The sequence below is a fragment of the Bactrocera oleae genome, chromosome 4 (genome assembly GCF_042242935.1).
Source record: "Bactrocera oleae isolate idBacOlea1 chromosome 4, idBacOlea1, whole genome shotgun sequence".
NCBI lineage: Eukaryota > Metazoa > Arthropoda > Insecta > Diptera > Tephritidae > Bactrocera > Bactrocera oleae.
Window position 1 is genome coordinate 17,895,591 of NC_091538.1, and position 269,325 is coordinate 18,164,915.

At 33.1% G+C, this 269,325-nt stretch overlaps 6 protein-coding genes and 2 long non-coding RNA genes across 13 annotated transcripts; 2 read left to right on the forward strand and 6 right to left on the reverse strand.

Annotated features, from left to right (window-relative positions):
* Positions 1-2,594: 2,594 nt before the first annotated feature.
* On the reverse strand, positions 2,595-42,062 carry LOC118683249 (uncharacterized). Of its 2 annotated transcripts, none has more exons than XR_011396163.1 (3): positions 41,662-42,062; positions 3,069-3,173; positions 2,595-3,012 (listed from the first exon to the last, which is right to left on the reverse strand). It is a non-coding gene; the product is annotated as an uncharacterized lncRNA (long non-coding RNA). The 2 variants fall into 2 exon arrangements; XR_011396162.1 differs by having other exon boundaries at positions 41,658-42,062.
* On the forward strand, positions 27,666-37,750 carry LOC138857168 (uncharacterized). The gene is made up of 2 exons (XR_011396183.1): positions 27,666-27,845; positions 37,134-37,750. It is a non-coding gene; the product is annotated as an uncharacterized lncRNA (long non-coding RNA).
* A 32,827-nt stretch (positions 42,063-74,889) lies between the features above and the next one.
* On the reverse strand, positions 74,890-221,697 carry LOC106619349 (Down syndrome cell adhesion molecule 1). Its single transcript, XM_070108539.1, is given in 25 exon segments — positions 74,890-78,663; positions 82,910-82,976; positions 85,926-86,084; positions 86,165-86,345; positions 86,404-86,711; positions 88,603-88,740; positions 92,472-92,627; positions 95,553-95,765; positions 102,937-103,103; positions 103,183-103,359; positions 103,430-103,538; positions 103,594-104,277; positions 104,341-104,496; positions 104,653-105,879; positions 105,959-106,078; positions 131,586-131,680; positions 131,682-131,892; positions 132,223-132,384; positions 132,448-133,292; positions 147,186-147,309; positions 157,763-157,912; positions 161,425-161,586; positions 171,022-171,363; positions 209,713-209,994; positions 221,389-221,697. Coding segments are annotated over 24 exon segments (6,096 nt in total). The 5' UTR covers positions 209,780-209,994; positions 221,389-221,697; the 3' UTR covers positions 74,890-78,587.
* On the reverse strand, positions 107,192-130,423 carry LOC138856879 (hemicentin-1-like). The gene is given in 35 exon segments (XM_070107759.1): positions 107,192-107,202; positions 110,153-110,437; positions 110,810-111,088; positions 112,215-112,505; positions 112,872-113,171; positions 114,403-114,690; positions 114,880-115,173; positions 115,385-115,672; positions 116,443-116,730; positions 116,977-117,264; positions 117,386-117,673; positions 117,871-118,158; positions 118,356-118,580; positions 118,890-119,177; positions 119,290-119,580; positions 119,696-119,983; positions 120,426-120,713; positions 120,800-121,087; positions 121,439-121,726; positions 122,140-122,427; positions 122,800-123,099; positions 123,803-124,087; positions 124,292-124,582; positions 124,719-125,009; positions 125,384-125,674; positions 125,786-126,124; positions 126,127-126,498; positions 126,967-127,257; positions 127,731-128,021; positions 128,148-128,438; positions 128,574-128,864; positions 128,960-129,250; positions 129,377-129,664; positions 129,776-130,063; positions 130,186-130,423. Coding segments are annotated over 35 exon segments (9,870 nt in total).
* Positions 221,698-229,681: 7,984 nt separating the features above from the next.
* On the reverse strand, positions 229,682-235,559 carry cos (kinesin-like protein costa). Its single transcript, XM_014242736.3, has 4 exons — positions 234,465-235,559; positions 233,662-234,409; positions 233,135-233,586; positions 229,682-233,070 (listed from the first exon to the last, which is right to left on the reverse strand). Exons 1-4 carry the CDS (start codon positions 235,093-235,095, stop codon positions 231,146-231,148), a joined length of 3,756 nt encoding a protein of 1,251 aa, XP_014098211.3. The 5' UTR covers positions 235,096-235,559; the 3' UTR covers positions 229,682-231,145.
* A 235-nt stretch (positions 235,560-235,794) lies between these two features.
* Positions 235,795-240,345, forward strand: Dhx15 (DEAH-box helicase 15). Its single transcript, XM_014242737.3, has 7 exons — positions 235,795-236,002; positions 236,105-236,898; positions 236,951-237,424; positions 237,485-237,748; positions 239,063-239,185; positions 239,251-239,604; positions 239,683-240,345. Exons 1-7 carry the CDS (start codon positions 235,950-235,952, stop codon positions 239,808-239,810), a joined length of 2,190 nt encoding a protein of 729 aa, XP_014098212.1. The 5' UTR covers positions 235,795-235,949; the 3' UTR covers positions 239,811-240,345.
* Positions 240,346-241,150: 805 nt separating this feature from the next.
* On the reverse strand, positions 241,151-249,923 carry Gr43a (Gustatory receptor 43a). 4 transcript variants are annotated; one of them, XM_014242734.3, is made up of 13 exons: positions 249,619-249,923; positions 249,504-249,558; positions 244,675-244,819; positions 244,497-244,596; positions 244,361-244,423; positions 244,152-244,295; positions 243,970-244,098; positions 242,219-242,297; positions 241,922-242,114; positions 241,775-241,843; positions 241,555-241,644; positions 241,268-241,342; positions 241,151-241,203 (listed from the first exon to the last, which is right to left on the reverse strand). In XM_014242734.3, the coding sequence occupies exons 1-12, from the start codon at positions 249,770-249,772 to the stop codon at positions 241,280-241,282; spliced, it is 1,284 nt and encodes a 427-aa protein (XP_014098209.1). In that variant the 5' UTR covers positions 249,773-249,923; the 3' UTR covers positions 241,151-241,203; positions 241,268-241,279. The 4 variants fall into 4 exon arrangements, with proteins under 4 accessions (XP_014098209.1, XP_014098210.1, XP_036231665.1 ...); XM_014242735.3 differs by having other exon boundaries at positions 241,151-241,342; positions 244,675-244,807; XM_036375772.2 differs by having other exon boundaries at positions 241,151-241,342.
* Positions 249,924-252,624: 2,701 nt separating this feature from the next.
* On the reverse strand, positions 252,625-261,040 carry LOC106625727 (gustatory receptor for sugar taste 43a). Of its 2 annotated transcripts, none has more exons than XM_070108616.1 (12): positions 260,820-261,040; positions 260,694-260,742; positions 258,230-258,362; positions 257,856-257,955; positions 257,752-257,799; positions 257,546-257,686; positions 256,824-256,919; positions 256,623-256,701; positions 254,485-254,677; positions 254,308-254,376; positions 254,154-254,243; positions 252,625-252,696 (listed from the first exon to the last, which is right to left on the reverse strand). In XM_070108616.1, exons 1-12 carry the CDS (start codon positions 260,971-260,973, stop codon positions 252,631-252,633), a joined length of 1,218 nt encoding a protein of 405 aa, XP_069964717.1. In that variant the 5' UTR covers positions 260,974-261,040; the 3' UTR covers positions 252,625-252,630. The 2 variants fall into 2 exon arrangements, with proteins under 2 accessions (XP_069964717.1, XP_069964716.1); XM_070108615.1 differs by having other exon boundaries at positions 257,546-257,689.
* Positions 261,041-269,325: the final 8,285 nt, after the last annotated feature.

The window sequence follows — 269,325 nt, forward strand, 5'->3', positions numbered from 1 at the left end:
GAGTGTTTTAGTTGCTACTTTTCATTTCATTTTTAATATTTTTTCGTGATTATTGTATATTTTAGTTTAATTTTTCACTTTATGCTGCCATCTTCTTTCCCCTCGCTCATATTTTTGTATACACGCGGTTATCGTTGGGGCTTGGCGGTTTGTTTTCACTTTTTTGAACTTCTTGATGGCTACACCCATACATACAAATGCTTATAATATATAATAATGTGTGATGTATGGAAGTATGTGACAGGAAAGGGTAGCTAGCTGGCTGGCTGCCTGCCTGCGATTATTGACATCGAAAGCGAAATTCAAGTGTGCGCAATGCGACCACTTCTTGTGTTTTACTTTATGTAGTTGTTGTTGTTTTTATTGTTTGTTGTAAATTTTGAATTTTTCGCGTAGAATTGCAAAATTGAAATTCCGTACTGTCACTCATTTCAATTACAAAGTGTGAGAACTACTTGCAATTGCGGTTCCTATCGGAGGGTTCAAATCTCTATGGATCTCGTGTGTTTGTGGGAATAATTTAATTGAATCAAAATGGTATTTTCTTAATGATTATTTTGATATTTTTAAGTTGATGATGAAATGAGGGAACCGAAAAAATTACGATATTACTTTCAGTTTTTTGGTATTGGAATTTTTTTTTTATTGATGTCGGTGCCCGGTGACCGCTATTACATTAAAACATAATAGTTTTTGTTATAATTAACGATTCCGAGGATGGAAACTACAAACTAGATGAGCTAGCCAGAGGTGACACTTTTATCCCGCTCATATCGGAGTGAGAACGAGTTGGATGTCCGTTGTTATCTTGCGTTCTAGCACTGCCATAAGCCAGCCATAATCAGTGCGAATCTCAAATAATCATTGGTTTAAGGTTAGCAAGAAATATTCTATATATAGTATATATAATCTATATAATCTTTTGTTCAGAAGCAGCTTTTCAAACAGTGGCTACTTTTACCAGACTTTAACTTTTTCACCTTATAACTCGAAAACTAAATAAAGTACTTTACTTTATTTGAACATCATAGTCGTCTCAAGGAATCCACTGAATATTATTTATATGTAAAATCGATTGATCGGATGTGAATCGTGATTATATATAACCCTATTTATGAGAAGAATTTTACGATTTATGTGTAAAATGGAAGACTTCTTTATCTTATTTGTGAAGAAGGCAAAAGAAGGGTAAAAACAAAAAGGAAACTAAAATGTTCACATAAAAGCAAATGCCTTTGGAAAAACACATAGCATGCGTCTGTTCCAATAACTAAATGTTGACACCATCAATTAACCAATAGTCAATCTTACAGTCGATTATTTTTTGCGAAAGGTTGTCAGCCAATTACTACTTTAAATTCAAGCAAATTATAAGATAAACAAATTATTAATACAATATTGAAATCAAAGTAAAGAGAAGACTCCTTTTAGCTGCACATATTTTGAAAAGGGTTGCCACCTTTTTTCAATTATATTATTTGAATATTACGCAATGGGCATCAAACTAAACAGGCTTTAGTAAAATTGCTGTCGTTTATATTTTTAAGCAATGTTGCCACTTTTTTTAAACTGTGTAGAGGTAAAAATATATATAAGATTAAGTTAACAATGTGGGTTTGCCACAGCAGCAGTTTAGTCAACCTTGCAGTCGAATATTTTTTGCGAAGGTTGCTAGCTATTTACTATTTTAATTGCAACCGAATTATAAAATAAACTAAAATAATTATAAAGTATTGAAATCAAACTAAGGATAATACTCCTTTTAGCTGTACATATTTTGAAAAACATTGCCGTCCATTTAGAGTTTTTTTTACAGTTAAATTGATAGAATAAAGAGAATATTACAATGTGGGCAACATTTTAAAACTTTTCATTCAAAAAAATTGATCAAATAAATGAAATATTACAGTATTGGTAACATTTAAAAGTTGTTGCTGATTACGACAAAGCTGATCTTGACAAATTTAATCATCGCTTTCCATCACTGGGTTATATCATTTTATAAATAAATATTTGATACTTTAATGTGTGCGTTTCGATCATTTGTTGGTAGCACGTGTGTTGGACACGCTTTCCATTATTTGATGAAGAAAGAAGTGATAATATTTACACAAAGTTTTTCAAAACGTCTTCGCACATACATACATACATATGTTATGTATGCTTGTTTCTATGTTTGCACAGCTCGTTCATAGTTTTTATTTGCTTACTGTTTTCATCATCTACCAAATTCATATACCAGTCATATACACTCTACTCTGATACATACATATTATATGTACATTCCCTATAAGAACAGTGACAGCCATCTGACCGGTAATATGACAGTCATAGCTGAAAAAGTGTTGCCAGCGCGCAAAACAAAGTTTCTATCATTTTCTTAAGAGCCTTGTGCAAAACCTGATTTAAAAATATGTTTGTGTGTGAATTTGCATCTCTCTTTAACACATGGGTATTCGGAATTGATTGCCAGTTATGAATGTAAATCTACCACAAGTAAAAAATTCTTTTGCGCTGTATATAATACAATTTTTATTACTTTAATAAATTCAAAACTTTCAATTAAAATTATTTGTAATAATATACGAGTACATTAATATAAAAAAGGATAGTAACAAAAATATAATTACATACTAGGTCATGAAAAGAAATTTTCGATTAATTCCGTGCTTGCTCCTCTCAAAAGCTGTGCTGTACGTGTTTCTCCAGTTCGTGAATAATTCGGAATTTAAAAATGCCTAAATAAAAATGAAAATTAACTAAAAATTTAATTTTATTTGAAACTTAATAATTTTTTACGTATATTATATTTGAAAACTCCATCGTTATTGATTTATTTTTTTAACACAAAAATAGTTATTGCACAGCAGCACGCAACACTTTTGGTTTATTGCACGGGATAACAGCTACATAGATATTTCACAACTTCTCGAAACTTCTATGGAAATTTATGCTGTCTCTTTTCGACGTATTTCGACTATTGTCATAATGATTTTTTCCACGAAAACATTCCTTGAAAAGTTATGGGCAATTTAAAAAGCACAATATTGTAAAAGAATATTTTTTACTCAAAGTTTAAGGTACATAATTTATAGGACCTCCGATGCTTCCTTCTGTGTGATGCCTTCTTCGTGGCGTACTTAATATCCCGTGTTTCAAATATAAAAATCAACCTATTAAATAATAGACACCCTAATGTATTGTATATATACATATGATTTTATTAAAGCATAAGTATATATTTATGTATGTATAAGTAAGCATATTTGTTTAATAAATAACTCTAAAAGCTTAGTGTCAATTTATGTACTTTTATGTATATTTTTACATATATGTACACATATACACTAGTAGATATATATTATATATGTATATGTATACTTAAGTAGTAAAAATACATATGTTATTCACGCATGCGTGTTGTTAGTGCTTGTTCTACAGGCTGTTATTATGGTGTTTTGCTTGTTTGATCTGGCACTAATACTTCTTCACCTTGTTGTAGTTGCTGTTGTTGCTGGCAAAGTTTTCATGTTGGCCTGTTAAAGTTGTCAATTTGCTTGTCACCAAAATAAACATTGGCAGCAAGCAATAGATGCGTTGCATAAAATACAGACAGGCGCAGACAGTTTTGGTCAGGAAAATAAGATCATTAATGAAAATTAACATGCTAAAAGATATCTTATAAGATGTGAATAGCCACATTTTACTTTAAAGGATATTTCAACATCTATTCATTTTCTCACAGTATTATGTCTTAGAAATATTCTTTGAAAATTTTAAGTAAATTACTATGGAAGTTCTGAAAACTATGTTTTTGGAATTGGTGACCACTTTAGCTGAAAAACCGGAATCTTACTGCCTTTTCAAAACATGAAAAACTAGTGCTCTGATCAAAGGATTTTATTATTCGATTTTTTATAAACAATTAAATGTTGGTGTGTTTCCGAAAATCAGGAAAAATTTTATATATTATGCAGCCATTTTTTACATTTAAAAAAAAGCTTCGATCAGGGCACTAGGTTATCTATTAATAATACTAACTTTTTTTACCGATTGATTTTAGATGAATCTCCAAAGGTTAGTGATGGTCATCGCAAGGAGCTTCGGCTGGAACTGGATCAACTCAAACAGTCATTACTTTTAAATAATATTTTTTTTCAATTTTTTGTCAAGTCAAGTCCATTTAATGATGCTATGTTATAATTTTTTCAAATCTTGACACCTAACCAGTTAACTACTCCAAGCCAATTAATCTTCTTTTAATATTTCTTCAGTAGTCTTGCTTTCCGTTTGATTTTTTCTTTTTATCTCTTGTTAACGTCTTTCTTACATTCTCTTTCTCTTTACTCTTTATCCTTTAAACTCCTTTAAACTCTTCCTCTCTTTTGCTCTCTCTCTATCCCTTTATTAAGATAATCCAATGTAACTTTTCATAGATAGATCAGTCATCCTTCAAACAGCGCTGATATCAGGCTGGCTATGTGATTAGCTAGAGCTGTCCACTGTCGTTTATACGGTGATTTCACTTACCATTTGAAACTCTGTCTCGAAAGCTGCAAGACAATACTCAACATTCTTTTTAACCAGTATTGACTTGATAAATATCACAGCTCTTGTGATCAACACTGATAAAAACCAATAAAAAAAGTTCTAGTTTATTAAAGATGTAAATATCATCTTATAACTTCTATGACTTCGGCCATCTTGCGTTATAATAATCCTGTATCGGATACAAGTTTTGTTTCGTCTATAATCTTTACTATTCCCATAGTCAACCTGCTTCAGAAATATTTATTTTACCGGCGAGAAAAAAATTTCTTCTTCAAGTTTTCGTCGTTGCCATTTATATGGCCGCGATTGTATATGCATACATATTTAGGTACATACATTTTGTAATTAATTTTTAATGTATGTATATACAGTTGCGAACATATAATTTAGTCGTGAGTGGAGAAGTCAAGTGGTTTGGTTTGTAAAAAAGTGTAAAATCTTAATTAAAAAGTTTTCAATAAAAATAACAGGCTTCAAGAAGTGAGCAGCAGAAAAAAAATAAATTAAGACATATAACCAAATGAAAATTGCGGTACATGTCGATAATTTAAAATATTTGCATTTTGCAAAATTTTTAATAAAATAGTTGTATGTTTGTTTGTAATTGGCCACTGCCCATTTTTTCATTCATCGTCTTTCGGTTTTCATTTCATTCAAGTCGCCAACATATTTAGAGGTAGACGTAGACATCGGCCAAAAATTTTTACTATAAACTAATTGTTGACCAAAATAATTTACACTTCCGACAACATTAAGTAAAATACCGGCACGTTTAATGGTATACTTAGCCCCCTGAAGGCGTCACAGCAACAAGCCTTAAGTGAATTGCAGACGTCGAGCCATAATAAAATGGCCTAACTGAAATATTTCCGCAATTAAATTTCAATATAAATGGGTGTAGGATAGCACAGTAAATAAGTTAAATAAATATTTGCATAGAAATTAATTTTTAATTCAATTATTTATATGTTTTTCGATTTTTGCTCAAACTGCGGTTAGATTAAAGGGCTTTGATGGCAGCTTGGTCACTTTGGAGAGGCGTGTGTCTAGTTTACCTGCATACCGTTGCTTCTTTGTCTTCTATGAGGAGTGGTTAAGGTTATACAAACTGTGATTTCATCGTAAGGGTATTTGGCCTCCTTTAGAAGCGAACAAGACAGAAATGGTATAGGTTAGTTTTTTGGCCGTTTGACCGCTAATTTTTTCGAGGGAAACCAAGTGAGTTCTAGCTAAGCACTACTCCACAAATTGCCAGAAAATTTGGCTTGAAAGAGAATTGTCGTCATCTTATATCGGGGCTTGCTTATGTGCCTTCTTTCCGTTCGCTCATCGGTGTACACGTGCCTTTGATTCATTCTACTCTGTTGTGGATATTATTGGATACAATTTGATATTGAATAACTGCAATGCTGATGACCTCGTTAGTTGAGGCCTGCCTAAAGTCACGTTCTCGAGCAGTGCTGTCTTTTTCTAAAAGTCTCTTTGCTTATGAAGCGAGATTACTGCGAAGGTTTTTGCAGGATGGAGATTCGAGCTTATACAAATATCTCTTCACGTTTATTTCCCGGATCTCCACTCTTTAAAACCTCAGTGTCCATTGAAGCCAATAACATAATTTGGACTTAACAAAACGAATGTTCCACTTTGTCTTCTATATTTGTAGATTTGTTCTTTCGGCAATTGTTTAAATTAGTCTAAAGTCTTCACTGAGTAATTGCCATGATTTAAGGGAAGTAAGAAAGCAGGCAAATGCCTTCATGGTACTGCAGTCGCATAAACGTTTTCCAGTATTCTTAATGTGCTAAGTGCTATGTAACATAAGCATTTAGTTTTAAGGATCCTTCACATCCAATTGCTGTTACTATGTGTTTGAAAAATAATACTTTCCACAATGAGAGTTTGCTTCACCAGACCATAGTGTTGTACATTGTACACCATCGGTCTGACCATAATTGTGTAGATCCAAGATACTCCTTCTTAGTCAAAACGAGGCTAAGGGTTTAGAAGTTTATTTCTCTGTATGGGTATTTCAACGAGTTTTGCTTTGCCAACAAATCAATCTTCAAAATAATGTGCGCAAAAGATAAAAAACAATCAAGAGAAAGCAAACAATGTAAAGATATTTTCTAATACTTATTGTAATGTAGAAAAGAAACTGAAAGTTTGCCTGCAAATAGCACAGAGTAATCAAGGAAATACTAAGAATAGCTATAGACATTAGTAGAAAGTGGCGTAAACAGCTTGAAAAATGTCAAAGCAATGCGAAAAAATGGCAATCAAAAATTGGCAATAGTCTCCTTCGGCAGCTAAGACCACAGAAAATCGATCATTAGCGCGGTTCATTGACCAAAGGCCAGCATACAACAACAAAAAGTATATTGAAACCAACACGGTTGCAAGCTTATACTCGTACCATACATCAGATGTGGATCCGATTTGAGTTACGTGACGAACGTTTGCGAACATTGTCGAAGAAGCGAAAATAAAAGAGAACCTTACCGAAAGGTGATCATTGTGGCATGAATGTCTACGCCGTGTAAGTAACACATGCCATGCCCGCCATGACCACGCCTCGTCGGCGCATTGCGGACTGCGGCGGCGACGAGTAAGAAAACAATTTTAAATTTTCAGGTCATTTACAGCACAATTTTCAATTTCAATACAACAATTTCGAATGAACGAACGAACAGCGAGAAAGGGAATATTTAGCACACGTTTGACATGAAAGATACGACGCTGAGGCTGCGGCGCTGAACATCGGCGGGAGGTAGATATAAGTGTGTTTGAAGTGCATTGATTGTCACTCGCCGCCAATTCTCGAGATGTTGTGACGTTATGCTTTCATCTATCGTTTCTTCTTTTTATTATTTTGAACGAACTTTTGTCATCCAATTTGAATGTGATTATTTTTATAGAAATGTGTGTGGCTGTGTGGGCAGCATAAAAATGCGCTAACTGTACACAAAAGTGTCTATTTTCGCCTTTCGCGTTCTTCAAGGTGCTTTTTTGTAGTAGCTTAGCTGCTCAGCCGCATTGCAGGCGTTGCGGCCGAAGTGAGGAAGTGACTTTGTGCATACTGATCGCCTTCGTTGTTGGTTCATTGGATGTGAAATTGAAATGCAAATGTGACAATATTTGCGCCTTAATACCCAAAACAATTCAACAGCCATCCAATTCAACACATTTTAATTCGTTTCGATACGAATCGATTTGATTTGAATCTAATTCTGTGCGCGAATGGCAGCCAATCGCACACACATGGGTCGATCGGTCGCTTGGCGAGTTGCAAAGGGTAGTCCAATGGAGTAGATCTGGCAAAATTTTTGTAAAATATTGAAATCCATATACTATCATGCCTTATTTGTTCCTGCTTGCTGTAGGTGTTTCCTACATTTAGGTGGGGTTATGAAAAAGTAATAGTTGTTACTAAGGAGTTAAGATAGTTCAAATAATTGAAATAGAGTCAAGACAAAAAGTATTATCAAATCAAGTTTAAACCTCTGAAATGTCAAATCGTTAGAGAATAAAATGTATATAAAAATCTTTAAAGCATTTATTATATAACTATGATGTGTGGTGATAATCGCCCATTACCAATCACATAATTCTTTAATCAAAAAAAATATGGGCGCAGTTAGAAAAACTTATTATTTTGAACCATTGCGCCACAGTGACGCGAAACCCTTTCAATGTAACTCGATACTACTTAAGAAGTATAATAAAATAACTTAAATGTAAGTAACCTGATGTCAATAGCTATTTTAAATTTTAGGCTCCGAGTAGAGGTAACCTCATATAAGGCCTTTGGACCACCCTTTTTACCACTCATCGACCTAAGCAAGCCTATGCATATGTAAATACGGTTGTATGCATAAATATTTGTCTATCTTTCTATCTTCTATTCTTTGAAATAGTTGCGAGCCGTAAGTGGTCTCTGGCGGTTTTAAATACATATATACATACATACGTAACTCATAGGTATGTATGTATGTACGTACGCTGATACAATTTCGAGCATTTTTTGACTTTCTGCTACATTTTCTTTTCTTGTTGTTGCTGGATATTTTTCAATCGATAGCTTATTCAGTGCGTTCAAGCGCATTTGATTGCTATTTATATACATATATACATACATATGTCACCATGCGCCCATCTAAGCTCATTATGGGGTTCGCTGTGTCTATGGGCGTTTTCTTGCAATGATTTTATTCAAACATTTATTTTAAATTTTTTTTATTTGTGTCTTTTACAAGTATAGTACCAGGTATGCGATCACTTAATTTTTAAAAAACTTTTTTCCCATTTATTTATTTTTTTTGGGAGTCGCCAACATTTTTGGTGACTTTATTGGCAATTCGCTGTCGCAACGTCGTTACGTTTCGGCTCATCACATTTTTCGTATTGTTTATAGTGTTTTTGTTTTTATAACGCTTTGAAATTCTAACACCGTTGCACTTCCATTAGTCAGCACATTGCCTCTTCGTATGCCCAGAATGGTTTTGTGGCTCATAAAGTTTACGAGCTTTACGCTTGGCTTTTGGGTTTGAGTTGCCTATTTACTTACTCTGCGGTATTCCATGTATTAAGTAGAGCTTTAAGTATTAATTTGCTTCAAATTTGTTTGTGTTCAATTAAAAAACGATAGTATTTTTCAAATTCGTTGGCACGTAAATGAAATGACTGTTTGAAATCACAGGGCCGATTGGTGGATTTATGACTATAGTTTGATTTTTAAATGTCGATTGAGCAATAGAGCGATAATAAATGTATATACATATATATTTTGTGATATTTTATTGAGTTTTAATATTGAAGGTGAATAATAAAATGCTTTTGTGTACCGGTATAACAAAATAGGAGGTTTAACTCTGAGAAAAGTGTGAATAGATGGACAGTTGTGTCTTTATTTCTGTAGGAAGGCCACTGTGGTTTCAGTTAGACACTTAGAAACAGCACGCCAGTCGTGGTTCACTGGTGCCTTAAGATAATGGCCTAAAGTTGAAATAATGTGATTTCGTTACTACATCTTTCTGTATGATTTCTTGTTTTAAGCAAAGTTCTTTATGCATCCTTCTATTCAGTTAGACCAAAGGTTTTAATGATCCAAAACAAATAATAAATGACAACCATATTAAGGTATATTCAGAAGTTTTGCTGAACTTTTGAAATATGGCGATGAGCAAGAAATAAATTATACGAAACAAATTTTCCTCTTTTTTTACGAAATAAACGAAATCGAATTACTGCGAATTTAGACTACAGGTGTTTCCGTAAGCGCCCTCTTATCCGTTTCAGCATTCCATGGCGGCGAACAACTTTGCAGTTATGGATATCTTCGTGTATGTATGTATGTACATAATATATATTTTTACCTCCACGGAAACTAGACTCCACCGATACCAATGGCAACTGTTAGTATTTGTTTATTTACTTGTTTGTTTGCTATTATATTTATTTATATTGCTGCTGCCAATCGAATTTTATTGCCACCAAATAGCATACTCGTACTTGGAAATAAATAGCTGATTTATATTGGAGTTTTATTAGTTGGTTACGGTTGATTTGCTTGAAATATAAATAAAAACTGTGGACACAAAAAATGCGGTAAAAATTTATTTACCGTAACACTGCATATATCTTAAACACTCCCGTCTATGGTATGGAGAAATCCATGTTTTGGAAGGGTTTACTTAAATATGTGTGTATATGTTTGTAATTTATGACTTAGTCGTGTGCATAAAGTTCATATCTAGCTTTAGTTGCTTTAGTGCTTAGCGTAGTGACATTTTATTTGATAGGGGTTTTGTCTCATTCCAAACCGTCGGCTATTTAACGGTTAACACGTTTTTTTGCAAGAAAAATGATACCAGATAATATTTTATAAAATACTGAAACCTTACACACATTTCTTTGATTTTAGTTTGTTAGAGTCAGACAACTCAAGCAGTGACACTCTCAGCGCCCTTTATCGACGGAATTACCTCATCTCGTTTGCTAAGCAGAACCTGAACTGATACCAGACCACTACCTTAATTCAGCTGATCTGCTGTTCGATTTTTAACTAACCTTGAAAATGAAATTTTACTTAGAAAGTGTTACACAAAATCCAAAAGTACTCGAAAAGAGTTTAGATGAGAAATGTGTCAAACCTCTTTGATAATACCAAAGATATTGTATTTGAGAGCCAAGCAAATGCGATTGACCGGTGATTACTACTTTTTTCAGAGAACAATCTTTTGCGAGCTCAACCACAGTAAGATTTCCATATAAGCTTGGTACTGCTTGAGTTAATAATGAGAAAGACGTATGTTAAGCCTCCGTTCACACACATTATAGATACTCATCAATATAAAGAAATTAGCACTTCATAGGACGATCTTTAGTGCCAGACTTCTCATCCACTTCTGTTATTGAAGTATCCATAATCTCGTTTCATACAACCAGTCTCTCCTTAAACAATTTCTATCAACTATCCACAAAATATTTTGGGAGAATACAGTGAGATGAAAATCCCTTGGCGGTTATAAATCAAGGTTCGCTGCGCTGAAATATGTGTATTTAAGTGTTATAAGAGAGGCAAATGGGAATTGGCAATTGAGAATATCGGCTGTAAAGAAAATTACAATGGAAATGGCACGAAAAATCTAAATACATTTTATATAAAAAACTGATGATGTCCTATTCAATATGAAACAGATAGAGTGCGAAAATAAAGAGGACTACCAGAAACATCGGATATTAGGAGATATTGAAATAAGATACGTGAGCTAAGTTCAGGGGATTCGCCTTGGCTAGCCCAAATACCATATTTAATGTTTACTAAAGAGATAAGGGATAGAGAAGATCGCGTGGTACCTACTACAAGGCAACCTGAAGACATAACTCTTATTAGTACCAGTAAAAATGAAAGCGTTTCAGAGTTACTCATGCACCATGCTGTAAAATGAGTGCTACCTTCTAAAATTTGAGGCTGATAATAAAAATGTACCAAAATATTTTGTGTTCTCACTATGAATGATTATAATGAAAAATATTTAACTTTTCCTTATTCTTATCGTATTCGGCATTAGTATAGTTCAACGAATAGAGGTTCACTCAAGTTTTTTACTAGCTTGCAACTTATCGGAGCTTGAGCAAAAGATGTTTTGTATCAAAAAAACCACACAGGGTTGCAATTGTCGGTAGCTATGAGAAAAAAAATATAATTTTAAATGCAACTCGATTGGATATTGAACACACAATATATGTGTATGCATGTGTACACATATACTTAGTCCTTATAATACATTTTTTAATAAAGCAAATTTTATTAATTAATGCAGCTCGAACCAAATATTTTTTGAGACTCTTTAAATTTCTGTGGGGGCATACTTTCCAACTCTGACTATACACTGTAGTGCAATGGATTAAAATCTGGACTTCCAGACGGACAATCATCAGCATGAAACCAGGAATATTGCTTTTAAGCTACTGCTGTGTAATTATTACTTTGTATACTGGAGTAGAATCTTGCTGGAAGATCCAACGCTCTATATCGAAGAGAAGTGCGTCTTTGGAAGTTTTTGCGCAGATTTTGTCGTTTTTCTTATAGAAAACTTCTTCAATAGTGAACATTTCTCCATCTGTAAAGTGGTAAAGGTACTTTCGTGGCCTGTTAACCGACCATAGGCTTTCATGTGTAGATCATCTCGAATACAAATAGGTCTTGGCATTGATCTAGTCGATATATCCATTTTTATTGACATACTATTTGGTTTTCTATAAGGATTTCTGCGAATGCGTTGGCGAACAGTTTTTATGGTTCGAGCTACGCGTGGCCTACATCTCTTTCTGTCATCACCTGTAGACGTTCGTGAAAAATGATCAATTCTTAAAATATTAGGTTTTTTGAGAAGAATATATGTACATTTAACTTGCTCTCTTTCAACACTGTATGTAAATCAATCACTGCAATACGATTTTCTTTAGCTTTCCATTCCATTGTTATAGGCGAAAACGAACACTGAACTGAATATTATATACCTATAATATTAGTAAACACTACATACAGCTTATAATAAAAAATAACGGCACTTTTTTCTGCGAATTTGTGCTAGCTGTTTGTAATGTGCATTGTAAGCTATGTTACAGAATTTATGGCAAAACTGCCTATTTGAGCTTATATTGTATAAGCTTCCTTTAAAGCTTTTTTAAACCCTCAATTTTTCAATTCCCTCACTCACCTATAATGCGCTAATTTAGGCCACATTATTATAGAAGAAAACATATATTCTCGCTTTCGAAACCATTGATTGATTAAAATCACAATTTATGCGCCACATAACTTCACGCATGCGATCAGCGCAATGCCGTCCAACATACATGCTTCTACATACATATGCATGTATTTTCCCTTCGACACGCCCCTAACCTAAACCGGCAGACAAAGGAACTCAAAAGTCAGTAAATTATTTTTACAAATACGTGTGTATATACATACAAATTATAATTTTTTTTACAATTTTTATTAATTTTTAATTATTATTATTATATTTTTGCTTTAATTAAATTTTTTTTTTATTTATTTGTATTTTTTTTTATAATCTTACATTTTTTATATTTTTTCCTGAAAATTTTCTAATGACTTTTTATCAGCTCTTTCAATCGCTATGCGCGCTCAGCACTAAGCTTTTGTATCTAAAAATATTTGCTGGGGGCAATTCATCATGCCACCCAATGCACCCCACGCCCCTAAACACCGAATGTGGCACAATCGCTCTGCTCACTCGTGTGGCTACTTTGTAGGCAATTGAAAAGCTGTTAAATTATTGAGTTCTACTCATTTGTTATTCTATTCAGAGCGACAACATTTTTTCGCCATTTAACTTGTATGTTGTCAGTTGTTGTTGCTATTTATTGTTTTTGTTGTATTGAATCTAAATAACATATTTACTATTGGTATTTTTGTAATTCGCTTTTGCAGCTATTTTTACTGCCTTCTGGGATATTTGTATTCCTATTGTCACCTCTTTGTTGCAAGTTGGGCTGGAATATAAATCGCTTACTGGCATGCAGAGCCAGTCAATGCTATGTATATACTTGTATGTTACATATGTATGTGGTGTTTTACATGGTTATAGGCGCAGACGACTACACACATATGTACACAGGTGAATTTACATACATACAAAAGTGCTGTTATTGATAGTACGCTAGCGCAAGCAAAGGTGGTACGAGCATGTGTGTATGAATGTACTACTACTTAGTATCCCGCATGCAACGCTGGTTTCGCGCACTAAAAGTCTACATCGATTTTGCTTTACATTTCGTCTATGACGTGCAGCTTTCGTGTGGCATACGAAATAAGTTCGTACATACCTATGTACACATGTATATCTGCAGGTGTGTTTATAAACATTTTACTAGCGTTAAATTTTTAGAATGAATACCACATTGGTTCCCGCCAGCCAACAGTCGATCCTTTCTCTCTCTTTGTTGAAATTCTCTCTCTGAGTCTCTTTCCACATTCGTGGCAAGACCATCTGTAATTTTGTTCGGCACGACGGTCAGGTCTACCTATCCGGAAAGCTAACGGTTTTTAATACGACCAAGGACTATCATCAAGGATGACATCATGCGAGACTCTCTCATTTTCCCTCTCTCATTTTCCCTCATTCATTAGACCTCTCGGCTGGAATTTATTCGAGCCAGCCACGGCGGTAACTTTTATAACATAACGGCAAACCCTTATCTTTATCCTTCTTGAAAATCACATGTCTAAAAAAGCCGTTTATTTATCCACGAGCATTTTTCGAAGGAATTTAGCTGCAAGGTCACAAAAAGTGTTCAATAATAATGGTATCAGATTATCGATTCGGTAAAGCTTAATATCATATAATGCGGTTTAGAGAAGCAATACGTCCTGGCTCCGACTGGATCCGAAGGTGGGTAGAACTAGGATAACTTCCTGCAGTTTGGTTTTAAAATTTTGCTTTAGTACTGCAATATTTGTCAGGCTCGGAGCACAACTACGTATGAAAAATGATTCAGAGTTTTATGAGTAGACAGTTTGCAGTTAGCAGTTGAGTTTTGAATAGTCGCAGACTGAAATATTATGACTAAACCTACTTTGGATGTTGATGTAGAAACAATTTTCCTGGGTACATTATTACGAAAAAACTTCCTTTGGTCTCCTTGTTAAAGGTGAACGAAGAATACTTTCCCTGGCGTTTCAAATGAAAAAAGAGAATTAAGAAGAAAGCAGCGATTAAGCAACAATTGATAACTGGGACTAACTGGTGTGAAAAACTAAATCCTTTCGATGAAGCAATTGCACACACTCTGCATATGTCCACCCGTCGGCAATGACTCATATGCATTGGAATGTTGTGTTCATGACGGAGTTGGAAATCTCAATTGCATTCTCAGGTGACCTTAAAAGTTCAAACATAGAATTGTTCGTAGCTTTTGATTTCTTTTTATGAATTTACTTCGCCTTGCAATTTTCCCTAACGGGACTTCAAAATCCGTATAGTGTTACTACCACCTACTCCGCTTTGCAACATGATAATTTTCAAATTACTTGCTGTATAAATAACACAAAAAATTAAGCCGTAAAACCTGTACAGAAGTAATTTGAACCGATTTAATTAAAATAACTGTATTTGTGGGGACACGCCTCATTGATAATTCTGCCAACGAAAACATTTACTACATAAGAGATGGATAACGTAATGGAAAAAGATAAAAAGCGAGTATGCGCAATCACCGATCTGCTGTATGCTCGGCACGAGAGCACCACAACAACAAAGCAGTCATAATAACAACAACACAATTGAACAATAAAAGTGGCACTAGGCAACAAACAGCCTTGACGTTGGCGCAGTCCGACATGTATTCTGCAAGCTGCCGCCACTTAAAACCACAACCCACCGATGAATGAATGAACTCGTTGCCGCGCGCCCTGCGCCGCGGATATAACAGTAATCGGTGGGGATGGAATTGCATACATGAAAATTGATTGTTGGCAATCTCGGTAAAATCCTTTAAAGCGTAACAAACATGGTCAGAGTGGCGTCGGCGCATGCGCAAACCACCGATTGGAAGAAAAAGGCGTCAGTTAGGTAAAAAAACAACAAAATAACAACGTGGAGTAACAAACCCATTGCGCTGGCCAACCCTAACAAGTGGGTAACAATAAATAATGTTTAGCGAAAATAAAGCAAAGCGTGCACAACAATAATAAAAACGTTTATAATGATTAAATATCTTATTAATTCTATTGATATTACACTGATTCTATTGATACTGTACAAACATAGTTGGCTTGACTTCGCCTTGGGATAGCAGCCAATTTTTTGGCGTCAGTGGGCTTGCAGCTGTGAGCCATTATTAGCATTGCTGTTGCCGCTTTATCTTTTTGGGTTACGGAAAGGAGCCCTGAAGGCGGGGGATAAAGGCATGCGCTCTTATGAATGTTTGAAAAGAGAAAATCATGTAGAGTAATAATGATTTAAAGGCTCCTAGTTTTAGGTTATTTAGACAAACGGTTTGGTAAAATAATTTTTTGGACTTACATGGAGTAAGTCACTCCATTTATTATAATAAATATTGCATTGTTACAGCAAGGAGCTTTATCTAGAAAAATGTGTCCAGATAATTTTTCCTCGCCTTTCCCAGACAATTTTGAAATTGATGTCTCGATAAATTTTTCCTCATAAAAACGCTAAAATAAGCGCACGATGAGAGCGAATAGTTCAATAAGCCTTTGCGGTCGGTAAAAAGAACAAAGATAATACTGCTACGCTCCGTTTCCAGTCGGATAATATTGCGACGAAAATAACAATCTCGGCTAACTCATCAGTTTTACATACAGCCTGGCCTCTGACATGTATTATCATGAAGTACCACGAGAACCGTTTTCTCTTTTGACGGCTTGGAGGATTGCGCCTAAAGTTCAAGAAATTGCTGTATTATGAAAACTTTTTGAGCCAGTTACTCGAGTTTCTTTAATTAGGCAAACTATCAATTCTCTTAATACGCCTATAAAGTTATAAAAAATAAAGACGCTTGCTTCGTAAAACTTAATTTTGTTTCTGATATCGACATGGCTATTGTGTGGAAAATAATGAGAAATTTTCATCTCAGGACCTGCTAATCAGTTGCACGGCTTTTCAAAGGCTTATTAACTTTACTAAACTACCTCTTTTATTTTTGCTTTAGTTTTTTTTATCTCATATCTTTCTTAAATAATATTTAATTGTTTGAAAGTATAATTTTTTAATATCTACATTTTTTTAATTACTATTTCTCTTCTCATAATTTAAATTTATTTAGAATTATTTTATTTAAAATTTAAAATTTTTTTTACTTCGCCTGACTGACTGGCGGCACAGCTAAGCCATGCCACTTGCATATTAAATTTTTAATGTAAACAATTAAAAAAGAAACTAATTGTTGTTGTAGATAATCGCTTTGTTGTTTTTGTATCTATGCACAATATCGTTTTATTTGCTTTTTCCTTCTTTCAACACATGCAACATGCATTTTTAATTGTGGTTTATTATCATTACGCAAAATCATTGCTTGTTGTATTTTGGTTGTTGCTACAAACAAATGTTGTTGTTGTTTTTGTTGTATAGCTATTGCGAATTATTATACATGACACGAAATTTATCGTATGTCTGTCTGCCTTCGAAATATACATATGTATGTACATATGTGCATATGTGTGGTAAATGCATGTGCTTGCCACCAATATGCTGTTGCTGTTGTTGCAACAGCATTTGCATGTATGACGCCACAGCTAGTAAATGGCGATAAGCGGCACGGTGCTGAATGACCAGTCGCACCAACAGTAACAGCAGGTGTCGCAGTGTGCAATAACAACAACAAATACCTACAACAAGTATAGAAAAACAACAATAACAAGTTGCCTGGTCAAGCCACGCTAACAGGAAAAACTTTGACAAGTTGTCCGCTTGTATGATGTTTGTGGAATGTATGAGCGTTGTTATTGCAATTGACAGTTGTGTTGTTGTTGTTATGGTTTTTTCTGTGTCGCCGCCTCAAGCCATTCTAGCGTCACTTGCAACGTCTTCCTGTTCTGTTCAGTCTATCCTACTATTCGTTTTGCTATAGTTGTTGTTGTTGCAAATCCTTGCTGTTGCTATTGTTGCACCGCATGTCTCAACCGACGCATCTCGTTTTGCGCTCATTGTCCTCTTTGCTTGTACATTGCAACGCTATTTCCGTTTGCCATAGCGACAAACTGGTTTCCAAACAACAAAAACAACAGTAATTGAAGAAATTGAGTTCATTCAACAGCTAGTCGTCGCAGCGCATTGCGTACACGTGTGTTTGCATGTGAGTTGCTACAACAGGACACTCAACAACTATTGCGGCAACTAGCCTCATTGCAACAGTAGGCGTTGCCAAGCGATTTGCATGCAATTGATGCAAACTATCTGCGGCCAAGTGTGCAGCCTCAGAATAGTCATTGTTTGTGTGGCAACAAAATAAAGTCGCTACCGTTCATCGGTGTGTTTGCATGATTTTTTCTGCCTTGGAATTCATTTGTTGGCTTAGCAATAATTTGTTTTGCCGCTTGACAGCCATTTCCGCTATTTTCACGCACTTGAATGACCAGAAAGTCTTCCTTTTATCTCTGTTCTCCTCATACAGCTTTTACTGATATTTCTCATATTTTTTAAGGTTCTACGTAGTACTCTACGAGTCGCTAGCATTTCGTTTTATCTTCCTGAATCCGATCTTCTATCATCTATGGGCCGTTCCTCGTTTTCCGTTGTTTTTTTGGCAAAATTCGATGCTATATAAAATACTCGTAGTTACCATGCAAAGCGATTCAATAATTACTGCGATCTTTCAACTTTTGTGGTATCTGTTTTTTTTGTTTTAGTAGGCTGCAATCTCGGTTATTATCTCATCATTACCGATTTCTTACTTTAAACAGGAAACTTCTTCAGATAGTCGATAAGAATTATTAGCTTGAGATAGAATTTAATTAAGCTAGCTTAGTACTCAAATCTCCTCGTCTACTGAAGAACTGCCCACGTTGCTGGATACGTATAAAAGAAAACAGCTCTTTTATGAATATCTTTATTTTGATTTTGATAGGTCGCTTTGTGTGGCGGTTATGTCCTATAGTGGTCTGCTATCGTTCCCAGAACTGAGCCGCTTCTTGGGAAGAAAAGAACTTGGACAAAACTTGAGATCGATATATCAAAAACTGGAAGGCTTGTTACATATATAGATATAAGTGTGCACATGGACAAATCGACTCAGGAACTCTGACGTTTTCTTCTGGGTGTTATTAACTTCGTGACAAGCTTAATATACCCTAATTAAAGTAAAAAAAAGCATCGCCAGCTCTATTTTAAACAGTGCCTGGCCAAGAATTCTTGGCGGCCATGAATAAATGAAACCATTTTTGGTACTATGTTCCGATTTTAACCGTATTCTAGTCAGAGCGTTTTACATCGACTAAAACAAATGGGGGTCAGAAGGAGAAAGGTCTGTTCTATAAGGCGGCTGGGGCAAAACTTTTTCGCCGATGTTTTCTCAATAGTTTTTAACCGATTTTACAACATGAGGCCGAGCAATAAAGAAAAATTATTGTCTCGTGTCTAGTAGCAAATTCCGGGCGTTTTTCGGTAATCGCTCACTTCAACTTTATGACTGGTTGTCGGTAGCGCTTTGCCGTTGATTTGCTTGGTTGGTCACGTTTCACATTTGTTTTTTCATCGAGTTAAACTTCCAGTTCCACATCTTCAAACGTTTTTGGCTTTCAGAAGTTTTTTGTCTTCCGAAACAAAATCACCACTTTTAAAACGAGCAAACTACTTTCGGCACGTTCGCCAACCCAGTTCATCTCTTGGCAATCCGCACGAATCTAGTTATAGACACCAAACTGAAATCGAGTGCATTTGAATGTAGAGTGGATTGCATTACACCCTATCAGTCAAAATTTATTCTCACTCATTAGCTATGTACAATTTGTCCGAACCAACAGCCGTGCTGCTTACTAATGTAATCTCGGCGACTCTCCATAAATAGACGTGTTTTATTCAGCATTAAACGATTTGTCTGCCCATAAAATTCTTTGTAATCAATTATAGCATTACAATTAATTACAACAACACGTAATAGCTCCCATTGTCGTTTGAATTTTATTAAACTTATGCGGTTCTTACAACAATTAAATAACAATTTAATGGAATTTTTTATTACATTTTCACTTACCTTTTTTAATTAAATTACGTATGTATATTTACAATAGTTTCATTATGCAAATTTTATATTACGATAAAAAAGGCCTTGCGTCATGTGGAAATACATATAACCATAGATATGTACCTAATTAGTAGCAACAACGCGCATAAGCCATGGCAACAGCGAGCAGCTACAAGTGTTGCCAATTAATTATTTTCTATAGAAAAAAATTCCTTTCGCTGATTCTACAAACGCACACGTGTCGCTGTCATTGCGGATTAGTCAATGTTCAAATATAAGGCGACACTTATAAAATATTATGGACCCATATTGATGAGGTGGTTTCCATACAAATTTTATAGTTACATATATGTACACAGATATATAGACGTATGCAGCGTATTAAAAATTACAGTTATTTGTCTCTTATGTTACATATCTTTTCTAGGGGACCTTCTTCATAATTTTTGGTGTAATCTTTTCTATCTTCTCTGTTTTATTTTCAACTAAATCTTAACTTCAGCATCCATTACTAAGAGATTAGCTAGCTAAAAGGTCGCGAAATTTTAGCTCATAGGCCATATCGAGTCATCCGGTCCATGCTCCATGCACTCAGCCACAATAAGCGTTTAGTATGTATTGCACATATACCAATAGGGATGACGTGATTTTGACAGCTACTGGCGGCCATGTTTGTTTATGCTTTTTTTGTAAAATTTTGTCAGTGTGTTGAGTAAGGTTTGTCATTTCATCAGGTCACATTTCACTTTGGTACAATGCTTGGAAATGGCCCAACAATTTTACGCAAATTCACGTTCCCCATTGGCTACTTTAAAACGAAAAACCATCTTCTTAGATGAGGGCCTCTGGCTTAATGACTTCGTCAACAAACAAAATTGTCGCTGTTGTGATGAATGAAATCATCGTATTGACCATTTGGTGCCGATTGGGGTATGGCAGCATGATCGTGTCTTATTTCTTTCGAAATGAGACAGAAAATGCCGTTACTATCAATATAAAGTGTTATAAGACGACTTTTATTTCCCGAAATTTGATGAAATCAACGCGGAAGCTCTATTTACAACAAGACGGTGCAACGTTTTATGCTACACGTCTAAACATGGACACATTGCGACTCATTAATTTCGAGAAATGGCTCAGTTAAACGACCGCCAAGATCATACGACTTAATGCCTCTAGATTATTTTTATGGGGGTATGTTAAATCACAGGCTTACGCCAATCAACCAGCAACGCTCGAGGGCCTCGAAGACAACATTCAGCGTACTATAGCTGAAATGCTGCAACGGGTCATCGAAAATAGGTGTTAACGGATGGATTATCTGCATAACAAAAAAAGCAGAACCCATTTGGACCAAATTTGAGTGTTTTATTTCATTTTAACACCACGTCGCTCTTGTTGGTAGATCCTATATACATATTTCCAATCGAATCCAAAGATTTTGTGAGAGGTATAAATACATTGCCATTGCCTACCAAAAAAGGCAGGGATCGAGTCTTGTCAGTGCACATCTCGGCTTTTATTTTCATACGTCGTTAAAATAATTTTTTTTTTAACCACAAGATTTTGCTTATTTCTCTTAACTAATCCAATTGAAATCCAATTGAGTTTGCGCTTCAAACCACTTTTAGCTCATTTAAGTTTACTTTTAGATACTTAGAAATGCGTGAAATACATTGAGCTTGATTTTTAAAATTTAGGTAAAGGAAATGCTGAGTGGATAAGAATACAAAAACAAAACTTTAATTTGCATAAATAAATAAAAGTTTTAATAATTTTATTTGTTATAATTTTCGTAGTTATAGAACCACCCTGTTACATTTTTTGATTGTCTCTATGGATGTGTGAGTAAGTTTATACCATAAAGGTGTCAAGTGACAATTTGAATTATGTATATTGACTACCCTTAGAGTAGGTTCAGTCGTACATTCATTCATTTTTGCAGTTTGTCACTCAGTTAATCAACCACTTATTTTTATATTTATATTAATGTGTGTAGATTTGTGGTTGGAGCTGGAATTGGTGTCTAGTTTATTGTTATTGTGGTGTTAAGCGCGCCGTGAGGTATGAATAAAAAATCAGCGCTTTGCTCATTGACCTTTTTGGGGTCTTTCAGTGCTGATCTCAGTATTTATTTTCATTCTAATTTTGTTATTTCGTTGCTATTGTATATCAATTTTTTTGCTTAAGTAGGGATTTCACTGAAATGTGTATACTGCGCAGGCGTAACGAACCAATCGTTTTAATCGGGTGACTGTATATTTGAGATAAATTAAATATGTACTCACACAAGCTGGCGGAATAATGAATATGTATATAGAAAAGTACATAGGTATACATGTGCACACCATTTAAGTTGTAGGAATTTCATTCATGATTTATTTGACTGGTAACAAATGGAAGGTGTGTTTGCAGAGTCATTATTAATATTTCTTCTTCGTTTTTGTGAAAGAAGCTGTAATAAATTAAAAGGTTTTTTTTATTAATGCAAAACTGTTATGTAATATTAGTAGCTGTATGTCACTGTACAAAAAGCAAATTTTATATATATTTTTATTTTTTTGCCATAATTTTTTCCAATTTTTTTTTTTTAAATATTTGTGTAAATATTTTATATTTTTATACTCTCACAACATGTTTCTACAGGGTGTAATAGTTTTGCTAACCTTACGGTTATATAGAGTTATATATATATAAATTATCACGATGACGAAACGAGTTGAATTTCGAGTGACTGTCCGTCCATTCGTTTGTTCGTCTATCTGTCTGAGCAAGCGATAACTTGAGTAAAAATTGAGATATCCTAATGAAACTTAGTACATGTGTTCCTTGGTATCCAAAGGAGTTTTCTATTGCTGTTGGGCGGAATCGGGACACTGCCACGTTAAGCAAACACCTATAAAGTGCTATAACGAAGATAAAAATTAATATTCAAACTACTATGGAGCGGTATTTGTTGTTACAAATTGTTTTTAAAATGGGCGTGATGAGCAGAGAGCAACTTTTGCTGGTAATAGTATGTCGTGATACCAAAAGTTTATAAACTCGGGTCAATGCTAATCTTAGCTCCTATTAACCTACTATAAGAATTTCAAACTCCTGTTTGGCTTTATATCGCATATATCAGTCAATATTTACCATATCTTACCAAAGTTAAGTAAACGTATATTCAATATTGGATAATTGTATGTAAATAAATGTGTAAAATCGATCTACAAATTATCACAGCTCGTTCAGAAAACCTAAAAAGATTTTCGTTATTTTAACATATTTTTCCGAATTTGCCGATCGGTGTATAAGTTATATTCATAAAATTGCACAGAAACATGTTCTCGAATATATTTAAGTAATGACAAAAGTTAACGCAATCAGGCCAGACCTTCACCTGACATGAAACCGTTTATGCTGGTTGAAATGTGTGATATTTTTATGAAATTAAGTGGCCACTTTTTTTTTTAAATAATGTGGTTCAGCAACGAATATGAATATGAATGAATTGGTTTTTTTAATATAAATAATGCAGACACGAAGTATAATAAAGTAATAAATTTAAGTGAGTGTATGTCTTATAATATAAGTTAATACGATACTTTAATCATTTCCGGCTTTCGTCGAATAATGAAAACTGAATTATTACGCAAAATTTTTTATACAAAGTTTTGTCAACATCTCAAAGTACTTCCCGTTACACCCGAGCTTAGCCCTTCTTTACTTGTTTATTTTGTTCAAAATGGCTTTATTTTATTTTACTTCTCCTCTTTTTAAATTAATGCTATAAATGTCTAGTTTTCTTAATTAGAAGGATATATCAGGATCATAAAAATATGATTTTTAATCTGAAATGTTTAACTTAAGACTGTTTTTATCTTGTGAAAAGAGTGAACAGCGGGCATATAAGAACAAAAGGATATCACGGTTCTTTAGGGTTAGAGTCATTATGTCTTTAATTGATTCTTTTATACCAAAATATTAAATCCTCAAAGAGTTTCAGTAGCTTATGCGCTTCTGATATCTGTTCGTTTGTATCCACATATTGCCTCAAAAAAGGAAGGAAAACCGCCGAGAGAAAGCCTGCAGTTAGACTAATTCTTGATATCTGGTGGAGTGTGAATGTTCCACGTTTCGTATAGAAAGGAAAAAATTTCGATGAATAAATTCAATTTAATGATCTTACTAATCTTAAGAGAAACATTTCGCCTAAAAAATAAGATGCTGACCTTGAGATAGGTTGTGATCGGACTATTTCTTGATATCTATTGTATTGGTGTATCTTGGATATCCACATTTAATCCAGCATGTCGACTCAAATTATCATTTTTTGGTGCTGTAAACTGTGGACTCATTAAAGTTATTAAATTATTTTTTTCCAAATAACCCAGCGAACAAATTTTTACAAGCTGTTATATTCTTAGATTTCGTATCAATGAGATTCTACCAGTCTTATCCACTTGACACACTCTGGTTCTTTAATCGTGAAATCATTGCGAATGCATCGACTTTTTCTGACAAAAAACCTGACAACATATGTCCTGCATGCAATGAGTCTCCGCATGACACTAACCACCTCTTTGAATGCCCAACAAACCCCACTCATCTAACACCCCTCTCCCTATGGTCCGACCCCGTCGAAACAGCTCGTTTCCTGGGTCTTTCGTTAGATGACCTCGACGACAACGAATCTAGAATTTATCACCCAAACGGGGATTAGGTAACCGTTACAACAACAACAACAACAACTTTTTCTGACAAATTCCCCTTTTGTTTTTTGATTATTCAACATCAATTATGCTCATTGAAGTTAATGAAACAATTTCTTTTATCTCACTGAAGTATTCAAGTTTTCGATTTTTTGTGAGAGCCATTTAATTAAATAATTAAATAAAAAAGTGTACATTTACAGAATTTAATGTACTTAAATATTCGCCGATAAATTGAAAAATTTCCGTTGATCGGCTACGGGCTATCTCTAGGGGGACCTCCGTAAAAGTCGCCAGGAGGTGGGGAATGTTATTCTGCTTAACATTCACAGTATAGTTTTAGGAGCCGAAAAATTCTTATCAACATGCTGATATCTCCGATTTTCTCATAATATCATATCTCTCAAATTTTCGTAGAATACTCTCAAATATATGTACATTCGATATGTATGCAAATTTTTAAAAGGTCCAACTTGGATATAATCTTTTAAAGTTATTATTACTAGACAATATTTTTGTATTTTATATTTCTAATTTCATTTAACTTTATTTTTTGCAGGCAGCTTCAAAGATGTTTTAATTTTGTTATGTTCAAACATGTATACATGCATATGTATTTGCACTATAACCAAAGAAATGGAAAAAGCAGTACTTCTTTGAGACGCTTCGTTGGGGGATTTTCTCTAGAAAACGTTTAAAAGCTATTTTTCTGAAAAAAGGGGATTTAAGTTATTCAAACTTCAAGACAAAGCAGATTTGATGCTCAAATAAAACTGAATTAATTGCAATACTTTTGCAGATTTTAACATAGCGAAAGGCAGCTTCTTATTAGAAAAGATTTTCTATGTTTCTTTTAGTATTATATGATCAAATTTTGGTGTTGTAAGCAGCTATACCAATCGATTAGTGAGTGCATAAAGTTAATTGTCAAATGCAGATTAACGAGAGCAGACAATCTCGCGAAGTCTAACACTGCCATAACAACGATCGGTCATTAATCTGTATTTATTAATTTTTTCGTAATATACCGTCCCTTAATATTATTAAGTAACATTTGATGCCTCTCAGTACTCGCACTTTCCCACAATTTAAAGCTTATGTTAATTCATATTTAAGTTTCTTCACTATACACCCATTGATCTCCTGCGACAGGACCGCAAGTATATTTTATTTGCGCATAAATTCAGACCCATTGACCTTTCACTCTTTTCAACAAAGCATATTCCAGTATAAGTCTACTTCGCAGTTCCTAAATAAATGACCTATAAATAATGGGCGCTCAATAAATATAAAATACCTTACATCCATAGCGGTGTAATAAACTTCTTGACATAAGACGAAGCTACCTAATTAGAATTAAAGTGCATACAATCATATGCATACCAAACACTTTCCATGCTCATTAAACATTACCTACACTTTGTGCTGTACGAGGGCAGCTTGATAACTACTTTAAATGCAGCACTGGCCCCTGAAATCTCATCTGTTCAAATACGACTAACTTCTCTTGAGTACGGTATGAAGACAGAAACCTCTAGAATTTGGGTGAATTTTAAAGAAATAAACACCGTTAAAAGTCTTCGCCTGAATTCCTGAAACAAAAGGCTATTGTAGGATTAGGTTCTCTAAGTAAATTTCACATTTCTTCAAATCAGATATTTGTTCGTCAAGCAGCGGGTGGAGACTATAGACTTTTTTTTCCTTAGTTTCAAAGAACTGATGTTGCAGTAAATACTTTCAGGGCTTGAGAGTGTACATTCTTTTTTTGGGACTTATAAGCGCCATACAAGTTGTGAACTGTAGAAATGTTTCACATTATTTCGATAATATGTGGAAATTTGAGGATCTTCGCTCAATATATGGTTGGTCAGTTAGTTGAAAAGAGGGGCGCAGGCCATCATTAGGCGTATTGTGCTCCCGGGTGGAAACCAAACTAAGCCTTATCCAGCAACATAGTGGATATGGTAAAAACCTGATTTTTTTCGACTCTAGCTGCCCAATGTTTCTTAGGTTGGAACATTCCGAGCCGAGGAAGCCAGCTGGCTGAAAGCTGGGCATTCGCTAAGATAATGTTCCAGCTTCTCATCATCCTCCGCTTTGCATTCTGCTAAATCCACTTTTCCACTTTTGATCAATATGTGTTGAGTATTTTAAATTCCGACATTGTAGCAAAACCTTTTCTTCGTGCTTTTTTTCAAGTACATGGCTCTTTCCTCTAAGAAGATCGTTCCATAGTTCGAAATACATGGTCTTGATAATGACTAAAGCTCTATAATTTTCGCAAGACCATGTAAGCCTCTTGAAGACTTGCTGTCATCAACTAAACTTATACTTTATACATACGAAGATCGAAAGATCCAGAAATTAGATCGAAAAAATAATTTTTTTCTTTTCGAAGGTTTCTTGTCTTTTCAAACTGCCCTAGCTCAAAGGGATTTTGCATATTGAGGTGCTCCGCTTAGCAGAGTCCATTTTCAAAATGCGCATACAAATAAAGCTTGTAGTTGTTGCAGCATAAATTTATTGTACAACAAAATGTATGCATTTACAAACTATTTGCAATTCCAACAACTATTGCCATACATTCATAGCTGCATTTTTACATATGTGAAACATTGGCTTTTCGTTTTCACATTTTCCGTTCAAGAAGTCAAGAAGGTCGTGCACACATGCATACATACATACTATCTACACACAATTAATTTAGCTGGACAAAAAGCGGAAAAATCGAAAAGCATTGCCGTGGCGTTACCTCAGAGTGCGGCTTTGCGGATGTGGTTCAACAACCGTGTCTTCGATTGCTTCGAATGTGTCTTTTCTGTAAGTGGAGCAGCTGCACAATTTGCCGCAACACATTAAAATTTACGCGCTTTGTCACAAAGTGGTGTTGGCGTAAAGAAGGAGCGGTGCCAGAGGGGACCGCCAGTGTGTTCTTAAATATTTGCCTTTACAATTGTCGCCTTGGAACTGGACGCGCACTACGTTAGTGGTTGCTTGTCATTTAAAGCTTAATAATTTATTGTTATTGTTGTATGTATGTATATGTTGGTGCATAATTTGCTATGCTAATTCCCAGCTCCGTTTGTGTATACTATTTTTGCATTTCACATTCGAAATATATCAAGGAAAGTGCAGAAAGACACTTCGAGTAGAATAAAGAATTTGTTTAAGCCTTCGGCAATTGAACTCTTACTCTAATTTGATCACATAGTATTCGTCTCTACCTGCACTGCTATGTTGTAGCGAAATGCAGGACACTTTGGCTTCCTTGTAGAAGAAAGGCATCCTTAAACAACTCAACACTGCTCCGCTAAGCAATAAAGGATCGAGTGTGAAAGGAGACTCGTATCAAGCATCTTTAAATTGGTAAATTGTAATTATTTTATGTGAACCTTTCCAGAAATCATTGTTAAAATTATAGAGGAGGCAACCATCTTCTCAAAAATTTCTCAATCAGAATTCTGTCTTCAATTTGTTAACCTGGTTGCAGTGAACAAGAGAGGGGAGGAGAACGGGAACAACTCCTTTCGGGCCCGGAGTTCTCAGGGAGGCCTCGTGCTCTGCAACAATTTCTTGCAAAATAAGTTGTTGAATCAATGTACCTATATCCTCTACAGGCCCAGTTTTCTGTCTACGGCAATGTCTGGATGGGGCAAATTCTTCAAGAATATGTCTACAAGGGGATTTTTCTAAATTCAAATTATTTTTGGAGATATAGGTATTTTGCTGACCTGAAATTGACTATTTTCAAAACGATACCCACGATTTCTCAGGTTCTACTGGAACGTTGTACTTGAAATTATTATATAGTCTTCTATATAGATTTGTCTATGTCTGGAACCGTAGAACCAAACATTGCCACATTATTCTAGTTGTTTAATATTTTGTTTTTTTTTTTGGTTTCAGATTGTTAGAAAGGTTGAAATCGTAGACTAATTTTTTTAAACCCCCACTTTATCAGTTGCTAATACCTGCAATTTTCACTTTTTTTTATTAATTTTTTTATGGCACTTAAAAAATTACCTGAAATTGTTTTAGATGTCTTACTCGTCAGCCGAAAGAATCCTACACAGTTCAAGAGATTGCGGTTTTCGAAATGTTGCGTATATAGAACGAAGTTCATGAATCAAGGACTGCAGATTAAACCAGGCTATGTACATCATTATAAATACTTAAAAAAAAATTCCAATATTTGGTAGTACATTTTAAACTCTAATAAGAGTGTTTTATCGCTGTTATACCGCGGTTTCCAGTCAAATTCAAAACCTCAGCCGCTTATCTTAGCTTTGTCTACATTCATATAGCGAATCGCTTACTCCAATTTAAGGTTTAACTAGTTTTAAGACCATTTTGAGTTAAAGCACCCTAACAGAAGCACATTTAGATGTTTAGGGTGCAAATCCATGCTAATTACCATTACTTCTAACCTTTGCTGGAAGATTTTAAATAGTTCGGCATAACTATACCCTGAACAGGGTATATGAAGTTTGAAGAAGCAGACCCTATAAAATATATATATATAAATGATAAACGGGACGAGCTGAGTTCATAAAGCCATGTCCGTCTGTCTGTATATCATATACGCGAATTAGCCCTTCAGTTTTTACGATATCGCTCTAACATTTTGCACACATTCTTTTATCTCCAAGAAGCTTCTCAATTGTCGGAACCGCCGATATCGAACCACTATAGCATACAGCTGTCATACAAACTAAACGATCGGAGTAAAGTTCTTGTATGGAAAACTTCTTTATTTGACAAGATTTCTCCACAAAATCTAAAGCACTACTACAATATCTCAACATATTTTCTAGATCGGACGATTATAGCATATAGCCGCCAGACAGGCCGATCGATAAAAATCGAGTTCTTGGATATTATGTATACTTTTTTATTTGTTGGGTGTTTTAGCTTCAGTGCAACTAAATTTAACTTTTTTTCTTATTTTATGCAACGTATTCGTTTTTTTATTAATTTACTTGTAGTTATCTGTTTCCTAAGTGGTTGTGCTTTGTTGGTGCCAACTTTAACTTTGGGTCGTGCCTCAAAGCTTTAACATTTACTTTATTTAATTATTGCTTTTAATCATTTAAAATAATTTTTTATTGTTTGCGCAAAAATTTCATTAATTTGTTCATACTAAGTATATAAGTACATATATGGCATGAAGTCAAACAATGGTTGTGGATGCAAACTCTCAACGAGCGGTAAGTCGTGCCTGGAGTTCATAAATATAATTAAATAATAAGCTCAAAAGTTCCACCGTTATTAAACACTCGTTATAACATGAATGTATGATGCCAAACGAAGGCCTAAGAGTCCTACATACGAAGCTAAGATAATGAACTATAGATTTTTAGAAATTTATAATAAAATATTCGAACTTTTAAAATACTCCTATCCGAACCAGAGTTTTACACTATTAGAATTATGATAGGGACTATTACAGGCCATTTACCGCTGAAATCTCACCTGAATAAACTAGGTAAATTGGATTTATTAGCGTTTGAAACCAACGCGAGTTTAGTGTCCAGTTTGGTGTTTAGCATTAAAAGCACAAACACAGAGTTTACGAGATACATTTTTTTCTATTTTCTTTCTCTCAAAAAGATTTAAAAAAAAGTCAATTGAATGCAGAGTTTTCACCACCAAAGTGAAACCACGTGTTAAATGTGCATAAACATGGCACCTTAATCTTGAGTTTGTGGGGTTTGGTTACCAATCCCTAGTCAGTTAAATATCTCCGGATATAGAAGCAAATAATCGTATCTTAAATTTTGCGCTAAATTAATTCGTTTAATAGTTGTTTTTTCAAAAAGTTGGGTTCAATGATGGTGACGAACTGAATTTGCTCATCGAACAAACAACTTTTTGGCTGTCATTTACTACTATGATAATAATACACTGAACAAGGTATATTAAGTTTGCAACGAAGTTTGTAACACCCAGAAGATAACGTCGGAGACCCTATAAAATATAGATACAGAAAAATGATTAGTATGACGAGTTCAGTTGATTAACCTTGCCCGTCTGTCTGTCTGCCTGTACATATGCGAACTAGTCTCTCGGTTTTTGAGATATCGATCTGAAATTTGCACATGTCTTTTGCTCCCCAAGAAGCGGCTCATTTGTCGGGACCGCCGACCTCGGACGAATATAACATACAGCTGCCATAAAACTGAACGATCAAAATAAAGTTTTTCGATGAAAAACTCTTGTATTTGAAAATAAATCTTTACGAAATTTGGGATGCATCATTGTTGCAGGTTCTTGTATGGATACTTTTTTATTTGAAAGGATCGAAGATAACGCCATTTTTTTTATATTCGGAAATAGAGATCGAACTGAACTATGATGGTGCGCATTGCGGACAACAACATCAGAACGACTGCAGTATTGCTCTTCAATTGAATATATTTATATATATAAGACATTTTAAGACAAATATAAATACTATTTCCAGTTTTATTAAGCATGCATGGTCGGTATTTTTCAAAACCTATTGTATGGAAATAAAGCATTTTTTAATTAATTCAGATTCAGTTGTGTTTTATAATTGTGGGCTTGGCATTTGTTAGCTGAATTCACTGAATTCACGCTTAAATCTAACACTTGCCAATTTGCGACAAACTAGATGTCATTGAAAAAAAATTCCTTCTTGATTGGAATTTCATGGTAAAATTAAATAATATTACAAATATAACAAGTAAGGAAGGGCTAAGTTCGGATGTAACCGAACATTTTATACTCTCGCAAAGTCAAATAGTATACTCGTTTGAGATTTCTTTGTGGATTGGCTGATATTTTCGGTAGAAGGTCAACTATAGGCACTGGGGTCCACATATTTAGTACTTAGGGGCTTAAACAGTTTTGGTTCGATTTAGACAATTTTTGGCCACAAGGTGGCATACTTTAATCGCATTATTCACGCAAAGTTTTATCCCGATACAATCATTGTTGCCTGATTTGCATAGTGGAAAGTGAAATAATCAGATGGAATTTAAAATGGTGTTATATGGAAAGTAGGCGTGGTTGTAGTCCGATTTCGCCCATTTTTGCACTGTGACATAAAAACATGAAAAGAACGTTATGCACCGAATTTGGTTGAAATCGGTTAAGCAGATCTCAAGATATGGGTTTTCACCTAAAAGTGGGCTGTGCCACGCCCACTGTCTAATTTTGAACGCGGTTCCTATAAAGTCATCTCATACCATCCCAGAGATAAAATTTAATGACTCTGGCGTGTTTAGTGCTTGATTTATCGCGCTTTTAGTAGTTTTTAACAGTACCGTTATATGGGGAGTGGGCGGAGTTCCCACCCGATTTCAACTATTTTCACACCGTCAATAGAAGTGCTAAAAATATTTGCTTCCAGTGAATTTTGTTATTATAGCATTGGCGGTTTAGGAGATATGCACATTAAACCTATTAGAGGCGGGACCACGCCCACTTTTTTAAAAAAAATTTTAACTGCATGCCCCTCCCTAATGTGATCCTGTGTACCAAATAACAGTCTTGTATCTTATTGCGGAGCTTAGTTATGGCAAGTTATTTGTTTTTGATTAATGGCGTTTTGTGGGCGTGGCAGTGGTCCGATTACGCCCATCTGCAATACCAACCGTCTCACGGTACCATGAAACATGTCTACCAAGTTTCATAAAGATATCTCAATTTTTACTCAAGTTAGAGCTTGCACGGACGGACGGACAGACGGACGGACAGACGGACGGACGGACAGACAGTCACCCGGATTTCAACTCGTCTCTTCATCCTGATCATTTATATATATATAACCCTATATCTAACTCGATTAGTTTTAGGTGATACAAACAACCGTTAGGTGAACAAAACTATTATACTCTGTAGCAACAGGTTGCGAGAGTATAAAAAGGGAAATAGATGAAGGTTGTGAGTAAGCTAAAAAAGCCAAAGGTTTAACATAAAAACATACATACAGATACTAGATGGATCAAAGTGAAAAGTATAGATACTATACGGTATATGTTAATATATTACACCAGTGATACAAAGAAAACTCCAAAGAAAAGCAATTGAGTAGAGAGTGACAATGTGTAATACAATATGTGTACAATGGCACTACTCGCACAGAAATACAAAACTACAATTATAAGGAAATGAGTATACAAAACTAAAACGCATAGTAATGCAAATAATCATTAACCCCAAACAACAACAAAAGCAACATACACACAGCTGACCAACAATGCAAGCCGATTATGGAGTCATCATTGACTGATGACTACCTAAAGACTAGTCAATCATAATAGTGAGAAATACTCGAATCATTATATATACCTACACATATATTGAAAAAGATAGTCCCTGTCATAAAAATGAGATTATGCCTTCTAAAAGGACTAGTTACATAACCTCATACTATAAAGTAAGGAAGGGTTCCTAGAAAAAAAGAGCAACTGGACAGAAACTGACTACTCGGGCTTATGCTTAATTATAATGATAATTAAGAAATAATATATGCCTCTCTTTTAAACATCTAAATCGGCTCATAGTTACTTCGGTCAGATTTTGTTAGGCGCTTTTCCATGGCCGAAGTTTGGGCTTTGGCCTCAGTGAAAGTAATTAGTTTGCGATGCTAACATGAAGAAGCGAAGCATAAAAGCGATAAACGTCAAAACTTTTACTCCAAAGAATTTAAACCACAAAGAATTTAGTCACCTCTGCTAGATTATTTCTGGTAAAACACCGGACCGATACCTAAAAAGTAGTTGTGGATGTTTCTCTGGTGGTAACTTTATAGAATATTCACTAACGCGAGTTAGCACGTACTAGTAACCTAAACGTTAAGGAAGTTTATGAGTTTTGAGTCTATCTGGAGGTAAACCAGTTTACATCGGCTTACCAGGCCAAATCAGTGAATTTGATGCTTAAATGAGCGTAGAAATGGCTGCCAACACATGCTCACAGGGCTATATGCATATTAAGCGACGCGTGGAATATGCTTATATATATTGTATACTCATTACAACAACAAATACTTTAGTGTTTGTATGCCATGTATCTGCATAAGTATAAAGAAAATATTTATATAAATTTGAGGTACATATTAGCGAGACAGTCATCGGCTGCCTCCAATATGTACTGCACACAGACACTTCCGTATCATGTATTAAATATGTATGTATATTCATATATGTAAATATGTATATGAGACATCATTTATAATACCATGTATTCGAGTTTATTTGAAGACATATATATTTATCTATCTGCATGTGACCCGATATTGTGAAAGTGAAAACATAGAAATGCATTTGCGCTGATTACTAGCTCTGTTAGCTAGCTGATGGCTTTGTGAGCGGCAATACGCTAGTAAAATAACAACAAATATGACAATGTCATCATCATCATCGAAAGACATCGCGTAATTATTAGTTACTAGGCATCTTTGTGGTGACAGCTATGTGTGGCAGTCAGTCACAATATTTATGTACAGAGTCCAATAGTCCGCCCTTTACAACGAAATTGTGTTCGCACTTAATAGTCCGCCGTTAGTCATCGATGGCCTCAAATTATTGGTTTTGGTCTCATATTTCATTACTTAAGTTAGTTGTAATACTGATTACTTTCATTATAGGCTTTGCTTACCCAGTTTTCTGTTCTGTTGTGTTTTCGACTTTTACTTGGATTTTCTTTTCTTTGTCCCATTTTTGTAGCCCCTTTTAAGTTAAGCTCAATATCGGGCTTACGAGAAAAGATAATTTCTATTATTAACCACTTTAATACATACTTACATACTGTATTTGCTGATGTTACTTTGTTGACATAACGGAGGTTTGAAACTAAATTCAGAAATAAGTATGTATATAAATCGAAATCGATTTGTTCGGCATGAAAAGCTTGAAATAACATGAAAATGTTCTTTATAATTCAATGCAATCTAGGACTGAACCATAGTTTATTAAAAAAATGGAAATGAAAACTGTTCATATGTATTTTATTTTTTAAAGGGTCAATTTAAACACCTATTACTTTTTAGCTACAAAACACGTTGATATTTTACAAAAGAATTTAGTTAAAATTGCCCCCATGAACATAGCAGAGGTTCCACTGATGGTGCTTGCGGTTCCGCGTCGCACTTCCGCCCTACTTTTTCAGGTCATTTAGCGTTACCGAAGATACACCGCGCGCATTCTCACCTGCTCAACATCCCCATTAAGAACGTAGAGCTCCGTGAAACCCTTACATATGAAAACTAAATTAAATTTTTTCGTAAAAACATATTTTAGAGAGTTTTTTTGGTTTTAAGTAGCGGCAGTGTGAGCCTATTTAGCGTAAATTCGTTTGAAATCATTATAATAATGACTCTTATAGAATAATATTCGAAGTAAATGCTTAGATTAGATTAGAACTGTCACCGTCAGTCCCAAAATTATAAACACAAGCAGAATCATTCTTCTCTTGTAATATCTATGTAGATATACTACATATAACCTTTCGCTTTAAACTCTCTTTTCCTGGCTTTTGTTAAGGTTTCTTTCTTAAATTCTACACTTTGGGAATTGTTTTCAAAAACGTATTGAAAACAATAGGTTTATCCAACAGTATATAATATATTATTTTCTAAAAGTCAGATGAGTTAAACAGAATACTCGTAGAGAGTGTGGACTAAACTTAGAATAAATCATGTCTTTATCCAAATTTTGGTGAGAAATAAGCCGTTCGGTATTTTTATTTTTCTTTTTATTTAATTTTTTTATTTTGAGTGAATTAGTGGGAGCAATTTTCTCTCCTATACTTAAATAAATAGCAAACAAATGCGTGGTTAACATTTTCTAAACAATTTTGGATACAAACGGTAAAGCTCCCTTGGCCGTGAGGGTGCTTCAACACACTACCGATTAGTTTAGAGCTTAGAAATTATGGGGACGGACAAAAAGTTCCGATATACTGTGAAATAAAACAATTATATAATATTATGTGGTGAATGCAAACTTAAATATCATTCCAAAATTTTGTTCCCAAAAAGCTTACTTTGGGAGCTTGTTTGTTTTTAAGTAGCAGTAATAATAAGAAATGTGTAGCTATTTAATAATTTCTCAAGATAAAAAGAAATACATTTATCAATTTAGAAGTAGCGCATAGAAGATTGAACTAGATTTCCATATATTGGCTTTCACAGAATATTTCTAAATAAATATGCTGCATATTTAAGCGTCTACGTTTAACTGTGCAAACATAATTTTAAAGCATTTAAATTCAGCTTTCTTAAGTTACCAAACATTCTACTAATCAGCATACAAATTTTCATTACGAGCAACAAGTTTGATATAGGAAAAAAACGCAACGCAACGAAAAAGAGAATTGGCAAAAAATCAAATAACACCACGCGCCATATAATTATCAAAAATTACTGAAACTACTCATAAATTTGTGAAAACTAGTTTTTAAATTGCTTAAGATAGTTAAATAAAAAATCGAAGCAAAAAAAGCAGAAAAGCGTTGACACACTGACACCACGAACGCGCTGTCATGTTTCGGCTGTCAAATTCATTTAAACGCTAGCAAGTTATCATTCATAAGCTCATATCTATATACAGTGTATGTATGTATGTATTTGGTTATGTGTAGGTGATTATTACAATTATTTCTAAAGCCTTTTTTTACTTTTAATATGTGCGCCACATATTTGTACGTGCGCTTGCTTATATGTCAAAATTTCGTACGATTCGTGTCAATCATTTGGCCTGATGTTTGCTCACAACCAAAATTCTTAAAAGTTTTTTTATTGTATTTATGGTAACAATATCTTTAAATTTATTTTGTTATAATATGATATAGGAAGTAATTGGATTTATAATATTATAGCAAGTAATATGTTGGCTCGTGACTACATCATGTGACATAAGCTAGGTTTGGTTCGTTACTTATTTGTTGATTTTTTTTTTATGTAAGTAAATGAATTTTTGTCACGAATCTTTAGATATAGCCCTTTTAACCCTGCATGACTTGTACGCAAACTACACTTCAAATAGTTAATACCTTCCCAAAACTGTTATCTATTCCTTGATAATTATTTTATACTGGAAATATACTCGTAGATTTGTCTCTCTGCTGAGCCTTGTCTGCTGATGTAAAGACCTCAAAATATTAACTCAGACATTGCCTTGATTGTTGCTAAATTGCGCATAGCCAACCGAAGTTGAACATATTTGCTACTGCCACTCGAGTTTGCCTATACTTAAGAAACAACCACCGAGTCCGGTGTTGGAATAAGGTTTATGATCTGCCTCACAAAACTGAAGATTTGGTAGCTTTATAACCGAAAGACTGCGGACTTTCTCACCTCTTAGTCTCATTTTCTTTGGTATCATTTCCCTTGGTCTTAATTAATTTCGTTCAAGGATACCCAAAATCCAGATTATATCCATGATATTAAAGGATACAGATGACTCCAGCTAATACTAAGCGGTAAAACAAATTGTCCAAGAGCCTAAGTGTAACTAGAATAATTTAAAATAATTTCTCTAGAAAACGATGATTCTAATTATGTAATATGTGTATTAACTTCGTTCGTTATTATTTTCGTTGTGAGGCTTATCCAGTAATTAGCTTCTTATTCAATGTCTTTACATAACTCAACCAGCTTAAGTAAAAAATCTCTTTATTTTTCAGATTGGAATCTAGAGCATGATACGTGATAAATGAGAATCTGCTATTTGCTAAGCAACACAATTTTCAAACAGCGAGAAACACAAAGTGGACTAATCAGGTTATAAGTTAGCTCAATTCTCTATCATGAAGCTCGGTGACTCTATTCCGTAAGGCTTTTTGTGTATTGTTTCGGAGAACCAGTAATACCCCGATTACGTATAGTATAAATTATGGTATTCAGCTTCAAATTGCCCACAAAAAATTAATGCTTTTAGTTTAAGTCCCCATTTTCTTTATAACTTCAACCCGTGCCTATTACCAAGGGCCTTCTTCTAGAGGTTTTAAAACCAGGTTCTATATAACCTTTAATTTGTATTAAAACAAAAAGGCGGTTAGGTGAACCTGGACTTTGACGAGAAACTTTTTTATGTCAGTTATTCACACGGATCTTGTTCGCCGAGAGAACTGTTGATAGAAATATCTTTTACTTACGTATCAAAGTTCCCCACCCATACTCCTCGGAGAAGTAGTAAACACGACTAATGTCAAGGAACTCGACTTGACAAGGAAGCTGAATAATACACTTTTTTTTGTATTGTATAACTACTTTCAACAATAAAAATTTGGTATTCATATTATATGCTTAGGAATTGTTATTTTATGGTTATTGACTAAATTTTCATGAATAAAGTTTGTTTTACTATTGCTTTAAGGTTTTGTGTCAAAACTTAAAAAAAAAATTAATACAAATCATGAATATATAATATTAAAGCATTTAAACTATCTACTTAAAAGATCTAAAAATCTGTTGACCAAGACGGCATTACAACAAAGACAAAAAGGAAACAACAAAAAATATAATATTTAAGACAGCAAAGCAATCGAGAGCAGCTCATTAGAGCTACAAATAATTTGAAGCAAGTGAATTAATTTAAATAGATGAAGAAGACACAGAAAGACAAAGCCAAACAAAGGAATGAGGGTAAATATTGAACGTGAATAAATACCAAAGAAATAGAAAATGGAAACAAAAAAATTTTTTTTTGTAAATTCAAATTATCGCATGACAACAATTAAGGCAGGTAAATTCTGCGTGAGTTCCTAAACACATGCTATATATACATAAATAAAGAATTTTCAAAAATCTTTTCTATACGGTGTTTTTTTTTTTTTTGTGTATTTTGATAAAAACTAAAATTATTTCATTTTTGCTTTTAATTATGGAGCAGAGGATTAAAATGATTTCTTCATGTATTTTTTCACTTAATAATCACACTTGTGTGCTAGAAAAATTAATTTTTTTCAAAAGAAAAAATTTAGAATTAATAAAAAAAAGAAATATTGCCAATTAATACAGTAAATAGATTTGCTGTTAATTTTAGTGTTCGCTGCAAAATGCTTTTTGCTTTTATTTTACCGAAGTTTATATTTTTGGAAAACAAATTGTCAAATAAATTTTAAATCAAGTGATTTAGTGGTGACTAATTGGATGAAAATCGACTTTTTCCTCTTAGTTTTTTTCTTTGGAGCTTATAAATTTTATGTAAAAATATTTTGCCCAAGTTTTTGGATTACAGTGCACTCACTAAGTTGTAGATCCGAACAACTTGTCAGCATTTTTCGCAAGTTTCAAGGTATATATAAGTATGGTACATATTCCTATAAATATTTTATGTATTTTGCCTATGCATATTTAAATTATTTTACTTAGCGGGCTTAAGCGCCCAAACGCCTTCTAATAAAGTATAATTTATGATCATTATTATAATAAGCCAGAAAAAAATATTTTGGTACTAAATTATTTAAAAACTGAAAATTAAAAACATTTAGCACCTCAAAGTTGATACTTTCAGAAAAGAACCATTAAAAAATGTTCTAAGGAAAGAGTGGATTAATGATGTTCAAGAACTAAAATTTTCGGCCATATGGCAATAAATTCCTTTAAAACTCACAAGTTTTATATTTTTCTTTTTCTTTTAAATAGGTACAGTAATGCGAATGGCCGCAATGTCGTTTCCTCGCTAACACCTTCCATAATTGGTCTTTCTAGCGCAGGAAAGCTTTCTTCCCTTAAAAGAAGAGACATTTCTTCTTCTTGTACTACCAGCTAGTGTGCATTGAATACTATGAGGGGTAGTCTCCAGACTGGATTTCATATATATACCATACTTATGTCATTATTTCATTATATTCAATGTTCGTATGTTGGTCTCATTTCTTGTAACTTGAGTAATCTCCTCATCATTATCCTCATTTCGCACATTATGCTTAGGGTATAGGGACTTTGCTATTCTAGCTTTGTTTTTCCTAAAGCCAAACATATATGATGTAATCTGAATCATTTTTAGAATGCGTACCGAACTACTGAAGAATTTTCAAACAATGATACTTAGCCGTTACTGGAAAATTTTAATGTCTAGAGATTAATTTGTCAATACATCTGAGTTTCTTATCGGAATTTCCAACTGTACTGTATGAAAGTCAAGTACATATATCAAATCCAAGAGTGTGGTTTTGACCAGTCGAAATTGCTCACAAAAATGGTAATGGCGGAAATTAGCGGTAGCGCGTTGAATAGCACTTAAAGTACTGTTATAAAAATATTCATAAATTTTTATTGAAAAATTTTCTTAGCAACAAAATTCTGAAGACAAACATACAAGTTCTTCTAGAAGTTTTGGGCTATAAAAATATCAATTCATATAGATATACGTACAAATGTATATACCAGTTTTTTTATGCCATGCTTCCTAACTGTTAACATATTACCTGAACTGTTACGGGCTGAGCTATTTTTAAGCTACTTTCAAACACTTGTTTAAATTTTGATAATTCTACATGAATAGACAACAACTCACAACTCAGTTTATACATACATACATATATGCAGATGTACAAACAAATGGCAGTAAAGTACCATTTAACCCAGTTTGACCACTTTTTTTACACTTTGATGATTGGTTTCGCTTTGGTCGCCTCGAGGTGTCACACATATTAGGTGAGAGAAGTAAGCCACAAGGGCGTAAAACATAAACCAAATGTTTTCGACTATTAACTTTAAAACAATAAACTTGACGAAAATATTAACTAAAGCAATAAATGAGTTAACAAAAATAATAAACACCAAATTCGTTTGGCAAACAGTAAACTCAAATAATAAAATAAATAATCCCAAGTGTTGAGAGAGACACAAACCTTTGAGGCTGCTGAACAAAAATTACGAACGGTCTAAAAGAAATAACGGCACTTGAATATAGAATATAATAGTTACCTTGTCGTATTCTGATTAGTAAGTCATCTTTAGCAATACTACTAAAATACTTTATTAAGGGCTCAGAGTACAGCCTACCGAGGTTTCTCTTGAAAGTTCTTACAATGTTAAATCTTAGAGATATGGAATATGAATTCGAACTTGACTGTGTATTAAGAGGTCTTAGAGAATATTCTTATTGGTACACAGCTAACATTGTTATTGGCTTTTTAATATATTAGCTTTAATTTATTTCCAACTCGACTGGTTCTCGTATGCTCTCTACCAGTATTTTTCATTATTGTAAATTTTATATACCTCTGTAATACGAAGAAAAAATATTTTCTACCACGATTTTTTATGATCATAATTGTATCCTAGCAAAACTGTCTGCTCTGTACAGGACCAGACAATTATCTTTTACTAAAACAAAATTACAAGAAAAGGAAAATATAAAGTCTGATTATTCATGTGATACCACTATATACAGGTTAGGTAAAGAGGTCGATCCTAACAGGAATCTCACTTGGACAGCTTAGAACGCCGGTCCGTTATGGTGCCTAAAACTTCTATATATTAGATCATAAAACCTTTATAAATCGACAACGTGCCGCTATGTCTCCTGGTTCGCCAAAGGTAAGACTGCTGAGAGTCAGTCTTGCAAGGGCTAGACAATGGAGAAAAGAGTGCCAGGATGTTTCCACCTCACACTCCTAAATATAACTTTAACAACTTGCCTCCGACCAAATTTTTAGTCTTACCGCATTAATACGATTGCGGCAAGCTAAACTTTGTAAATGGTAAGTAATAGTGCTAGAAAACAAGACTTTTTTCTTCTGTACCTTGGACTATATGACAAATGAGTTGATGGTATGTCAGCTAAAGAATTGAGAACAACATTTGCGGGGTTATAGCATCATCTGATAGATTAACAAAAAAAAACTTTTAATCCGTTCTTTTGTGTTCTATATTTTTAAAATTTGAGTATCCTAGAGCTTACAGACTGTCTTGCTGAGAACTTCTAGCCTACGATCTACTGAGTTATTAGACTACACTAATCGTCATCTGGGAGCCAACAGTAAGTTGCCGGTGTATCTGCACACATAAAGTACAAAATTTATTTTATAACTTTGGAATGTGACAGAACGAATGGTGAAATCATTTCATGGGCCCGCTACTTTACGCCGATATTCTCGGCTTTCGAATTCGAATTAATTTATTCAAATTGACCATTTATGCATATTTCTAGTCTTTCAACGAATACTCTTCATTCTAACAATATTTTATATACATACATACAGACATTTAGACCAAATAATCAGCAGCACATTGTGTTGTAGCACTTGTTTGCATCATCTGAAGCACGTCGTCGTCAAGTCTTCGAACACTTGTCCAGTTTTCGAGGCGGCCAATCGTTTTTCCATTTTGTGTGTGCTTTTTTTTTTGGTATTTTATATGCAGATAAATGTAGCAATCTTTCCGCCTGCTCAGCTGTTGAATTGTTCAGGTGCTCATTTATTTTATCTGTGCATTTATGTGGAGCTTAACCAGCTTTACCGGTTCATTTGTGTGCCGCGGCCTATTAAGTGGCGCGGTCTGAATAATATCAGCTACATATGATACTGTTATATTCTATTTTCTCGTTTATTCGAATTTTTTCAACTTTTTCTTTTTGCCTACGTCAACTTTTCATTGATTGCTCGATTTTTATTTATTATTTTATTATTTTTTTTGGATTCTTGAACAATGCTTTCAACTTCAAATGTCGGTAACCCATTTATGGTATTTGTTCATTTGTTTAAATATCCACAAGTAGCGTTAGGTTTCTAAAACTTTTTGTTAAACCTAACTTTTTTTTTTCTTCGGCTTTGATTACTCGAATTCAAAATGATCGCCCCTTTCGAAATTATTTTTATCCAAACGGTTCTTTCCACTTGACACTTTTTTGTGTTAGCTTCAAGCCATTATATTAATATGAATGAAGGAGATCAATAATTTGTTAGGTCTGAACGTTTTTAACTGTCTTAAACAGAGCACGTCGGTTTTTCTTCTGATTGGAAATAAACGGTTTTCTATTGGAAACCTTAAAAATAATAAGAAGAGTAAACTCTCTTCACTGAAGCCGCTGGAGTTAAAAAATCAAATCAAAGTATATATTTCTCGAACAATCCAAAAGTTATCTCATCTCGCTTCAGTTTGTTAGCAGCTTAGCGCTTGTATTATAACCACCTATTTTTGATTAAAGTGCCTTAGAAGCACCAAATTTGCACATCGTTGCATTTATAAGAGCATCACAATCTACAAAGTATCACTTTTTCATCAAAGTACACCTCATCCAAATCTTGCAGAATTGTATTTTAGAATCTTCTCCACATACCATTTCTGCTATTTAAGTGGTCCTCCTTGAAACTTGCTTAATCAGAAATATTTTTGACTGGAGCTTAAGGCGATCCTTCATTGCTTCCTACGCGGTGTGAGTGAGCACAGATAGAGTAACTAGTGTACTTGTACTAGTAGAAATATAAAAGAATTTATGGTAGAAGAATTTCATTTTTTGCAGTCATTCTTGCCTTACAAATATAAGCTCAACCAATATAGTTATCGAACAAAATTCAAAATGAAATTCTAGCATCATAATTTTATCTTAAATCGATCGAGGTTAATTTATGCGTTTAAATCTACATAGGGTAAAGGAATATTTACCATATTTGGGAAAAATATAGCAATCATCATCAACTGTCCATTTTCATTTTATATTGTTGATATACATGCCCCGAAATTTCCGAACTGTCCTTCATTTTGGTTTATGTGTTACAACAAACGATGATCATTTAATATTTTCAGAAACAATATTACAACACTTAAGCTTATCGATTTTTATTTTTCTATTTTATTGCTCTTTTTGGTATAGGAATACTGCATTTTCCGCATTGAGGAAAATTTTAAAAAGGAAATTGTAATCAGTCCATAGATTTTATAAAATTTAAAACTCGTGGCACTTTGAGTCGATCGATCATGACTTACCAGAAAATAATTCAATTGCATATGTTTTAAATTTATCTGCCATTCAGAGTGTATCGATATTTAAAAATCGAAATATTTTTAAATTTATTTTTGCTATCTTCTCCAACTAAACAACAGCTCTGAGTCATACACGGCGAAAAAACATAGCCATTCGCTCATAAATAAGAAAAATTTCGGCATAAATACAAAAATATTAGAAAACATTTTAAAAATAGCTTTAAAGCTCATACCAATAAAATACATATAATATATAAAAATATTTTTATATGACACAATAGCAAACACAATAAACAAAAACAAGAAAAAAAACAGAAATTACAAAAAATATATATATTGAAAGCAATGAAATTAACCTCAAATCAAGGAACATTAAAATCAAGCGTCACGTGGAACAATGCGCAAAAAGTGGGCGTAGAATTAGTGGTAAGTAAGCGAAGAATGAAGATGAGCCAGTTGCTAAGAAAACGTAGGATGGAAGAAAACTGACGTCAAATATTGCATATACACATATTTATGTACACACACAAATATATATTTATGACAACTTTTCAGGTTGTATTTATTGTTATTGCTTTTTTTTTAATTTCTGTTTTGGAAAAACTATTAATGACAACGCTGTTATTGTTGTTGCATTTTTCAACAATATTAAGTACGAGTATGAAACGCTTAATATTTCCATTTTTAAATATACATATTTTTTTAACTCTTTTTGTATTTTGTTTTTGATATTTTTGTTGTGTTGTTAATTTATTATATTATAATGTTTAAAAATTTCGGTTTAATTTTTGTTTAACAATTTCCGCTATTATTATTTTTTAAGTTTCCAAGTTTGCCGTTTGACATTTTTCGATATTTATTATATAAAATTTTTTGACCGTTGTAGGTGGAGTTTTATGTGTTATGTTATTTATGTGCGTATACCTTAGAAAATATTTTTGTTGCGTGGTCATGTGTTAGCTCTTGTTTCTTCCGAGATTGCTTAAATAAATATGCGTGACATTTTCATTTGGAATTCTTTCCAATTTTTATTTTAGTTTTAACACGCGCAATCTTATTTAAACTTTATTTAATTTGTTGTTGTACTCATTTTTTTTTAATTCCTTTTTTATTAATGTAATTTATTGGATTTATGAAGGCTTTATGTGTTTTCAGATTTAATTATTAGTTGTATTTTTTAACCTTGCCACAACATGCTTTGTGGGTGTTGAGGAATTTAAAACAAATAATTTAATATGAAAAGTTTTAATGATATTTATATTAAATTTAAAATTTTTTTAATTGTTTTCGTTATCTATATTTACAATCTATTTACTTATGCAAGGTGAAAATGTTGCTCTAATTTTCGAGAAAATAAACTTTTATTTTTTTTCTAAGTGTAATGAATGGTTTCACAATTGTTTTGTTCTTTTATTTCGGAAAGGATATTTTATAACATGCAAGATTTTAAGAACTATTAAAAATTTCGTCGTATAAGCGAAATTCAAAGTAAAATGATAATATAATCTGTTACGATAGATTTTTTTTAAACATAGTCTTCTTTTAGGCGATATTACCAGATATCAACTCGTTGAGCAAATATCCACTATGGAATGTCGCAAAGTGTTTCCTTAACCAACTTTTACATTTCTTTTAAATTTTTAACTGAATTGGTTTACAAAGATAGCTCCTAAATGTAGGCAATAACAAAGTATATTTTATATTGTTTTACTGCAAAGCCTGCTTTGCTCACTGCTTGTTACACCCTGAACAGGGTAAATTAAGTTTGCCACGAAGTTTGTAGCACCTAGAATTAAACGTCCGAGGCCCTATAAAATATTGCTATAATTTATAAATGATCAGCATAACGAGCTGAGCTGATGTAACCATATCCGTGTGTCTGTATATACGCGAGTCCCTCAGTTTTCGAGATATCGGTCTGAAGTTTTACACACGTTTTTTTCTCCCCAAGAAGCTGATCATTTATCGGAACCGCCGATATCTGAGCACTATAGCATATAACTGCCATAAAAACTAACCGGTCCAACTCAAATCCTCGGTTGCAAAATTACATATAGTTGTCATACAAACTGAACAATCGAACTACAGTCTTTGTATGGAAACCTTTTTTATTTCACGAGATATCTTCATGAAATTTGTCACGCATAATCTTTTAAGACAGCGATAGAATCTTCGAAGCAATTGTTGAGATTTTCTATATCAAATAGCTGCCATACAAACTGTCCAATAAAAATCAAGTTCTTGTATGGAATCATTTTTATTTGTGAAGGGTGTTTTAGCTACGGTGCAACCGAATTTAACGTTTTTTTTGTTTTTAATCTCTTGCAAATAATTTTGAAGCTTGAGCGTTGGTTGTAATAAAGAAATCGATATTTATCAATCAGACTTTTTTTTATTTAATAGAAGTAAAATTAATCCAGTAAAAAATATACTTTTTATCATGGATAGTTTTTCTAAAATTGAAATTAATTGATATTTCCCAAACTTGATTAAAATTTCCGTTTTCAATACTTTACTAAGCTTATTATAAATATATCAGTGTGGTATGCCGGTGATATTTAAACAATTTAAAATTTATTATAAAAAATTAGCGTATATATAGGAATAAAAGTTTTATAAACATCTTTCAATATGCTTTTTAATTAATTTCCGACCTACATATTAAAATTTTATATTAACTTAAAATTATTTTAAAAAACTTGAAACCTAATAAAACATTTTTTTAATATAAATGAAAACATGTTATATTTTATTACAAAAAATTTTTATATATTAAAATTTTAATAAAAACTAGACCAATTGTGATTCAATATAGCCGTTTCAAAAGAAATTAAGTCAAATTATTATTATACTTACCAATAAAATTTCACTTGAGACATTTTTGATGTTGTCAGAATTTTTTGAATTGTTTGTTTTTTTTGTTCATTGTAATTGGTAGAATGGTTTATTTTAAACAAAATTAAGAGTACCAAAATATGTATTTTAATTTATGTAAAAGTTTTTAATTTTACTTTTATATATTTTGTATATTCAATTTTTTATTTTGTACATATTTGTTCATATATTTTTGGTATATTTCTATCTTTATTTTTTTTTATATATTATTATTTTTTGTTTAATAAACTTATTAAGTGTTTTTCATATTACATATCTTTTAACATATATTTCAAAAAAATTTTTTTTAAAATTATTTTTACCACAAATGTGTACCCAAAAATATGTTGGTGTGCTTCTCAAAATTGTACTTTCTGCGGATTATGTTGTCGTCATGCCGACATTGCTAGACACACGAGAAAATTCCGTCTCCAAAGCCGCATTGAAATTTACGACTCGAATGATTTACGGCGAAAAGCTTAACGCAGCCAAACACTTTATATATTTTTCGAATTTTTACTTCATTTTTCCAAACCTAAAAAATATTCAACACATTAAAAATTACGGCTATTTTTCACCACCTTCACGCAGCGTGGCAAATTTGCGACCCACAGCGGCTCTGACAGACAATGCAATTATTGTTGTACCATATTCGCGCCGCTACCATTCTTGTTGCTGTCATTTATAATTCATCATACTTTGGTAGTTGTTTTTGTATCTTTTTATTTCTTATTTTTTTCCTTTAGTTGGTAGCTTAACGTGCTGACATTAATTTGCGGCAATTTGCCGACTTTAATAATTTGTCATTGAAGTCTATTTTCGCATTGGCAACGTGTTCTTTTAGGAATTTCGCATTGGCCAAAGCAATAAGCGAAAAAACTTTGGAAAGAATTTTCAAAATTTCATTTTGTAACGTTTTTATATCTTGTTTAAAAAAAAACTTTGCAAAAATACATTTTTTGCAACAATAAATTTGTGCACGCGCTGCTCGTTTTCGCGAAACTCGGACGACACGCGCTCAACAACTGAATGCGACAGCGTCCATTAGGTCGCCACGTAAACGTCGTTGCATCGGTGTGCCTCTGGTGCAGTGGGCCTTGGCCACTGGCTGACTCTTCCTTCCTTTAGTTGCATGGGTCAACACGCAGCCAACATCCGTTCAGCCTGACATACGCCCAGCTCCTGTCTGAAAAACCGCCTATAATTATATGCACTTGTAAATATATACATACGTACCATACGTGTGTATGTATGTATTGCAAAATGCAAAGGCATAAAAAAATAGCAAACAGTTAACTGTACATTGGCGTGTCGTTTCCTTTGGCGATTTGTCTGCACTTGTTTGTGCGCGTAATTTAGAGTTGTGCCTCCTCGACGCCCATAAGTATGCCACGACTATGAATAAGTGTGCTGAAAATGTGCAGTTTACACACACACGTAAAAACACAAACACAGTAAATGACGTCGTTGGCAAAATATTTCCGTTTAACTTTTGAATTTTTTCTCTTTGCTAGAAAATTTTCTACAAACGTCTTTTGTATGTTTTTTACTTTTTTTAACTAAGGACAATTGTATTCTTGATTGTTTTGACGCTCATTAGTAATTGCATATATTTAAATATATGTATCGTTTAGATTTTTTACCAACAAATATATTTTGGGTTTATTTATGTTTACATAACATTTTTTTCTGCAGAAAATATTAGTTAGGGATTGCAGACGGATTCTTATAGTCATAGACAAGACTTTGGGAAAAATTAATATAGTACTGCATGCTACATAAGGAATTGTGGAAATATTTAGGCTAGATTTACTTTGGAGTAAAGTTGCCACCTATCGAAAATTAACAATAAGACAGAAAAGTATTTGAAATACAGTAAAAAAATGTGTAAGATAAATTGAAATTATTATAGATTTGGAAATTGAGTTGCCATCTGTGAAAGAAAGTGAAAGAAATTAGTATTTCGAAGAAAATTAAAACCAGTATCGAAAAAAGTCTAAACCAAGAAAATATTACAAAATCTGGTCAAACCTTTAAAAATCCTTTTGGAAAGTGTGTTCGTTGGTTTAAATATATTTTTGAATAGATGACTCTTGAGTCTCCTTACATACACTCTTTAGGTCGTATTAATTTTCCATTTTCAATAAAGCATAAATATGTACATTAGATTCGCAACGCGTAACTTGATTATTATTTCATTGTTCCACTAATGAATCTTGTTCATAATATTCGTATGTCATTCATTTGAAGCATAAACAAGAATATTCTAATTCTAGTCTAACTTTCTGCTTGAAAAAGTGTTTCTGCGGAGAGTTCTTCCTCATCGACCGCAGTCGAAAAGTATCGTATTTTGCTGAAAGTTAATGGCGAACATGCGCTAATTGAGCGAACGTTCCAAAAATGGGTTGCTCGATTTAAAAGTGGTGATTTTGATTAGGAACATGAAGAACGTCCTGGTCAGCCCAACATCTTGGAAAAAGAAGAACTGGAAACATTACTCGATTAAGAGTTGCCAAACACAAAAGAGCTCGCAGAATCTTTGGCAGTCACTCAAGCAGCCATTTAAAAAAAAACAAGGAAATTGGCTTCCATTTAAATTGAAGCGAAGGGAATTTGAAAGTAAATTTAGCATGCCATAAATGCTGCTTGAACAAAAAAAAGGCCTTCTTGTATCCAATTGTAAGTGGTGATGAAAAATGGATCCATTGGACAATAATCGATATCGTACAAAATTACATATGAAATCTGGTCAACTAGCCAAATCATAGGCAAAATCGAATATGATGCCAAGGTCTGTATTTGGTCGGATCAAAATGGCATGCTGTATTATAAGCTTCTAAAATCGAGTTAAACCATTAATGGGGAACGCTACCGACAACAACTCATCAAATTAAAGTAAGCGATTGTCGCAAGGCGACCTTAATTTGCAGCTAGACTCGAGGCAACGATTTTTCATCACGACAACGATAGGCCTTTTGTTATGAGATCGTTTAAGAACTATTTAAAAAAACAGCGATATGGAGGTTTTGTGTCACCTACCTTATAGTCCAGACTTTGTCTCTTCTAATTACCATTTGTTCCGAACGATGCAGTAGGCACTCACTAGAATACGGTTCACATCAGAACAGAGTACTAAAAATCTGCTTGATTCATTCTTGGCCGCCAAGCCGGCGCAGTTGTTTTGGAATGGAATCCCTAAATTTCCAAGAATATGAAGAAATGCTTCAGCTAAATATATATTATATAAACTGGCAATACTCTATTTAATATTATTGCACATCTCTTTCTTAAATAAACGTAAAAATTTTGGAAAAAACCGCACGAATATAGACATAAAAGTCTACACTGGTTTTGACTCCTTTTAAGAGCCTATTCAATTTGAGCCAAAAAGAGCCTATTTAATATGCTTTTATCCCCTTAAGTACGTCTTGAAGCTTGCTCTATTGAATTCACTCCTAGATTAAAATCTAATATAAAAATAATTTAGGGTGTGCCAAAAACTAAATTTTTTAATTAATGGATTAAAATGAAATCGAGAAAAAATAACCCTGCGAAGAAACATGTGTAGCTTAATTTTAAAAAATGTCGGTGCGCATTCAAAGTTTTCCATAAAAATAACACTGTTTTCATTAACAATATAACTGAACTATTCAGGATAAATTTTTTTATAACGCGGATTCATGTAAAGCATACAGTTTCCTAAAAAATCGAGCTCAAATTGTTTTTAGACGTGAAATTCGTATATTTAAAATCTTTGGAAAGTTATTCGAAGGACTTTGACGAATATCTACGAGTCTACTTTGATAAATGTTATTTTAAAATTACCTTTTTTCACGTAAAAAATCGTTGACCGTCTAGGCTTCTGTTGATGCGAGACAATCTAAAGAAGTAAATGATTTGCACATCGGGACTGTATTGTACTTGGTTTAAGCGTTTTGATGATCGAAATGAGGTTTCTATTCTTCTATGTCCATTAAAAGCTGTTACGCCAAACATGGCTAACTGGAAGCAACACTTTGTTCTTTTATCAAAACATACTTTATATGTTAAAGCAATCCAATCAAAGCAATGCGATTCAGTTGAATTTTATACTAGTTAATGTGGATACCTTTTATTAATATACCAGTATATTTAATTTATATCAGTTGTTTGTTCGATTCGCAACTTTTAACGAATCGTTTATAGCTTTTATAAGATTTTATCTCGAAATTTATTTGGATTTGCCACAATTGATCTGCAAATTTTTAATAAAATCAAATTAAGTGTGAAAAAATTAGTTTTAATTTTTTAATTATGAGACAAGAAGGGAGCAGAGACACATTGTAAAAAACTTATTTTGAGTAAATAGTTGAAAGCGAAAATATTTAAATTGCCGGCATATTTATTCTTCTGCATAACTACTTGCACCGTTGCAATTGTTAATACTACGATTAATACATACACATATGTGTGTATATTTGTCATATTTATAGAACTATGGTTTTCGTCTTCCATTGCATGGTTTTTCTTTGTTTTACTTTCTGCAGTTCCCTTTTACTTCTTTTTACTCTATAGACAAGTAGTTGTGTGTTTGTACATACCTAAATAACGGTTAGTAAGTTTGTAGTAGAAAACGACATTTGCTATTTTCGCAATCAAATGACAGCGCGTACTTTGTTTAATCGCTGGACAGCACGCAATGCTAAAATGCCGCTTAACTCTGTGGTGGAGTTAGTTGGGTGCTTCAGCTAAATGCGCCAATATGCTAAAAGCCTTCTGCAATCACCTTTGCATATACAAATATGGTATATGCATATTCAAACACATATAAATGAAACTATAGCAGTGTATCTACGACTTCGCGCCATGAAGTATGCTACGTTTCATTTTACGTGTTCGGTACTCTTTACTTTCAGTAATTTGAGCTAAGAGAATTTAGTGGAGTATTCTGAACAGCAAAAATATAATATATAGTAGAAAAATTATGAAAATTGCTTACACATATACATAAGTAATAACTTTAAAAATATCTGAAAGTCGAGGAAATCCAAAGATCACTTAGAAACCTACTGAAAGATAAGAATTCTACTTAAAGGTAAATAAGTTCATTCAAAACCACCTGTGACGCTGTGTTAATAGGAGAAAAAAAAAACCGAAAAATTACGATCGTACTATATAACTATACTTATGCTTTGCGAACTGTGGTCTATTTACAATAAAGCTAAGTATAAAATTTTACAGTAGAAAAAAATATTTTACAAGAACTGGGTCATCATACACATTGCACGTACAGTATATAAAACGTAAAGCGTAAAATACCTTCAATTATCAAAATACTGTTACTTTCATTTAATTTTCATATCCTGAAGAAGGTAAAATAGTTTTCCAGGAAGTTTGAAACATTCAAAAGCCGAACTCTTCTTTTCACCTTATAAAGTATATATCAAGCATTAACGACAAACGTGACGACCTGAGTCGATTTAATCATGCCCGTCCAACTGCATATACGGGAAAGAGTCGCTTAATTTTTGAGATATTGATATGAAGTTTTGCACACGTCCTTTTCTACCGAAGAATCTGCTCATTTGTCAGAATCGCCGATGTCAGACTACTGTAGCATATAGCTGTCACCCAAACTGACTGATCAAATAAGGTTCTTGCATGGAAAACTGTTTTATTTGACAAGATATCTTCACGCAATTTGACAAAGATTATTGTTATCCAAGATAACGCTTCAATTTTCAAACATATTGTGCAGATTCCACTACTATAGCATATAGATGCTACACAAACAAACCGATAAATCTTAAGATACAGGTCTTCATAAAATATCTTTTTTCCCTTACTAAAAACTTAATTGGCATTTAAGTTTGTTTACAATGTAACATCTTGAAACAAAAAAATTCCAGCTAAAATTTTTATAAGTCTTTATATGCTTTTGCTAACGCTAATCTGGTTGAACTCAAACATTCGATATTTATAATTTAAAAAAAATCTCATCGTTAATTTTCCGGTCTTTTTGCACTCTTTCTTTGATATTTGTAGCCGCCGACCTTTAGCTCACTAACCCTTATGCCTTATTACACAACAATTACATAAGTAATTGTCTTAGCTTCTTACTTCGTATCTTAATTGTATCTAACTTCTACTAAATATTTACTTCTACTACAATAATATAAATTTCAAAGATTTTGTTTTATCTACAGCCAGATACAAGACATACATATGTGTCTGAAAGAGTTTTACTTTATTATTAAATATCGCCTAATAACAGATAATATATCATACTTAAACACATAGCGTAAAACGTCAAAATTATATGCAATATAGCACTAATAATAACAGCAGCGCCTGTTGGGATGCTACACTATTTAAATGCCATGCATGGTGGAATTGTATTTATGTTGGAAAGCCTAGATGCTTTAATTATTACATGCACATCCTCAAACCCAATCTATGCTACATATAGGTAAGAAAATACTGAAAGAGGCCACGCGCCTAAAAGCCTGTTAATCATTCAAATATGTCGTACTTTATATAGTTTGCTTGAAAACTCTACAATAAAGCAATTAAATTTTTATAATTTTAAATATATTCCTATGGTGGTTAAAAAATAAAAATAAAAGTGAGCGTGGGAACCGCCTTCTAATAACTAATGTGTATATCTCCATTTAAGCTATAATAATTAAATTCGCTTAAAGCAAATCTTCTTAGCATCTCTGCTCATCTTGTAAAAATGGGCGAAGTCGAATTATAATCCCGCCCACTACCCATATACATATACAGTAGGAAAATGGACAAAAACCGCCTACTTTTCATATACAAGTAATACATTTTTAAATACCATCTGATTCTTTCACTTTCCAGTACACAAATCAAGAAGAAATCAACGTATTCGGTTAAAGCATTGCGCGAATAGTGCCTATAAGGTGTGCCACTTTATGTAAGTGTTTAAAATTATTGTATACGATTTTTATTCTTCGTTAGGAATTATTATTAATTTTAATATCGAAAATCTGGAATAATAATATTTATATTTCAAAAGGAAATCTTGAAAACTCTTAGCATAAAAATGTTATATTAGCGAAATTATTTTTGGGATGAATTTTTTGTTGCAAGCATACAAATAAATAAATAAAAAATTGAAATGTTAACCACTTTCCATAACTTAAGTTCGCTAATTTCAGTTTGGTAATCTTCTATAGTATCAGATAACGGTTGTAAGCCCCCTTGAGTATTAACAATAAATATGCAAACTTTATTTCTAAAAATAAATACAAGAGTGCAGTTATAAATATTCGTAGTACTTCTATCGATTGTGGTAAAAAAAAGTGCTGCATTGTTTACAAATCGTTACTTTTATGTACTCGTATATGCATGTAAACCCTGTGAATACTATTTTTGGGGACTGCAAGTCTAAAAGTAGGCTATACACACTTAAATGATGAGACGGTTGCGGCAAGTCGCTATAACTGTCATCGACAAAACAATATCTGCTCATATTTTTTGTGTTGTTTTATAAATATTTATACGTTACTTCTTCACCCCCGCCAACTCTTTATGTCAGTACACAATGCACGCAAACAAAAACTACAACAATGACAATGACAAGCAAAGCAATGAGAGTGGCTATATACTTGTAGTAAGTATATAAATAATAGTATATACATACATACTTATATACATATGTACATCTATGCATATTTTTATAGAAAGCGTGCAGCACGTGCAGCCATATTTTATAACAAGACAACCAATTTATACGTATATACTTGCATGTATGAAAGTATTAAACAATTTATTCAAATTTTGTCAAAAATAAAAACAATCTATTTAAAAAATTTAGTCAATTAAGTAATTTAAAAAAATAGATGAAGCATATTTATTGTTTTTATTTTAATATTTTCAATAATTTTAACATTTTTTCATTTGATAAATATATAATATATACAATGAAATATTTATATACATATACAATGAAATATTTATTTATTATATAACCAATTCGCATGTTGTATAACGGAAGTGTTTGCAATCTTTTTACAGGTCACCGCAATTATAACAGACCATTGGCGCCAACGCCTCGCTGCATATCGCACTAAGTAAGCCCTCTCTTTATTTCTAACCTTTGTCTGCATGTGAGTACAAAAATGCATATACCAACTTACATATACATATGGTATTTCAATCTATATACTTGCATCGGTGTTCGGACGCTAATTGCCGGTTCCGCTTGCATATACAGCACCGTACTTTGACTAACTCGAAAATTACAACGAATTTATGGTCATAATATGAAAATTACACTTTTTAAGCACATATAGCTAATTTCCGTGGTGCTAACGGGAAAATATGTTGAACATATTGACAATTGCTTTGTGTTCGTTCTAAATTCGTTCGTTCTCAAATTGTAGTATTTCTGGTTGACGCATATTGAGCAAAAAGTGTTATTCAGAATCGATATTTGTTTGGAAAAGAATCCACAGTTTTATATTTCTCCTTTTATATACCTCCATATAAAAAGCTTAATATTTTCATTTAACTTGTTTAAAACAATGGTATATATGTACTATATTTGTCATTATTTTTAATGGTATATCTGTTGAAAACTTTGGCTGTTAGAAGTCAATACAATTAACTGTCATTGAGGCCGTAAAACATTTATTGCAAAAAATAAAAAAAATTTTACACAAGTTATCGCGTAAATGACGAACAGACTCGTCAATAAATCATTGTAAATTAACATTCTGGCTTCTAAGAGCTTAAAACATCCAAAATTCGAACTTTGAACCAGGTTGGTCTAGGTTGCAGCTGAATTCAAATATTTTGAGTAATCAATCAGTTTACTTCAGTTTTGCATCACATAATTATATAATGAAATAAGATATTCGGCAATTAAATATCACCGATAAATAGCGCTGATTTTGATATATCTTTCATTAATTATTGACCATATATTCATATGCACAACGCATATTTACTACATGGAACTGATAGCCTTACAGTTTTCGCTATGTCAAATTAAATGACGCTAATTAGACAATAGTTAATGTTCGATGTATACACCTTGTTTTCAAATGCCAACAAATATAAATCAATTATGAAGATCGCAAATAATAAAAGAGTAGAGAATTGGCCAAAAAACTTTAGAAAACATGAATATTTGCATTGTTAAATATTTAATATATTATATATATAATATTATAATTATTTCGCGTTTCTGTATACTATACGTGTATAAGCAGTTATAAATGTATAAGCAGAAGAGAAATTTATGATCAAATGTCATTGTTTCTAACACTTTGGACAATTTGGCAGCTATAATGACAAAATTATGACACTACTGCTTTTAGGGGTTGAGTACATATAATTTATAAATTTCTCAACACAACATCACATCTAAATTTAAAAAAAAAAAAAAAAAAAATTACTTAAAAAAATTTTATTTAAATTTTAAATTAAAAAATTTTTATTTATTAAAATTATTATTAAAAGAATATAATTTAAACCAAATTAAGTATAACTTTGCATAATTTTTTAAATAAAATTTTTCATAATCAAAAAATAAAATGTATATTTTGATTACAATTATCATTAAAAGAATTTAATTCAAATAAAAAAATTAAAAAAAGTTATAATTAAAAATTTTCATTTTAATTTCAAATAAAAATATGTATTTTGATTAAAATTATTATTCAAAGATTTTTCGGCAAAACAAAATTTTTAATTTTTTTTAATTTTAAATACTTATGTATAGCCATTTAACGCGTTCACAGCGCCTACTTGACCTGACGTGATGTCAGCCATTACTCGCAGTGTCTCGTAAATTTCCAGAAATTTATCACCAACGCATCGGTCTAAGTGGCCGAATGTGCGAATCATGACATGAACTACAACCATTAAAGGTGTATGCAGCATTTTTATGCTTGTCACACTGCTGCTATTTATTTATGTGCATACTCATATATATGCATTTGTATGTATAGTATATAGTCATATAAGTACAGAAGTACAGCAAATGAAATGTATGAATATACTTAAGTAAATTTCCCAAAGGATGTGCAACTATTCTCACGCTAACTAGAGGTGTTGCACATATGCAGTCACACACACACACACACACACACACGCCAGCGCAAAATGACATTAGCACGTACATTGCAGAGAAGGTGGCCTCCTATGCCCAAAACAGACCAGCATACTCTCGAGTATGTAAATAGTATAATTTTTTTCGTTTTTTCTGAATATTTTTTCCGTTTTGTGCCCTACTTAAAATGCGTTAGTTGTCATTAAAATGTTGCGCGTAACTTCAGCTGCGGAAATATGCGAAGGAAATGCTCCAAAATTGCTTGCATTCGTTACATATTTATTTATATAGCTTTGTGTTCATGTCTGTGTGTGTCTCCTTTTTCATTGCTTGCACACCTAAAAATATGCTAATTATTGTGCAGTTTCATTCAATTTCGGCCCCGTAAGGACTCTTCTGCGTCACGTACTAAGCAGTTTAATGAGCACATGGGCGTATATTTGCTTTCACTTACCTCCCTTTCTTCAGCATTTATTTACCACATGTATGTGTTTCGAAGCAATTTAGTATCGCCAAAAAAGTATTTAAACATATCCACACACTTAAATACGAGTGACATTTCATATGACGAAAAAACCGCGTGAGCAACTTTTTTATTTCCCCCCAAAAATATTTCGTGGGTGTCAGTCTGCCTTTACCGTTCTAATTAATTTCTACAATTAAATGTCTCTAGACATTTTAATAAGTTTTAATTAAGATTAATTTGTGGGCTTGCTGTGACACATGCGAACAATAAACAGAGTTGCACTTACGTAACGGTAATTCGTCTGCTTTAAGGGATTATGCATATGAAATACTGCTGTACATAGTAGAATAGAACAAAACTTTATAAGCATTGAAACTAGATTTTGTTGTAACGAAATTGCCTACTGTTACTGCAATGAAATTGTGTAACAAACGAAATTCCGTCTCAACTTTTATTTTTGCATTGTTTTTATAGAACTCGAATAGTTTCAAAGAAGAAGTGTGAAGGTTGCCATCTGTTTATACATTTTAAATTAAAACATTTTCAATATAGAAAACTCTACAGTTGGCAAGAATTAACTGCAACTGTGTAGGTTCAAAAAGTCTTAAATAAAAAAAAAATATATATAATTTGAGTAGGGTTGCCAAATGCATAAAAATAAATTTAATAAAACTTATAGATAGACGAACAATTTTATTATAAAAATATTCGTACAAATAATTGCAGCTGTCATGTATCTTATGCTCCAGTAGTAAAGCTAATACTGTCAAAATCGCTGAGTACGAGTATACCGGGAGAAAGCCCGGTTTTATTAAATTATCGAGGTAAGAAATCATGTTTCAAGCTACTCTCTAAAAAATATTATCCACAGATCAGTGGTAAAAATCATATGATAAAAGGTGAGAAGGTTTCAAAGAGCAACAAGAGAGTAGCCAACCATTAAATAACTGAAAAGAAATTTTTCAAACACGAAAAGGGGATCTTCTAAACCTCCTACCTGCTGTTACAACTTGGTAGTTTCTATATATCTGCTTCAGCACCCGCTTTTAAATTCAAAATAACATTTTTTTAGTACTACTTTATTTCCACAACTGCAATACTTTAATTTTCTGTTTCCAAATTAAGTGCACGCAAAACTTGAAAATCAAAAAGTTAACTAACACCAAAGCAAACAGGAACCGCAAGCTGTTACTCCTGTCGGCAGCGCATTTCCGACAAACCTCCCGGTTGAGCAGTTAACTGAACAGTTAACGCCAACAACATTTAATTAAGTTAATTGAAATGCTCGATGAGCCGACAGTGCTAAATGGTAAACGCAAATGCAGCCAAGCACTTACTTCCGCGCGAGTATATTGCTGAAGGATACGAGCTTTTCAGCACACATAATTGAAAAGGAAATTAAATGGTTTATACTGGGCAAAAGAGAGTACAATACGCATTACATACCTACATACTTAGAATTATTGAGTATTTCGGCTGGTGAAAAATTGTTACGGTGGTTTTTAAAGATTTTTTTATTTCTATTATTGGCTTAAATTGCATACTTCTTTGTGTATTAATTCATATTGACAATGTATCTTCAATAAAAATTGTATGGTAACACTGGCACGAAATTTGTTAGAAGTAGAAAAGTTAGATACATCTAAGATTAGGAATCTAAACTAAGACGATGCAAAAATTTGTATTTGTCTACCTTTAAATGAAAACTCTCTATAAATATAACTAATCGGACAGAACCTTACATATAATATTAACAAATAGTCTCTGAGGAGCAATTTCTTCAATAATGATACTCTAAATTGTAATTTTCCCGAGTGTGAACAGATTCAATGTTACTGGGTTGGTTCAGAGTGCTAATCAAAGTTTATGCTCTCGAACTTGCTCGCTACAGGCACCATATAACCTTAGTAGTTTTTGCTATCAACCCTAATCACTTTACTGAACCTACTTGATATTCAAGACAGTCAAGAGAACAGTTTGTTGGTGCTTCATAATTGATCATATATTTAAATAATAGTTGCTCGGTATGCATATACCTATTATTTGTAGTTCGAAAAATTGTCGAGTGGGAAAGTTCTCTGATTCAGAAAATAGTTGCACAGGCAACTCATCAGCAACATAAAAAACTCCTTTCGCTTAATATCTTTCTTGATTAGATAAAGGATCTAGTGGATCCAAATCTTTTGTTACCAAAAGTTGACACATTTTGGCACTCATATAACATAGTCATAAAGCTGAAGTCTACATATTCGTATTAGCAATGCTGGCGATCTTAGCCAATGTGGAATTATTTTGAGCAACTTTAAACTGAGGAAAGAAGTCAGCAAAACAGTCGCCGTCGGAAAGGGAAATGCTGCCGAATCGGTAGCCCTTGGAGGAAGAGGACGAAAACGAGCGACACAAATATTTGGAGATTACTGCAATTTGCTGCAACAGCAAAAAATATATCGGTATCTGTACAAGTTTCTTTGACAAAAATATGGAAAATTTTATGTAACATTTTGCATAATTCAACTATATGTATATAATATGATTCGAAAGTGATTCTTGAGCCACGAGTACGGAGTCTCGCAACATCAAATTATTTGTATGCCTACCCTTACATCCTTTCATTCACAGCCTTGTTAGTAAATTAATAACGTGGTTTCTAAGGTTTCCTGCGGTCCTCACATAGGCGCACTCAAAGTTATACACATTTCCTTAGGTACATATTATATATATAAGAGAGGCATTAGTAAATATTTTGACACAACAGTACATACTATTCAAATTTTCATGAACACATGACTGCTGTGAAAAATCGTACTAATCCGAAAAGTACCCGTTCACTATTTGAATATTCGGACTTTAAATGAGATATCTGCAAAAATCAATCATACTTATTACGATTATTTGCGATTACCAGTTCACATAGGTAGTTATGGTTCACGATTGAAAAAAACTATTCTTAAATGATTTATTAAAATAGTTTTAGACTGGTATATTTCTGACTGACAGTTGCCATCTCGCCATGTAGAAAAGTTGCTTTAATGGACAAAGGTCTTTCAACTCACTAGTTGTAGTTTCGGTCTTAGTAAGTGTTACGATAGTTAACACCTAGTTTGTTTCACTGCGGGGATACTAAGCACATATCTACAAAGCCACTCAAATACATATTGTACTTGCCGCATTTCAGTTTGACACTTACGCTTAGGTATTGAATTACATTTTGGCGCTCGGAAAATAAAACAATAGGACGAAAAAAAGACGAAGAAGAAGTGCAACTGAAATCGAATAAATCTCCCCAATGGCAATTTTTAGGGGAAATAGGTAAAAACTTATTGAAATTCATACGCATATGGTGGCAGGAAAATCAATAACGGCTTATGTATATAAGCATGTATACTTATGTATAAGCAACTGCTCGTAGACGACATGCAAATGATAGTGGTACGCAGACTTGGGGGAAATTCGTCGGTTTTTGCACTCGTCATAATTGAATGCGAAGCGTAAGAAATGGGTCAGTAGCTTTTTGTTTTTTTGGCTTATGTTGATATTAAAAAACTACGCTGAAGAGTTGAATCGTTTTTGCTAACACAAACATGTCAAAAAATCAATGAAACTGCGCTGGGTTCTCAACCTATCCAAATATTATGATTGTAACCACAACCCCTTCATCCGTTAATGTTTTTTCAAGTCAGAAATACATAAGAAGCCTGCAGCGTGGCGAGCCCCGATCAAACACAAATTCTGTCATAATTTTGCATTTTATCTCAGAACTCATCGAACAAGGTTTACGTGATTTCGCTTAGGACTCATCAATCAGTAGACAAATCGTTGGTTAAGTTTATCTTAAAAAATTTATTATAACATTAATCTGACTTAAACTTATTTATTTGAAATTTTCCGTTTAAATGGATGGATATGGTCGACATACTTTAGTATCCACTGACTGATATTTTTATACCCTGAATAGGTTATATTAAGTTTGCCGCGAAGTTTGTAACACCCAGAAGGAGACGTCGGAGACCCTATAAAATATATATATAAATGATCAGGATGATAAGCTTTGTTGATTCAGCCATACAACCGGACTACTATAGCATACAGGTGTAATATAAGCTGAGCAATCAAAATTAAGCTCTTGTATGAAAAACTTTTATATTTGGCAAGATATCTTAACAAAATTTCTCATGGATTATTGTCCACAACGCTACAATATTTAGAGAAATTTTCCAGATCGGATGCAACGTTACAATTTTTGAAAAATTGTTCAGATCGGACCACCACAACTTTTTTTTTGTGTATTGAACTGTATTTGATTAACAACTATTTTAGTTATTTTGGCAGAATGAACTCAATTTTAATGCTTAATTTTGGTCTTAAGATTTCGGTAGGTAGCGCAGCTCTACATTTATTTTTTAAGTTAAAAGATCTCTTTTTTAACAATTTTTAAGCAATTTTTTGCATCTTTTCATTAACTATTTATTTATTATACCCAGAAAAATGTCAATGAATACAGATGCTTGAAAAAAAAAATGTATTTAATACTTAATTATTATAATAAATTATTGTTTATAAAACAATTAATGTCAATAATTTGCTATAATTTATTACTTATCTTTAAAAAAAAAATATCAAATTTGAAAACTATGAAAATGAAGAATATTAAATAAAGTGTTGACAACAGCGCTATATATTGTGAATTTAAGTCAAGAAAAGGTAGGTTAAGGGAGAGGCGAATCGAAGAAACACTGGCAATAATCAGAACAAATGTTATAATCTAAAAGCATGATAATAGTAGAGAGTTATAGGTCAAAAAGCTGGTAATTGTGCTGATCACACCGACTGGTGGAAAAAAAATCCGTGATATGATTGATGCAAATTTTACTACGAGAATGTTGGCTGAGAAATTAATTACGAATAAAAACTCTATTGGGAGAATTTTAGCTGAAGAGTTGGATAAATGAAAAGTCTGTGCTCGTTTTGTTACACATGCAATAAATTAAGACCGAAAAGTGAACGAGTTTTTGATTAAAAAACAGATTTCTCTCATCAATCACACTCCGCATTCGCCTGATCTATTACCATATAAGTATTTTCTATTTCCAATTTTAAGCTGGCTGAACGTTCCAAACGTTGTATTGAGTCCAAGGAAACCTATTTTGAATAAATACCAATCTTTCACTATATATTCAAAAAGTTCGGTTATCTTTAGGAAACACCTTGTATGTATAATATGGAGAATCGAAGACACCGATGGTTTTAAAAACCAGAAAACAATTTTATCATGAAAAATTAAGTATTATTTAAATGTTTATAGTTTTAAAATTCATTGGAGACTTTTCTTACACCACTCGTCAACATTACCAAATATGAGTCACCAATAAATAATGGCCCTAGGAACGCGAAGCACCTAGTCGGCAAGGGACACCTACACATGCAAACACGCACAGATAGTTGCTACCAAAAGTGCTTTAAACTTTAGTAATAATTCTTCATTTTATTATTTTTTGTATTGCCATTGATTTGTGGCAGCTTCTAGCTATACGACTGCTTGCTGCTTGTGTTGTATTTCAGCCAATTCTTAGTCGCTACTTTGCAGCTTTCGTGGCTATTGTCACGAGAAAGCGCTATTTTAAGGAATTATTTATTTATTTTTATTTCTTATTTGACATTTCTAAAACTTTTTTCGTTTTGTTTTTTATTTAATTTTATGTGTCTGTGTATAAAAAGCGTAAGAACTTTTTATCGTTTTCTTTTATTAGCGATTTTATCATGCATTCTTATACCTGTTCAAGTGAGAATCATTAAGCACAAGAAACTATAATTTATTGGTGTTTCTTTCACATATTTAGCGTTTTTTATTTATTTACTTGTTTGTAATTTTTTTTTTTGTATGTGTGCACCATAATTTCTCGATTTTAATGTTCTTTGCTTTAATGCCGTCGTTTAATTGGTCCAGTAATATCTATACAATAAATATATAGAATAAAGTATAATAAATGTGCACAATTATACTAAATACGTGCCGGATTATTTGGGGCAAATATGTAGCCATACAAACATCTGTATATACATACATACACACATACCAAGTGTATTTGTGTCCACCACTCGCAGAATTTTGTAGTCATTAGCAACAAGCTTGCCAATGCTTTGGTGACATTTCCACCTTTCTTTGCTTTAGTAGTGTGTGGCTTGGTTGTTGCCGTTGTCGACGATGCTGTCACTGCTGACACCACTGACAGCGCCATCATCACCTTAATCATCCACCTTCACTTGTAGCGCCTCCATTGCTGTAAGTTGTTGTTGCTAGCTACTTCGAGATGCTGTTGTGGTTGTTGTTGCCTATTATGTGCTTAGCAACACATGCGCATGTCAATGATTTCAGCTCTGGCATAGTTACATATATGTATGTATGTACGAAAGTCTCCCTCAGCCACCAAGCAACTGTTCCTCTACATAGAACAAGTATGGAAAAATCACAGGGTTGCTTTTGATGCATAAATATATGTACATACATATATAGGACCATTTTAGATGCCTTTCGTATTGCCACTTGCTGCGAGATAAGAGATGCTGTAAAATGACAGACACTTCATACAACAAAAATTGTTTTCGCCATTATTACGATTGGCGAAAATTTAGGGTTGATTTTCATCATCCTTTGCTTAGTGAAAATTTTTCCAATTAGGGTGGGTGCAAGCTGAATGTGCACATTAGTTGTAGATTCGAATTGGCATGAACCTTTCGGAGCCTGAGGAAAACACTGATTGAAGGTTCCTAAAAATAATATTTAATAAATAGAATTTGAAAAAAAAATGTTTTCTTTGATCAATTCGCTATAGTTTCGAAACTGTTTGTTTTTCTCGAAACTTCATTTTCCAAATCAGGCTGCGACGTTACTCGGCGACTATAGCACGTACCCACTTGAGCTTTTAACTGTAGTTTCACAATAGCATTATCTAGTAAATTGCATACGATTTTTTGTTATTAATGCACGTTCCAAATTTGAACTATTTAATAAAGTCTTCCATTTTGCATAAAAAGAAAGAAAAAATTACAAACGTAAGTACTTCAATAGCAAATCTTATGCAGATTAAGATTCCACTTTTATGTTATTTCAAATCGCACGAATTTTCAAATACACAGTCGTCCGTCGAGGTCGTCGCAATTTCTAAAATTGGCCCATTATTAATGTACTCAAATATATATTTAAAAATTATAATCGACCTTCGCATCTTATTAACTTACGAGAACATAGACGCCCTTAGTCTCTTTACTACATTTCGTTTTTGTCTCCGAGATTTACCATTTACAAAAAAAATTTAAGAAAGGGCGAGAAAAATCGGAAATCGTTATATTGGGGATGTGAGGCTTAGGCCAAGAATGTTTATAAATCTTATATTAGGTGTATGGGGCTGGGGACAGTATTTATTTAGTACCACATTTTATCAATTTTTTGCATCAGGATCTATTATTACCACAAAAAAATATTTTAATAAGACATCTCACAAATTTACCGATATGTGCTGTTTAAGTCAAACTGGGACTAAGTCCCGTATTGATCTCCATTTTAGGCACAAATGCAAACTATTCTTTTTTTACAATATTTTCAGTAAAAAGTCAGCCATACATACTGTAGTCCGCATACTAGATTTCTGGAGGCTTGCAAAGTTAAGGTTCGGTTTCGCCAATTTTTATACGTGAGATATACCTATTTGTGCAGGGCTTAGTTCTATAGTCAAGGGACAAAATCGGATGGAATTTAATATTACGATATATGGGATATATTCGTAGTTGGATCACAATTTCTTTCATTTTTACTATGTAATATAAGAATGCCAAATTTGGTTTAAATAGGTGCAGTAGTTCCTCAGATATACAAATTCAGCTAAAGGTGGGCGGTTCCACGTCCATTGCCCAATTTTTACACCGGCTTCTATGAACCCGTATCATCTCGGATATAAAATTTAATGTCTCTAACTATTTATTTAGTGAGTTATCGCCCATTATATGGAGGATGGACGTGATTATCATCCGATTTCAACTATATTATATTTATAATGTATAAGGAGAGCAAGTTTGGTAGATTCAATTTTAGTGGACGGACAGACAATCACCCGAAATTCAACTCTTCTCTTTTGCCAGCAACTTAAACTATAAAAGACAGACTTATTTTTCTGGAATCGGACAAAACCCTACAAAAACCCGTTTGAACATCATTTTATTTAATATTCCTTATAACAAGTGATTATTTTTATTCTCTCTTAATAAATTAAATAACGGTGGTCATGTATGTTTATATACTAATTTCGTGTAATTCTTACATGCGACATAGTTTTCGTGCCACAAAACTCATGGCAAACCGCATTTTAATTAATTAGAGTAGAAATCAGAAAAGAAAACATGCAATGCTTGAAACCGCAAGACTTCAAAATAACTTTACAAAATAAATTAAAAAATACTCTAAATTCGTTATTAAAAACTTTCGAAATACAAGCTAACTGCTGATTAAATTTTTTAATAACAGAACAGCATATCTCCAGAAACAAATTTATAATTTTATTGCTCTTCAGGTATGCAATTTACTCATAAGTGTAAAATGTTAAAGTGAAAAGCAAGACTACATTCATAACATATGCTAGAATGTATACATAGATATACCTAACATAACATATCCCTATATCACATCAAAATACCAACAAACGTGCCAAAAAGGAGGCATTGCAATGAAGTTTGACTTGACATATTTTGTTTGTTAAATAATACTAGAAGGCGCTGGTGAAATATTGTTTTAAATTTTAACAATAAAATAGTCTAAACAATTGAACATCCGAATACTAGTGAACATTTTAAAATAGAACAGTTATTTTTCCAACTATAACCTCGCTATTGTAGCCATCCAATTTTAATATTTTGATAAATTATTGAAATTTTATATTGGTTAACTATTCAGCTGAGCTCACAGAAAACGACCGGAAGAGATAAGTCAAAAGCGTCGAGTGAGCTTGAAAGTTTATTGCAATGAAGTAATAGATTTCACTTACTTGTTTCCTTGAATACAAATTTAAGTAATTTTTATATATTTTACAAAAATCTTAAAAATGAACAAGTTCAGACCGTGTGTTTTGAGTTCGCGTCCGAACCAATAAAGACGCTGGGATTCTTTCTTTTTTCCTAGTAGTCACAACGTCCTCGTTGCTGAAATTAGGTAAGAGGAAAGCGTTTAGTTCATTGGATTAGAACGACATCGGCTCCGTCAGGACGAAGCAAAAGATTAGTGGATGCCGTCTTCGCCTGCTGGATATTAATCTGAAGGAATCCATCATCCAGATTTCTTTCTAGAAATCCGTACAAGCAAGACTCTCGAACGCCCGCTGTACCCGAACGAGACCAGTTCACTTCTATGCTCCTTTGGTCCTCTTTCCCTTCTCGCCTGTCGGTCCGGGAGACTGTGGGACAACCGCCCTAGTCTCGCTCCCTTCCAGACCTCTCAAACCCTTCCTCTTCCGCATACAGGGTGGCCAACCGTTCGTCGGAACACCTGACCAGCTTGTGAAGTGGCCCGGGAATTTCCTTGACTACCTTCATAAAAACCGCGGATATAGCCGTTAGTAAACGTTTTCACTCCTGGTGGGAGAATATTTCTTTTTCCCTGCTACGATCGCACCGTGGCGAAATATTATTTTTGCTGTTTTGCGGCGGTCCAAATCCAACTTCATAGCTGCCGTCGCCTGCACCGAAAATAGAATACCTTTGACAAATACAGAAGATTATATACATGAACTTGGATTTTTTCAGTTTTTATGGCAGCTATATGCTATAGTTGTCAAATCTGTAGAGTTTCTTCGGAGATTATACCAGAGCATTAATCCATGCCAAATTTCGTGAAGATATGTATCTCGTCAACTAATAAAGTTTTCCATACAAGGACTGGATTTTGATCGATCAGTACGATTGTACCGTTGCCTTGGACAATAATCCACGCCAAATTTCGTGAAGATATCTCGTCAATTATAACAGTTACATTGTAAAGTGGTCCGATATCGGCGGTTCCGACAAATGAGCAGCTTCTCGAAAACGTATTTTACAAACGTCTTTCAGATCGATATATCAAAAGCTGAGGGACTTTGTCGCGTATACAAACAGACGAACGGACGGACAGACGGACAATACCAAACATCCCCTCATGTTGATCATTTACATATGTATATATGTTACAGAATCTCCGACGTTTCCTTCTTAGTGTTAGAAACTTCGTGGCAAACTTAATAACCTGCATTGGGAGCATTTCGTAATTTTAGGGTATGTTCTATTCGCCAATGGTTTGCAGAGAAAATGTCTACAGCTTTATTATTTTAGTAATTTTAGAGTATGTTCTATTCGCCAGTCGGTTAGAACAAAACGAGTTTATAGCTTTATGTTAAAAAACAATACAAAAGATTTCCAGTATCCACTACTTGGTCACTACTTTTCTACATTTAGGGGGTATAATTACATCTAACTAATTTCTAACTCGAAAATCTGACTTTATTCTTTCGTAATCTAAAAAATATGTTTGACTTTAAATTTTGAAACCACTTTGGAATTATTTTCGATAAAACTATGTAAAAACGACCCATAACACCCCTATTCTAAGGGCCGAGTTTTGATTTGGTGCGCTTGGAACTCAAACATACAATTTAAGAAAAGCAGGTCCACAATCAGCCCATTCGAATAAAAATTTTAAATTGCAAATATATGAATAATTTAACACATATACATATATATGTACATATGTAGTATAACTATCACATTTCACTATGTTGCCGCATAACAACACGTGGTGTATGTCAGAGCTGTCCTTACGCCTATCCTATGTCATAATGTGTGTATGTACCCATGTAATACCAAATATTAACGAATATTTATTTCCATATAATGCCACCCACCCCTCCCTGGGTTAAAATATTCGTCGTTAAAGTGCCGTTTTTGCTTCCACATTTGTTTAGTGGCGCCAAATAGCAACGCAATACCTCCCCAACAAGCTCCTCATACTTAACCGCCGAACCGCTAACTGCTTCCACGCATACAAGTTTCGCTGCTTTCCTGTGCGCTTCCACTCCTCTCAACAAGGTTTTACGATGCCTGAACTGTACACACACATATGTATGTACGTCTGTAATCTAAGATTGTGCTTTGTTTGCTGACTCCTAATTTATTCCTTCCCTTACTTTTATTTGGTTTCCTTTGGCGTTTGCGTTGTTCTAATTATGAAATCATGCGAAACCTTTCAAGTGTCGCATAAACTACTGTTATGCTAGTATTTTCTTTTTTCGTTTGAAAAAAAAGCGCCTGCAGTCCCCGGAGGGGAGCACAAACTACATTTTCTTTAGCACAAACACAACTGACGCAGGAATTACAAACGGAATTATTGTACACCAGCACTTATACATACCTATACATATATACCTGTGCCCATGTAGTATATATGTAAAAGTAAAAGTAGTATATACTTTTTACGACTCTATTTGGACTTAGTACCCATACTATCTAAAGTGATACTGACTTACTAACCTGCACGCCTGTAAATTGTTGCTTCAAATTCCGTTACATACTTTTCTAGCTTTCTTTGAGTCATCGCTCTCGCTGTGCCATTGTCTCTACACGTACATATGTATGGTAAGCATTTACTGGTGAATAACACACACTTTTTGAAGCGTCTTGTACTCAAATTCTAAGTAAAGAGGCCAGTAATTTTCATTAATTAATAAGAAACTGCACATCTTTGAGCCGTTACATGATTTAGATAGCTATAATGGCGGACACTTTGATGACTCACTGAAAACTCACTCAAAAAAAAAACTTCATATATGTACAATACTGCTCCCAATAAATAAAAGTTAAGTTTTTTCTAAAAAAGTACTACCCAAAGCAAATTCAAGTCGTTGATCGGAAAGCAATCACCAAAATACCCATTATTTATTGTTTTTTTTAATATTAAAGAATCAATTTTCAATCAAAAATTCTCACCTAAATTTTTCAATTCTTTTTTTTTTTTTGAAATGTCAGTAGGCATTTTATTTGATCTCTACGTTCGGAAGGTAAAGAAATGATAAATGGTAAATTTCGCAGAAAATTTCGTGAAAGAATTTTTTTTTTGTACAAGATATAAACAAAAAATCCAAAAACTTGCATATTTGAATTTTTCTCATAAATTTTGAGGTCATGTGAAAAAGGTGTTAATACAATCTTTTCATTACCTACAACTTTGCCATATAACTTTTTTCTATAGGATTCGTAGTTTTGCCGGAAAACGAGTTAAGCCATTTGTAACCCTTAAAAATTTAAACTCTACCTTGGTCTATGAATTCCAATCTTTTTTTTTTAAGTTTTTATCTCAGAAAATGTTCAGTAAAATTTGTCAACAATTTCATTTTTATCTGCTTTCCAATTTCCTATTTGATTGAAATTCAACCATAAAAGCATTTATTTCGTTCCGACATCTTTGTCTTACAATTTTTCCCTCTTTTCCCAATACTTAGAAGTTTTGAAATTTAGTTTATAAATTTTAACTCAACCTTCTCGAACTTTCTATCACTGCAATAACCTATTTATTGGTTACCTGTACTACCTGGTTTTTTACTCCATTTTGGACGTCGCTTATTTCATTGTTATTATGTTAATAAGAGTATAACATATACTGCTAACATTTTTAATTGGTATTAGCCCTCAATTATTGATGTACTCCTTTCTTGCTATTTCTTAACTTTTGTTGTCACGTGTCGCAATAAGCATTTTGCAATATGTGACCAGCATTGCTGTGTCAAAAGACTCCTTTAAATGGAGCTTCTGACAGATGTTGGATTGTATCTTAGTCAAAATGTAGCGATTTCCGATTCAAATATGCTAACACAAATACTCCTTGACTGAACCTTTTACAGTACCATTAGATCAACACTGCATAACCGAACAACATTCGTTCAAGTCCAAGTCATAAATATCAACTACATACGGCAAAATATCGAAACAGCCAAATCCTCGTTAATTATGTATTTATGCTTATTTAAAAAAAATAGTTCGAATTTCTTAACTTAAAAAATTTTGGATTAAAAATTAAATTCCCAAACATCTTGGATACAAGATCTTGGATTCCCAACATCGGAATTAAGAATGGAAAATTTTATTTTTAATCACAAAATCAGAATTCCCACTTTATACAGTTTAAATCATTTAAATGTGTAAGCTACCGATCAGTGCTCTAGAATATTGAAGATGATAGCTCTGTGCGAGCTCTAGTTCAAATAGGTGGAACACGAAGTACGCAAACGCGAAAAATGAAATCTAAAACAATTTTTTTTTTAACTTTTAATTATATACTTTATTTTCAAACATGTATTTGGGTTTAAAAAGTGAAAAATTATTTTTAATTAAGATTCTCGGGATTACAAAATGAAAAAAAAATTTAATTCAATTATTTCTTTCATGCATTATTTGCAATCCTGATGGTAATAGACCCTCTTCAGGCAATAACAAACAGTAGAATCAGTAACCTTTAACTTCATGTGCAGGCAAGCTTTCGAGCTTTATGTAACTTATTATTGTATAAAATCCTGAATGATCTATCTGGAAATAAAACACAGTAAATGCTTGTTTGTTTTTTTTTTTTTTTATTGATCCAACATAAATTGGCAATATGATTTCGTGTTGTTGTTGTGTATATTGTTTTGTTTGTTTGTTGTGTGCAAGAGCCCGCCCTGTTACGCTCAGTTGTTCTCTATAGTGTATTAATTTAACTTTTTTTCGAACCAATCTTACTTGCAAGCAAGCTTTTGAGCTTTGTGAACTTTCACGTGTGAGCTAAAATAGCTTTCACTCATTTTTGTCTTTCTTTATTTCTTTTAGCGTTCAGTTTTTGCTTTTATTTGCGTTTGAAGTGTGTGTAGATGGCCGCTCGGGCTTCATCATTGCCACGTTTATTCGGTTTTTATTTCATTTTATTAATTTGTTTTTACATTTAAGCTTTTCGGTATGTATGTGTTTGTGTGTGTTTGTGTTTGTAAGTAGATATGACATTGCGTTAAAATTACAATTACGAATATTCACTCTCGTTTAAATTTTTCATCTACTTTCATAATTTCATAAATTTCCAGTGCCCATTTTCTTCATCATTATTTACGTTTTCTTTTTCATTACATTTTTTTAAAGAAGTTTAATCTTTTTCTGTTAATACAAACCTTATATGTATTTATTATTTATTGAATTTTTTTTTATTTTAATTTTTTTTCTTTATTTTGAGTAATTTTAGAGAGGAGTATGTAGAGGAGTTGCATTGTGAGAGTACCAACTCTTGAATTTTTCTGTTTTCTGCTTCAGATATTACTCATGGTTTTGCCTTCGTTCTGCACTTGCGTACACTTTCCAACAATTGTATCATTTTCATCGTTCATGAGTTGTGAGTAATGTGGTTTTTTATTTTTTATGTATTTTCAGTAATGAGTATGTGCGCATGTAGCGTTTTTAATGTTGTTAGTTTTTCTTTTTTTTCAGTGATGTATGTATGTACTTAATTAAATATGTAATGGATGTATGAATACTATGTATTGTATGATGAATGAGATGGCATGATATTTTGATTCAATTCGTTTCACTACAAACTAATTATATATGTATGTATATGTATCTGTATGCTGGATTTTAACATACACTCCGTTTCAATTTTCATCCTTTTGATGTATACATACATATATTAATATTGTGTAATAAATTTATTTTAAAAATCATACAGATTTTTCTTAAAATAATTACTTTTCATTAAACTCTTACAAAAGCCTCACTTTAATAGCACACCAAACGTTACAAATCTCGTTAATTTGTAGCATAGTTATTTCGTCTATGAATTTTCATCATTGCTGATACATATTTTAATTTAGTTATTATATAATTGAGTTAGAAAAATTCTTATTATTATAAATAGTATTAATTAGAAGCGTTTTCGGGTTATGCAAGCAACACAAACAATTAAGCGATGGCAATAATTTTATATATTTAGTAAAAATTCAATTCATAATTGATGTATGCATGCATCATATAGATGTATGTATGTATGAAATGCATGAATGACTGTATGTACTTATGATAGGTTATGTATGTAACTCTTTATGATTTTTCGTAGCGTTGTGCGAGCGTGAGCAAGTGCGTGAGTGCGTACGTCTGTTGGATGTATGTATGTATATTCGATGAATTTGTTAGTTAGCACATAACCTTATTTTTCCCTCCACTTTTGACATCACGAGTTGTACGCTTATTGATTTCTTTCCAACAGTACGCGGCATCCATTCGACGAAAGAGTTTTTTCAAAGAGTTTTGCACGTTTTCTTTTTATTTGCAAAACAGCTCAACATCATTTTGTTATTTCTCGTATCGTATCTCTCTTTAACTTTTTACTTTTTTATATTTTTTTATTTTTTTTTAATGTATACATACATATATAATAGTTATGTAAAATGTAAAGTGAGAGTAGTTATGTATTTATGAATTTCTTAAGCTTAGTTTTAATAATTTTGTTTCACATAATTGCCAAAAACACGAATTTTGTAAACGTTTTTATATTTTTTTTTTTGGAATTTTGATTTTTGATTTCAATTTGCAAATTTTTCAATACGAATATTTGTAATTTTGCTTTCTCTGCCTAAACATTTTACGTCAATATGTATCTTTTATAAACTGTAATTTTATTTTCTATAAAGAGCATCAGTTAAAAGTCGAATAAATAGAGAAGATTTTCTCTTTATTCGACCTTCACCGTTATCGTATTTTAAGTATTACGATTTTGAAATATTAGTAAGCTAAATGCTAGTTTAATATGTATGTTTGTTAATATTTGTATTTGTAATATTTATTTTTGTATATATGTATGCTCTTTTAAGCAATAATTTCACAACACTACATTTATTTATTTATAAATGGTAAATCGACGAATTTTCGTTTCTTTTTGTATGAATTTTTTATATTTAATATTTTTTTGTAAATATTAAAAAAGAAGTATTTTAAGTACACTACATTAAAAAGTTGATTGTTTATTTGTTTTGCTGATGTGAAAATTAAAATGTATGTGTTGGTGTATTATTACATTGGTACTGCAAAAAGCTGAGGTACTAAAATGAAATTAATAAAAAAAAGTTGAATTCAAAAGATAAATATTAAAATAAATTTACTTTTTTACATATTTTACAATATGTAAAAATATAATACATAAAAAAAATAAAAAAATTTCGCATGCAATATGCATAAAAAAGAAGAGTGAAAAAATTTGGCACAGAGAATTTTTTTTAAGAATTAAATTTAAATTATTAAAAGGTAAATTTTTGAGATTTGGAAATTAAATTAGTATCTTTTAAAAATTAAATTCAGTTTTGTTTTGATTCCAAATTTTTATTCGAATTTTTGATTTCCAATATTTCACTTACAATTTTTTTGAACTTAGTGGACCTTTTAATCTTCAAAATATAGTAAAAAAGATAAATGAATAAAATGTGAAAAGTTTAGAAAGTTGTTCAATATTTTTTTTATTCTAATTAGATTTCAGTACTTAATAACAAACTTACAAGCTAAAAAAAATAACTGATAAATTTAAAAAATTAGTATTGCAAATAAATATTAATGTAAGAGAATAATTTAAATTACACATATGAGAAAAAAATAATTTTAAAACATTAAAAATTGAAAAAATTAAGTTTCAAAATTTTATTGAAAATAAATACATTTACTCGAAAACAAGATAAAGGATATTTGTTTAAACTTTAAAGTTTTGTATGAAATAAAGAATATTCTAAGTTACTAAAATAATTAATCCTGTGAGAAATTGTACATTAACAAAATAAATAATTTAAATTATGCTTGACACTCAAATTTTCACGCAATCTATTACTGTCAGAGCTATTCAAATCGTATATTGAGGTGTGCTTTTAGGCGCAACATTTTCGTAGAATGGTTAGTGCGTCGGTAAAGCAGTTAACAACTACTTTGGGCATTGTTATTGTTTTTTCCAACCCAAGCAAGCCTTTGTTATTGTTTTTTTCCAACCCAAGCAAGCCATTCGGATTGGAAAAAACAATAACAATCCTCTAAATAGTTGTAAATTAAAATAATAATAAATTTAATACACTATTAAAATTTTTTAGAAATTCTAATTTATAATAGTGGGTAAAAAATTACAAAATCTTTATCCAAAAATTTACATTCAATTTGTGGCGCCACAAAGCACACTACCGTACTTGAGCAATATTTACACATATTTTTTTGCAAGCATTTTTCCATATTTAAGTGTTTTATTTGCTAAAAAAATTGTGTCAGATTTATTTTACTTAATTCAGTCTTTATATATGGAAATGGGTTTGGGAGCCACTGGAAATTTAAATAAATATGTAAAAACTATGAAATACATTTAAAACTATAAGCTTTTCTATAAAATTTTGAAATAAATAAAACCGAGTTAAAAAATACCAAATATTTTGTTTGTTAAATTATATAACTTATAGAAAATGTCATGTAGTTTAAATAAATATAATATATTTAAATGTTTTATTATAAAATTAAATATTATTAAAAAATTAAATTAAAATTATTTAATAGAAATAAAAAAATATTTTTTATTGATCAGCAAACTTTCAATAACAAATGTTACGTAAAAAATATTATAATGAAGTACAGAATATATATTAAGTAAATTAAATGACTAATTTTTGTACTATTTTTTTGTAATGATAGTTTTAGAGTTAAAAAAGAAAGGGAAATAGATAAAAAATGTATTAAAATTAAATATACGGAAAAATATTTTAAATACTGTAATATTAAAAATAAAAAAATATTAATTTCAAATTTTAACTATATTGTATATTAATCTTCGATTTTGATAATCAATAAAAAGTACTGATATTAAATATTTCTAAATACATATTACAAAATCATTTATAACATTTTTTGATATAATATTTATGTATATAATAAATGTATCACTTTTCAAACCAAAAATAATACAAACCTTTAAAAATAGCCTTCAAATCAAAACTGACATAAAATCATTTTAAAAAAACCCAAAATAAAAAATATCTCTTAAGAAAGAAAGAAAAAACAATTATATTTTAATTGAAAAAATCAAAGTCATATATTATTTAGCAAGTAAAGCATTTTACATTTTACGAAAAAAAATTCGAGTACAGCTTAGCGGTTAAATTTAACATCAGAAACTTGTTTATCACGTAAAGCTAAGAAATCTTAAAACATAATACATAGTATAGTATACGCAATGTAAAATATATAAATTAGAAAATCGAAAAAGTAAGCAGACGCAAGAAACACACTTTAGTACCTATGCATTTTGAAGACATAAAACCAAAAGTAAAAATTGTTTAAAGCTAACTAACTAAAGTGAGTTTTTCGGTGCAAAAGTGAACAGTGTGTGTTGTGTTTGGAGATATTTTGTATAATACAAATTACAGTGTTAAAATTGCAACGTTGCTGGGTTATATTTGTGTAATGGCATTTCTTCAGTGCATAAATTACATGTAAAATTGAAAATTTTATAAAAACCTTTTATAAATAATTTTTACAATTGCAAACTGAACATTTAACGAGGAAGCGAAGTTTTGCATTAAATTTTTGCTTTGTCTTTGTAGGAAGAACTTGAATAGTTTCGAGTAATTTGTGCGTGAAACTTTTTTCGATACTTATACAATTTAGTTTATGATTACCAAAATAAATATAGTGTTTTAAAGTTATAAGCAGTTGCAAATAGTTATGTGCATTGCATTTTTTTAAATCAATTGATGAATAATGCAAATTAAAAAAAAAGAAATGGAAGAACATTTTAAGATCTAAATTGTAGTATATATCGAGTCTTTATGAAATTTATAGTGAAATATTCAAAACAACTTTTATGTGCTTGGCAGTTGAACAACACATCAGAATAAATTACGAATTATGTGTGAAAATTGAAAATTCACTAATTTCATAAAGTAAAATTTCATATTTGTAATTTAAAAAACAAAAACATTAATAGAATATCTATAGATATACAGCCAAGCACCTTATTCAATTACAATATTAAGAATTGAATTTGTCAATTAAAAGAAAACTGTCTGCAAATATTTTTAATTATTAATTTTTACTCTCATCAATCTTTACAGATTTACTTATAATTAAGAATTAATGACTTCCTTGTTTACACTAGCAAACAAAGCTTATATCACTCATGAAAGAATTTTCAAATCGCGTGCATTTCTATTTAGTAAAAAAGAAATATTTTAAAAAATTTTATATTATCAAATTCTTTTCTTTTTAATTAAAATTAAATTTGTATATCTATTTTACCAAAATTTTGAGTCACAATGCAGGATTGAAATTAATAGTGATTTATAGTGCAATATTTTTTACTTGTTATTATAACCAAAAAAAAATTTTTTTTCTACGATTATAAGCCGAAATGTTAAAATTTTACTCTCCGCGACAATATGCCAGCAGAATCTTTGTTTTAGTTAAAAATATTATATATAAATATTTCCTGAAAACACAAATCTCTTTAAATAAAAAAATACATTTTAACTAAATTTAGACATTTTTTTAAATTATAACTTAAATTTAATAGGACACAAACAGCGTCTTGCTATTTATTTTGTATATGCAATACATGTTGGCGAAAATAAACTATTATAAATGTAAATATTAATTTAAAAAATGCAAGCTCATAATAATTTGAATTAAAATTTACATAACTTGCTTTGCAAAATGGCAAATTGATTGTATACTTATCAAATATTAATAATAATATTTATACGCGCTGTTTAAAAAATTTATTGAAATTAAATAGTGTTAAAATAGTTGAAAAAATGTATTTTTGCTGTAGCAGTAAGCAACAACAACTAAACAAATAATGTAAAACCTAAACAGTGAGTAAAAATAGTAAACAAAGGAGTTAATAAATTTTCAGCAAACATTTTGCACAACACTTATAGTTACGTCACCTAAGTGAATGTTACTGTAAAAAATGGATTAAAATTTGGCTATGTCAATAAATTTCATAACTTTACATGACATAACTTCTTAGTTATGTCAACAAAATGTTGTAAAGAAAAAATTATTAATTTCATTATTTTTGAAAGAGTGCGCTAAACACTTAAGAGCAATAATTATCTGCGTAAAATTTTGTTATAAAATCGAAATCACTGCATTTTACTTGTTATTATTGCATTTTAGTGCATTGTAAAATATTTGCGCAAGCGGTTTTCACAAACTTGAAATTAGATCACCAGAATAAACAAATTTGCAGATGCATGCAAGGAAACCCTTTAAAAGCACAAAAATTAAGTTTGCGCAAGCTCTTGTAGAAGCCAGTTTGCACAAACTTCCCCAAAGCTATTTCAATTTATGTTGAACTGAATTTAAGGCTTTGGATATATACAAATTATATACGATAAAAAATGGTTCGCGTAAGCTTTCCATACATAACGGTGAAAAAGGGTATCTAAAAGAATTTCGCAAATATAACACAATATTGTGTTAAAATTCGAAAACAAAAATTATACACTTGCCGCTAGTCTTGTGTATGAGATTTGTCTTCTCTGTAGTGTGTTGTTTAAATTTTATTTTTATGCTGACTTTGTTTGCATTTTCACTTATTTAACTATACATAAAAATTGATGGCTTATAAAAACGCTTTTGTTGCAACTGTTCTCTCCATTTTCTTAACTGCACTTTCAACTAGTTTATTACAATAAATGCTTGATCATTTCATATGTACGAGTACTTTGTTTCGTTTGCTTTTTTAAAAGTAAAATTTGGTTTTGTTATAAATTTTTTTTCTTGTTTTTGCGTACAGCAAATAAACACAAATAATATACATTGTATTTGTTGCTGTTGCTGTTATTGTTTGTAAAATATTTACTGGTGTTTTCGTCTTAATGAAGTAGTTGTTTCGCATGCCGCTCTGCTCTCTTACTTGCATGCAGAATTATTTGCTTAATTTAATTTTCATTTCTTTTTTATCAGTTTCTTTTCACATAGAACATTTAATTATAGTAATAATAATAATATATGTATATATATTTTTTCGTTTTTTTCTTGTTGTAGTAATATTAATAATATAATTGTATGCATATTTTGTATAATATAAATATGTTTCGTATATGTATGTATGTTTCTGTAGTTATGTAATATTTTCCCTCTTCAAATTTCGTCATACAACTCCTCTGCAACTTTTTTTACTTTTCTTTTATAATTTTATGCATAACTTTTTCGTCATCATTAACTTATTCGTTACGTGTTTAATTTTATAGAAAAAAGGGAGAGAGTGTTTTTTATTTAGTTTTTCATTTACATTTACTGTGATGTCTCTTGTGATATTATTATATGTTTGTCTCTTTCGCACAAATGACGCCCGTGTATCGTACGTTTCCCGCTCACACACTTCCTCTCTTCTTATCTTATAATGTGCTCCCTATCTCCCTTACGCTGCCTTAACTATGGTGAGAGAGTTGAGTTTACTTCAAAATTACCGTTTACTTGTGCTCGCTATCTCTTGCTAACTATTACTCACGCTCTCTCTATCTCTCTTACTCTAAGTAGAACGCTCATACGCTACATAACTCTGCTCTATGCACCGACTAATCCACTGAAAGAAATTATTTGGTATTTGCGTTGCTTTTGCTGCAGCTACTCTGACTAGTGGAGCTTGGGAGGTTTTACATTCATTCTTTTTTCTTCATCTAATTGTGTTGTTGTTGTTGTGCTAGTAAATGGTGGTGGTGGTTGTTGTTGATACAGCTATCGGTTTACAAATTACACTGCCATAGTATCGTAGGCTGTGAATCCTGCGCCACTTTGTTGTTGGAGTTGTTTTGGACCGGCTTCGTTTCTATTTTATGGCATTGGTTTTGCGAAATATTCGAAAAATGTAAAAAACGTTTATTAGTAAAAAAAATCGTGTACATTTTTCGTGCTATATGTTCTAAATGCGGTGAATAAATTACAATTGTATGATATGATAGATTTAAGTACTTCAATATTAAGCTCATTCATAACTCATTATGTTCGTATAAATATTAGTTTAGTTAATATATTTTACTCGTTTACATTTATAAATACAATTACGGTTTAAAGGTTTGGTAGTATATCGTTATATTATATAAAGTGTGTATTTTAAGAGGCGACGATTTTTTTGAAAGTTGCACTTTTATAGTTTAGAATTTATATTGAAATCGAGATTTATCAAGAACATGCCTTATGTCTTGTAGTTAAAACTATAAAATACAAAAAACTGCAATAAAATAACAGATTTGTTATTTGGAAGTGAGAGAAACAGCATGCACACCTTCCGGTACTGCTGCTTGCTACAAAAAATAGAGAGACAAAACATGTTTTAGTGAGAATATGCTAATGGTAGTTTATATTAAACTAGTTTCTTTAATTGTAAGAGAAATATCCCATACATATTTGTAACTCTATTATTTTATATATGAACCACAAGTTTGAATACCACATATCGGATCAGTGAACAAAGTTTGCCCGCTAGTAGGATGATATTTCGGCAGTTCTCACTAAACAGAGATATTTCTATTGGCCGCAGAAGAGTTTGGAGTATTTAAACGAAGTCTAGTCTAGAAAGTAGAATTTGATTTAAAAATGTAAGAAAATTGTATTTCTATGCAACATTCGAAGCCTCTTAAAACCTTTTCTGGAAAAAAATGTATATATAAGTATAATTATGATATTTAAAATGATGTTAGACATTTTCTTATAACAATATATTTTACTTTTTTAAATATAAATTTCTGAAAGAAAATTAAGCGCTCATTAAGTTTGTATTAGAAAGATATGAAATATGGTTAATATCATATAAAATGTTATTTTGAGTGTAGCAATACATTTCATTTGCTTTGCCTAAGTGTTCCGTGTTAACAATTGTTATTTATTCAATTTAAGTGGTGTCAAGTAAGGGCTAAAAATTAAAAAAAATTATATATAATCTTATTTTTCCAATGCTTTTTTAAGCTCAACTCATCGATAAAGAAAAACAAATCAAATTTTGTCTCTTTATTTCTCCAACAATTTTCTTTCTTTCTGTCGAATTTTATTGAGTTTTGTATTATATAGAAAACAAACATCTGACGATTGATAGAAATAGTAATAAAGGGGAATGCCAAGGAGTTTTACTATATTGTTTTTTCTATCCTTTCGCTTATGAAGTATCTTTTGGTATTGCAATCTTTGGAATCGAACATTCGATACAGACAAATGAGAATGTTAGAAAAACTGAAGAACTTAAGGATTCGCAATCAGCTGGTTGGATGACACCAGCTTTATGACTTGGTTCTGTTTTTATGCCATGTATGCTGTACACAGATTTATAAATACGTAACGCAGTACCAAAAACATGAGATAGTGAGAAAAAATAACAGATAAGAGAAAAGAGAGATTTAGCTTTATTTTTACATTAAATTTTTTAATTTATTTCATTTCAAAAATATTCTAACTCAAGTGGTAAATTATCGCATTCAAATACCGGTCTTTAGGGGCACACTTAGTGTAAAATGTTTGGAAAACCGATTTTAATATTTCGATAGTTTATACCTTTAAAAATAACATACTAAAATTTCAAATCGACATCCCAAATAGCTTTTGAGTTACGCCATTTAAGAAGTAGCCACTCAGTTCAGTCCGATCATCATGAATTCGTGTCCTGTATATACTGACTGAATCAGTTATTTGATCAGGCCAAAAGCGATCAAAAATTTGCCGTAAAACTCTACTTGTTTAAAAACGCCGCCATTCTGTCAATTTTTGATTTTTTATATCGTAGGTCATTGTACGGAGGATATCTTCTAGTTTAACGAGAATTTTTTAATTTTATATTTCATCCACGGAAGTAAGGATTTCTTAGCGCCAATCTCGTATAGCTCAAAAAATATTTAAATTTGTATTTCACAAATTTCACTGTGTATTCTTGAAACATACATATATGAATATACCCTGAAAATTTTAAAACCATTAATTTTAAGGTTTAACGGTGTCACACTAGGTGCACCCCTTCAATTCTTAAAATCTAGGCATTTGATTGCATTGTTTCTATAGATTATGAGCGCTATTTATTTTGAAGTTACCTATAGTTTGTGGAAAGACTTTGTAAGGAATAGACATGTAAAGGCATTGAACTCAGGCAAGCAAAGAAAAGTAAAAAATTAAAAAGGTTTTCTGTAGGTCTGTGATTTCATATGATTTTTCGATTGTAACGGAATTTGTAAAATTTATATTTTTTCCAAGTTGACCAGCATTGTTGCATTTCCGATATATAACATTGTATGAGGAAGTCCAATTTAATTAACACTGACATACATTTTTATTTAAGAGAATATGAGAACTATAATCAATTCCAAATCAGATAAAACAAAGTCAAAATGGGTTCTCTGATCGAAGACTCAATTTATCATGCAAAACTGTTCTAGTGTGATTGCAGTTATGAGTCTGATGGTATTTCTCTCTCTCACTCTGTTTATCACAAGTCTTTCAGAGAAATTAAAAATTGAGTTCACTGAGAAAATTACTTTAAAGTTTTAGGTTCCTATAAAAAGCGTTAAATAAATACGCAACAGAAAATGTTTTAATAACTAAAAATATTTGTAAAATAATTTTAATTATTTAACCTAAAATACAGTTTCGCTCCATGTGCATGTAAATATGTAAGCAAAGAGTTTTTGTATGAGTTTTGGAAACATACTCAACAACCAAAGCTTACATTGCAAATATTTTTATGTGTTTATATGCTGTTATTGGCATATATTTAGAAAGCACATACCGTTAAACTCCATATACTCGTACAATCGTTTATATTATATTATTAAAATTATATATATGTATGTACTTATTAGAATTTGGTAATAATCAAACTGTGATTTGCCGTTCAACTCAAACACAAAATACAACAATAATAATAAAAAACAACAACAAAAAATTTAACTTCAAAATTAAATATTTTAAATAAAATTACACACAAACATGCAAATAATACTACTCTGTTATTAACAAAACTAAGAGTCAAAAATATTTTACCCATTTAATCATATCTTACTATGCAGCTACGCATGCAAAGAACAAATAAACATTATATTATTTAATAATAAATTGTTATAGATTTGATTTATTATTATTATTTTTTTTTTTTTTAACATATTCACGCAATAACAAACTACACCATTTATAAATAATCAACTTACAATGGCCGTCGACTTTGGTGAACAATTACGAGTGGTTTTTGTAGGTAGTAGAAATTGGTAGTAGAAGTAGTTTACATAGTAGTAGAAGTGGGTGAGTTGTACATCAGGAATTAAATAAAAAAATATAACCAATAAAAAATTAATTTTATTATTAGTAGAAAATTTGTGCCATAACTTTAACAGCAATTTAAAATTTTTATCATCAAAATTTTAACTTATTATTATTAAATTTTAAATTCTTATTATTGCTAAATTTTTTACATGACTACTATTTAGGGTATTTCCTAAATAAATTAGTTCTCGATCATTAAAGAAATTTAAATATGACTGAAAATTGTTTTGAAATGAACTATAAAACATAATTATTTTATTTAAAATTTTATAAAATTGTGAAAATTTTGGTTTTTAAGGTAAATTTTTTAAATTGTTATATAAATTATTATTTTTTATAAGAAAAATTTATAATTTAAGGTATAAAGTACATTATTAATGATATTTTTTGTGCTTTATAAAATAATTAATAATTTTAGAGTTTACTAAAATTTTACAAAATTGTGCAAATACGTTTTTAAATGTTTAATTTTTTCATGTAATATATTATTTTTTATTTCAAAAACTTAATTCATATTTTAAATTGTGAAATGAGCAAATACTTATAATTTTTGTAATTTTATGCAATTAAGTGTAATAAATACACACTTTTTCTATATATTTGTGTCTTAAAATTTTTAACTTGGCCCAAAAAATCCAAACTACAAAAAAAATTATTACTTATTTTAAGCAACTGCAACTACTTTAAACGAACATAATTGCTGCATGTAAAAAATGTATAAACTAAAAATAGTAAAATTGATTTTTCATATTTCCTCTTTCGTGCCTTAAATACTTTACCTTTCAATCAGTTTACGCATTTCTTCGGTTGTACGCTGATCCTTTTGCAGTGGGGATCTTTTGACAGCTGCTAACATTTAAATTTTTAGTTTTTGTGCATATTATTGAGTATTGAAAATCAAACGTTTCCCAAACGTTAGCACAAATATATTTAGTTTCAGTATGATAAAGTTCCGAAATAATATGTTAAAAATAAAAAAGGAGAAAGAAAAGTTATAGAAATCAATAAATTAACCAAATTAAATTTTATGTAAATTCCTAGCAAGCTTACAATTGTAAACATTTCAAACACAATTTCAAAGAATTTTTCTAAAAGTCGATTTACAAAAAATATGCACTTTCGCATTTAATATTATTACCATAAATATGAAATATATTTTTAACTTTTTCACTTTAAATTAAATGATACCATATTTTATTTATTGTTTGGAATATATCAAACAGTTTAATTTTTAAAAAATTTCTTAAAATTGTATTTCCCCTTAAATATATTTCTTATGTGCAATTAGTTATAGTTTTTATGTAGCTTAAAAAATTTACAACAACAATTGTGCAAAATAAAAGGTTTTCGAAATTTATAAACTCAGTAGCAACGATTTTAATATATAATTGCTAATTTTGGATGTTTCGAAATAAATACATTACATTTTTTTGGGAGAAGTGAATGAACATTTTAATAATATTCAACCATATTCTTTTTTGAAAAGCACGTTGTATCAATATATTTGTTGTTACTCAACAAAGAAAATTAAAAAAAAAATTAAATAATATCGTTTTTAACCTAACTTTTTAAAAAAAAGCCTTTATTCTACCTTGTGCAAAATGAATCGAATTTTTTTTATTTGTAATTTTACTTTTTAAATGAGAAATTATTAATTTACCCATAATAATATGCTACATTGAAAAAAAATGTATTTTCACAGAAAATTTTGTTGGTAGAAACAAAGATTTTTGGCAAAACAAGTTTTCTTTTTTTCATAACATTTTTTTTCGAAAAGCAAATAGGCGTGTTATTTCTTTTATTAATTTTAATAAGAGATGTTTTTTTTTTCAAAAATGTAGTTAAGCTTATTTAAATAATGAATTTGTTTTGATACAAAAAATTTAAAATATATGAAATATAAATAATTAATCACCAAATTGTGCAACAATTTAAAATTTTATTATTTAAACAAATTATACATTTAATTTTATTATTATTTTTGTGTTGCAATTTGGAGCTTGTGAAATATTTTCAAGTTTTAATTTGAATTTTCCAATTCTAAAATTTTAACGCAAGAAGAAAAAAGGTTATAAAACAGAGTTTACAAATACTTTTTTTACCTTTGCTTGTAAGATAAGGAAATATTTTGAAAACTTAAATTTAAAAACAAAAATTTTTAATTTATCATATAAATTTAGTAGTGTCATGTATTCTGAAATCAAAATAAATTTACACTCGACCGAATTAATGGTTGTAGGTTCTTATATAATATATTAAGAAACTTGATGCCCATATTTTTTTCTATTTTTAAAGCTACAAAAAATAAATTGCTACAACTACACATAAATTTTACTAAATTAACTTAGACTTTTAATATGAAATGTGCATGCTGATGCCATATATGAGATGTGATTTTGTCAATAATGGTAATGATATAATAAATATAAACATGGAATTATTTGAAATAAATAGGTATGCTTAAAATTTTAAACTAAAACCCGTAAAATTATTTATTTTAGTGACAGACAATAAGTTGTTATGAACAAAATTAAAAAAAAAAACATAAATGCATGTATGTATGTATGTATACAAATAAAAGATATATTATAAAAGTGTGCTTGAAAATGAAATGAAAAGAAACGGTGCAAAATTATATGAAGTAAATGTTGAAAATAAACCAAACCGTCGTTGAAAAATATAAAAAAAAACTTTAACCAATTTGTATAATTTTGACAATAAATTAAACACAAATTATTTAGCAAAACACAGTATGAATATTGGAAAACACTTATATATAAATAAATTTCAAAAATCACAATTTATTTAGAACATGAAATGCATTTTTTAATGCTTATATGAGTAAACACATGACACTCATGCTATGATGAGTAACGATGTGCGGCGACAAATGATGATTTATAAACAGTTTGAAGTGTCGGCGGTTGAATGAGTGAAAGGCGGCAAAAAACTTTAACGCGATTCAATGCAGACTAAAAGCAGTCCGTACACATTTTATATAACAATTCGTGTTGCCAGACTGCTTTTAGTTGAAAATATAATATTTAGTATAAACAAAAATAGACTGTCATTTCTTATAAAGTACTTTTAATTATAAATAAATACAATACTTATTTAACATATGCATATGTATGTACATATATTTGAATGCTTAATAACTAAAACGCTTAAAACTCCATGAACATCGCATTTGGGGCTTATGAATAATGAGCAAACGAAATTTACCACGCGTTACGAGCATTTTTTAGGTTGGATGAGTGATATGATGATTTTGAGTGTGCAACTGAGAAATTTAAAATGTTAAAATTTTTTCAACTAATTTATGAAGAAATATTAAACTTTTGAATGCATTAAAGCATACACAAAAACATTTTTATAAAAGAATTGCGCTAAGAATGCGTGGGTGGGTAACTAATTTGAAAAGAAAACCAAAATGTTTGAGTGAGAAATTTCAAAATAACAACAACTTCAACATTTATAAGTTTTTGAAAATATTCCGATTGCTTTTCACTCACCCTCATTGGAGTCTTCTGCTAATATGATTGTATTATTTTTTCAATTAAATTATTAAAGACACAAAAATAGCGTATATTAGCGTAAATTTGTGTTAAGTACGAAAGAAAAAATATTTCGAAATGCATTTAGTAGTTAGACACTGCAAAATGCCGTTATACCGTACACAAAATAATTATAGCAATTTATTTCAATGCATATAAACCTTCAAAATATTTGACATAACCTCAAAAGCGTAATTTTTACTTCTAATTATCGCTTATCACTATCTCTAAAACTCACCACCATAATTGCCGCGTGGTCCATGATCGCGATCACATTCAGCTTCTGAGATTTCATTGCTCTCTTTGGAGTCGTTGAACGACGAGTTGCTCATATCGTGGTTGCGTGGTGGTGGTGGTGGTGGTTCTGGCGAGCCATTACCTGGATTACGTGCAGAACCTAATTAGTAGCAGTCACATTAAAACCTTCTAAAAATTCCCCCCTACTTTATCACCACCCAAACTTCAACATACACTTACCAACACTACGACGGCCCATGGAGCCACGTGAACCATAATGATCATATGGTGTGCCATATGGACCACCATACTGTGAACCGTATTGATCCTCTTCGGGTGCGCAATTAGCGGGATCATCATATTCGGGTCCGGGGCCGGAGTACAGACTGCCGCCTTGCGAGTTGACGCGTGTGTAACGGCGCTGTAAATTCAACATATGATTTATTTGAACATTTGTATTATAAATTGTTGTAATTCACATATTGATCTTCCTCGGCGCAATTGGCTGGGTCATCATACTCTGGTGCTGGTGTATAAATAGACGATTGTCCGCCTTGGCTATTCTTGCGTGCGTAACGATTGGCGCGTGGCATTGACTGTGAACCGGAACGTGAGTGTACATGTCCAGGGTGTCCGGGTGGTCCCATGGTGCCAGCGTGGCCGGGTCCAGGTGCGTGACCATTTTGGTGTGGGAAGGTTTGGAAATTCATAGCTTTGGTGGGATCCATTTCTTCACGGAAGCCGAGCAAGTGGAAGGTCGCATAGGGGCAGATTTCATCTTCCATGCCTTTTGTGTTGAAGTTTTTGTTTTTAGAAAATTTCGAATAAAAAATTTTGAGTGTTAGTACTCATCGATTTCGAAAATTTCAAAATATGGGAGTATTGTTTTTGTTTTTGGGTTTGAGGGTTTATGTTGTTACTGTTGTTACACTGTACTGTATTGAGTAGTTATATTATAGAAAATAGCATGCATAAATTTTTAATACATCTGTACATACATAGTATTTGTGTACACCATTACTTACTGTTAATATTTGTTAAATTCGGTAATCTTTATTTGAGAGCCCACAAAAATCCAAAACAAGTTAAATAATTTATTTCGAAATTTTTTTTAAGAAAACAAATAAAAGCAAAAAATTATGTGTGTAAATAAGAGCTCCGTTAACATCTTATACCTTTATGCAAGCGATACAATGTTTCAAATTAAATTACGGCCTTACTATTTTTATACTCTCGCAACCTGTTGCTACATAGTTTAATAGTTTTGTTCACCTAACGGTTGTTTGTATCACCTAAAACTAATCGAGTTAGATATAGGGTTATATATATATAAATGATCAGGATGAAGAGACGAGTTGAAATCCGGGTGACTGTCTGTCCGTGCGTCCGTCCGTGCAAGCTCTAACTTGAGTAAAAATTGAGATATCTTTATGAAACTTGGTAGACATGTTTCTTGGTACTGTGAGACGGTTGGTATTGCAGATGGGCGTAATCGGACCACTGCCACGCCCACAAAACGCCATTAATCAAAAACAAATAAATTGCCATAACTAGGCTCCGCAATAAGATACAAGACTGTTATTTGGTACACAGGATCACATTAGGGAGGGGCATCTTCAGTTAAATTTATTTTAAGTGGGTGTGGTCTCGCCTCTAATATGTTTAATGTGCATATCTCCTAAACCGCTAATGCTATAATAGCAAAATTCACTGAAAGCAAATGTTTTTAGCACTTCTATTGACGGTGTGAAAATTGTCAACTCCGCCCACTCCCCATATAACGGTACTGTTAAAAACTACTAAAAGCGCGATAAATCAAGCACTGAACAAGCCAGAGACATTAAATTTTATCTCTGGGATGGTATGAGATGACTTTATAGGAACCGCGTTCAAAATTAGACAGTGGGCGTGGCACAGCCCACTTTTAGGTGAAAACCCATATCTTGAGATCTGCTTAACCGATTTCAACCAAATTCGGTGCATAACGTTCTTTTCATGTTTCTATGTCATAGTGCTAAAATGGGCGAAATCGGACTACGAAAGTACTACTAAAGTATGCCACCTTGTGGCCAAAAATTATCTAAATCGAACCAAAACTGTTTAAGCCCCTAAGTACTAAATATGTGGACCCCAGTGCCTATAGTTGACCTTCTACCGAAAATATCAGTCAATCCACAAAGAAATCTGAAATGAGTATACTATTTGACTTTGCGAGAGTATAAAATGTTCGGTTACATCCGAACCTAGCCCTTCCTTACTTGTTTTACGATAAGTTAATTTTTTTAAAGCTTAAGCTTTTGCTTTTGAAGTACAACTTTTTTCCAGCAACCAATTTATTTGAACTAAGCACAGTTTTAGCTTTTAATAGCAGATATAATTTAAAAAAATTTTTTTTTTAAATTTTGAATTTTTTTAAAAGTTTTTGGAATTAAAATATGTTTTTAAGATACCCCTCTTACGACAAAAAATTATGTGATTTCTATTATTTGATTAGTTTTTTATTAGTGGCAGGCAATTGAAAAAAAATTAAAAGTACATAAAATAAAAATAATAAATAAACAAAATAAAAAAATAGAAATAATAAATAACACAAACAAATGTTTTCAAAATAAAAAAAAAATTAAGCATTAAACAATTAAAAACTTATTAAAGCCCATATCACCCATATTAACGCCTACCTGGATGTCTATAATGACACTGTACATCCTCGGGACCATAATGATTACCGTGCAATGGCACTGGTGGAGCCTTCAATTCCTCATACAAGTTAGTACGACGTGGATCCCAGGTAGAGTGATTTGAGCGTATGCCACGTGCTACTTGAGCATAGACATAACACAGCATAGACGCGCATAGCAGAACATGGCATAGCACAGCATGGCATAGCATAGCAGAGCATAGCACAGTCAATATATGCATACACGTGTTGCGTGACATAGGCCCATAGTTTTGTAAATTTACCGTAATATTTCATATAAACCGTTATGTATATGTTTACAGTGTGTAATTTGCGTTTAATTGAGTAAATGTTTCATTGTTTGTTTGTTGTCATTTTACATAATAAGTTTTAAAAAATTCAAAATATTAAACATGTTTTATAAAACATCAAGCGGTTGCAGGAATAAATCGGGATTTTGTCGAGGGTTGGGATTACAAGTAGGCAATTTTCATATGATGAACATAAAAATAAACAAAAATATACGATTGGTTTCAATTAAAATATTACAAAAGAAATAAGGATAGGGCTATTTTAATAATTGTGTGCATTATGAGCGGAACAAACATTTTTAATTCAAAATTTTTTTTATATAATTTAAATTTTGTTTCCGTCTTGTTATAGGTTTATATAAATAAATTTAAAATATAATTAACGCTAAAAGCGTTAATACCGTTAATAAAAGACTATAACTAGTAGCCCTACTAAATTTTTCATTAATCATAAGTACTTATCTATTTCGAGCTTCTATAATTCATAAGAAAGCTTCCTATAGATATGGTAAATCTTAGTGTCAAAAAACCCGATCATCCCTGACTTACAAAATTTTTCATTATCTATTTTTCTCTTAATTGCTCTCTAAAGCTTTAATCGATTGCTTAAGCTGAGTAAGTCAATTAAGTCATTGTCAGTCTGCGACGCGTAAATTCGATAACCCTACTGCGAAATTATTGAATTTTATAAAATAAAATTTTTTCGAAATATATTTCTAAAGTGGCCACTCAGGACACATTTTGTTACACTTATAATATAGCTTGAAAAAACTTTCCCGGAGATGACCTAGGATTTTCCTATAGGGGAAACATAAAGAAACTCGAAGCAAATAGAACGAACGCTTTTCGTAGCAGAAGTGATAAGTAGTGATGTTTTAAGGGCGATCAAATTATTTTATGTACCTCTTTCTAGTATCTTAGAAAGCGCAGCACGATCTTATTATATTATACAATATTCTTCGAACTTAAAATAGGAAACTTAATACGAGAATTGTTTGAATTGCAGAGTCGGAAAATTTTCGACGTTATCATCACTTACCACTCACCTTAGCACCGCAAAAAGCTAGAGAACTTTGTTTATCTTTTTTTGTGGTCATACTGTTCACTGACGAATCCGTGACGGTCGTATATAATCTTATGTTAAGCCAAAAAGTAATTGACACCCTCATTAACGCGGGTTTCAGTTTATGGATCCTATGATTAAGAACAGATTCAAAAGGCGACTTGTGTCGCTTGGTATACGATTATAAGGCGGAAAGGTTATGATCTCTGTGTATAAAATTCTGCATATCAGAATGTGAATATACATATTAGACAACGAATATAAAGTGCTCAGGAAGTATCTCAAAATTACCGGTCGTCTATGTTTTTGGTATAAATGGCCAATAAAAAAATATTTAACTTCGATTGAAGTGGACAAAATACTAATATACATATATACGTTTAAATGCATAAGTATAATATTTTTATGAAGAACCTTTGAAGTGGGGTGTGTCGAGAGTCAATGATGTTTGTTTTTTAATCTAGTCGATCGTCAAATCAAATATTTTGGAATAATTTTCACTCTAATTCTTTTTGGTTTATGTATATCCATTTCATATCCATTTCGGGTTTTGGTATTTCAGATTTGCGGAATCGGAAAATTGCCACGCCCATAAAATTCCGTTAAGCGAGAGCGTATAAACTGATATAACTAAACACTAAATTAAGATAAAAAATTGTTATTTGGTACAGAGGATCACAGAAGCGAGGGACACCTGTGGCCTAAAATTGTATTAAAGTGGGTGTAGACCCGTCCTATAAATAGTTTAACGTACATATTATCAAAGTCGCTGCAGCTAAATCAACCAAACTTGCTAAGAAGAAGTATTTTTAGCACTTCTTCATACACTGTGAAAAATGATAAAAGATAATATCACACAACCAAGATTAAAATAAATTTCACAACCAAGATAGAAGGGAGGGGTTTATAGGACTAGGTATAAAATTTGGACAATGGACGTGGAACCGTTCATCTTTTGTTCAAATCCTATATCTCTGGAACTACTTGACCGATTTTACCCCAATTTTGGGAGTGCGGTTACCTAAAAGTTCCTTTTTTACACTGGGAAACGAAATTGTGGTGAAAACCACGCTTAATTCCCATATAAAAAATTTTTATATTCCATCAGATGATTTCACTTCCCAATATACAAATCAAATATCAATGAAGTCATCAGAATTGTGCCCTCAAAGTATTTCAAATTACCTTAAAATTGTCGGAATCGGACTATAGCTTTTTAAGGACCAAGACCCCAAATATGTGGACACCAGTGCATATGGCTGATTTTTCACCGAACATACGAGTATCAATCTGTGAGGTCTAGTATTGAAATTTGAAGAGAATACTTTTGTGGAGCCTAAATGTGTAAAATAAAGTCAATAAATCCCTCAGCCCCCATATACCTAATATAAATATTTTCAAACTTCCGGTTGACTTTAACCCACATCTATTTAAGAAATCTTAATGAAATTCTTCGTGTATTCTCTTGCTTAAAATTGATGAAATCAGAGCATTACTTCCCCTAATCCCCATATACCTTATATTTGCTTTTTCAAAAATCCTCTAGACTTTATATCTTATATATAAGTTAATCTGCGCGGTAAGTTAGTCTGTCTTACTGAAATTCAGAGGGCCCTAATTTCTGGTAATGATATGTCCTAATACCAAAACTGGATAAAAGCGGATCAAAATATAATATTTCTAGCTCCTAGTATATACGTGCTTTATATAAGACAATTTATAAGTATTATATAAGAGTTTCAAACTTCTGGTTGGCTTTGGTTTTTTTAAATTACGAGAATATAATCTTTATCGTCTAAATATCTATAATGTCATTATTTCGTAGTGAGGTAGAGTGTTTAAAACTTACACAATTCAAAATAGTACTCTAGAGTATAATTGTTTGTGCAAAGTTTAAAATTATTTCTTTTTTCAAAATTTTGTTCCACTTATAATAAAGCAAAAGATACTACTTAAGACTACAAGTATTATCTAAATTTACTACAACATTTATGAAGCATGCAAGAAGTACAAATATTCAGCAAAAGGACATTACGAAATTTCCAAAAAGAAATAGTCGCATATTAAAAATGTAGCTTATAATTAAAGTTACATTGCTACACGGTAAAAAATTACTTTAAAAATTCATAAAAAGTGAGACAGTAGTAAGAATGAGTCAGAAATTAGCAAAATTCAAAATTTACATTAAGAGATTTAAATTTACATTACAGTTTTCGATAAAGAAATTTCTTAATTCATAAAATTTTATATTTTTTATTGTATTTTATTTATTTTTTGTCCTTTTTTACTTGCATTGCATATGCGTATGGCGTAAAGCGTATGTGAATAACTAAGAAACCAAAATTTGCATTCAAATTTACGCCAAAAAAAGCAACTTCGGACACTTAAAATATTGAAATCAAGATAACGGAAAAATCATTGGAAGAACAAGAGGATATTTGCTCGCATTAATAAATGTTGTAATTCGTAAATTTAGATGCTTACTTATCACTGTACCTCGCTTAATCCGGTCGCAGGTGTTGTAATTAGAACCGGGCACTGGTGGCAGCTTGCGATTGGGTGGCGCAATATAACCGAGCTCGTCACGTAAATCGGGTCGTCGTTTGTCCAATGTGGCGCCAGGTCCCATGGTCTGATTGTAAACTACATCGTCTAGAATTAATATATGATATTGCAAACTCAATATTGGGGGCACTGAAGATGCTTTTACCGTTTGACTTTCAATTGGTTTGTTTTCTAATTTCAAAACTTTCTTACTTTACTTCTGTTTTTCTTCTTTTGTACTGCTTGCAACCATTCGCTTTGACAGGTGCCTTCAAAACAGCTTTTTTTTTACATTTTTTTGGTTACAAAATCAACTAAATTATTTCGCACATTGCGTTACAGTCACCCAAGCGCACAAAATTGACTTACGTGCTACGATTTTTGTTTATTGCTAGTAAGTGCCAGAGTAAAAAGGAGAAAGAGTATGAACCAACGAACGAGCTTAAAGGAATTAAAATTTGTGCAAAACAATTTTTTATAAAAACTTTTAAAGCTAATTAAAGGTGTTTACATTTTTTTCTGCTCATTACATGTAATTTACGTTAAAATAATTTTCTGCAATATATTTAATTTTTTTTTTTGAAATATTTTATATATAAAAATATTGTAGTAAATAGATATTCCAAACTTTTTTTCATAAATATACCAACATACGTACATACGTTTAATTCAAAAATTACGAATAATATTATGAAATGTATGATTTATGATTTCAAACGCTATGCTTACAATTTTGTAGGGTAGAAAAAAGTTGCCAATTATTTCGAATTTCAATATAATTTTTCTGCTTTGAATTTCGATTTTTTAGAAAAGCATCTTAGTTTGGGGGTTTTGGGCGCATTTTTAAAAACTATTCAAAACTAAAAGAAAAAGAAATTCTAGTTAAAGTGTCAATGTTGTATAGAATTTGAAGTTTGGAAATTTGTGTTTTTGAGATAGTTAATTTTCAAAAGAAACACATACACAAATTTGTATTGGAAATATGGAGAAATTAACTTTGTATTTTTGAGTTGAAATAATCAATATAGAGAAAGAGTAAGAAAAAGTGTTCAATTCACAATTTAATATGTATGTAGGTATGTATATTATTATAATATAGCAACTAAATATACAGAAACCCATATGGGTCCTAAGGACGTAGAAACAGTAGATATTTATCTAGTTAAGAGTAGCTAAAATTTTCAACAAACAATATATTGGTATATTCATAGCAATTGACCAGCAGACATGAACTTTTTATTTTATTGTTACTAAACATAATTACGTACTTAATCATACAAAAAATAATAATAATAATGGCAAACGGATTTATTTTTATTTACACTTTAACTGTCAAACAAAGAATCTTAAAATTTCAAACCTTAGAAAGAACTAAATTAAGGAACTATCGAAAACTTTAGGCAAAACATTCTTAAACGCCGTCTTTTTTTCCAAACATTTTGTAGTGGTTTGCTCGGTTTTACTATTTTTAATAGGTAGCAACTCTAATTTAAAATATTTTAATTTTACTCACTAAGAATACTTTTTGAGAGCTTTTCTTTAATGCTTTATTTTTGGATTATTTGCTCAGTTTTAATTCTTCAATAGATGGCAACCCCAAAAGAAAATAAAAGGGGAGGCTTCAACAATTTCTAAATTGTTAGTTTTGCTTAAAGTGTTAACTCTTAAATTGAAAACTCACAAGGATGATTTTTTACAAAAGGTTCTTTAAACAATAACAAAGCTTTGAGCTACACACTAAAAGCTTTTAATTTCACAGTTCACAAATAAAATCCTCTAAAATGTTCTTTTCAAGTAAGCAGAACTTTGTGTACGAACGAATTTCTTCAGAACATATTTGTCAATGAAAAATAGTACAGAGAGTGAAATGTATTTTACCATATACAAGTAATCTCGCAACATGTTGCAACATAGTACAACAGTTATGTCATGAAAGCTTTAGCAAACCAGAGAAAATCCCTTCAATATAACTTTCATGTTGGACAAATAATACCGTTTCCTTTAGATGGAGAGAATGGAGAGATTAAACTGATTCTTTTGTGAGAGAAATATTCTCTTAAAATAACCCATACAAATTTGGGATTGATTTTGGAATTGTTTCAAAGTTTTCTATGAAACTTATGCGTAGCTTTTAAAGTAAAAAGTTTAAAAATAACTCAATTTGGAAGTAAGTAATAGGGTTAACAAAATCATAAAAAATAAATATTTTTTCCCGATTACTATGAATATACCAATATCCGTATTTAAAACATTTATTTTTCTAGGGGTGGGGATAACCAATTTGGTAATGAGATGACGTGATGGACATAACGTTTAACATTTAAATATATATAACTGTACATATATGAGTAATTATTTTAACATTTACATTACTACAACAACGATAAGAGTAAATATGTTTGTATATGTATTCAAACGTACTATAAATATTCTTTATAGGAAGTTAATTAGGGGTTCTAAATTTAATTCTATTCCGATTTCAAAACTTTCGAGGGTAATTTGAAAAATCAGAAGTGAAAATTGAAAACTGGGTGTTTCAAATGTTATTTACTGTTTTTAATGCTGCATATCTACCGTTATTAAAAGAATTTTAGGAATGTTCGAAATTTTCATTGGACCATTTAGTTTTTTCGGATGGTGTGTTGGCATATTTGTGTTGTTCTTGTTAACTATAATTAATTTTAAAATTGGCAGGAATTCATGCTAAGTATTATGTTTTATATACAAGTGTATAAGGTTAGTTACAACGAATATGGAGTGACATTTAACACGAGAATAATTATAAGAGTAAATATTTTTTACCGATTTTGTAATGATTTGATTATAATTAATTTCTTTTTCAAGCACCAAGTTTAAGCAATTTGGCGTTGAAAATTAGTTTCTAGTTTAAATTTTTCAAAACAGAAATAAAATATGAAAATCAATACTTTCCATATAAAATATAACAATATAAAACAAAGTTAATTATTGATATTATTATTAATAAAAGCACTTCGCTATGTACGCTCAAGCATAGGAAAATGCAAAACCTACAGTACACATCCTTTTGTCCTCCACGCAAGTCATCAGCACGGCGTCTGGAAAGCGCTACACATACAACAAGTATACCAACCGCTACCACAATGACAGTGGCTATTAAAGGCACCATAAAATTCAAGTCCAGCCATTCGGGCATCCAGGCGGGTAGGCGTATACGCGTATTCAGATTGCCTGCACCCCGACCATCGTCGAGTGGTGCAATGGTGCCTGATTTGTTCGCGTACATGGACAGTTTATAACGTAGTTTTTATGTTCGAATGTCATTTTTGTGAATACAAACCCATTTTGTGATTGTTTATTGCATATTTTAGTATATTATAGCGTTATTGCATGCATTATAGTATTGTTAGAATTTTGGAAATTGCATTTTCGAATATTCGAAAATCACAAATTTTGTTCATAACAATATTTATGACAAGCCAAACATTCAAGTAATTAAAATTTTGCTCATAGTAGGGTACGGATGCATTTTTACAAAGTATTTAATTTTTTTTATGTTTTTTGTTGTGTCGAATTAGGCGAAATGAAAACAATAACAAACATAAAAGTAGTTTTGTTTTGTTGGTTTGTTTAACGTAGTCATATTAAGCGCATTAGACAGAGAGAGTTTCAGTGATCGTAGAAGTTTGTAATAAAACAATGGAAAGAAAAAACGAAAAAAAAAGAAAATTCAATTAATAATATTCAGTGTATATACCTTTGTGATGATTGCCTTTGCTACGTAGAACACAAATAACAATTATCGCTATGATAATAACGAGTAGAGCAGCTACCACCGGTACAACTAAATTTAAGTTGGAAAGTATGATGCGTATCGTATCCTCGGCGGTTAGTTCGGGTAAGTCACGCGAAGGGGCAATTGTTCCTGTAACAACCAAAGTATGTAGAAGCGCACAAACATACACACACACACACAAATAGAGAGAGAGATAAAGTGAGAAAAGAGACACAGAGAAAGATAGAAAGCCCAAATTTGGCATTACTCGGTTAATTCGTCAATGCAATGTAGAGTATTTCGTTTTTCGAAATTATACTTATTTTTTCCAAACATTACTTTTATTCTATTGCTTTGTTTTTTTTTTGTCTAATTTATTTAAGTATACAAAAGTTGAATTCGAAATTTTTGCTTGTGTATGTATAAGTAAAAAAAGTCTAATTAATAAGAGTAAAGAGTTTAAAACGTGTAACGCAGAATTCGTAGAAAAACATGTAACTTTAGAAACAGTTGATTTGAATGGCACAACACATACATTTTAATTGCAAATAGTTCGAAGAGCGAAAATTAAGCATAGTTTGATTGATTGGGTGATTGAACAACTTCGTTAACACGAAAAATATTGTGAAAATATTTAAAGCTATTAATTCACTATATTACAGTTTTAAGTAAAGATTAAAGTGAATTTTAATAAAAAATTAACATAAATTTTTTTGCATCTCCAATTATCTAGTATTCAGCAAAGGACATTTGAAAAAAATTATTTACGCAAGTTTATAATTTAGCGATTTAGAACATTTTGAATGTTTTTAACATAACTTCGAATTTTCGAACACTAACTTCGAAATTTCGAACATGAATTTCGAATGTGCGAACGCACAATGCTTATATTTAAGCATTTTGAACTGTCAATTTCTACTTCACACTATTAAAAATTACTTTTTCCATAATTAAAATTCACTTTACATATATTTTAGTTAATTCTAGTAAATGCAATATTGCTAAAAACACTAATTAATTATTACTAAATGCAATTTGTTTTTTTTTTTTTCATTTTTTGCTAACTAATGCTAATTGTAATATTCATTAAGTATTTGATTAAAACTATCTCAAACGTAAGCAAATAACAGCCGTAACTTTAGGTTATGCAAGTAAATTTAATTTGAAACTCGGCAAACTCGAACAACATTCCTTAATTAAAAGTTATAAATATTTTGCTTTATACATATTTTTATGTATGTATGTATGTAGATTATGATAAATATTTATTTAACTTATTGTTTAAATAACGATTTAATTGATAGTTGTCGATAAATATGTTTTTGATGCGTGGTAATTTTTATGTATGTATGCAGGTATGTAATTAATGTATGAATATTTCACAAATGACAATGTATGTGTATGTTATATATGTATATATATATAAATATATATAAATGCATTAACATTTATACATTTACGTATATACATATATTTATGCATGTAAGTGTGTTATGTCAAACTAAATAGTAATCGAATTATAATCGAATTCAAATTTGTTACAAATCGAGATAAAAATACTCAAATTGAAAAACGAAATAAACTCAGAGAGACGCAGTGAACTTCTTTCTTCTGTTCTTTATGAAAATGTATTCATTTTTTTCAATGATGCAAATTTTTTTATGGCAGTAAAAGAATCTTGACACTCATTTGTATGTGTGTAGGAAATGGAGGTTGAAGCAGCGCTTTGGTTGTTGCAGGTAAAAACAATCCCTTCGTTTACATTTTTTATTTTCATAAATTAATATATTATTCGAATATTAAATAATGCTCTAAGTATTCTTGGAACCCCAATACAAATAAGGCTTAAGCTTTTCTAGATGAAAAGCTATAAGGTTAGTGTTGATGTTTTGCTTCTAGGTGTGATCTAGAATGCACAGCGATTTTATGTTTAATAAAATATAGTGATGCATAAATTTAAATAACGAAAAAGGAAATATAATAAGTAGCAAGCTCAAATGGAAAGCATATGTTGTTGTTCTATTATTTGTTTTGGTTTCTCAAATTTTAAAATTATGGACATTTTTTTAAACTTAACAACTTAAGAGTATACCCTTTTTATTAAGGCTCTAAAATTACGCTAATTATGTCTTGTTTTGATTTTCGACATACAGGGTTGTATTTCATATTACACTAAGTAGTATTTCAAACTATACAGATTTTAAACAAGCATACTATCATTATTGACTAGGGCTAAGCACAGCGTAAAGGGAGTATTATTATATTGTATAACCCGAAACTTGTTAAGAATCTATTTTTATTTTTTAAAGGTGTTTCTTCAGTACTGTTACGAATTACTCACTCAAACAGTGAGGAGAAAATATGTTTTCAAAACCATACCTGAAAGATTTTTATATATTCATTGAGATATTCATTTCGGACAGACACCATATAGTTTTGCTATCAAAATGAATGTATAAAGTTTCTAAAGCGATTGAAAAATATTTAACGGAAAATGCTGTGTTTTAAAGACTTAGACTAAAACTGAAATTTAGAATAAACCATGTAAGTATGGTATATGCATAAAGTGAAATCTTGAACAATGTACAAAAGTGGAAATGACAAAAGCAGTAACTATAATAGTTTCAATTCGAAGCTACTCCCAATATATTGAAACAGAACACACATAACTATTTTGTTGTTTGACATAAACAATATCGTGTCTTATAGTTGTTAAGAAATTTTTTTGTGATTCGCATTAGAAAGGGATTTGGTTATTTACTTCCCAGACTTTTAGTAAGCCTTCAAATCGAAATTCATATTTGTATGATTTATACGATAAAGTGAAAATTGTCGTACGTAAAAATTTCTAAGAACTGTTTTTTTTTCAATTTTCCACGAATTTTGGTTTTCGAAATGTTTAATTTCTTCACCAATATGGTATAGTATTAGTATTAAAAACAGATCATTGGAACAGTTATATGATGACTTTTCATGCAAATATATATATTTACAAAATTCAACGAGTTAGCCTTAAATTTTTCTGTGGATAAGTTCCATTGAGCATCTGAAGTTAAAATTATGTAAAAACAGTAACAGTCGACTAAGTTATGACATTCCAATACCATTCGGGGCTATGTAACCGATGCGGAACCGGATTTATAACTAGTTAAGATATAAATAGAAAAGTTAACAACAAATCTCAAGGGGAATAAAATTAACATCAGGAAGAAAAGACTTGACTCACTTCCATTCAATTCGGTTTCTTAATTTGATGAGGTAGGCTACATAATAATGCAAGCGATGCAAGGACGTCAATGCACATTTTCCCAAAACTATTCATAGTTTTGTACAATTTTAAATTATAAAAAATAATTGAGGATGTTTTTTTTCATACAATTGTTTTAACACCTTTTAAAAAATAGTTAAATACAGAATATGTATTCACTTCATGGCACAACAACACGACTTTCACTTTGTAAAGTTAAAAAAAAAAAAATCTATTAAAAATTAATGAGGCTCAAGAATACTATGAGAAAAAATTACAAATTAAATCAAAAAAGCATTTCAACAAAAAATCAGCTTGAAAGACAATTCGACTTTTGCTTGTTGACTTTTTCGAACTACACAAATGCTAGACCAGATAGATACTTTACGTTTTTTCTAACATGATATATAAACTTTCATTTGGTGTAATGGTGGCAGTGGTTGTGGATTTCTATAAAATAAATCATAACTTATTTTAAACAATTTTTTCTTTAAATTTACAAGTTGAACGTGAATTTGGGTGATTGGTGAGTTGGGGATAAAAACAAATTGCATTTACGCAATAAAAATTATAGATACCATATTTACGAGTACGAGCAATATGCGGTCAAACGCAATATTTTCAGTGTTTTTCTACATTGCATTACTAGTTTGTACAAAAATAATAATCGAAATAAATAAATAACAAATATATATAAGCATTTACACGAAATGCTGAATAAAAAATGAATTACACTTTATGCAAAAAATAAGTACGGAAAACTAAAATCCTTTAGCATTAAAATTTTGCATAAAAAATAATTCTTTTAGCGAAAAATGTTTATATAAAACTGATAAGTCGCTTTTGAAATATTTTACAAAAATTAAAATATTGTATTTCATAATTTTTTAAGTGCTTAAGTAAACAATTTTTGTACATGGCAAAATAAACAAAATAAGTTATTTGTATAAAAAGCAAAAATTTACTAAATTCAACTTTGCATTTCTTTGTGGTGAATTATCATGGGTTCAATTATTTAACAATTTGGCATTTTTTAAATCTTGCATTGGCAGACGAGTTGCAAAAACAAAGCATTCAGGTGCTTTCATCAACTAGCAATATTTGATTTACTACAATTTATATCCACAACAAACTCGTTTTTTTTGTTATTTGCATAAGTGGTGAAAATGCTGCAGAAAAGTCAAATTTTAAATCATAAATTAAATTTATTTCTGCTTGCGTACTGCAAAAAAAAAAAAACAATATTTAAAAATATAGAGTTTTTTATATTTTTCGCTTTTATTTTTTGTTTTAACAAAAGTATTTTATTCTTGTTGCAATAGCGCAAAATAAATCGGCTAAACTTTAATTTTTGATAAATTATAAATTTTTTTCAGAATTTCAAGTTTTTGATTTTCATTTCTATTTTCACAACGAAATATTTATTTTTTTTATTTTATTGGAAAAGTAACGTTATCATTTAAGAAATAATTTGAAAAAATCAGATGTGCTTCCATTTTCACTGATATTTAGAGACAAATTTTAGTATATATACATGAACTTGGAAATTTATTATTATTTTTTTTTTTTAATTTATTTGACTTGTTTAAAATTTCATAATAAATTTTTTTTTCAATTTACCTAAAGCAGAATACTTAATCTTGAATAGATAAATTGTAAAGGCAAACGAAATTCAGATTTTTTTGTTTTAATTAATTTTTATATAAAAAAAATATTTTTTATATTTAAAATATAAGGTTGTCATATATCTCCCTTCCGCTTTTTTGCTCTTCATTCAATGCTTTATAAAAAGTGTTACAGTGATCGGATTTAGTTAAAATATGCGCCGTTTTGTTCGATGATCTGTTTCCATCTAGACGGCAACTTCATAATACCTTCCTCGTAGAAGCCCCCCTCCTTATTTCCGAAGAATTCGGACAGCCACTTTTCACAAGCCTCTTTTGAGTTCAACTTCACACCACCAAGGGCAATCACTTGGCGCTACGTCCGGGCTATATGGTGGATGCGATAAAACCTCCTGGCCAGTTGGCCAGTTCTGGACGCTTCTGGTCGATCGCCTGCTTCAAGCGGTCCAATTGTTCGCAGTATATGGTAGAATTAAGCGTCTAGCCATATGGGAGCAGCTCATAGTGGATGATTCCCTTCCAATCCCACCAAACACACAGCAAAACCTTCCTGGCCGTCAATCCCGGCTTGGCCACTGTTTGGGACGATTCACCGGCCTTCGACCACGACCGTTTTCGCTTGATATTGTCGTATGTGATCCATTTTTCGTCGCCAGTCACCATCCGCTTCAAGAATGGGACGAGTTCGTTCCGTTTCAGCAGCATATCGCAGGCGTTGATTCGGTCCAGAAGGTTTTTTTGCGTCAAATTATGCGGCACCCAAACATCAATCTTTTTTTTTGTATCCAGCCTTCTGCAAATGGTTCAAAATGGTTTGGTGACTAACTCCCATCTCCTGGGCGATGTCACGAGATGCCATATGCCGGTCTAACTCGATGTATTCCATGATTTGATCGGTATTTGTCGTCACAGGTCTTCCGCCGGCTGGCTTATCCATGGTGTCGTTTTCACCGGCTCTGAATCGTCGAAACCATTCCTGCGCGGGTCGAAGTGATAGAGTACCATCCCCCAAAACACCATTAATCTCACGGAACGTTTCTCTAGCGGATTTGCCTTAAACGAAGGAAAACTTTAAAATAGCGCGAATTTCGGCGTTAGTGAACTCCATGTTTACACGTCTATAACTGTTGAACGCAATATCCAAACTAATCATGCATAGCGTTGTTTTGTAGGTTATGTCAAGACCTTTCAAATTATGTATAGTGTTGCCAGATACGAGCTCTGTAGCGCTTTGTACATAGCCGCGAAATTCAAAAGACAAAAAAGCGAAAGGGAGATATTTTTTCAAAATTATAAATAAAAAAAATATTATTTTTTTATTTGAAATTCATGTGGCTTGTTTTAAATTTCATAAAACATAGTTTTTTTAAATTACTAAAAGCAGAAACGTTAATTTTTAATAGATAATTTAATAAGGCAAATAAATTTCAAGTTTTATTTGTTTTAGATTATTTTTTGTATTAAAAAATATTAATTTTAAATTAAATTTTTAAATTATATTTTATAATACTTTTTATTTTCGAATTTTCATATATTTTTAACTAATTTAAATAGCTTAAATCTGCAGCATTTTTTCCACTCTCTACTGTAGTTCTATTGTATATACGTATGTACAAAAGCAATGCGACTTTTCAACAGACACATGTACATTGGACACATACATACATACGTATCCATGCATTTACATATGTGCGTTCGTAAAGGCAATCATTAACTATGTAATTATTTGTATGTATATATTTAAATATACACATATATACAAATGCAAATCGGAAAACAGAAAGTAAATACCTCCAGTCACAGTCAAAGTGGCAAAATCATATTCGGCAACCGTGAAACCGGCGGAATTATGTGCAGTAATACGTAGATTGTACCAAGTAGCGGGCTCCAGATCCAAAACAACGTAGTTATTATCGGGTTTAACATTATTCGAAATTTGATTCCATTCAGCATGTTCGCTAGAAAGAGATTTCAGTTGCAGTAGATGAAATATTTTTGAAAAAAAAAAAAACATAATTATGCGGCAGTGGCACCAACCGCTTCTTGTTTTCTACAACAAAGTGAGACATGGGGCAGCCGCCATCTTTCCAGGCCTTGAAATGCAGTGAAACCGAGTTCGATGAAACCTCAATGAAACGTTGTTTCTCTGGCAGTTTGGGTTTATAGCCTTTGGTGCGCGTGTTCAGAATGTCCGAAGCTTCGCCAGCGCCAATGCTAAAAGTGGTTTCGAGAAATAATTATATTCAGATCTGAAGTTAAAAATTGTTTATTCCACAATACGCACTTATTGAAACCGGTAGCATAGACTTGATAGCGTGAGCCGCAAAGCAGATTTTCGATAGTGAATTTTTGCGCGTCCACAGATACCTCAGCAGTTTCCCATTCGCCGAATTCTGCGCAAAAAAATTTAAATATTCATACCACAAAAAAAAATGCGCACGAACACACCTGGCTTGTAGTGCAGTGTGTAACCATGTAGTGGCGCGGTGTCTCCCTCATGTGGCTTCACTTTGACAGTCAACGAATCGGTCGTGGTGGCGGAAAGTGATACCTGTGGTGATTGTGGTGGCGCGAGCACAATTAGTTTATGTGTAATGGAATCCTTTGCAATCGAGTTCTCAGCATGACACGAATATTCACCGGCATCTTGACGATTAACCGTTTTTATTAACAATGTACCATCAGCCATGACGCGCATGCGATCGTTGCTGGTGAATTCCACACCCTTAACCTTCCATGTGATTTCGGGTTGTGGTGAACCAACAGCTAAGCATGGCATCTTGGCGTCTTCCTTGAATGTTGCAGTAAAAGTATCATCGAATGAGGCGATCTTAGCGGGCACTTGGTCACTGGGCATTGCTACAATGCTCTTCGATTGTTGTCCTTCGCCAATATTGGTGCTAGCGGTGACCCAGAATTCGTATGGCTTATTCTTTTCCAAATCGATGGCTTCAAAACTCATTTGATGTTGTGGTATTTTCTGGCTCTTGGGTTCACCCTCGGCGCCTTCGACTTTCGAGTAAACAGTGTATTGTTGTATGATGCCATTAGGTTGTGCTGGTGGACGCCATGAGACAAGTATGGCAGCGTGGCCTTTTACCAAAGCCTTTACATCGGTGGGTGCTTCGGGAACTGCAATGCGAGAGAAAACATTTTTACTAGTCTAAAAACTTATAATTTTTGCATTTCGCTCACCATCAGGTTCGGTTTGACAGTGGATGGCTGCGCTGCGTACGCCATCGCCGCCCGCGGTGGTGGCGAGCACTTGCATGGTGTAATTGGTGAATTTCTTGAGGCCATGTAAAACGGTGTCGGAGGAAGCAGTCTTCTTGTAATGACGTTTGGTGTCATCTTTGGTGAGAGAACACAAGTATTTAGCAATATATTAAAAAGTAATAACTTATCAAAATAATTTTGTTTTTAAACATATTTTTTAACGTATAAATAAACGAAGTAAATATGTTCAAACACTATAATTTCACATTTTCATCATCACTGGATACTCACCATACCACTCATCGCTAGGTGCGTACACCACTTTGTAGGTCTTGATCACACCATTGGCCGATTCGAGTGGTGGGCTCACCCAGCTGACGCGTATGGTTTGGGAGGTCAAGGTGGTGCAGGCAGTGTCGCTTGGTGGTTGACTTGGTGTGCCCTCGGCAGTAAATTGTTTCTCCTCTTCACTCAAAGGACCCGCGCCGATTTTATTGAAAGCTTGTATCACGACAGAGTACTGGGTGTAAACACGCAAGTTATTCAATTCCAAGCTATGTTCTTTGCCTTCTTCAGTCAAAAAGTTAACAGTCTCAAAAACGTATGAAGAATTGGTGTTCGATAGTTTATAGCCAACATAATAACCCAAAATTTCCCCGTTCCATTCAGAGCGTGCTGGTGGTTTCCAGGTAACGCGCAGTGTGGTCTGATTCACCGGTTCGACTTTAATATTTTGTGGCTTGCCAGATGGTGCTTCCTCGGCGGTAATAATTGTTACAGCTTCCGATGACTGCGATGTACCAATAGCATTTTCGGCCACAATGCGTATATTGTAGGTAGTAGCGGGACTTAATTTCTGTACTTGCGCTTCAGTTGTATGTCCGGGTACCATAACACGATCCACTTCGTCCCAAGATGCGCGTGAACGTTTGAATTCGATAATATAACGGATAAGTGGTGAATTACCATCGTAAGGTTGCGCCCAGCTCAGCTGTACGGAGCGGCCAGATTTGTCTAAAACCTTTAAAGCGTAGGGCATCTCGGGTACTTCCTGTATAATCATATTAATACTAGCATCATCTGAACCAAAAGCATTGGTGGCCAAGCAAGTGAAGAGCGCAGAATCTGAGCGTTCGGTACGTTTAATAGACAAACTAGACATCACGCCGGTTGAGAGTATTTCCTCACGAATTGTATAACGATTATCATTCTTGGGATCCAAACGCACATTATTCATGTTCCACAAGATGCCAATGGGTTTTTCGCCTTTAGCTTCGCATTGCAAGACCGCTGGTTCGCCACGGCGTGCAGTTTGATTGCGCAATTTCTCGGTAAACTCTGGTGGTGCCTGTACGCTAATCATAATGACGGCCGAAAGTCCAGAACCAATACCATTAATAGCCTCGCAGAGATAATAACCTTCATTTGTCTTCTGTATGTTGTCAATGTGTAGTGTGCCTTCTTCTACGCGTATATTATCGTTCTTCTTCAAGTCCTTGTATTCGCCGGGTGTATCACCTGAGAGTTTTAACATTTTAAGCGTTAGTTTTTGTAAATCCGTTTTTGTGAGTAGCGAAGATTTGTTCCATTTACTCACCAACAGCTTTCTTCCATGTTACTTGTGGTTTAGGGAAGCCATCAGCTTTGCATTCAACTTTAGCGTCGGAGCCTTGTGCGAAAGCCTTGTCGGTGGGTTCGAGTATCCATCTTGGTGGTACTGTTGTGTTTCAAACAAATCAAGCCGTAGTTTCGTATTCGAAGAGTTGGCAAAGAAAAAATATGTTAGCATATTTCATAGTGTTTCTTAATTGGTAAGTAATATTCAGAGAACATGCGGCAGTGTTTGAAAAAATCTAAAACAGACGGACGGAGAACATAGCTGCAGTGAAGTGGTAATTTTATACTAGTTGGACTTTATTTAAAATATCTTAATTTATTTACAATACAATTGACAATATTGAGATTTAATTTCGCCTTAATTAAAACAAATTATTTTTAGTCCTAATTAAACTGATATTAACTGCAAATTTTTATTTTTAAGTTATATTTACCATTTCACTTCAGCTTGCTGTACTTACGAAAATTTTGATGTTATTTGTAAGTATTTATTATAAACAAATAATTTGATTATATGAAACTTTACCTAAATGTTACTTAAAAAAAATTTATAATTTTTTGCTTAACTATATTTACTATTTAGAAATATTTCGCAATTAATTTCCAACAAGTTATTTTAAATTCGATATTATTATATTAACAACTCTAGTCATTAAAACATTAGAAGTAATCGTGTGCACTCAGTGTAATGAGAAATATTAAGTATCGATTTTCGATATTTTTAACTAACTGTCTTCAGCTTTTATACAAATAGATTTAAGGTTTCGTTAGTTAAATAATCACATTTTTACCAATTGAAACATTTTCTTGTTGTATTACTGTATTTGATTTATTTTGACTTTTTATGATAATAATAGTAAATGTGAGAAAGTGTTTATCATTGACTCCAACTAAAACTAAATTGGCTTTAGACAGTTAGATAATTTCATTAGTCATCATACAGTCGAAGAGAAAATTCAACCGACAGTAAAAACTCAATTATCTTAAAAAGATTAGAGTTTAATTTTAAAAGAAAGTTTTTTGTTTAATATTTGATACCTCTAACTCGTCATGTACAATTTTTTTACGTCGTTGATAACTGTTTTTTAAGTTTTAAGCGCTTTAGAGTAAATGAGTCTATGATTACTTTTTCTGTTATGCTAAGTAGCACAAAAAATTATTATATCGTAAATTTTACACTAATTGACTGAAAATACAAATGCCAAAAAACTTATCAGTGATCAGCTATTGATAGAGGAATTTGTTTGATTAATATATTCTCATTACACGATGTATTTGCACACGATTTTCATAATAACAATTTTTAAATATTTTTCAAAAAATGTACAATTTTTGCTTTGGAAGAAATCCAACAACATCAAAATCTTCTGTAAATACTTCAGCTTAAAACTATGCAAATTAAAATATTTTTTTACAACTACAACCAAAGAAAGCAACAAGCTACATACATTTATACAAACTGAAGGCAAAAAGGACAAATGAAATGTTGTGGGAATAAATGAAATGAATATTTTTAAAAAACTAAATTTAAATGTCACTACGAAGCATGCGTAAAACGAAATGTCAATTGAAGCTGGGCAATTAACGGATTACTTGCCTATTACAATCGATAACGATTATTAATTTAAAGTGAAAAGTAAGCTTATTCATCTGTTTATTTTTTTAAAAGTATTTTTTTTACAATTCCTTCCAGCATCATTTAACACTTTGTTCGTTTATATACAAAAATTATGCGTGTAAAGAAAATTGAAATTAATTAAAGATAGGATGTTCAAGGGTGCGGATGTGGTGGTAGCTGAATGAGTTGGTTGGGAATTTGCGAGAGTGGAAGCGACCGAGTTAGTGATCAGAATGGATGAGCGCGTATCGGGAGTTGAAGCTGTTCTGTTGTGTAGCATACATTTTGTACACAGCTGTTAATAATATATTATGCACTTGACCGGTTTTAATGCAAATTGTTGGGCCATTCGCACAAAACAAATGAAACAAAAAAATTTGCAACAACACTGTATATGCGGATAGTGAAGCAATACCGTTATTAACAGCTTCACATATATTACAGACGTGTCAATTTTTGTTGGATATACAGCGCTGTACAGAAATGTTAAAGTACTTACAGTATGTGTTTGTTAACAGTGCTTGACTAGTGTTAATGTTAGTAACATTTTATTTTATGTTATGTTATTAGTATTTTTCTATGTATACAAACATGCATACATATGGATTATTAGTAATCTATTTTATGCAAACTTTTTTCATAAAAGTGTTAATTGTATTTTTTGGTGTAACAACTGTTAGTAAGGGAGGAGTATAGAGGAGCGTTTGAACGTAGAAAAATTATGCTGCATATTCTTGCTGTTTTGAAAAAAAAATGATATAGTTTTGCTTGCTGCGCACATTTACAAAATTCGTATGTTTTATTTTATTTAGTTTTTGCTTCGAATTATAATTTATTTTTAATAATTGCATACTCATATGTAAAAATTACTAATAATATGCAGAAAATGCAATTCAAAAAAATAAAAGAAAAAGAAAAATAAAATGTTTAAATTAGAAAATTTAATAATTTAAAATGAAGTGACTAATATCAAACCAGAAAACAAGAAAAAAAACGAAAATTGCACATTGTTTTAACAATTTATTTATTTGTAATTTAATGCAATGCAAATGTTTTTTGTTCAATTGGGCTCGCACAGATTTGATGTTGGTGTAGCTTTCACTTATTTAAAAGTGCCTTTGTGCGCCTAAATGTATGCTTAGTACCTGTTACTGTGTGTTTTTCTATGTATGTGAGTGCGCTGAATGTGCACTGTGTTTATGCATGTATTGTGTGTTTGTGCTTCTTGTGATATTATTTGTTGTTGCTGTTGCGAATTTGAGCTGTTTTGCCATTTAAATTTGTTTCATTATATTAAATTAGTTGCTGATGATCATAGATTTTCTTATAAAAAATACCCAAGCTATTATTTGCCATAGACTTTTTGACAACATTCATGTTAAAAAAAATTTATTTTACATTTTAGTTCACATGAAATAATACAGACTTGCACCTGTGATTTTGCTGGAAATTTTTTATTTTAATGATAAATATTAGATATTTACAAAGAGTGTAGGCTGATAATTTGCGAATATATTATATAATTTTTATGGACGGTGATGAGCTCTCTATCTGGTAAAAATTTGCATATACCAAAAAAAAAGTCAAAAAGTATAAGCCATTAAATTATTATTTTTTTAAATAATTTAAAGAAACATGTCCAAAAAAAATGCAATTTAATACACGGTAAAAACTCTTAAAAAATGCTGTTGCTAAACATTTTTTCTGAAAATAATTAAGTCAATTTTACATATTTCCCATATCCTAAATGCTGTATAAGCTTTTACATAAAATTCATTCAAAAAATATGGTTATTTCCAAGTTAATAAATGAATTAACTTGTCAAAACAAAAATACTTAAATATAATTTTCCAAACAGAAATATGAGGCCTCTTAAAAATCATTTTTTAATAATTTCTTATACTTTATGGTAGACCAAAAAAAAATATAGGCTTCAATCAATAGCTGTGTTGTGAAAATTTGCAAAAAGATTTGTAAAAATTTAAAAATATTTCTATGTAATAAAATTAATTTTTTTTATAAAAATTTCTATTCGATAAAAAATTCATTTGAAATTTTTTAAATATCTTTATTTTATAAAAATATTGTTTTTATAAAATTTTCAATAGAAAAAAAAATTGTCGTATTTAATTTTTAATTTTAATATAACCACAATTGAATTAAAATTTAATTTAAAAAAATTACGAATTCAGTAAATTTAAATGTTGAAATTCATAATTTTATAAAAATTCAGTTCCGAAAAACTTAAAAATTTTATGAAATATGTCATTTTGGTTGCATAAAAAATAGTTTGACTAGTACATCAAAAAATTATTGAATTAAGTAAATTTGATTTCTACAATTAAGTCTCGGTAAAGCGTTTGCAAATGTAATTTTTAGAATTCATAATAAAATTTTAAGAAACTTTAATTAACAAATTTACTACTGAAAAAGTATTTAAGATTTTATTTGCAATTAACAATTTATTTCCGCTTTATTACAGTGAGAAAAGTTCAAAATTTAATAAAAAAAATTCTATTGAATGCAATTTTCTACAGCCGATTTCTTTTTGCCTACCATTCACCGTCAGCGTCGCGGACTTGTTCGCGCTGCCTGCCGCATTTGTTGCCTCACATGTGTAGCGACCCGCATGCGGTGAAGTAACATTATTGATTAACAAAAGACTTGTATGCTCGCCCACGCTGGCCAAAGTGGCCAATTCACCACTGATACGTTGCCCATTTAAATACCAATTGAAGGCAATAGGCAAATCACCTTTGCTGGCAATGCAAGTCAGTTGCACATAGTCACCCACATGACAGGGTGTGGCCGAGATGGAGAGTTTGGTCAGAAAAGGGGTTTCTTAAAATTTATTAAGAAATTCAAATAGAGAGCAGAATTCGTTTATAGATGAAAAATGTGAAAAATTATATTAATTTGACAATAAATAAGCTGTCAAATATTTTAGATATAGCAATTTTCATAAAAAAATAAGTGTTTAAATAATCGTAAAGAAAATTAATGTTTTATAAATTTTTTCCCGCGCTGTTTTTAACACCCCTTATGTCACTGCAAGCACTTTGAATTTATGATGACGCTCACTGCTTAAATGCTTAGTTTACTCCTTACAACTCATTGGGAATTTCAAATGATTAAAAAAAATGAAATTATAAAGAATACAAAGTCTAGAAACTGAGTGTGGCATGCGGCTAATGAATCACACAACGCCCTCACCCTTCACTTTCAGCAGCGACCAGCGACGTGCCTCACCCGCCGCATTGCGCGCAACACACGTATAATTCCCCGAATCGCCAATAGTAGTTTGACGCAGAGATAAGATTAATGTGTATTCATCGATTTTATGATAAATCGAACGCAGCAAAGGTTGACCATCCTTAAGCCAGTGTATATCGATGGGCAAATCGCCTGAGATGGCCATACACATGACACGAACCGCCTGACCACCATTTACACCGTTTGCATTAAAGTGAAATTGTTCGAGTTGAGGAAGTTCTGGGTGTGTGGTAGTACCATTAAATAGAGAACCGTGTAGTGCGTGGACAAAGACAAAAATACATACATATGTACAATAACTACAATAAGTGCGCATTGATTTGTGGAAGGTATGATCATTGTAGGGGTTCAAAAAAATATGACAGAGACATGAAGAATGTTTGTTACCTAAAAGTATGCAGTGCTTTTTTTATTTTTATATACTACAATTTTTATAGGTTTCATAATTAAATTTAAATTTTTAAGTTAAAAATTTACTTCTTTTTTTTAATTATTTTCATTTAAAATATATTTTTATGCATTGTTAAGAATAGTTTTTTAACCGAAAATATTTTCTTTATATTTATACTATCAGTTTGCGTTTGTGTTAAATTACTTATACTGTTTTTAATTTTAAAAAAATGAATTTACAATTTAATTAAGGAAAAAAGGTGTAATTATGACTAATTTAAATCTTACTTCAATCTTGACTTGCATTCTATAATATTTTAATTAGACTTTATTTTATTAAATTTTGTGAAAAAAGGATTAATTATATGAATCGAACTATATTCAGTACAATTTTGTACCACAGATTTTTTTTCCGGTCAGTAAATAAAAAATATATAAAAAAAAAATCGACCATTTTTAAAAAGCTTTTGCACGACAAAAATACTATTAAAAATTATATAAAAAGATTTTTTAGCATTGCCTACTTTTAAGCTTGAAGGAATTGCAAAAATTTCGATATGCACACAAAGTTTATGGGTCCAGCAAAAGTGACAGCGAAATTTTGAGTGAAAAAACAAGTTTCATAACCCTACAAACATTCAAGGACAAAACACCATTGCTATAATACAGTGAAATAATGCTCAACTAAATAACTAAATGCCAGCACGTACACACAAGCACAAGCGCAATGGCCTCAGCGCCTAAAAATATGCAGCATTTTATATTTGGACGCATTTTACGAAATGATATGCGCTTGTAAAGAATTAATATGCTCAGCTAAGCCATTTCTTGGGAAACAAAGTGCGCCCGCAGCCATTAAAAACTATTTTTTAAACTAAGAGTATTAAAACTATTAGAAAACTTCGCTAAAATATGTTCTTTTCTTATTTAAACTAAGCCAAGCTTGTACACAAACCCTTTACTGTTAAGTTCGTTGAGACTGTCGTGTGTCCTGCATGATTTGCACCCATACACGTGTATTTGCCAGCATGTTCACCGCTTACGCTTTCAATATTCAGCGAACTGCTGCGTCTACCATGCATTAAAATCATTATGCCATCGACCATTTGGGCCGGTTCATCATTGTAGTACCAGGTTATGTTGAATGGTGCATCACCATGCACCACAGCGCATGTTAGTTGAAAGTAATCACCCACATACAGAGGTGAATCGACGTTGGAGGGAAGTGGTGCAAGTTTTGGTGGCACTAAATTGTGTTCAGGTCATAAGTAGATGACGGTATGCACGGCGGATGGGAAGGGAATGGATCCAAGAAGTATATATTTTATGTTGTTTGTGCATACGTTTCAAGGACAAAAGGAAGGAAAGAGGGTTTAGTAATGGAAATATTTTAATAATCGGTTATCGATAAACGATTATTGTCATTTAGTGATATACACGTTTTAGTGCCATCCAGTATTGCAAAGACGATGGTGGATAAATGCATTGTTGGACGATTTGGAAACATAAAAAAATAAATAAAACATAAAAACAATTAAAAAATAACGAAAAAAATTAGTTCAAAACACTAATAATACGATAAATTTAATTTATAAATTCTCTCTCATTGTACCATTGACAATCAGCTGTGCCGTATAATTGGTTACACCAGCCGCATTCTTGCCATAGCACGTATAATTGCCAGCATGTGTGCCCTCTATCGATTCGATAGTCAAGGCAGAGCTGCGTGAACCCATTTTTGAAATGGTTATGCCACGCTGTTGTGCGTAACTTTCATTCAGCGGCAAGCCGTTGTAATACCAATACACCAAAAGCGGATGATCACCATGTATGATAGAGCATTGAAGTGTACAATAATCACCGGGGAAAAAAGCATCCGCACCAGAGGTGAAAGGTGCAATTTTAGGGAGTACTGTTGATATTTTTAAGAAAAAATTTTGTTATGTATTAATTTCGCTGTTAATAATGTTTTTCTATTTAAATTATTAACGAATTTATCGATGTCAAGTTGTCAGACTAAGGCTGTGTTCACTTTACGCTAGAAACTACTTCTTTTACTACAAATTACTTTTCAAAAATCCGTTCTTATTGAAAATCGTGATTTATATAAACAGCTTTCCGAAAACATTGCTTCAAAAACATTTTTGCTGTAAAGCAAATATTTAGAGAATTTTTTTCCTTATTTCAATGATATAACAGTATCAAAATTAAAAACGTACAACATCCTTTTATGCATATGCCATTTTTTAATAATAAAAAAATACAACGAAACAAAAAAATTAATCTATTAAATGCGAATATGTGAACATAATAGAAGCCCAATTTTAGAATTTTATAATCACAACGATAGTTATTTTCTTGAATATAGAAAATATTTATTCTATAATTCTCGTTAAATTAATTTGCTTTGCAGCGAACATTAACACCGTCTAATATTTTTGCTACATCGGCAAACGTTTCCAAACAAATTTTCCATAACTTTTTCCAAATGATTTTTTATGATCCTCGACTATTTGCATTTACATTTTACTTATTCTATATTTCAGAACGGTTATTATATAGCATGAACCCAGTGATATTTAGCAAAGTGTGAACACCAGCTAATCACAACAGTTAAAACGTGAGCGCTCAACTTTGTTTACTACTAAAGTCAACTGCAATCGCGTTTATTCTATTTTTTATTTTTAAGTATATTTTTATTCCTTGAACTCAGTAATTGCATTTCAAATGTACGATTATTATTTCGAATTGAGTTTTTAGTTTGAAATAGTGCGGCATTGACACAGTCCGTGTGCAATTTTTATGCTCAGCATGCAATTTTTAGTGTTTAAAAGAACAATTAAGCAGAGACAGCAACAATTTGCGAATATTCAGACAGCTTTTTTTCAACGCACAATCACAAAATTATATAGCATTCTTTGCGTAGAAACAGGTGTTAGAGCTAACTTTTTGGTGCATAAGAAGAAGTGTAGTAAAGAATTCAAAATTGGTGAATATTTAGCAGACGGCAGCTTTACATTTCTTTCCTCAAACTACATGTGGAATTTTCAAGCTATCAATAGATTATTTTTTATTTCCACAATACTTTTGTTAGTTATTTATTAAAAATATTTTTGTTTGCAATTTTTTCATTTAATTCTAACCATAAACATTCAACTCAGTAGAATAACTCTGCACGCCCGCGCGATTGCTTGCATTGCAAGTGAAATTTCCAGCATGTTGATGATCGACAGATTCAATAGTCAGCACACTGCTACGACGACCGACTGTCATTGTCGAAATGCCCATCGCTTCACTAACTAGTTCATCGTTGAGCGTCCATACAATCACAATCGGTAAATCGCCAGTGGGCACTGAGCAATGCAATGTCAGATATTGACCTGTCTGGGCGGGGCCCTCCTCAAAAGCAAAGGGTATGATGCGTGGTAAAACTAAAAGCGTGTACACCAGTATAAAGAAGGAAAAGAAGGCATAGATAGCAATAAGTAGAAGAAATTAATATTTATAAATAATAATACAATTGAAATCATAATTATAAGTAAAAAATTAGCGCCAAAAAATTTAAGAAAATGATAATTCTTTAAATAATTATTTTTCATGATTTTTATTCTTTGAATAACCTATAACTTTGAGTTGCGCGCCATAGCTCGCTTTTCCCGCCTCATTCGAGCCATGACAGCTGTAATTTCCGGCATGACGCGCGCTTACATTCTCTATGGTGAGTACACTACTTCGACGCCCCAATTTCGAGATCAATATGTCCTGGTCGTCGTCATTGACCAGTGGTTGATTGTTAAAGGTCCAACGTATGTTGAGCGGTAGATCACCCTCGGTGATTGTGCACTGATAGGTGATATATTGGCCGAGATGTACGGCTTGATTGCCGCTAGAGAAGGGAGAGATTTGTGGTGGCACTTTGCGACGCGCGGAATGGGTGTAAGAGAGGCAAAGAAAGGAATATAAGGTAGACAATTGTGGTTTTGGAAAAAACATAAGAGGAAAAGAAATTGTTAATTTTGTTTATAAATACTTAAAAACAGCTTCCTATCATAACATTTTCTAACAGACGTTTTTTAGCTATTGATATATATATGTAATAATAGTTTCTTCTTTTTCACCGCCCACCATTTACAATCAACGCTGCCGTATATACCGTTATCTGCGCCTCGTTACGCGCCTTGCATGTGTAGTTGCCAGCATTATTGCCATTCACCGAATCGATAGTTAAAACATTTACTTTCTTTCCAATTTTCGATGTGGTAACACCCAAATAATCGTTTATCGGATAATCGTTGAATAGCCAAGTGATATCGACCGGTAAATCACCTTTAGAAATAGTGCATTGTATGGTTACAGAGTCGCCGAAATTCGCAGGTTCCTCGCCAAAGTCGAAAGGTGTGATTTTTGGTGGTACTGCATTGTTAAAAAGTATAATCAGACCCATCGATAAAATCGTCGGACAAACAACTCAGAATAACGGTTTGAAAATGTATACAAAAATACTTCAATTCAGCTATTCAGCAGTTTCTATAATTTACTATTTCCAAAATCCGTGAAAATTGAACTTAATTTTGTTTTTTTATAAAAAATATATTGTGGTATACACTCCGGACGCTACAAAAGCATCAAATACAAAAATCAACCAAACATATGTGTAAAGCGTATTTCAAAATTCAGCTATTTCGTATATCCAGAATAATATTCTGATAGAAATACTTTTTTCTTTAGAGTATTCTGTACAACCTGACAAATAGACAATAATGTATTATTTCCATTATATTTCAATTTATGCTATAATATATTGTAAGCAACATGCTTAACAGGAGCCAATACAACAGACCCTTTTTCACAGAAAAACTACATTACTACTGCAACTCTGCGCATTAATTACATATGAAAAACTAAAAAAAAAACATAAAAAATATTAAAAGCAGTTCTAAAAAAGCAATTTTCAATTAATTCAGCGCTAATTCACCACAATAAAAGTGTAAACATAAAAGCAAGATTATATTAACCACACTAATAATGTAAGACATGCTCTTCAGGTTTTTGGATATTGTTTTAAGAAAGAGGGTCATATAGGTAAAGACAAAGTATTTCAACAAAAGTTGAGAAATTAAGTATTACAACAAAATATATGTACATATGTTTAGATAAATTTTGAATTTTATATCCAATACTACCATTCACAATTAATTGTGCAGTATAACTGCTCGCCGCCCATAGATTTTTAGCTTTACATGTATAGTTGCCAACATGACGCGCATTTACCGAATCTATCATCAATACACTCAAACGTTTGCCCATTTTTGTGGCGGTAATACCGGAATAAGAATTAAGCGGGTAATCATTAAACAGCCATTCGATATCTAGTGGCAAATCACCCGATGAAACCAGACAATTAATAGAGACGGAGTCCTCAAAATTAGTAGGTGTTTCCCCAAAGTCGAAATGAGCTATTTTTGGGGCCACTGGAAATGTTGTAACATTTTATTCAGCAATTGTGTGAAAATTAGTTACGAGTATCGTGTGGTAGATGGGTAAGGGTTGAGTTAAAGAGTGTTTCGGGTTTTAATGTAATGTAAACAGGTTTAACAAATAAATATAACATAAATATAAACAAATAAAGGAAAGTACTGAAAATGATGTGTAAGTTATTTAACGCAATTCAGCACAATTCAGCGGATTCAAATTTTAATTAATTGAAACAAATATACCATTCACTACTAATTCAGCGGTGTAATTTACGCCGGCTGCATGATTTTTCGCCTTACAAGTATATTTTCCCGCATGCCTAGCGTGCAGATTATCAATAGTCAATATATTCGTACGTTTGCCACTTTTCATGACCGATACACCGGAGTACGAACTAATGGCGTAATCATTGAATAACCACTCTATATCGATGGGTAAATCACCGGAAGAAATAAGGCAGGTAACCGACACTGAGTCCTCAACGTTTGCCGGATCCCCACCAAAATCGAAAGGTGTTATTTTTGGAGGAACTTTTTTGGGATTCAAATAGTTAAGAAAAAACAAAAACAACATATTTTTTTGTAACCACTTCAAACATTTTGACAATATATAAAATGTAAACTAAGTAGTAATATATAATAACGTAGTAACCGTTTACAATCAGCAGTGCTGAGTAGGCATCCATGGCTGCTTTATTACGCGCTTTGCAAGTATAATTGCCCGCGTGCCCTGCGTGCACTGAGTCAATAGTTAACAAACTTGTCCGCTTGCCACCTTTCATCACATTTACACCAGCGAAATAATTAACCGGTTCACCATTGAATAACCATTCGATGTCTAAAGGCATATCACCAGTGGAAATGAGACAATTCACAGAGACAGAGTCCTCAAAGTTGGCGGGAACTACACCAAAGTCGAAAGGTACGATTTTAGGGGCGACTAGGGATGGTAGGAAATATGTAGGCATGTACATCGATAAATGAAAATAGTACTAAGTATCTTCAAAGGTAGGAATTTTTATAAATATTTTAATTTTCAAAGAACAAAATGAGGTAAACACACAAAAAATAAATACCACAAACTCTATTAAATATTATTCAGCGCTACTTAAATTGGCATCATTAAAAGCTATATACCATTAACCACTAATTCAGCTGTGTAATTTACAGCTGCAGCATAATTTTTCGCTTTACAACTGTATTTTCCGGCATGTCTAGCATGTACATTGTCTATGGTCAACATACTGGTACGTTTACCACCCTTCACAACTGTTATACCCGAGTACGAGCTTATAGCATAGTCATTGAACAACCATTCGATATCAATGGGTAAATCACCAGAAGATATGAGGCAAGTTATCGAAACAGAGTCTTCAACATTCGCCGGTTCCTCACCGAAGTCGAAGGGCGTAATTTTAGGAGGCACTTATGTATAAAAAATGCGGGATATGAAGAAAATAAATATAAATTCTTTGTAAATAATTAAGTTGTAAGCAAATACAAATAAAAACTACTATTAAGATGAATATTAAGGAATTTTTTTTAAATAACCGTTAACAATCAACTGTGCTGAGTACTCATCCGTAGCGGCTTTATTACGCGCTTTACAGCCCCGCAGTTACAGTTTCCCGCATGTCCTGCATGCACTGAGTCGATGCTGAGCAAACTAATGCGCTTACCGCCGCGCATAACATTAACACCCGCAAAATAATTTACCGGTTCGCCATTAAAGAGCCATTCTATATCGATTGGCATATCTCCAGAAGAAATTAAACAATTTACCGAAACTGAGTCCTCAAAGTTTGCAGGTTTGTCACCAAAATCGAATGGCACAATTTTTGGTGGTGCTGAATAAATTTTTTTGTAAATAAAAATGCTATTAGTTTTTTAAATTTTTTTAAAGAGAATAGTCACTAACTTCATATGTTAGCAATATCTTTTGTAAGCACTAATTTTCAGTTCTGTTATTGCGTTCAGTTAATTATTTAAATGTAAAACAGCTCTCATTCTGCAACACTTTTCAAACAAACATGTCAACACCCCTCTACATTTATGAAAAGGATCTATTGTAAATCAAAAACCACACAAAAATTACAGCAAACGTAACATAAAATAAATTCAGCGCTTAAAAGGTAAGTGGAAAATTAAAAAACTACCATTAACAATCAATTCCGCTGTATACTCCACAGCAGCTGCATCATTGCGCGCTTTGCATGTATAGTTGCCCGCATGGCCGGCATGTACGGAGTCTATGGTCAATATGCTAGCCTTTTTGCCACCCTTCACTATAGATACCCCAGTATAAATGTTTATTGGCTGGCCATTAAAGAGCCAAGTGATATCCATTGGTAAATCACCCAAATATATGAGACAATTTACGGAGACTGATTCTTCAAAATTCACCGCGTGATCGCCAAAATCGAAATGTGCAATTTTTGGGGGAACTAAAAGTAAGTGTTGTGATTGAGGAATTGTGGAAAAATTAATGAAAAAAATACAATATTAAAGATAGGTAAGAATTGTATCATCTTAAATTACTAAATGCAAAACAAATACCGTTCACCACCAATTCAGCGGTATAATTTACGGATGTTGCCTTATTGGCGGCCACACATGTATAGTTTCCAGCATGATGACCACGCACATAATCGATGGAGAGAGCGCTTATCTTTTTCCCTAATTTCACCATTGAAACGTCGTAGACATTGTCATTGATTTGACGACCATTAAAGAGCCAAGCAAAGCTTACAGGAAAATCACCAGAAGTTACCAAGCATTGTACACTAGCAGATTCGCCAAAATTCGAGGGTTCTTCGCCGAAATCAAAATTTGCGATTTTAGGCGGCACTTAAAAGGGGAATGGTGGGAGGGTTAAGTCTAGGAATAGGTATAAACAATATTTTTAAAAAAGTAAACTTAAATATTTATATTATACAAATTGTATATTGAGCACATTCCGCACCGTTAACACGCAATTCAGCGGTGTGATTAACGCGACCAGCACGATTTTCAGCTATGCAGCTATAATTTCCCGTATGTTTGGCCGACAAAGATTCAATTGTGAGTTCACTAATGCGTTTACCACGTTTCGTCGTAATAATTTCAAGATAATCCTCGAATGGTTTTCCATTCAGAGTCCATGTAATGCGAACTGGTAAATCCCCACCGGCAATGGTACACTGTATATTAACAAATTCACCGAAACTCATCGATTCTTCGCTAAATGAAAATGGGCTGATTTTTGGTGATACTGAGCAAATAAGTAATCAGTAAAAAAATTTAATAAAGCAACGTCATACAGATTTAAGTGTTCTACTTCTAGCTAAGGTTTGAATTCTGCGTACTTTTCAGCGCTTTTCAACCATAATTTGTATCAAAATCAGCTTTTGCAACATATAACTTATCATTAAAAATAACTATTCTAGGCTATTCAGCGTCATTTCTTCGAACTTTTTTTGTATTTAGTAAATAAAATTTGTGCCAAAGAGGTTCAAAAATTATTAAATAAGGATTTCCATCTCATTGCATTTCCTTAAAAAAAATTCATATGTATTCAGCACACAACAAATAATATCACCAGTTATACAGCAAATGTGTATTGGGATAGGATTAAGCAAATTTAAACTACTATATCTAACATGACTTGCCACGAATTAAACGTTCGCGCTTTAAAAATTTTCGTTCACACAAACCATTCACAATCAATTCAGCTGAATGTTCGGCACGACCGGCTGAATTGCTTGCAATGCAAGTATAATTGCCCGCATGTTTCGCCTCGATTGCATCGATCATTAAATTATGTATACGTTGGCCACGTTTCTCAGTCAAAATCTCCAGTTCCGGCAATAACGGGTGTCTGTTCAAAGTCCATATTACAGAGATGGGTAGATCACCACCCGAAATGGTGCAATGTACCGAAACAGGCTCGCCAAAGTTCATGGGTTCATCACCAAACGAGAAGGGTGTAATTTTTGGTGGTACTTAGGGCAACAATTTCGGGAAAGGAAAATAACAAAAAAAAAAAGAAGAGAAAACAAAAAATGTTATATCAAACTTTTACACCAACCATTAACAACTAAGCGAGCTGTATGCGCGGTTATGCCAGCTTTATTTTGAGCATGACACGAATAAAAGCCGGCATGATGCGCAGCAACTGATTCAATAGATAAAACATTGATACGCTTGCCAATACGCGAAAAGGATATATCGTGGTATCTATCGATGGTGGCGTTATTTAGCAGCCAGGTAACATTGATGGGTAGATCACCACCGAGTATGGTGCACTGTATGGAAGCAGGTTCGCCGTAGTTGAGAGGCTCTTCACCAAAATCGAATGGTGCTATTTTCGGAGCGACTTTTCGTACAAAAATAAACAAAATATTTATAAGCTCATACTTATATAAACTTAACGTTTAAATAAACATATTTTGCCCGACAAAAAATTCGTTGTATGTATGTAGGGACAGTTCAGCACCCTTTTTAATAAGTTAGTGCAACCAATATTTCACGAAATTCTTAGTATAGTAACAACCGATACACTGGACGACTGCTGATACAATTCAGCGCAGCCGAAACACAATTTTTGGTTATAACTTAAACAATACGCAAGTGGGGAGTTTGGTGAATTTAACAAAAGAAAAAATTGTAAAAATCAAAATTATCACATCCGATATAGTTCTGCTTTCTTAATAGATAAAAAACAAACCGTTCACTATCAAACGCGCTGCATGCTCTGTAATGCCGGCTTTATTATGCGCGCGACATGAATAGTTTCCCGCATGATGAGCCGCGACGGCTTCGATGGTCAACACATTTACACGTTTACCAATACGCGATAGTGATATGTCATGAAAGCTATCAATAGCAGCATTATTCAGCAACCATGTAACATTGATGGGTAGATCACCACCCAGTATTGTGCACTGTATGGAGGCGGGTTCACCGTAGTTGAGCGGTTCCTCACCAAAATCGAATGGTGCAATTTTCGGAGCAACTTTTTGCAATGAAATTATATTGTAATACAAATTAAAAAGTTATAATTTATCTTTTACTGAGCTTACAAAGACATTTGAAATTAAGAATTGAGTTTGCAATTAGCGCTTAACACTTACTGAAAGGATAAGGAATAATAGGATCAATACTAAAATGCTTTAACGAAAACCAAAAATAGCTATAAATTTTTCGTATTATATATGCTTAGACAATATATAAAATATTGTAAGCACAGCTTCAATTACATGTGAGTTTTAAAACCAGTTCAAATTTTTCGCGCTGAATACAATTTAAACGCATTCAGCTCAGATTTTACAAGTTTCGTGGTATGTAAATTGGATTGGGTTTAAGGTTCAAATTAAAATAATGTTAAATCTTCTAACAAAGTAACAGTAGTTTCAAGCTTTTGCAAACCATTCACAATCAAAGGTGTCGTATACTCTGCCTTTCCCGCCCAATTTTCAGCGATGCAAGTGTAATTTCCTGCATGATCAGCTGTCACACTTTCTATGGCCAGAGCATGTGTATGTCTTGTGAATTTTGTCGTTGCTATATTCAAGTGGGCAGGCAGATGATAATCATTTAGCAACCACTTAACACTCATTGGCCAATCTCCACCGGCAATGGTGCATTGTATAGACGCGGGTTCACCGAAGTTCAAGGGTTCTTCGCCAAATTGAAAAGGTGTTATACGCGGCGGCACTGAAGGATTTTAGTAACAGTGTGTGTACGAGAGAATATAAAATATTTTCTTGGTTGTTTAGTAACATTAAATGGAAAGTTTGGATTATAGAGATATAAATTGTTAGAAAGTGTGGTGGAGTGTAATTTGTTATGCACGCTTTATTACATTTTACTCTCAAATATACATAGTGCATATACATAAATAGCCGCTCAACAGATATTATATCTATATAATATTTATATTTATATGTAGAGGAGGATGTTTAGTAATTTTGAGCACCGCAACCGAGCCCACCAATATTAGATCCAATTTTAAAACATCCACAATGATGATAATTAATTTAAAAATAGGCATTGAAGACTTGTTAATTCATATCTATTACTATATACCATTCACGGTAACATTTGTGCTGTATGTCGTTGAGCCAGCCGCATTACTGGCCGTACAAGTATAGGTGCCAGTGTGTGCGGGTGTGGCACGTGGTATCGATAACACACTCGATTTGCTACTAAAACGATTTGTACGCATTATCGGTTGGAGTGTGTCGTATCGCGCGTCACCAGCGACGCGTTCAAAACTCCAGTTGATTTTGATTGGACGATCTCCTTTCTGTATTTGACAAAGCAAATCGATGGAGTCGCCTGTGTTGATTATGTCGTCGTAACTGAAGGGTGTGATTTGTGGAAGGACTAAAGAATAAATTTTCAAAATTTAGAATAAGGGTTTTAAAAGTGATTGAGGTTAATTGGTAATACAGCGAGTATAGTACCTTTTATAACGAAATTCGCTAAATTTCAGTCAAATTCACACAATTTTACTATCTAATTATATTCTTTTAAAACGCATTTGGATCTCCTAGCTACTATAATAGATTAAACATATTTCTGCACTATAAATTTAACAGTTCTGATCTAAACGATATATTTTAAACACATTTTGTAATTTTTGCTACAATCAGTTTAATTCAGCGAAGTATAATTCAGCACTTATTATTTATTCCGTATCATGAACCACGGAATTGGTAAGAATAATTTATTTTTCACTATTAATTTTTTTCTCATTCAGTTTAATTCAGCGATATTCAACTAATTTATATTAAATCAAAATATACGAAATTGGTTATATTCACCAAATTTTCGCTTTCCACCTTAATTCAGCGCAATTAAAGCATTGCTATTATTTTGTTTGCACACTTTATCTTGTTTTTAATGAGTTTATATTTTAATTAAACATACATTCAGCCTAAAACATTTACACATATATTTCAGTTTAAATCTTGTGCTTTCTGAATATTGTGGATGAACGTATAAATTACAACAACGAAAAGGATACTAAACATATATAAAGATTTCAAAATAAATACGTTCAAATGTTTTTGTCTTAAGCAAATACCATTAACCAACAATTCGGCAGTGTAAGCACTCTGGCCCGCTTTATTGCTGGCCACACACGTATAATTGCCCCAATTCGCAGCCTTCACCGATTCCACTGTCAATAAGCTAATGCGATCACCAATCTTGCTAGCCAACACACCCATATGCGAAAACAATGGCAACTCATTGTGGGTCCAACGAATCTTCAGCGGCAAATCACCCTTTGCCACATGACAAGTCAGTTGTACGCTGTCCCCTTCATTTGCCTCAGCATCGAAGTTAAAAGGATGTATAGCAGGTAGTACTACATATGTACAAACATACATAAAAAAGGGAGGATGGGTTGAAAGCCGGCAAGCGATAGTGAATAGGAAGCGTAGGGAAAATACAAATGTTTTATTTTATATACAAAAACATATACATAAATATGAGTATAAACCAATTATGTGAATTAGTAGCAAACAATAATCAATTTTTTTTTATGTTTAATAATTTTTCTTTCAATAACCATTGACTTGTAACTCGGCCTGATAGGAACTCACGCCCGCGCGATTCGTTGCTATACACGCGTAGACACCGCGATGTTCGGCAGCGATATAATCGATATTCAATGTACTCGACTTTGTCGACATGCGACCGATAATAATTTCGTAATCGCCAGTTTTCAACGTTTGATTATTCAGCGTCCATGTAATATTTATGGGTAGATCACCTTTGGTGACCGAACATTGCACACCCAGAGAATCACCAGAATTTGTCGCTTCATCACCAAATGAGAAGGGCATAATTTGTGGTGGCACTGTATGGCAAAAAAGTGAGAGTTTTGTGTGACAGTGTACAAAAGGCAAGGAAACTTTGTTTAAAATAAAAATTTTCCAAAATTAAAAGTAATTTTAAATGTCTACATTAATTGAGCTAGTATTCAGCGCAGCCACCATTCACTAGTAATTCAGCTATTTGCTCTGCGCTGCCCGCCGCATTGTTCGCAATGCATTTATAGGTGCCACGATGATGTCCATTGATGGCATCGATGCTAAGCGAACTTAGTTTTGGTGACATTTTAATAATACGTATTCCGGCGTGTTCATTTGTGATCGGTTGTCCATTTAGCGTCCAGTGGAGTTGTAGTGGTGTATCGCCTTTGAAGACCATACACTGCACAGCGGTGCTATCGCCATAATTTGAGGGTTCCTCGCCAAAACTGAATGGCATGACTTGTGGTGCGACTGATATAAAAGTGCGGTTCATACAAACAAAATACACATTTCATTTTTTTTATATAAAGACATTAAAATAATTATTATAAGAAAACTTTTAATATTTTTAGACCCACTTAGCTTTGAAAACTGAAAAAAAGTTTTTCTTATGTACCTTTTTAATATGAAAACAAAATGGCAAAACAGTTGAGAATTAAAATATATTAACATATTTTATATGCATTAGGCGCACATTTTCAACGATCATGTAACGAATTCAGCAAATGTGCACGCAAAAAATGCAAAAGCGTTTTCATATCACTACAGAACTACAAAAAGCCTATTCAGCGTGTATGCGAAACTACAATTAATTACTGCAAATGTTTTCACAAGCAAAAACAAACCGTTGACTTGTAATTCAGCTACGTATTCGCTAGTTCCCGCCTGATTTGTTGCAATACATTTATATGTACCGCGATGCAACGCTGCTAATGAGTCGATATTGAGCGAACTGGTACGTTTATTCAGGCGTATTATAGAAAACCCATTTTCACCATTCACAATAGGCGCCGAATTCAGCGACCAACGTATTTTAATTGGCAAATCGCCTTTGGGTACAACACAATTAATGCTTGCAATTTCACTCATATCAGCAGTATCTTCTCCAAAGGAAAATGGTAACACTTGTGGTGGTACTTCAATTTAAAGAAACGATAAAAGTTAAGCAACAAAAAACACAACAACAAATAAATGTAAAACTAAATATATTTATATATTTTTTTCTATATATGTTTGTTTGCACAAACCATTCACATGCAATTCAGCACTATATTCAGCACTGCCTGCCTTGTTAGATGCAATGCATTTATAAATGCCCCGATGACGCGCTTCTAATGAATCAATATTGAGCGAGCTAGTGCGTGGATTCATACGCGATAACGTAAACCCATGTTCGCCAGTTATAATAGGCGCTGAATTTAAAGTCCAGCGTATTTCCATAGGCAAATCACCTTTCGGTATCATACAAAACACACCAGCAATTTCACCAGTATTAGCTGGCTCCTCACCAAAGTCGAACGGTTGTATTTGGGGTGGCACTTCGCGAAAATTTAAGGATAATGGATAATATGGAATGAATACAAAATAAAATAATAAAAAAACATAATTTCTTAATAGCTCCTTTATATACTAAACCAATAACTAAGAAATATGGAATATTAAAACAAACCGTTCACTTCTAAAACCGCAACATATTCTGCATAACCCGCTGAATTGTTCGCTAAACACTTATATGTGCCGCGGTGCATTGCTTCGAGTGAGTCTACATTCAGAGAACTCGTGCGTTTATTCATTTTGAATATGTTAAAACCATTTTCACCATTTACAATTAGCGCTGAATTCAATGTCCAGTAGATGTCGAGTGGTAAATCCCCTTTTGGTACGACGCAAGTAACACTAGCGACCTCGCCACGATTAAGTGGTTCATCACCAAAACTGAATGGGCTAATCTGTGGAGCAACTATGGGCAGAAAAACACGAAATATGAATTCAGCATGGCTTAATTTGAAAAACTAAGCCGAACAGAACTAGCCGGTTTAGCAACGTCACTGTGTGAGGCTCAAGAACATTTGAAACAAAAAAAATCGTAACTTTAATTAAGTAAATAATGTTTTTCTGAACAATTTCTTTGGGCGCAGTTAAATATACTTGTATACAATATCTGAATTTAATTTTTACTCAGCTCCTTTTATTTTGAAAAGCTACTACTAATATACTACACCAACACCAAACGTATTGAATATGCAGCTCTTTTGTGAATTTATAAATTAGTTGAGTGTAGAAAAAATGTTTCAAAATCAAGCGAGTGAATACTTGATAATTCAGTACAGTTATTTATCGTTGAAAAAGCTTATAGAAGGATTAATATTATGTATGAGTATATATACTAGTAAAATGCCAAAAATTATATTTTTTTTACTAAACGCACCATCAACTTGCAATTCAGCCGCATATTCAGCAAGCCCAGCAAAATTCATAGCTATGCAACGATATATACCGCGATGTTTGGCCTCTAATGAATCAACACTTAAGTAGCTAGTACGCGGATTCAATTTCATAATAGTAAAACCATCGACGCCTGATGTTATAGGCTCATTATTGATGGTCCAATATATATCGAGCGGTAAATCTCCCTTTAGAACTACGCAATTAATGCTGATAATGTCGCCCATATTAACCACTTCGGCGGGAAAACTAAAAGGTATTACGTGCGGAGGAACTGTGCGAGATTGTGAGTTTAGTTAAATTTATTCAGCAAATTTTAAACAATCCCTTAAAATTTGGAGTTGAATTTTATGTATCGGCTTGAGATATCGAAGGAACTAAAAATATTATCTATTCGTAATATCACCAATATTAACAACCTCAAGAATAGGAGCAGAGGTTGCTCGAAAACCATATCAGTGAATTAAAAAAATAACTAATAAACAGATCTACTTTTCAACGCCAATTTAGCACAATACTTTTTATCACTCTGTACCTATGATTTATTACAAACTGCACCAACACCAAACTTGTCGATATATTTTTATATTTGCTGGAAGTGATATAGAAGATGTATTTCTAGAAGAATTAAGCGACACTTCTGTGTAATTCAGCACTTCTATGTAGCAATATATTACTATGTTTACAATATTTGTTAGTAAAATTACGTTAACTTTTTACGGAGTTACAATTTTGTCGTTCACGCACCATTAACCTGCAATTCAGCAGCATATTCAGCAAGTCCAGCTAAATTTACAGCTATGCAACGATAAGTACCACGATGTTTAGCCTCCAATGAGTCAACGCTCATGTAACTGGTACGAGCATTTAATTTCATTATATTGAAACCATCGCCGCCTTTAGCAATCGGTTCGTTATTGAGCGTCCAGAAAATATCGAGCGGCAAATCGCCCTTTAAGATCATACACGTAGCGCTTATCATATCGCCCATATTAACAACCTCAGCGGGAAAACTAAAAGGTAATATGTGTGGTGGAACTGCACAGAAAAAGGATATACAGTATTTTCTCAAAAGGAATTTTGGGGGATCAGGTAAAATTAAGAAAAAAAATTAAATGGTTTTAAGTTTTGTAAGCGCTTATTCAGCGCGTATCTTTGACAAACCATTAACATGCAATTCAGCCGAATATTCTGCAAATCCCGCTTTATTATTCGCAATACACTTATAAACGCCACGATGTTTTGCCTCAAGTGTGTTAATACTCAGTGAACTGGTGCGTGGATTCATGCGCATCAAAGTAAAACCTTCTTCGCCGTTTATAATTGGTGCTGAATTCAAAGTCCAGCGGGTATTCAACGGCAAGTCACCCTTAGTAACCATACACTGTGCGCCAGCCATTTCACCGAAATTCAAAGCCTCATCACCGAAACTGAATTGCATGATTTGAGGTGGAACTGACGGAGTGTAAGGTTGAGGAGTGGAGAAAGAAAATTAAGATTTTGGGTGCAAAATTTACTCAACAAACAAATTTTACAAGCATAACAAAATCCTTTACCACATTTTATGTATATTTAAGACCTATTTTGTACCATTAACTTTCAAATCGGACGCATAAAAGGTTGAACCCGCCTTATTTTCCGCAATGCATTTGAATAATCCACGATGATGTTCCTCAACGGCAGCGATATTCAGCACACTTGTTTTTGGCGATAGCTTCAATATAGTTATGCCCTCCTCCCCATTAATAATGGGTCTTGAGTTCAGTGTCCATTTAATGTTAATTGGTATATCACCCTTTTGAATCATACATTGCACGCCAGCATTTTCACTATTATTTATGGGTTCATCGCCAAAAGAAAATGGCATAATGGAGGGAGGAACTGGTAAAGAGGGAAAACTTTAAGCGTATAAGAAAAATCAATAAAATAAACTACAACATCAACTACAAAAGCAGCTAACACCCAAAACTTTATACCATTAACTTTCAATTCAGCGACGTAAAAGTCGGTGCCGGCCTTATTTTCAGCGATACATTTGAAAAGTCCACGATGCTGTTCCTCAACTGAGGCAATATTCAAAACACTACTTTTTGGCGAGAGCTTAAGTATAGCTAAACCCTCTTCGCCGTTTATAACCGGTCTGGAGTTGAGAGTCCACTTAATCGTAATGGGTACATCACCCTTCTGTATCATACACTGTACGCCGGCGCTCTCGCCAGTGTTGACAGGTTCCTCCGCAAAGGAGAAAGGCACTATGGAGGGAGGAACTGATGGCGGAGGGAGAAAATTATGGCTTGTTAAAACCAAAACAAGAAACAGCAGAAAGAAATGTAAAACTTGCAAAGAAAACAAATGAAAATATTTTCAAATGATTTGTTGAAGGCAACAACTACCATTGACAAGTAACCACGATGCATGTTCAACACTTCCAGCCGCATTGCTCGCCACACAGCTATAATTGCCCGCATGACGCGATCTTACCGATTCTATATTCAACATACTAATACGTTGACCGCTTCGTGTTATCACTACACCGTCGTTGGAACCGAAGAGGCGAAAACCATTAAAACGCCAGAAGATGTCCAAGGGTAGATCACCCTTGGTTACGGCGCAATTTACAGTAGCCATATCCTGTGCATTAACGGGTGCGCCGAAGTCGAAGGTTAAAATTTGTGGTAGGACTATGAAGCGGTAAAAGGGAGTTGAAAACGAAAATTAATATACAAACACAAAATTCTTAAACACAGAAAAGACTAAATAGTACTTCACAAAACTATATATCGCTCTCAAACCATTCACAGCCAACAAAGCCGACTGCTTGGTCACGCCGCCAATATTTGTCGCCACACAGCTAAAACTGCCCGCATGACGCGCACGTACCGACTCGATGCTGAGTACGCTAATGCGTTGACTAGTGCGTGTGACAACTAAACCATCGTTGGTAAAGACGCGTCCGCCATTCCGCGTCCAATAAATATCCAGCGGCAGATCGCCCTTTTTAACGCTGCAGTAAGCCGAAACCATATCCATTTCATTGATGCTCTCATCACCAAAATCGAAGGGTAATATTTGTGGTAGGACTGGGGTAGGGTAAACGTAGAGGCGATTGGTAGAAAAGTAAAGATTGAATTAAAAAATGTATACTTGATAAATATATCTCAAAGAAGCAGAGAATTATTTTGTATAGCGTTTGTATTTTAACCATTCACGGCGAGTAACGCCGACTGCTTGGTTACGCCACCATTATTTGTCACCACGCAGCTGTAATTGCCGGCGTGACGTGCGCGTACCGATTCGATGCTGAGTACGTTAATGCGTTGACTATTGCGTGTCACTACTAAACCGTCATTCGTGAATACGCGTCCTCCATTGCGCGTCCAATAAATATCCAGCGGTAGATCGCCTTTGTTTACTGTGCAATATGCTGACACCATATCCATTTCATTAATATTTTGTGCGCCGAAATGGAAAGGCAAGATTTGTGGTAGGACTAAGTTGGCGGGTGGGTTAGGAAATAAATCGCAAAAAAATTATAATAAAATAGAAAAGTACTACATTTATTAAAATCAATTTATAACGCTCTCAACCATTCACCGCCAACATGGCGGATTGTCGTGTTGCGCCCGCATTGTTTGTCGCCACACAGCTATAATTGCCCGCATGACGTGCGCGTACCGATTCTATGCTTAAAACACTTAACCGTTGGCTATTTCGTGTGACAATCAAACCATCGTTCGTATAGACTCGTCCGCCGTTTTTCATCCAATATATATCGATTGGCAGGTCACCTTTATTGACTGTACAAGAGGCTGAAACCATATCCTGTTCGTTGATGCGCTCCTCGCCGAAATCGAAAGGCACAATTTGTGGCAAAACTGCATGAGTGGAGGGGAATGAAAGTACGCAAGTGGGAAAAGGAATGCAACTGTGTTAGCGAAAATTAAATTATAAAACAATAAAAAGTAGCAAAATCACTAATGTAAATCGCTCTAACTCTACAGCTAACCATTAACCGCCAGCACAGCCCAATGCGTGGTAACACCAGCGTTATTTGTCGCAACGCAGCTAAAATTGCCAGCATGACGCGCACGCACCGATTCGATACTCAGAACGCTCATGCGCTGACTAGTTTTGGTAACGACCACACCATCGTTCGTGTACACACGTCCGCCATTCTTTGTCCAAGCGACATCTATCGGCAAATCGCCTTTATTAACTGTACACGACGCCGATACCATGTCCAATTCGTTAACGCTCGCCTCACCGAAGTCGAAGGGCACAATTTGTGGCAGAACTTATGAGTTGTTACAGAGATTAAAGCGAAATATGGGTAATTTTATAAAAAAAAATTAGGAATTTGGTAAAATTTCGAGACTACAAAATAACATTCGAACTTTTAATGCATTTTGTTATCTCTCTTATGTATATAATAGAGCTTGCAACTTCATTAAAACATTACACATCACAGGGAACAACGGTGCTTAAATTACTGAGAAACCCAAAATGCTTAAGAACCCAAAAAAGAAAAACTAATCGCCTACAAAATTCTTAAAATCTTTAAATTTATTTGCTAGATTTTCTAAAACTCTTTTATCGACGAACCATTGACACTCAGCTCAGCGGTGTGATAGGCCTCGCCGGCCGCATTTCGCGCAACACAAGTATAGTTCGCACGATGACGCGCATGTACCGACTCCGCTCAACATGCTAATACGTTGTGTTGTTTTTGTTATTAGTATACCATCGTTGGTCATTAATTTGCCCGAACCACCTAGTTTAGGATCCGGCGCTGTAGTCCAATGCAAATCGATCGGTGTATCGCCTTTATTGACAGTGCATGTGGCCGAGACCATATCATTCATGTTGATCGCATCTTCACCGAAATCGAAGGGCACAATTTGTGGCGGCACTAATTAGTGAAGGAAAGGGGATAAAGTGTTACCAATATATTGCTTTACTGGAGAACACGACAAACCCACGTTGATAATCACTTAAAAGTGAGTATTTTACCTCAATACCTTAGCAAATTGTTCAGCGAAAAAAAAAATTACCAGTTGTGTGTAAGGACGAAGCAGTTCTTAGCAGACGGCTTGCTTTTAAGGTAGCAATTGAGAGTTTAGCGGACGGAATTTTTGGACTGCTTCGCCGTTGCACTGCTATACCGGTTTTTGTATTGTAATTGGATCATTTTCACGTTAAACGGTACAGGCAAATGATCAATAAACTGTATGAAACTTACCCATTACTTGTACTTCTAGTGAGCCGCGCGCTGAATAACCTTCGGCATTCTTAGCTACACAAGTGTAGGTCGCTTGATCGGAATTACGTTCCACATTCTCAATTATCAAAGTGCCATTGGGGAAGACCTTCTGTTTGCGGTTGATGGGTAAAGCGCGATTATCTTAAAAAAATATGACGACATATTAGCGAATACTACGCACAAAACCACTTAACTACAACTCACCACGTTCCCAAACGATCGAATCAATGGGATAGCCTGCTACGGGACAGGTAACAATTAAAGTCTCACCCGCTACAATAGCTTTCTTTTCCATTTGACGAATGTAGGGTAAACCGTAGACATTCAATTTCGCCGAGTGTTCAGCTACGCCAACTTTGCTCTTAGCTATACACTTGTAGAGACCGCCGTCGTTCGCATGTACAGATGTTATATTCAAATAGGAGACAACATCACCATTTACTGTCACATATTGACCAACTTGGTAACGATCAATATTTGCGATTTTCTTGCCATCGAGTTCCCATGAGATTTCAGGTGTTGGATTGCCGCCAGCTACACACTTGAGGAAGACGCTTGGTCCAGGTTCCATTGTCTCTTCTTGGAATGCCTGTCGTATGACAGGTGGATCAAAACGTCCACCTAATTTCAATTCAGCACTCGCTTCCGCAGATTCTTGATCATTGCGCACAAAACACTGATACATGCCCTTATCTTCCTTCTTCACTGATTCGATGCGTAATACCTGATCGCTATGTCCAATCGATTTGCCATCCTTCAACCAACTGATAGTCTTAATTGGGTTACCAATATATTGGCAGGTGAATACAGCTGGGCGGCCGAAATCAATAGTTTGTGTGGGTGGATCGATTTTCGCTGACAGTGGTGCGGTCACAGTGAGCACAGTTTCCACGCTTTCGCCGCCAACTGAGTTATTGACTACACACAAATATTTGCCAGAATCTTCGACCACAGCATCCTTAATAATCAATGTGCCAGAAACTTGTTTAACGCGCTCATTTAGTATAACGGCTTGTTTGCGTGTGGTGCCTTCAATGAACTTATACCATCTGTAATAGAGAATGGAGTGTTACAAAAAAATTAACATAATGTAAAATTGCACACGAAGATGGTTAAAAATGAAAAAATCAAATGAAATGCTATGCTATGCTATGCGCTGTGTTGTTTGCATTGGTGATCAAATAAAATTGTTTTCTAAGCCCATCGAATGAGATGAAAGTTACGAAAGCTTCAATAAAATTGAATATGAAGCTAGAGGTAAATTTTGAAAGCAACAACGAACATGTTTAGCATGAATTACGTACAGGAACGATATACCCACCTTAGAGTTAAGCGTTGAACTAAGTACTTACCTTACGGATTTTGTTGCATAACTTAGCATTTCATTTCAATTTTTTTTTTTCATTTTTAACCAGCTTTTTTTTGAAAACTTGCTTTTAGGACCGTCGATAAAGCCTAGTACGACCTAACGAAAAGGAACATACATTAAAAAATCGTCGACGAGATCATGAATAATCAGCTATATAAGTTAGACTGTGCTCTAAGGGCTTTGAGAGAATTTATGAAGACCGTAAAAATTTCTACTCAAGCAGGAATATAAAGTATCCGTCTACTCTAAAAACTGGAAACTTTTGAGTAAAGTATTTTCAGAAACTCATAGAACTCAAGAGAAGATAGACAAATTATAATTTTCGCCGAGTTTAAGATGATGGGATATTTTTGCAAAAGTGTATTAGATATCTGCACGAAGAAGTACCCTTAAAATTTTTTTCTCAAATATGTACCTATAAACTGGCACTGGATAGCCCTGACCTGGACAATGACCAACAAAAGTAGCGCCCAAAGGCACCTCATTAATCTCAATACTTTTAATAGCAATGCGTGGCTTTACGTGACCCACGGGTTCTAAAAAGAAAAAAAATCAGGAGACACAAAGGAAATATATCGCATAAACTACCTGAATTGTTTCAAATAATATTACCTAAATAACGGCATTGGATATGCTTGAGCCTGACAAAGTATGGCAAAACTGGCGCCAAGACGCATTGTAAGTTCTTGCAGACGATCACCGGAAACGGTTGGTGCGACGCTGCCAATAGGCTCTGGTAGAAAAAAAAAAATGTTTACCCTTTTTCAAAAAAAAGTTAAATATATCAAAAATGAAGGAGAAACCGCCTGATGTTTGATAGTATGTATTTAGACACCGGTTTGGCAGGGATCTAGAAAGTATACTCTAAACTTTTCTGACTAAAAATTTAAAACTGTTCTCAAATCTCATCTTTTACGAAGGTGTTGGGTAGGATTGTCCTTGACAGAGCATAGTCACGCTATAGCTAGCCTCCATAGTCACTTCTTGCAGACGACCACCCGAAATTTTGGGTGCTACACTTTTATTTTTTTATAAAGAGATGATACTTAGTGTTTCGAGAGTATTTTTTCATTGAAAACTGTCTGAGAGTCAACATTTGAAATGTGCAATAAAAACTGTTTAGATATTTGAATTCTCTGAACTGCTAATATTAAAAAATTTTCAACATATGCTTTTCCATAAAACTAACCTTATTATAGGTACGGGAAAGCCTTGTGCTTGACACAATAGGGCAAAACTCTGTCCGATTTCTTTTACAAATGTAAAACTTTTAGATTCACCAGAGAATGTAGGAGCTTTTGCGCCAACAGGCTCTATAAGTGATACAAAAATGTATGCGTTGTATATGAGATAATAAAACCCTTTGTTGGGAAACTAGTAATGAATAATTTTGTTTTTAGAACTTTTTCATTGAACCTGTTTTAAATAACCAAAAAAAAATTTGTGTAAACTATATTCTGTACTTTTAACTACCTTATAACAGGAACAGGCCATGCTTGAGCTTGACACAACAGAGCAAAACTTTGACCAAATTTGCGCGAAAATGTAAAACTTTTCAAGTCATTCGAAAATGTAGGAGCTTTTGCGCCAACAGGTTCTAAAAAAGTTGGGTTATAACAAAAATATGGTATATAAAAAAAAAATTTTAATAATTTTACAGAACCAGTTAGTAGTGTCGCGGGCCCCTTAGAGCAAATCACATATGTATATGTATATGTCTAAGCAATGGTTACCAATACCTTATTATCGGCACCGGAAAAGCTTGAGCTTGACACAGAAGTGCAAAGCTGTGTCCTACCGCTCGTATATAGGAGAAAACAATTGAGTCCGTTGAGAAGGTAGGAGCCTTAGCGCCTACAGGTTCTACAAAAATATAATGAAAAGCAAATGATGATTACTATTTATATCTAAACGAATGTATGAAACGAGCTTTCGTGTAGCAAAGGAAAACTGCCTACATTGCAATGCGAAATTAAAAGAAAAAGTTGACTTCGATAAATAGGTACCTAAACAATGGCACGGGATAGGCTTGAGCTTGACACAGGAGCACTAAATCTTTGCCTTGAGCTTCCACAAAAGTGCTGCTTTTCGCTAAGTTGGGAAAAGCGGGCGCTTTAGCACCAAGTGGTTCTTGAAAATGAGAAAAATATAAAATGTAATAAATATTGTCTAAGATCATGAAAACTGCCTGCTGGGAGCTTTCAAACAATTTTGAATAAACATGTGTAATAAACAGCTTAAAGCTCTTTACCTAGATAAAGGCACCGGATACGCCTGAGCTTGGCACAACAGCACAAGATCTTTGCCTTGTTTCTCAAGAAATGTGCCACTTTTTAAAGCGGTTGGAAATGCCGGAGCTTTGGCACCAAGTGGTTCTTTAAAAATCAAAATTAATTATCTAAATATTTAATATAATTTTTTATAGAAAACTAGCTGTGCGAATATTGCCTGAATATCTTGGAATGAAAGAAGCTTTAAGTCATTGAAATATCGTTACCTTGTCACCGGCACTGGAAAAGCTTGAGCTTGACATAAAAGCACTATGTCACTGAAAATTTTACCCATAAGTGTGCTTATTTTCGAAACGGTGGGAAAGGAGGGAGCTTTAGCACCAACGGGTTCTATGAATATAAAAGTACTTTTATTACAATATATAAAACATTAACAAAATCAGTATATTTGAACAATTGAGAACTGCCAAAAATATTTAAATATACATAAAGGTCCTTTACATTTAATCTCTATATTTTCTGTATTTTTTAATAGATAAATCGAAGCAAAACTAACCTTATTATAGGCACTGGAAAAGCTTGAGCTTGACAAAGCAAAGCAAAGCTCTGCCCGACACAGCGTGTATATGAAAATGAGCTCGAATCGGTGGAGAAAGTGGGAGCTTTAGCTCCAACGGGTTCTAAAAATTTTAATTTGTAAAATACTACATTTGGAAATTAATTATAACATGAAAACTGCCTGAATACCAAAAGAATTTTAACTCTAAAGCCTTTTATTTTTACGCTTTACCTTATAATTGGTACAGGAAAAGCTTGTGCCTGACATAAAAGCGCAAAGCTAGAATTCACTGAGCGTACAAAAATGCTACCCTTGGAATCACTTGAGAATGTTGGTGCCTTAGCGCCGACAGGCTCTAAAGATAGAAGAAAAGACAACAAGATTTCAAATCATACGATTATAGGTAATAATTAACAAAATCGGTTGGCAGGTGTCACGTTGAATGATCCATGATTTTTGTGCATTAATCAATTAAAATAAATTTAAAAAAAGCTATTGAATTAGCAGTTTAAAATCTATGTTTTCTTTAACCTTCACGTAAAACGATTTAATTTCCGATCTTTTTGTTTCCAATATTTAAATATAAATCCTTTTATTTTTCATTCTTACCTAAAAATAGGTACCGGAAAAGCTTGAGCTTCACATATCATGGCTAATGTACTACGACTAGGTGCATAAATAGTGAACGTGCTGGCAACACTTGGAAATGCAGGTGTTTTAAAACCCACGGGTTCTAAATATAATTATCGATATATGCGATTAGAAATCTAAATTTGATGAACATTGAAAGTTGATGCTGAATGTTGGGTTTTGTTTATAGTGAATTTGAAAAATCCAAATTTAAAGGTATTGTTCCTATATTTTATAAAATGCATTATTCTCACCTAAACACGGGCACTGGAAATGCTTGAGCTTGACAAAGAAGCGCTAGAGTGGAGTATATGGGTGCTCGGCTGGAAAATGTTTGTACCTCACCGGAGAAGGCAGGGGCCTTCGAACCAATTGGCTCTGAAAAATATGTATTATGTGAAAGCGGAAATGAAGTTCGAATACTGAAAAATGTTTTCCTGAATGGTGGGTGATATAATGCGTATAAGGTAAACTGTTTTATTTTTCGATTTTTCTTAAGCCATTGGGCTCTTTAACATTAAAAAAAATGTAAAAGAGTATCCAAAGAAATAAGATTCTGCACTGGAAACAATTGTGTTAATTAATTTTATAACCCTTCTAAAAGGGAGCACTCAGAAACTTTTTCATGCCAGAAATACGCTCGAAGATTTTCTGAGTAAATATTGTTCTTTATATCTTGAACAAATTGAATGAACAAGGTACCTACACGAAATTTGGCTTATATATATATATATTATTATTCAAAACAGCACTATAAGCTACGAACAAATTGTTCAGATCGGACATATGCTATATGCTGCCGTACAAACTGACCGATCAAAATGAAGATCTATTAATACACTTTGTGTCCAACGAGCAACTGGTATAAATGCAGTTTATTTTTTCCATTACCTTATTACGGGTACTGGATAAGCCTGCGCTTGACACAGCAGCGCAAAGCCAGTGTGCTCTTGCTTTTGCACTTCAATTAATTTATACTCCAGCGAAAATGTTGGGGGTTTAGCGCCGACAGGTTCTAAAAATGCGCATAATTATAAGGCTTACTTATTGCACTTGAACATTCGAAGAAATATGTATAAAAATTTATTTTGTAATTGCTATTGAAAACTGCCACCTTTTTAACGGTATATTCTTTACTATTGTACAAGTATTTTCCGAAAATTATTTTGATCGAATTATAGATTTTGCTAGCCTTGACCTAAGCTCAAGGTTTTTATTTATGCTTGTTTCATATAATTTTAGCCTGACCCAGTTTACGCTTAAAACTAGAGCGTCCGACCCATGAACTTGAATATGTTAAATAGCAATATCAATTGAGGTCAAATAACAAGGTTAAACAACGAACAAAAACGAGGCAACCAATCAGCTTGACTATATGAAAAGGAGTAAAACAACAATGAAGCAACAAAACACAAGCGAAGGTAAGGCTGTTACCCCCTTATAAGGTCAATGTCAATTGCATGTACATAGTATGTATGTATGTATATGGGTTAAAATAACACTAGCAACACAAATGTCAAAACTATAAACGGAAAGTGACAATTGAACGGCAAATGGCAAGAGATAGATGGTTAAATTGCGCGCGTATTTGTAAATACATGAAAGTGAAGATACAAGAAAAATGCTGTTAGTTGTTAAAAAAAACAACTACAAAAATATGTATATATACAATATATGTGTGACTTTCCTACGAACATACACGACGACCGTAACAGCAACTAGTGGCGCACAAGCAAACGCTGCCATCATATCGGTAAGAAGTCGATGACCCAAAAACGTGACCCGACGATTACCCACAGCGCAGCAAAGACTTACAGTGATGCGACTCGCTGCAGCGGGCGACGGTTCGATTCATTCATAAATAGCTGCGTAGAGCAGCGTGCACGTTGAAAAGTGACAACAGCAACAATTGTAATTTCTATTGCCATTACGCTCTAGCGTGCGCACGCAGAAAACCAGTTTTACATTCACTTTTGTCTGCAGTTTCTAAATAGAAAAACGTAGTCAAAACAAAATTACAAAAACAGTTCGCGGCAGTAACGGGCGGTAAGCAGTGTGTAAGCGAGATGACTGCTGACTGTTTACGAATACGGTGAGCAAAACACATAAACACCGAGTAGGGGTAATTGTTATGGGAAATTTTTGACGCGTAGCGCACATGCGCATTGTCCGCGTGCATTATGTGAAAGGGACAGTAAGTGGCATGCCACCGTGCGAGTGCGTCAACTGATATGCACCAACGAACAGCTGTGCATGTATGAACGACTTGTTTAATGACACACATTTACGAGGCGCAAATATACTACAAATCATGTTGTTGCTGTTTTTGGTACGGCGGTGGTGTGTTTTGTGGTATGGTTTTGTAAACAAAAGCGTACATATTACGGCTTTTGTTTTTTTTGTGTGACTTCAAACGGAGCCGTTGCGTTTGGAGATATTATTATTGTTTTTACTGGTTTTATTCTGTTTTTACTTTACGCTTGCATTTGGGCTTTGTTTACTTTTGCTTTTGTCCGACTTTATCTGTGCAGACAGCCTCTAAAAGCCACTGTGGGCGGCTGTCATACAGCCATCGACACTATACTCACATATATTCTCATGAATATGATGTATGTATTCGTATATATAAATATGCTTGTATACTTATTCCACATTGCCGAGCGCTTATTTTATGTTGTGATTGTAATTCGTGAATGAATATAACGAACGACTTACTTGACATTTTCCAAGCTAATACTCTTTAATTATTATTTTATTTTTTTATTTTTTATCAGAATGTGCGAATTTGCTTAATTATAACAAATCGCTAGAAGTTGACTAAACTCATACACATCAATATTTTACGGCTGCTGAACCACTACGTGCTCATTGACAGCAAATCTAAATAACACTGACTTTCGATAATCGATAACTGTTGCCGTGCGCTAATACATTTCGACAGTTTTTACTCCATTGTATTTAAAAAATCAACGAAAGTCTCACTAAATTTACTAAACATTTATTTTTGGCTATATCTAACCTATAAGCCGGCACTGGATATGCCTGCGCCGGACAGAGTATAGCAAAACTAACATTTTGGCGTCGCTCAATACCTGACCATTTGATATCAACGGATAATGTAGGCGCTTTTGCGCTGATAGGCTCTATGAATAAAATTATCAAACAAAAATTTACCAACATAAATATATATAATAAATGGCAAAATGCATTTTGCACCTGAATGTTGGCACTGGATACGCCTGCGCTGGACAAAACATGGCTAAATCACGTCCCTGCATGCGCTCGTTCCATGAGCGACGCATGTCGTGCGAGAGCAATGTTGGCGCTTTACCGCCAACGGGTTCTAAATTGTCAGAATTAAAAACATTATTATTATTTATTTAATAGAAAATTCAGTTACGGCTTTCGAATGCTGTTTATGCAACGCAAACCCACGTCACATAAAAGTATGACGCAAGCAAACTGCCTGAAGTGGTTTGAAATTCGTACAACTAACCTGGTTTATTGATTTACTTAAAAATAAATACAACGGTCTTTATACTTATTTGTAATTATTTGCAAACTAATTACCGAAAATTTGGCGCTGGATAACCCTGTGCCGGACAGAGCAACGATAAATCGCTGGCGGCGCGTAACTCCAAGGGTTTTTGCACTAGGGATGGTGTACGAGGCGCGGTGCTTGAAATTGGCTCTAAAATGTTTATATCAAATGGTTAACAGAGAGCTTTTAAATGCTGTATGAATGTTGGGACTGTGAGCGGCCATATTATTATTATTATTATTAAACATTTCTCTTTCTGGCATATATTGCCGTAATATGTTGTCACAACTGAATCTATGTGCTTCAATTCTATAAAAATACCTATTTCAAAATATATTTCTAAATCTAAAATTTACACCATTCCCATTTAATGTGCATTACCGAAAATTGGGTGCCGGAAAGCCCTGCGCTGGGCAAAGCAAAGACAAACTACTTCCATGCGCCATATTTAAAGGTTTGCTCATTATTGAAGGTATGCGCGGAGCAGTGCTTGAAACTGGTTCTAAAATTTATATATAATATAATAAAACCCTAATTAAATTTTGTAATTTATGTTAATACAAAAATTTATTTAATGTTGTAAACTGTCTGAATGATTTTTTGGGGTTTAAAATAATATTTTCTGAACAAACCCCGTCTGTATTAACTGAAATAAAATCGAATTAGAAAAATAAGAATTGCTAACCTAAAACTAGGTGCTGGGTAGCCTTGTGCCGGACAAAGTATTGCTGTTTCGGCGTTCGACTCCACAGTATTTGGTTTATAAGTGAGCGCATTAATTTTTGGTGGCGAACTAGAAACAGGTTCTGCAAGAGTGCAAGCACAGATATATGTATTTTTTCGTAATGCATAATTAACAAACATTTCCCTAGAAATCAAATATTTAAAGAGTTATATCCACCTGAATTTCAAGAAATCGTTTTTTCGAAGATACATAGGTATACTACTATTAGAGAATCTTCGTTGGTAATTTGAGGTTGACTCGGCAAATAGTTTTGGAGGTATGAGTGTATTTGTAAGAATTTTTTAACATAATGTAATCAACTTCCAAAATTTTAAACGCGTTTTTCAGGAACGCTGTTTTTGAAGACGAAAAAGCTGGAGCGGTTAGCTTAAAATTTTCACACGACCTTCTTGAATATATTTGTCAGGCAACGCTCGAAGGAATAAGATTTTCCATAATAATTTCGGAGTTTTAAGCCACCCTGATTGATTTAAGAAGAATTTCAATTTTTAAAGCACTATTTTTATTATTTTTATTATATTTTATTTTTACAATTGTGCCTAGTATATAAAAACAATATACTAACAAACAATTCTGAAGCAAAATTTTTTTCAGGAAAAACGACTTTTTGGGTCATTTGATCATTTTCTAATATTTTTTTTTTTGATTCGAGATTATTTTAAACAGAAAAATCTTCCTCATCTCAGAGCCCTTTTTTCGGGACAGCGAATCCAAATTTTCAAAGATGAATCAACAATTATTAAAACACATTAATTTTTGCAATGTACGTTTTTCAATTGGTAAATAAAATGTCTCTTCAAAAAACGTGTTTTTTCTCACTTAAAGGTGGATATAACCTTATACATTGATATACATAAGTTATTAGAAAAAAACTGCCTGAAGTCTCCATATTAGAAAGAATAGGTTTACTAATTTCTTTGTTTCTTCCAATTTTTTAAACTCTGCTTCTTTGCTTACCGAAAATTTGGCGCTGGGTAGCCTTGTGCAGGGCATAAAATGGAAATGCTTGAGTAGTGAGCCACACTTAATGGGCGTGCACTAACCGGTGGCACCTTGGGTGCCGTACTGGAAACGGGTTCTGAACAAATAATCATATTTGTTTAAATATTTATGTAAAATTTATTAAAAAATCTCAATGAAAGCAATATATAGAAATATTTTATTGAAAAACTGCATGAATGTCATAAAAGTTTTGGTTCAAAAATTGCTTGACCTTTTTAATGCTTAACAATTTCTTAAAAAATGCTTAAAGAACAAATTAATTAGCGAATTAAAAAAATGTACCTAAACACCGGTACTGGGAATCCTTGCGCGGGACACAATAACGCAAAAGTACTACCCAAATAATAGCTTTTTACATCGAATTTGGAAAGTGAGGATACCTTTGGTACTGTACTGCTCACCGGTTCTAAAAAAATACAATTATTTAAATAATTGATGATTTTTTATAAAAAAAAAACTTATATGGAAAACTGCCTGAAGTGAACTTTAAGCTTTTCGTACTATTAAAACATATAGATAATTTGCTTCAAATGTGAGCTTTTGAGAATAGTTGCAAAAATATGAAAAAGACTCCGCAATACACGATAAAGTTAATATCAGATCAGAGAAACCCCAATAAGGCCCAGCTAAGTCAGTTCCTATCTTTACGGCCTGCTAAAGATTTGGCACTGCTGGGGATATTGGGAATTTTTCCCTCCTACAATGGATTAGAAACGCAACGCGTAACGCTCTTATTTTTGGCACACATTCGTAAGAAAAGATAATCAAGTTCTTAAACCGCTTCAATACTAGTTACTAATAAGGCAATTTGTTCTGCTTACCGATAACTTGGCACTGGATAACCCTGTGCCGGACATAGAATACCCAGCGAACCGCCGAGTTCTATAAACTCTATGCCGGTTTTTTGTATGAGGGCTACACGTGGTGCAGCGCCGCTAATAGGTTCTGCAATTTTGAAAATTCAAAGGGAGTAAAATATCAACGACAAAGTACTTATAACACCTTGAAAACTGCCATTTTTATTTTCATTATTAAAGACTGAGCTATTAGAAACTATGTAATTAGATAAATATTAAACACATAACCTCACTTATGCGACAAAGTCATTACCTAAACATTGGCACTGGATAGGCTTGAGCTGGACAAAGCATTGTCTGACTAGCGCTCAAAGCAATATCTACGTTTCTAGTTTTATCGCCGGAAGTTAGGCGAGGACTCACGCTACCAACGGGCTCTAAAAACAACAACAGAAAATATTAACTTGCAATTTAAGAATTACGTGAGGATATTAAAATATATGAAAATAGTACTGTTTTGAAAACTGCCCAAATTTTAGAGGTATATAAGTATATGTTCAGAATAGTTAACCGTTTCTAAAACAAAAAACTGTATTGTACTACTGTACCTAAAAAGTGGTACCGGATAAGACTGTGCTGGACATAGCAGCGTTACGTCGGTTGCATTTCTGCCGCGTACCTTCGTTAACTCATCGTAAGCGTTGATTTTTGGTCCCACACTAGCTACGGGTTCTGAGAAATAAGTTTTATACATATATGTACATAAGTATACGAAATAGGAGGCACAAAATACGGCATTGAATGTTGGAATTTAGGTAAACCTACATATTCATAAGCTCTTATAAATAATTCTCTTAAAAAAAATAAACAATTACCGAAATAGCGGCACTGGATAAGATTGCGCTGGGCAAAATAATGTGCAGCTTTGATTGATTTGTGTCTCGGCATTTTTTAAACGATTTTCAACACTTATTTTTGGCGCCACGCTACCGACGGGTTCTAAGGTGAAAGGTTGGAAGTTAAGTAAACAAAGCAAATTTATATATTTGTGAAAACTGCCTGAATATGCGCTTTAATTCTGAGAGATTTTTGTGTAAAAAAAATTAATTTGTTTGAGGTTCAGCAGTTGATGAGAACTTGACTATACCTGTAGCTTGGCACTGGATATGACTGTGCTGGGCAGAAAAGCGTAAATGTTGAACCCAATTTGGCACCGGCGTCACGCAGACGTTCGCCAACACTAATTTTCGGTGCAACACTGCCGACGGGTTCTGGAGAAATGTAACAATATTAATGACTGAATGTCACCCATAAAAAATTTTATCAACTGCAGAATGCTGGAATTTAAATGAAATTTTTTTTTAATATTTTAAATATCGTAATTTTGTTTTGAGTATTAAAGCAATGCCTGAAGCCTCTAAAGCCTGAACTGTGGGATGTTTCAACAATAAACAAATAGCTTGATATATTTTATTTATAACAGTATTTATACTCTGAAGAGAATATATAATAGTAAGTTTGCCACGATGTTTCTAACTCCCAGAGGATAACGTCGGCGCCCCTATAAAATGTATATGTATCGGGCTTTCCAATAGGCATGATAATTTTTTTTCATTGTAGTCAGTAAGGTTTACAGTTTCATCATGAAAAGTTATAGGCAAGAACAACGTTTACAAGTTATTCAATTTTATTATCAAAATAATCGTTCTTCAATTTCAACTTTTCGTGCGCTTTTGCCTTTTTATGGTCGTAATAATCGTAAACTTGTCATCGGTAAATAAACAAAACTGTCGATTCTGATGCAAAGAAAGTCCACAAATATTCATAAACAACCATTACATTCACCTAAATTTACAGTTTGGTGCGGTTTTTGGTCTGGGAGAATCATCGGTCCGTAGTTCTTTCGAAACGAAGCTGGCGGCACCGTTACTGTTAATGGGGGCGGTATATATCGATAATAACCAACTTTTTATGGCTGCAATTGGAAGAAGTTGATATTGATTGATACCATCTGGTTCCAACAAAACGGTGCTATATGTCACACAGCACGTGCAACAATTAAATTATTGCGAGAAAAGTTTGGAGATTCGCTAATTTCAAGAAATTGTGACATTGAATGGCCTCCAAGAAGTTGTAATTTAACGCCATTAGAATACTTCTTGTGGGGTTATTTGAAGTCATTGGTGTTTAGCAATAAATCAGACTATCTTCAAGCTTTAGAAGTCAATATTAAACGTGCTATTCGTGACATACGTCTTGATTTAGTGGAAAAAGTACTCGAAAATTGGGTTCACCGAATTCGTCCCTGCAAATAAAGTCGTGGAGGCTATTTGAATGATGTTATATTTGTAACTTAATTGTATCGATTGTACTTCACAATAAATAAAAAGCATTTAACTTCTCTTAACAATTAGTGCGCTCTTTTTTTTTGAAGAAAAATCATATCACTCTTATTGGAAAACCCTATATATATATGATCAGCATGACGATTTGAGGCGATTTAGCATGTTCATCTGACTGTCTGGATAGTCGTAGACATGAACTAGTCCCCCAGTTTTTGAGACATTTATTTGCACACGTAATTTTATCACCAAGAAGCTGCTCATTTGTCGGAACCGCCGATATAGCGTCACTGTAGCATATAGCTGCCATACAAACTGACCGATCAAAATCAAGTTCTTCTAAGGAATATTTTGTATTTGTGAAGGGTACTATAGCTTCGGTCCAACCGAAGTTAAAGTTTTTTCTGGTTTTAATTATAAGAGTATGTTGCATATTTTTACCGAAATAGAGGAACCGGATACGATTGTGCTGGGCAAAATATACTTAATGTATCGCCGATGGCCGCTTCAGCGTCATTACGCCGATTTATAAGATTAATTCTTGGTGCTACACTGCCCACAGGTTCTAAAACAAAATGTCAAAAATGTTTATCATCAATTAATTGGAGGAAAAAATAATAATGAAGATATCTGCTGAACGTTGGGTTAATGTAATGACTGAAACTCTTTTAATGCAGTCAGAGCCGACTTTTTTTAAATCCCAATTTGGTTCAACTTTTTCATTTGCAACATTACCTAAATGCTGGCATAGGATACGATTGTGCCGGGCAAAATATGCTCAACGACGTTTTGATGCGTGCCTCAGCGTCCTTGCGTCTATCGCCAACGCTTATCTTTGGTGCAACACTACCAACGGGTTCTACAAAACGAAAACAATAATTTTATAACAAAGTTGTGTTGTGGTACGTTTTAAGTTTGAAAACTGCCATGAATAATTAAAGAACGCTTATCGAAAACTTTGTATTCACTACAAATTGCTGCAAAAGTTTTTAGAATCAATCGCTTGGCTGAAATCTCGACATCGGTGTTTTAATTGTCATCAATATTAATTACAACTAACTTTAAGGTAGTAATACCTGTAAGCTGGCATCGGAAATGATTGTGCTGGACAAAAGAGCGCAACGCTTGAATGACTTTTAACACCGGCATTTTGTAGTTGTGCGGCTATGCTAACTTTTGGTGCAACACTACCAAGAGGTTCTGATGTTAGAAAATTTGTTGATTTGAATGTAATTAGTTTATGCGCTATTGAAAGTTTCTTATTTGTTAGGTTATGAATTTTCGCCGCTTGAATGTTGAAGGTAGAAATATGAAAATCAGTTCGGAAGCTTTTAACTAAATCTGTTTTATTTTAATTAAAATAATAACAAAAAATCATATATGAACAATGTGTTTGTATTATAAAATTTTTTGCTTCAAAACTTGTATAAATGATTTTGTCAAACAAATTTCCAATTGCAATTATTGTCTGTCACTCAATTTACTTCAAACTCTATGCACAAGTTAAGGTTGCTGAGCTTCATTAATCGATAACAATATTTGAAAGCATTTAATTATTTTCATCAATAATAATGGAAAATTCTAATTAAAAATTTAAAGAAATTGTGTTGAATTTGCTATGAGATTCTGGATGGATTAATACCAAATACTTTCATAGAAATTCGAAACGTCAAAGTATTATCAAACGATAAAGGTCAGAAAGCATTCAAACCCCACATTTACTCACCTATAAATTGGCACTGGATAAGCTTGTGCCGGACACATAATTGCGAGGCTATGATTACGCATAATGCTGTCATGATTATAGCCATCTTTTTTATTAACGCGTGGCGCAACACTACCGACGGGTTCTAAATTGAGATAAATCTAAATTTTTGGTATTTCAACTATATATTTATGACACTAAATTTTATCAAAAACAATGACAGAATGTTGGGAACAGTATTTCGGTGGCGCCAAGATTTAATTAAAATAACTGAATATTTTTTTTTATAACTTATAACGCACCTATAAGCTGGCACTGGATATGACTGAGCCGGGCATTGTATCGCAATTGTGTGATTAACCCTTATACGATCGTAATTTATTTCATCTTTTCGACTGACGCGTGGTGCAACGCTACCAATTGGTTCTATAAGAATTGAAACCAAAATTGTCTACAATCATCGAAAAAGTCTACGCTTAGGGTAAAAACAGTACTGAATGTTGAGATGAGATTGTACCAAAAAAAAACTGCTGATTAAATTCCGTTTTCTGTACCGTACAAAGTTTTTTTTTAATTTGCAAATCATTAACACTGCTTTATGTTCACTTTATTTTAGTTTTTTTAATTTTCCCTCAGGTGTGAGTTTCAACAAACCTATAAATCGGTACTGGATATGATTGTGCTGGACATTTTAGCGCAATAGTCCGATTTTCTGACACACGATCGTGACTAAATTCATCATTTTTATTGACCTTTGGCGCAACGCTGCCAACAGGTTCTGGAAAAACGTATTGGTATAGTTTTTATTATTATTTCAACAAACAAATTTTTAAAGGTTTCTCAAAACCTGAATGTTGGTCAGCTGATAAATTTAAAATATTTCCTAATAAGTCGTTAAAAAAGATAGTTTTAATAATTAAAACGCCCTTCAAAGTATGGCCAACATTAATTTTATCAATCAAACCACGACTTTTCGCAATACGAATATTATTATATATTATTACATTGCTTTCTACCAAAAAGATTTATCGATGGGTGCATGAAACATTTTTATCGTTCAAAACCTTAACTTAATATTAAATCGATTGTTTTTTGTAATTATATACCTGTATAGAGGCACCGGATACGATTGAGCAGGGCATAACAAAGCCAGAGACTCACTAAGTTTCCCTAAAAATATGCCAACTTTGTCTTTAATCTCAACTTTGGGTGCTACTGAGCCGACAGGTTCTGAAATGTTAGAAGCACCAAATGATGTTAACATAAAGAGAACCAAAAATATATATATTGTGGGAAGCCTGAATGTTGGTTTTTCAGATGTTTATCCAAAGAATTATAATTTTTAGCTTCTAAGCAATACAAAACGCGTACAAATAAGATCGCTTGTGCCACTCTATCATCTATCAAACTTTCTAATGTATGCTTATTTATTTATATTTTCAAATATTCACCTATAAAATGGCATTGGATAACTTTGCGCGGGACACAGCAAGCTCAATGAAGCATTAGCTTGACGTATAGCAAAACCCAATTTGTCGTTCATTTCAACTTTGGGCGCTACAGAGCCAACGGGTTCTGAAAATGTTTAATGAAAATGACGATCAGGCTGTTATAGCGGACAAAAGAAATCATATGATTAATTGTAGCACACGTTGAATATATTATAGAATGTTGGGAGTAGTAAGCCGTGTAGTATTTTTAACTTTTGAGAACCAATAGTCAATGTCAGTCATTTTGAACTTTTATGTAATGAAACACTGTAATCAATTGACAGTTGATCGGAAAGAGATGATCGAAGTTATACTATATTTCAGTTGCTTTTTAAATGAAAATCACGGTTATTAATAATATATGTTGACCCTACCTAAACACTGGCATCGGAAAAGCTTGGGCTGGACAAATCAGACTTAATGAAGCGTTTTCTCTTTTAAATGCCACTTTGACTTTATCATTAATATCAACTTTTGGTGAAACGGAGCCTACGGGTTCTGAAATAGTATGTTATAACATTTAATTTTAGGGATCTACGAATTTTGCACAACATACATATAAAAAAAACTGCCTGCGGTTTTTGGGGGTAAACGTTTCAACTGTCAACTCGAATTAATTTAACAAATTTACAAAGTATTACCGAAAAGCTGGCATTGGAAAGCCCTGTGCTGGACAAAGTAAACTTATTGAAGAGTTGGACTTTCGCATGGCGAAATCCATTTTATCATGCATATTCACTTTGGGGGCTACCGAGCCCACGGGTTCTGAAAAATCGTTATGAAACAGTTAACATAAAAACCTACAAAAAATATGCTTCTATTGCAATGAAAACCGCCTGTATAGATTTTGCACATACCTATAGGCTGGCATTGGATATGATTGTGCCGGGCAGAGTAAACTAAAAGCTTTACCCAGGGGCTTATCCAACCAATTGATGCGATCTTTGACATCTACTTTTGGTGCAACGCTGCCCACCGGTTCTAAGAAATAACAATTACAAAGCTTTTAAGAAGTGTGCTCAAATGTTTAATTAGTTTAATAGCCGTTATGTTGGGAGAGTTGCAAACAAGTTAAGAACGTGTTGTTTCCAAAGAGTTTGAATACTTATTTGTTTCTTGGGAAACTTTAGTAGACATAACCTCATAAATATAGAATTCATACTTTTTTTGTAATAATTTTTAGGCACATAGTGACTCCAGTAAAGTGCCAGGTAAACTACGTATGGTGAGGATCACCGACCTAGTTCAAATAAAGCTTTAAAGCCTTTGAAAGCTCGCTAAGAATTTGAAATATTTTCAAAAATATAATGCACTAAGGCTTACCTATAAACCGGCACCGGATATGATTGTGAGGGACAGAGCAAATTTAAAAAGTTGCCAGCTGGTTTATCTACCCATTTAATGCGATCATTGGGATCCACTTTCGGCGCTACACTACCCACAGGTTCTGAAAATTGTTTATTTTATGTGCGTCATGAATTGAAAGATTTTAAATAAATAATATTTGAAAAAAGTCTGAATGCTTAGAACCGAAACTATGCAGCATAACACAAAACTTAACTATGAAAGCGTAGCTTAAGAGATCATCAAAAAAAATTCTATCGAAAAATATTTCGTTTTAACGGTCTATTATTCACCTATAAATCGGTACCGGATAAGACTGCGCTGGACAAATTAAAGCAAAACTGTGAGCGACTTCAGCGCGTGCATAATTTATCTCATCTTTAATATCGACTTTCGGTGCAACACTGCCAACCGGCTCTGTGATCGTATGAAATTGAAGTGAAAATTTATATAAATGATTTATTTTATAAATTGTAATTTGAAAACGCCTTCATGTTGGTTGTGCACACACTTCCAATTTTAAAGAAAGATTATATAAGGAATTTTCGATAACTTCGGAATAGTTACACAACCTAAAAAGTGCAAGATTGTTTGTCTAAGCTGTGTCCGAAACTGTGTCTTAATATAAAAGCGTTTTTCTTTTAATTTCTAGTGGACTCACTGTTTGACTTTACCTAAAAGCAGGCACGGGGTATGATTGTGCTGGACATATGAGCGCTTTGTCGGTGTGCAAACGAGTGCGTGCAAATGTGAACTCATCACGTGTATCGACTTTTGGTGCAACACTGCCGACCGGCTCTGAAGAAAATGCAATCAATAAATGAAATTAAAAAGGCTTGACACTTTATTTAACATTGTGAATGTTGAGATGAGAGGTTAAACCATTTCACATAATTTTCGATCAATTAATCAAAACTTGTATACTGAATTTCATTACTCATTATTAACACACCTAACAATTGGAACCGGATAGGCTTGTCCGGGACACTGCATTGCATACTCTTGCCCAATTTTTACTTGTAGAAATTGAAATTTGTCATGTAAACTAGTCAGTTTTGGCGGTACTGAGCCGACAGGTTCTAGAATTATATAAAAATAACAATAAAAACTACAAGAAGTGCTTATTGGTTTAATGCGACGAAAACTGCTTGAATTACTACAATTGTGTGCTTGTTTTAAAAGATTTTTAATTCTTTCCTCATCAAACTGTGTTTTTTTTAACACTTGTACTGAAATATTAAATTTAAGTACCTTACAATCGGTACCGGATATGCTTGACCGGGACACTGCATTGAGAATTCTTGGCCAAATTTTACTTGTAACACTTGGAATCTGTCATGCAAGCTCGTTACCTTCGGTGGTACTGAGCCAACGGGTTCTATATGTATGTTAAAAATATTTTTCAATAAAAAATATTAGCAAAAAGTGGTACTGAATGTTGGGATAAAAGCAGGCGGTGCATGGAAAAGTGCAAACATTTTTTACATATATAAAGCAGTTTTTGGTCTGTAACTACCTGACAATCGGCACGGGATATGCTTGTCCTGGACATTGCATAGAGAAACTATGCCCCAATTTAACTTGCATCAAGAGGAATTTATCATTAATGTTAAGTATCTTTGGTGGCACAGAGCCAAGTGGTTCTAGAAAAATTATTAAATAAAATAAGGTTATTTTATAAACGTAAGTCGAAAGTTTTTAATATTAAATTTGCCTGAATGCTTAAGGATGTTTGGATTAAAAGAAACGTTTAGTGTTCTTGAATATAAAAAGTTTTATTTTTTACTGATTTTGGCAACATGGCTACTTTGCTGACGTCCCTTTAGCGTTTATAGAAAATATAATAGATGAAAACTACTTGGTTACGAAGAAAATATAATTCACAATTTCTTCTCAGTTTTATATTAAGTAACCCTAATTGGTAGTTTTGAAGCACTATCCTATTATTCATTCGCTTCCTAATAATCCCTTAATGTAATCAATAATTGCTTCAAAAACATACCGGAAATGCTTGTCCGGGACATTGCATAGCATAAGTAGTACTTTGAGGCACTTGCATGGTGCGCACTTTTTCGAGTAGATTCATTTTGGGTGGAACGCTGCCAACAGGTTCTAGACGTTTTGAAAGAATGATTACGAAAAATATATTGCAAAATTTCCTAACTGCCTGAATGTTGTCTCAAACTAGATTAGAATAGGCTATACTGGCTGGCTGTACATACATAGACCTACAGGTCCTTTGTACTACCAGATGAAGGTTCAGGTTTGTCTTAAACTAGTATTGAGAAGAAAGTATTGCGTAAATTATATTTCCAACCTACCTATATGTTGGTATCGGGTACGATTGAGCTGGACATTTTAAGCTAAAATTTTCACTCAAATAAACGCGAACACTGGAAAGTTCACTTTCCATATTAACTTTGGGGCGCACAGAGCCAATTGGTTCTGGAGAAAGAAAAAATGCATGAAATATACATTGTATTTTTTTGTTAGTCATTTTAGAAGTAAATTTTAACTGTCTGTGGGATCTAGGAAACTGCCAGCGAGTGGAAAAACTAAATTAGACATTTATAAGTAATTTGGTTGCCTACCTATAGGCGGGTATGGGATAAGACTGCGCTGGACAAATTTTACAACTCATATAGTTATGGAATAACCTTGATCAGAACTTGCAGCCAATTAATTTTTTTAACGAGAAAATACGCAAAAATGTATCTACCTATACGCTGGCGTCGGATATGATTGTGCCGGACAAAGTAAAGCAAATCCTACGCCACTCGAGATTTCACGTGTCTGTAATTTGTCCTGCACGTTAATTTTGGGCTTGACGCTACCAACTGGTTCTGCGAAAAATATGCAAAGTATTGTCATAAATCATGAAAATAGTATCTGAAAACAACTGAATGATGTTGTGGTAAACTGTAAAGCTGACTTCTAAAAATTGTGTTAAAGAATTTTAGAAAATTACACATTTGTACCTAAAAGCTGGCATTGGGTAGGATTGCGCGAGGCAGAGTAGCGCATAATTGCGACTCAGTTCGACATCGATAAATTGATGTTTGTCCTGCAATTGTACCTTAGGACGTACGCTGGCAACTGGTTCTGGTTAACAAATAAATATTTTCACCGATAAATTATAGTTTTTGTATAATCTACATGGTTGAAAACTATGTAAAACTGCCTGAAAGTATGCTTTGCATTTTTCAAAAACGATTTGTTGCGAGCGTCTACAGTTACACACCTGAAAATGGGCACGGGATATGACTGCGCGGGACAGAATATAGCGCTACTACTGCCACTGGCAATTTGATTCACTTTAAAGCGTTCGAGAAATGTGATTTTCGGTGCAACGCTACCAACGGGTTCTGCAAAAATGTTAACGATTAATTTAAACGGCGTTAAAATCTGACTGATTTGCTGGGATATGGTGCTTTTAAATTCAAACAATAGTACAAATTAATATTTTAAATTAGCAGCAATATCAATTGAGTCCTCAAGTATAATTACCTAAAAATTGGCTGTGGATATGCTTGTGCGGGACACAGCAAGCTTAAACCTTGATTCTGTTTACCCTTAACATGTTTTAAATCTTCACCGATACTAATTTTGGGACTAACGCTGCCGACAGGTTCTAGAAATTTATAAATAATTGTTGCAATAAATATCTTTTTTTTTCAAAAATATTCATGAAAACTGCCTACAATTCTTTGCAAAATTCCAAATTTCAATAATTATAGTAATAGTCAAACGTGAGAACGATATGCAAATGCTGCGTGTGAACATATCTTCATTAGTCATTTAACAATCAATATTTACAGGACTGGCGCATTACTAACTATTTATACTCGACATGTTGAATGAATTTGAACTTTCAAACTGACAAAAAAATACTCAAGAAATCGATTTTAAAGGATGATGGAAGTAAAAATATTCAGTTTAGATAAGCTTATTTCATAATACCTGAAAACCGGTGTGGGAAATGCTTGAGCTGGACAAAGTAGGCTCAAACTGCAAGCGCCCTTGGATTTTATGTGATTATAATCATCACCAGAATTGATTTTGGGGCTAACACTACCAACAGGTTCTGCAATAACAAATAACTAACATTGAGAGCCGTTCATAAGTGGTAGGAAAACTGCCCGAAGATTGGCATTCAAATGCCTAAATATGCCTATATAGAAGCTGGTATATTTTAGTTAGTAATTTACAAAATTCAGAAAACATAACCTAAACAACGGCACGGGATATGCCTGCGCTGGACAGAGTAGCGTTACGCTTTGGCCTTTATATATTTTTACGGTACGTGAATCGTCACCGGAAGTTAGTTTTGGTGACACACTACCAACGGGTTCTGAAGCATTTTATATAAACAAATGAATAGTACAATGAAGTATCGTGAAAAAATTTTGATTTGTTGGGATAGGATAAAACTTAAACTGATGAAATTAATATTAAGTTTTACCTAAAAAGGGGCACCGGGTAGGCTTGAGCTGGGCACATTAATGTTGCACTTTGTACAATAGATATTTTTGGAACTTTTATTGCATCATCACCAGCAGTCATTTTAGGGCTAACACTACCAACGGGCTCTAAAGAAAGCATTTAAAATATATATTGTACTTTAAATGGTTCAAAGCACATTTAAAGCTTTTGGAAACTTGTTGAATGTTGGAACAATCTCTTCATACAAATTATAATCAAAGGCAAGATAGCGATTTGATTTTTGTAATCTACCTAAAAACTGGCACTGGATACGCCTGAGCCGGACACAATAGGGTCACGCTATGGGTCAATGGCACGCGTATAATTTTTATGTTCTCCTCATTTGCAAAAATTTTGGGACTCACAGAGCCGACAGGTTCTAGAAAAGATATAAATCATGAATGAAATTGTGAAAATTATTAAAAACTTATTTGATTGCATAAAACTGTTGTTGGGATAGCCTTAATTATGCATTATTGTTATTAGAGAAATGCTATTACCTAAACAAAGGCACTGGATAGGCCTGTGCAGGACAAAGCAATGTGGCACTTTTGGTACAATCAATTTTTACGATACGTGATTCATCTCCCGAAGTAAGACGTGGACCAACGGTACCGACGGGCTCTAAAGCAAACAATGAAAACTTCATAAATGGAGGAAATATGCAAAATATGGTGGTTTCAAATTATGGTGTTGGAATAGGTTAAACTCTGCGGTTGGGATTGCCTCAAATCTCATGAGAGTCTTTATTTATACCCAACTTGCTTCAGTAGACCAAAACATATATAATTCTAGTTAAATAATTCTTGATTTTTGAGGCTGTTATATCCAAATCCACGAATATGGGAGGGAATGCATACAAAACATACGCTTACCGAAATATTGGCACCGGATAGGCTTGCGCAGGACAAAGTAACGTCACAGATTTATTACCAGGGGTGATAATCACTTTTATATCATTGCCGGATAGTAGACGTGGACCAACGCTACCTACAGGTTCTACAAATACGATATATGCAGGTACGATGAGTGTTATTCAAAAAGCGGAAGTAAAAGCGAGCTACGAAAACTGTTTGACTGCTGAAATGGTCTACTTCAACGGATTTATTAATATCCAAAGACCAAAATGCTATTTTATATAACTGTCTTAATTAACTAAATGCTACTAAATCAGGGACACACCTAAACATTGGCGCTGGATAGGCTTGGGCTGGGCACAGAAGTGTGACGCCCGCTCTTGCGGCCGCTGTAAAGCTGCTACTCGTTTGCACAGTGGGGAATTTCGGCGATACCCTGCCAACCGGTTCTGCAAATTAGTTTTTTTAAATATATATTCATTTAGTGTAGTCTTAGCTCAAAAATTTATGCGAGCCTTACAATAAAATATTGGACATTTAATATTTAGTTATGTATATTTAAAGTATTTATTTATTTAAAAAGTATGATATTTAGTATGAATCCGCACTTACCTTGCACTTTTGGAATTTTTGCTAAGGATAAAGGTACGAATTTCGCAAGTATTTTGTTATTTTTTTCAATTTTCGCTCAGCACACAGTGGAACAAAATGTAATAAAAAATTTACTTTTTTGTTTTAAATGACAAAATGCTCCAGTTGTTCAAGCTCAAGTCAGGCAAAAAATTTAATGTATTTGAAATTTAATTTAACATTTAATATTTCTTTAAAAATGTATTACTTATAATACAATTAAATTCTTTAGTTTTATTTTCACTTCAATTCGCGCGACAGTTTACCCTATCCCAACATTCAGGCAGTTTTCAATGCATGCTAAGGGAGCAACAATTTTTTGATGTTACCGCGAGAATTATTTTTATTGTTTAATTGAAGAGATTAGTTAAACTACAAATGTCTGAAATACTTCAATTATATAGTTGATATAGTTTTACTAATTAAATTGAGGATTTTTATTTTTTTTAAATTGAAATTTTTTTATTTTTTAAATTATTTTTTTTGTGAAAATGTATTGTATTTTCGCAGCAAAAAAAAAGATTTTAAGCTGAAAATCTTTTTGATTGCTTTTTTCCTTTTACATAATTAGATCAAAAAGTTGTTGCTTTAAATACTTCATATAGCTTAATAATAAAAAATGTACATTGAGTATTATATATATTCTTAATATGTTTAGCAGCAGAAAAAATATTTTTAATTTTTTTATAAGCAACGAGTGTTAATATTTAAAGTCAGATTAAAAATTTGTATTAATTAATAAAATTCAAATTTTCAATATTTAAGAACCAATAGGTTTATATTTTTTCTGTTGGAAACGCTTACACATTGCATAACCGTGTATATTTGACAAATGTTATAATACATACTTAGTTAAATAGTTTTAGAGCAAAATTAAATTTTTTTAGATTTAATTCTTTTTATGTACACAATTATGCAATTTTTTTAAATATAAGCCTAATGCTGCAACGGTTATAATAAATATGTTTAAATTTTCATAAATTGAACAACTGTCGCGTCGTTTTGCAAATTTTATTATTATTACTTTTTTACTTTTGTTAAATTTTCAGTATTTTGTTTTTCCAACTCGACCACAGTAGCAACAATTTTATTTCCGTTGCAGCTAAAGGTCATGTATACATATATGTACAATATATATATAAGAAGCTAAAATGAAAACATTTTACCAAAACCAATAGGAATAATACAATTATAGAATGCAAATAAATTCATAACTTTTATAGCCATTGGTAAAATATTTTTATTTCAAATATTCGAAAATCCAGATCTCACATTTTTTGTGCTGTACATATTCATATATTTGAATGACATATTTTTGTAAAAACAAAAGTTAAGCATTAAATTATTTTTGAAAAATTCATATATTTCATCATTATCTTTTTACAATTTAGTTTAGTCAAGAACTGAATTTTCGCCGTTTAAAAAGTTGCAGTTTAAATTACGAACATTTATTTTATATTTATTTTTTGAAATTTTCATAAATTTTTCATGTCATTGTATAAACTTTTTCTTTAAATTTTCGCTTTACGTTGGAATTCTTATTCATTTAATTCTTTTTTTAATATTTTTTCAAAAATTATATTAACCATCAACAAAATGAAACTTCAGATTTTTCTATTTGAAAGCTTTTACGAATTTCTGCAATACAAGGTTAGTGACTTTTTGTCTAACTTTTTTTATAATACAAAATTTTGATAAAAACTGAACGAAATTTTAACTGCATTCTTTTATGGTAGTTTGGTTTTGTTAAAAATATGTTACGCTGCTAAAAATACGCTTAAAGCTTACAACTTACCTGTAATCACCAAGCGTCCCTTTGTCGCGCTCAATCGTGTTTCGCCAGTTAGACGATGCTTGGTGCGGCACTGATAGCTTTTGTAACCATCTTCGGGCCCCACTTCGCGTATGTGCAGTTCACCAGAGGGCAAAACCAAATATTTACCATCTGGTTTCGGAAACGCGGCACAAAATAAATAACGAGTAGAAAAAATAAACACATTAGAATGTCTTTAATCTTGATACGTTGAATAATATGTATGTACTACATAAAAATACATGCACGCACTACTACACTGTAAATAAATATTGAGATTTTTCTTTTTAAATTTCGTGAAATATTAAATTTTATGGAATTTTTTAATCAAATACAATTTATTGCAGTTACAAACTCTCTTACTATTTAAAGTGTAGCACTGCTAGAATTAAATTATTTTTTATATAAAAGCATGCATTTTAAGTGTGTATATTTATTTGAAAAACTTTAGTGTATTTTCAGTTGACAAACGTTAAAATTGTGCTACGTACATATTTAAGCATAATTTATTAATAATGCCATAATAATATACATATTATCATTAATTTTTTTAATATTATTATTTGAACAAGCCTTTTTTATAGTTTACAAACTTTTATTTACTTAAATATTAATTTAAATGTTATGCAAAACACACTATCGTTTTTCAATTACTTACTTATCTACAACACTATGACTAAGCAATAACTAATATAAGCATTTACAACAACACGTTAATAGTTCGAATAACTTATTTCCACTTCATTTACCGGTAACGCGTGTAACTATCAAGTGGCAACACACGTAAAAAATATTTATATATACAAATATATGTGCTTGTGCTATGATTAGCTTTATTAACAGTTAGTTTAAATTTTAATGTAACTTCATATATGTTGCTTCTGGTTTACCTAATCTGAGATATTTTTTATAAATTCAATTAATTCGACAGCTTTAAAATTAATTCAGGCAATTCAACAAAATTCGTAGTTTTTACGCTGTCACCCAAAGTGTGACCCGATATCGATTATTTGGTTTGCAAATGACTAGCGAGATTAAGGTGTGTTTACAAAAGCGAGGCACTCACATAATTAATTTTTTAACGTATATTATTATATATACATTACGTTCTCTAGATTATTGCGTATGGAAATAAATTTTCTCAGGTTAGCGATTAATGCGAGTTTATCTTATACATGTAAAAATGGCGCCATCATGCTTTGAAACGACCAACAAAAATGCCAATAAAGTGCATTTCATTCACATACAATTTTTATTTTGATATGTCGGAAGTATATATATATACATTTTTACAGTCATTAATTTTTGAATAATTTAGTAATTAATTTAATTGTTATTAGCATTTTTGTTACAATTATTTACATTATAAATACAAAATCTACAAAGCTATGCTACATGAAGGGGATTTTCATGGGTAAAGGTAGGCTGGACGAACCCTTGGAACATTTGGATGACAACAGGAAGTTTTAAGGAATCGATAGGAATGAAAAACGAAATAAAATAAAACAAACGAAGAGCAACAAAATATAAGAAATAGTGAACGTGGAATCATTTATGAAAAACAACTTGAAACATAAAGTAAGAACAAGCAGAGAAAATAAAAATAAAAGCAGATTGAAAACGCGAAAAGCCTATGTAAATATCCTAGTCGAATCAACTCGAAAATGTCATTGTGTACATATGAAAGCTGCGCCAGACTGTAGTATACGGGACAGACAATTTGATTTTTGTGGAAGCAGGATAATGCATGGAACGTTTGTGAACAAATTTAACACAAAAAGAAATGTATTACGTAATTCCTTTAACTATTTCACACCATTAAAACTAGCGTTATTTACCGCTATCAAAGTGTCCGACGCCATCGTTAGTGGTGAAAATTTCGCGTTCTTCATCTTCCACCCATGACGCGACTGATATGAAATCCGCCACAAAACTGGGTATATGACATTTGAGTATGGCGCTGTTGCCACGCAACACAGCCTCATCCATGACATTTACCGTATAGGATTGCGGAACGACTATAAAGCGGGAAAGCATGTGAAGTAGAAAAAAGAAGCATAATGGAAGAGGTAAAATGAGAAGCGTTGTCTTGTAATGTTGCAGTAATAAAATTAAATAAAAATCATTAACTAATAATAGATTTAGTATAACTTTTAGGAAGAGAAAACTAGAAAATCCCCCTCAAATTAATCACAACTTAAACGAAATTTAAATTCAAACTACCGGCGCTAGTTTTTGTGTAGACACCGCCGTCAGTATCAACCCAATCGACAATATCTATATGATCGGCGACAAAAGATGGCGTTTGACATTTGAAAATGGCGGCATTGCCCTTAATAACATACTCATCGTATACTTGTGACTCAAAGAATTGTTTGACAACTGCAAAAGAAACGGAACATCGATTTGGTAACAGTGAAATTGTAATTTAATTCACACATATGCAAAATATTTTTAAATCAAAGTGCAACGCTGCACTGCTGATAAGGAACGGAAGGCGTGGGAAGTTGGAGATTACACAAAAAGGTATGTCAACTGACAACCAACAAGCGCAAAACGTTTTCTTACTAGTTTACTTATATTATTAACTTCTTTCTCTTCAACACACGAAAAATTACCCATCAAGTCATTGCTTTCTGCGCGCATAAATTCAACATTATCCTCATCCACCCACGATTCTACGGTTATAAAATCGGCGACAAAAGATGGCACCAGACACTTGAGTGTCGCAGAGTTGCCACGTAAAACAAATTCATCGATCACACGTGTTTGATAAAACTGATGCACGACTAAATGAAAACAAAACAGAATAGCCAAAGTAGTGAAAAAGGCAAATAAAATATACTATTGGTTGAGAAATGGGATAATATGTATAAAAAACACATCGGAACAAGCGAAAAATTTTTTGTTTTGCATTTAATGAATGTTTTCGCAATACCAGTTTCTTCATCAGTGCCCGGATAATAGTTTCTATTCTCTGAGTCCAGCCATAGATCAACAAAGACAAAGTCTGCCACATATGAGGGTATCTCACATTTCATAACCACTGAATTGCCACGTATGACATATTCATTATCGGCTTCGGATTCATAGCTTTGAATGACAACTGCATGTACGTACCGGTGGATAAAAACGTGAAAATGGAGAGAAGTTAAGCAGAAAGTTAAAAGAAATGAAATGAATGGAACACTAAAAACAATTGCAAGGAATGGAAGGGAATTACGTGGGAAATTGGTACATAAAACAAACTTAAGTACGATGTGCACGCCATTAAACGAAACATTTTGACATTCAAGCAAATACCATATGCTTGCGAGGAATTGCTACGCCATAATTCCACACCCTCCTCATCCACCCAGGCTTCGATCTGTACAAAATCCGCAACGAATGAAGGTATTTTGCACTTTACCACCGCTGCATTGCCTTTGATCACATACTCATTCTCCGCTTCCGTTATGTAAAACTGAGAAACGACTGTTAAAACAAAAGCGAAATTTTTTGCAAAAAATGTAAATGTAACGCAAAGAAAATACAAAAGGACAGTATGTGTAAAGTATGGTGGGGGGTATGTAGGAAGTTAATATTAGCTGACTTTTAACTAATCAAACCACTAATTAAATTGGGAAAAAGCAAAAACAGCGAACCGTAATTATCGGAGAATGTCAATATGTTATTATCCTCATCGATCCATGATTCCACGCGCACAAAATCAGCTACGAACGAGGGTATAGAACATTTCAGCACGGCAGCATTGCCTTTAATCACATATTCAGTCATGATTTCCGCCTCATAAAATTGATTGACGACTATAAGATGGGCACAAAAAACCAAACGCAAATAGTGAACGAAAAAGCAAAATAGAAAAAATATTTTGAGAGCAAAATAGAAAAATATTTCTTGAGAGGAGCAGCGTAAAAATATAAGTTCATTTTGAAATCAGCAGGAAACTACTTAAACTATTATGTGCGTGTATAGCGTGCATAACAAGTTCGACTGTTGTTTTTGCCAACCATAATTGTCACTGTGCCGCAAAACATTGTTCTCTTCATCAATCCACGATTCAACGCGCACAAAATCCGCCACAAACGATGGTATGGAACACTTTAGTACCGCTGAATTGCCCTTAATCACATATTCCATTAAAATATCGGCGCCGTAATACTGATTGACAACTAAAAATGTGCATATGATAGTATTATTAAAAACAAAGGCTCGCAAAAATATAGCGCAATAGAAAATAGTTCAATTTTGAATTAGGTTATGTGAAAGAAGTAAATATTGTGGAGAGTTTAAGGATTGGCTTACACAAAATGTTAACAACGCGCCACCAAAAATGAAGTTATCAAATACAGCTACTATTATTTATAGCTAACAGTAATTTGTTTATTTAAGGAGTTTTTATACCAAAACTATCGGTGGGCAGAAATTCAGTGCCCTCACTGGACAACCATGCTTCCACTTTTACGAAATCAGCAACAAAACTTGGTATGGTGCATTTTAAAACCGCTGTATTGCCCTTAATGACATATTCAGAAACAACCTCAGCCTCGTAATACTGATTTACCACTGGAAGTTGTCGATACATAGTGGATAGAATAAAATAAATACGTTTTGGCAGCTAAAATTAAGCGATATATGTATTTATTGAGTTCTAAATGAAACGTAATTTATTGAAAAAAATAACAGTAGATTAATAGAAGGACGAGTGGTGGATAGGTACAAATTTAAGTCAACCGTATTGCCATTAAAATCTAATTCCATATTTCAAAATAATTTTTTTTTTTTGCAATTTTCCACTACCGGTGCCCTGTTGTTCATCCAACGTTGCATACAATTCGCCGCTTTCGTCCTGCCACGATATGACCTGCACGAAATCCGCCACAAATGAGGGAATTGAACACTTAAGCACAGCGGCGTTGCCACGTATTACATATTCATTATTCACTTCGGATTCGTAGAATTGTTGTACAACTGTATTAATATGAAGAAATTGCAAAAAAATGCACAATGATGATGAATCTCTCGTGAACTCTCGAACTTGCATGTAACGGCTAAATTTTGTACGAATGAATTGCAGCGCGCCGGCAGTCAATGTTTAATTATATAAACCATGCGGCGACAATTACGCTAATGTTGTTACCACTTTTGCGCCATGGTTAGGCGCATACGAGAACACTGCCGAACGCATACATGAAGCGAAGAAATGTGGGAGAATGCAACGAAGCGTGTGAGCGTCTGGCGCGCTCTCGTGAGCTTACATTATAATTAAGCTTGCAACTTTTCACATGTACCGCTCGTAATTGAAATGAAAATCACGATAATCGCTTATGCGCGTAATTCGCACGCTTCCACAAAGCATTCTAATGATTCTAAATACTCTTAAAGGCGCATCGCCTTCCCCTATCTACCTATCATATCTATAATTTCGAATGCTAATGCTCGCGTGTGACCGCTACATCAATTAAGATTTAAATATTTATCAATGGCGACTTGCTGTAGGAATGCTATGGGTGGCACTAAAAACTTGGGAAGAATCATGAAACGCGTTCAAACTTCATGGGAAGAATGTGGAAGTGAAATAAGTTATTCGTTGCCTGTTTTAAAGTGCAAAAAATTTTGTTTTTCAATGTGAGAGGTTAACGACTGATAAAATATGATTAATTAAATGCAAGTGTAGATACAGGTGAGGAAACAAAACCAAAAATATGTAGTAATTATATGAACGGAACTGAAAGATGGCACAAAAGACAGTGGATGTAAAAAATAAAATTGTTACTAAAGAAAATATAAAGTAATGGCTTTGAAATATTATTCGGCATAGTTTTGGAATGGAATTGAATATAGCAAAACATGTATGTATGCATAGAGAAAATGAAACCCCCTCACGGCAACTTGTAAATATTCTGCGTAAAAATCAAAATAGACTGAAAAAAAGTAATATATAGCAACCATGTAGAAAACATTTTACATGTTTGGAAATAAGGTATATTTTTTACAAATTTATGTTAAAAAACAAAACATTATTATACAACATAACAGCTAATACAAAATTTTTAAACAGGAAGAGGGCAAAAAATATGCTCTGGGCTTTTTTTTGAAAGAAGTTTTCGATTTATCATAAAGTCGGGCACTAGTTCGTATCGTGTTATGCAAATGTATATTTACTAAATATATTTATAACGAAAAATCTTTACCTAAGTAAATTATTTTTCGACTCATATATTGCAATTGATTTAAGTGTTAAGTTTGAACAGGCCTTTAGCACTAAATTACATGAGTATTACTTTAGTTTGACAATCGATAGATTAAATGAGAAAAAAGTATATTAAAAAAGTTGTGCAAAAATTTATATCTTTCCAAAATAAAATTTTGGTAAAAACTGGAATTCGGAATTTATTGCTTTACGGTTATGTGGTTGTTTCTTGCATTAGATTTTTAGCTGGGAACTAGAAATTTGTTACCGATTTCAAGTAATATTTTTAATAGTATTTCTAACATAATTTTTAAAAAGTTAAATATTTTACACTCCAAGTGTGCCCAACTTTATTTTTTTTCACCTCAATATTTAATATAATGCACGTATATACTAAGCAGGCAAACATAACCTAAAAACTTCAAACTTGCTTGCACCAACCATATTCAGTGCCTGGCAAAAAGTCCTCATTTTGATCCGTATGCCAAGACATAACACTGACAAAATCCGCAACAAACGAAGGTATTTCACATTTTAAAACAGCTGCATTGCCACGAATTACATAAGCTTTATTTACATCGGTATCGTAATATTGAGCAACAACTGAGGGACGATTAAAAACAATAGAAACATATTTATATTAAATTGAACATAGTGGAACAGAATTTAAAAAAAACGTTAAAGGAAACAGAAATTAGGGAAAAGGAACTTCCCGTTGTCAGTTTAATAAGGGATTAAACTAAACAGCTGATTTTGATGACTGAAAATAATTTGTGGTATGTAAGTTAGTGAGTTTCAATTGCTATGATAAACGCTATGTTGTGTTACTCCTTGCAATTGAATGCTGGAGTTTGTTTTCTCGACTAATGAATGTGAGAGTAAGCCTGTAGCATTGTTTATTGCCCTGTCAATTTACAGTGAATGCTGTAAAACGTTGCTTATAAGTATATACATACATACTCTTGTTAATCGCCTATCAGTCAGCAACGTTTTACACATATGTTTAGTTAATGGTGTTGATTAATTTGTATTCAGTGATTTTGTTAGGCCAATTGTAAGTGTACACTTAGCGAAGTTGAGTGTAAAAATTTGGTTTTTATTTTTGTTTTTCTTATTCGTGTAGGCATATGGTGTAATTTACAGGATTATTGGGCATTTTTACGCACTTAAATTTTTTTTCTATACAAAATTAATAATTGTGATAGTAGAGTAGTTTTTCAACTTAATTTGCGATATTTATTAGCACATTAGACAATTATTAATACGTAGTTAAATAGGTCTGATGGGGGGAACACACCATACTCTGTGCCGGGAAAGAAACTCTCTTCCTGATCGGTATGCCAAGATATTACGCTAACAAAATCGGCAACAAATGATGGTATGTCACATTTCAAAATGGCCGAATTGCCGCGTATGACAAACGCTTTATGAATATCCTCCTCATATTGTTGTGAAACGACTGCAACGATGTTAAGGATTTGCCAAAGGAAATGAATGATTGTGAAATAAATATAGCGAAATATTTAGAAAGTACAATGGATAGTGCTTCAAATAAATAAATTGGAAGAATTCGTAAATTATGACAGTAGAACATGATGAGTTAGGAGAGTGATAAAAGAAAACGAAAAAAATAGCAAATTGTGGACGGGAAATGCAGTTTGGAGCGCTATTTGCATTTAGCAACCGTACGCATATCAAACTAAAATGCTGCCAGAGCATTACCAACGACGTGCGATTAGTGGCTTCTAAGTTAAAGACAACTGCACATATTGAAAACGTGCGGGAATAGGGATTTAAACCAGTTAATATCACTCATAGCCTCTTAAACAATTTCATTTTTATTTTTAATTTTTTGCTTTTAACTTCGCACCATATTCGGTTCCGGGAAAATAATTTTCATCACTATCCGTATGCCAGGAGACGACTTCAACGAAATCCGCTACAAATGATGGAATTAGACATTTAATAACCGCTGCATTGCCACGTATCACGTGCTCTTTGTTGACATCTGCCTCATAGTATTGAGCGACCACTAGAAAATTGGTTTCAGGGGTTATTATTGTTCTACCTCTTGGCTATAAGCTTTTAAATATAGAAATCTTTGTTGACCAGCACGATTTGACTGACATTTCGTTTGTGATGTTCACATTCAGCGAGAATTATAAAATTATTCCGTTTATAACTTAATTTGTAGCGAACGCATATTACACGGCAACTGCACTTAACCTTTTTTCCTAGCATATCCTATTCTGTAGGTGATGAATGAAAATATGGAAATTCTAATTAAATGCCGGGTCTAAAAACACTCATCAGCATGTGGCTTTAATAGGCATTACGTTCATTCTTTGTAGTAATTATACTTCTATCGCTTAAAATGTCTTGGTTTTAATACCCTAAACATGGGTATATTAAGTTTGCTACGAAGTTTGTAACACCCAGACGGAAATGTCGATGACACTATAAAGTATCAGCGTGACGAGCTGAGTTGATTTAGCCCTATCCGTTTGTCTGTATATACGCGAACTAGTCCCTCAGTTTTTGAGATATCGATCTGAAATTGCACACATCCTTTTCTTCCCAAGAAGCTGCTCATTTGTCGGAACCGCCGATCTCGGACCACTATATTATTATATATAGCTGCTATACAAACTGAGCAATCGGAATCAAGTGTTTGCATGAAATACTTTTAATTTGATGAGATATCTACTCCAAATTTGGTGGATGTCTTATTATCCAAGGAAACGCAAGAATCTCTTAATTAATTGTTCAGATCGGACCACGTTAGCATATAGCTTTCTTATAAAATGACGATTAAATTCAAGTTCTTGTAAGAAAAAATTTTATATTTGCCAAGCCATCTTCACAAAATTTGGCATAGATTATTGTTCAAGGCAACGGTGAAAGCTTCGAACAAATTGTTCAGATCAGATTACTACAGCTTACATGTAGCTGCCAAACAAACTGACCCATCAAAATCAGGTTCTTGTATGGAAAACTTTCTTATTTGTGATGGGTATTATAACTTCGGAGCAACCGAAGTTAACGTTTTTTCTTGTTATGTGGTCTGTATTTTTTTTTGTTTTTTACTATTCATTCAGAAATATTCTAAATTTTCTGTTGCTACGCTTAAAATTAAATTACTTTCATTAGTGCTTCAGCTCTACATTTCCACTTCTTCTTTCTGTTAACCTGTTTGCGTTGTCTTGATTAAAATGGGCGTTAAATTACAAAATTAACTACATTTCTAACTTTTTTCAGCACATTCTTCTTTTACGCTTACTTTCGTGTAATTAAATTAAAATCGTAATTTAGCTGGCAGTTTGGGTGAGGTGCCATAACATCAACAGTTTATGCCAGAACACACCTCACATTTTTTCCAGCATTTGGTTCAGCTTAACTTACGCGCATTTGAATATTTCTCCGCGTTGTTGTGTACTCATTTGCCAGGTAAGTTCGTTTACTATGCGCCTATTAGCCATGTTAAGATGTGTTGCATGTAGTTCATGTTGACGTGACGTGCGGCGATTAGTCGCTTTAGTTGTCAAAATAGCTGCAGTGTGTTTGCTTCCGTTTTATATGTATATACCTCTCCAAATGCTTGTTTTTATGACACTTTGTTTAAGTAAATTTATAATCATTTAAATTATACTTTGACATGATGACACAGCATTGATGCGACACATAAATAAATATGTAAATAGGTTAGTGGGCGCGTAAAGTGGTCAAAGAAATTGTAGAAGGAAGTGACGCGCTATGGCGACAAAATATGCTTAGGCTGGTTAGAGCTCGTTACAGGTTGTTACACGCATTCAGCTGCGCAACACTACACACGCGCTAATGTAGTATTAGTAAAGTTGTGCTTTTTGTTCTTGTATAGGCGTGTTTCTCATTAACTACCAAAAAAATGTGATAAATTGAATTATACTTTTCCGTTAAATGTTAAAAATAGAATAGTCTTAGCATGGAAATACGCGTCTTGCTCTATTACCTGACTACTTATGCTAATTTTAATTAAGTTGCGAGCTTTATATGTAGAACATTAGTTAAATACAGTTAAAAATGGGCATGGCATTTAGCTAACTAGCGCTTTGAACGAAAACTATTATGATTGGGCTTTAACTACAATTTCATAAAAAAAAATTTTTTATCCGGTTAATTGTACATTTATTCATAAGTATTTTATAAAGCAACTCTTCTTGTCCTTAAAAAACATATCTAAATGTGCAATTTTTTATTTGTAAACTTTTCTTTGAGCCACTGGCGAACTTCGCCCATAATTATATATCGAAATTGCAACACTGCATTGCAACTAACTCTCATTTATTATGCGAACTGGTAAACGCAACCAAATTTGCCGAAGCATTCATTTCATAATTTGGCGCACTTATCATTATAAAAGACATACATTCAAAACAGCGCCGCCTTCATTACAATAACGGAAGCTTCATTGTTAACCGTAAAAGGCTGCTGTAATGCGAAATATGGCGCTGGCATAATGTACGCATTGTCGCCGATGACAATGCTAATTTAAAGCAAATGCAACGCTGCTTTGCATCAACTTTGCGCTTCGTAATATGCGCAGCATAGTAATATGTCACTGCATTATGTGTGATATGGTGTTGCCAATTAACTGCAGTTACAATAAAAGTTTCGATAAAGAGGCAATGCATGAGTAAGAGTTATTGTTTTGGTACAACAACAATCATATCATCAGCATTAATGATGGCGCATAGCTAGAAAATGATAGGTGTGTGAATCGCTCAATACGGAAAATATTATTTGAAAACAACTAATGTTATTTGCTAAATTTAAACCTCAAACGAAATGCCAGAGTAAATTAAAAGGCATGTATCAGCTTTTTCGTATTACTGTTCATTTTATAAAATCTGAAATTAATCATACGCAACGCTGGTTGTTAGATGAAATAGTACAGATGAATAAGTGGAACATAAGACAGAGTAGAAAAACGGAAAAATCCAACGATGCACCTAGTATGTATTAGCCAACGATGAAAGTAGTTTGCTGAATTCGAACCTATAAATTTCATTGGGGGAATATATACATAAATATGTCACTGATAGTTGGAGAACTTATTGGAGAAATTATTTTATTTCTCTTAGAATTTAACGGAATTTAATTCTTAAATAATTTATTTTATTTGTTTATTTTTGCACTTGTCTTAACTCCACTTGTATTTACTTCAAAAGTAAAAACAAAAAATTTTTGTGTATTATTTTTCCTCTTACAGCGTTCGATTTTAATAAATATCACATTCAGATATCTATGCCCTTTAGCATATTAACAAATAGCTTTCAGCGAAGCATGAATAATATGATAGAAACTCTTTGATTCAAGAGAGCGCTGTCAAATAGCACATTTTTTTAAAACATTTGACCGTGATGCGACTATGAAAAAAAATAAGTTGTGCGATTTATATTGTATTTTCTGGATATTTTTCGGTTTCCATCATATAGCTAAAGTATACATGATTGGTTGGTTGATTGAAGAGGGAGGCGCATGAGCACCAGACCACAGACGGCCGCACTGAAGCTATCATTAGGCCCACAATCAGTGGATTTGGTAAAATATCTAATTTTTCCCACTCCAGCTGCCCTATGTACCTTAACTTGGATCATTGTGAGCCGTGGAAGATATCCTGTCTTAACCGGCTGAAGGTTGTGCATTCGCAACGATAATGTTCCAGCGTATCATCATCTTCCGCGCATGGTCTGCATTCCGCCGAATCCACTTTTCCAAGCTCGCACGAGAGATCTTAAGTGTAGGTGTCCTGTAATGACCTCTACAATATTACCAATTTTCCATTTGCATAGAAGTAGAAGCTCTTTGGTCTGTCCACATCAACATTACACCAAAGTAACTTTGTGTTATGCCCTGTGTTGCTAGACTAAAACCTGAGGTGTTCCTCTTGGGTTTATTGCTTTAAACAACCCTTAAAGTAGCTGAATGGGGCTGAAATGGGGAAAACCGAGTTAACTCATCTGCCTTTTCATTTCCTTCCATTCCAATATGACTGGATACCCAGATGATAATAACATAGTTACATAAGTTGCATAACCTAACGCAGTGACTCTTAGTATTAGCGCTATGGATAGCCTTAATTGCTACTTGGCTGTCCACTCGAAGATATATGGACTTGCAGAAGCCCACTTGGCACCTTCTGTTATGTCAACAGTTTCGGCCTGCAATACTTAATGGTAGTCATTTAGTTTCAAGCTACGTTCTGCGTATGTGTGTTCCACAGAAGCAGCCCGCTCCTGTTCCTATTTCACCTTTTGATCCGTCGGTGAATATGTAAATTTTGCCGTTGGAACTGTCGATCAATAAACCATTGGTCCATTCTTCTCTACTGGGGAATGAAAATGTTTTGTTTAATTCCTCGTGGATCTCCTTTTCTCGGTCGCGTTACCAATTTAGTCCGAGTTTATTAACAAGGGCAAGTAAATTACCATAGTGACGTCGAGTCTGGCTCCAATTGCCTAAAACCATAAGCTAGCTGTTCGTAGTATTGCATCATACTTCAATTAAATCCGATATGTATTGGCCGGATATCGAGGATGACATCCAAAGCCTTTGTAGTAGTAAAATATACATAATTAACCTTAGTGTTAGAAGCTTTAGGATATCAAGATTTAGACCCTTCTATGTCTGTATATGTATAATACATATATATGAAAATCACAAGGGATTTTCAAAATTAACATTTAAAATTTAAATGACATTTGCGAGAAACTATTGCATAAGCAAATATGTTAAATTTACTACAAAATCTGATCTTCCAAGTAACGTGCTGTTTTCGAAATTTATTATGATTCTTAGTGATAGGTCGTCGTTTTGTTTGTTATATATTAAGTAGTCCAAGAAGTGGGTTCTCTCAACAAACAAAAAATAAGAGTTTCGAATCATATTATCCATGCTATCGAGTAAACCAGAATTGAACTTTTTGCTCTCTGCGTAAAGTCCTCCAACTATCGCATTGTAAAATCAGCGCTCATTGCGCTCACCACTCTCTAGAACCTCTTTAACTTACCCGCTCGTACATGAACATCGCGTGAAATAATTGTGCCGAATTGATTACGCGCCAAGCAAGCGTAGACCTGAGCGTGCACTTCCTGTCGGTAATCTTCAGCGCGGAAAGGTGGGAATACCAATTTGCCATCGGATGAAATCTGACGCAATCCGGGTACATCACCAACAGCAGTACCATCACTACGAATCCAAATAATCTCAGGCATAGGATTACCGCTAGCTTTGCATTCAATTTCGGCGCCGGTAGAGTTCGAGAAATCAATACGATTGGTGGGTTCGTTGAGGAAAACGGGTCCTTTCTGGTCGGCATCGGGTTGAGTCGCCCCGTAAGCAAGCGGAGTGCCTGGAAGTAAAGGAGAGCGAGAACGATGAATGAAAATTTTTTTCGATTACAATAACAAATATAATTCTTTATTGGTATTAGTGTATAGTAATGTTTATTGCTTTAGCTAGACGCGACAGCTATCAAGAATCACGTTTACCATATCCATAAGTAATTCATTATTTAATTTCCATAAAAAATATAGAAATTGTGCGCGACGTTGCATAATTCTAGCTGATTAAAAGTGCGGGACAGACAATGAACTTTGCACTACGGTAACTTTGTTTGCTGAGTTTTTATATAAAAGCTAATAAGACCAAAATTAATCAAGCAAACAAGATTTTATTACTATTATCATTGCAACAATGCTTTAAATCGATATTTTCACATTTTCTGGTGATCAAATACGTAAATTTTACCAAATTTTAGATCAGAAACTTGCTATAAATATTTATTTCTTATTTCTCAAACTTAGTATTTTCGAACACTTTTTTTCAATTGGCATTTGTCATCGACCTATCCAATAAGCAAAGACAGGTAACTGATAACAATAATAACAAATAAAGCTGAACAGTTCGCATATTTATTGTATAGATTAAGTGGTGAGCGTCATCGTTGCCACCGGCAGTGTCAACTTGAACTTCACTTTATTTTTTTTTTGTGTACATAAAGAGGGCCAACGACAGCAGAATATAGCAAAGTGACGCCAAATGTGGTCAAGAAAAAAGATATCCATAAAGTCAGCTTACGAATGGACAGACGTAACAAGAAAGGAAAAGTCACAACGAAAAGAATCAATAAAAAGATATATTATGCTCATATGGACACAGAGTCTCCTACACGAAATGGAAGAGTTCTTACAATGAAAAGAAACGCAGCGCAAACAAATCACCCGCTTCGTGCGCAGAAAATATGTACAAACCGAACGATCATCAATACAAGCTTGTTTGTAAATAACATTGATGTATGGAAGAATGAAACGTGTCGATGACACTTTCATGACTAAAATTTTCTGTCGTGGCATAATGTCATCAAAGAGCAACAAAAACACAAACGTGACAAGGCAGGAAAACACTGCTAAGCAGGAATAAACGTGCAGAGCAATAAGATCGGGGTATTAAAATTTTATGCGGGCTATATAAAAGTACGACTGAAGGAATATTTATGTACATATGTAGTAGCATAGCCATGTACAAATATCAAATACTTATATAGTACACACAACGAGGTTAAAATGTGTTAAAAATATGGGGTGGTGGCAAACTAAATTCTTCACTTGGCACGTTTGGCACAACAGCGGTAAATTACTCTATGCCCAATAATGTTTTTTCTATTAACCGCGTTTGCCAAAATCTGACATGACAGCTACTTAAAAAACGGTTTATGTAATCTCTACAAAATGGCAGAGCTAGTAAACTCAATCTATTGAGTAGTGCAAATGCTATGATTGCCTGATTTCATCTGAAAGCTATTCATTTGGATAACACTTTGGCAGTTCACCAACGATAAATAGGTACATAAGCATATCTCAGCTTACTTCCTCTTTTTTTTGGAAAAACTTGTCTTGGCGCCGCCTTGCATTTGATTCTTTTCAATCAAGCTAATAAAAGTGAGCTAAAGAATTTAAGAAGAGATTTGGCAGCATTGTTGACATTTGCGGTACTGGGTTAGAGAAGTTTAAACGCACATATTAATTTATTAATATATAATTAAATTTAAGTTGAACCACGTAAGAGTAAAAAAACAATTGTGTTAGGGTATTAATTTTTAGACAGGTACCAATTCTGCTCAAAAAGTATCTCTCACGTAAGCCCTCATTTAACCTGTTTACTTGGTTGCGGATTTCATAATATTTCATTTATTTAACAGTTGAATTAAGACTCTTAAAGATTTTTAGTTCGATCCCATTTATGAATAATTCCAATTTTCTCGAATTGAGTAAATAAAATTCCCTAACCTTTTACTTAAAGCTAAAATTAAACACCGCTTATAGTTTACTATAGTTCTGTTGTTTTTTTTATAATATGATATATTAGAGATTGCTCTTTTCAATCTATTTTGATCGGATGCAGAATTTATCTAGATCCTAAAGGTATATTCGTGGACAGATATTAAAAACATAGTCTTAGAACTTTCAACAGAGTGTAACAGTATGCTTTTTACGTACCAAGCTCAGTAATCATTTTTTCCGCCTTCTTGGCAAGCAAACGGTCGCTGCAGAGTTGCAATTCTCATGTTAGTTGCTGTCATGGAGGACTAACGGTACGCGAACCATCAATTAATTACGATGTAGATTCTTGAAATGTTTACACAAATCTCAAAAAAAAGCTTTTTGCGAAAGGACTAAAGACCGCGTCATTGGACCGAATCTTGCAACATGTTGCTACAAAGTATAATAGTTTTGTTCACCTAGTATTTGTTCGAATCACCAAAAAATATTCGAGTTAGATATAGGGTTATATACATACATATATCTAAATGATCAGGATGACGAGACGGACAGTGTGAAAATGGGTGAAATCGGGTGACAACCCAGCCCACTCCCCATATAACGGTACTATTAAAAACTATTAAAAGCTCGATAAATCAAGCACGAAACACGTCAGAGATATCACATAATTTTAAATTCCATCTAATTCTTTCATTTTCCTTTCTGTTTAAAGTATGCCACCTTGTGACCAAAAATTGTCAATCCACAAAGAAATCTCAAACGAGTATACCATTTGACTTTGCAAGAGTATAAAATGTTCGGTTACATCCGAACTTAGCCCTTTCTTACTTTTTGTTATTGTGTTAATAAGTCGAATTTAAGAAAACTTTTAATTATGATTTGAATCTATTTGTGCACTATGTAATATCAAATAAACGTGTAGAAATTAGTAAAGGATTAATGTATATAAAAATTAATATAAATCAAAAATTATATATGAATTAAAAATTATTATACTTTAAATTGGGTAATTTTAGTCTTTAAATGCAAATATCTCTTTATGCCCATTTTAGCCCCGAATTCTGGAGATGCTATTCTAAAGTTTTTCCAGAACCATTTTTTGCACATTATTTATTTAAATACACTATTTTAACAACATACTGTACCCAGCCGAATAATTATTATTATTATTCTAAATTTTCCGTAAAGTATCCGTATAAATAGATTCAGCCTTTTTTGTTTTTAAGTTTTTCAAGTTTCTTTATCGGAACAACCCTGCAGAACTACCATATATAGGGGCAAATTATAATCAGTTTTTATTTTCTTCGCAGCTACTTCAGTCATTATATATTTATGAGAATATGGATATATATATATATGTATGCCATATGTACGTAAATATGTCCTTCACTCGCATATGCGCGATAGCAAGCGCTTGACATGCCATTAAAGCTACAATTACTTAATCAGCTAATTCTACGTTACTGTTCATTACACATCAGCCGTAATTAAGCTCACACAACGAGGGTAATAAGTAATTAGTTACTCATATGAATATGGAAATATGCAGCAAATGTGAGAAATTAACACTTGAAAGCAATAAGTAATTTAAATAAAGTAGTCAAGCCTTGCGAATCGCATAAACTAAAACGCAAGCCTGGTGGGTAACCTATAGTGGCACAATTTAATATTATGCTTTTCAACCGAAGAATGTTCAACTAGCGCTTTCAATCGAACACAAGGCGCGGATAAGCGATGCGCAACGCAAAATACACTCCCGCCGAGACAAAAGCACAAAATGTAGTGCACGCTTTGTTCGTGCCATGTTGTTGGACAATGAACGGCCAAGGCCCAGAAACGCGTGCAATAGTAGAATAAAATTGCTGACCAACAACCAACGAAGCGTGGCAGCAACAAAATAGGAATAGCATAATGCCAAAGCAAGAGCAACGCGGCTGAGCGGCTGTGAGAAATCATTAAAAATTAAACTGAATTAATTTAAATGACAATAAGCATTAAAAACTAAGAATAATATGAATGCAACACTAGCCGAACGATGTTTTGGGACAATGCGTATAGAATGAAATTGTAGAGTAAAAATAAAAAGTTGATTAGTAAAAACATAAAAGCTACGTGTTCTTTTACTATCCAATTTGTTATTATTTTATACACCACCATGCTTTTTTGGTAATATATTTGTTTGGTTCTATTGATGTCACCATTTCTGAGGTGTTGCACGCCTTGATTCGATAGGAAATCGATTAATTAATGCTTTTCTTCTCAGTCGGCAAGAATTTAAACACGCAACGCTTCGTTGTGACCGCAGCGTGTATTTTGTTGGATTGTAGAAAGCTAGATTAAACATTACGGGCAGATGTGGAGAATAATTACAAATAATATAGGGTGGTTAAATACACATTTCTAAAACTTATTAGAAACAAGTAAGGAAGGGCTAAGTTCGGATGTAACCGAACATTTTATACTCTCGCAAAGTCAAATGGTATACTCGTTTTAGATTTCTTTGTGGATTGACTGATATTTATGGTAGAAGGTCAACTATAGGCACTGGGGTCCACATATTTAGTACTTAGGGGTTTGAACAGTTTTGGTTCGATTTAGACAATTTTTGGCCGCAAGGTGGCATACTTTAATTGCATTATTCACGCAAAGTTTTACCCCGATATAATCATTGTTACCTGATTTGCATAGTGGAAAGTGAAAGAATCAGATGGAATTGAAAATGGTGTTACATGGGAAGTTAGCGTGGTTGTGGTCCGATTTCGCCCATTTTCGCACTATGACATAGAAACATGAAAAGAACGTTACGCACCGAATTTGGTTGAAATCGGTTAAGCAGATCTCAAGATATGGGTTTTCACCTAAAAGTGGGCTGTGCCACGCCCACTGTTTAATTTTGAACGCGGTTCCTATAAAGTCATCTTATACCATCCCAGAGATAAAATTTAATGTCTCTGGCGTGTTTAGTGCTTGATTTATCGCGCTTTTAGTAGTTTTTAACAGTACCGTTATATGGGGAGTGGGCGGAGTTGCCACCCGATTTCAACTATTTTCAGACCGTCAATAGAAGTGCTAAAAACATTTGCTTCCAGTGAATTTTGTTATTATAGCATTAGCGGTTTAGGAGATATGCACATTAAACCTATTAGAGGCGGGACCACGCCCACTTTTTAAAAAAAAAATTTTAACTGCAGATGCCCCTTCCTAATGTGATCCTGTGTACCAAATAACAGTCTTGTATCTTATTGCGGAGCTTAGTTATGGCAAGTTATTTGTTTTTGATTAATGGCGTTTTGTGGGCGTGGCAGTGGTCCGATTACGCCCATCTGCAATACCAACCGTCTCACGGTACCATGAAACATGTCTACCAAGTTTCATAAAGATATCTCAATTTTTACTCAAGTTAGAGCTTGCACGGACGGACGGACAGACGGACGGACAGACGGACGGACGGACAGACAGTCACCCGGATTTCAACTCGTCTCTTCATCCTGATCATTTATATATATATAACCCTATATCTAACTCGATTAGTTTTAGGTGATACAAACAACCTTTAGGTGAACAAAACTATTATACTCTGTAGCAACAGGTTGCGAGAGTATAAAAATTATATCTTATCTTAATTGAAAACAGGTCTAATCAGCTGTTACAATTCCTTATTTAGTTATGCATATAAAAACTGAATGAAAATAAACATGTGGATAAAAAATATTATATTTTCAAGTGAAAAAGTTGACTTTGAATCACATAGTAACGAACCCATCACAATAATTACAAAATATAAAAACCGATACTCGATCAGTATCTATTATAATATCTATAATTGATTTGTTAGTATACCCAAAATGGAGAACAAAAACTCTTATTAGTTTTGTGACCTGCTTACTATAAGCTGACAAATTTTAAACAATATTTTGTGACTAGAAATACATGTACATATGTCAAATAGTGACTAGATGCTTCGTACTGAATCGCGATATAAATTTAAATCAGTAGATCTTCCAAAAAATTTCAACAAAAATTAATATTCTCCAAATAAAACTAATGTTGAGTATGTTAGACATAGTCGATGACTAATTTTATCAAAATAAGTTTTAATAAATTATTTACAACAAGAAAAAATTCGACTAATCCGAAGCTATAATACCCTTTACAGGTGTTTTTTTTTTATAGCATAAAAGCTCTTCATATTATGGCATGATCTAAACTATTTCTTCGGATATTGTAACGTTGCTTCTCTTCAAATAAAAAAGTTTTCTATAGGATTGGTTTTTCAGCGATCAGATTGCATGGCATCTATCGGACCGCTGTACGATATCGATGGTTCCGACAAATGAGCAGCTTCTTAGCGAAAACCGGACGAGTGCTAAATTTCGATATCTCAAAAATTACGGGTCTAGTTTACGTATATACAAACAGACGGGCATGACTCACAACGACTCAGCTTATCATGTTAATTATTTATACTATTTATATTTTATAGGATCTCCGACGTTTCCTTCTGGGTGTTACAAACTTCATGGCATACTTAATATATTATGTTCAGAGTTTAAATATTACGACATACTATGTATGCCTTAGAACACCCATTATTACAAAAAGGTTTGCGTGCGCTCTTTCCCAAAAGAAAAGGTTGTTTTTTTTTGCATGGTCAAAAACTATTAAATGTTCCAAAGCAATAGGTGAGAATTTGTGGCGTGCTAGTGAAACCCAATAAAAACAAGATTTTTATTGGAACTAAGACACCTCAAATTATTTTATTTGAAGACTACCCAAACGCATCAGACTGATTTTTGTTGAATGTGTTGAAAATATCGCTCAGTTTGTTGACATTTAAATTTTAGTAGACGATTTTATGTTCCCACACAATTGGTGGTGCCAGTAATTTCGCATGCGTTGGTTGTTGTTTTTTACAGCAGTACGCATATTACGTCATCATTGTCTAATTGATGTCACGCTATTAAGGCTAATTATTAATTTATCATATTTTGTATGCATGTGGGGGATGAGCGTCGTAAAGCTTTCATCAAACAGACGGACAAATGTCCAAAAGAATTTTGAGCACGAAAAAATTAAATATTTTCAACCAATGTGAAATTCAATGAAAATTACGTAAAAACGAAAAATTAATGACAGTTAAATAAATTACTCAACTTTGTTAACGGACAAAAATTCTTTTTCGTCTATATTGAAGTGCTCGGCATATTACGTGACCAGCAGAGTGTTTTAAAAACTGACGAAATTACAATATTTAAATACTTATATGTATGTAAATTTTTGCGAATTCAGTGTACAAAGTGCAAGCTACTGCCAGACTTTATTGCAAGAGTTTTTACATTGTTCCATATTAAGCACTGATTGCAAAAAATTAAGGAAAAATAGAAGGGTGAGTCGAAAACATGTAATTCAATGTTCTATACAACATTATTTAATTAACTTTTTTGAAGCGAAGTATCCAAATAGGTGGCAACATTAGAACTTCTCTTGCCACTTTAGACAGGTGGCAACACTAATTTAAAATATATTCAATTATAGAACTTTTAAACTTCTCCAGACTAACGGTATGAATAAGTTATAAATTTTATAGAATAAATAAGACAGGTGAAAACTCTTCTCTGACAAATACCACAATATAAAATTGTTTCGCGCATAACATCGAACAATCCAAAAAAAATTTTCAAAGATTTCCAAAAATTTTCTACTTTCTAAATATGTAAAGTAAATGAAATGAATTATGTATTTTCGCGCTTCCTATCGCTCTAACCGCAGTAAATGCATGTGTAAATATGTATAAAGTAATTTGAGCAACATTTTGAATGAACATCAAAGTAAACATTTTAAACCACACAAATTATACCTACACGTATTATATTCACCCACACTATTGCAAACAAAAACACCTGCCGCACTTAACGGCTGCAGACCTGATCAGAGCAAGCAGCTGATACAGGCCACAAATCAGTGCTCTTTATATTATACTTGTGTATAGTATAGTACAAGTATATAAAGCCAAGGGTGAGAGCTCACTTACCTACATAAAACGAACAGGTACACAAATAAACAATGCAGAATTTTGCTAAGCCCGCCGACCGGATTTACGATTGGCTTCGGTAGGACTCGAAACAAAAAAAAAAACCGTGTAATACTCTTGGTCAACATGTTGCGCTCTTCGTTTATGAAAAAGGAACAAGTTGCAGGCCAAGCAAAAATATGCTGCACAAGTAAATGCGAAACGAAGATGTATACATAACGGCAGCTGCAACGCGATTCAAATAGGACCAGTTCTAAGCCCTTTCTGACAAAAACTCAAGCAAAGAGGACCGAAAAAGTGGAAAGAAATTGAAATGTAGCAAGAAAGTTGAAATATTACAGTTTTGCGATTCGCAGGTACACACTAAAAACAAAACCAAACGAGGTTAAACACAAATCTGGTGCTAGAAAAGCAAAAATTAACTGGATAGATAATTTTGTGTATACAAAAGGAAATGCCACACAATTAAATAGAATCCATGAAGATAGGAAACTCGCATGCCGACGTATGCGTACGAGCGCAGTTTGATAAGTCAGTGTCCGTTGAAATATTCCGAAAAGGGAAAATAAATGCAATACCGTTTTTTGCAGTAAAAAACTTGATAGCAAATTACTTCTAACCCCTTGTGTTTTACTTTTATTGCACTCGGAAAACCTCAAAAATTAGAAAAAAATATTGTGCCCGGCAGATATCATTTTTAAATCAAGAACATATTAGGATGGGCCAAAAAAAATGTTTCTTTATTCGTAGTTAAAGTCCAACAAAAAATAATAAAAAACTACGAATAACTTGAAATAAGTTGACTCAACCAAAAAAAGTTTCAGGCCTTTTTTCTAGATCGGTAAATTTCCTATAAGAATATGTGTTGATTCTCGCTTAATAATTATTTGTTTGTGTACAATAAAAATCCAAAAAAAAAAAAAAAATTCCCTGTGTTATTTATATGGGAAATCGAAAATATCATTTATATGGGAAATGAAAATATCGAAAATATTAATATTAAGAGCTCAAACTTTACCAGAACTTTTTTTCATCATTTCGGATGAGATTTTTATGGTAACTAAGCGAGAGTAATTAAAAGTTCTTTTTGGCCCACCCTAGAACATGATTCGTAAGATTCAAAGAAGTTTAACATTAATATTTTTAGTACTTAAGACGATATTTTAAGAATTATATATCATACTTATAAATATTTTGTTCTATCACAAATTAGACTCAATATTTAGAGCGCTGGAAAGAATAGTTTACTTTAAAAATCGTATATAAAATCAACAACCATCAACTAGTCTACAAGTTTTCACGGATCGGAAAATAAAGGATCATAATATTGGTAGAAAAAACAATTAAAATGAGCTACATTTCAATTTACCGATAAAATATATTTAAGAAAATCTTCAAATAGTTATACTTGTAATTGTTGTAGTCTCAAAAAAACTATTTTAACTTCGGTTGCACCGAAGCTATAATACCCTTTAGAAATACAAAAAATTCCTTGCAAGAACTTGATTTTGATCAAGAATTTTATTCTGAACGTACAGTTTGTATGGCAGTTAATGCTATAGTGATCCGAGCTGAACAATTTCTTTGGAGATTTCAAAATTGCCTTGGAAAATAACTCTCGCACAATTTCTTAAAGATATATCAGCAAATAACAAAGTGTTCTATACAAGGATTGGTTTTTCAGCGATCAGTTTGAATGGCAGCTATGTGCTATAGTGATCCGATATCGATGGTTTCTCTTTCGCCAGATAAGGACGTGTGCCAAATTTCAGATCGGCATCTCGAAAATAGAGCGGTTAGCTTATGCATATACAGACAGACGGACATGGCTAAATCGACTTAGCTCAATAAAGGATCAAGGAAAGTTCAGATGACAAAGTTCCCAACATAGACCAAATTCACCATCTCTATACAGAAATATTGAATTCGTGGAAAATTATAATTTTTCCTGTAAACTCTATTTTCATAAATCAGTAATCGTTAAAGCGATTATGTTAAAATATTAATTATCTATTAGTCGAAATGTGTGAAAACCAGACGGATATACCTAAATTATTAAAAATCACGGAATTCTCAATTATTTGACTAAATGATCTTTATAAAAAAGTAATCACTGTTAAAAAGTCACTGATTTATTCAGCAGTCCTCTTATATACATACGTATGAAAAATTAATAACAATATCTCAGAAACTACACGAAATCAGAACGAATATAAGTAGGCGAACCAGGAAAATGAGAATGTTACTTCGATAAAATTTGCTGGAAAATACATATACTTATGTACATACATATGTAACTATTATATTTAGTATACGCATATGTATGTTACGTATGTATAGGTACATACATACATATATATTTGAGCATATACAGGTGTGCATTGTGATCCATGTATGTACCATTCATACCTCAGTATGCATATATGGGAAAGTATTTATGTATATGTTCCTACCTAACACATACATATGTATATACACCACACGCATCGGGATTGCCTGCGCACATTTTTGTGGCAGCGCTGAAGACGTGTTGCGGTCAATGAAAAATTTTACTGCGGGTGTATCGATGCGTACATTGGCGTTTGTGTGCTTGTGTACACCAATGTATTGAATATAAAACTTAACGCGAGGGTACATTGGTCTGGCAGTTGAAAGATGCGCAGATGTTCAGCAGCTGCAAAATTTAATTTGCTGTTTGTATTCAGTATTTTTTTTTATTTCTTAAAAGCAAAGCAAAGCGTTTGTTTTCATCGCACTATGCCCCCAAAAACAAATCGTGTAGCGAGAAGGCATAATATGCGTTACGTTCGCAGACAGTTGGATTTTTTTCACAATTTTCGATACGCCTTTAATGGCTGCGAATAAAAAAATGCTTACATATGTGTACATTATTCTCTGTATAACTTTTTAATTGCGAAACGGAAGTTAAGTCATCAAAATAAAATGCAAGAAAAAGCAAACACTGCGAAATGATAACGCAGAAAAAGGCTTAGAACGGTGAGCGGCGTTGATGGATTTTTAAGCTGACTACAGATACCAAAAGTGGTCATTAAACTTGAAAGCCAATAATAATATTTTTTCAATTACATTATGTCCGATAACTAAAGAAATTTCAATAACATTCGCACACAGACATAGCTATATATATATTCATGATCGATCGATTTTGACAGCTATCAGTAATGAGCATAAGCTAAGCCATTTGTATTTGATCAAGTGTAATCAAAAAGCCGCGGCGCCAAGTGTTCACAAACAGTGTCTCGTCTACTTGATGAGCTGTTGAAATAAGCTGCTAAGTTTTTAACATAAAAAAATTTTAATTTTTAGGTTAAAATAATTTTTCTTTTCGCTCAATTTGAAAAAATGGTAATCGCATCGACTTTGTTTAGTTTCAAATCCATATACACACATATTTACGTACTCGTACGTAACGTAAACCCAAATGTATTATGTGCTTATGTTGTTTTCCCCTCTTTAAATTAATGAATTTGCTCCAATTTCGCGCCACTTGAACTGCGCAGCGGGCGTCATCATCAACACTATACAAATAATTTTATGTTTTTTTTTCATTACTATATTAATGTATTCATGCTTTTACAAATGTACAACACAGCCCGTACTCTATTTGCATACATTAGTTGCAATCGCTGCGCCCACACTTCTGACGCGGATAACAATAATAAGCAATGTTCGAAGACGAGTAGTTATATGCAATATTTGTATTTGTAAGTATTTGGCTATATAAACTTATAAAAATTCACTTCCTTGAAGATATTTAACATTTTGATGTAAAGTTTTATATGGAAAGCCCAGAGTTGCAATCTGACAGCTTTCAAATTTAAATGTCAAGTCATAGAAAAATTAAAATGACCATAATCTCAAACTAACTGTTTTTGTTTCGCTATATCTATGCTCGCTAAATTTAAGCGTAGTTCCTTTGTCAAAAATTTTACATATGAAAGCAAAATCAAAGTTTCCAAGTTGCATTCGATACAAGACAGAATGCGGATTGAAGTCATCCTCATCGTCATCGGTCGTGAGTGGTGTAGCTACTAAAATCCCCGCTTCTATTATCAATCATCGAAAAACTATCAAAGTATAAGTAACTGTGAAAAATGAATATACAACATTTTTTTATTGAATCAAAATATACGTGATATATAATTATCAGTGGTAAATGTATCAAATATATGGAGTTTAATTCCTTTTTGTAAAACCAACCTGAATCTGTAATTAAGGATTCAAAAACATTTGGATTTATTGAGACTTAAAATAAAACGTGTCAAATGAAACTTTGAAATTTGAGTTTTATAAAAGGTTTCGCAAAAACGTAATTGCTTCGGAAAAATTACTGTTGTTGCGCTGACAAAATGATAAAAGTTTTTTCAAAAATTACAAAAAAAATGTGTAAAGACCGGAAAACTTAAAATACATATGTATGTCTTACAAGATGGGCTCAGTCTCACGAATCAGTATCAGCATATCGAACTACACCTAGCTGTCATTGAAGCTTTGGAGATGAACATGACACTGCACACAAGTTGAAAATTTATGACAGCAATAATAATTATCGAATTTCAAATTGCCCGCCACACATAGAACCTGTCGAGAAATGCAGACAAGGAATCAAGAAGGTACAAAATTGTCAATGATGCAGAAGAAACACAAAAAAATGTCAAAGCTTTGGTTAATATCCTTGAAACATGGTTTCGATCAGGAAAAATGCGGAAAGCTTTATACATTTCATGAAAAATATCTTCTATTGCTCTGAGCCAATTTTCATTTTTGAAGTCAGAATGTATACCAAGCAAATAACCCAAATGCACTTGATGCATTATCGGTTTTAAACCCGAAAACCCCCGTTTATCCGCCTCTGATAATCGCATACATTTATATATTTATTTATTTGTTTACACAAAATGTTCAATCCCATCGCTAACTTCGCAATCCGACGTACGAGGTGTGTTCAAAGGAAAATCAAAACACATATGTTTATCATGTGCTTGCATTAAGAGCCAATTTCGATTAGTAGTTTGTTTTTGACAACAGAAAAGGTTAGTCACATTTTTGTGTGCTCTTCGATTTTTGGCTTTTGAAAGAAATAGATCTAAGAATATGTATTAAATTTTGAGTAAAAAATGGAATAAAGTGCTCCAAGGCACTTGAAATGTTGACTGTGGCATTCGGCGTCCCCCTGCGGGTAGGGGTAAGAATTTACCCGCGGTAAGGCATGCCTGTCGTAAAAGGCGACTAAAAGCCAAATGCACTATGACTGTTATTATGTACCTTGCTCAGTAATATCAGCATAGTATGTCAGAAATAGTGCTATAATACTCAGCTTGAACTGATATTATAGACTTTAAATGAAAAAGCAAATAAAAAGACATTTGAAGTTCAAGCGACAAATGTCACCAGTCATTGAGTAATGGGTTGCTCAACTGGCAGTAGTTTCGGCTACACGGTCTTACCGGAGACTTTTTGGTACCACGGGGAGCAGAAAGCCCTTGGACTTCGGTCCAATCTGCTCATTGGGTTATGGCCCCTTTGGGGAGATTCGTGGTGGCTGTGGTTGAAACCTAAATGCAGGAAGAACTGAAAATTCAGCCTAACTGTTTTTTCAGTTCTAAAATAAAGTTGCAAAAAGCAACTGGGTTACATACCCGAAAACGGAAGAGGTTTTAGGTCGGCCTTGAACCATACCAAGATGGTAGTGTAGACCCAGACACACTGCCACTGGTATCCAAATAAATACTTGCAAATAGCTCGTATTGTTTGGGGCACTTATCAACGCATTGTATTGATACGTTGTGTTTTGGAACACCGTGAGGTAAGGCCGTCGCCGGCAGGTACTCACGTAAATCAACAACGAAAGTTGTGGCATTCGGCGATACCACTTTATCTCAAAAAAGTGTTTATAAGTGGTATGAGCATCCTGGAGGTGCGCCCACGTCAACAAGCGAAGACAACATCGAAACAGTAAAAAAAATTGTTCTTGAAAATCGTCGAATCACTATTAGGGAAGTTGCAGAGGAAGTTGGCATATCAATCGGCTCATGCCATTCATATTTTTCAAATGTTTTGGGAATGAAACTTGTAACAGCGAAGTTTGTTCCAAAATTGCTACATTTTGAGCAAAAGCAACGTCACATTTGTATCGCTCAGGAGTTGTTGAATGACGTCAACAACGATCCGGGTTTGCTCAAATGATTGTTTTGGCTCCCTGCGACTTTTTCCTATTCCCAAACCTAAAGAAACTAAAGATCAAGTCAGATTTAAAAAAAGAGCTGATGGCCATACCGAAAAGCGCATTTCAGAAGTGTCTCGAGAATTGGAAAAAGCGTTGGCACAAGAATATATCCGACGGGCATTACTTTGAAGGGGACAAAATAGATATTGAAAAATATATAAGTACTTTTCAAAAAAAACCTAAATTCACCCTTTTCTTTGAGCAAACCTCGTACATTATCGAGCTCAGTTATTGATGACAAACCGGCTGCATATCAAATTTCACACTAAATACCAATATTTTTGCAAATAAATATTGTTTACTACAACTTATTTCACGTTTGAACTTTTGCCTGCACTCTGCTTTTGCGTTTTGTGGTAGTTATTTATTATTATTGTTGTTTTTGATAATAAAAGTAAATATGTTGCTAATTATATTATACTTTTTGATTTAGCTATCAACGCAGCTCAATTGTATTTGTGATTTATAGTAAACTGAGGTTAGCTTGCTTAAACTAGTACTTAATAGACATATATAGCTGTAAATATGAACAAAATTCGACAAATGCATGTATTATTATTAGTTTCTTACACAAAAGATTATAAATTAGAACAAAAGTTAAAGTACTACGGATATGTATACATTTATGTAAAGAGTTTTTCTTAGAAATATGAAAAGTAGATTTCAAATCATATGGCTACCGCGACTACGGTTAGTTTTCCTAGCAGTCTGTAGTCTCTATAGAATCATTGGTACTCTAAAAATATCATTTTTTGCTCACTTTAATAATTGTTGAAGATTTTACTGAACTAAACAACTAAATGCTACAAATATGTGTTCACTCTGACAGCGGGTTTGTAAGCTATCCGTTTAAGAAATTTAGCATCTCTCAAAACACCTTATATTTGTAAATGAAAGTAAATACAGTTCTCAGACAATATTTACGTATCACTCGACGTCTATTGTATCGTCAGATACCATTATCCAAACTCTGGTTGGGTTCTAGACATTTATCAATTTATTCTTTGTTTTTTTCGGACATAATAGTAGCATACACTGTTAAGCCTTAGGAATAAATATCAAAAATACAGTCTAAGTTGAATTTTTACGGGGATTGAGACATAGTGAAGACATAAGAGCCAGTCAGTCAAGCGCTAATTGCATTGTTTTTAAGTGTATACAATTAAATTGTATATAGATTATTGTGATCTTACTTATGAAAACTAACTGATGTTAACTTAATTATCGATTTTAGTGATCCTTTTTTTGATATATGATGCTCAACAAAATATCGGTATCAAATTATATAATGGCCAATAGGATGATTTATTAATCGAGTGTTGTTGCGATTTCAGGCTATGTAACCAAGCCTTACTTTCTGAACACATTAGATTCAATACATAAAAAAAATTGAGAAAACAAGAGAAGAGAAAATTGGCTACAAAATAGAAATAAAATAATTTAGGCAAATGATACTATTTGGAAGTTATTAAATAATTTTCAAATATTCCACAAGATATTTGCATGGCAATTGGGGCTTTACACAAACACGTTTGATAAATGGATAATCACCAACGAATTTGTGCTCATAAATATTTTAATAAAAATAAAATTAGCACCACATTTGCCACAGCATGCCGTATGCTGTATAACGAAAAGCAACAAAAGCAAAGTGCACACTTGCATGTGCCTGAGGATGAATCCCACCATGATCAACGTGTGGTTAAACGCTGTGCCACGGCGTAGGAGCTAAAGAGTGTTGAACGGAGAGGTAAATGTTGAGATTTGCATGCTATTAAATTGCCACAAATACAGCGACGACGTTGCCTTAAAAAATGCACAATATCCCAACAGGCTGGCAGCGCTATCAGCAGTCGGCAACGACAGACGCATACAGTCGGCAATATTTGCATTGATAGCAACACAAGCACACTCAGTGTTGTACGAATTAAATATGCATGCTGGCTGAGTTGCACACGACAACACTGTCGGCACAACATCAACGCGACAACATGCAACCACTGAACATATATAGACGAGTATGTATGTACATATGTGGGTGTATATAAGTGTGTGTGACCTTATCTGACGCCCGCGTGCAGTAGCCTGACGTTCATTTCATTTATATCATTTTAATGTTGCTTGATTTCGTTAAGTTGTTGCTACTGCTTGCCATTCGCCGATTTACGAAGATGCATTTCATGCTAATGTTGCAAATGCGCGGGTCGCTTGTACGCCTGCAACGTGACGCGCCGCTTCAATTACTGCTAAGTAGAAAAATAAATAAATAAAAGAAATTATTTATAAAGTCGACATATGAGCTTTGGAGTCGTCTTATGCCTTGCTTACATGCGCATGAAATCTGTTGAAAATAATCACATCCGTTTAGCAGCGCTGTCACATAGATTTAGCGTTGTCTGTAGGCGTGGTGTAAATGTAGCGCTAAGCACTCAGTGCGGTAGCGACCACATTGTCATTTCTGACACTTCGACTTGTGGACGCACTTGGCCTTTTCTTCGTTGCGTTTACCTTGCCACCTATTAGTACGAAGATGTTTGTTTCTTCACATGTATGCAACTATTATGACTGCGGTTTGTTACGCTTGCGCAGTGTCACGCTTCAATAGCTGTCACTACGTTATGTTTTTTTTAGCCGTATCGCTCGTCATCGGCACATCTTTGTCATTCGCCTGTACCTTTGCTGGAGCGTTCCATGTACAACGTTATAGTAAACAAGCGAGTGAATGTTGATATTTACTTTGAACCGGTTTAGCACGTTTTGCTTTATTTTTTCGTTTTATTGCTGCTTTTTTAATTTTTATTTACCTATAAGCACACAACATGCTTTTAGCAATGAGCCGGCGTTTTATAAATTTAAGTTTATGTTTGCAATTTGTTGTCGTTTTTTGGTTTTATTTATTATACAATACTCGTAGTTCTGATATTGTATTCGCATATTTCAATTTCATAAAAACGTCTCAATTAAAACTTAAAATTCAAGTTTGAATAATTCTCTTCAAGATTCAGATCGATATCTCAAAAACTGAGAAACTAGTTCACGTATATGCAAACAGACGGACAGATGAACGGAGGGTCAGACGCACAGAGCTAAATCGATTTAACTCGTCACATGATCATTTACATATTTCTTTTATAGGGTTCCCGACGTTTTCTTTTACAAGTCTTACAAACTTTGTATCTAGAAAAAAAGTGCTTTTAGAAATACGAAATTTTTTCAAGAAGTGGTCGACTTTTGCTTATCCGGGATTTGAATCTCCAACCCACCCATCGAAGTTTGTGGGCTTCTTGAACTCGATTTCACTATAGAGTAGTTGTTTTTATTGTAACGACACAAAATTGACAGCAAATAGTTTTGTAAGATATCTCTGAGACGGTGTTACAGAAAAAGGCGATAGAAAGAAACGATTCGAGATATTTTGTGATAAAAAAAAAATGTCTCAGCTTCAAAAATAATTTTATGGGTTTTATTTCTTCTTAGTATAATCTTTCTGCTTGCGATCTAATGCATTATTATTTCCGATTATCTATCTGATTATTTATCAATTGATCTACTATCATTATTTTCACAAACTGAGTGATAGTTGCTTAGTCTTTATGCCTTATGTAAACAATTTCGTTGCAATTTTTTTCTCTACCCTTCATAGTGCTTAGTCCAACTGAATAAATGAGCGCAGTTTAGTAGACGTAGAGATTTTGCATCTGGAGTTCGGAAGAAGGGGTTCGGAGAGGGTCGTCACCTAGGTGGCTCAAACACTTCATATAACCGAGTAGATGCTCCACACATCCCATCAATCCTCCGCCTAGGGTCACCAGGAGCGTAACAACACGCTATAATTCATACCAAAGTATTGGGAAGTTGGTACTTCATAGTCCACCATCTTTCATTGTTCAGCACCACTTTTGACTTTAGATCAAGCCACATAGATATCCTTTAACTTTAAGTGCGAAACGTCTGAAGTGGATTAAGCGTATAATATTCCATAAATATATTCCTTCAAAGCATCTGAATCAAGGCTGCTTTTATTAAATAACATTACTATAAAATTCATTTAAAATGCTATCAAACAAACTGCAACTACTTTTGGTCGTTAAAGCAACTTTTCACAAATAAATTATATCTCTGGGCTTAGCGTGTGTATTTTAAAACAAAATGAGCTATAAGCAAGAGAAAAAAAATGGACACAATACCACTGTAGAATTGGCAATAAAAAATGCAAAACAAAGCAAGAAATTAAAAATGTTAGAATTGTAAAAAATGCCATGAAGTCATCCATTTAAGTACAATCAAGTTGAAAACCGGTGTAGTCAAGTTAAACGTCATCACAACAACTAACCGCGCAGCAGTTCGGACCGTAAAGTTTACTGGTAACGCGCGCCGAAAACAAGTGGATTGGCGACTAACACTATTTGATGTGATTCCGTTAATATTTTTATTTGCTAGAGCAATAAAACTGAAATAAAATCAATATAATTTGTCAAACACAAAATGATGCAAAAAAAAACAAACTGATGTGAAATAAAATGCAGCATTTGCTAAAGGTTTACACAAAATTGACGCTACCAATTAGACATAAAACTACGAGAGCTGCTATTGCTGTGCAAATTAGCATTCACCGAAGTTGTGGTAACCAATAAAAATGCAAAAAAGAAATACATTTAAGCTTATCGCCAAATCATTTAACGCAAATTTCAATTTTATATGCCGAAAGCGATTAGCATAAACTTGAAAAATAATAGCTAGACAAACAAGCGAAAAAGCAGCAGCGCTAAATGACAGATAAAAGCTGTCATAATTAGTAGTCAAATTATAAAAGTATTAACTAGTTGCGAAGTGTGCACACACCATAATGCTTCCGCAAATTTGTAACTACAGCGATAAAAAACTGCCTTGTCCATCAATAACGCCCCTTTATTATTCTATTTTCTTAGCCTTATTGGCTATTCCTAATTGGCATTGTATTGACTTTATGGGGCAAATGCTACCAAAAACTAACAAATTTTCATATTATTCACCTTCTTATTCGTGATTTTATTAGCCGTAAGCCAAATTAACAAGGTTTTGTGCTGCCGCCATTTCCTTCCGCTGTAGCCGATAACGCGCCGAAAATATATAGTTATTCCTTTTATTTATTTTCTACTTTTTTGAAGTGCCAAAGCAATGACTATTTCCGGTGTCTAAAGCACTCGTAGTTTTATCTTGTTCTTCTTTAATAGATGTGTTTATTTCTATGCACTGTTTGTTGCCGTGCAAAGAGGTATGTTTCATAACTTTATAAGTCGATATATGTGGTAGTTTTTATTAGTCACGCATCGGAGTAAGCATGCCAATGATGCGGTTGAAAGGTGAAAGGGTGTTGGAAAAAAGTAAGCTGTTTCTCCTAACATACTTAGAAAAAGCAATGAACAATGGTCAGCCTGTTTTATTAGTCAGCAAATCTGCTTAATTATAGTTTTTGCGATACTTAATATCCAATTAGTTAAACACACTGTGCATAGTGAGAAATCGTGTTGAAAATGTTGCGTTACACTGTCATAAATAATACGATAAAATAAAAGTAATTTCGGTTCAAAAGCATGAATAACTCTCTACTCGTATTTGTACTTCTCTCATAGCGAAAGCACATATTATAAGTTGCCTATTTGACCAGTTTTATGATGATAAGATGTTGGCATATTCATCAGACTTTTTTATAACATATGTATTGTATACTCGAAAAGTTAGTTTCGAATCATTACACTTCAAAACGCATGAAACTATGGCGTTCTCCGTGACGTAGTATTCGAGTCATGAAATAAAATACACTCTTTTAATGCCAGATTTTTTTTTCGCACGTATAACCGTAAACTGAAATTATATAAAATAATTAGTAAAATCATAAACGAAATTCTTTCAGTGCGTAATATGTTATATATTTATGAATACAAAAAAGTACAATATATGTATTTATATTTTTTCGTATATATATTTTTTGTGGTCAATCGAAATAAAAGAGGAATGTTGGTACATTTTCCTTATAACTAAAATTGATACCTGTCACTATATTGACATGTAAGGGTGTCTAATGCTACACATGAGTAAATGTGTGCTCATTTAGAAATGTCAGCGTATAATTTAATGTTAAAGTCTACGAAATTATAAACAAGTATAAACAACCCCAAACAAATTATTTTTCCCTGAACTTTACATACAACTGTTTATTACAGAAAAAATCGATTAAATACCCATATAACGAGGCATAACTTACCCGAGCACGAGAGGGAAAACATATTATTGCGGTATAATATTGAAAACTAGTAAACAATATGAAGTTTTATTCTAAAAAACCTTTAAACCTTGAAAGGTTAAGTTTTTCTTTTTATTTACTTTATTTTTTTATATTTTTTAACAAACATTTTAGCTTTAATTTTGGTACGAGCTACAATAGATAAATAATGTTATAAATATACATATATATATTTTTTTTGTTTTTAAATTTTTTATATTATTTTATTATTAATATATTTCTTTTAATTTAACGTTTTTTTAAGAAAAAATTTATTTGAACTTATGGATTTACTAAAAAATATAGTTTTTCAAACATTTTGAGGTTATATACATTTAGCACATGCAAATTTCTTGCAATTTAACTTTCTATCCAAGTTTACTTCAAATATTAATACTACTATAATAATAATACTCACGCACGGTAGTCTAAAGCATTATATAAACACGCCCCAATTTTGGGAGATGAAAGAATAGTCACAAAATGTAATGAGTGAAAGAATTAATCATCAACTGAGTATATACCATATGTGATATGTGAAATTTTTAAAGAATAATTTATTTCTACAATTGGGAAATGTTTCATTAAAATAAAAATATATGTATGTACATATATTTGTATACCGTAACGATAAAAGCTGCAAATTTTTAATTTTAAGGCAAATATTTTTGAAATTATCAGCATGAATCACTCGCCTAGGGTCATCAGCAGCTTAATTCACACCCACTTTGGCCACGCGTAATTAAACACCTACTTACTTGTGTACTTAAATATTATTTGACTACGAATGCTATGTATTTTTGTTTCTACTGTTAGTTATTTGACAACAAAGTTCGATTTTTTCTCAACGAAAAACCAAAAAGCAAATTTACCTACGCTACAACTGAGTAAACCACAACAAAGCAAGTGTTTAATGGATGCTATTCAACGAATAATTGGGACAACGTTGGACATAAAAGGGAAGAGCGGCCAAAAAACAAACCAAAAGCGAAATGTGACAACGTGGCATATGGGATTGTGAAAAGTATTTCAGCAAACAATACAAAATGTATGCCAGTGCAAGAATTGTGCAAATATGATAAGTACTATGTTTGTTACAACCAAAGTGTATGTTTGTAGGCATGAAACAGAAGAAAAAGTTTCTACTCTTACTTAACCTACAATATTTGTATAAATAAATTTAATAAAACTGAATAGTTTAATTAATAAAATAGTCATTGGAATATGGTGGTGGTGAAACATTATATTTTTTCTAAATTGTAACTATCTTGAGATAAAGCCAAGCTTGTAAGCGACTAACATTTTTGTTAAAATTCTCAGCAAACTCCAGCAAAAATTTCTCTAATTTATTTAAAGTTTAAAGCTATCAAACGTTTATTATACACATACCTACACTTTCATATCCTATGCTTACATGCGTGTTTGTAAAAATCCTTAAGTTTGCAGGGTTGCACAGTGAAACGGTGCGAATTTCCGTGTTGGAAAAACTGTCGTGCGAAAACGCTAGGTTTTTATAACTGCCGGAAACGCATTGAAAACTTGAACCATATATAAACATACATGCATAAATACGTGAGCATATGTCAACTCTGGACATGACTACTGACTTTGATAACAGCTTATGAATTAAGCGCAGCCAACTAAATTTCTAAAAGCACCACTTATGTCCATTTCTCACTGCTTGTTAAATACCAACAATATTTCAAACTTCCCTCACCATTTTACCACCCTGAATGCGTATTTGCCCTAGCAAAGGCAACGAGCCAGAATTACGGCCAGGTATGCCGAGTGAGAGATGTGAGAGAAGCTACCCATCAGCCACTGTATCTGTGTTGGAGCTGTTGTACAAATACATGTTCACCGGCTATGATCACACCTACTACAAGCCCTGGCGCATGGAGTAAGCAAAACAAGAGCGCAGTGTAGTAGTAGCATAACTTACATACATACACACAACTCGACTTGTTTGCTGATGAACACGGAGTATTGTGGATTTATTTAGGGTGAAAAGTGTAACTAGAATAAAGCAATCAAGAAAATTTGAAATAGAAAACAAGTAAGGAAGGGCTAAGTTCGGATGTAACCAAACATTTTATACTCTCGCAAAGTCAAATAGTATACTCGTTTGAGATTTCTTTGTGGATTGACTGATATTTTCGGTAGAAGGTCAACTATAGGCACAGGGGTCCACATATTTAGTACTTGAGGGCTTAAACAGTTTTGGTTCGATTTAGATAATTTGTGGCCACAAGGTGGCATACTTTAATCGCATTATTCACGCAAAGTTTTATCCCGATACAGTCATTGTTGCCTGATTTGCATAGTGGAAAGTGAAAGAATCAGATGGAATTTAAAATGGTGTTATATGGGAAGATTTCGCCCATTTTCGCACTATGACATAGAAACATGAAAAGAACGTTATGCACTGAATTTGGTTGAAATCGGTTAAGCAGATCTCAAGATATGGGTTTTCACCTAAAAGTGGGCTGTGCCACGCCCACTGTCTAATTTTGAACGCGGTTCCTATAAAGTCATCTCATATCATCCCAAAGATACAATTTAATGTCTCTGGCGTGTTTAGTGCTTGATTTATCGCGCTTTTAGTAGTTTTTAATAATAATAAATAATAATAATAAACCCAACGATTACCCTCCTCCCGCCCAACCGACGCGAGGGGCGCAATCCGCATATGTGCGGAATTAGCCGAGTCAGAAAAGGCAAGAGAGTTTTTTAAGTGTTGAGATCTAAAACTGCTCAGCTACAGAAACAAAAATTTCAACAGCTAAGATCTAAAGTTACAATATAATAAATTGTTACATTTTCATTTATTAAGAGAAAACAATAAAGTCTTTTTAATTTTGAAAAGTGAGTCAGATAAGTCAAATGTGCTGGAATGAGAATTAAAATCATGACATATACGGCGGAATGGCTCGTTTAGTTCAAAATTTGATCTACAGGATTTTAGCAGTAAAGGTCTAAACTGCCTCGAAAGACGAACCGGGATATTAAATTTAATTTCAGACAGGAGAAAAGAACTGCAAACAGTTCCATTCAAAAGTTTTACTAAGAATATTATGCCAAGCATTTCCCTACGACTAGAAAGTGTAGGAAGATTAATAAGTTTTAAACGACTTGTGTATGGAGGTAGACTTACCCTAGCATCCCATCGGAAATGCGCTAAAGCGAAAAGTAAAAATTGTTTTTGTTAACAGTACCGTTATATGGGGAGTGGGCGGAGTTGCCACCCGATTTCAACTATTTTCACACCGTCAATAGAAGTGCTAAAACCATTTGCTTTCAGTGAATTTTGTTATTATAGCGTTAGCGGTTTAGGAGATATGCACATTAAACCTATTAGAGGCGGGACCACGCCCACTTAAAAAAAATTTAACTGCAGATGCCCCTCCCTAATGTGATCCTGTGTACCAAACAACAGTCTTGTATCTTATTGTGAAGCTTAGTTATGGCAATTTATTTGTTTTTGATTAATGGCGTTTTGTGGGCGTGGCAGTGGTCCGATTACGCCCATCTGCAATACCAACCGTCTCACGATACCAAGAAACATGTCTACCAAGTTTCATAAAGATATCTCAATTTTTACTCAAGTTAGAGCTTGCACGGACGGACGTACGGACGGACGGACGGACAGACAGTCACCCGGATTTCAACTCGTCTCTTCATCCTGATCATTTATATATGTATATATAACCCTATATCTAACTCGATTAGTTTTCGGTGATACAAACAACAGTTAGGTGAACAAAACTATTATACTCTGTCTGCAAACAGTTCCATTCAAAAGTTTTACTAAGAATATTATGCCAAGCATTTCCCTACGACTAGAAAGTGTAGGAATATTAATAAGTTTTAAACGACTTGTGTATGGAGGTAGACTTACCCTAGCATCCCATCGGAAATGCGCTAAGGCGAAAAGTAAAAATTGTTTTTGTTAACAGTACCGTTATATGGGGAGTGGGCGGAGTTGCCACCCGATTTCAACTATTTTCACACCGTCAATAGAAGTGCTAAAACCATTTGCTTTCAGTGAATTTTGTTATTATAGCGTTAGCGGTTTAGGAGATATGCACATTAAACCTATTAGAGGCGGGACCACGCCCACTTAAAAAAAATTTAACTGCAGATGCCCCTCCCTAATGTGATCCTGTGTACCAAACAACAGTCTTGTATCTTATTGTGGAGCTTAGTTATGGCAATTTATTTGTTTTTGATTAATGGCGTTTTGTGGGCGTGGCAGTGGTCCGATTACGCCCATCTGCAATACCAACCGTCTCACGATACCAAGAAACATGTCTACCAAGTTTCATAAAGATATCTCAATTTTTACTCAAGTTAGAGCTTGCACGGACGGACGTACGGACGGACGGACGGACAGACAGTCACCCGGATTTCAACTCGTCTCTTCATCCTGATCATTTATATATGTATATATAACCCTATATCTAACTCGATTAGTTTTCGGTGATACAAACAACAGTTAGGTGAACAAAACTATTATACTCTGTAGCAACAGGTTGCGAGAGTATAAAAATATACATATAAAATCAACAACAGCAAGGCACACGTTCAGCTTGTATTGGCAGCAAGCATGGCGAAAGATTTGAAGCCGAGAGAAGGCTCAAAAGGAGACGCACACAAAACTTTATGTAATGGATATGGCCACCCATAGGGTTGGCAGTTTATATGAGTACACTCATGTATTTATGTAAGTGAAAAATGTTGAAAAATATGTGAGGGTGGCGTATGTAAAACAAGTGAATGAATTTGTGCTGGAAAAATTGTGCGCTGTTGCCAGATTTCGGTATACAAAGTTGTAAGCACCCGCAGCTACTTATAAAAAATATGTATGTATGTATGTATGAATTTAAGCAAGCGTAAGAATTCTACTACAGAGTACCAGAATGTTGGACTTTAAAACATTAAATATTATAGTGGTCTTTATTCAAAAATAGCCCATTGCCCATTGATACCATCCATACATAAGTATATTAAGAAGCAGTTAAGATATAGTATATACACACATATGCTATCATACTCGTATAAATACAGTATTTTTCGATTCACCACACTCCTGCCGACTAAGTTTGAGCTCTGCTCTGTTGTATACTACTTATGTAATAAGAAAATAATAAAACTGTATTTAATATAAGAGTGTAACGAATGCCTCATTACATTGGTATAACGCTTGCTATACTGATTATGCCAGTCAATTGCTCTTTCATCAGTTCGCCAAACCTTAAAGAGTCAACACAGTTATTATTCCTCTTATGGTAGATTTGCAAATGGACATAAATGTATATTTTTCGAAAGAATTATTCCAGTTTGTATTTTGGATCTTAATTGGTTTGTTGCAGCTTTTACTCTTCTTCTACTTAGATATTTGTTTAGGAGAACAATGTTCATTCCACAAAAAAATACTTTTAGAGAATATTTTGAGGTGGCAAGCTTTTTCGATTATTGAATTAATATAATAATAATAATTTTTAAAAGTAAAACGACTTGACCCCGTATATAGATTATGACGGATGAAATAATTGATGCATTCGAAAAGATGCAATTTTTCGAGATGTAAATATTATATTCAAATTATTTGCAGTTGGGTTGAAAGATTTTACTCAAAACATTAGGAAAATAAAACATAGTTTTCTATATTTTCCAATGTAAAGCGATAACTACAAAAAAGAAATTTAAAAGCAATTTAAATATATATACAACTATGACAAACAACACTGTTATATGTCAAACAAAACAGACAAAGCACAATGTAAAATCATAACAACTCAAAATACTACACCTGACAATTAGAGTACACAAACATATGGTACACACATGTCAACATGACACCCACATAGTTGACAGCCACAGCTAACCACTTCTTTAAAATGTCATGGTTTGTTGTAAAAGCAACAAAAAAACCAACACGAATAAAATGTGGACATAAAATATTGAAGAAAGCCACATTTCATGGCAAAACTGTAACATTTCATACACGCCTCACCTCTAGGTGTACAAAAATTAATTTCATTGCTTTTTTTTACACAATGTCAGTAACATACAAAATCGTGTACGAAGTTTGCTGTACTTCGGACAAATGAAAAAAGTGCAAGAATTCAAGCGAGTATGAACCCACACAAAATCTCTCCGCTGCTGACAATGACAGCACGTGCAAGTGCATGTACATACATATGTACGAGTAGCTATATCAGTCACTGTATCTGTATCTGGTTGGGTCGTTTGTTGATGGGTATACAAGATGTCAAGCGCTGAAAGTAGGTGAAGCTGTGAGAGAGAAACATTTCAAACAATGTCATCACTGGCGGGTAGGCACTGTTGTGGGTGTCAGTATATACAATATATTGTCAAACAATTAGCGAAGATAGGTGGAGTGACAGATCTCGGAACACAGTTAACTAAAAACTAAAATTATAGAAGTTTATTAATATAAAGAGCGCACTACATGCTTGGCATTTTTAATTAACGCTCTGACAGCTGTTTTACATATTTTGAAAATTCAATTATAACATTTCTGTGTGTGAACGCAATTTTTTTCGTTTTCAGTTCAGCGTTTGGGCTCGTAATATCGCATGAACGGCGAACGGCGCAACGCATGCTAATGTCATTTCTGTACGATCAAGCAAAGTGCTAACGCTTTGTATTTTGTTATTGTTATCATTACAGAGGCTTAATATGTATCACATGGAAAGCACGGCATAGATTATGACGTGCAGATATGATTTTGCTATAAATTTGTCTCTTTCATTCTAAGTAATGGCGAAAGAGTTTAAGAAATCCCAAATAAGGGCATAAACAAAAGTTGCCGGTGACAAGTTCATGTCGCGCCTTCTAATTTTATTGTTGTTGTGTTGAAGCCGATGACTTGCCATTGTTCAGTAAACGCTTGTTTACTAGCAGGTACTTGCAGGAATTTTAATTTATCGAAAACGTGACTCATGTGTGGCCACGCGGAAGATTTTTATACAGCGAAAGGTGCACACAGGCGCAGCAAATGTTCCGCGTATAACCTAAGGACTGAACAGGAAAAATTATGCTTCTGCCGCATTTGTTCTTGGCGCTTCTTTTACGTACAAATTAAGATCAAAATTTCTTGTAATTACGATAACCACATGTGGCATGTGAATAAAATTTATTCAAAAATTATGTCATGCATACTTGGGCGCCTACAACTGTACGAAGACGCGTAAATTTTAATTAACAAAACTTTTGAGATTTTGTAAGTTCGATAGCCGTTTCGTATGCATGTGACTTGAATAGGTTAATGGAATCTAAAAATATTCAAAATTAAAAGTCGTTAAATATGTAAAGTTGACTGGTTGATTCTGGAAATTTGAAAATTGGTGGCGTTATTCTGAAAAGATGTTAGTGGTTAGTTGCACATCCCAAATATTTTTATAGCCTCCATAAAGTATTACCATATTGCGATTTTGATCAATTTAAATAACTTTTAATTGGAAATATTAAACTTTCTTCGTTACTCTCAAACTGTTGTTCTTAAGCACTCACTTTATTAGCTGAAATAACATTTGAATTCTATAATAAAAGATAAATTTTATATGGTTATTTTTTGAGTTCATTATTATACCCTGAACGAAAAGTTTGTAATAGCCAAAAGTAAACGTCTGAGACCCCATAAAATATATACATATATATATATAAATGATCTACGTGACTAGCCGAGTCAAAACGTTGATATCGAACCACTATAGCATATAGCAGCGGTACAAAATAACCGATCAAAATTAAGTTATTATATGAACAGCTTTTTTATTTGACATGAATTGTTGTCCAAGACAACGCTGCAATATTTGTAGAAATTTCCCATATCGGACCACTATAGTATATAGCTGCCATACAAACTGACTCTTTTATGGGAAACTTTTGATTGTGGCATTATCCAAGGCAACGGTGCAATCTCCGAACAACTTGTTGAGATCGAACCACAATAGCATATAAGTACATAACGGCCATGAACACTGATCGATTAAAATTAAGTTCGTATGTGGAAAACTTTTTTATTTGAAAAGATACTTATCTTCTTATACACTTCAATACCTGAACGCTCAGAATCAAGTTCTTTTCTTTTGTGTTGGAAATTATAGCTTCGGTGCAGTCGAAGTGAACGTTTTTTTTGTTTTTTAATATTATTGTGCAATCATCGAGTTGAAATTAGTTAATACTTGACCAAGTAAATGAATTTATGAGAATTTTCAATCGACTAAAAAATTAAATGCTTTAACATTTGATCTGAAGTTATACTCTATAGCAATATAAATATAAAGGCGTTTCTTGCTAATAATTATATAATATAATCTAAGGTAAATTATAAAATATGTCATAAAATATATACACTAGAATTAATATAAAAAATTAAAAATCAATTAACAGCTCAAGCAAGCCAATTGTATCGATAGTCGATAACTACGTTAAGAATGAACCAATGATAATTGTTGTTCACACGATAGCTTAATGGAGAGATGGCTTATTCAGGAAAAGCACAAATATGTTTATCATTTAAGTTAAAATAATATAATCAAATTAATACTCATTTAACACCATAACTACACTTCTATTTGATTTTCTTCTATTTAAATAATTTCTTACTAAATTTCCAGTCTGATAAGTCATAAGAAAATAAATAAAAAATTTTAGGGTAGAAAAAGCATACGAACCAGAAAACTAAAAGAATGCGCTTACAAACGTGATATGAAAATGGGAAAACAGGTTTTTTCAACACAATATGAAAACTGAAATGGGAAACATACAAATGAGGAGGGAAATCAGTGTTGGTGATTTTTTTATTTATCAGGCGCTACAAAATTATTAAATTATTGAACACACGAAAGAAAGAAAATAAATGCATGAAATAAAAGAACATAATTACTTAAGAGCAGAAAACTAACAATAAAGCTTCAATTGCGTGAAGCGGTAATTTAAAAAAATTCTAAATAACATACGAGTGTTAAAACTATGTGGCACAGCGAGAAAATGATTTCACAAAGGTAGCTAACCTCACACAATTTCCTGTACATTTCTTTGTTTATAAATTAGTACAGCATTTTTGTGGTAATTGAGAGCACTTATCCCTCCCATGACTAGCGATCAAAAATAATTTCCGTTTCGATGCATTTTCACCCGACGCCGGCGGCAACGTAGTGTTGGCAACAAATCTGAGTGATTGATGTGTTCCAATAGCGAATGAGGAAATCAACTAACAGCTGAAAATTACCAAATTGAAGGAGATAACTAAGGTGCTGCCATGCATATATTTCTATGTACATACATCAGACTTAAATTTCTCGAAGTTTTGTGTTTTCGGCTAAAGTGCTTAAAACGAAAACCACACAACCACCCAATGTTTGTAGAAACTATAAAATATACTGTCAGCTCTATTAAAAACAAAGGTTGTACATTTAAATAGAGTGGAAGTTAAAATAATCACAAGGAAGATAAAAAATCGGAGACGTCACGGTTCAAAAACTGGGTGTGAAAAGTTGAGAATGTCAGCAAAATCACGCAAAGCACACACACACACACCGCAAGGGAAAATCAGCTGGAGGAAGCTTTAGCAATATAAACTCCTGCTGCAGAGAGCATATTAGTACCACAAAAAAAAGAAGAATCGAGTAGTAAAAGTATAACGCAAAGCTACAGCAATATCGACGCTCTACTAGTGTTTGTAAATATGTATGTATATCGCTATAAATTATTAATAGTTTTTCGTTGCTGGCTACGAAGTAATATACAGCATGCTTGAATGGCGTATACTTGAAACGGATGCGATGACATACAGTTGGCTGGGTTCAATTCTGCAGCGCGAGCAGCGGAGTCAGACAAGAATTGATGACGAATTCATGCAACAGCTGCTGTTGTGCTCAGAAGCCAGATCACGCTTTTGGCGCCGCGAATTTTTGTTAAATGCGATTTAATGAAAATAATGCAAACAAAACCCACAACAAAAATAATAAAATGCAAAGCGACAGCGTTGCAGTGAGCAACGTCACAAAGCAAGTCTCCCAAGCAACTGTTAGATGGTTGGGTTGCTTTTACATTATCTGCTTAAATATCCAAAAAATACTAAAAACATATGTACAAGAGTAAATGATATTTGAATTAAAATTTGCTAGAGACTATTACAATATTCTTTAAAATAATTATTACTTAAAATATAGTTACTTCTTACAATATTTAAATTTTTTTTGATGTGCTCAATTAGAATTTAAAAAAATATTTTTCCGGGACTATTTTAAATTTTTTTTTTATTCAAAAAAAAAACAAGAAATATTATTTTTACTTCAACACTAAAAACTAAAATCGAAAATATCGATTAATCTTTTTTTTTGTATTATTGTATCTACATATACTTAGTCATTTAAGTCTAGGAAGATAAACGTACAATATATTATATTCCTTTCTAGTAAAAAAAATAGTATGTGACTATTTTAATTACAAAATTTTAGGGACTTTTGCATTACTATATCATATCATAGCTCTAAAACCAATAAAAAAATCGATTGTTATAAGCATTTTTTTCAACACTAAAAAGAAAATTGAAGATATCGATTAGTATTTTGTACTAATGTACTTATTAATCAGTTCAGTGATTTAAATTTAGGAGGATACTTTCGTAAAAATTCCAAATTTAAACTTTAAAAAATCAAAACTATCGATTAAATAATTAATTTGAAAGCGAATCTACTAAAAATTAAGAACCGATTTTGCTTCAACTATGATTTTTTTAAATCAATTGTTTAGTGATTTTATCGAGTGTTGAAATATTTTACCATCCCCACTTAGTTATTTGTGCCACACTGATGTCTTTGTAAAACAGCAATCTTCAAAAAATGTCTTGCACCCTCCCGAACTGTTGCAACTAAAAGTGTCTGTTAAGTTGTTTCACTGACATTGAAATTCACCATTTCGTGACTCCAACACGACTGCAACGTATTTTGGTTTGTTTACTTTATTATTAAAGAAACACATCCGCTTTTCTTGGTACTTGTAGTTGCAGCAAGCACTTAATAAGTAGTCTGCTGTTGAATGAACTTTGTTCGTTTTCACACGCTCTTTCTGGAAATTCATTAGGAATGTACATTTTGCCCGTTAATGTAAATAAAATGTTTGGGCCTGCATGTAATTGTCACTTGAAAAAATACTAGGTTGAAGAAAAGTTGTGCGCGGTGTTTAAGTTTCATAGAACGAAAATTAAATGTTATTAAAGTGTTTATAACAGTCGATAATAGAAAAGTAACACTTTACGGAAATCAGAAGTTATCGAATCAAACTTTTTTTTATTATAATCAAAGGTAGCTTAATTATCATCATAAGAATAATCGATTGTCGACCAGAAAAATGGTTCGTGTAAGATATGAAAACGATGTTAACGCTTTTTTATCTATAACTAAACGGTTCAATGAAACTCTGAATTCAAATTGTAAAAGCATTTCAACAAAATAAAATTAAACAAAATCAAGCACGAAGCATAACCTGCTAATAAGTGTGGACTACACAGAAAAATATATCTTAATTTAAGAAAAAAGAGTACAGAACTCATTCTAATTGGCAATAATCGCACAAAAGATTATCATCCTCTTGAACTATCATATCATCCACCAACAATGTTGAGCAAAATGAGAGAAAACAAGTGCACAAACAGTAGCGAAAAATAAATAGCCTGGATACATAAATCAAATACATACAAGAAAAAAATGATACCATAAATAAATAAAAATAAAAGCTTACATACATCAAATAAAGATGAAATAATAAAAAGAAAAATGGTATAAAACGCATGTATAAAAAATTGCCGCGAAAAAGCGCTTTTAATCAATTTCAATTGAATGATGACCCAGTACAAAACAACTTGATACGAGTGCTGCCGAGTACGAGCATAAATGTGTGTATGCGAATTTGTTCTGAGAGTGTTAGCGATGGTTTTTGCGATGCAATGCCTACTGTGACTAATAATGGAGACCCAACTGTATCGGTTACAGAATTTTGAACTTTGTGTTATTTATTTTTTGCTTTCAAACGCCATTAAATGTGCATTAGGGTGTTGAGTTTTTTGAATCAAGATTTTTGGTAATAATGTAGGCACTTTTATTTAAACAGGATGTTTATTGTTTGTTTTAGCGCCGCCTTAGCTCTATCAGTGTGTTTCGCTCGAATCGCTTATATGGTGTATTAAACCAAGATGTGATTTATAATTTTTTTTTTTAATTTGATTTCATTAGAAAACTATTTTAGGTGCTGTTTTCTAGCATTAAAATTTTATAATCTTTTATAATTTTATAAACTTTACTAGTTCTACAAATAAAAACCAGCTAAGAAAACAATTTCTGTAAGAAAAGACCCACCCTAATGTTTGTAAAGTTTGTGCGTATTTATCAAATTTAATTAAAATTGATTGAATTATAAAAGTTATTGAAATATTTTTTTACTCGTTCACTTTTTATCGTTGATTATTCATGTAGTTTCCCCTTCGTACGCGTGGCTTTTAACAAGCTTTCAAACATTTTTTAACTGTCAGCCAATTAAAAATAAATAATTCTGAAGTTGCAGCTAGTCACTTTAGGCGTATATCCATATTAAAAGGGTGATGCATAAATTAAAATTCAAAGCATGAGTTGGAAAATAAGCATGAGAAAACTAAGAATCCATGGACAAAATACATTAGGAAACTGAATAATAAAATTTTAATAAATTCTAACGGCTTACAGCTTTACATAACTTTTAACCGCAGTATATGCTGTACTAAAATTCTACATACGACCACGTAATGCAACCCACACCACGCACAAAATGTATTAAAAGCTATTTTACATTTGAAATATGTTAATTCTAAAAAGCGAAAATTAAAATATAACACACTTTTGTATTTGCATTTAAAAAAAATTATTTTATATAATAACCAATATTTAAGTAGAGTTAGTGTTGCAATCCAGTTGCAAACTACTTTTGTTGGTTATCAAACTCTTCAATTCGAACAAGGTCACAAAATTACAAATGAACATTCAAAAATGGTTGTCAGTTTTAAATTAGTCCCAAAAAGCTTTTAACAGCGGAAGTATGTGCCTTTGTAAGCAAGATTTATACTTGTATCTCTGGCAAATAAAAAATTTAACCAAATTATCAAACTATAGTTCGTCTTTATTTGGACATAACTTGTCGGCATAATTTGTATGCTAAACTCATTGAGGAATGAGCACCTGCTATCTTAATATCAAACACTTGAGAAACCATGAGGGTATTATAAAAACTTTATTTTTATTGAAATGTATGTTCTAATGGCCGCAACTGGCCGACTTTTTCGGACTGTCTTAAATGCCATTATCATCAATTTATAAAATATTCAATATTCTTAAAAAGCCTCGATTCACCAGAAGGCAAAATATTTAATCAAATTATTTTTTAGTGCTATATGATTCTGACTTTGGCATTGCAATAAATAACAAAAAGTAGTGTGGTATTTTAATGTCAACAACAGCTTAGTAGTAAGCTGATTCATATTATCGCATAATCATATTTTTGTTCCAAAAACTCAGTTGCAAGAAAAAAATAAAATTATTTGTTATTGCAGTTAGTCCTACTATAAGTTCTGCTAAAAGTTCAGCCCGTTATAAGAATTAAAATACAATACATTTTTTAATAAAGTTAGTTTTACTTATTAGTAAATGTATTAAACAAGCGATGTACAAAATTATATTCGAATTGGTCACTTCTTGCTTTCAAACAAGCCCTCAAACCATTCGGCCATTGACCAATAGTAGCACGCACAGTTTCTATTGGTATTAACGACGCTGCTCGAACCAAAGATTTTTTGAAACTCTCTAAATTTCCGTGGATTATTCGACAGGCAATCTTCTCCATCTATGTCACAAACTGTAGTCTAATGGATTCAAATCTGCACTTCCAGACGGCCAATCCGCTATGAAATCAGTGTTATTGCTTCTGAACCATTGCTGGGAGGTTTTTGCCTTGTGTGCTAAAGCAGAGTCTTGCTGGAAAATTCAATGCTCATCTTCATCATATTGATTAACTGAAAACATCCTGCTTCTAGACTTTTGCCCACTTTTATTCCTGTAATGCCTTTACAAAAGAGTCGCCACTAAACGATTCCACATTAAACACTTGGAATAACATTTTTTGCGTCGTTGAAATTTTTTGCTTTTTTAAACTTCCGTTGAAATCTGGTGAATGCATTCGCGAATAATTTTTAAGGCTGAATTCGAACCACGCGAGGTCTAAGTATCTATGTTTCCACATCCTTGGTCTTGAGTATGATTTAATAATAATGTTTGTGTTAAAAAAATCAAACAATTATTTCCGTCTTTTTATTAACATTTATTTCGTATGCTCTTACTCAGTTTTATAAAAACATATTATATTTCAGCAGTCTTCTAAAATATCAACACCTTTTAACAACTACTTTTGAAAATGAATAATGCTTCATATAAACTGTATACGATATAAAAATATAAATAAAAATTGTTAATTATCTACATAATCGTCAAATAAAGAGAATCTAAAAATGTAGCCAAGATTTCGTAGAATTGCGCATTAAATTTGCTAAGAGGGGTGCCAAAAGCTAAAAATGAACTCCTGCAATTTTTTATTTCTAATTTTTTTTGTTTTAATATATGGCGTTCGCTTCTTTGACGTGTTTCGGCCTATCATGTGTATATTCTTAAGTAATAACTCAAGAATGTCATTATCACCGAAATACACATTTCGCTACTTTATGACTGACCGGTCGTTCTTTGCCAAACAAGTAGCTTTAAAGTCGTCTTTCACGTTGAATACTTAAAACGAGCGCTGCTCAAATACAACCGTGGGAACGGTAGAAAAGCTTTAGGTGCACAGTGCTAAATTTTTTTTATAAATACTCAGAGCATAAACTATGCTTGTCTTATTTCCTTGCTTTTTCGTCCCTATTTAAGTTTGGTTAAGTTTGATAGAACAATAAATATCATTGTTGTACTTCTTTTACTTAAAAAATTATACATATATACATATACCTATGTATGTAAGTACATATGGCTACGTAAATAAAATAAAGTACATATAACATTGGCGATATACATCTACAAGATGTTTGGCCGGCTTCTCCTAATATTCGCCGTGGGTTATATGGAAAGACTAGTGACTAATTTTTGGAAAAGTTGTAGCCTTTGTTGTTTAGCATGAACCCACAGCTCACAGATTGACAGTCACACACTCGAAACACACTGTTCTTTCACCACTTTATATACGGTACATTTAGGGTGATTTTACAACATACTCAACAATTTATGAAGTACCATATTTTATTTAAATAATGTTATCACTAGAAATTTTAAAAAGTATATAATAAGTATACTTGATCACATAGATGGATCACTCATAGTAAAAAATCATTTGATGTTGTTCGGATTAGCATTCAACGTATATTTACAAAACATCTTTACTGGGACTAGGACTGGGAAATTGACGGAATTTATAAGGCGTATGTACTAAAATGGTGATTCAGGCCGGAAGAATCAGAACTTCATAAAATTTTGAGTCAAAGTTGGAGATTTTATCGTACAGACGAGGAAATTAATCGCAGAGTCTTCTCGTACTAACTCCGCTTGTATAAGATAAGGTTCTAAAGTATAGAGCTTCATTGTTTTAATGCTATAAAATACAATACTTATATGTACATATATTTAAGACGCACAAGTAACCTGGACTTCTTAATGGTTAAAAAACAGGACCTGAACCATAACTGAACCAAATATTCTTGCTGCTTTCTTCTAGTCCGAATTTCTTAAAAAGAGAAGTACAAGTGTGTATGAATAGTACACATTTTTATTGAAATCAAAATTACTGCATTTACTATGAATTTAGAAAAACCTTTCAAATAAAAAAGTATATTCCAAGTACCAGCTGCTCCCTCATAACTTTGTAAAATGTGACTTCATACAATTTGTAACGTCGCCTTACGACTAAAAATATAAATCGTTGAAAATAGACCGTCTTGTTTGTTGTAAATATTCAAAAGCTCCAGCATCATTTATTTCCCCAACCATATCGCATGCTCTATTTATAAAACAAATACATAGGTACGTACATATGTATGTATATTTGGAGTCTGGCCCATGCACTCGTCTACTGGCTCTTGATAAATATTTTCTTGAATTAAGCAAAGCTGTGCAACACTTGCCAACTTCAAGTATTTTCTCAAGTTTCCACAGATTAAAACGACATTTGGTGGAACTAACCATACATGTATATATAATATAATCGTATGTATTTACATATGCACATATTTTCAAATATTTACATACTTTCATACTATCTACAACACATGAATGCACTGAGTAGACTAGTGCCTAAACTTAGATATGTATGACTTACAATTTATATGGCGTTCGGAGAGCAAAAAGTAAAAGCCCTCAATGCATTTACTGAGTTTACGATGAAAGATTTGTAACACAATTGAGGCTATCAAACAAATAGCGCACTAAAGAGCAGAGCAAAGTACTAGTGCGAGGGGGTATTATGCAAAACGGCAGAAGGGCATGTGGGTAGGGAGCAGACCAAGCATGCGGCCCAAAAATGTGTAGTAGAGGTTGTCAAGATAATCGCTAGTAAAACAAAACGACAGCGACAAATCCACCAATTCATCCGTCATTCAAACGGTTTTATGAGCAGCTGACGGTAGCTGCATTTCGGATGTGACAACATACTCGTTATATTATATGGTATATGTATGTGCACATGTGTGTATGTGACTGCATTCACATGTAGGTGTGATGTGTATATATGTTTATATAAGGCAACCGGCTTATTTTGATAACTAGAGAGAAAGGCATCGTAACCGGTGATTGTGGTTTTGGTATAAATGGGTAACGGTGATATTGCGCTGCGGTTGCAGATTTAGCAAATGCATTTTAGCTGCATACATACAGAAATTGTTACAAATTCTCAATGTTATTCTGCAAAAAATTAGAACAGCATACGTTTTATCGATATTCAAAAACTCTTAATACATTTTATTTTTCAATTAAAACAAGAAAAAATGTTAACGAAGAAATTGTTGAGATCAGATCACTATATCATAGTGATCATCTTTATTCTGATTATGATCGCTCAGTTTGGATGGCAGCTATAAACTATAGTGGTCCCATCTGAACAATATCTTCGGAAATTGTATCAATGCTTTGGATAATAATATGTACTAAATTTTATGAAGATACCTTGACAAATATAAGAGTTTTCCATAGAAGGACTTTAGTTTAATCGTTCAGTTTGTATGGCAGCTATATGCGATAGTTGTATATAAATATAAATATTTGATGAAAAGATGACTGTTTGTATGTGCAAATAAGTTTTCTTCAAGAGATCTCAAATTCAATTCACTTACAAACGTTTATACCTTTGTTTTTTCTATAATTTTCATATGAGTTCGAATTTAGTTCTGCATTTCATCCACAATTCGCTGCTTTTTGAATCATGTAAATATTGTTTCTCGTTTGGTTTTTACAAGCATTTTTCCAAACCCTTGTAAAACTGTGAAATCGGCCGGTTTTTTTTCGCATAGGCACCTCTATTTCGCCCGGCACTAAAAGGGTTAATATAATGTTCTAAATATAATATTAATATACATACTTTATTGATTACGCTAAAATCGGTACAAGGAAATTCGTGGAAAATTGCTGAAATCATAGCAATATGCAGAAGGAATTCGGAAAACTTGAACTAGGCACAATTTGGATATTCTCTTCCATCTGCAGACAGGAAGCGGGACTCATAAATAGGCTGATACATCAGTAACACATGTTAAAATATAATATTCCCTACATACAAACAAAATGTATACTCACAGAAGGCAGCGATCGCTGCGAGCAGGGTTAACCATTTCATGGCGTTTAAACGCGGTGGCGGCAACATTTTACGGCTTTTGCTGATGCTTTTGTAGCTGTACGTTTGCGTTTGGCTATTAGTACGCTTAGTTGTTGCTGTAATTATTCTCTATCCAAATGTTAATTTACAATATGTTTCAATATTGCGCACAGAGTTTAGTGTGCGAACACCAATTTAACACTTGTTTGTCGGTATATTTTTCTTCGATTTTTAACACTGCCACATTTATGTTGCTTTTATAGCTGGTGAAGGCGGGAAGAATTTAAATTAATATTACATGTGTGGATAAATTACACAAGCGCAATAGAATAATTGGGTTCTACGGACAATTTGTGGTATTAAAAACACTTTTCTCTCAAACAAATATTTCGTGTGGAAAACAATTTGCTATTTCACTAAAAATTCACTTTAAATCCACTATAAATCACTGCACATTTTATAATTTAATAGTTGAACTGCTTTTTCGATTTTTGCGTATCTGTAAAGAAAAGGAGAGATTAAGATTGTTAAACACTTATTTGCATGTAATAAATAATCATTTTACAACAACATTTGGTGAGCAGTTTAATTAATTTACAGTTATTTACATCCCCATATGTGTTTGTAGACCCGTCAATCATTTGACATGCATCAATTGTCATCTTTCTTAGTCGTAAAGTTCATGCTCCCTTTATACGCCCATATTCATACACATATTTGTACATATGTACCTCCCTATCACATCGAGCTGACGCTCATTTGCTAATGAATTGGAAATAATCTCATTAAACACCACAAATAACCCCATTATGTCGTTTCTAGTACATGCTCGTTCACCTCCCACTAGTGAATTCAATTCTGGAGCATGCACACTCCTACCTTTTACCAAGTGTCTCTTGAATGTTCTGAACAATGGTTTTTAGAACCGATGCATTTTCGGTACGACGATAAACGATTGCAATTAGTTGAAGAGGGTTGATGGCCGCTCCAAGTGCGGATGAAATGAGAAAACTTTGAGAAGGAATGAACACGAAAGGAAGGCGGCAAAACAAGACAAATATTGTAAGAAAATATTTTCGAGTATCATAGATGTTCCTGTATTTAATATCTTGAGATGTTATCAATATTATTGCAGTGCTTGAGTATACAGCGATTGCTCTCCGGTCAGATCCCTTCAATAAGGGGGTTTTGTTTATAGATATTAAATAATATGAGCTCTAATACTACTAGTACTGGACAATCGTAATCGATGTGTGGACTTGGCGAATTCCATTATTTTTCCTTTGCTAGTGTCGATCTTTGACGCGTGCTCAAACAGAACTGAATCAACCAATCACAAAACTGTCAGAAAAGATTTTTTAGTACGCAATGTCATCTTTCTAACGCCATCTAGCCGAGATTGGACTTATACAACATGAGATATAGATAAATAACGCCATATATTAAAAAAATAATGGAGTTCGTTTCACTACACCTAATATAATATATAGAACCTTATATTAACTCGATTAAATAAACCGTTTCTTTACTTTCATGTATGATTTTATTTTGTTGTATTCTAGCTAACTCTAGCATCTATATTTATACCCTGAACAGGGTCTATAAGGTTTGCCACAAAGTTTGTAACATCCAGAAAGAAACGTCGGAAGCCCTGTAAAGTACCAGAGCCGATTAAGCTATGTCCGTCTGTCTGTCTGTATATACGCGAACTAGTCCTCAGATTTTGAGATATCGATCTCAAGTTTTGCAAACGCTCTTTTGTCCCCAAGAAGCTACTCATAGCAACATAGTATTAAGCTGTGTAACAACTTACAAAAATCTTCAAGCTTTGACGTTTCACCACTTCTTTTGATGAAAGGAAATATACAAGTGAATGTTGGTTGCGCTCAATGCGGCAAAATGCAAATATGTTGCTTGTTAGTATGGCTCATTCAAAGGCGACAGAAAATCAATACTTTCACGTAATTTCCGCATTAAACGGAAAATCGCATTACAATTGCCAACAACGCCTGCCGAAGGTGGATGCGACGCTTCTTGCGTAAGCAAAGTAGCTCAAGGAATGCTGTCAGCGGAGTGAAGAATAAGTTGGAGGGTCTGTAATATGACCAGTAGTGCCGCCAATACAAACATCCTTTCAATTTCCGCTTGCCAAGTTAAGGAGTTTGGTTGACTGAAACGCTATGCGAAGAAGCTATAAAGACATACAAATTAATGAGGGGTTAAATTTTTGAAGCTTGAAAGAAAGGCTTTTTGGGATAGACCAAATGGCGTAGAATTTTTCGAACCCGGTTATTACTATATTTTTATATTTAACAAGTCTATTCGCATTTTTATAAAAAATATTATGCCTCTATAGTATAAACTCTTACTTTGTTTTAAATTAATAGATATAGTTCTGTTCTTATTATATTGTTTTACCAAATCGGCCATATGGTCAGTAAACTGCTCAGCAATGTTAGACCCATCACTATTAAAATAAGGATGAGATTTCAACTGGAAAAAGGTCGATTCCATTTCCTCATGACCTATTATATTATTGTCATACGAAATAAGCCTGCAGTTGGGGTTGAAAACTGGTTTTTGTGAAAGCTTTTGAGCAGCATTAACAGTATAACTCATAAAACTAATCCGTTATATAACAATTTCCGCTGTATTGACTTAGGCTAGGCACACAGCTGACACGTGTCATTTAATTTAACTACTTGTACAAAGGGAGTAAATTTTACCGAATGTATATATACAGGGAGTAAAATAACAATACATACCTATGTGGCATACATATGACAAAATGGTTTTTACAAAAAAACGAAAGTTCTCTATACATATGTATATTATTTTTTATTTTGGCAGCCCTCAAAACAGTTTGTTCCATACTAGGCACAGTAGAAAGCATTAAAATTATATACAGACATATATAAATTTTAAACAAATCGGAAATATACTCCACAGTGCAACAGCAAAAAGTATGCCGCAAGTGGTTTTAAACCAGCTGTCAAAAGAACATGCGCATAGAGAAATTTAGAGAAAAGGTCACAGGGCAGTGACACTCAAAAGCGCACTGTACACGGCGAATCAAAATAATATTAATAAAACATACTGAAGACAAACAAGGAAAGAACACAAACAACAACAATTAATAGAATACGTAAAAATTTGTGAAAGAAACCATCAATTGTTGTTAAGTTTTGTGCCTCAAGACTTACGTAAGTAAGTAAGTGAGTAAAGAGCGCACAGCCAGTGGCATTTAATGCCACTTCATATGTCATGCCCCGAAAGCACAACAAAAGCGCTAAGAATAATTAAAACAACTACAACAACAACAATAACAAATACGCAAACGACATTGACGAGCAGTCGCTAATGCTTAATAGAAATTGAAAACCAACGGATGCAATGGACGCTAGCAAAAACAAAAGAACACATGAAAAAACAACAACGCAACTATGCAGACAAAGCGTTATATTTCGTGACTTCCGTACCAGCGTTGCCCCGGGCAGACGTTTATGCATCGGCACTGTGAGTGTGCGCGAGTGTGTGTTGCATTTTATGAGTGTGGGTGGTGCGCGGATGGCGCATCCAGCAAAAATGTGGAGAAAAATGGTGGAATTGGAATGTTGTTGTTGAAATTGAAGTGTGACGCTGGTTGGATGACTGACTGTGCGTGACATTTTATTGACAAAATACTCCGTCTGCCTGTTGCATGAAGTGCGAGACAAAAAGCATACAAAAACTGATGTGAAAATAATTTTGGATGAATATAAGTATGTACATTTGTTATACATATTATACAATACATACACATATATAAAAATGGTTGATGAACTCAGTACGTATATACATGTGTATGAACATAGGAAAGTATTTCAAATTTTAGTGGCTTTAAATCTGACACATACAAATACTCATGGATTTTTGTAGGAATAATAAAAAATATCATTAAGCTCATTTATTTTAGAAATAAATGAAAAAATTATGTTCTGTGATTCTTATGAAAATCGAAGTATAACAACAAATGTTAGTTGTGTCTGCTTTTTTATATATTTTTAGTTGAGGTTATGGGCAAAACATATCATAATAATGTAAACGAGATAAAAATATAGCATTTGAGATAAAAAAATGTCTATTCACATTTCATATAATAGTTTTAAATAATTAATTTCTTTACTTGTTTTAAGCTTTGGTATCTTTTAGAAAAATTTACAAAGTAAGGTAACAAAAACCAATTTTTTTTACAATTTTACGCTCATGATGAGTCCTAAAAGCGTTGAACAGCTTAGTATAGACAGAACGATTATAAAAAAGTAGATCATATTTGTCTTGTCTCATATTATAGAGAACATAGGATTACGTTAATGAAAATAATTTTACTATAATATTATATTACAGTTCATATAAAAAAACATTTCGAAGCTTATTTTTAAACAATTTTGTTTGAGAATTATTTCTTTTTTTATGAAAAATAGTTTTATCTTAATGGCTATTTTAAAACTCAAAACAAGTTAGTAGTTGATTGGTTAAAAAGAGAGGCGCACGAGCGCTAGACTGTTGTGCTCCTGAGTGATAAACAATTAATTATCCAGCCACTAAGTGGATTAAGTTGGAGCATTGGGAGCCCTGTAAGATATCGCGTCTCAACCTGCTGGAGGCTGGGCATTAGCAAAGGTAATTGCTAGTCTACGGGGATATGAAAACGTTGTATTTTATTCCTCATGGATCTTCTTTTCTCGGTCGCATTGCCAATCTAGCCCGAGTTCATTAACCAAGTCGAGTATGATACCATGCCCGTAGTTACGTGGAGTCTGGCTGCAATTGCCTAAATTAATGAGCTGGCTGGCCGTAAGTATTACAACATACTTCACTTAAATATGTATTGGTCGGATATCGAAGGTAACCTCCAAGGGCTTTTGATTGTGTAGTTTTCATTGCGTCCGTAATTCTCTTTAAGCAGACCCGTTACAACTGTTACAGAGGTTTAATTTGGCATTTTTTCGAAGGTACCAAGTTGACCAAGTGAGATCGTAAGCCCCATTTAGGGGCAATAGCTCTTCTACAGGGATTTCAAAATCGAAGAGCTAAGAAGCCCCAATTTCTATGTATTCTTTCCAGCTTAGTTTTTTATTCAGGATAATGTCGAGATAATTGACAGAGCTCGAGTGTGTGGTAGTTGTACCCTTGAAAGAGGGTAGATTGAATTAAGAAATTGTTGTGCTTCTTGTAAAAAGACAGATTTCTTTTTTTTCTGGATTGACAGTTAAGCCGTGAATTTATAATTCTGATTTTGGAAAGTTGACATCACTGCTTCAACCACACAGCATATGCTACAATAAATCTTTTGCGGTTAAATTTTGAGAAATGCTGCCGAGTTGACCGTTATTGCCTGAACAAAAGCCAGGATATTGTTGTCATCTTTAAGAAATAAAAAAATGTTCGCTTGGAGAATATATTTTCTGGTTAGGAGTATATATAAACTTTGTTTAAGTGTGTAGTAAAATCTAAATCCGGTCGTTTTTAGGGTCTCATTTGCCGCTTTCGAAAATCATCAGAGGAATTTTTACTCCCCTCGATGGACTCAGCAAGTTTCTCAAGTGTATATTTTCATAAAAACTTTCTTATTAAAACCATGAAACCAATAAAATAGGGGCAAATTTTAATTTATTTTGTATTAATTTTTTTCAGATTCATATAAGCGGGTACAACTGTATTTTTGTATGTATTTCTGCCTGTAAACATAACGACATAACTTTAATTCAAATTAATGCAAAAAAATAAGTCGTGGACGCGAAAATTTTACAGTACTTTTAAAACGCAGGCTGGCAAAAACAAAAAGCTAATCAAATTCAAAAAAGTATTTCCACTTTGCAGTGAATTTATTTGCTTTATTTCGACTTCCTCTACTCGCATAAATTTTATAATTTAGGGCGCATTGTGTTTGAACATTTAAAAGGGACACCATGCAAATTCAGAGCAATTTCATATGTACGAAACAACAACAGCGGGATGGTGGAAAGAACGCTGCTAGACATAATTTAATTCGAATACGCCGCTCATATTGAGGCACAATGTAAATAAGAATGTAGCTGCAAACAAAAGCCACTTGAATTAAATTTTAATACCGACAATATATGTAGGTTATATGTATGAACGAGTCTATAGCAGAGGCGACAATCTAGTGAATATGGACAGGCGCGGAGTCGAAACTGACTGATGGTCACATATGTCAACCACAGCGGACGCTCGGCTCTGTAAAGGCAACGAGTGAATGAGTGGAACAAATTTGTGGCTGTGCAATAAAGGGACGAACAGAAGCTGATATTTTCATATGGTAGATACTATACATACATATTTGATAGTGATTCACATGTGACCAGTGCAAAAAAAGCTCCTTAATGGCGCATAGTACAAGTACTTGCAAGCACGCATAGCAACTGCGCTGTAAACTTACGCCAACCGCGAGATTTTACGAAGGTAATTGTTTTGGGATTTAATTAAGTTTCAAGTGCACTGATGTACATATGGAGCGCGTAGAATGCACTGCTTGGCGCGTCCATCAAATGATGTGTGACTTGAACGTCGCCAGGGCCGAACTCATGGCCGATCACTCGACTTTTCTTGACTTGGACTTGACTCTATTGAACCGACAGCTAATTCGGGCATTGCTGAAGGGAGTAGAGGGTATGGCGACCCGCATTTTTATAGCGTTCGCTAAGCAATTTGGTTCACATATTTCGTGCACGTTTTATTGGCTTCCCGTTCGATGTAAAAGCAGGGGCAATTGCTGAACTTTAAGTGAAGGAAGCTATAAACTATTATAATTCGTTTACAACTACTTAATTTACTTTATTGTGCGCTTATGATTATTCATCAGAGCGGAATAGTAGATGCCTGTGCAGTTGCATAGATAAGTTAAACAAATTGTTTGGTTGAATTTTCTATAAACACTACACTTATCACTTCGTTTAGCTGACATTTGACCCAAGTCGGCGAGAAAAGTAAATCCTTTGGTGTTCGCTTTATACAAACATAATCAAGTGGTGCATTAATTTAGTTAATTTTAACAAATTGCTTTAATATTATTTGGTAATTTGATTTGTATTATGGCGGCGATAAAGTTTTATTAACCTTATGCGTTGTACACATTATCGGGATTTAGATTATATTCACAAATTTGTTGAAAATACATACATAAACATATGTGCATATGTATGTATTTATGCAGGCATATAAGAAACTCCGTTTTCTAAAATCTGTCTATTAAATTAAAATGAATTGAAATCTCAACTTTAATTTCAAGTTAAATCGCTTATCGTATTCTCTCAAGTGTTATCGAAAATAATCGATAAGTTACTAAGTTGATTTTATGCTCCACTATAAATATGTTTGCTTTTTTATACATATGAAAATTTAGTTTATTTTTATTAAATAAGGCAAAATGATTTAAATATATAGGCCAGTGCAAAAACTTTTGAAAATGGCTAAAAGTGGAAAATGAGTTTTAGGTGTTGAACCGATTGACCCGGGTGATTTGACATTACAGTGAATTAGAGAGGGAAAAAATATTTATCGAAAGTAGAAATAGTTGCTAAAGCTCAACCAAAAATAGGTACATACATACACGTTTCGCCATTACTTACAAATACGCTACTTTAAGCCGGACTAAAATACATATGTACAAACGAGTATGTACAAGTATATAGATACATACATATTATGCATATCACTGCATATTTATTGATGTACATACACATACATGTATGTATGTACATATATCCTTACTATACAAATATTAAGTACCACACAAATGTGCATCCTTGGCTTGCACTTAGCAACAGGACACTTAACATAGTACTTAGAATAGAAACAACAACAACCGAAAACATCAACGAACACGACAGCCACAGCATCTGCAACAATACCAAGAATTAAAGCAACAAAACAAAGATGCCTTTCATGGTGACTAAATCAAAATAAGTTGAAAACCTAAGTGCATGCATAAAAATAAGAGAATACTCTAAAAATATGATATAAACATACATACCTACAAATATCTGCAGTCAGAAAAATGCCGAAAATGTTGAAGAAACACGACAACAAAAATAAACTGAACTAAACCAGCCAGCAGCGCAACCAAATAAGAACACAGGTATATATACATAGATATGCAAGTATGTATAAGATATCCATCTATATATTGAAACAATAGCGACAAGCACGCTGCAGTGCCCGACTATGCAATTGTGCACAGCAACGGGACCTTTTATGAAGCATTGGCAGCACAAATAATGCTTAGCAATATAAAAACTATCCACCAAAAGCGCTACGGCAACAATAGCAACGACACTCGCTTTGCTTCGCTGCGTGTGTATATGTTTGTATATATACATATATATATATATGTGTGTACTTATTTGGTACCGTATTTACCGAGAGCCTGCCTGAATGTCTTAACATCTGCCTGATGATAGCGCGACTAACGTGCTGAGGGTTAATATCCTGTGTCGTGCAAGGATAATACGAATGACTACTACAATAACAACAAATCATTTAATACTATATAGGCAAGTATGTATACAGCACGGCACCAAGTGTAGATAAACTATTTATGATGCTGCTGCTGCCAGCTGAAAATAAGAAGTATCACTTCTGGAAAAAGTACTCTCAACAGTATTGATATGGATTTATGTATGTATGCGTGTTGACAGGTCAAAGCGATGATGGCGAGTAAAGACGACTGCACTGGCAGAAATGTGAGTTATATTAACATTTTATTTGGGCATTGAGTGAGAAAAAACTAAAACAATGACGTTTAGCGATCAATTGAATGTTTTTTATACCGATAAGTTCAAAAATTTCTTCAATTTTGTATCACCCCTATTGCGAATGGCTACTGGACTACAGTTGTTGGTAACTTAACAGGATTTTTTTTAGCGTATGGCTATTGAAGCCAGCATACTTTAACGCAGATAACAACCCTGAATAAAATGAAGCATAAAGAAATGGAAAACAACAGTATTCATTAGAATTTAAAATAGTTATTTTAGTAGAATTGAGTTAATTTCTACATTCGTAATTTCTGTGCGTTGAACCTGATTTCAAATTGATTAATATTGAAAAATTAAAAAAAAATCAATCACAACTTTTACAGTCATAAATATTAATTTAATCAAATTAATGCAACAATAAACAATGTACATATGCACATTCTTCAAAAATATTTCACAACAAAAAAGTGTGTAAGTAAATATTACTTGAAAAACTCATAAAATATTGTGCGTTATATGTGCAATGATTTTTTTAAGATCAATTTTGGTAAATATATTATATATATAATATATTGTACAATATTTCAAACAAAATAATCAAAATGTACCATAAACGAAAAAATCATGAGAAAAACATGAACAAGTTTATTTGACATTTTAAATTAAAAATATTTTCGGAAGACACACTTTATATAATGGAATCATGGTTCGTGTTCAGTTACCACTCAAAACACACAGTTTTATTGAAGAAAAATATACTTTTGCATCATAAAAAGGAAGCAAAACAGTGACATTATGAGCGAAATTGTTGACTTTTGACAAACTATGTTTTTCAGACAAACGACAAACCTTATATATCTATTATCAATTAATATATATATATCATATTAATGCGAAAAATTTCTGGTGTTTTTAAAAATTGTGAATTAGGTAGCGGTGTATTTTATTAAAAAATATCAAGAAAGTTTTAACGGTCCTACTGATGAGATTGTGAGCTATTTGAATATAAATTTGTCTACACCAGTGTTGCCAGTTTGCTTTTTTAAGGTTTTATTTTCTACTCTTTTTTAATTCCTTAAAATTATAACCTTGCTGTCAACATAGCTCTTGTTATTCTTCCACTACGCTTTCGAAGAATTTAGAAAGGCGGATAAATACAAAAATGTTTGGGGTTTCAGCTCTTTTCTGGTAATTCTAGGATGAAAGGTAGGTATTAACAATTACTGAAAATTCAGATGATAGACTTCCACTTTAAACGAAATTTTTTTGATATATAAAAGTTGTAGTTCGAATTTGTTACGGTCAGTACATACATTGAGTTCAGCTCTTTTTTTCAAAACATTTACATGTGAAAACAATTAAATTGTAACTGGTTCAACAATCAAGAATATGTGAACAATTCATTAAGGTAGTGTAATGGCTGTTTTCTGTTTAGTAAATCGAAGACAGAGTATGTAGAGCAGAAATATTAATATGCGAAACCCATATAAATAAATTTGACCTTTTTTAGAAATGCAAATTATTTACCATGTACCACGGCAAATTGTTGCCGCTAAACAACAAAGGATCAGAGCAGTCACGCTATCCTACACTGCAAAATGTGGTAAATGAAAAATTGCAACACGTGGCAATACGCTAAACAGGGATGACTACTATGTGCCACCCATCATATTGTGCAGATTTTGACAGTTGCAATTTGACAGTTGCCCAACGAAACATGTGTGTATAAGCAGGACATGCGCATTTAATTACTTAATACATATGAATGTACCACTAAAAGCAAAAAAACGATTTGGCATACAATGCGAATATACCAAGAACAAATGAATTTTTTCAAATACAAAAATATAAATGAAAAATTACTGCGGAAGCGTATATGTTATATACAAACGTTAGAGAATTGTTTGATCTTTATTAGGATAGAATTTTACTCTGTAAAGAACAACTATTTCTTGATTTTTGAGACCATGGAAGTGCACCGCACCCAAAATATCCTAATTTTAAAGGCAGTTCAGCAGTTTTTTCTCTGCAAATAGTCTGTCTAAATGCACACAAGTACACACCCTTTTCCGCACACAAGCGTTTATATGAATGTTTTATCTTCAAAACAAGGGGTTGGCGACGTGTTTGGGGCGTTGTGGAACAACAAGGGTGCTGCTGCTGTGAAAACTCAACGCTTTCTGGCAGCCGCATGGAAAATTGGCGATAAAATGAAGCGAAAAATCGATAGTTGCGACTTCAGTGACGGAACTCCAACGCTGCATGTGAAAGCGTGTGATTAATAAGCATTTTTTCTTTGAGTTAACACTTGTTTTTGTTAAATATATTTATTAGGCTTTGCATTAAATTAATTGTGTACTTGTTTAGAACAATGGCGACGTAAAGGTCGGCAGTTAGACAAGCAACTCACCCCATCGTAAGGTAATAAAGGAGTTTTTCGGATATTGCTTAGCTATTTTCGTTAGTTTTCTGCGCTAGAACCCACCTTGATTTGCATATCTGCTGATTGCTGCGGCACACACTGCATGCAATGATCGCATATTTCATATAAAATTAGCACAAACTTTGCTAGTCGAAAAATGGGTTTTTGCAATGGGGCGCGGTATGCAGCAGCAAAGAGCCACTAATCCACGGGGGTGACTCTTTGCCAGCTACACACGCACAACGCCACACCACAGCATATTGCGCTGCATTCAAATATTCCCAATTTTTCTAATTAACTTTGCTTAGCTTGGCACATTTTATGATTTTTACACTATTTAACTGCATATTTACTGCACCTGGAAATTTTTTTTAAAATTATTTTAAAGCACAAAAACTTTTTTCCACACGAAAATCACTAAACTCTACTAATGAATTATATTCTTTAAATTTAATTTATGCAAAATAAACACAAACCAAATTAAACACCACAATTTAAATTTGTGGTTGTATATTTGTGTCGCACACACGCACACAATTCAACAAACGAACGCGTAGCGCCGGAACCGGTTTCGCTTGATTGCTATTTGTGTTCGTGGCTTCGGTGTTATTGTTCTTAGTTTTGTTGCTATTGTAGATACACCGACTGGGGGTTGTTGGTGTGGTTGTATGACTGATTCACACACACGCGCACACAATCTGACAAACACTCACAGACTCCCTAAATGTACGATGAAACGTGAACGACGCGTAACCTATTATCACGAACAAATCCAAACGCTAACTGAATTCATGGACTCGAGCAATATGCGCTCTAACCTGCCGTCGCCTGTAATAAAAGTGTAGTATTTTTACTGCTTTTACATGTACACACCAACACTATTCGGGGAAATTTCTTGCAACATGCGACAAACTCGAGTTGCGTTCATGCAAGTTCGCGCGTTCGATGAAGCTTTGGCTGAGAAACCCGAAATTTGGTCAAATTTAGCCTTTTTATAACCTTGATATGTACTAAAGTGTATGAAATTTGCAACATTAGCTTTTTGGAAGTGCTGCAAAGTTATGATTAGTGGCAATTTTTTTATCGGTAGAAAACATTCCCCAAATACCTAACATAAAGTTCTGTACATGGTTGCCCGCAATTTATTTTATATAAATTTATAAAAATTGTTTATTAAAAACACCTATGGAGAAATATTTCTACCAAAGCAATTTGATCGAAAATCGAGGCGAGCACTAAAGCTTGATATCTTTTTTTTATTACACCAGATTATATATAAATCCTCAGCCATTTCTGCAAATTTTCTCGGATCAGATCGTAAGTATTAAAAGTTTTTTGGAAAATTCTCTCACAAAAATAAGAAAAAACGTCAAATTGGGTTGCACCGAAGCTATAATACAAAGGCTCCTAACAAGAACTTGATTTCGATTGTTCAGTTTGTATGGCAGTTATATGTTATAGGGATTTGATCTGAAATTTTTTTCGGAGATTACATTGTTATCTTAGACATTAAATCATGCCTAATTTCGTGAAGATACCTCGTCAAATGAAAGTGCAAGCACCTTTCTCCAATTGTTCAGGTAATATGGCAGCTATATGCTACAGTCATCCGATCTAAGCAATTTCTTCGGAGGTTGTTGCCTTAGAAAATAATTCATGCCAAATGTCGTCAAATAAAAAAGTTTCCTATACAAGTACTTGATTCCGATTGTTCAGTTTGAACGGCAGCTATATGCTATAGTGGTCCGATATCGGCCATTCCGACAAATGAGCAGCTTCTTAGAGAGAAAAGGACAGGGGACTAGTTGTGTATATACAGGCAGACGGACAGACCGACGGACAAGGCTAAATCAACTCAGCTCAGCATGCTGATCATTTTATAGAGTCACCGACGTTTCCTTCAAGGTGTTACAAAATTCGTGACAAGCTTTATATACCCTGTTCAGGGTATAAAAATAAACACTAAACTTTTGTCTATTTAATAACTGTTTCAATAAATACTCGTAAAAATGTTATCAGCTGACATGATGGATGTTTTTAACAGTTATAGATTTAACATGCCAGTAAAAACTTGCTCTAGTAACAATTTTGGCATATTGAACCGATCCGTTATAAAAGTTATCTTGCCACTTTTGAAGTGTTGTCCACATCAAACACAAATATTTGCTTCGCGCCAACTGATCGAACAACGACAAGTGTGTTACACAAACAAAAAGTATTCTTAACACGACTCATACCGAATCTTTGTGCACAGGGAGGGGAAATAAGCTCGACACTTAGCGAGCTTGCGCAAAGCACCATATTTGTTTTGGGTAATTTTCCGCCGGCACTTTGAGAATTTTATTTGTTTACATTAATTATTGGCGCTTTTGTTTTGATTACACAAATTTGTGGTGGCAGAAAGAGTAAACCAATGTTTGTGGTGTAAATCAAAATGCATAAAGTCACTCATGGAGTTATACAGAAATGTGTGTACATAATGTATGTATGTATGTATGTGCTTAATTACGATAAAAAATGATAAAATAACAAGTTGACAAGCAGAGTTCGAAATAAGATTTGTTTTTGTTGCATTTTTGGTGTGATTTTGTGATTTATTTTATTTATCTTGAAGGATGATAGCGAAATTATAGTGCTGCTTGTTAATAAAAAGACTGAAGCAACGAACCGCGAAAATTATTAGCAATTATTATTATTAAGATATCTTGATGAAACTTGGTACATATGTTCTTTAGCGCCGTAAGAAGCTTGGTATTGTATATGGCAATTGTATATAGAAATCAGACCACTGCCACACCCACAAAACACCATTCCTCGAAAACGTATAAAGCGTCATAACTAAGCCGTAAATTTAATGTATATATCTTCTAAATAATTAAAGCTATATCACCTAAATTTGCACAGCACAAATGTGAAACGTTATATAAACGTAAAACGTAACGTTCTTGTTTAAAACTACTAAAATTGCGATAAGTCAGTAACTAAATGCGTCAGAGACATTCAATTTTACATCCAGGATAGCGCAAGAGGGCTTAATAGCAGCCGGTGTGAAAATCGGACAATGGGCGTGGCACCGCCCGTTTTTAGGTGAAATCACATATCTCGGGACCTACTCGACGAATTTCAACCAAATTCGGTAAAAAAATTTCATTATAATGATATTCCTATTTTACAATGAAGAGATGTGCGAAATACAATAGGACTACAACCACGCATACATCTCATAGTATAACGCAATTTATATTTCATCTGATTCTTTCACTTACCAGTATATGAACTAAGCCACAAATAATATAACGGGTTAAGACATTCCACGAATAGTGCATTTGAATTGTGCCACCCTATGACCAAAAATTGCCTAAATCGAACCAAAGTGTTCAAGCCCCTAAGTACTGTGTGGACCCCAGTGCCTGTAGTTGACTTTTCGCCGAAAATATCGGTCAATGTATTATATACATATATAATTGAAATTCAGAGAGCATCCTTTCCTGGTAATGGTATGTTTATGTGTCAAAAATTGGTTGAATCGGGTCAATACTTCCCCCAGCCCCCCTATATGTACCTAATATAATATAAATATTTTCGAACTTCTGAGTGACTTTATACCGCATACATCGGCCAATATTTGAGTTAACTCAGTGAAAATGAGAGAGCGTGTTTTACTGATAAGGATGTATCTGTGTGCCTAAAATGGATAAAATCGAATAAAAACTTGTCCTGGCTCCAATATAACTAATATCAGGGTTTTCGAACGTCTGGCTAACTTTACTTCATATAGATTAATGATGGTATGTGAGGTACCTTAATGAAACCCAGGAAGCATTTTTATCAATATGTGGTATTGGCAAAAATAGATAAAATAAAACAACAGATATAATGATTTTCATTATTCCAACAACACAGGAGGGGAATCTGCAGTTTAAATTTTTTTAAGTGGGCGTGGTCCCGCCCCCTAATAGGTTTAATGTGCATATCTCCTAAACCGCTAAAGCTATAATAACTAAATTAACTGAAAACAAATGCATTAGCATTTCTATCGACAGTGTCAAAACAGGTGAAATCAGTGACAACCCCGCCCACTCCCCATATAACGGTACTGTTAAAAACTACTCAAAGCGCGATAAATCAAGCACTAAACACGCCAGAGACATTAAATTTTATCTCTGGAATGGTATGATATGACCTTATAGAAACCGCGTTCCAAATTAGACAGTGGGCGTGGCACTGCCCACTTTGAGGTGAAAACCCATATCTTGGGATCTGCTTAACCGATTTCAACCCAATTCGGTACATAACATTCTTCTCATTTCTATGTTATAGTGCGTAAATTGCCGAAATCGGATTACAAGCACGCCTACGTTTATAGTATGCCACTTTGTGACCAAACATTTTCTAAATCTGAATATGTAGACCCCAGTGCATATAGTTGACTTTTTACCGAAAATATCGGTCAATCTGTAAGATATATAATTGAAATTCATGTAATAAAATAAATAAATGAAACTCTCGATAATAGAAAAAGTCAAAAATGGGTTGAACCCGATCAATACTTCCTTTAATATAAAATTTTGCCAACACCTGAAGTAATTTCCCGGGCTTTGATCCTTGCAAGTTGCGAGAGTATAAAATGTTCGGTTACAACCGAACTTAGAACTTCCTTACTTGTTTTAATATAATTTTAGCTGACGCGAACTAAATTATAGCAATAAAACTAAGACCAAGTGTATGGCCTTCAAGTCAAGAAAGTACCAAATTTGATTGTAATTAAAACACGATTTCGTTGAATAATGAATGTTTAATTCTTTCTCAACATTTCTAATATGAAGTTTTCCAGCACCTGAAAGAAGAATCCCAGGCTTTTTTCTTGCAAATTGTAAGAGTATAAAATGTATGGTTACACCCGAACTTACCGCTTCCTTACTTGTTCTATCTTTTGTTTATTCAGTATTATTTTATAACATTACACAAAATGAATTAAAAAAAAAAAAAACAAGAAAATGCGTTAACTTATAATATCCTTCATAGGTGTATTTTTAAAGGGGTATAAAAAGTGTTGTATCTTAATATCGGTCGGTCTGTTTGTGTGGCAGCTATATGCTGTAGTAGTCGGATCTGAACAATATGTTTGAAAATTGAAGCGTTACCTTGGACAATAATCTTTGCCAAATTGCGTGAAGATACCTTGTCAAATAAAAAAGTTTTCCATACAAGGACTTGAGTTTGATCGGCCAGTTTTATAGCAACTATACTATAGTTATCCAATCTGAATAATTTTTTCAGAGATTGTAAGTATGATTTCGATATAAACCTTTTCCAATTAAATATTTTTCATACAAGGACTAAAGTTTGATCGGTGAGTTTGTATGGCAGCTATCTAAACTCTAGTCCCTCAGTTTCGTATATAAAAACAGACAGACGGACATGGCTATATCGCTCGAACGCTGATAATTTTTATACATAAGTATATAGGGTATTATAGGGTCTCCGACATTTAATTTTAGGTTTACAAACATCGTGGCGAACTTTATCAACTCTCTTCATGGTATAATTACATATTTATGCGTTCTTAAAGTTTAGGGAAAAAAGGACGCTTACTCGTCGTTAAGATTTCTATTCTTGTTTTCTTTGGAAAAATAAAACAGCGACGGATTCTTGATAACTACAAATTTCATTATCGTATGAGTCCACAAAACAGAAAATTCATTAAAGGGCGACTTCTCAAAAATAAAGGTAGATTTTTTACTATTTTTTTACTTGCTTTAGTATTCATGCCAAATTTCAAGTAAATCGACTGACCTCGGTAAAATGTTATGACGGAATTTTTTTCAATAAAGCTTTCATGTAATGATTCATAAGCGATTCATTAGTAGTATCTAATGCAAGAGGCACATAATTGCAAAGGTCAATCGAAACATAGCGTCCGAAATTTAATTGTTATAGTTTGGTCATCATGACTAAATACCATCGTCACCTAAAAACCTCAATCTGAGTCGGTATAACTCGGGTGCAGCTTTCATGTGGTTCTATAAATTTGTCAAGTAGTGGTGATTGAAATTTAACCTGCTGCTACATATTCGGACTGGCTGGAGTAAATTGCCACTCATGCGCAATTGCGCTTTCGCACCATAAGGGGCGGTTGTACGGTATGCTTTCAGAATGCTGTTGTCTCTTTGAGCGTTAAGTGCGCCTGAAATTAGTACATGCTGTAGGGATTAAAGTCTTTTCACATAATTTTCGCGCTTCAGCGGTTTTTAAGGCATCGTTAAGTCTTTGATTATAGTGCCACTTTATGTTACATACGTCGGTATTCTGTTCGTTAGAAAGAAGTGAGGGTGCATGTGTTCGAAATGGAATTTCGTCAATAACAAAAGGTTGAGCTCCTAAACAAGAGCATTCCGAGCGCTTCATGTAATAATAACGAATAAATACAATAAAATAACGAAAATACAATAACGGAACAAATAACTGCTCCACTCCCTATATGTTGCAGGTTTCCACAGTCCAGACAGTTATATCCATAGTTTGCAACTAACCCGATTATGGTTATATGCATGTGGCATGAAATCTTTTAAAGCATATTAGGAAGGTATTCTTATGGTTGGTTAAATTTGGACAGAAATGTTGAGATTATTAACTTTTATATTTTTGATTTATACATAAAGGAGGCAGCTTCAACTGCAAGAATATAATCGGTTTTATATCACGATTTGACTGTCATCTCGGCAGCAAAACTATCAGGAAAATATTTTCAGACAACAACAACGCACATATTAGTACTCACCATTGGTTCTGCGAAGTGTCGGTGGTCCCGATTTATATCCGTCTACTAAGCTAAACCCTCTAAAGCTATACGAGACATCTTTTCACACAAGGGAACAACAACACATAAATTCGTTTTAAGGCAACGGGCGCTAATTCTTGCAAGCGTTTATTGGTTCCAAAAATTCCCGGTGCAGAAGCTCGCATATCGATTAACTTTAACCTGCTCTATAATAAATTTACTTGTGCTGCATGACAGTCGACAATCGGTTCTATACATTCGGCACCAAAAATTTTGGAATAAAAATTTAACTAATAAAGATTTTCGGGATTACATAATAGAAAAAATATTATTCAAAAGTTAATTCAATTATTATTTAATGCACCTTTTACAACTCTGACCGAAACAAATTCGAATTGTTATCCGGTCAAGGACTGTCAAATCGGCAGTGTACTCCAAAAATATGTCAGGAATATTTTCTGCCGCTACAACAACAACATAAACTTACCAGTGACGATTTTCATACAAATTTCAAATATTAAATACTTTAATTTCTACATATTATTGCAATATTTATTTAACTTGTTAATATTTATGAATATTTCTTTATGTTTGTAATATAATATGGCGTTTAATTGAAATTTAATTTGTAAATATAGTTTTATTAATACAATCAATATTTTTTTATGGTAAAATAATTGGTGGTATGTGGTGGTACGACGAATATATAACTAAAATAGTTTCAGATAAGATTTGTGACTTTTAGAGCGAAATGCAATGATTAAATGTATATAAAAGTAAATCAAATGTCTTTTCATTTGTTTTCGAGGAAATTGTTAACGTAAAAATAATTATATTTATAAATTTCGGGGTATCAAAAATGTCTTTTACTATTTTTATCGCCATATACATATATTTCGAATACAACTTTTTTTAAGACATTTTAACTTTTTCTTTACATAAGTGTGAGTGTGTGTGCAATATAGACTACATTACATATACAAAGACCAGAAATTGCTTAAATGCCGTTAAGTGGGTTTGAGTATTACATCGTGATTTCTTGTCTCATGTTTCTTTTATTCGCTTCGCTTCGTTTCGTTTTGCTGATTTGAGCAATATATAAATTTATAGTAATTAATACTTACCATAGTTGTCTTAAACGTAAGAAATTATATTAAATAAGCACATTATTAAGTTTTCGAACTTAAAATAGTTTTACTTAACATAATCGGAAGGTCTATGCTATAATGCTAGAGTTATGACACAATGCAGTTAACTTTTAAAGGTATGTGTACAAAATTGAGTCTTAAATTATTATTAAATTGTTACATAAAAATGTTTGTATATATGTATGTATGTACCTAATCTAGGGAGGAAAAATAGCTACCTTGGAATTAACTTTTTTTCTATAGAACCAACAATGTGTCAAAAAAATTAATTTTCATTGATTTATACAGTATCAAATACATATTTTTAGTTAATAATAAATGTGAGTATTGAGTTTAAGTCATCATTGTAAACAGCATTAAAAGTGCTTGCGCTATTTTCTTAGGGATGGTAATAAAATATGTAACGAAAAAATTTAAATTTTAACCAAAAATAAAATTAAAATAATGATGAATTTTCTTTCAATGTATTGTATTTAAAAAATCAGTATCACGAACATTTTAATCACAAAGTACTGCGAAAAAATGTATTACAAAATATAAATATTTTTCTGGAAAACTAAAGCATAATATAATATATAATATAATTCTAAAAAATAGCAAATGGTCTTAGAAAAATAAAAATGCCTACATTAAATAAAAGAAAATAAACAAACAAAATCAGTAGAAATACTTGTAGAAACATAATAATGTAATATAAATAATAAAAATTGAAATTATTTGACAAAAGAAAGTTAAAGAAAAAATTTGGTTGCGTTAAAAGAAAAAACAAGAAAAGCGTGAACTTCAACCGGACGAACGAAGATAGGGTATTATAGGTGCATTTTTAAAGCACATAAAGTATAAAAAGATCTTAGGCTTGGTTTTATCGATCAGTTGAATAGCAACTATATGATATGGTGGTTCGATCTCACCAATTTGTTCGGCGATCGTAGCGTTGCGTTGGGCATTAAGCCATGCCAAATTTCGTGAAGATATCTTGTCAAATAAAAAAGTTTTCCAGGGACTTTAGTTTGAACGATCAGTTTCTATGGCAGTTATATCTTATATTCGTCTGTTATCGGCGGTCTCGACAAAGTGGGCGTATATCACACTGATCATTTACATATATACTCGTATATAATATGGCGTCGCCGATGTTTTTTCCGGATGTTTCAAACTTCATGTCAAACTTAATATACCCTGGTCAGAGTAAAATAAAATTAAAGTGAGAAATACAATCTCACTCTAGTCACATAATTTCAATTTTTATAATTGATGAAATATTATTCTGTTTCAATATAACATAAATCATAATTAAATATAATTTTCATTAAAAAATTAACAACAAAAATTATTTGGTTATAAATATTGAAGAGAAAACACTTTTTAATTAAACTAATAAGAAACAAGAAAATTTTCATATTTTATGCATAACAAATCTACACAAAAGGTTTAGGAGTTAAACATTTTCTGAAACGTGATTTATACAATAAAATTAGGTTGGTATTAAATTAATAATGTTAGGAAACAAATTAATTGTTGCAATAAAATAAAATAAAGAAAAACTAAAAACCATTTGAACAAAATATAAAACAGAGCAGGGAATAAAATAAAATAATATAAATAAATAAAAAAATAAGAGTTTAGAGTAAAACTATATTGTAAAAATATATAAGATATGAATATATAATAATATTGTAAATGTTATTCGTTAAACCTTATTTTGCTTAACTAACACAGTAAGAAAAAATTACTTTATAATATGTTTTAGAGCAAACACAAGCACATTTTAAATTCAAACTATTTTGAATATTTATGCATAAAAAGCACAGCTAATTTCTAAAAAAATATAGCAGCACGATTGTTACGAATACAATAGTAAGAATATGAAATATAAATTCATTTCGCAAAACGAAATCAATGACCTTGTCCTATCTCATTTTATTGAATGCATAATACTATTGGAAAAGTACCTGCAGTTATTCCCGCCTGTAGCACATATACTTTATACTACTATACGAAAAGTAAAAATATTTTAAACAAATAATTAAATAATTAACAAGTGCAAAAGCACCTGGCACATAGGAATATTTGCGTGATTTATTACGCGTTTGTGACAACCTAAAAGTTAATCCGATAGCTACCAAAAAAAACATAAAATTAACATGTGTTAAATACATGATCATGTTAAAATCGAAAGCTGTAGTAAATAATTGTTTCAAGTTTTTTTTTGAACTTCTTACCTGCTCTCTACTCAGCCCTATATATGTATATGTATGTATGTATTATTAAAATATAAAAGTAAATAACATACTTCAATGCTTACTAATTTTTGCGTGTAGCATCCTGTATTATAATCTTATTTTTCTGACGTGTCACTTTCGTGGCGGGAGGGGTTGATATTAAGCGTTTTAAGTTCTCTTGGGGTATGGCCGCCGTTAATTGATCTTTATCCTTCTTACGGCTACTGCTACCGCCGGTCTGCTCGTCAGCAGCACAGCCAGCCGCTGCGGCAGTTACCGATTGACCGGCGTAACGTGTGAGCACTTGAAATTTGGCAAATAATTTGTTCTTTGACTCGCGCTCCTTCTCTTTGAATTTTTCTAACGGCTTGTATTTAGCCAAAGCATCGGGTAGCGGACATATTTCCATTTCACCATGTTTAGGTGGCTTCAAAATTTTACCACTCACTGGTACGGTGGGCTTGTAAAATTCTAGCTCGAGATCAGAGTCGGAGTATGGCGATGTTGTGTTAATAGCGCCGCCAGCTGTGTGCAACTGTTGTTGATGGGCTAGCGCAAGGTGTGTAGGACGCAAGTAACGTTGTTGTTGTTGCTGATGCTGCTGTTGTTGTGCATCACTGAAATTCAACGAACTAGCCGATGCCGAGGCAGATGTCTCTTCGGCGAGATGACGTAGCATTAATGTGAGTTTCATTTCATGTTGCCGCTGCAATAGCACAGCATTACGTTCACCCTCGAGACGCGCCTGCCGCACTGCATTCGAAAGCACACGTTCCTTCCACTCCCAAGCATCGCGTTCGCGTTCCAACTGCATTAACTGCACTTCCAGCTGACGCGAGGAGTCACGCAAATCGATAACCTTTATGAAATACTTATATAATAGCGTGCGCATTTCCTCCAGCGAGAGTTTATTAAGACGCGCCATCAACATCTGTTCGCCTTTCTCACGTTGCAAGCGTTCGCTTGTATCAATGGACTTGTGGCCGCAGATGAGTTCATTCTTGAATTCAATTGCTGCATCGATGGCTTCGATAGCCTCATCGCATTCGAGTAGCTTGCGCTCCTCGCGTTGTGACAGCACCTTGTCGCGCTTCAACTTACGATCGAGTGCGCAACGTTGTTCGAGTAGGTGATCACGTGTGCGTCGCAGATTGCGTATTTCATGTCGTAGACCTTCCTTTTCGCCAGTGCCTTCAGGATTGTCGCCATACTGTTCCAAATTCTCCGATTTCTCACGTAACACATGATCTAAATGCGAGATTCTTGCTTGCATCTCTTTCAGGTTCTTACCCCGTTCTGCATCTTCGGTTGCATTCGAGCTGCCGTCTATCTTGACAAGCGCTTTGCTGTTGGCGCTTAGCGTATTTTCTTTCTCTTTGAGCACTTTTAACTCGTGCTCTAACTGTTCGCGTTGCTTACGATCCTTTTTTAATTTCTTTTGTAGCTCGTCGATGACTTTTTTGGATTCATGTAGAGATTGTTGCAATTTCTTTACCTTTTGTCCACTTTCGCCAGCGATATGCTTCATTGAGGCGAGATCTTGCAGGCGCTGTTCTATATGTGCAATTAATGCACGCAACCGTTCGACCTCTGACTTATCCTTACCCTGCACTATTGCCTTAGCCAACTGTTTTTTAGCCTTTTCATACTCGGATTCAAGTTTGGATTTCTTCTTGTGGAAACGTTGTTTGGCTGTGGAGCGCGTGTCGCTATTTTTCACCAGTTCCGTTATAATGTTTTGTTTCAACTGCATTGTTTGTTCTACTTCTTCTATTTGCCGTTGACGCGCTTCAATATCAGTGACTAATTTGCGCAATTTCTTTTGTACATTTTCCAGTGGCGAATTAATTACAGCGCGTAACTGTGCTGCATTCTGCAGGTCACCTGAACTCTCAAGAAAGTCATCGGTTACTTTTGGTGCTGTCTGTTCACGCGACGCCACGCGATTAAGCATGGCGATCTCAGCGCTAGATAAACTGGCACCGGGCTGTATCGATCTGCGTCGACCTAATCGTTGCAAAAATAAAGCTACAAAACAAAATCGTTGCGAAAATAGTTCTTATTAACATACCTCCCATTGATGGCTTGCGTTCATCTAATTTATCAATCGTTTGACGTTGTTCGCTCAACACTAACTCTAGGCTCTGTGCTGACTCCTTCTGTCTTGTGCTCTCCTGACTTTCCATTACAGCTTTTGGTTGGTTTTGTATAAATTCTTTATATTTTTCGTGAATTAAAGTATCTGTTTTTATGCGTAGTTCCTCCATTAGCGTTTCTAATTTTTCCATCAAATCAGGTCGTTGCGATTCACAGTCCGATTCATTATCTGAATTCTGGTGAAATGAGGTTTCGGGATCGCTAACTGCCTCCTCAGGCTCTTCTGCTTCTTGTATGGGCCCTAGTTGCTTTTGTGAGCGTATCGCTTCAGCAGAGCTTAAACATTCCTCACATTCTTGCTTGAGGAAAAGCCACTCTTCAATTTGTTCTTTGTCCAACTCAGTCACAGCGTTTGAAGCAGCCAATCTGTTGATTAATTATTAATAGGTAGTTATAAATTGGTAATACAACTGTATTTAATAATATTTTTTTAATATTTACTTTGAGAACAATCCTTCTGCATTGGATACCAATTTATACCACTGACTTGCTGCAAATTGTAATCCGAATGTATCTGCTCCCACCGGTATGCCACATCCACCGCCACCAGGCAAATCGGGCATAATCGCTTCTGGCGAGATGGGTGTGTTATCGTCAGAAAATGTATTCATAATAACATAATTTCTAACACATTGTACTTTGAAGGCAAATTGTAAATTGCAGATTGTTTCATTGCAATCTCGCTCTAGTGGCGAAACACACAAAATAAGTAAAGTTTGGGCGCGGCCACCAAAAGAATCTTTCAATAATGTTGTCAATGTGGTTTGATTATAAGGTATATTGCCATTAGAACCATACATGAGTGCTGGATCAGTAAGTGTGTTTACCACTCGCTCCAATGTTTGCAAACCCACATCCTTGGGTAAACTTGTGGTTTGATCTAACGCATTCAACATGAATACACGATCAGTGCCACATAAATCGGAGAAACTTGCTGTTGAAAGTCGATGTTGTATGAGACCTTCTTTTGAAACCCATTGTTGTTCGAGTGTAAGCGTAAAAAGTGTATGGCTTATAGATAAATCGTCGTTACTATTGTTGTTAGAAGACTGTTTGGCATTCAAGCCAATTTGTAACCAATGAAAAACATCAGTAATGCTATTGCAATGAACATTGCCCACACCCAATAAATCATGAATTGCATCGTCCATTATTTCCACCCAACCGATATTTACAGCATAGGTACGTTCTAAAAGAAAAACTTATTTTATTCATATACATTGTTGTAACATTTCAAATTTTACCTGGATGGTTCGCCATATGGGAAAATATTTCGCGCACGCATCTTTGCACCACGCCCTGTTCGGACTCATTATATACACAATCGAAACCAGGTCCGTAAAGTGTGTATGTTTTACCAGTTCCTCTTTGTCCATATGTTACTACAGAAGCATCGAATCCTTCCATAAACAAACTAATCAACGGAAATACGGTCTGATGGTAAATTTGACTTTGTGTACAATCCATAGATAGAGCATGAGTCACGGGAAATGAATGCGGTCCTACTTGCATTAATCCCGCGGCAATGCCGTGATTCATTTGTCCAGGCAAAGCAGTGGGTGCGGAATTTAGAAATCCCGGTGCAGTCATTGGAATGGCTTGCACGTAAATGTTGGCCTCACCTTTGGTTGGCTCATTTGGCAGGTTCATGGGACCATTATCTCCAGCATTTTCATTCGCATTAAAATTCCCATTGTCATCTTTTTGCGTTCTTATTTGCGAATGTTCATCAGCCCCTAAAATGGATTGCGTATCTACAACATTGCCAGCTGATAGTAGTGGTGCTGATATAGGTGTTGTTACAGCCGGTGGTAAGCACGGATAGATACGTACAGCTACTTGTATCGGAATTTCCATCATATTCGATGCTCTCATTAAACACTCAATTATGCCAAATTATTGTAATGTTGCTGGTGCATGTTTATTCACAAGTTATCTTGCTTTTATTTAACAATTCAATAATCTATAAGCAATTTTCACAACTAGACTACAATACAAATTTTCTGTTTTTCCAGTCTAAAATCAGTGTTGTATAGAATTTACTCATTTTGTGCAACAAGACAACACTAAATAATGGCACCAGTGCTCCCAAGTTGATCACTTATAGGGGCTTACAATGTAAACTTTATATACCATACAATTTTGTGCGCTTTGCTTGATAATTCATCCTTTGACATCGAAACGAATCAAACATAAGCCATGTTAAAAAAAAAAACGCTTAGCTTTCCCTGCCTGCTCTGGATTTGATATTTTGTGTTTTGATATTTTCATCATAAGAGAATCGGAGCCACTCCCAACGAAAAATAAATAAATAAATAATAAGAATATCAATCGCTGCTCTAGTCAGCATAACCATATTTATAACAGTTGCCACGATCTTACTTCGCTTCGACTCGCAATCTTTTTATGGGGAAACTCATATATGGGTATATATGGGTGAATTGATGTTATAAATTGAATTGAATTTTACCAATACGTTTAGTTGGAGAGATTTATCAACTCATAACTAAAATTCCGTTAAGTAATAACGGTGCAACTCTGCTTGTTTCGGTTATTTACAACCAACTTCGTTTTCTTTTATTTGCTACAAAAGTTGCATATTAAACGTTGAACGCGTGTTTTTCGCGTGCATTTTGAGTTCTAAAATCGTTTTTATACGTTTAATATTGTGTAAAATACTCAAAAACTTGTAATTTACCAACGTCTAAGGCACGTAGATCTGATTTAAAATGTCGAAAAGGCGCATAGAAGTCGGTGAAACTTATAATTCGAAGACGAAAAAGTAAGTGATCTGGAGGTACAGGCGTACAAATGTGAAATTCGCGCAATTTTAATATCTTTACATTTTCGTTTAATATAAATTTATATATTTTTTACGTCAAAGGGATTATGATCCGTCCCCGACAGCGTTTAGTAATGCCTCTGCAGTTGCTCCCGTGACCGGTACCGTAGTTGGTGCCACGCGCCAGCCTGGCACTATAAATCCGTACAACATGAAGCCCTTTACACAACGCTATTTTAATCTTTACAAAAAACGAATTACGCTGCCAGTTTTTGAATATCAAGCTGACTTCATGCGTCTATTAAACGAACATCAATGCATAGTTTTAGTGGGCGAAACTGGTTCTGGTAAAACTACACAAATCCCACAGTGGTGCGTTGAATTTGCTCTGACAAAAGGTAAAAAAGGTGTCGCTTGTACACAACCACGTCGTGTGGCAGCAATGTCTGTGGCGCAGCGTGTTTCGGAAGAAATGGACGTAGGACTTGGCGAAGAAGTGGGATATTCCATTCGTTTTGAGGATTGCTCATCTGCCAAAACCGTACTAAAATACATGACAGACGGTATGTTGTTGCGTGAAGCTATGTCGGATCCCATGTTGGAACAATATCAGGTTATATTGTTGGATGAGGCTCACGAACGTACATTGGCAACAGATATTTTAATGGGTGTATTGAAGGAAGTTATAAGGCAACGAAATGATTTGAAATTAGTAGTAATGTCCGCCACATTAGATGCAGGCAAATTTCAACAATATTTCGACAATGCACCTTTAATGAACGTACCGGGTCGTACACATCCGGTAGAAATTTTCTACACACCCGAACCCGAACGCGATTACTTAGAAGCAGCAATACGTACAGTAATACAAATACATATGTGTGAAGATATCGAAGGTAAATATATTAAACAATTGATATTTTCGAGCTAACATTGAATAAATTTCAGGTGATATATTGATGTTTTTAACTGGTCAAGAAGAAATCGAAGAAGCATGTAAGCGTATTAAACGTGAAACCGACAATTTGGGTTCAGATATTGGTGAACTTAAATGCATACCACTATACTCCACTTTGCCGCCAAATTTACAACAACGTATTTTTGAGCCGGCACCACCCCGCAATGCTAACGGGGCCATCGGACGTAAAGTTGTTGTATCCACCAACATTGCTGAGACATCGCTCACCATTGATGGTGTTGTTTTCGTGATTGATCCAGGCTTTGCGAAACAAAAAGTTTACAATCCACGTATACGTGTAGAGAGTTTACTTATTTCCGCTATTTCTAAAGCTTCGGCCCAACAACGTGCTGGTCGTGCTGGACGAACACGCCCAGGAAAATGCTTCCGATTATACACTGAAAAGGCTTATAAAAATGAAATGCAGGATAATACCTACCCTGAAATATTGCGTTCAAATTTAGGTAGACATTAAACATAAAAATTGAAAAAATTGATTTATTTGATGGCATTTTGGCTTCTAGGTACTGTCGTTTTACAATTGAAGAAGCTTGGTATTGATGATTTGGTGCACTTCGATTTCATGGATCCACCTGCACCAGAAACACTTATGCGTGCTCTGGAATTGCTTAATTACTTAGCTGCTTTGGATGATGATGGTAATCTTACCGATTTGGGTGCCGTCATGTCTGAATTTCCATTGGATCCACAGTTGGCAAAAATGTTAATAGCCAGCTGTCAACATAATTGCTCGAATGAGATACTATCGATAACGGCAATGCTGTCGGGTGAGAATGCGCGCATAAATACTAAATGCGTGCTTTATATTTTTATTTGTTATTATTTAAAACCAAACAGGTAGTTTATTTTTTGGTTTAGGGATGATTATTATATATTTTTTTTTAATTGACCAGTAGTAAAATGTAAAGCAGTTCAAAATTACACAATAATTTTGTAGCTTCCATCTTACCTATTGAGAATTGGACAGCCTTGAGTTGAAGCAAATTCAAAATACTAAAGCTATTGATATGTTTTCCTTAAGTTGCTTACTCATAATATCTTTTTATCACAATGAAACAAAACGGTTTTACTCTTAACTACTTGTTACTACTACTTTAGATTGGGTTTTAGTTCTTAATACAGAAAAATGAAATTGAAATTTTAGCGAAGCAGCAATTTTTTTTTTACTAAATTACTTATTTAAATATTTATTTTGACACACTTATAGACGAACGGACCGACAGTTTATTTTTCACTGATGCTAAGAACTTATTTTTAGTTAAAATGCAAAGGAAAAATTTTATCAATTCATTTGTCTTTTGCATTCACCACTGAAAACAGTTTCACGAGCGATAACACAACTTTAAACCAGTCTTCTCTTCAACACTACAAATAACTAGTATTTTTTCGAATTTCAAGTTCGAAATTTCGAAGTTAATGCTCGAAAATTCGAAGCTATGTTTAAAACATACCCAATAATCTAACTGATTAAAATTATGAACTTGCATATACAACTTTCTTTAAAAATTATATGCTGTGTACCAAAAATTGTTACGAAATTGCGAAAAGTCTAATTTGTTATAAAAATTCAATTTAAGCATTACTTAAAACTGTAATATAGTGAATTAATAGCTTTATATTTGAAATCAGTTTTAACGGTTTAAATAATGTGTGCGTATTGTGTGGATTTGAACAAAAAAAAATCGCTCTTGAAACTCACGACAAAATTACTCAACCAAAACCCAATTTCATTTGCCAATTTAGGCATTGTCTTTAGTGGCCAATTACGTAATTTACTGAAAAATTGTTATAAAATCGAAGATTATCAGCAAAAGTTTGCAATAATTTTAAATTCCTAAAAAAAAAATTAAATGAAAGTTGAAGAATTTTGCTCGAAATTAAATACGAAAATTAGTAAAGCAAAATAGGACTCTCCTTCAATCATCAAATTTGCTGTGAAACATAACTCAACTGCGTTTGTGTGGGATTGTGCCGCGTTCAATGGATACCGTGACGCCGCCAACCCAAAACCAAACCACTTTTTCTCTCTCTTCCTTTCTACACTGTTACTATTATACTCTCGCCTGTACGTACAACGACAGTGCCACAATGCTTTGTGCGACCCAATGAGGCTAAGAAGGCTGCAGATGAGGCAAAGATGCGTTTCGCTCATATCGATGGTGATCACTTGACATTATTAAATGTTTACCATGCTTTTAAACAGAGTAAGTTTAAGTAATTTACATAATATTTTCTTTTACTAATAATACAATTCAATTGTGTTCCTTAGGTGGTGAAGACCCCAATTGGTCTTATGAGAATTTTATAAATTTCCGTTCATTGAAATCAGCCGATAATGTGCGTCAACAACTCGCACGTATAATGGATCGTTTCAATTTGAAACGTAGCAGCACCGACTTTACATCCAAAGACTATTATGTTAATATACGCAAAGCTTTAGTGCAAGGCTTTTTCATGCAGGTCGCTCATTTGGAGCGTACCGGTCACTATTTGACCATAAAAGACAATCAAAATGTGCAGTTGCATCCGTCTACATGTTTAGATCATAAACCCGATTGGGTAATCTATAATGAATTCGTATTGACGACGAAGAATTACATACGCACCGTTACAGATATTAAACGTAAGTTAAATTTTCCATATAGTTTCATGTACAAATTTTCTCAATTAAACCCATATACATTTTTCAAAACTCTTTTAGCGGAATGGCTACTTACTTTAGCACCACAGTACTACGAAATGACAAACTTTCCACAATGCGAAGCAAAAAGACAACTGGAAATGCTGCAGCAGCGAATCGAATCAAAGCAGTATCAAAAGGGATTTTAATTTAAACCCTGCTAAAATATGCCCATTACAATTCCGAAAGTTTTGCCTTTTCTTTCACTGTTATCTCTAAGTTACTTCAAGTATAATCAACAATTTGTTTGATTGCATACATAGTTTGAGAAATAAGTTTTTCGCAACAAAATTAATAGAATTTAGAACTGTTAAATAAAAATCTGCGTCCACAGTTCTTTAATAATTTTAACAACAACAATAAATGCGCATTTGATTGTTTTATCAAAGCGTAACAGTTTGTTAATATGCATATGAAATGCGCACTGAAATGTGTCACGTGATTTTGTAGTTTGCAAATTAAAAAGTATGAATAGCAAGAGCTTACATATTTACTTATAGCCATACATACACCCATATAAATTAAATGATACATGTAAAATATGGCTAATAATGCAATTTTCGACTACTATACATACATATATATCTAATATCGCAGAAACTATGTGTCATTTGATGAATTTTATCTGAATGAATTGCGTTGAGCAGTAGAAAGTATAAATACATATATGGATAAGGATAAAAATTGTGTGTCTTTTATTACAGAGATATTGGGTTGCAAATTATGCATTAAAAAATCGTTAAGTTAACATTTGAATTATACTTTTTTTTGGAATCCCGCAAATCTGTAAAAGTAAACAATTATTTTTAATCCCAAATACAGAATTGAATAATACCTAAAAAATATTGTAAGCGCATTAAAATTTTATTTTTAATTCCAAATACCGGATTGGAAAAAATGTAATCCCAAGCTTATAATTAAAATTGAAAACAAATTGTTTTAGAATTTACATCTCTTCCCGTTTGCCACTACGAGTTCCACCATTTTGAACTGGAGCAGTGGTCGGCAAACTTACACATTCAAACCAGAGAACTTAGAGCAAAGACTCTCTGCTCAAAAGATATATATATTATATTATCAATTTATAATCCAAGATATTTTGGATGTATAATAAACATTTCAATTTTTACTATTAAATTAACAAAAAATAAAATTTTCAATTTTTAATACCTATTTTGCGATTAAAAATTTAATTTTCAAATTCTGATTTTGGGATTAAAAATTAAAAATCTAATTTTTAAATAATTTAAAAAATTACAATCAAAATCTAAAAATCTAATTTTTAATTAATTTAAAATTAAAATCCTAATTTTTAATCTCAAAATTAGACTTAGAAATGCAAAATCTAATTTTTTATCCCAAAATCTAATTTTTAATATCAGAATTTAATTTATAATCCCAAAATCGGAATTAAAAACTGAAAATTTGTGTTAAAAATTGAAAATCTATATATTAATATAACATTTTTAGATTAAAAAATTCACAACTCTGCAATCGATTTTGAATTTGATTTATCATTCGTGAAATTATTCGATATTTACACTAAAAAACAAATTTTTATAAGTCATCTTAGTTTTTAAAACAATTTTTCTTTAAATAACATTACTTCTCAAATGTTTTAGCCATTGGTGTTTTGAAATTGTATGAGTATTACGAGATATGTGCAAATAGCCGAGCTGAACTGGAATTATAGAATAAAATGTTATAGATGAAGATATGTAAATATGTATGGTAAAAGGATAAATAAACTTATTTCACACTGTAATTTATGTAAGCAATGTAGTATAGTTTAGAACAAGCGAGATTTGTTTGAATTGTAATATTTGTTATACTGGTTTATCCTTTTATACACATACATATGACATTTATATATATATATACATATGTACGCACCGATGTTAGTAGCGTTCGGTTAACACGACAAAGACCACTCGCCGAAAATTCCACGTCCATCACAAGTAATTGTTGCCAAAACTTTTTTACCTGTGTTTGAATGAGCAAGCAAATTTGTTTAATATTGCGCAATAATTGTACAAGTGTCAATTAATTGCATGCATGCTATTTATTTGCTGTCAATTTATATCGCATGTGCATTTATGTGATTTACACCTACCTCCTCGGTCAATATTGGATCATGAATTTTACGTTCAATTTCGCACACTATTTGTATAGTCTTTTTGGACTGAAAAGTTGAAAAAATTGTTTAATTCAGTTACACACATACTTAACTATGTACGAGTAATTATAAATATTTACCCACCTCTACGGTTGCCAAATGACATGGCTCAACGACTAATATTAAGCGCAGCGAATGAAAGATAATCCACAACCCTTGTATCCATACCATTCTGCTGTCCCTATTACGTAATAACTCCAAAAAAAGGAAATATGATGTGGCAACCAAGTGCAGCAGGCAGGAGACCAATATGAAGAGCACTGCTACGCCATGCGAACTGTAAAATATTGAAGGGTTTGAAGATTTAAGGAGATGGGGATATGAAAACTGTTACTACGCGTAATTATTCTTTTTAAATATATTACCTAATTTAATACTCACTTTGATACTAAGCGCATACATTTGCCTAAAGACTCGTGGTTTTCTTCAAGCACTTTTAGTAAGGCGACTTTATTTTTACCTGCATGTAAAAAGAAAATGTGTATGTTTTAGGTGATATTATAAAAAAACTTTCATTCATACATATTTTTGGCATTTTTTCCTTTTTATTGTGTGGACTATCTATGATAAAATTAGAGAGTTGACTTGAAATCATCGATTTCAAAATCCCCAAACTCAAAATCGCCAAAACACCTTCGAAACAACTTTTCGTATTGGCGGCGTTCAACGCGCTTTTAAAAAAATAACCCTGGCCGATATAACACCGTTCTTTCGTTTAGAAATTTTTCTGGACTAATGGAAATGGGCCAACTGATTCTGCCAATACAGCTCGTTTTCTACATCGACCATTAGATGATCATAGTAAACTACAGTTTGTACCAATAAACAGGGTTTAGAAGACGCGTCATGAACAACGGCATTGTAGAAGACATGAATAGAAGTAGTTAGTGTTGGCGAGGGCTTTGCAGGATATATAGTATGTCAAGGTCTATTTTAGATTGGTAAGACGGCAACTCGAGCTCACGGTGTGGGATGGGTGCTGCGTCGCTCCAAGAACACCATTCCCTAGAAGGTAGTCAATTAGGTGTTAATAGATCCACTGTGTTTGTGTCCTAAATGACGTTGGCACAGTGCTGTTCCTCGCCGACGTATTCTAAGAAGGTTCTCTTGATATGCCTAAAACACGGTTCCGTTCCAAGCAGATGACTTCAAGGTGGTTTCTGCGAAAGCATCTCAGCAGAAACTACTTGAAGAGGAGTACGTTGTGATATTTAACATAAACAGAAATTCTGTAATTTTTCGGAAGCTGTGTTCTGACAGCCTAATATATGACTGGCCGGCTGATTGTCTTGTAAGTGGCAAGTAACGTTTCTTTAAATTTGATTGCGAAGATAGGAGTTCTCTTTCAAACGCTTGATACCAGTACCCGACATCAATATCGTGCTGTTATCACCGTATGAGGTGATGGAAATTCAGTCTGTTTAATTTATTTAATTATTAAATTGGATTGTTCAATATCTTCTAGTAGCGTTGTGTGATTGAATGTGACAAAAGCCTTTGACTAGTCCAACGCTACTGGAATCGTCCTCTCATAAGATTGTTTTTGAGTTATTTGAGTTTTTGAGTTTATGGCGCTAAGTGCTGTACACTTTCCGGAAACCATTTTGGTGATGAGCTAAGCTCAGCTGGTGAGGGAAAGTCAGGAGTAATAAGGCTTAAGTGTCATCACTACTAGGAAAAGGAGAGTTACCACTTTTCCGATTTTCCACAAATCAGTTATGCGATTAGTGGCCAGGGACAAGTTGAAAATATAGATGTGTTACTTTACTCCCATCGAGCCTAGTTGCTTTATCAGCAACAAGTTTATGCTGTCTGGGCCGCTGGATTTTGACGATTTAGTCAATTGACGTTTTGCGCAACCGTCGGGTAACACGTCTTTTATCCCTGTCTGATCATTTCTCACCGGATTCGACAGGGGGTAGAATATTGTTGTTGTTATTATTTAGCCTTGCGAAGTACTGTTTTTATATAGATTGACTTAATAAAACTAAAATTTGTTGTTTTTGTTGTGTTGTGAAAGGAGGTGATTTAATGTCGTTTTTCCTCAATTGATTATATTGCGATTTAATTTAATCTGATATCTGATCGGAAATGATACAACATTTCATTTAATTAGCTTACTTAAAATTTACCTGACTCTTGAGTTGGAACATGGGTCAATTTTGACAGACTTTGGTGTAAAGCCAATGGATGCTGCGACACCACCTTCACAGTAGTGATCAATGGTTTTGATGGAACGTTCTTCTGGCTGTTATTATTATCTGTTCAAAAAAGAATTTTATATAAATTTGTGAATTTGTTTAATTCTACCAACCTTTTAGAAAATTACTTCTCAGCATCACATTCAGTCGCCGAAAGCGTCTGCCTAGACCAAAGGCGGTATTGGCAAAATTGATTTGCAAACCCGTTAATATGAAGTAAAGACTATAGAATGGTATGTACCATTGTATATTTAGCTCTGTAATTTCATAATTTAAAAAAAAAATTATAAAAAAAATCATTATATTTATGATTTAAAATTACCAGTGTCATCTGTGGGTGTCCTCATTTCAATGGCAAAACGTAGCCAGGTCGAGATGTCAAGTCCTACAAGTTTGTAAATAATATAAAACAATAAATTGCTAAATTAAAAAAACAAAAGATTCAAGTGTTAAAATACCTAAAATCGATGTGATTGAGATTAACGGCAATGTCAGCATTAATATCGCCAGTATGCGATCTCGTTTAAAGTTGGAAAATGAATGCATCGAATCATCGACCTACATACATACATATGTATATTTATACATAAAAAATAAGAATATTTATGCTAAATACATTAATTTTTTTCTACTTACCTTCCTCAGTCTCGTGTTGAGCTCTCGCGTTGCGCGATATCCCAACAAGCCACAACCGACTCCTGTCGAAGACGCCAATACCACAACCGAAACATCTAAGGCTGTGACCACTTTCGATGTGGCTGATTTCATTCTAAAAGATGGGCTATATTTGATAAATTTTCACATTTCAAGTAATGGTGCATTAGACGTAGCAGTTTTGTTGTTAGTAGTGAAAAGAAGTGGCGGAAAAAAGAGAAAGAAGAGTCAAAGGTTATGAGTACATATGCATCTACATAGTTAAAGTTGCAACTAGAAGTACATGATAGCGTTATGTTAAAGCCAGACATATTGGTTACAAAATGTACTACAATAAAAGCTCAAGAAACCATATACCACCATAGTGACACACATATTGTACTCTATGGGTTTGACACTCATCGGCTATTGCAAAAAACTCAAGTCAACTAAAAGAAAATAAATATAAAGCAGGAAAATCGATTCCATCTTAGCTATAGCAGCAAACAATATCAGATATTATATAAGAAAGAAAAATAAATATTTCAGACTAGCATTACAGGCATTAAAAATGAGCAAACTCAGATTGCCTTAAAGAAAAACCAGTTTTAAATTTTTCTCAATTTTCACGTTTATTTTGAATTTAAATGTTTTTGATAAATGTCAAAATGAAGTACATTACACAACATCGCATAAGTTCAATGGTTTCTTGAAATCCATTGTAGTACAGCAAGCTATTTGCTTGACACACATATGGTTTCTCTGGCTTTAATAGAATAGATGCATTTAAAAGATCTAGTGAAAAGAAATCCATTATTTTTGCATTACATTGAAGGTTTTTACCCTATTTGGGTCAAATATGTACCGTTTTGCCTCTTAACTCTTTACCATTTTGAAGATAATTTCATAATGCCACTCATAGAAACCCTCGTCCCTATTGGCAAAAATTGGGATAGTCGATTTTCACAAGCTTCTCTTGAGGCGAATTTTTCACCAGCAAAATCACTCGCCATAGGCACGAACAGGTAGTAATCACTTGGTGTCAGGTTCAGTAAATGCATAAGAATCAATCAATCAAGCTTCTGGAGCATCTGGCGCGTCACTATCGTTGTGTGCGGCCTGACGTTGTCCTTATGGAACTCAATTCCTCTCCTATTGGGTGATTGCTTCCTTCAGACGGTCCAATTGTTCGCATTACAGATCCAAATTAAGAGTTAGGTCGTTTAGGAGCAGCGTATAGTAAACGATTCCTTGCCAATCCCAACAATTCCTTCCTGACCGACAAACCTGGCTTGGCTATCGCTGGCGCCGGACGTAGCAGCACACAAGCTTGGAAAATTCTGAAATCCAAAATATCCAATTCATTTCACTGTCTTTCTAATCCAAGGTGGTCTGCTAGAATCGTGACCATCAAGCCATTTGCGAAAAATCTTCACGGATTGATAAACGCTTTAAAAGAAGTTAAAAAACTCCACCTTACGGCAGAAACTCGTTGGGACCTTGATGGAATTTTAAAATATATGAGCTAACTTGAGTGCGTTTTGATTGCCTCCATATGGTTTAATATCCCGCAGCCAATCAATGAAAGAAACTTGGTTCTTCAAGAGATCAATGCCAACATCGACGCTGAAGTTAGAAATATAGCAAGCGTTCTTGTGAATTTGCAATTTCTACGCGACCAGTGGAAAGCGATTTAAAATAAATGCAAAATTGTTGCAGAGAATTTAGAGCATGTCATTCAAAAAAATCGTTCTCATTTCTATGGCAATTTCATGATATGAAAGAAGACGTAGCTGCAAAAAATTTTGCAAAACAGTATTCCGTTCATGTATCTGATAAGTTGTCCAATGAAACTATTCACCTCAGACACGTTTACGATGCAAATTTTGAAATTTGCTTTCTCCATACAACTTATGGAATCATCAATGATCGAATATTAGGAAGAGTTTTTCCCAAATATAATATTTGCATCGCGTTTCGAATATTTTGCATTTTACCTGTTTCTGTTTCAAGTGGTGAATGTTCGTTTAGTGCTTTAGCTAGGATCAAAAATGTAATGGATCATGCGCGTCACAGGGCAATGTTTCAGGGTTATACTCTGCTTTGAGGCAGAATTAACCAAGAAGTTGGATTTCCAGACTATTATCGATGCATTCGCTGCCGCCAAAGCTCGAAAAGCTCACTTCTAAGTTGATAATCATATTTCAAACGAACCGTTTTTTTTTATAATAAAATATAAATGAATAAATGTTTGAATAAGATGTTTCTGTCTTCTTATTGACTGTCAAGTCTTGCTATCCCTATATTTATATATTCCGGAATAATCTGAAAAAATATTTTGACTGAAAGTTTATGTATGTATGAACTGATTTATACATTATTGATTTTCAAGACGTACAAAACAAATATGTTCTACCCAATATCAACAAGAAAGCAAATTCAATACTATTGTGATGATAGCATAAAACACTATGTCATAATTGGCTTATTCTTTTAAAACATTGAAATACTAAGTGGGAAGATAGTTAATAAAATCTATAAATTACTACAAACATTCCTGTAGGGAGAAGGCCACACATTTTTACCCCTGAGCTCGGTTTTTCTCTCGGCGGCCCTGCCAATTTTTAAACATTGAGGTACTTTGTCCGAAAAACACTATTGAAGTATTTTTATTAAAGAGTTATTGCTTAGGCTCGCCTTGCCTAAAAAAGACGCATCAGTTACTTCAAGAGTATCGGCCATTGTACAGTTGTTAGTCAAAGTGAAAAAATATGAACAATATGTAAGAACTGACGTGGGTTCTTACATATTGTTCATATCTCGGGTCTACGAAACTAGAACGGGCCTAAACTTTTATCCGGCCAAGGACTGTCAACTCGGCAGCATACCTTAAAATTATGAGGCGATTGTTTTCTGCCGATAAGATAGCCACTAACGAAATGTGGTTGTTATTGTATATTTAAATCCAACAAAAAACCTAAAAGGCTAATTAATGAACTATTTAAAAATGATATTGGTGAAAAACAATCGAATGCTTAAGAAATAGTGGTTAGAAGATAATGACTAGCCTGATCAATACATGTACGCTGCTGGTCATACATATATTATATTAAAAGTACACATTATTTCTTCAATAAATTGTTCTATTTGCAAACCAAGCAAGTTTAGTTAGCCAAATTTTCTTAAAAAAGTGCGTATCTTTTTCGAAAAAACTGCTCATAGCAGGTTGGCTAGCGAAAATATAACTGTACGTTCGAAGACTCTTGGGAGTTCAAAGTAATCACAAAATCAAAAAATTAAATTAATAACAGCTCCTGCACTGTCAATATATTTCTAAAAGGTTCACAAGCATATAGGAACAACTTTAAGAAGCACACCTGGTAAACAAATTTCAAAAAAAAAAATTTATTTTAGTTTTAGGTTTACTTTTTAAAAATTACTTACTAAAGTTTAAAATTAATAAGGGCGATATAACTCGCTAAAAAAACACGTCAGCTACATACAATTTTACAGCTAAGATAGAAGTTAAGAGTTTCAAAGGAAGCGGTATAAAAATTGGGCGATGGCCTTAGCACCGCCCCTTTTAGGTGAAATCCAATATCTCAAGAATGACGCGACCAATTTCAACCAAATACCGAACATAATATTATTCCTAATTTCAGTTTACAGTACACAAATCAAACACCAATGAATATATCGCGATAAAACTTCGCTCAAATACCTTTAAGCTATGCCAACTAAAATCCACAAATTGTCAAAATCGAACCAAAATGGGAAATATTAATCAATCTGTGAGATATATTATTGAAATTGGAAGATAATATTTTTCTGATAATAATGTACTCTGAAATATTTAATTTTGGTGGAACAAAAATCAGATCAGTTTTGAGCAGAATTCGAACACTTTCTTTTTCGAATTCCATTTGTTAAATTTGAATGTGTTTAACAATTGTATTTTTTTTTTTGCCTTTTTTAACAATAGCTTCCCGAGCAGAACGTAAAATTGTCAGAATTGCTTCCAATTCTACTATTACTACAAGTATATACTATTCGGCAGATTATATCAGGGAGTTAGAAAGTTAACTGTTGACTATACAATTTAAGAAGAAACCACCTCTGATTGCTTACCCAAAGAAAAACGGATTCAATTTGCGAAAGAGTACATGACTTGCAGTAGTATTCAAACTTACACAGTTTTACATTATTATTATATGGTCTCTTCGGGCCAATCCCATGGAATTTTGAACCAAATAATGCTCCGTTTCTTGCCGTTGGAGTAGTTAATTTATTTATTTGTTGACTTAGCCATCTTATTCTCCGGATCTTAACTCTCTCTTTCTCATTCAATGAAAAATCGGATACACCATTTTTTTTTAAAACAGAGGAAATAATACGCATTACTGAGAATGTATACTTTTATGTTAAATATTAAAACTCACTAAAAATAATTGTTAAAAATAAGTTAATAAGATTTTGTTTTAAAAAATGAATCTTAAATATTTTAATAGTTAAATTAAAATAAAAGTGGTTAACTGAATATTAGTTCAACTATGGCGTATCTAACTTATTGACGACGAGTGTATATAAGTGTTTGAAATGAAAGTTTTTTTTAATTAAAGGACACCATACATAATTTTTACGGACAGAAAAAAGCAGATGTTTTTCTTTAAGTTAAAGTACGAAAGTATTAAACTACGACAATGATAAGTTAACAAAGACCAAGCTTCTACAATACTTTCTACAACTTAATAAGATTTAGCGGTTAAAAACAAATTATTAAACTACAAGGTATATTTAAAATATATGCAATACTTAAGTACAATTAAACTTACCGCACGGGCATCTGCGAATTTGCATCGAACAAAAGTCCCTCATAGGTCAAAAAGACTAGAAAATTCGTCACAATAAAATTTCAAAAAACTTCCACATTCAATGACGAAAATTTACCCATTAGCAAGCATAGTGAGGCGGAATAAACCGAGAAAATGACGCTGCGTCGAATATCCAACACACCCTTCGAGTTACGCCGTACCGAGAATGGCGCTAGTGCCAAAGCTTTGCTCACATAGTAAACGCACATTGTCGGCTCGGTGATTTCCATAATTAGATTAAAAACTCTTTCTTTTTGAAAATTTTATTTTATTTATTTGAAACACTTTAACTTTTGTTGAGAACACAACACAATTTATACAACCAGTTATTTTAATCGGTTATTTTCGGAGAAATATATAATTTGTAGTTCTTCAACTAAGTCTCACTTCCGCACGTTTAGCCTTGCTGTATCGCACTGATTGAGTTTCCGTATGTTGAGGTGGTGAATTTCGTGTCGCTGGCAATTTCCAACTACACTCGTAGTGACATTTTGTTAAAAAAAAACAATATATTTTACACTCCGGTAAATATTTGTTCGCCTATAAGCATATACTTATATACATTTGTCATTAATATGCTCATGTAATGTTGAATGTGTGCTCCTATTTTTATTAACGTGTGGGCTTTTATTGTATGTATATCCTGCATAAATATTTTACATCAACTCGGAGGACAGCGGCGCACTAACTAAATTTTTAAATAGGAGACCTTACAAATAATTTTAAATTTTAGTTTTTTTTTTTAAGGATACCATTTGACTGGTTCGTATATGGATGGATAATCTAAAATTTTGTCTACAAAGTATTGCAGCGATAATTTCGATCTGAAACACGTGGAACTCTTGCTGGAGCGTTGAATTAATTGAGTCAATTTGACCTTACTCACAGAACCAATAGATTTTTTAACTTCTACTGATATCCTTTTGCTTACTTTGTGTAAAATTCCACTTCAATCAGGCCTCCTAAACCTAAACCCAACAAAAAGGAAATAAAAACAAGGAAAAACGTCATCTTCGGCTATACCGAAGCTATAATACCGTTCACAGGTACGTTTAATGTAGGATAAAAGCGTATATAAAGAAATGTAACCTCAGTTAACGGTGTTTATATGACAGCTATATGCTGTAGTGGTCCGACAACGGTGGTTCCGACAAATGAGCAGAAGATTTAAAGATTTCTGTGACGGTTCCGAAAGGACGCTGTATTAACATACCTTACTCACTAACAATTTTCATAATTACTAAGATTTGAAGACTTCCGTCTATTTGGAAGACTTAATCTTACTTTGGAACCCGCTTTGTAGGTCACCTTGGAACAAAGAATGCTATAGTAAGACTCTTTTATTGAGACTCTCACATTATCTTTTTTAATAAGTGCCATATAAGCTGCTTAAACATAGACGGAGTTGGTTTGACAATTTTTCTAAGAATCTCTTTTGACTTTTAGGACTTTAAACTCTGCTATCAATATGAACCAACCAAACCAAGTAACCGATGAGTAAAGATTTTTCTTTATTTCAGTAAATTTCGTTAAATTTAGATTGTTTTTAAGGACAAAAAATTAATAATCCAATATTATTATGAAGATAAACAGTTTTTGAGTGCGATTTTTTTTTTAAATAGACTTGAACTCATATAATAAGAAGGCGTACACACTAAAACATTTGTTAAGTCGAACATCTACTACAATCTGCTCTAAAATAATTATGTTTCTTCCTTCTAGGCGAAAATGCGCTAACTAATTACTGTTATCAATTTTTGTTATTTTTATTCTAAGTAAAGTTATGTCCCCTTTTTATTATAAAATTCCTTTGATTTCCACCTGGCATTCAACAGTTTGCGTTCACCTGGCCGTAAACACTTCTAAATGCTGTTTACACTTTTATCGTTTAAATTGTAAATAATCATTAGAGTTCGTGACAGTAAAGCATGGTATGAAATCTGTTTCAAGCTAATTATATGCATAATTAAATTGTCAAACGGTTGGCTATAAAATAGCTCTGTCAACATTACGGTTATAAAATTATATTTGTATGCGCTACGAACACCACCAATAGATGGGCTGTCAAATTGAAAATTGAATGAATTTAAATTGCATTTAGGCAGTGAAGAAACCGTTAAATGCGAACAAATGGCTGCAGGTAGCATCATCGAAGTATAATGTATAGCAACACTATGCATGGGTGTGCCTGTGTGTTGAAGTATGCAAGTATGCCAATAAGTGAAAGTAAACAACAGTAGCAGGGGTACTCCAGCTACTATAGCATATATTTAGGCGAAGCAATTTTTTATTAGTCATTGTTTGTGTGCAATGGAAGTATAAATAAATTTATAGGCAGTTGATTTTGCTGTTTGCATGTAGTGTGGAGAATTTTGTTAGCAGATACGTGTTGATCAGTTGTTTAACAAATTGAGTTAACAACTACATGTATACATATGTATGCTGTGTGTTCAAACATATTTATGACTTATATTCACATATTAAACATACAACGTTGTCCCATCGAATTTCGAGGAATTATTTAACTTAATTTCATCGCATTAGCGGAAAAATTCACATGTGCTGGAAAGTCTTAAGTGCAAAGCACTAACTTTAAATTCCTTTACACTAAAGTGGTGTTTGAAAATAAAGGTTAATATTACATGTAGCGGCGGAAGAATGTTTGTGTTACAGTTTTATTTCAAATAAAAAGTAGAAAACTGAATTAAATGTTTAGCCTGCCGATAAAACGTAGAAAAATCAATGAAATTACTATGAAATCCTGTCGATCTAATTTTGCATAAGTTCTTACCGTCATCTATATCTCCAAGAACTTTGTTGTTGTAATTGTTATCGATGTTGTTTTCATGTACTTTTGTGGTATACAAATTTATTGGAAAACACACCACTTTGTCATGTTAGAAAAAAAAACTAATAAAAAAAACTGAAAATTTCAATTGCTGATGCCATTTATTTAGTAAGCCTTATTACAATTCGTCTATTTAATTTGAAAATTAACCATTTAATATTTTTATACATTTTTGTGAATGGAATGTGCAATAATATATTATTATATTTCAACGTTTTTTGCAAAATTTTTGAATATCCTTCAAAGATATAAGGTATTTTCGAATTGTAAAACAATAAAGAGATATGTAACAATTCCTGAGCTGAACTGCAAATAAAATAAAAAATTTATTTAGTGTGGACTTAATATATAATACAACGATAATAGGACTTAACATCTATGCATATGTATGGTATAGTTAGAAAACTTTGAGGATCACTGTGGTATTTGAAACTATTATTAACAACTATTATTCGTTATTATCTAATATTTAACTAAAATTTTTGCTGTTGGTATCGACCGTAAAAGACGGTACCTCATATCTATAAATCGTTTTAGTTTTTGAGTTGAATGTCCACTGAAGTATTGTCCATCTTTCGAGTAAAAGATTGATTCCACGTTCTTAAAATTTTTGAACCTTGCAACCTGAGGAAATGAAATTCCACCAAACAGACAATATAACCTTTTTTGGTGACAATTGGCCTTCGAAGTGTTTTGGGTTGGTTCATCCTTTTTAGACCTTTTTTGACCTTTGATAAGCAAATCACAATCGCTAATGCGACGAAGCAAATTTCGTTCCGTAAGAACAGGATAAACCCATTTGTCAAGCATCGAAATTAATCCTAAACGTTTCTTGGTTTTGTGAACGGCCGCATTAAGCAAATTTAATTTTTCAGCAATCTCTTTAGTTGTTATTCGACGATTTACATCGACCAACGACTTTATTTTATACACATCGGCTCCAAGAGTGGTGGATCCTCAAGATCGAAATAACCGGAACAAAATTTTGCAAACCAATTTTAGCATTGGCGTTCGATCAACACGTCTTCTCCGTGCATATCACATAATTTTCGCCTTGTCCAAACTGCATTTTTACCCTTTTGATAGTAAAACAAACTAGAAGGATTATAGCAATAGAAATCTTCTGCAAGGAAGCACCCTATGTTGCATGCAAAGATGTTGTCATCAAACGAAATTACTTAGTGAATGACCCAATATTTTTACTGCCCAGACTAATAATTGGCGGTCGTCGTAACCGTTTGCTTACAAAATCAGTGTCAAGAATGGAATTAAAACCCGAGATTCAATTCTCTAATAACATCTGTCCTTATGTAGACAATTAAGAAACCGAAATTTTAGTAGAACTCGTTCTATGTCGGAAAACAAAAATATTCACAAGGCAATAGAAGTAGGTAATAGTTAGATTAGATCCAAGTCATTCCTGAGCCATTGCAGTAGTTGTTTTATTTTTTGACTTGCAATATAATTTTGATCTTGGTAGACTTTACTAGTTCGTACATTAATAATCTTCAATTTTGTCTTTGAAATATTAACCCGATATTTTCGAACTGAAACACGTGAAATTCTTTCATGCTGGAGCATTGAATTAATTAAGTCGTTTACCAATATTCTTTCTTTTCGTAAAATTCTATTTGGGGGACTTTAGCCTACTTTGAAACCTACTTAGTAGGTAAGCTTGGAACAATAAGATATTTTATTTCGTCACACTTTCAATATGCTTCAGTGATATAAACTTTAACCTTTTTATTGTAGTTGGTACTCACCGTTGTCAATATCGTTCTGTTGATATCACAGATCCCCAATACCGAAAATCTTACTTCGTAAGTATGTAAATATTTCCAAAATTTTTGAAACTGTCCATAAAATCAAAGTAATAGTAAAGTTTGCTATTAAAAGTAATGCTTGGAAATTACTCACCTCAGCTGCTAACGATTGCTCTACAGTTTTGCGCTTGATTTCGCTAACGATCTGTATGGTTTTCTTTGACTTTGTATGAAGCAACCAAATAAATTTAAATTTATTTAATATTATCAAAGAAGTAGCTTTAAATTGTTTAATATAGTTTTTAAAAAGCTTCGACATGCTTCTACTCACCTCTACGGTCGCCTTGTGACAAGCTTCCACTACCAAAAGTAGTCTGAATATATGCATCATAATCCACATCATCTGACTATAAGTCTGAAGAGTTATAGAAGACTGTCTGATTCCTATAGCCATGAAATGTCCAGTGATTACTATATGTAGCATGCAGGAGATCAGGTTACAAAGGGCAGCAAAACCGAAGGCGCTGATTGAATCGGAAAATGGATATTAGTATTTATTATAAGTAATTAGAGGAAATATCTGTTCTTTTTGAAACTATTTTCATCAACTGATAAATGCAATTATCTTTCCTTTTTGAATTTCTTTGATTAACAAGACAATTTAGTTTTCCATAACTCACAAAAAGATCCATAATCATAACGGCGAAATAGAATATATTTATAGAGAGAAGAGTGGAAGAAAGAGAGAGAGATAGGTAGGTTGGTAGAGTGGCAGTCTGACGACACATCTAGGCCTAGCCCATTGTGATACCACCGATGCTAATGGTTCCTCACTCTATTGTCTCCTCTCTGATCTACCCTGTTTATCGTGTTTATCCGTACAAATAGTTTTATTTATGCTCCGCTGAAACGTCGTCCAGAAACCCTTAACCGATAGTTGCGATTCTTTTCCTGTATTCCCGGCCCATGTTCCATTCATGCCAAGTTTGCCTACTTGTTGAGCAAGTCAGGGATTGATTAAATTTACAGCATGTTCGTCGATTAAATATTTACAAGTGGCGAGAGGCATACAAATTCCCTCTTTTTCGGAGTCCTGCTGTAGGGTGATGCCTGTTCTGGCCAGTTCATTTGCATCACAGTTAACACAGAAGGAAAGAGAAATAGAAGAGAAATATACTTGTAAAGCCCAGTGATTTTAATATTTTTATACCCTGACCAATTTGTCGAGAAGTTTGTAACACCCAGAAGAAAACTATATATATTATAACAGGTGTTTTTTTTCGAGGTATAATGGTTCTGTGCGGAATACGTATCGCGCACTACGTTCATTTTATCGTATGATGCGATGAAGCGCACATCTGCTTGAATGGCTACGTCAACAAACAAAACTGCCGCATTTGGAGTGAAGCTAATCCTCAAGTGTATGTCGAAGCACCGTTACATTCAGAAAAATTGACTGTTTGGTGCGCTTTATGGGCTGGTGGAATCATTGGTCCGTACTTCTTCAAAACCGATGATAGGCAGAACGTTACAGTCAATGGTGATCGGTATAGAGCCATGATTACTAACTTTTTCATCCCTGAATTGAACAACCATTTTGTCCAGGAGCTGTGGTTTCAACAAGACGGCGCAATATGTCACACAGCTCGTGCCACAATCGATTTATTGAAAGACACGTTTGGTGACCACCTAATTTCCAGTTTTGGACCTGAGAATTTGCCTCCAAGATCTTGTGATTTAACACCGCTAGATTACTTTCTGTGAGATTGTGTAAAGTCATTGGTCTATGCGCATAAGCCACAAACGCTTAACCATTTGGAAGACAACATTCGCCGTGTTATTGCCGATATACGGCCCCAAAAGTCATCGAAAATTGGACGTCCAGATTGGACTACATCCGAGCCAGCCGTGGCGGTCATATGCCAGAAATCATATTTAAAATGTAATCCCACAAGATTATCTTTCGGATAAATAAAATTCTTGTCAATCGAATAATCCATCGTTGTTTTATTGCAATTTAAAGTTCTATACATTTAAAAAAAAAACACCCTTTATAACTGATCAGCGAGACGAGCTGAGTCGCTTTAGCTTTGTTCGTCTGTCTGTATATACACCTAGTCGCTCAGTGTTTGAGATACCGATCTGAAATTTTGCATACGTCCTTTTCTCTAAACGAAGTTGCTCATTTCAAAGCTGTTCATTTATATATAGAAATTTGGTAGGGGAATCAAGTGGTTATAAGAAATCTTTTATATTTGTGAAGGGTGTTTTAGCTTTGTTGCAACCGAAGTTAGCCTTTTTTCCAGTTTCATTTTTTTTTAATGTATTTTTTCGACTGTGCGTAAATTTTTTTTGCAATACAAATTTCATTGTTTTCTTCACGTAAAATCAAATGATCAATAGAACTTTTGCTACATCGCTGGCTAAAAATGGCATAAAATTACTTATAGTAAAAACGTATGAACTTACTTGGAAAATATTTCTACACACTTATACAACGATTCGTAATTGTCGGCCAGTAATTTTAACAGCTCAACTCTAGGTTTGGCTAGAAATAGAAATGAATGAGTTTATTAGAATTCTGTGTATTTATAAGTAATCCATACATAAAATATGATGTACTTGTATTATAAATAAGGTGTATTGAATTGTTTCCTTACTCCTACTTACAATGTTGATTTCTCAGGCGATCAAATTCATGGTGTGATAAATGTTCTTCATCAGATGATAAATTATTAACCCAAGTCTTCCTCAAGCGTTTTTCGTCTGTGAGAACAGATAATGAATGGCAGTAGAATACTTTTGTTAGGTAAATAAGTATTAACAGATCAGCATCTTTTTGGATAACTTTAAAACTTAAGCTTTTATAAATTATTTGTCAAAAATTTCTGAATTTCCTTCTTTCCTATTGTGTAAAGCTAAGTTTAGGTCCGTGTTTTACTATTGATCGAAAACTTACACTTTAGAAGTAACAAAAACGACGCCACGCCAATCAAAGCTTTTTATTGCTATCTTTGATTAGTTAGAGGGTAGTGAATCGTACAAATTGTTTAAACTAGTCTTAAGTTATTAAAATCAATAAATACATACATATACTTGTAGTATAATACTAAATAAGTAGCGCTCAAATGCGCCAATCGCAAATTATATTGACGTTAACATGACAATATGAATACTTCAGCTCTATCTATTGATATAATATTTATTAGATAAGATCTAATTTTCTATTGAAAATTTAATATATCATTTTGAACGCATTTAATTTGCACTATATAACTGATTTGTTTAGTTTTCATGGCATATCGTAGACAATGAAAACTTAATTTAAAACACAAAAAAATTTTAAACAAAAAAATTATGTATACAAATACTTTGTATAAAAATGATCTTACCCAACAAGAAATGGTATTTCAATATCTTATTCAAACGACGAAAACGTCTACCAAGCCCTAGAGCGTTATTGGCATACAAAATGTGACTTCCAATTAGCACTAAATAAATGCCATAAAATGGTATATACCAATTAAAAGTGGCTGCTGCAAAAGAAAAAATTAATAAGTGAGGTTACCGCAAATTGTTCACTTGTGAAAAGTCTTACCAAGAAAATGTTGTGACCCAATAAGCATCCACACATAATAATCGAAACCTATAAATATCGATATAACTTTGAATTATATGTAAATAAAAATTAAATAAACCAACTTATGATTGCTCCGAACATTATTGATGTGCTTATGGCCAATATTCTAGATATAAAGCGATCATTTTCGAAATTCACAAAGAAGTGCAGAGTTTCGTCTAGCTGTAAGAAATATAATTTTAAATTAATTTATTAGTTATTGACGTGTATTATAAATGTTATTACTAATGACAATTTTTTATAATTTAACTCCAAATAAATTTATACAACAAATATTATTTTCAAATTGAGAAAAAATTGTATTTTAATAACACTTTTGAATTTGAGAATCAGAAACAAAATGTTGGATTTCTAAGAAGGTGTTTTTTAACTGACACAAGGATCTAATAAGTTTATAGAAATTACCACCTAGTGATTATAAAATATTATGAAATACCTTCCTTAAACGCATATTGAGCTGTTGTGTAGGCTTCACACTGCAAAGACCGCAACTGATACCAGCAATACATGTCAGCGCCACCATGCTCACATCCAAGGCAGTGACCACTTGTAGCGTTGAAGAATTCACGCTGAAATTTTTATGACATGTCATTAGTAACAGTAAATACGTTATTAAATTGATATACATTAAATATGTGAAGACTGTTGTTAAGGTTCTAGTTCGTTTGTTTTCTCCCTTTGATCAACAGGCATTGTACAAAATTGTGCATTTGTCTCTATTGTGATTTTTATACTCTCGCAACATGTTGCTACAGGGTATAATAGTTTTGTTCACCTAACGGTTGTTTGTATCACCTAACACTAATCGAGATAGATAAGGGGTTATATTTATATATACAAGTAAATGATCAGGGTAACGAGACGAGTTAAAATCCGAGTGACTGCAAGCGATAACTTGGTTCCAAATTGAGATATCTTGATGACACTTAGTACACGTGTTCCCTGGTCCCCAAGGGGGTTAGCCATGCGATTGGGCGTAATCGAACCACTGCCACGCCCATAAAATGCCATTGAAGGAAAACCTATTAGGTGTCTTAACTAAGCCATAAAGTAAGATACAAAACTGTAATGCGGTGCAAGTGATCGCAGGGTTAAAAGGCATTTGTGGACTAAACATTTTTCAAAAGTGGGCGTGAGCCCGCCCTCTAAATGATTACAAGTACATATCTCCCAAAACACTGAAGCTATGTACTTATATATTCTGTGAAAATAAAGAAAATCAAATATAACCACAGCTTTTTTTGAAAGTTACTAAAAGTGCGATAACTCATTGAAAGAAAGAGCCACAAGCTTTAAATTTTACAGCCAGGATGGCTAAGAAGGTCTTAATGGTAGCCTATATTTCAGTAAATACTAGACCATTTGCAACCAAATTTGGTATATGAAGTTACCCAATAATTTGTATCATATTTTGTGAATATAGGGTGCAATCGGCTGATAACCACGCCTACTCCCCACATAACAACGTTTTAAATTATATCTAATTCTTTCACTTTACAGTATACAAATCAAACATCAGTGCAGTTATTAGGGTAAAACTTTGTACAAATAGTAATGTAACGCCCAAAAATTGTTGGACCCAGACACAAAATATGTGGACACCAGTGCAAAATATATGGCTGATTTTTGAAGTGAAACTTCTTTGCGCTCGTTGCGCTGTAATTCCGGTATCAAATAAAACGAAAAATCGACAGGAAATGTTAATGTCGATGTTAATTCTCTCATTATTCTCCCTAATTTGCCAAAGTTTACTTGCTCACGCAGTAGACTTGACGGACACAGTAGCCTAACCAGCGAATATTTTATTATCGGAAACATGGATAAACAATGAAACAGTATATCAGTTTACCTTGCGAGAGTATAAAATGTTCGGTTACACCCGAACTTCGACCTTCCTTACTTGTTATATATAAAAATTGGCCGTGATAAATACATAAACTATAGAATCGATTTTAACCAAATTTCATACTTTGTGTGCAGGTTGATTCAACTTGAAAGATAGAACAGTTTATAATGTTTCAACTTATAATAAAAATAGTTTACACTCTCACAATAACACCTAAAATTATCCGTGCAAGCGATAACTTGAGTAAAAATTATATATATTAATGTAACTTGGCACATGGCGCAGTGAGGAGCCGATGCCTCGTCCCCTAATAGGTTTAATGTACATATCTCCCAAACCATTAAAGCAATAACAACCAAATTTCGCATCCTGATATGCTTACCAATCTTGCAGTGTGAAATGGGCGAAATCAAAACATAACCCCTCCTTATTCTCACATAATCTTCTTAAGAAACTTGTTCTCAAATATTGTATAAATGTCAAAAGTTGAGACAATCTCTTCAGGCCTTCCCCTAGCCCCAATCAAACTTTAAACATTTTGTATTTAGTTTTCCTAAATAGAAAGTGGCTTAACGCTGAATGAAAGCTATCTATACCTTAGTCTAAAGCCTATAACCTTTCATATAATGATTTCCGATCCTCTGGTTAATCTTGGTTAATAATGGTATACCCACTTCACGAAATTTAGCATAGATTATTGTCCAAGGGAACGATACAGTATCCAAAGAAATTATTCAGACCACTATAATATATAGTTCTATTCAAACTGACCGATCAAATTCAAGGCAAAGATCTTTTTTTGTACCCTTTTGTACTATAAAAAATGCACCAGGGAAAGGGTAATAAAGCTTCGGTGTAGCCGAAGCTAACGTTTTTTTCTTGTTATTATAAAGTCCTGTCAAGAGAGTATAAAATGAGCCTTTACACACGAAATTCTTATATATGTATATATATTTTAAATACCCATTGCTGTGTCCGTGTGTAATTATAAGTTCGATATGAGTGCAACTTGGCTTATCTAATTGATTAACATTTATTTTAAAGCCCTACTTACCAAAATTTAACCTTGCTATAATCCTTGAATCCAGTCCCGACTAATGTAACTAAACCGGAAATATAAATAAATATTCATTGTAATGGGAACTATTTTCTTTAATTTTATTTACTCTCTCTTACGCACCTAGTGTTAGACACAAAATGATTGAGTAGATGGTTAACACTTTGCTACGTTTTATTGTCAATACGCCTTCCTCGTTCGTCTTAACAGAAACGGGAGCCAATGCTAAGGCTCTGCTCAGATAAATAACACTTAGAGATGACTCACTGATTTCCATTTTGTAAAATGATTTTATTATTTAGTTATTAGTTAAAAATTATTTCAAATAGTGTTTTAAGTTCAAAGTAAACTTTACATATATATTTTATTTCAATTTCATGAAGCGGCACTGATTACTGTTTCAAAGGCATCGTGCTAAGCAAGTAAACTGTTGCTATAGCTTTTACTTCAGCGCAGCGTTAATTGTTCCCTTAACCTTTCCATATTAAATCTGACATTAAGCACAATGTAAGCATGTAATAAATTAAGCTTTTTGACATTGTAATATATATTCTTTGGCACATACCAGTGACGGATTTTGGCCACGTTTCCCATTAAAAGGTTAGTCTATGGTTTTCAAAAATTATAATAATTTGTATTTTATTGCTTAAAGTAGACCTTAGAATCTTAAAAACATTATTCAATTAATGTATTAGTCTAAAATATATTTGACCTGTTCAAACGGCTGTAATGTGGAGGCATTTAGGCCAGTCAGTTTTAGCGCGTTTTAAGAGGTCACATAGGTTTCCTCGAGGGAAAAAACGATACCGAAACCATATAAGAAATGATGAACTTTTTTCATACTTTTTATTATTCTAAAGATACAAATTTTATAAAGATTTTGTGAAATTTTCAAAGGAAAATATTTAAAACTCTGCCATTACGACGTCATTTCCGACAGTCCCTGCCCAAGAAAAAAGGTGTCACCGTGGTGATAACAGAACTTCTTTCAAAGGCATCAGAAGTAAAAAAAATAAAAGACGTGTTCTAATTAAGACCATAAACTAAGAAAAAACAAAAAAAAAAGTGAAAGTTTTCTTTTTGGCAGATGTTTTTCACAAAAATTGCAAATTTTGGTGAACATTTCTTGACTTGTTTGTTTTAATAGTTATAATTGGACAAAACTAATTCTTCGTTATATCTCGAAGACCTCTGTAAAATTAAATTAAGATTGGTTGAGTAGTTCGCGAGATATCTTGACAGCCAACTTTGAAAACACAGTTTCTGACCTCGAGCGTGCAACTTTTCAAGGATGTATCTCGAAAACTATTACTCAGACCAACTTGAGAATTAAGACAATATTTCGGAGATGTTATAGAATTAAATAAAATAATAAAATACTATCGACAATATTTACATTTAATATGTGATTAAAACACGGAAAATTCAGGGAACCAGCTGCGACTTAAATACATTCCATATTCCTTAGCGCATCCTCTTATTAATCGATATTAACACCTGTTTACAATATTATAAATTACAAACTTCCAATAAATGGGTGACAGGAAGATATTTTAAACAAGTAAGATTGGGCTGAGTTCGGCTACATTCAGATATCACTAATATTTACTATTGGATGACATAATGCCAAAAGCCAAAGGAAAACTTAATATATTTGAAGTTCATTGTCAATATACTCGAACAACTTTTTTCATCAAATATTTTTTCATCCTTACAATTGTAGATACGTGTATATTCGTCATTGTTAACTATTTACCAAAATAAAACAATTCATTGATCGCTTTTACCCATTTTCGTCCCTAAACTATAGACTATCTTTGAAAATATGTTATCTTAATTTTGCTAAGGCATCGAGCGATATTTTCGGTAAAAAGTCAACTATAAGCACTGGGGTCCACATATTTGGTACCTAGGGGCTTGAACAGTTTAATTTCGATTTGGACCATTTTTGGTGATGAGGTAGTACACTTCAAAAGGACTATTTGTGCAAAGTTTTATCGCGTTACATTAATTCGTCCTTTATTTACATACTGGAATGTGAAAGAATCAGATGAAATTTAAAATATCGGTATTTGAGAAGTAGGCGTGGTTGTACTCCAAAACCCCCCATTTACACACTGTAACATAAGAATATTAGGAGAGTTTTATGTACCAAATTTGGTTAAAATTGGTAGAGCAAGTCCCGAGATATGTGATTTCACATGAAAATGGGCGGTGCAACACACCCATTATCCAATTTTGACACCTGTTCCTATAAAGCCCTCTTGTGTCATCCTAGGTGTAAAATTTAATGGATCTGACGCAGTTAGTTATTGATTTATCGCAGTTTTAGTAGTTTTTCACAAAACCTTTATATGGGGAATGGGCGAGGTTATCATCCGATTACACTCATTTGTACACTATCGTAAGAAGGGTTGGAAAATGTGTCATCTGCAAATGTGGGGTATATAGCTTCATTGGTTTGGAAGATACATACATTAAATTTATTAGGGGGCATTTCAAATCGTCTTGTCATTCTGATCATTTATGTATAGGCAGCCTCCACACAGTAACTTTACGATCTTTATAAACAAACTATTTCTGTCCACTCAGCAAAAATACAAATTCTTAATAAGCATCTTTGCTTATTTAAGTAATCAATACTCATTCCAATAAAGCTAAGACCACAGCTTCTTAAATAAGCATCTTTGCTTATTTAAGCAACAAATACTCTTTTATTAAGCTAAGACCACCCATATAATGTAAACAACAAAACTAATTGCTGAATAAGCACATATTGTAAATTGACACTTATTATAAGACTTAAGAATATAAGAAAAATGTATATATAAGAGTAAATTGAAATAAAGAGATTCAGTCTTCCATCAGGAGCACTCAAACCAAATCGTTGATTTCTTCCGTGCTTGCGCGGATAATATATTTTTTAAAACTTCCACATACGAGGAAGTTAATTGGCGCCCAACGCGTGGGGCATGTGTTAGATATCCTCGAAAAAAAAAAGGGAGAAAAAAAAACAAGTATCCCTAGTCGAAAGGATAGTGACGCGTGTCGAAACAAAAACAATTAATTAGCAATCAAGTATCCTCTCGGGAGGAGAAAAGAAAGAAAAAAAAAGCAAAAAATACGGCTACGCGAGTGAGACGCGCCCGAAAAATCAAAAATACGCCTACGTGAGTACGACGCGAACAAAAGGCCCGAAAAGTACGGCTACGCGAGTACATAAAAAAAACCCATAAAAACTAATTTAAATACCAAAAAACAATAAGTTCTAATACTAAAGATTTTTAAAGTTTGAAAAAGCGATTGCAAGCAAACAAGTGTTAACGCTGTGAACAAACGAACCTTCAAAAAAATACAACGCTATGTAGTGAAATAACAATAATAGCAAGTGAACTATAACAAAAGTGTTGCTTTATAAATACGCCAATTTCGAAGCAATTCAAATTGAATAAAGTGTGTAAAAAAAATATATTAAACCTAACACCAAAAACTAGACAGAGAAGAACTAAGGCATTGCACGCTAAGCCGAAGCGTTGCCAACGAGGGACACAATTAATTAAAATCAACACTGGCAAGGGAGCTAAACACCAATCAACAAACCCCTTTAGAGAAGGACGAAAAACGAGTAAGCCGATATTTTAATATATATTAAATTTATAACAATAAAATTGTATTATTGTAATAATCCTAGTAACATAAAATATTTTAAGTATAAGTACTCAAATTTATAAAAAAAACATGTTATAAATCAAGGCTCGACCAGCCATATAACAAAATATTTAAAAACCGCGATTCACCACCGCAAGGGTGACCCTCCGGTTTATAACATAAACTCAATTCTGCGATTCTGTACTCCAGACCCTCCAGAATAAAAGAGTCTCCTTTCCTAGAAAGGATCACAAAAATTATTGTTAAAAAAAGGAACAAAGAGATTCCACAAATCCAGCCGAAAGTAATAACGGCAAGAAAATAAAATATTTATATATATATAAGAAAATAAAATAAAAAAAATGTATTTCCAAAACTTTGACAAAAATGACAGACGCCTTACCAACTGACTCAGACAAATGTAGGTCAGATAAATCTTATTAAAAATAAAAAAAAGGATAAGGTAGAAACAAACAAGATAAAAGTAAAAGCACATTATTTATTATATAAATATACCAGAAATATGTCAGGGGCATTACCAGTAGATTTGGATGTTGATAAACTAGAGAAAATAATTCGAAACTTAGGGAAAACTGAAAATTCTTCCAAAAATTATTTACCAAAGGATGACCCATCTAAAAAACATAAAATAAATTGTATGAGGGCAGTTTTTAAATACATAGGAAAAAACAAAGTAGCAACAATTGAGGACTATTACAATAGGGATACAATAGTATCTGAAACAATAGCTATGATTAGGGTATGCGAAAAGGAAAGACGTTAAAACAATATTAAAAATAAAAAGCATTCTTTCCTAGAAGAAAATATTTTTTTTTAATGGGAAATAATTCAAGTACACTGAAATACGAAAGGCTGTACTATTGTAATCATTGCAAGGGCAACCATAAATCTGAAACTTGAACATATTTAAAGCACACAAAAACTAAAATAATATAAAATGGCTCTAAATAGTGAGAACGAGAATCTTGTTGCTAGACTAATAACTGCAACAAATGCTTCTCTTAGACTAGAGGTAGAGGAGTTGCGAAGGCAACTGCAGGACTTAACACAGTCAACTACAGTAGTTGATTATAAAACAGAAGTGATCGATCGACATATCAATTGTGATGAGTCACTTGAGGTGGTCAAGTCACTACCAGAATTTAATGGAAACCAAACCAAATACGTTAGCTGGAGGGAATCAGCCAATAACGCAATGAGCTCATATGTAAGGGGCAGCCGTAGATATTTTGCTGCATTAAGTATACTAAGAAATAAAATTACAAACGACGCTAACGACATTTTATCCAATCACGGGACAGTTCTTAATTTCGATGCTATTTTAGCACGACTCGATTTTGCTTACGCGGATAAGCGACCAGCTCATATTATCGAACAGGAGATGAGTATTTTGCGACAGGGCACTTCTTCAATTATAGAATACTATAATAAGGTTAATGAAAAATCAACTTTACTTATTAATAAAACGATAATGACTTACGGATCGGATAATGCCGTAACTAAAGAATTAAACGCAAAAAATAGGCGGGATGCGTTGCGTATATTTATAACAGGTCTAAATGGAAATTTAGCCAATATAATATTTTCATTATCACCAAGTGATTTGCCAAATGCGTTGGCAAAAGCACAAGAATTAGAATCGAATAATATGCGAGCAATTTTCGCATCACAATTCGGGAAAAATCCCAATTATTACAGACAACGTATTAACATCAATAACGGAAATTTCAATAATAATTTACGGTTTCCACAAACCCAACTTCAAAGAGGCTACAACCAAAGGCCCTTACAACAAAACATTCAGGCAAGACCTATCCCAATGGATGTCGATCCAAGTACTCGAATCCAAAATCGACCACATTATAATGCAAATAATACAAGTAATGTACAGAATACAGAAATACATACAGATCACCAACCTTTGACTTTTGCAGTCTCTTCAAGAAATTCTAATGTAAAAATGAAAAGATGGCATACCATTATTGAGGAATATGCTCCAAAAATGATTTATAAACCGGGAAAAATTAATATAGTCGCCGATGCCTTATCCCGACAAAACTTAAATAATATAACTGATGATTCATCAATGGACACACAATATTCAGCAGAGAGTTCTGATAACACACAAATTCAAGAAACTAAAAAACCATTGAATCAATTCAAGCAACAAATACTTCTTAGTAAAGGTCGCTTTACCATTCACGAATCTATTAATAATTTTAATAAAACTAGACATATTATTGAATATGATACACTCGAAAATTTAATGACTATTCTAAAAGAATTTTTACAACCAAATCTTGTAACTGCAATATATTGTACACCTGAAGACTTATATGAAATAAAGGTTAAATTAAAAGAAACAATTACTAACAAGTTTTTATTTACAAAAAATTTTCCCATGGATATACCAAACAAAGAAGACCAGGGAACAATAATAGAGCAAACTCATAACAGAGCGCACAGGGGCTTTGACGAAAATATTAAACAAATTTCAACTTTTTACTATTGGCCAGAAATGCATAAACAATTTAAAGAATACATCAGAAATTGTGAAATTTGTAATAAAAATAAATATGATAGACATCCCATAAAAATACCTATTGGTGAGGTCCCTATACCTAAAGAGGAGAGAATACAAATACACATAGATATATTTTATGCACAATCATTAAAATTCATTACATGTATCGATAGTTATTCAAAGTTTTTGGTTATTAAACGAATTGAAGATAAGATTAATTTAGAAGATAAAGTGTTAGATATATTACAAAGTTTCCCTAATGTAAAGAGAATAACAATTGATAATGAACCAGGATTTACTACGGTACAATTTAAATCCCTGATGCAGAGACTTCAGATTGAAATTTATTTCTGCAACCCAAATCATAGCACCACAAATGGTCAGATAGAGAGGGTCCATTCAACAATAATTGAAATATCACGACGTATAAAACAAGAATATAATTTAATCAGCTTTTCAGAATCAATATATAGAGCCGCTCACCAATACAATAAAACTATACATTCGGTTACTGATAAGAAACCATTTGAAGTCCTTTATAACAAGGTCTCTCATGATAATTTACCAGATAAACTTTTATTAGCACAAACTAGGATGCTAGAAAGACAAAATAAAAATAGATTTAACAAAACATATTTATGTGGAGATGTTATCTATGAAAAAATAATAGGGGAAAGAAATAAGCTAAAGCCTAGATACAAGAAACAAATAATAAATGAAGATTTAGGGAATAAGGTTAAAATTAACTATAGAAATAGAATAGTACATAAAGATAATATTAAATCTTGAATATATATTTTCAGAAAATGATACCCCTAATATTTCTAATATTAATTGTTCAAACAATGACGGACATTGTGGACTATACAAGAGAAGATTATGTCTTATTAGAGGACGGAGACGTAGCTTTATACAATGACTATGGCGACATTTTTCACATTACTAATTTAACTTATTTTAGAGAACTTATAAATTCAGACAAAAGTTATAGTAATAAAAAATACAGATATAATAATTTACATGGGAAAAATGAAAATGAGGTAGCATATATTAATGATTTAGATACAGAACCAGAAATTGAAATTATCGAAACTTTATTAGAGCAAATACAAAATAAAGATACAAGAAATAAGAGAGGGATAAATGAATTAGGAACACTATGGAAGTGGATAGCAGGAACACCAGATCATGACGATTTAGTGTTAATAAATAATAAGTTAAACGAACTAATTGAAAATAACAATAAACAATACACAACAAACTGAAATTTTTAAAATAATCAGTCAATTAACAGAAACAATTAAAAATGTAAATGAAAATTCACATGTTAAAATTTTAACGAAAAGGAAATATCAATTTTTAATAACTGAACTACAAAATATGGTTCATACGATAGCTATGGCAAAAATAGGAATTTTAAACCCTGCAATTTTGCATTTAGATGAAATAAAAAATATAATACAAAATGAACACGGACGATTGACGATAACTGATTTAATGGACATTTCTAAATTTAAGATATTACAAAATAAAGATGTAATTGTTATATATATTAAGTATCCTAAAATTATAAACGATTGCAAATATTATGAAGTAAGAGCAATCACACAAGAAGACGGTAAATTAGTAATTGACAAAGAAATTGCAAAATGCAAAAAAGAATATATTAATATAAAAATTGTAAAAAAGAAATGATAAACACCTATTGTAAAATTAATAATACAAATACTTGCCTATCAGATATTTTGTCCAGAAAAAAAGGTGAATGTAAAAAAATAAAAGAAAAAAATAAAGAAATAGATGTAATTAAAGAAGGAGCAATATTAGTCTCCGGAAACAATACAGTTGATGGCTATGCTATAAATGGAATTTACCTTGTTACTTTTGAGAATTATACAAATATTAATAATGTTATATATGAAAATATCGATTGTAAAATTTGGAAATATTTAAAAAACAATCACATAAATAATTTTGAAATTATAGAATATATTGAAACAAAAAATAAAGAAATGAACTTTGAAAACATAAATATTTTAGCTGAACGAATGAAAGTTTTTAAACATCATTCATTTTTATGGTACATACTTGTAATTTTGTTAATAATGTACATAATTTGTAGAATTGTAAAATTTAAAAAATCTCATAAAAGTTCTGAAATAAATAGAAATTTAGAATCTCAAAAAATTTCATATAACGCTATTTTGGATAAAATAAATAACTTATCAAAAAATGATATTGAATCCGGGACGATTCATCTTAGAGAGGGGGGAGTTAACGGCAGCCTCCACACAGTAACTTTACGATCTTTATAAACAAACTATTTCTGTCCACTCAGCAAAAATACAAATTCTTAATAAGCATCTTTGCTTATTTAAGTAATCAATACTCATTCCAATAAAGCTAAGACCACAGCTTCTTAAATAAGCATCTTTG

Coding starts and splice junctions, on each gene's coding strand:
- cos (XM_014242736.3), bottom strand. CDS start 235,095: ATGAGAGCATCGAATATGATGGAAATTCCGATACAAGTAGCTGTACGT. Junction 233,587..233,661: donor GCAGAAGGATTGTTCTCAAA/GTAAATATTAAA, acceptor ATTAATCAACAG/ATTGGCTGCTTCAAACGCTG. Junction 233,071..233,134: donor ACGCAAGCCATCAATGGGAG/GTATGTTAATAA, acceptor TGCAACGATTAG/GTCGACGCAGATCGATACAG.
- Dhx15 (XM_014242737.3), top strand. CDS start 235,950: ATGTCGAAAAGGCGCATAGAAGTCGGTGAAACTTATAATTCGAAGACG. Junction 237,749..239,062: donor GATAACGGCAATGCTGTCGG/GTGAGAATGCGC, acceptor GTACAACGACAG/TGCCACAATGCTTTGTGCGA. Junction 239,605..239,682: donor CACCGTTACAGATATTAAAC/GTAAGTTAAATT, acceptor AAACTCTTTTAG/CGGAATGGCTACTTACTTTA.
- Gr43a (XM_014242734.3), bottom strand. CDS start 249,772: ATGGAAATCACCGAGCCGACAATGTGCGTTTACTATGTGAGCAAAGCT. Junction 249,559..249,618: donor CTCACTATGCTTGCTAATGG/GTAAATTTTCGT, acceptor CGAATTTTCTAG/TCTTTTTGACCTATGAGGGA. Junction 244,597..244,674: donor TCAACACGAGACTGAGGAAG/GTAAGTAGAAAA, acceptor GTATGTATGTAG/GTCGATGATTCGATGCATTC.
- LOC106625727 (XM_070108615.1), bottom strand. CDS start 260,973: ATGGAAATCAGTGAGTCATCTCTAAGTGTTATTTATCTGAGCAGAGCC. Junction 258,363..260,693: donor TATAGCAAGGTTAAATTTTG/GTAAGTAGGGCT, acceptor TAAAAATTTCAG/CGTGAATTCTTCAACGCTAC. Junction 254,377..254,484: donor GTCACAAGGCGACCGTAGAG/GTGAGTAGAAGC, acceptor CTTCATACAAAG/TCAAAGAAAACCATACAGAT.